Source organism: Dipodomys merriami, unplaced genomic scaffold (genome assembly GCF_024711535.1).
Source record: "Dipodomys merriami isolate MVZ:Mamm:240054 unplaced genomic scaffold, mDipMer1.0.p SCAF_101, whole genome shotgun sequence".
Lineage (NCBI taxonomy): Eukaryota > Metazoa > Chordata > Mammalia > Rodentia > Heteromyidae > Dipodomys > Dipodomys merriami.
In genome coordinates this window covers 2522199-2810556 of record NW_027202283.1, presented here as the reverse complement: position 1 = coordinate 2810556, position 288358 = coordinate 2522199, and the positions used below count along the sequence as shown (strand labels likewise).

The 288358-nt window shown below is 44.2% G+C and overlaps 2 pseudogenes; both read right to left on the bottom strand.

The window, feature by feature from the left end:
* Positions 1–97439: 97439 nt before the first annotated feature.
* On the bottom strand, positions 97440–182482 carry LOC138807376 (chromodomain Y-like protein; annotated as a pseudogene).
* Positions 182483–185253: 2771 nt separating this feature from the next.
* Positions 185254–230616, bottom strand: LOC138807369 (tubulin beta-2 chain-like; annotated as a pseudogene).
* Positions 230617–288358: the final 57742 nt, after the last annotated feature.

Below are 288358 nucleotides of genomic sequence, written 5' to 3'. Positions count from 1 at the left end.
TATTTTTTCAAGCACACAACTTGAACTCACGGCATGGCAACTGCCTCAGCTTTGATCACTCCAGGCTTGGGTGCAGCCACTGGACCCACAGCCAAACCTGGGTACCTGGGGCGCAAATGCTGACAGGAATAATAAATAAATAAAACAACACAGAAACAAAGAAGAAAAACCTGCAACTTGCAGATGGCTGCCGGTTTTACATTTGTTTTCTTTGCAAGGTTACCTTCCTGGGTCTGAATGACATGGCTGAAAAGTGCTGGAAACCTGGCATTGCTGAAGGCTGGAGGGCTACCAGGGAAGCCATAGGCCAACACTGCAACATAGGCTCTGGGTTCAAAGCCTGGTCCTGACCCCTACAAATGGTGGGAGGTCCTAATAGTCTCGTTCCTATTCATAGGAATACTGATAGAAGGTTAAGAATGTCAAGGTTGAATAAGTTGTTCCTGAATGGTACTACAATAAAATTAGAGTGATTTTAGCAGGCCAATGGATTTTAATGAATATTTTTTGACACATCAAAACAATACTATTAATTACATGGACGCAATAGTTTCAGGACAGTGGTTGATTTAATTAACAATTCATTAAGGATGAAAACAATAATATAAATTACATGGAGGCATTAAAAATACCCAAATATTGGTAGGAATGTAGCCTATTTAAATGAATAATGTATAGACATCTCTGGTACTCTATAGAGATCTATATTTATTTGTGTACTACCATCTTCATGTCCATCTGTTCTTATTTTGTCAACCCCTGGGGCTCGATCTCAGGTGCTGGAAATTGCTTGTTAGCTCAATATGCCCCAGGCTGGCATACTGACACTCACCAATTCATGAATTGGGCCTTGTAGGTTGTGAGTTCAGATGCCAGCACTCACAAAAATTGATTAATGTAGTAAGAAGCCCATGGTGACACAGGTTTTCCTTTGCTGTGAATGTCCTGGATGTCAGGTGTGAAGTTTCATACATAGGCAAATCTATCCTATGTAATAAACATAATAAATAGTCCATGTGTAAGAAGTCAATAAAATAAATGGTAAATAAATGAATAAAACAAAAAAAATGAATAGCTACACTAAGCACAATATGGAGTCAATATATGGGGCTCGATCTCAGGGCCTGGGAACAACCTGGCAGCTGAATTGGCTAGAGGCTGCTTTTTAGGCAGCCACCCATACATGAATTGAGCCTTCTAGGTCCTGAGTTTAGATCCCAGCACTGCCAAAAATGTAATCATGGAATGGGAAGCCGAGCGTGACACATGATTTTCTTTTCTTTGAAAGTGCTCAGTGTCAGGTAGGATGTATAATTCTGATGCAAATCAATATGCTATGTAAATAGAATGTCACAAAGGTAAAAAAAGTCATAGGTGGAAGAATTGTCACTACAATAAATGATAAACAGATTGAATTAGTAATGAATCATTCTAGGATAAAATTAGATGCAGTAATTATAGGATGTGGATTAAGTTTAATTAATATGTTATTAAGCATTAACAGAATAAAAGTTGCATGGAGACATAAATACCTAATAATTGGTATTTAATTTAATAATTTAATTGAATAAATTTAATAATATTTAATAATATATAGACATAATTTAATAATATATAGACATCTGTCTCATTCTATAAAGTATATGCATGGATGTATGTACCTATGTGATAAACAATAACAGGATAATGAGTATTCATTAATGCTTTATTAAATATTAGCTGGGACACATCATTAAATGGAGATATAATTTAATACCTAATAATCGGTAATAATATTATCTATAATGTAATAATACAGAAATCTCTCTTTTGACTATATAATTTTTATATAAAACAATCTATCTATTTATACCTCCTTTACTCCTGGGGCTCAGTGATGGAGTTCTCCCCTAGTAAGCACAAAGCCCTGGGTTCGATTCCTCAGTGCCACATAAGCAGAAAACCTGGAAGTTCTGCTGTCTTTCAATCAATTGTGTGCTAGCCTTGAGCACAAATGCTTAGGGACAGTGTCCAAGCCCTTACTCAAGCCCCAGCACTGCCACCAAAAAATGGTAGAATGTTCTAACTGCAATTATAGAAGGACAGGACTTCAAATATCACATCACAGAACAAGCTAGGAGTTGGCAATGACAGTTGCCACCTAACCTGACTCAGGCAGATGTAAACAGCTGCAACCCAGCTCCACAGAACCAGATGCTGCTGGCTTACCCCCACCATGCTGGCTGCTTGGGAGCTTTAAAACCAAACCTTGGTAGGTAGTATGTGACACTCTTGGAGATGTAGCTCTAAGTAGCAGAGCCTTAGCCTTGAGCAAATGTTATTAGAACAGTATCCCCATGCATTGAGTTCAAGCCCTATGGGTAGCCCCACCCCAAAAAAATCCCCTCTAAACCATTAGAAGTGAATTTGTGTGATTTGTGAAATGTTCAATGTTCCTCAAAGAATGGTGATACTGATGAAAGCAACCTAATTCTAATGACAGCTTGTGGAATAGTGCTATGTGCTGAGTCATTTATAGGGTGCTCTGTGCTGAGTCTGGCACAGGGTGCTGTGTGCTGTGTGCTTCACAGGGTGCAGTGTGCTGAGTCCTGCATTGGGTGCTGGGTGCTGAGTCTTCACAGGATGGTTTGTGCTGAGTCCTTCAAAGAGTGCCATCTGCTGTGTCCTTCACAGAGTGCATTCTTTCATATGGTCCTTGTAAGAGCTACACAACTGAGATCATTATACAGACAAGAACACTGAGATACAGATATGTCCCCATGGCAGGGACAAAATTATGTGTTACTGAAGAGTGGGTGAGTTGTCTACTGCAGACAATTGTTTTGTTTTGATTTTTCTTAATCATGAACCTTGTACTCGCGACATAGGCACTGACCCTTCCCTCTTGGGCACATGGCTATTATTCCACCATGTGGAGCCAAGGACCCCCTTGCAGTAGAGTGCCACAGCCTAGTGGTCTATAGCTGAGGTCTGTCAGGCTGCCTTCTCAGGAAGCTGAGATCTGAGGATCTGGCTTCCAAACTATGCCAGACACAAAAGGTCCCATTAGACTATTATCTCCAATTCACCACTAAGAAACCTGAAGTGGAAGCTGGATGCTTGTCACTCATGCTTGTCATCCTAACTCCTCAGGAAGATGAGATCTGAGGAGCTTGCCTGGGCAGGAAAGTCTTTGAGACACATAGCTCCAATAAACCATGAGAAAACCTGAAATGGTGCTTTGGCTCAGGTGGTAGAGCACAAGACTTGAGGGACAGCACCAGGCCCAGACTTCAACTCCTACAAGAAACAGCAACAAAAAAGAAACAAAATAACAAACCTGAAATAGAGGGCTGGGAATATGCCTTAGGGGTAGAGTGCTTTGCATCTATGAAACTCTGGACTTGATTTCTCAGGAACACATCATTAGAAAAAGGCCTGAACTGGCTCTGTGGCTCAAGTGGGAGAGGTCTATTCTTGTAAAAGAGAAATTAGGTACAGTGCTCAGCTCCCGAGTTCAAGCTCCAGGACTGGTGTATATGTGCACGTGCACATGTACGCACACACAAACACACACACACACACACACACACACACACAGAGAGACTAGAAGTAAAGCTGTGACACAAAGTGGTAAAGCACTGGGCTTCTGCGCTGAGCTCATGGTCAGCACCCAGGTCCTGTGTTCATCCCCAAAACCTTGCCACCCAGAGCTCAAGTAGGAGAGGTCAAAGGTTTCAAAACCTAATGTGCTTCAGCAGTCCTAGATGACAGGAAGCATGGTGAGATCAGACATGTGCTTGGATTTCCAAAGCTTCTGGAAACCTAGCAGAGGCATCATAAGCCCATCATCACCCTCAATGAAACAATTCTTGAGGTTAAGTGCCCTAGTTGTCTGCCAGAAGGACTCCTGAATTATATTGAGCACTGTATCTGAACACCAGAATATAGTCTCACAAAGGCAGATTAAGTGCAGGGAACTTGGCCTGCCACAGGAGGTGGCACAAATGAAGGCTTCCTGTCAAAACAGAGCACTGGGGAGAGAGATAGCTTGGGGTACAAAGAGTCCTTTTTATCCTGACCTTCAGAGCCTATCCACACTCATCCTCACTCATTGGCCCAGATGGAGTTGTTTGTTATACAGCTGTACAGGACTGAGGCCTTTTGTCTGCCTGTCCAGACAATGAGAGAGACTTCTTCCAGCAGGCCTGGGAGGCAGAGAAACCCTGAGGCTGCACTGGGAACTGTGAGGGGAGTCCAGGAACATGCACTGTCATGAAAGCAGTTTCTGTGTTATGAAATCATTGTATTGAAAACAAATTTTCTAGCTTGGTGCCTTTCATCATAGCTACTCTGGAGCTTCACCTATGGGAATACATCCAACCATACACAAAGACATGGAAGCAGGTCCTGGGGTTGAACTATGAGCACAGGCATTGTCCCTGTGTTCCTTTTGCTCAAGAGTAGTGCATTAACCTGGAGCCACAGCCCCACTTTTGGGTTTTCTGTATCTCTTAGAAATAACAGTGTCATGGACTTTCCTATGCTGGCTGGATTCAAACTCAGATTCTCTACATCTCAGCCTCCTGAGGAGCAGGGATTACAGTCAGAAGCCACTGGCACGTGCCTTTCTTTTCTTCTTCATTTTATAATCTGGACAATCTGACTACTTAACAGCATCATTCCAATGTCTTGAGTTTATAAGTAAACTACCCAATGTTCTTTATAGGTGCTTTCTCTGAGAAGGATTTTCTCTCCTCATCTTCTCTGTATACAGGTTTGAAGCCAAAAGTGATAAATGAGTGTCACATCGTTTTGACAGCAAATGTCCACAGGACATACCAGTTCAGTCAGTTATCATTGAGCTGCAGTGAATTTACTGTCTCAGAATGAGAGGACCAATAGCTGGAGTGATCCTCATACTGTATGCCTATAAAATTATATAATAATTTTTAGTGTTTTGTGTCTCCAAACTGAAGTATCTAGAACATACTTTTTTTTTTGCTTATGTGGTGCTGAGTAATCGAACCCAGGGCCTCATGCATTGCAAGGCAAGCGCTCTACCACTGAGCCACCTTCCCAGCCCCTCTAGAACACACTTGAAGCATCTCCATGTTTCCTTTTTTCTCTAGTACCTCTTGAGATTTAGACTAAGGGTTTGTGTGGAGCACATCCTCGGCGAATCCCTGAGGAAAGCCACTTGAAGTCTCCTCAGGAGATCTCTGTTCAAAGCCAGGCTGAGCAGGAAAGTCTGCGAGACTTATTTCCAACAAATCACCAGAAAACCAGAAGTGAATCAGTGGCCCAGAGGGTAGAGCTCCAGCTTTGAGAAAGAAAGCCGAGCAGGAGATACAAGCCAGACCAGGCAGGAAAGCCTGGCAGGTGCTTATGTCCAATTAACGCAGATGTCTAGAAGTGGATCTGTGGCAGTAGTAGAGTCTCAGCCTTGAGCAAAAAAGCTGAGGAACACATAAGGCCCTGAGTTTAAGTCCTGAGATGGCCATGAAAATAATTCAAAAAGAGAAGGCCAAGTTTATGTATGAGTGTCCTACCTACTTATGTGTGTATATTACCTCCCTGAGTACAAACAGATTGTAGGCAATGCTTCTCTTTTTATGTACAGATTTATTTTCCATATAGGCTTGTTGCACATTCTGCATCATTCTCTTCTTTTCAGGCCCATGGCTTTTCTCTTCCAGAGTTCCATGCCTGTGTCCTTATATGATGCACACTTAAGATTTCAGCGGCCTTTATTTACAATTTATTATGAGGCCAAGGCAGGAACAGTCACAAATCAGGCAGGGGAACAGAAGATCAGGGTTTTTGAAATAACCGTATTCAGAAAATTAAACTTGGGGGATGTAAAATGGCAGCATACTTAGGTAGAAACTACCATTAAGAAAAAGATGATAGGGCTGAGAATGTGGATTAGTGAGAGAGTGCTTTTCCCTGCCATGGAAGAAGCCCTACAGAGGGTTTGATCCCTCTGTAGCACATGCACAGAAAAGCCAGAATTGGTGCTGTGGCTCAAGTAGTAGAGTGCTAGAGACAGTGCCCAGGCCTTGAGTTCAACTCAAGTACAAGTAACTTCTCATCACCAAGGGAAACCCAGGAAGTTCTTTTTTTTTTATTTATTTTTTATTTTTTAACCAGGGCTGAGAACCGAACCCAGGGCCTTGCGCCCCCCAGGCGGGCGCCTTTCCGCTGGGCTAAACCCCCAGGCCCCCAGGAAGTTCATGAACAACTGCCCTTTCAGAAGTGGAAGTCAGAGTGTCATTGACTTTCTTGCCCTGGCTGGCTTCACCCTGTGATCCTCAGACCTCAGCCTCCTGAGCTATGGTGATGGGCCTTAGCTACTGTTGCTCTGCTAGGTCAGAACTGTAATGACATTGACAATACAAGTCAACTGCTTATCACAAAGGGCTTGGGGAGCATATTAAGCCTTTCAACAATGGACCTTTCAGAACCCTGTAGGACACAAGGTTATAATGCTAGCGTCTGAGCGGCTGGGCATATGGATCTGCTAAACTTGAACCTTGAGTTCTGACTCTAATTCTGGTGTACATCAGCATCAGGGTTAATTTTCCAGAGAATGTTCTCCTAATTAGAAATAGGAAAAGTACTTTCATTAACCCTCAATTTTTCCCTTTGTGTGTCTCAAACTGAAGCTTGGGCACTGTTCCTGAGCCCTTCATCTCAAGGCGAACACTCTACCACTTGAGCCACAGCCCTCCATGGGGTCTTTTGGTGGGTCATTGGTGATAAGAGTCTAACAGGCTTTCCTTGCCCAGACTGTCTTTGAACTCTGGTCTTCGGATTTCAGCCTCCTGAGAAGATAGGGTTCCAGGTATGAGCCACTGGCATCTGGCCTATTGTTTTTGCCAGTGCCGGGGCTTGAACTTAGGGCCTGGGTACTGTCTCCGTGCTTCTTTTTCTCAAGGCTAGTGATCTACAACTTGAGCACTCCACAGCTTCTGGCTTTTTCTGAGTATGTGACACTCAGGATTCAAACCCTAGCATTCATGCATGTTGAGAAAGCTCTCTACCACTAAGCCGCATTCCCAGTCTCACCTTTACAATATTCTCCCTCAACTTGCCTATCCTCAAGGAAAGGCTTCTGAGTATAAATCATCTAAAGAAATTCCTATAGGAAGGTGTTAAAAATACACAAGAAAAATCTCATATTTTCGAGAGACTCTAAAATTGTGAAGACTGTGACAAATGCCTCCATTTAATTATGTATCATGTTTCAACACTTAATAAAGTATTAATGACAAATGAGTCAATGTCCTAAATTATTGTGTACAATTCTATAATACATGTGCAAAATGTAATAAATATTATGTGTATAATAATATTAATACAATAAACAATAAGTAAATGAATAAAATATAGAAATACAAAATCAATAATAAAAAATCATAGTTTGTATTAAACATACACATGTAATATGTAACATATATTACACATGTACAAAAATATTATTTTCCATTATAGGGACTTCATTCAGGCCCTGGGAACTCTACCCTGAATTTCTTTTCCTCAAGGACAATGAACTTCCCCTTCACCTACGATGCAAAAGAGTTACCCGGATGGTGAGATCAAATCCCAGCAGTGGCAGAAATACTAGCCCCAGTTCTAATACAGTGACTTAATTATTTTTAATGGAAGCAGTTATGTTTATTTAGTTCCATACTGAACATTTTAAAAACAGCAGTGTATAATTTTGTATATCTATTCAGACATGCTTCCCTTACCTGCAAAGTGCTTCTCTGAGCTCTAAATTATTTCCTTTTTTGTGCATTTTTTGTTGTAAAAATATTGTATAGAGGGGTTGCATTTACATGAGCAAAGTAATGAGTACATTTACTATTGAGCATTGTTGCCTCCTCCTTTGTTTTCCCCTTGCCATCCCTTCCCTCCCACCTCCACAGCTAACCCCCACCCCCCAGCTGAGGTCAGTGACTTAAGTTTTTGTTTTTGGCTTGGCACAGGAATTGAACTCAAGTAGTAGAAACTCTGTACCTTCCCTCACATTGTTACAGATGTACCAAGATCCTGAGTTCAAATCCCAGGCTAGGAAAAAGACTGGCAGAAATTCCAAACCAGGGGGATTTTTTTTCAATTTAGTTAAATAATTAATTAATTTTTTTTATTTATTCTTTTCTTTTTTTGCCAACAATGGAGCTTGAACTCAGGTTGTGGCAACTCTACCTCAGCTTTGATTGCCTTAGACTGGGGTGCAGCCTCTCACCCATAGTCAATGCTGGGATCCTAGGCCCAGAGGGCTTGCAGGAAGAAAATAAAAGTTGGACAGCACAAACAGTGGCAAGCTGCAAAGATCTAGGGCTTTTGCATTATTTTTTTCTTTACAGGGTGACCATCCTGAGTCTGAATGACATGGCTGCAAAGTGGAGCTGAACTGCTATTCTTGAAGGCTGGTGGGCCATCAGGGAAACCATAGCCCAACCTGTCACCATAGGCCCTGGGTTAAAAATCTAAGTCCTCACACCTACCAATGGCAGGATATCACAAGAGATTTGTTCCTATGCATAGGAATAATGATTGAAAGTGTAGTTTGTGCATCATTTGAGTCTAAAAGTGGATGTAATAATCCTAGGATGCTGATTGATTTTAATTGATAGGTTATTAAGCATGAAAAGAATAATATTACTTCAAAAGCAGTATAATAAATACCTTAGAGTTGTTAGGAATGTAGTAGGCGTCATTCAGTCAGATAGATGGCTCTGGCACTCTATCAATATGTATTAATTGTTTAACACCATCTGCCAATCCATGTATCACTGTTTTGGCCAAACCTGGGGCTCCATCACAGCACCTGGGAACCGCCTCACAGCTTCATTGGCTAGAGGCTGCCATGCTCACCCTTACTCATTCATGAATTGGGCCTGCTAGGCCCTGAGTTTGGATCCCAGCACTGCCAAAAATTTAATCTTGGAGTAAGAAGCCTAGTGTGACACAGGTTTTCCTTTTCTGGGAGAGTCCTGAGTGTCAGGTATGATAGTGAACACATCTACAAATCTAGATGCTATGTAATAGGAAGTAAACAATGTAAGAAACGGTATAGGTGTCCTCAGAGTCAAAAAAATACATGGTAAATAAATGAATAGAACAAGAAATGAAATGAATAACCATACCAAACATGATATTGTCTGACTATATGGAAGTATAAATCCTGTCTTTAAAATGTAAATAAAATGTATATACCGAGAGGTTTTGCAGGACTGAGGCTTGAATTCAGGCCTAGGGAACAGGACTGTCTTTTTTGGCTTCAAGTATGGTGTGATTCCCCTAGCCCGACAGTGCTGCCTATTTACCCAGACCTTGAGTTCAAATCGCAGGCCTGACCAAAAAAATATGGCACAAATTGCAAAACAGGGAGATAAATAATTGTTTGTTAAAATTTTTTAAATTGTTTGATTTTTTAATTGTTTTAATATTTTAATTTATTTTTTTTTTTTTGTTTTTGGCCATGCACGTGGCTTGAACTCAGATCGTGACAGCTCTGTCTCAGCTTCCATCACACTAGCCTGGGGAGCCGATCCTGAAATCCAAAGACCCGATGTCTGACAGGAAAACAAAATGAAAATGACACTAAAACAAGCCACGAGCCACCCATGGTAGGCGGTTTCTTGGCTTTGGTTCCTTGCACGGTGACCATCCTAGGTCTGAATGACGTGGATGCCACACACAGGTGACCTGTCATTGCTGAAGGCTGGTGGACTGTCAGGAAAGCCATAGGCCAACCCCGCAACACAGTCCCTGAGTTCAAATCCTGGTCCTGACAACTACCAATGGCAGGAGATCCCAAGAGACTCCTGCTTGTGCATAGAAATTCCGATGGAATGGTATCCAACTTATGATTGAATAGTTTGTGCAGCGGTCTAGACTCAAATTAAATAATCTTAGGATGCTGATTGAACTTAATTAATGGTTAATTAGGCATGAAAAGAATAATATTCCTTCAATGGAGGCATAATAGCTACCTAAGACTTGGTAGGAATGAAGCAGATGTCATTGAATACTGGATACACAGCTCTGGCACTCTGTACTAATATGTATTTATTGGTGTACTACCACCTGCCTATCCATGTATAGCTATTTTGGCCACCCCTGGGGCTCTATCTCAGAGCCTGCCAAAAATTTCCTCCTGGAGTAAGAAGCCAAGTGTGACACCTGTTTTCCTTTTCTGTGAGAGTGCGGGATGTCAGGCATGATAGAGAACATGTCTACAAATCTAAATGCTATGTGATAGGGTGTAAACAATGTAATACATGGTTAGGTGTCATCCCAGTCAATAAAATAAACAGTAAATAAATGAATACAACAAAATGTACAATGAATAACCACACCAAACATGATATAGACTGAACACCTCTCTGGAAGTTCAATCCTATCTTTAAAATACATGTAAGGACTATGCTTTCCAGGGTTGGGGCCTGAATTCAGGCCTAGGGAAGCGGCCTGACTTTCTGATCTTCAAGCATAAAGAGCTTCCCCTTGACCCAGAATGCAACAGAGTTACCAGAGCCTGAGTTCAAATCCCAGGCCTTGCAGACAAAAAATAGCACATATTCCAAGCCAGGGAGCTTCATTAGCATTTTTCATATTTTTAAAAGTTCACTTAGCCTTTATTTGATACATTTTGATTTTATAACATGAGAGTTTTTCAAAAAGGGGTTTAAACGTTTACATTTCAGCACAGCACATTGGTGTTTCCATTTTGACCATCTGCCATGAAGAGTGAGAATGAAAATGAGTATATCATTCCTCCCTAGAGGGACAGTTGATGTTATTTCTATTTAGAGTTATTTCTATAACTATAAACTCTCTGCAATTGTATCATGTGAGCTTTCCTCAGTGCCTACCACAAAATACACTAGGGGATTCCTCATATCACAAAAGGTTGGGTTTCTGAATAAAAACTCACTTCTGTAAGGACAGGAGGTACTTGTAAGCATTTTGGGAATAAAGTGAATTGTAAAATGAAAAACTAAAACATTGGGCCTGGGATGTAGCTCAGTAGTGGAGTACTTTCCTAAAGAGCATAAGACCCTGGAAGAAAAGGAAGGCAAGTTTCCTAAAGCTCAGAAGGTTAGAATTTTATGATCTGTATGAAGAAACTTCTTTCTTTCTTTCTTTCTTTTTTTGTCGGTGGTGGGGCTTAAACTCTAGGCTTGGCTGCCCATTTTCAGCTCTTCAACTCATGGCAAGTGCTCTACTGCTTGAGCCACAGTGCGGTTTCTGGTTTATTAGAGATAAGCCACAATGCCATTTCCGGTTTATTGGACATAAGAATCTCACTACTTTCCTGCCCAGGCTGGCTTAGAACCACCATCCTCAGAACTCAGCTTCCTGAGTAGCTAGGATTACAGGTGTGAGCCACCGATGCCCAGTGCATGAACAAACTTATTAAAGATTGATTTTGAGGAATGAAACTTGGAATACAATTTTAATATAAATAATTTATAATGCCATGGTTAAGGCACTAATTCAGAAGTACTTATTCATTGGATGCTTTCTTAGTTTATTTAATATATATATAATATGTATATATATTTAAATATATATGTACTTATATTATTAAAACATAGCTTTGAAGTGTACCTAAAAGCATATGTGCTTCTGTAATGTTATACAACTGCACAAGCTTGATTTTTTATTTTCAGTTTGGTGCTACCATAAATTAGGTGGTCTGTGTTTACTGTTGGTTTTTTCTCTGTTTTTGGAGGATTTCTCTCTGCTTTCTTCCCCTACACCCCTTTCTCCACACTTGAATTCAGTTTGCTCTTTCTTGGCTTGATTGTTCATAGCTGATTTTCTACCACTTCAGCCATACCTGTAGCCTGGCTTTTTGTCAGTTAATTGGGGCTGAAAGGAAAACAAAATGAAAACAGCACCGAAAAAAACCGCAATCTGTGCATGGTCAGCGGTTTCTTGCTTTTCCTTCCTTGCATGGTGACCATCCCGGGTCCAAATTACACGGCCGCAACCTGTAGGTCACCTGAAAATGCTGAATGCTTTCAGGCTATCAGTGAAGCCATAGGCCAACCTGGACACCTAGGTCCTGAGTTTGAATCCTGGTCATGCCACTTACAAAGGGCTGGGGAGCCTAAGAAACTATTGCCCGTCCATAGGATCACCAGAGGAATGTGAACAATGTCATGGTTGGATGAGTAGTTCATCAATCAGTCTAGCAGAAAATTAGACCCAATAATCACAGGACACCGACTGATTTTAATTCATAGTTTATTATACACTAAAAGAATACTATTGATTAAATGGATTCCTCACTAAAGACCTGAGAATCCTTAGGAGCATAGTATATGTCATTGAATACTAAATAGACATTTCTGGCAGTATGTAAATATCTAAATTTATATTTATTAGTATACCATCATCTGCATAGAACATTTTTGCTATTTTTGCCTAACCTGGAACTCGATCCCAGGTCTTGGTATCCACTTGGCACCTACATGAGCTAGATTCTGCCGTGCTGACACTCACCCTTTCATGAATTGGGCCTCCTCGTCCCTCAGTCTCATTGCCAAAAGTTTCTTCCTGGTGTAAGATTCCATGTGTGACACCTGTTTTCCTTTTCTGTGCAAGTGCTCGGTGTCAGGTATGATGTACATATTATGTATGAAACGCTACATGCTATGGAATAGATTGGAACAAATGTAATAAATGTTATAGGTGTACTCACAGTCCATAAAATAAATGCTAAATCAATCAATCAATCAATAATAATAAAATATAATGAATCACTCCAACAAACACGATTTAAAATGAATATAGAGATATAACTCAAATATTTAAAATGTCTATAAATGTTATGTTTTTCAGTACTGGTGCTTGAATTCAGGCCTAGGGAAGAGTTGAGAAGTTCATGCATGATTCACATAGGAAATGATAGGCAAGATCTTAATTAAGACTGCATGAAGTGTGACAATAATAATTACATTCAGGAAATCGAGGCATTGGGAAAGATCCAAGAATCGGTAGTCACATGGAAGATAGGATTCCAACACAGCTCACCACATCTCCTACTCTATACAAACAGGCTTTTACTAGCATATTAATTTCAGCTTATGAATGGATGAATATGGTGCTCCACCCCCACCCCGGGGCTAGATCTCAGGTCCTGGGTATGGCCTAGCTCCTTAGTGGCTCACAAGCTGGTGTGCTCATGTGGACCTATTTGGCAGTTGGTTCTGCTAAGCCCTGAGTTCAACTTCCGGCACTGCCAAAAGGTTCATCCATGTGAGATGCCAAACCTTGCAGATGTTTTCCTATATTGTGCAAGTCCTGAGTCACAGCTAGGATCTAGAGAGCATAGGCAACTCTATAGCCATGGGAATAGGTTGTCATCCATGTCAGCACAGATATACCTGTCACCATACTCTATAAAATACACAATACATCCATGAATAAGACTCAAAATTTAAAAAAGATAACCACATTGAATGCAAGATGCATACCACACCTGTATGTAAATAGATATCTTATGTGTAAAAGAGTTGGGCTTGTTATTTTATCCAGTGCTTGGGCTTCAAATCAAGCCCCGGACCAGGCCTGACATTCTAGTCTTCAAGAATGGTGAGCTTCCCCTTCTCCTACAGTGCAATGGTGTTACCAAGACCTGAGTTCAAATCCCAGCTCTAGCAGTATCACAGTGTGAGTTCTTAGCTAGGGTGCTTCATTCATAATTTTTTATTTTTATTTTTTTCCCAGACCCGGGGCTTGAACTCAAGTCATGGCAACTCTGCCTCAGCTCCGATCATCCTAGGCTGCAGCCTCTGGACCTACAGCCCATCCTCAGACCCTAGGATCTCGGGGCTTGCTGGAAAAAAAAAGAAACGCTAGGGTGAATAAAAGCGGTAGGAAGTTCGACCTAGTGCTTTTACATTTATTGTCCTTTGCATGCTGACAATGCTGGGTCCAAACACAGTGGCCTGCATAGTGAAGGTGACCTGGGGTGGCAGATAGCCTGTTAGCTATCAGAAGAGCCAGAGGCTGACCCAGCAACGGAGGCCCTGACGTCGAACCCTGGTCAGCCACCATACATTGAGGGAATGGCAGTGGATCCTGAGATACTCGTTTCTGAACCTAGGAAGAGTCATGGAATTCGATGGATCTCATCTTTGAATGAGTAGTTCCTGCTTGATATGAGTAGGAAATGAAAGGCAAGACTCATGGGGTATTGATTATTTTTAATGAAGAGTTGATGAAACATGACCATAATCATCACAGTCATGAAATGAAGGCATTAGGGAAGATCGAAGAATCGTTAGTAACAAGGTAGATTGGATTCCATCACTGGTCGCCATCCTACTCTATACAAATATGTACTTATTTATATACTACCTTCAGATTATGAATGGATGACTATTATGCTCTCCCATCTCCCCCCTTGCAGGGCTCCATCTCAGGTCCTGGTAACAGCCTAGCTCCTTAGTGGCTCACATTCTGGTGTGCTTACCTGGACCAATTCCCCTATTGGGCCTGCAGTCTCCGAGGTCAGATCCCAGCACTACCAAAAGATGAATCCTGATGTGAGAAGCCAATCATTGCACCTGTTTTTCTGTCCTGTGAAAGTCCTGGGTCTCAGCTAGGATGCAGTATGCTATATAGGCAACTCTATATTCATGGGATCAGTTGCCATCCATGTCAGCACAGTTATAGCTGCCATCATATGCAATGAAGTACAAAATGCATCCATGACTAAGACACACAATAAAAAGAATAACAACACTGAATGCATGATACCTTCCACATCTCTATGTAAAGAGAGATCCTATGTGTAAAATAGGTGAGCATATGATTTTTGCCAGTGCTGGGGCTTCAGTTCAGGCCCTGGGACTAGGCCTGACCTTGTAGTTTCAAGGATGGTGAGCTTCACCTTCCCCCACAGTGCAACAAAGTTACCCAGACCTGAGTTGTAATCTCAGAGGTGGCAGAAAAATGGTGAGAATTCTGAGCCAGGGTGTGTTATTATTATTATTATTATTATTATTATTATTATTATTATTATTATTATTATTATTGCCAAGCATAGGATTTGAACTCAGTTCATGACAACTCTGCCTCAGCTTTGATCACCTCAGTTGGAGGGGTCCCATGGGCCCGTAGCCGATCCTAGAATGCTAGGCTCAAAAGCTTTGCAGGAAAAAAATGACAGAAAAATGACAGGGAAATATGTCGCAGGATGGATTTTTTATATTTTCTTCTTTTTCACGGTGACCATCCTGGGTCTGAATTACACCGCTGCAAAGGGTATTTCACCTTGCATTGGCGAAGGCTAATGGGCTATCAGGGAAGCCATAGGCCCATGCGGCAATATAGGCCCTGAGCTTAAATCGTGGTCCTAACACCTACCAGTTGGTGAGATCCCAAGATACTTGTTCCTATGCATGGGAATAACAATGAAATGTTAGCAAACTCATGATTGAATGAGAAGTTTCTGCGTGTATTGGTCTAGTCCAAAATTAGACGCAGTGATTCTAGAACAATGATTCATCTTAATGAATGGTTTATTAAGCATGAAAAGTATACTATTCCTTCAATGGTGGCATAAAAAAGACCTAAGAGTTAGTAGGAACGTAGTTGATGCCATTGAATCCTAGGTACATTTCTCTGGCACTCTGTACAAATATATATTTATTGTTGTTCTTCCACCTGTCTATCCATGTATGGTTATTTTGTCCATCCCTGTGGCTCAATCTCAGGGTCTGGATATTCCTTGGCAGCTTCATTGGCTAGAGGTTGCCGTGTTGACACACCCATTCAGGGTCTGAATTGGGTCTGCCAGGCCCTGAGTTCAGATCCCAGCACTGCCAACAATTGGATCATGGAGTAAGAAGCTGAGTGTGATACCTGTTTTCCTTTTCTCTGAGAGTCCTGGGTGTCACTCATGATGAAGAACACATCTACAAATCTAGACACTATGTGATGGGTTGTCATCAATATCATAAATGGAATGTGTGTCATCACAGTCAATAAAAAAATCTCATATCTAAAATATACTTGGAACTCAAAATATTAAATCCCCCAACAACAAATCCTCAAAGACACAACCATCCAATAAATAAGTGGGCAAAAGACTTAAAGAGAAACTTCTCTGGAGAAGAAAGAAGGATGGCCAATACACAAATGAAGAAATGCTCAACCTCCCCAGCCATAAAGAAATGCAAATCCAAACAACATTGAGATACCACCTCACCCCAGTTAGAATGCCTATAATCAAAAACTCTAATAACAACATATGCTGGAGGAAATGTGGACAGAATGGAACCTTATTGCATTGTTGGTGGGAGTGTGAACTTGTTCAACCACTTTGGAAAGTAGTCTGGAGAATTCTCAAAAGACTCCACATAGAGCTCTCCTATGACCCAGCAATCCCACTTTTGGGCATTTACCCAAATGTTTACAACAAGACACACTAAAGCTACCAGCATGACTATGTTTATTGCAGCAGTATTTACTATAGCTAAGATATGGAACCAACTCAGATGCCCCTCGTTAGATGAATGGGTGGTATATATACACAATGGAATTCTATGCCTCCATCACAAAGAATGACTTTGCCCCATTTGTTAGGAAATGGAAATACCTTGAAAAAATTATATTAAATGAAGTAAGCCAGGCCCAAAGAAACATAGGTTCCATGGTTTCCCTTATTTGCAATATCTAGTATATGTCTGAGTCAAGCAGAAAAGATCAGATAAGGTGATGTTAAGGAAATGAATCCTAAGATATGTATTGAAATGTTTTTTTTTCCTTTCATGGGATTGTTTCTAACACATTTATAAGATGATTTCTTTGTTGCTTTGAATGTCTCTGCCCCACAGTATAACCCCTGCTTTAACTATATTTGATGTCGGTATAATTTGTGGAGAGGAAGAGGAAAAAACAAATCGTTAAAATACGGATAGAGGTGGACCTATTGCAACAATGAGATGTACAAGTCGTTATGTCGAAAATGAACTTTACAAATTTGGTGTAGAGTGGCAGGTGAGAGCGTGGAGGATTGGGTGGGGGGTGGAGGGAAGGATGGGAAGGGATGGGAAGGGGAAACAAAGGAGGAGGCTACAATGCTTGATAAGAAATATACTCATTATCTTGCCTATGTAATTGTAACCCCTCTGTACTATATTTTCACAATAAAAAATGGAAAATAAATGTATAAAACAAAAATACAATAAACAACCACAACAAACAGGACATGGACTGAACATCTATACGTAAGTACACATCCTACCTTTACAATGTATATAAATAGAATGTTTCCAGGGCTGGGACTTGAATTCAGGCCTAGGGACCAGGCCTTATTTTCTTGTCTTCAAGCATGGTGAGCTTCCCCTTCATCCACAGTGCTTCAGAGTTACCATGGCCTTAAGTTCAAATTCAAAGGTAGGAGGAATGGCGTAAATTGCAAGCCAGGGAACTATTTTTTTTTTTTTTTGCCAAGCACGGTCTTGAACTCAGGTCATGGCAACCGTGCCTCAGCTTTCATCACCATAGGCAGGGGTGCAGCCGCTGAAAACACAGCCCATCCTGGGATCCTAGAACTCCAGGCCTTGTGCAGGGGGTTTGGGGAATGCACAGAAAAAAAGTGGCGGGATGGCATTTTTACATTTTCTTCCTTTACACCATGGCAATCTGGGTCTGAGTGATCTGGCTCCAAATGATACTTCACCTTGCATTGCTGAAAGCTTGCAGGAGAATGGGGAAGACATAATCCCAAACAATGATTAACCAGGCATCAGTGGCTTTCAGCAGTCCTCCTTGATATTTACAAGGCTGAGACAGGAGGATCAAGGTCAAAGTCCCCCTAGAAAGGAAAGTCCTTGAGACTCTTGTGCAACCTCAATGCCAACAAAGCCAGAAGTAGAGCTGTGTGGCTCCACTGGTAGAGGGCTCATTTTGAGCAAGAACAGCTCATAGACTGTGCCCAGGTCCTGATTTCAAGGTCCAGGACTGGCAACAAACAGACATACACAACAATCTGTGCAGCCATCAGGCTAAAGCAGGTCTCCCTATTGTCCCCAACTGGATTGGACAGAGTTTCCTGGTGAAGGGGCTGCTGTCATCTTGACTCTGTCCATTCTGTCTGCATCACAGGATTCCAGGTACACCCCCATTCTTTCATGGTTCTTTTTGCCCAATGGGATACAAGAATAGTGGCCACGCCCACATTCCATGCTTCCCAGTTACACCTGGATTCCCTCTGTTGGTTGACACCACTACCAGCAGTTGAGGAAGGTAGAGGTGGCTGAGTGGTGAGCAAGAGACTCCAGGTGACTTTGAGGTAGAGTAGGAAATGATGTCCTAGTTGGTGAGTGGGAGAAGAGAGGATTTCCTAGAGCCTGGGAACGTGGCCAGCCCAACTTTCCTGTCCAATTGCTCAGATGTCTTAAACCATAAGACTCAATGAGAGAACTGTGGGCAAGAAACTGCCACAAGAACACCAGCAGTATCCTCCCGACAGACCTGAAACATTCAGGAAAACAAAGAACACGAAAAAGGGAGGGATCCCGAAGACAAACACCACTGGGTAGCCGGAATGAATGGAGAGTCTGGCCAAAGGTGATGCCGACCATGGTCCTCCCCTGCCTTTGGAAACAGTCACAGCCACGATGGTCCAGAGTGTCAAGGGTCCCAATCCCACCAAGGATCCACAGAGGTGCTACCTTCATGTGGTGTCCACCCTGGACCACAGAAAAGAAGAAACCAGGCACTCTATGCCACAATCCAATCACTGACGCTGGGAAAGACAGACCTGCAGAATCAATGGGAGTAAGTGAGGGAGAAGATAGCCTAGATACATGCAGCACCAAAAATGGAGGTAGAGATCCACAAGGCACCATAAAGTGGTTGGTTTCAGCAGAAAGCGATTTACAATGTGCACTGGCCCAAGTGCAGCAGGCCACTGGTGACAGAGAAAGGGATCACGAAGCTCTCACCAGCTGCCTGCAAGCTACAGAGTGGCCCATGGCAGAGCTGGAGATAGCGGCTTCTGCAGTCACTGCTCTGCAAAGGAGGAGACCAAAATGTTCTTCAAACAGCTGAATGATGTGACCCTTCAGCTCTAGCAAGAGACCAGAAGCTTCGATGACCTGGAACAAGTGAACACAGAGTTGCAGGGGAAGATGGATTCAGAGGAGCAACATGAAGAAGAGAATATGTAAGTTCCAACAAGCACTGGAAGGACGTGAGGTACTGGAGAGACTACTGGACAACCTGAGCAGGCTGGTGACCACAGCTTATCTGGAGAGAGACACCTTCATGGAGGACCTGAGCATTGAGAGCTCTGCACAGAAGGAGGAGGCATGGCAGCTGAACCCAATGGGTAAACCAACTGACAGAGGAGAAGGAATGAGGGGCAAGGCATGTGTTGGACCTAGGGAATGAGCTGTGGGAACTGAGAAGGAAGCTGGTAAAGCCACGGCCCCCTCAGGACCATCAGGCCAAGCGGCAGCTGCAAGCCCAGGCCTACAGCAACCAGATGGAGTTGAAAAACCTTGAGGAACAACTTCACATCCAGGTCCAGGAAAACCAGTCTCCATCTTCAAAACGTGGAGCAGCAGGAGCAACTGCAGAGACTGGAGGAGAAAGCCTAGGATCGGCAGGAGATCCCTGAGACCCCACGATGTGCATGTGTGTGGGATGGACAACCCGAGGAAAAGCTGGCCCTGCTTTGGAATGCTCTCCACAGGGTGAGCAGCGAGAAGGAGGAGCTCGCCAGCATCCTGGACTCAGAGCAGTAGATGAAGAAACACCTGTGGGAACAGTTGGACTGCTCAGAGGAGAAGATAGAGAAATGGATAGTGGTGGCTGAGAGAGTGAGCCAAGCAGCTCAGGAGCAGCAGGAGCAGTCCCTGGGCCAGTGCAGGAGTTCAGAGCCTCCTGTGAGGCACATTGCCTCCAATGAGTGGCTGTGCTCTGAGAAGGAGGCCCTGCAGCAGCACTTAGAGAGGCAGACCCAGCTTCTGGAGCAGCTGAAGCAAGTGAAGGGCTCAACAAACTGGAGGGACCAGGTGGTTTGCCCAGTGGCAGGACACTCTCAAGTGCCTGGAAGCCAGCAGATCACAGGAGGAGTGCCTGCAGGCCCAGCTGAGCTCCTTGGTTTTCCCTGGGGAAGGGGAAGGCATGAGCCCTGGAGAAACAAAAGGTAAGGAGGTGACTCCCTCCCCCCCATGTGACCATCACAGAGGATGGAGATGTTCCCCATACCAAGAGTGACATGGCTCTGAGAGTGCTCTTGGAGGATGAGATCCACAGGGGGAAACTCCTGCCACAAGAATGGCCTGCCAGCTGCAGGCACCCTCTGGCCGACCCAGCAGCTCAGTGCCAGACTAAGCTGGAGCCAGAGACCCTCAACACCATGAGCTGCCACCACAGTAGGCATGGGGATGAGAAGCGGAAGACATGGGCATCTAAGAAGAAAATCTGCTTTGTCCATGACTTGCCTGATGAGGTGGACTTCCAGAGTCCAGCAGGTGAGCTCCACCATTGATGCAGACAGCTGTCGGCACACATGCAATCCATCGAGGAGTCCCTCATGGTGTGTAAAGAGCAGATGTTGGTCCTGAATCAGCTATGTTGGGAGAAAGCCCAGTGCATGCACTGGCTGTCCCAGGCGAAGATGGAGAAGAGGAGAGTGCTGCGGGAGCTGCTGTCACTCCTCCCAAGGGAAGACACAGACAGCAGTCTACAGATGCCAGCACAGGCTGAACCCCTCCACCGCACCACCAACTCTGCTTCAGTCACCTCAGGACGTGTGGTGGGTGAAATGAGGGAGGAGCAGAAAGGTTTTGAAGAATTGCCACTTGAAGACAGCATGGAACCTGCCAGAGGAGAGTTCAGGGTTCCCAACCCCATAGTGGACTCCCCCAAGGAGAAGGTCCTACCCCAGATGCCCCACATCCAGATGCGCCCACAGCTCCCAGGCTCAGGGGAGGAGTGCTCTCTCACATTCTCCTGTAGACTGATGTGGATGATGAAGAACTCTGTGATATACCGAATCTCAAAAGCCTTGGCAGCCACCAGAAGTAGGTGGCCAAGTGGCTTTCTCTCACGCTTCCATATGCCAGATGACGGGATGGTTAAACTGGGGGTAAGGTAGGGCAGAGGCTGCAGGGAGTTGGCCCAAACTCAAGGGATATCTAATGGCCCATTGGTGGCCAGGAAAGAGGTCCATGTTATGCTTATCACAAAGAATAAAATGTTTTCAATTCAAAATAAAGAAAAGCCTCCAACAAAGATTTGTTCTTCCAGCCCTGAGGCTTGAACTCAGGACCTGGCTACTATTCCTGAGCTCTTTTTGATCAAGGCTGGCCCCACCTCCCCTTCCAGCTTTTTCTGTGTGGAATAGAACCAAGGGCTTCAGGCATGCTAGGCGAACACTCTACCACTAAGCCACATTCTCAGCTAGGATGATTCTTCCCCCTTCCAAACTCATATGGCCATTCCTCAGATCAATAGGAAGTAGGGGCTAGGATGAATATGAAACACAAGTCTGGTTCACACCAAAATATTCCCCCGCCCCCTTTTCCCACTCCCTTAGTTGAAGTTTCTCTTCTACCATTGAGGGATGTGAGAGGGAGAGGGGAGTCCCAAGAGAGTACCAAAAAATGTGGCCCCCTGAGTCCCACATCCTCCCCCACTCAAGTGATCCTCCTTATTCTGATCTTATCTGACTCAATGTAAAGTCTACACTTTCTTCTCACCACTGCAAGGCTCAGGATGAAATAAAAGTCAGCCCTGGCCTCAGCCCACACCCAAGGTGGAAGTTCCTAGTCCCAGACCTACTTCCACTTCTGACTGCCCCTAGTTAGGCCAGACCCACCACTCACCACTATGTTGGTAGTGATGACCTCATGGATGGATTCCAGGAAGAAGGTCTATGGCAAAGAGCAAAAGCAGCAAGGTGACAGGGCATATGGAAGTGGGGGTGATTGCTCTGGGATCTTCCTTCGAGCCCTCCTGTCGAGCCAGACCCGTGGTGACCCAAAGCACGGACAAGGCCAGGGGGTGAGACGAGAGAGAGGAGCACAAGACTAAATGAGGTACTTCTTTCTCTTAGAGGACTTGATTAATTCCAATCATAATTAATTCCAATTACATTTGGCCCATGCCAATCCCAAAGACAACATGCAATGCCTCTCCGTGCTGTTGTTGGCCGTGAGCACTGTCCCTGAGCTCTTTTGCTCAAGGCTGGCAGTCTACCACTTGAGCCACAATGCCATTTTTGTTTTCTGACGTTTCATGGAGGCTAAGAGTCTCACACACTTTCCTGCCCAGACTGGCTTGGCACCGTGATCCTCCAGATCTCAGCTTCCTGAGTAGCTAGGATGACAGGCATGAGCCACCAGTGCCCAGTATGTGATGCCTTTTGAAGGCATCTTGGTGAGTCTGTAAAGGAGCCCAAATGTCCTGGATAGACCATGACCCAATCAAGGAGCTGGGATGGGGGAAGGCTGACCTTCTAGCCATTCTGTCCCCCCAAAATTAAAGATGCCAGGTGCTGTTGTATGCATCAAACACCTAGGCCAGCAGCCAACAGGCTTAGTGGGGGAAAAGTAGAGAATACCCACAGATTGCAGTGTAGAAATCTCTGATTTTGCATGCATGTGGTGTGTGTGTGTGTGTGTGTGTGTGTGTGTGTGTGTGTGTGTGTGTGTGTGAACTCAGGGCCTAGGCTCTATCCCTGAGTTTTTTTGCTCAAGGCTAGTGCTGTGCCACTTGAGCCACAGCCCCACTTGTTTTTCGATTGTTAATTGTAAGAGTCTAAAGGACTTTCCTCTCCAGGGTGGCTTTGAAGCATGAAGGGGACCCTAAGGAAGCAAGAGTAAACACAACTTGCAGGTACAATCCCTATGGTGGGCCACTCTTGCCCCCTCGTGTCCAAAGGCGGAACATGCAACCCTGTGCCATCATCCTCTAGAGTTCAATTTGGGGAAGTGACCAGAGCCAAGCTGACTTTTGCTCACCCTGATTGCTGATGCCAGAGCAGGTCTGTTCCACCCTAGGCCAAGAGAGCTCCAGGAGGTCTGGCTTTTCAGGGTTACAAAAAAGGGAGAGGTCAGCTCTATGCTGAGTTAAGAGCCTTTGCCCACAAATACCCCAACTTAGCCTTACTTATCACCATAAGACCTGTGAAAGAACAAACCCAAAAAAACAAAATTGGAGCTGTGCCTCCAAGTGGTAGGCCTCTAGCATTGAACCAAAAGGCTCAGGGACAGGGCCCCCAATCTTTGAGTTCAAGACCCCCAGTCAACTTCCCCCATAAAACACAGGTTGTCTAAATGTGAACTAGTATGGTTTGTGAAGTGTTTCTGAAGAATGGTGATACTGAAGAAAGCACCCTAATTCTAATGACAGCTGAACTTGTGACACTCAGCTATGTGCTGATTCCTTCACAGGGACCTATTTGCTGGGTCCTTCCCACATGGGGGTTTTGTGCTGAGTCCTCAAAAAGGTTCCCTTTGCTGAGTCATTGCAAAGGATACTATGTGCTGAGTCCCTGACAAAAGTGGACCATCCTGGGTTTTCCCAATGGTGCTGTGTGCTGAGTCCATTACATAATGTACTGTATGCTGAGTCCTTCAAAAGGTGTAGCTAGCTACTGCATCCCAAAGGGTCCTGCTATGTGCTAAGCCCTTGTGAAGAGAGGGATGAGGTGTATTTTGAGTGCTGTGTGCTAAGTCCTTTACAAAGTTTGCTCTGTACTGTCCTTCAAATGGTGCTGGGTGCTGAGTGCTTCCAGTGTGGTATGTGCTGAGTCCTTCAAAATTGTTCTATGTGTTGAGATTTTCAAAGGGTGCTGTGCACTGGGTGTTTTACACAGGGTGCTTCATACTCAGCCCTTCAAAGGGTGCTGTGTGGAGTCTTATAGGGTGCTATGTGATGAATCCCTGGGAAAAAGTGTTATGTGCTGAGTTTTTCAAAGCATGCTATGAACTGAGTCCTTCACATTGCAGGCTATGGACTCCCTCCTTCAAAGGGTGGTGTGTGCTGAGTAATCTACCCAAAGTACTACATGCTGAGTCCTTCAAAGGGAGCTGTGTGCTGAGTCCTTTACACAGAGTGCTTTGTGCTATTTTTGGAAGTGCGCTGTGTGCTGAGTCATCCCAAAGGGTGCTATATTCTGAGTCCTTTAGAGGTAGTTATCCCCAACAATCACACAGACACAAACACAAACACACATACACACACGAGTGTCACCATGCACCTGCTTTGTGTGTGAATGAAGGGGAATGGAGGAGAATCTCCTCCAGCGGTGGGGCTGAGGGGTGATTCGATCCCCAGGGCAGGCTCTGGGGTGGGAGGGAGAATGCTGAGCTGAGGTAAGGCTGCAATTGCCATGGTCTGGAAGCTTTAGGACCTAGTCAGGGCTGCAATTGTGGCTAGTGGTACGGGGCGGGGCCCAGGGGAGTAGAGGTCGGGGCTCATGGGCACACTTTGGTGGCAGCAATGGCCAGGGGCCCAAGGGAGCAGGGGCATGTGTGCATCAGGGCAGCGTGGCCCAGGAGAGGAGTGTGGGGCTGAGAGAGAGCAGAGAGAAGAGTGAGCAGGAGCACAAGTGAAGTAGGCCCTGAGAGGAGACTCGAGCTGGGACAGCTTCTTTACAGGTTTTGTTTTTGTTTTAGGGATTTTAGAAAAAAAAACAAAAACAAAAAACCAAAAAAAACCTTGGCTCCACCCAGCCCAGTTCCTGGAATGAAAAGAATGCCTCTAGGTCCCCCTCCCCTTAACAACTTAACCCACCTTCATTGTTCTGTTAAGGACAGACTGACTAAACAGTTAGCCAGTAATCCGGCTCCTGCTGGCATGCTGGCAACATCCGGAGTTTAGTATAAACTCCACCTTTTTCACATGCCTATGTTAAACTCCACTAAACTCCTTTGTGTATGTTTACCTTAAGCTCTGCTTTACCATTGAATTCTCCAGTCATTTAAACCAAAAGTGATAGGCTGGTTTAAACAGCCATTATGTGACAAAGTGTAACCTCATTGGCCACCTGGGTGTGGTCTGGTATGACTGTGCAATCTTTTTGGTGTGTGAAAATCTCATTGGTTGCCTACGTGACCAGGCTTCACCTTGTGATTTTTGCATTTAAAAACATATGTACTTGGGCCACTGGGGGTCACAGTATCAGCTCCCCGAGTCTGTGCTGTGCCCCTGGCCTGTCAGTGTAGGAATCTTCTCAATAAAGTTGCTTCTTTAATAACAACTTTGTTGCGGTGGGCTCTGTCACTCCGGTCGACTAGGAGGGCTTGCCTGCCTGAGTAGGGGTCTTCCTACTACACAACCACCAGTGGAAACGGCTTCAGTGGCTGGCGGCTGCTCCGATCATAGCGTGGGTCCTGGCCAGAAGTGCAGAGCATGTGGCAACTAGGCACCTATGGCTGCTGAGGTGGAGGCAACAGTGGCGGCAGACGCAGGGGAGGAGGCCGCTGAGTCAACTGCTGCTGAGAAGGAGCAGAGGCTGCGAACATCCCCGCCATGTGCCCGCAGATGCCCCCGCCCCCTCTCAGCAGCGCTGCTTTTCAAACATGGCCCTGCCAGCTCTGAACCACAGAGCCTCTTGCAGTAACCTGGCTGAGATGGCGCGCCCCTGGCATGCTTGTGGCCCTTACTTGGTCCCGGCACCAGGTCCTCAGATGCCAGGTGCACACCTGATCACAGCCTACAGCTTCTTCCAGCAACACACGTGAGTGGCCACCCTGCGGGCCAGCACCCCACAACCCGACCCCCAGCAACCTCCCCACTCTACCCAACCCCCCACCCCTGCAGAGCCAGAACCCCGCCTCTTGCTTCCCCTTACCCATCACGCCTGCACCTCCCACATGTGCCACAGTCTGCCCTAGCTCTGCCACAAATGCACCCAAGGGGGGAGGGTGGAAGTGGGTGTCCACCCGGGGATCCGACCCTCATCTCTAGCAGTTAGTGTCCCAGGAAAAGGGGAACTTGAGGGATGGGTGAGGAGGGGGCACCACAGAGCCCCTAGCCTGGAGCAGTGGGAGCCACACAGCCTTGCATCTGCATCCTTTCTCTCCCTGGTGGGAACCTGGTGGCTTTCAAAAGAGATGGGGAGCAACACCCCAACACCTGCCTTCTAGGTCTTTTCCTTTTTGCTGGGGAGGGAGGTGTTGGATGCAAAAGATAGGCCCCCCTTGCTGTGTGAGCCCTTGTCTTCTGTGCTCAGTCACCCTTTCACCTGAGGACATTCTCAGAAGAGCCCACTAGAGAGGTGAGGGCACTGGGGTCAGATAGAAGGTGGGTATTTGGGAGAAAAGCACACCCCCTCTGACACACATACAACCGGCCTGTACCCCCAACCGCAGCTGTCAACAGTTCTGACTTGGTGATCACATTTCCCAGTTCTGCCAGCTTCTGCTAGTGCTCCCAGTCCATCTGGTCTCCTCATCCTCCCCAAGAATCTGCCAAGTTGTTCAGAAGTATGTAGGAGGGAAGTAGGGAGTGCATCTATGTATATAGCCTTTAGGACCCAATCAAAGTCCCCAACAACACCCCCACCCCAGGTCAGACACCTCTCTGGAGGCACCATGACCCCCTGCTTTGTTTTCGGTCCAGGCTCTGAGAAGCCACGTGTCTCGGGACTCCTTCACCGAGAGTCCTAACCTAGGGTTTGGTGAATGGGGAGTCAAGGCTGGTTGTTCCCAAGGAGAAGGGTCTGGCCCTGGAGAAAGGGGGAGGCAGGGTGGTTCTGCAATATTACAGCATTGTTCCCCTTGGGTGGTTGCCCCTGGTTCTGACAAGGGTACGTTGCCTAGATGAGAAATCAACAAATTCAGGAGAGGCACTGCTTTGAGTCTGTGTGTTTAGGTGTGTATGAGAGAGAGAGAGAGAGAGATCATCTTTCTCATTGTACAGTCAGCATGTCTAAAAAGAGTACAATAATTTTTTGGAGTGGGGGTCTGGTTGTGGGGTCTGAACTCTGGGCCTGTGCGCTGTCCCTCAGCTCTTCAGCTCAAGGCTAGCACTCTACCACTTGAGCCACAGCGCCACTTCCGACTTTTTTCTTTTTGCTTACATGGTGCTGAGTAATCAAACCCAGGGCCTTGTGCATGCAAGGAAAGCACTCTACCACTGAGCCACCTTCCTAGCCCGAGCAAAAGCATTTTATTTGTGTGCATGTGTGTATTTGTTGTTCTTTTTTCATTAATACCCAGTATGAGCCCAGCCACAATTTTTGTTTTCTCTTTCACAGTGTCATGGCTCCTTTAGAGAAGATTTCATTAGATGTTCCTTCCCACCACTTTCGTCCCCTTTCCTGCAGCCCACAGTAACTGCTGGGCCTGCGTGGGTCTCTCCTAGGAGGCCTGTGTGAACCACAGACCAGAGTGGACACCTGCCCTTCTGTCTTTAGCCAGAAGGCTCATGAGGCTACTGTGACCAAAGTTGCATTCTTCCAGCCAGACAGTCTGCTCTCATGCGTATAGTTGGAGCTAATTCAAAGTTGGGAATGTGTCTGCCAAACATAATTAGGGAACTAGATAGGGGGTGTATGGCAGGGGCTGTGAAGCTAGGAGGGTCTGGGAATTAATGAACCGTGTGACATGGCAGATGGTTCACCACGACCGAGGATGAGGGGGGAATCTTACCCAGGGCATTGATGGTGTCCAAGGGCATCTTAGCAGGGGGCTCCAGGTCCCCAATGGAGGCATGGATTTCCTCCCAGGGCAGTGCACTGGTAGGCAGTCCTCCCTGGAGTCCTGCAGACTCCAATCTGTATCACTCCTGAGCTGTTTCCAGCTAGGCAATGGTAGGCAAGTGTGTTCCCCCTGTTGGAGCCTGCTTGGGATCAGGACATGCAGTTAGCTAAGGCTCTCTGAATGCCATTTTCTGTAATCTGCTGTAGGCTGTCTGGAAGGAAAAAGGGACTGTTTATTTTGGAACCCATTAAGTATGCTACCTTTTCCAGGGTTTTTTCTTGAAGCTGGCAATTTCTACTAATGTCTGGGATTCTGGGTCAAATTAGATGGACAATTACAGCCACCAAACATTGAATTTCAAAGCAGCACAGGCAGAGTTCCCAAGCCAGAAGTTTCCTTGCTATGAACGTCGTGCCTTGACTGCCTTTCTCTGGCAGCTGCTGATTCTCCACCGGCTCTCTCTAGGCTGACCACCACAGTTGAGGATGTCTTGGGGAGCAGAGATTGTGACCTCGCCATCCGCAGCCTGTCAGATGTGAGCAGAGACAATTCCCAGAACCTGCACTAGAATCTGGGAGATTCTGAGACCTGGAATGCCTCAAGGATCCTTTCTCTGCAACATGAAACTTGGGGGCCAGAGATAGTGGACCATCCTGTCTGCCCCAGGGAGTGGAGAGGAGGCCCCTTGAGCCTGGCGTTCACCACACAGCAACCTTGTTCACACCTGAGTGGGGAATGGAGTGCCACAGAGCTGGTCAGTGGCTGGACAGAGATCTTTGAGAAGATAGGCATCCCAGAGGCCCTGGAATCCAGTGAGGACAACATGGTTCACGTCCTTGGAACCAAAACAGTTAAGTGCAGTGGTACCAGGAGGGTGGGAAGAGGGAGGAGGGAGAACTGTTGGAGAGCTACATCAGGATTTGTCCCCACCCAGGATGCTTAATGAATTAGATGGGACTTTGCTGTAGTATTGTCATAGACAGATGCTCTTTTATTTATCCAAAAAAACCATTAGTGTGTGCCAAGCCCAGGGGGTAAGGGGCGGGTCATACACGATGAAAGGTTCCAGTGCTGGATCCACAGAACATGAAGAAATCTTGGTTTGAGTTGGATACCATTGCTTCACTCCTGTCATCCTAGCTACTTAGGAGGCTGAGATGGGAGGATTGAGGCTTAAGGCCCATGCAGGAAAGCCTTTAAGACTCTTGTCTCCAACTAACTACCAAAAAGATAATGCCAGAAGTGGATGAGTGGCTCAAGCCATAGGCTCTTGACCTTGAGTAAAAAGGTTCAGGGACAGCACCCAGTATCTGATTTTAAGGCCCAGGAGTGACACAAAGAGAGGACAGAGAAAGAGAGGAGTGAAGAATAGAGGGAGAAAAGAAGGAAAGGAAGGAAGAAGGGATCATGCAGGCCTTGGTTTGGAGTCAAGCGAGCCAATCATTCACAATCTCTGTGGGGACAGTTTCAGAGCCTAAAGCCAGTATGTAGGACGAAGCCACTGTCCCCTCAGCAACTTCATGATATCCAGGATCTGAGTGGTTTGCTTACTGCTGAGGGAAACAGCCTGGTGTAGACCCTAGGGCTCAGGGTGTGTCACCGACTTTATTTTCTGGTCAGATGAGAAGAAAGGGTCCAAACGTTAGGGAGGATAGGGAGTGCGATGTCCAGAGGGGGGGAGGCAGGGGATAAGGAGGAAGATGAAGAGGGAGGATGATCCCAGATCAGGTGTGTCAGGCCATTGAAGCCGTGACCTCACCTTACAACCTAGACCATCAGTGATAGAGCCTTCAACCCAGCCACATGGCTATTAAAAGTCCTGGCACTCTAGGTTCACCCTTGACAACCTCGCTGTCGTCCACTGCAGGATGCCTGTGCAGTACATCCTTGGGGACTGGGACTTTTGCTGGCTCAATCTGAAGATGACACCCCCAGTGTTCATTCCTCAACCACAGAGAGAGGAAACCAGGCCACTGGCACAGGACAGCCAGGGAATGAAGGAAACAGTCAGACGCATGTTGCTCTGAGTCTTCCTCTAGGGGACTCTAGGGCCCCGTGACTGCCATTCTCAGAGGTAGAGGTGGGTCTCCTTGCTGGCTCAGCCTTTAGTCTAGATGGCAGATGTGGGATTTAGAGAGGGCAGACTGAAGGTCGAGGCTGGTGAGAAAACCAGAGGTACTGGGCTCTGAGCTGCATTGTTTCTTTGAGGATACTCACAACCCAGGATCATTCCTGAGGTGGATCAGCCCTTTTCTCCTTCCCCAGATAAAGGGACCTAGAGCCCTCCAGTCTGCATCCCTTGGCTGAGAAATTAATTCATTCCAATATCCTTTGGTTGGATAACTAGATCTCAACTGACTACCCAGTGTCAAGACAGGACAGTGAGAGACCTTGAGTCCTTGATGAGGTCATGGGATCTCAGTTTGTGATTGTACTTAAATGTCCTGACTCGGTGCATGGTCAGTCCCATCTCAGCCTGCCATGATCTAGGGCATAGAATCTAGAGACTCAGAGCACGATGGGGTCTATTCTCTGAGTCTTGTGTGAGCTTTGAGCTCCCGTGTGCTCACCTGCTTCCCTTTGTTGGGTAGGTTTATGCTAGAAAAAGTTTAAAACTAGGGCCTGGTTCCCATCCCTTGTTTTATGCTCAAAGCTAGCACTCCACCATTTGAGCTCCAGCTCCACTTGCAAGGTTTTTGGGTTTTTAATTGGAGATAAGAGTTCTCAATGACTTTCCTTCCAAGGATGGCATTCAACTGCAGTCTTCAGATCTCAGTCTCCTGAGGGGATAGCATGACAGGCATAGAAATGCATCTTTGGCTGTGTGTCAGTGGCTCATGGACGTCATCCTAAGTACTCAGGAGCTGAATCTTAGGATCAAGAGTAAAAGCCAGCTTGGGCAGGAAAGACCCTCAGACACTTCTCTCCAATAAAGCACCAGAAAACCGGAAGTGGTGCTGTGGCTTAAGTAGTAGAGTGCTGGACTTGAGCTGAAGAACTCAGGGATAGAACCCAGGCCCAGAGTTCAAGACCCACAACCAATCAAAAGAAAGAAAGAAAAACATCTTTGCAAAGGAGGATGGAAGTGTGTTGTGTGTATGTTTGTGGGGAGGAGGGGGCTGGTAGATATTTATCGCCCAGGTCATTCCTCGCATTAGATGGATTGTTCCAAACTCATAGTTCACAGCAGCCGATTCTTGACCACAGGTGAAGCTTTAGGTTGGATGTCAACCATCGGACCTCAGTCTCCTCATGGGACAGTTGTGAGGAAATAAGGAACTAATACAGAGGGATCTCTGGAGCAGAGCCAGGAACAGAGGGAGCAGGTGTCAGATACAGTTCTCATCAATTCTGTGAGCATATGACAGGAAGTTGCCGGGAAAGGGCTCAGATGGGTTCTGTTATTAATCATGCAACAGGTGTGGGATTATGAAACAAAACATGGCTGTCTCTCATTACCCTATCCTCATGAGGTAGGGATCCTTCACTCTATTCATTTTTCTAGCTGGGGAAAATGAGTCATGGAGAAGTCAGGTGACCTACTCGTGACCCTCACTTGACAGGAAGCTTGGCCTGATTTCTCTGCCATGCTTCCTAGGACAGTGGGTGTTATTCAGTCCACTTCTTGTGATGGGAAGTCCACTTCTTGTCATTTGTGGGGCTTGAATTCTGGATCTGGATGCTGTCCCTGAGGTCCTCAGATAAAGGCTAGTGCTCTACCACAGGAGTCACAGCATCACTTCCCGTTTTCTGTTAGTTCTTTGAGGATAAGATTCTCACAGGCATTCCTCCCAAGCCAGCTATGAACCAAGATCTTCACATCCCAGACTCCTGTGTAGTTAGGATTATAGGTTTGAGCCATCGGCATCTGGCTTAAGTGTAATTCTGGAACTCTGTCGCTGTCTCTGTCTCTGTCTCTGTCTCTTTCTCTGTCTGTCTGTCTGTCTGTCTGTCTGTCTGTCTGTCTGTCTGTCTGTCTGTCTCTGTCTCTGTCTCTGTCTCTATCTCTATCTCTGTCTCTGTCTCTGTCTCTGTCTCTGTCTCTGTCTCTGTCTCTGTCTCTGTCTCTCTCTCTCTCTCTCTGTCTCTCAGGAATTGGTAGAATGACTGTTGGAGGAGTTGGCCCAGCATCCCCATGAGGCTGGAACGCAAGGTGGCCCTCTCATTCTGGAGGTGGGCTGTGGGTCAGGCGCTGTTTTGCTCAGCCTGTTGAAGCAGCTTCATGAGGTAAACCCCTCTGTGCCCTGGCTAGACCATGATGATTATTCATTGTCCATCCCATGAGTCCTTCCCCACATCACTCTGCTACACCATTGAAGGAAAGTAGATGAGAAGGTGTCACCTTGTCCCCCTGCCCAGCACAATCCCAAGCCTCTGACCTATACCCCCACCTATCTGACAAGACCTTGGCTCTAAGACAATAAAAACACTCTGTGGGTACTACCCTTTGCTGGGGAGTGTCGTTTTGGTTAGGGTGGTGGGTTCAGAGGAGACACCCAACCTGATTCCTCCCGGGGGACATTTGTTCTTGTGACAGAGCCAAATCATTGCTGTGGATAAGGACGAAGCCTCCATCAGACTGAGCCAGAACAATGCTCAAAGATAGGTAGGCTGTTGAAGTATCAAACCCACTCACGTCTGCTTCCTACTCCCAACAAGGAGGTGTAGTATGGGTGGCCTGGCCTTGGGTTTAAGGGATTATAAATGGATGCTGGCGGTCAGGAGCTCATGGCTCCCACCCACCATCCTAGCACTTTGGGAGGCTGAGGTCTGATCGTTGTGACTCAGAGTAACCCAGGCAGGAAAGTACGTGTGAATCTTATCTCCCATAAACCACCTCCCTCCCCAAAAACTAACACAAAAAGCCAGATGTGCTGTGGCTCAAGTGGTAGAGCCTCAGCCTTGAAAAAAAGAAGCTCAGGGATAACACCCAAGCCCTGAATCCAAGCCCTAGGACTAACACCATCATGAAATAAATGAACATTGTACACCTTTTATCTGACTTCCAAGAAAGATGTATTCAGTTTTCTCGCTGGTACATGTAGCCAAAGGTAAGGGGCTCCCTTTCCTGTTTCCCTAACCCTCTCTTTCTCTCCTTCATCTGCCCAGGCTTAGGTTGCAGGACAGAATTCAGATCATCCCCCTGGTTGTGACCTTAGGTACCCTGCCCCATCCACCTCCCTTGGGGTCAGGATCCTGGATGCTCTCCCTGCTGGGAGGATGAGGCACCACAGAGATGAGGGTAGGTATTCCCAACACTCACGCACACACACACACAGAAATACCCCTAATCCAACTGAGACTAGCCTTTTCCAAAGACACTTTATCTCCTTGGATTAACTGACCTAGGAGAGGAATTTGATCCCCTGTAATGATTATTTTAACTTGGGCTTGCTAGTTGACAGGAGATAAACAGGAGCAAAAAAAACCAAAAAGCCTTTGGTGCCCATCACCTGGGGTTCGGGCTCATGCCTATCATCCTGGCTACTCGGGAGGCTGAGATCTGAGGATCACAGTTTGAAGCCAGCCATAAGCTGGAAAGCCCATGAAACTCTACTCTCCATAGAACCACCTAAAAGCTAGAAGTGGTGCTGTGGCTCAAGTGGTAGAGCACCAGCATTAAGCAATAAAACTCAGAAAGACAGCTCCCAGATCCTCAGTTCAAGCCCACACAAAGAAATGGTCCTATCTTTTTGCCCACAGATTGCCCAGGCTTCGAGCCCCCACTCACGGAGTGTGATACAACACCTGCCCCTGGGTGGTGTATCAGGGCCTTCACAAATCCGGTGGTGGAATCCAAGCCTTCCCATTCATGCATTCTCAACCCACACTGGCTGGAAGGCAGAGTCTGACAAGGCTGGCAGCCTGCACAGCGGAGAGCCTCCAGCTTTTCCAAGGTGATCAGAAAGGGCTTCTTGGAGACAGCACTGGAAAAGGGGGTCTTGCTTAACAAGGAGGATCTGAAGGAAGCACAGAGAGCAAAGGTGCTGCAGATGATGGGCAACATAGCAGAGCGTGTTCATTTCCAGCCAGGGCTGCTGGTGAGAGACTTGGTATAGATGTGCGAAACTGTCCCAAGACAGGCCTGAGGCTTCACAGAAGAACAGCTATCTAGGGCTGGGATTTTGTCTCAGAGGTGGAGGGCTCGCTTAGCACACAGGAAAGCATGGGTTCGATTCCTAGGTCCTGCATACACAGAAAAATCTGGAAGTGGCATGTTTGCTCAGGTTTAAGAGCACTCCCCTGGAGACAAAGCAAGTTAGGGACAGTGCCAGGCCATGAGGTCAGGCCCCAGGGCTGTCACCATAAAACAGTTCTCCCAGTGACTTTTGTGACAAGTGGATGGCTATGCCCTGAAGCTCTTAGTAGATCCATCTGTGCTTTGTGTCTCCTCTGACAGAGGGGAGCTGGACAGTCCTTCTGCCCTGGGTACCCCTGGGCCCGCTTGTCAGCAACCCTCCTAATGTCTTCCACCAGGACATGGAGCAGCTGGCCCCAGAAGTCCTCAGGTATCAGTTGGGTGGGGCAGGGGGACATAGGGCAGGCCCAAGAACTCTTTGTGGGTCTGATCTGCCCTGGAAGACCAGGCAATCTGCAGGAGGCAGATGGGAGGATAGAGGGGATTAATGATGTGGAGGGGGCCCTTTAATCCCCATGGCTTCACCCAGATTCTAGCATCCCTTTGCTGTCCCTGAGGGAGGTAGAGGGGTGTCTAGGTGGTAGTGTCTAGAGGAGGACTAGGTGGACATTCTGAAAGACTAGACACCTTAGGCTATGAGCCGGTGGCTCATGCCTGTCATCCCACACCTGTCATGCTGGCCACTCAGGAGGCTGAGATCCAGAGGCTCTCATTTCCCAGCCCAGGCAGGAAAGTCCCACCAGAGCCTCATCTCCAATCTCCAACCGGAAGTGGCACTGTGGCTCAAGTGGTAGAGCACTGGCTTTGAGGAAAATTAGACATCAAGGAGAGTACCCAAGCACTGAGTTCAAGCCCCTCAACCAAAAAGCAAAAGCAAAAACAAAAAAACAAACAAGAAAGAAAGACACCCCTTCTTTGCTTGCAAGAGATAGTGAAGTAGTATGGTTGCTATGGTTGTGAGACTAGGTGCTGGCCTCACTGTACAGACATTTCTAATAACTCTCCAGGTTTACCACAGTGTGAAGCCATAGCAGGGTGGGTGGTGCCTTACCAAGAACTCCAGAGGTCATGGCCTGTGGTAGGCAGGTAGTGGGTGAATGGGAGCAGGTGTAGGATGGTAGTGTCAATTATATGCTCTCCATCCATGGAAGAATGGTTTGCATGCTGGTGACCAAGTCTGAAGTTTAGGGTTACATTTGGTTTGTGTCTTGATGAGTTGGGTTTTCCCTTGGTATAAGAAGGTGGCTACATGAGGAGGCTACAATTCTTGATAAGAAATGTATTCCTTATCTTGCCCATGTAATTGTCATCCCTCTGTACAGGATTTTCACAATAAAAAAAGAAAGAAAGAAAAGAGCTGAAGAAAAAAAAAAGTTGGGTGTAGCCTTGCGCTGCCCGTGGCGCATAACAGTCAGCCTAGCTACTCAGGAGGCTGAGATCTGAGGATCACTGTTCAAAGCCAGCTTGGGAAGGAACGTCTGTGAGACTTTACCTCTAATGAACCACCAGAAAATTGGATGTGGTGCTGTGGCGCCAGTAGTAGAGCGCACACCTTCATCTGAAGAGCTGAGGGCCTGCTGGCAGGCCCAAAGCTCAAACCCCATAACCTACAACCAAATAAAAGGTAGCTGAATTTTCTGCATAACAGTGTGTACAGTAGAAATGCCATGATATGTTGTGAACCATTCTAGACATGTGAGAGGCTCTGAGTTTTGTCTGCAGTTGGTCTGATGATGGTAGAGCCATCTTCTCTGGGGTGGAAAGTTCAGGGTGCTCAGGGAATGCTGAGGCTTTGGGCTACCACTGGGTGTGTCTGTGTGTTCGTGTGTCTTTTGTCTGTGTGTGTGTGTCTGTGACTTTGGATGTAGAAGACCTGGGCCTTGAACTCAGGTTCTACGTGAAGTTCCTATGCTACTGTGCTCAAAGCTAGTGCTCTAACACTTGAGCTGCAGCTCCATTTCTTGCTATTTGGTGGTTCATTGGAGATAAGAGCCTCACAGGCATTTCTGTGCTGGCTGGCTTTGACCTCAGCCTCCTGAGTAGCTAGGATGACAGATGTGAGACACCAGTGCCATATTTGTGTGTGTGTGTGTGTGTGTGTGTGTGTGTTTCCCTCATCTTTCTCTGTCCCCTTCCTGGGTGCCTGTCTGCCTCTTTCTCACCTCGGATGGTGCCCCTCCTCCACACCGACCTTGCCTTTAGCCTCCTATCAGGGTCTACCATGAGTCCTAAATGGCCAGAGACCTGAGTTCAACTTTTCTTTGGGGCCCAAGTCCAGCTGTCCAAATCTTTGGCCTCCTGCAGGGGATTCTGCATCTGCTGGGCTAGCTGCAATACAGCCTTGCCTGTCTCTGGGTGGGGAACTCAGACATGGGATGTCCTGCCCTTTTCCTCAGCTAGACCTCTGGCTGCATGTCCCTCTCAGCAGGCTGGTAGTGGAGTGAGGGAAGGGGGTTGCCGGTGGCTCTGGCCAACTCCAGCTTGATAGGGGACTGAAGGCTGCCCAAGCAAGGAAGATTCCAGGCTGCATTGGAGGTGAGGCCAAGGTGGCTTGGAAATATCTGTTGGTGCTTAGGAAATGTCCACGTACTTTATCGCAGGCAAGTCTATCTTCCAGCCCCATCTGGGCCTCTCCAATCCTTCTAGAGAATTCTGGATGCCCAGATTACAGAGGCACAGACTTTAGATTCCAAGGCCAGAAAATTGGGGGAGGAGAGACTGGTATGGCCAATACCTCAATGTTCTGGGGCATTAGCCTTGACCTAGGTATGCCCCCCTTGTGTACATTCACTTCTTAACCCAGAGCTCGCCAGAAACAGGCCACTTGTGGTGGTGCTGTAGAAATGGCAGGAGTGGAAGTGAGATCTAGGATGACCAAAATCTGGGTTGATGGCCTAAGGGGGGGGGGCAAAATGTGTTTTAAAAAAAAAAACTCTAGAGCTGGAACTCAGGGCCTAGGCACTGAGCTTCCTTTGCTCAAATCTAACACTCTATCACTTGAACCACCGGTCACATTTCATCTTTTTAGTATTTTAGTGGATATAAGAATCTCACGAACTTTCATGCCTGGGCTAGTTTCAAACTGCCATCTTAAGAGCTCAACCTCTTGAGTAGCTACGATTGCTGGTATGAGCCACTGGCACCTGCTAAGGATGTGTGTGTGTGTGTGTGTGTGTGTGTGTGTGTGTGTGTGTGTGTGTTTACCAGGGCTCAAACTCAGAGCCTAGGTGGTATCCTTTAGCTTGTTTGCACAAGGTTGGTGCTCTACCACTTGTACTCCAGTAGCTCTGATTCCCAGCATTTTGGTGATTCATTGCAGATAACAGTCTGCCCAGGCTAGCTTTGAATCTTGCTTGATCCTCAAGTGTCAGCCATGAGTAGCTAGGATTATAGGCATGAGCCACTGGCATCCAGCTGCAAGGATGTCTCTTCATACTGTCTTCTGTTCAAACAGCTATCTACTTACCTTGGCCTAGATCTCTGATCTCCACATCAGCTCCCAGCAGCCCTTAACTGTGTGGAGAACATAAAGCTCAAACCTGTCAAGCATCCAATCTCTATGTCCTCAGGGGAGGGTACGTTTCCTCTGAAGCCTGGAGGAGTAGGGGGAGGGGGAAGAAGGTTAGGTATAAATGGGTGCTAGGCTGGGAGAGAGGTACACTGTCTTAGCCAAGAAGGAAAATGTGGCCAGATGTTAATAGCTCATGCTCTCATATTCCTAGCTCCTCAGGAGGCTGAGATCTAAGGATTGGCATTCAGAGGCAGCCCACATCACTTTATTTGTTTTTTCTTTTTTCTTTTTTTTTGTATCAATAGCATCTTTTATTGTGAAAATACTGTAAAGAGGGGTTACAATTACATGGGCAAGATAATGAGTACATTTCTTATCCCCAGATCACTTTTCTAAAGTGTGTGAGACTCTCCTCTTCAAATAACCAACTGAAAGCTGGAAGAAAAGTTGTGACTCAAGTGGTAGAATTGCTAGCCTTGAATGAAAAAAGAGCCCGGGTTCTGAGTTCAAGCCCAAGTACTAAGATGTGCCGATGCACACACACACGCACACACACACACACACACACACACACACACACACATACACACACACACACACACACACACATATACACACACGAAGGTAGTAATGATGAGCTGAGCTAGAACTGGGGGCAGTCCAGAGGCACAGTCATAGTAAACTCTCGACATGTAATTTATTTCTCCCCTACTCCTTCTTGGGCTGAGGGGTCTGGGCCATGGCAGTAAGTTCTATGGAACCTGCACTTCCATCCATGCATAGGGTACAGGACCAAGGGAAGAACACGATGGATGCTCGTTTATACTCAATGCATGATTGCAGACCTTCATCTGCCGCTGAACATTGGTGAGGAAAGCAGGGCTCTGAGCCCTGGGACTCCTGGGATACCCACTGCTACAATCAGCAGACGGCCAGCTGTGTTTTCCCGAGCCAACAAGTCTTTCATGAGCCCAACTCAACACCCACCCAAGGTGTGCCTGACAAATTTGCCCCCGTGAGTAGGCATTACCTGCTGTGCCATCTTGCAGCTCTTGCCCTTCCTGGCCCAGAAACCTGGTCTGAAATATTGATTTACAGCTCAGATCCACACTGCACCCATGACAGATGCCATTCTGTTGACCTGGCTGATGACCTCAGTGCCCCAAGGCTAGACCGTTCTCTGATACTTTGGCCCGCTCTATAGAAAAAGGCTCCCAAAGAGGCTGCTTTCAAGACTTGTAGGACACGTAGATATTGGGAGACCCTTAGCAGTCCACTGGAAATTACTCTGCCTAGAGCCACAGAGTGAGGTTCACGCAGGCCAGGTGGGGCTTGAACTCTGGGCCTGGGCAGTGTCCCTTCAGCTCTTCAACTGACCAATTGAGCCACAGTACCACTTCCAGTTTTCCTGTGGTTCATTGGAGATCAGTGTCTCCTCTACTTTGCTGCTCAGGATGGCTTTGAACGACGATCCTCAGATCTAAGCCTGATGAGCTAGGAGGATAGGCATGAGCCACCAGCACCCAACTGATTTAGACTTTCACCACAGTGGACTCGGAACTCCTGAAAGCTTTTCTTTATTTTTTATGTGCCAATACTGGGGCTTGAACTTAGGGTCTAGGCTCCTGTCTCTTTAACTTTTGCCTCAAGGTTGGCACTCTAGCACTTGAGCCACAGCTCCATTTCTGGTAGTTCATCGGCAAGAAAAGTCTCACTAACTTTGCTCCCCTGAGCTGGCTTTGACCCACAACTTCTGATCTCAGTCTTTTCAGTAGCTAGGATTTATATGGGTTGAGCCACTAGTGGCATTGGGCTAGAAGCTTTTCTTAAGCAAGTGTTCTTCCGTGCATTTGCCCTGACTCCTCCATGCAAAGGAGGCCTGAGGGTCAGGAGCTGTGAAAAAAAGGCTTCCAGCCACAGGAAATGGCTGGGGTCCATCGTGAAAAGCCAAGCTAATCTTCCCCCTGGGCCCCATTCTGGGACTTCCACCCTCTGCCCTCCCTGTGGCTCAAATACAAGTCTTGACCCAGCCTTGAATGTATTACCGGACTTGTGTGAAGCCTCAGAACCTTCATTCCACCCACACCACCTATTCTACAGCACAACTAAAGAAACTTTGTGCAGGTTGTGCCTTCTGCCTGAGGCTCTCTATCTTGTTCCACATCTTAGAACTTCCACTGGAATTTTGGCACTGGTTATATCACCTCCAGGAGCAAGTTTTTCCTTCCCTTCTCCCTCTTTTTTTTAATATTGAGTTGCTAGAGATGGAACTTGTGCAGGCTGACTGGCAAATGCTCTAGCTTGGTTTGTGTGTGTGTGTGTGTGTGTGTGTGTGTGTGTGTGTGTGTGTGTGTGTGTGTGTGTGTGTGTGTGTGTGTTCGTGCCAGTCCTAGGGTTTGAATTCATGACCTGGATGCTATCCCTGAGGTTTTGTGCTCAAGGCTAGCACTCTATTACTTGATCCACAGCTCTACTTCTGACTTTTGGGGTGTTTAATAGGAGAAAAGTGTCTCATATAGACTTTCCTGCTTGCTATTGTGATCCTCAGATCTCAGCCTCCTGAGTAGCTAAGATTACAGGTGTGAGCCACCAGCAACTGTCCTCTACCCTATCTTTTACCTCTAACCTTGGCCCTCCTATGAGTACCAGAAGAATATGTCTCACCAGGCTCACTTTTTTGCCAGTCTTGGGGCTTGAACTCAGAGTCTGGGCATGTTCCTGAGTTTCTTTTGGTCAAGGCTAGCACTCTTATCACTTAAGCCACAGTGCCACTTTTGGCTTTTTCTGTTTCTGTGATCCTGCGGAATCAAACTCAGGCCTTTCTGTGTGCTAGGTAAGTACTCTACCACTAAGCCACATTCGCAGCTCAAGGCTCACATCTGACAGGAACTATGAGGGTGGGCTTTATTGGCTTATCCCTTTTGGTGCAGAAATCGCTTGCTATTTCATATCTTTGCCAAGATTTGGGACCAACCTGTGACTCGGCAATGAGAATGGTGAGTGAGGAATAGCCACCAGGCCCCAGAGGAGTAGGCTCACATTTAACAGAGGGATAGAGAATATATAGCCAGAACCTTTGACAACTCCTACAGCCTAGGACCTGTGGTCTCCCTGGAGGCAGTGGCTGGCTGCTCGGTGTCCCGATGGGACATCTCAGCCAGAAAATAAGGCACTTGTTGCACAGCCCAGGCAAAGCTGGCGGTGCATCAGTTATTAAACGGCAGAGAAGGATGCTTTGTTCAAGCTGCTGGCTCAGACTTAGGACTCTCTGAGGACTTGCCCAGGTTGGGGGGATGGACATGGGCATGGGCAACCTGCTGAATGCCCATCATCCATACATCATCCATCCATACACAGACACATGGAGTTATTGCCTCCTTTTTTGGGGGTGGGGGTTTATTTAGGCAGGTCCAGGTTTGTACTTTGAGCCTAGGCCCTGTCCCTGAGCTCCTTTTGCTCAAGGATAGCACTCTGCCCTTGAACCACAGCCCCACTCATATTTTTTTTCCCCTGTGATCTGTTAGAAAAAGAAGAGTGTTGTGGACTTTCCTGCCCCGGATGAATTCAAATTGGCATTCTCTACATCTCAGCCTCAGGAGTAGTTAGGTTTATAGGCAGGAGCCACTGACACCTGGCTTTCTTTTCTTCTTGTTTTTCTCTTTTTTAATCATGACAATCTGAAATCTTCATGGTGTCATTCCAATGTTTTGCATTCAAAGTAACCTACCCAGGCCTGGAATTCGAATGCTATGACTATCACCCACAAATGGAGGGAGATCCTGATGAATGCTAATTGAATGTTATAAAAGTAATAATTAAATTTGCAGTTAATTCATGATTCTATTTTAGAATGCCACACAAAAATTATTGGATTTAAATCTTCATTCTAGCACCAAAGTATGATTAAGGATATTGACTAATTTTTAATTCTTTTGTAAGTATTCAACCATGATACCTCATTAAATGGAGTCATAATTTAGTAACTAATAATTGGTTCTAACATATATATAATTTAATAACATCTTCACATTCCCTCTTTGTAAGTGTTTGTAAATATATATATATATATATATATATACATATAGGTGCAGGTATATATAATATCAATCTACACATTTTTGAGCACTACTGTGGCTTGATCACAGTTCCTCAGAATTTCCTGGATGCTCAGTTTCCCGGAGGCTGGTGTGCTAAGAATGTACCCCATTTATGGATTGGGCAATGTAGGATGAGTTGAAATACCAGCATGGCCAAAAATTTATTTGTGGAGTAAGAAGCCAATTTGACACATTTTTTTTCTTCTCTGTGAAAGTCCTGGGTCTCAATAGGATGTATAATCCATATGCAAATATATCCTATGGGATATGATATAATAAAGAAATGTTATATGTGTAACAATACTAAATAAGGGTAATAAATGTCATGTGCAGTAGAACCTATGTATGTAAATAGATGTCATATATATGAATATTATCTTTTCCTGTGCTGGCGCTTCAATTCATGCCCTGGGAACTGGTCTGAATTTCTTTTTTCTTTCCTTTTCTTTTTTTTGCCAGTCATGGTGCCTGAAATCTGGGCGTGGGCACTGTCCCTCAGCTCTTCAGTTCAAGGTGAGCGAGCGCTCTACCACTGGAGCTACAGTGCCACTTCTAGCTTTTCTGCTTATGTGGTGCTGAGTTATTGAACCAGGGGCCTCATGCATGCAAGGCAAGCACTCTACCACTGAGCCACCTTCCCAGCCCCATGAATTTCTTGTCTTTAAGGACGGTGAGTTTTCCTCTTCACACATAGTGTCACAGAGTTACCCAGACCCTGAGTTCAAATCCCAGGCCTGCTAGAAAAATGATGCAATTTCCTAGCCAGGGTCTTATTGTTATTACTTTTTTTATGGCCTAGCACAGGGCTTGAACTCAGGTCTTTGCATCTCTACCACAGCTGATCACTGGATCCTACGACCCTACTTCAAATTTTGGAGCTGACAGAAAAAAAAAAAAAAAAAACAATAAAAAGGACAAGGATGAAACTGAGAAGTTCAAGAAGGTTGTTTTATTTTTTTTTCCTTTGTATTGTGACCATCTGGGTCTAAATGACAAGCCCCAGAATGTGTACGTGACATTGCATTGCTAATGTTTGGTGGGCTATTAGGGAAGCCAAAGCTGAAACAAGCAACTTAGACCTGGAGGTCCAGTCTTGGAACTGCCACTAATGAATGGTGGGAAGTTCTAAGAAATTCATTCTGATATACATCCGTACAAATAGAATGTTATATAGGTAACATTTAAATTAGTAGTTAGTATATGATTATATTCTAAAATTATACACAACAATTACTCTACATTGACTAATTTTCTTTTTTTATGGGTCCGGTCATAGGGCCTGACCTCTGGGCCTGGGTACTGTCCCTCAGCTCTTCAGCTCAAGGCTAGCACTCTACCACTTGAGCCACAACACCACTTCTGGCTTTTTTCTTTTTACTTATGTGGTGCTGAGGAATCGAACCCAGAACCTCAGGCCTGCAAGGCAAGCGTTCTACCACTGAGCCATCTATCTCTATCTACCAATCTACAAATTTATCTGTTTATACAATTGTCACGCCTGGGGTTCAGTGTTAGAGTGCTCACTGAGTATGTACAAAGTCCTAGGTTCCATTCCTCACTACCACTTGCACAGAAAAATCCAGAAGTCATGCTGTTGCTCAAACAGTCGAGTACTAGCTTTGAGCTTAAAAGATTAGGGACTGTGTCTAGACACTTACTCAAGATGCAGGTCTGGCACCAAAACAAAACAATAGAATGTTCTGACTGCAAAGATAAGAATAGGACTGCAAATACATCATTGTAGAGCAAGCTAGGAGTCTGGTGATGTGAGCTGCCATGTAACCTGACTTAGCCAAAGGTAAATTGCTGCAACCCAGCTACACAGAACCAGATGATTTTTTTTTTTAAGATCTTTCTTTTTTTTTAATATTATTTTATTTTATTTGAGAACATACTGTACAGAGGGGCTACAATTACATGGGCAGGATAATGCATACATTTCTTACCAAGCATTGCAGCCTCCTCCTTTGTTTACCCTTCACCTCCCTTCCCAGCCTCCCCCCTCCCCCCACCCAATTATACCCCCCTCTCTCCCCCGACATTGTAAAGACGGTTTTGACATGACATTTTGTACTTCTCATGGTTGCAACAGGTCCACCTGAATCCTTAAACGACTTGTTTGCCCCCATCTCCTCCACATGTTATACTGACATCAAATATAGTGAAAGCGGGGGTTACACTGTGGGGGAGAGACATACAAAGTAACAAAGAAATAATCTTATAAATGCGTTAGAAACATATGCATGAAAGAAACGAAAACATTAAAATACATATTTAAGGGTTCATTTTCCTAACATCACATTATCTGACCTTTTCTGCTTGACTCATACCTATACTAGATATTGCAAATAAGGGAAACCATGGGACCTATGCTTCTTTGGGCCTGGCTTACTTCACTTAATATAATTTTTTCCAAGCCTTTCCATTTCCTAACAAATGGGGAAATGTCATTCTTTCTGATGGAGGCATAGAATTCCATTGGGTATATACCACATTTTCTTGATCCATTCATCTACTGAGGGGCATCTGGGTTGGTTCCATATCTTAGCTATGGTAAATAATGCTGCAATAAACATAGTTGTGCTGGTAGCTTTAGTGTGGTCTTGTTTGTAAACCTTTGGGTAAATGCCCAAAAGTGGGATTGCTGGGTCATAGGGGAGATCTATGTGAAGTCTTTTGAGGAACCTCCATACTGCTTTCCAAAGTGGTTGAACAAGTTTACATTCCCACCAACAATGAAGTAAGGTTCCTTTCTGTCCACATCCCCTCCAGCATCTGTTGTTGTTAGAGTTCTTGATTTTTGCTGTTCTAACTGGAGTGAGGTGATATCTCAATGTTGTTTTGATTTGCATTTCTTTTATGGCTAGGGATGTTGAACATTTCTTCATGTGTCTATTGGCCATCCTTCTTTCTTCTTCAGAGAAGCTTCTCTTTAAGACTTTCGCCCACTTATTTATTGGTCAGTTGTTTCTTTCAGGATTTGTTGTTGGGTGGTTTAATTTTTTGAGTTCCAAGTATATTTTAGATATGAGACCCTTGTCCGTTGTATGGCTAGTAAAGATCTTCTCCCAATCGGTGGACTTTCTATTGATCTTGCTAGCTATGTCATTTGCCCTGCAGAAGCTCTGCAACCGTATGCAATCCCATTTGTCCAACCTTTCTTTGATTTGTTGTGCTTCCGGGTCTCTATTCAGAAAATTTCGGCCTGAGCCAAGGAGACCTAAGGTTTCTCCTATTCCATTCTGTAATGTTTTCAGAGTGTCTGCTTTGAGTTCAAGGTCTTTGATCCATTTGGTGTTGATTCTGGTGCAGGGTGATATATAAGGATCTAGCTTTATTTTTCTACATGTAGTTAACCAATTTTGCCAGCACCATTTACTGAAGAGGCTGTCTTTCTTCCATTCTATTGTTTTAGCTTCCTTATCGAAGATTAGATGGCTATAGGTCTGTAGGTTCATTTCTGGGTTTTCAATTCTATTCCATTGGTCCTGAGGTCTGTTCTTATGCCAATACCAAGCTGTTTTGATTACTATGGCTTTATAGTAGAGTTTGAAATTTGGTATTGATATTCCTCCAGCAGTGTTCTTTCCGTTGAGGCGCGTTTTTGCTATTCGGGGTCTTTTATTAGAACCAGATGCTTCTGACTCCCTCAGCCCTGTCATCCAAGATACTGGAGGGCTGAGATCAGACACTGGTGGTTTTAAAATCCAGTCCTGACAGGAAGTCTGCAAAACTCTGAGCTGTGGCTCAAAGTGGTAGATCTCTAGCCTTGAGCAAATGATCTTAGGACTGTGCCCCCAAACTTTCAGTGTAATCCCCGTGGCTGACTCACCACTCCCCTACAAAAAACCCACCCCTCTAAATCATTTGATGTGAATTTTGTGTAGTTTTGTAACATTGATGAAAGCACCCTAATTCTAATGATAGCGTGTGGGATACAGCTATGTCATAGGTCTTATATGAGGAATGGTGTACTGAGTACATTCTTGCATCTGGTCCTTGTAAGAGCTCCACAGATTATTGTACTGATGAGAACCTTGAGGCTCAGATATGTCCCCATGTCAGGGCCAAAATGATGTATGTACTGAACTCTAGTGAGTTTTCTCCAGCAGAAAATTGATTTGGTTTATTTTTTCTCGCTCATGAACCTTAAACTCAGGGCCTAGCTACTGACCCTTCCCTGTTGGGCTCATGGTTAGCACCCTACCAAGGGGACCCAAGGAAACCCTTACAAAAGTGTTACAGTCTAGGCATCTGTGGCTGATATCTGTCATCCTGCCTACTTTGACACATTTTTTTCCTTCTCTGTAAAAATCCTGGGTCTCAGAATAATCCATATGCAAATATATGCATGTGATAAGGTGTAATGAATGAAATAAATGTTATATATGTAATAATACTAAATAAAATAAATAATGAATAAATAAGAGTAATGAATGTCAAATGGAATAAGCCCATGTATGTAAAAAGATCACATATATGAATATTAATTTTTCCAGTGTTGGCGCTTAAATTCAGGCCTGGAAACTGGTCTGAAATTCTTGTCTTCAACAACAGTGAACTTCCCTTCCCCCACAGTGTCACAGAGTTACCCAGACCCTGAGTTCAAATCCAGGCCTGCCAGAAAAATGGAGCAAATTCTAAGCCATGGCCTTAATTTATTTTTTTCAGGGCCGGGGCTTGAACTCATCTTGTGGCAATTCTGCCTCAGGTTCGATCACCCTAGGCTGGGGTGCAGCCAATGGACCCACAGCCCATTCTGAGATCCTAGGACCCAAGTTCAAATCTCGGGACTGATAAAAAAAAAAAGGAGTGGGGCAGGGAAGTTGGCTCAGTAATAGAGTCCTTGCTTTGCATGCATAAGTCCCTGGGCTTGATTCCTCAGCACCACATATGCAGAAAAAAGCTGGAATTGGTGCTATTGCTCAAGTGGTAGAACACTAATCTTGAGATGAATAGTTGAGGAACAGTGTCCAGACCCAGATTTCTGGCGCCTTTGCATTGTGACCATACTGGGTCTAAATGAAAGGGCCCAGAAAGAGTATGTGACCTTATACTGCTGAAGTTTGGTGGGCTATCAGGCAAGCCATAGCCAAAACCAGCAACCTAGGCCCAGGGTTCAAATTCTGGGACCGCCACCTACGAATGGCGGGAGATCCTAAGAAACGCATTCTGACATACATCCATATGAATGGAATGTTGTAAAAGTAACAATTACATTAGTAATTAGTGTATGATTATATTTTAAACTTAAAAACAATAATCATAGTACATTGACTAATTTTCAATTAATATTTTATTATATTTTCAACAATGAGAAATGAAGGAATTTAATTATGTATAATTGATAGTAATATAGGATATGTAATTTAATAATATACAGGTATTTTTCTTATTTTATACATATATATATACATATATATATATATATATATATATATATATATATATATTTCTACACTTGTCACTCCTGGTTCTCAGTGGTATAGTGCTTGCCTAGTAGGTATGAAACCCTGGGTTTGTCTCCACACTATCACATGCACAGAAAAGCTGGAAGTGGTGCTGTCACTCAAGCACCAAAGAAAAGTTAGAAGGTTCTAACTGCAAGTATACAAGGCAAGGGCATTAAATACTTCATGACAGAGCAAGCCGGGAATCTGAAGATAACAGCTGCCATCTATCCTGACAGCCAGAGGTTAACAGCTGCAAACCAATTCCATCGAACCAGATGCTGTTTACTCACCCTAGCTGCTCAGGTGGTGGGTTAAAAACTCAGTCCTGGCAAGAAGTCTGTGAGACTCTGAGCTGAGGCACAAAGTGGTAGAGCTCTACCCTTGAGGAAAAGATCTTAGGACAGTACCCACAACCCTATGAGTGCAAACCCTGAGTCTGATGACCTTTTCTCTCCCCCCAACCCCGACTAACCACCTGTCTAAACCGTTAGATGTGAACTTGTGTGGTTCGTGACATGTTTCTGAAGGAATGGATATACTGATGAAAACATCCTAATTCTAATGACAGCTTGAGGGATATGAAGAGTCCTTCATATATATGAAGAGTCCTTCCTGGGGTGCTGGTTGCTGAGTCCTTCACGGGGTGTATTCTTTCATCTGATCCTGGTTAGAGCTCCACAAGTAAGATGATTGTGCAGGTGAGAAACTTGAGGCACAGATATTTCCCAAGGCAAAGCCAAATTTATGTATGTACTGAACTCTATTGAGGTGTCTCTGCAGACAATTGTTTTGGTTTATTTTTCTCCATCATGAACCTTGAACTCAGAGCCTAGACACAGATTTTCCTCTTATGCTCATGGCTAACACTCTACCGCGCCGAGCCAAGGAACCCCTTGCAGCAAAGTGTCACAGCTTAGGTGTCTTTAGCTGAGGTCTATCATCCTGCCTGCTCAGGAAGCTGAGGATCTGGGTTCAATACTATCCCACACACAAAAGGTCCCATGACATTATCATCTCCTATTCACCACTTAGAAACTTGAAGTGGAAGCTGGGTGTCCGTGACTCATGGTTATCATCCTAGCTACTTACTCAGCAGGCTGAGAGCACAGGATCATGTTCCAAAGCCAGCCTGAGCAGGAGATTCCTAGAGATGGTTATCTACAGTGAACCAACAGAAAACCTGAATGGGTTCTGTAGCTCAAGTGGTAGAGCTCTCCACTTAAGCTGAAGAGCTGAGTGACAGCACCCCGGCCCAGACTTCAACTCCTCCAACTTACAAGAAAAGAAAGAAAGAAACCTGAAGTGCAGTGCTGGGAATGGGTCTTAGGGGTAGAGTGCTTTGCATGTTTGAAAACCTGGCTTTGAATCCTCAGTGGCACATCACTAGAAAAAAGCCTGTAGTGGCTCTGTGGCTCAAGTGGTAGAGTGCTATCCTTGTACAGGAGAAACTCAGGTACCGTGCGCAGTTCCTGAATTTAAGCTCCAGGACTGTTATATGCACACAAATTACCCCCCCCCCACACACACACAGATACCAGAAGTGAAACTGTGACATCAAAGGGTAAAGTACTGGGAAGTAGGCACTGAGAGGAGACTTGAGCTGGTACAGCTTCTTTCCAGGATTTGCCTTTGTTTTAGGGATTTTAGAAAAAAAAAAAAACTTTAAACAAGGTTAACTAGACCTTGGCTCCAAGCAGCCCTGCTCCTGGAATGGAAAGAATGCCTCTAGAATGGAAAGAATGCCTCGAGTTTCCCCTCCCCTTAACAACCTAACTTACCTTGATTGTTGAGTTAAAGACTGACACATAAAACAGATAGAATGTAATCTGGCTCCAACTACTGGACACCATCTGCTTATAGTGGTAAACCCTACCTTTCACACATGCTTACAGTAAACTCTGCCTATTAGCCACCTGTGTGTGGTCTGGTATGACCATGCAATCCTTTTGTATGGTATGATTTCATTGGTCACTTGTGCATGTCCTGGCTCGATCTCATGGATTTTGCCTTTAAAAACCAAAGAATGGGGGATGCTCAGGGTGGCAGTATCAGCTCCTTAGCCTGTGCTGTGGCCCTGGCCGGTCAGTGTAGAAACCTTCTCAATAAAGTTGCTTCTTTGTTACCAACTTTGCTGAGGTGGGCTCTGTCACTCCAGACGACTAGGTGGGTTTGCCTGCCTGAGTAGGGGTCTTCCTATTACACATTGTGCTTCTGTTCTGAGCTCATGGTCAGTACTCAGGCACTGTGTTCAAACCTAGCCACCCAAGGCCCAACTAGGAGAGGTCAAAGGTTTCAAAACCTGATGAGCTCCATCAGACCTACATAACAGGGAACATTGTGATTTTGCAAATGTGCTTAGATGTAGCAAGCTTCCAAAAACCTAGGGAGGCAATGTTGCCAATAATGAATCATTGCATTAGGTTCAGCTCCCTGGTTGTTGTCTGCCAGAAGGACTCTTGAACTCAGTGTAGCAGTTTGTTTCAACACTAGAACATATTCTAACAAAGACAGGATAAGTGCAGGGAACTTGGCCTGCCCCGGGAGGTGGCACAAATGAAGGCTTCCTGTCAAAACAGAGCACTGGGGAGAGAGATATCTTTGGGTACAAAGAGGCCCTTTTCTCCTAGTCTTCAGGGCCTGCCCACAATCATCATCACTAGTTGGCCCAGATATAGTTGTTTGTTAGAGAGCTTTAGGGAGTGAGGCCTTTTGTCTGCCTGTTCCAACAAAGAGACAGACTTCCTCCAGCAACCTGGGGTGTGGAGAAACCCTCAGGCTATTCTGGGAACAGGGAGGGGAGCCCTGGAACATGCACTGTCTTGAAAGCACCCTCTGGGCTATGAAATCATTCTATTCAAAGCAAATTTCCTAACTGGGTGCCTTTCTTCATAGTGACTCTGGATGTTCACTAATAGAAATACATTCACACATCCACAGACACATGGAATTACTGGCTCTATTTTTTTTTTTTTGGTGCAGGCCCTGAGGCTTGAACTATGAGCTTAGGAATTGTCCCTGAGCTCCTTTTTCAAAAGGAAGCAATTTATTGTGCCTTAAACCATGATACATCATTAAATGAAGGCATAATTTAATACTTAATAATGATTAGTAATATATTACCTGTAATTTAATGATATATAGACTTCTCACATTCTATAAATATATTTATATATTTAAATATACACTGGAATATACATAAACATCTCTCTCACTCTCTATGCATATATATGTATTTGCAGTAATTTATGCATCTATCTATTTATATATTGGCCACTCCTGGAGGTTAAACTTAGGTCCTGGGAACTCCCTGGCAGTGAATTTGTTTGATGCTGCTGTGCTTACATTGATCCCTTGATGAATTGGCTTTCGAGGCCCTGAGTTCAAATCCTAGCAGCTCCAAAGACAATAGATGGAGTAAGAAGCCAATGTTGACTTGTTCTGCTGTCTGTGAAAATATTTTTTTCTAGGTACAATATGTAATACCTACACAAATACATATATGATGCACATTATAAATGTATATAAATATTATTTTGCCAGTCCTGGGGCTAGAATTCATGCCCTGGGAAATGCTCTTGACTTTCTTTTATTCAAGGAGGGTGAGCTTCCACTTCACCCACAGCAAAATAGAGTTACCCAGGCCCTGATTTCAAATCCTAGGTATGGCAGATAAAATGTCCCAAATTCCAAGCCAGGATCTTAACTTTGGGGGGGGGGGGGCAGGCACGGGGCTTGAACTCAGTTCGTCACATCTCTGCCTCAGCCTTGATTACCCTAGGCTGGGGTGCAGCTTTTACACCCACAGATGATCCAAGGATCCTAGGACCCAATTTCAACTCCCAGCACTGGCCAACAAACAAACAAATAAAAATGGAAAAGGAAAAACCAGAAAGTTTTACACAACAGTTTTTACTTTGTTTCTTTTGCACAGTGACCATCCTGGGTCTCACTGACTTGGCTTGAAAATTGTACATGACTTCGCATGGCTGAGGCTGGTGGGCGGTCAGTGTAGCGGGAGGTTAACCCAGACACCTGCGAACTGAGTTCGAGCCTGGGACTCCCACATACACATGGTTGAAGATCCTAGGAAACTGGTTCCTATCTCTAGGAACACTAATAGAATGTTTGAAATGTGCTAATTTAATTACAATTTAACTAGTCTTTCTAATATAAGATTGTATACATTAAATATAGGTCATTGATTAATTTAATTAATGCTTTATTAAGTCTTCTACCGAGATTAATTAATGGAGGAATAATTTTAGACAAAATAATTAGTAGCAATAGAATATATAAAATTAAGATATAGACATCACTCTTCATATAGAGTTATACACTAGAATCTACATAAATGTCTATCTGTCTCTCTCTGTATATGTTTATAGATGCATATACATATGTAAATACACACACACTGCATTTTACACATCTATGTGTTCATATATTGGCCACTCCTAGGACCAAATTTGACCGAAAACTCCATTTGCATCAGACTGGTGTGCTAACATTGACCCACGTCCCATTCATGAAGTGGGCTTTCTATGCCCTGAGTCCAAATCACAGAACTGCCAAAACTTAAGTAATCCTGGTGGAAGAAGCCAAATGTCCCATTTGTCTTCCATATCGGTGAAAGTCCTGGGTCTCAGGAATGAGGTATAGTACATTGGCAAATCTATGTTCTATGTAACAAGATGTAAAAAAGGTTATGTGTGTAATCATACTCACTAAAATACATAAGAAATAAATAAAACACAAAATAAAATGAATAACCACACTAACTGCAATATGCAGTAAACATGTGTATGTAAATATGAATCCTGTATTTAAAATGCATATGAATATTATTTTTGCAAGAGCTAGGACTTGAATTCAGGCCCTGTGAAAAAGCCTGACTTTCTTGTCTACCAGCATAGTGAGCTTCCCCTTCTGCCACAGTGCTTTAGATGTACCTAGCCCCTGAGTTCAAATCCCAGGACTGGCAGAAAAAAATGGCATGAATTCCAAGCCAAGCAGCCTCATAATTTTTAAAATATTTTAATGTGTTTATTTTTTTTATTTTCATTTTCTCAAGCATAGAGCTTGAACTCAGGGCATGGCAACTGTGCCTCAGCTTTGATCACTCCAGGCTGGGGTGCAGCCAAAGGACCCACAGCCAAACCTGAGTTCCCGGGGCCCAAATGCTGACAGGAATAATAAATACATAAAACAACACAGAAACAAAGAAGAAAAACCTGCAACTTGCAGATGGCTGCCGGTTTTTCCATTTGTTTTCTTTGCAAGGTTACCTTCCTGGGTCTGAATGACATGGCTGAAAAGTGTTGGAAACCTGGCATTGCTGAAGGCTGGAGGGCTACCAGGGAAGCCATAGGCCAACACGGCAACATAGGCCCTGGGTTCAAAGCTTGGTCCTGACCTCTACAAACGGCGGGAGATCCTAATAGTCTCATTCCTATTCATAGGAATACCGATGGAAGGTTATGAATGTCAAGGTGTAATTAGTTGTTCCTGAATGATGCTACCATAAAATTAGAGTGATTTTATGAGGCCGATGGATTTTCATGAATATTTTTGAAACATTAAAAGAATACTATTAATTACATGGACTCAATAGATTTGGGACAGTGGTTGATTTAATTAACAATTCATTAAGGATGAAAACAATAATATAAATTACATGGAGGCATTAAAATACCCAAATATTGGTAGGAATGTAGCCTAGTTAGCGGAATAATGTATAGGCATCTCTGGAACTCTTTACGGATCTATATTTTTTTGTGTACTACCATCTGTATGTCAATCTGTTCTTATTTTGTCAACCCATGGGGCTCGATCTCAGGTGTTGGAAACTGCTTGTCAACTCCATATGCCCCAGGCTGGCATACTGACACTCGCCAATTTATGAATTGGGCCTTGTAGGTTGTGAGTTCAGATTCCAGCACTTACAAAAATTGTTTCATAGAGTAAGAAACTCTGGGTGACACAGGTTTTCCTTCGCTGTGAATGTCCTGGATGTCAGGTGTGAAGTGTCATACATAGGCAAATCTATCCTATGTAATAAATGAAATAAATAGTCCATGTGTAAGAACAGTCAATAAAATAAATGGTAAATAAGTGAATTAAAAAATAAATAGCTACACTAAGCACAATATAGAGTCAATATTTGGGGCTCAATCTCAGGGCCTGGGAACAACCTGGCAGCTGAATTGGCTAGAGGCTGCTGTGCTGGCAGCCACACATAAATGAATTGAGCTTTCTAGGCCCTGAGTTTAGATACCAGCACTGACAATAATGTAATCATAGAATGGGAAGCCGAAAGTAATACATGATTTTCTTTTCTTTGAAAATGCTCAGTGTCAGGTAGGATGTATAATTTGGATGCAAATCTATAAGCTATGTAAGTAGAATGTCACAAAGGTAAAAAAAGTCATAGGTGGAAAGATTTGTCACTACAACAAATGATAAACAGATTGAATTAGTAATGAATCATTCTAGGATAAAATTAGATGCAGTAATTATAGGATGTGGATTAAGTTTAATTAATATTTTATTAAGTATTAACAGAATAAAAATTGCATGGAGACATAAATACCTAATAATTGGTAGTAGTACATGATGCATAATTTAATAACATATAGACACCTGTCTCATTCTCTAAAATATTTAATTATATGTATGGATGTATGTACATATATGATAAACAATAACAGGATATTGAGTATTAATTAATGCTTTATTAATTGTTAGCTGGGACACATCAATAAATGGAGATATGATTTAATACCTAATAATTGATAACAATATTTTCTATAATGTAATAATATAGACATCTCTCTTTTGTCTATATAATATTTATATACAACAATCTATCTATTTATACCTCCTTTACTCCTGGGGCTCAGTGATTGAGTGCTCCCCTAGTAAACATGAAGCCCTTGGTTTGATTCCTCAGTGTCACTTAAGCAGAAAACCTGGAAGTTCTGCTGTCTTTCAATCAATTGAGTGCTAGCCTTGAGCACAAATGCTTAGGGAGAGTGTCTAAGCCCTTACTCAAGCCCCACCACTGCCACCAAAAAATGGTAGAATGTTCTAACTGCAATTATAGAAGGACAGGACTTCAAATACCACATCACGGACAAGCCAGGAGTCTGGCACTGACAGTTGGACCTAACCTGACTCAGGCAGATGTAAACAGCTGCAACTGAGCTCCACAGAAGCAGATGCTGCTGGCTTACCCCCATCATCCTGGCTGCTTGGGAGCTTTAAAACAAAGCTCTGGTAGGAAGTATATGAAATTCTTGGAGATGTGGCTCTAAGTAGCAGAGCCTTAGCCTTGAGCAAATGTTATTAGAACAGTATCCCCATGCGTTGAGTTCAAGCCCTATGGGTAGCCTGCCCCCCCAAAAAAAAACACCCCACTAAACCATTAGATGTGAACTTGTGTGATTTGTGAAATGTTCCTCAAAGAATGGTGATACTGATGACAGCATCCTTATTCTAATGACAGCTTGTGGAATAGAGCTAAGTGCTGAATCCTTCATAGGGTGCTCTGTGCTGAGTGTGGCACAGGGCGCTGTGTGCTGAGTTCTTCACAGGCTGCAGTGTGCTGAGTCCTGCATTGCGTGCTGGGTGCTAAGTGTTCACAGGATGTTGTGTGCTGAGTCCTTCAAAGAGTACCATCTGCTGTGTCCTTCACAGAGTGCATTCTTTCATCTGGTCCTTGTAAAAGCTACATAACTGAGATGATTTTGTAGACAAGAATATGGAGATGCAGGTATGTCTCCATGTCAGAGACAAAATTATGTATTACTGAAGAGTGGGTGAGTTGTCTACTGCAGACAATTGTTTTGTTTTGTTTTTTCTCAGTCATGAACCTTGAACTCGTGGCATTGGTACTGACCCTTACCTCTTGGGCACATGGCTATTACTCCACCATGTGCAGCCAAGTACCCCCTTGCAGTACAGTGTCACAGCTTAGGGATGTATAGCTGAGGTTTATCAGCCTGCCTTCTCAGGAAGCTGAGATCTGAGGATCTGGCTTCCAAACTATTCCAGACACAAAAGGTCCCATGAGAATACTATCTCCAATTCACCACTAAGAAACCTGAAGTGGAAGCTGGATGCTTGTCACTCATGCTTGTCATCCTAGCGCCTCAGGAGGATGAGATCTGAGGATCATGGTTCAAAGCTAGCCTGGGCAGGAAAGTCCTCAAGACATTTAGCTCCAATAAACCATGAGAAAACCTGAAATGGTGCTTTGGCTCAAGTGGTAGAGCACAAGACTTGAGGGACAGCACCCAGGCTCAGACTTCAACTCCTACAAGCAACAACAACAGAAAAGAAACAAAATAACAAACCTGAAGTAGAGGGCTGGGAATGTGCCTTAGTGGTACAGTGCTTTTCATCTATGAAACTCTGGACTTGATTTCTCAGGAACACATCACTAGAAAAAAAAGCCTGATGTGGCTCTGTTGCTCAAGTGAGAGAGGGCTATTCTTGTACAAGAGAAATTAGGTACAGTACTCAGTTTCTGACTTCAAGCTCCAGGACTGGTGTATGTGTGCACGCGCGCATGCACACAGACACACACACACACACACACACACACACACACACACACACACACACACAGACTAGAAGTAAAGCTGTGACACAAAATGGTAAAGCACTGGGCGCCTGCACTGAGCTCGTGGTCAGCACCCAGGTCCTGTGTTCATCCCCAAAACCTTGCCACCCAGAGCTCACCTTGGAGAGGTCAAAGGTTTCAAAGCTTAATGTGCTTCAACAGTCCTAGATGACAAGAAGCATGGTGAAATCAGACATGTGCTTGGATTTCCAAAGGTTCCGGAAACCTAGCAGAGGCATCATAGGCCCATCATCATCCTCAATGAAACATTTCTTGAGGTTAAGTGCCCTAGTTGCCTGCCAGAAGGACTCCTGAATTATATTGAGCACTGTATCTGAACAGCAGAATATAGTTTCACAAAGGCAGGATAAGTGCTGGGAACTTGGCCTGCCAAAGGAGGTGGCATCAATGAAGGCTGCCAGTCAACACGGAGCTCTGGGGAGAGAGATAGCTTCGGGTATAAAGAGGCATTTTTATCCTGACCTTCAGAGCCCATCCACACTCAACCCTCACTAATTGGCCCAGATGCAGTTGTTTGTTACACAGCTGTACAGGACTGAGGCCTTTTGTCTGCCTGTCCAGACAATGAGAGAGACTTCTTCCAACAGGCCTGGGAGGCAGAGAAACCCTCAGGCTGCACTGGGAACTGTGAGGGGAGCCCAGGAACATGCACTGTCATGAAAGCAGTTTCTGTGTTATGAAATCATTGTATTGATAACAAAATTTCTAGCTTGATGCCTTTTATCATAGCTACTCTGGAGCTTCACCTATAGAAATATATCCACACATACACAAAGACATGGAAGTAGTTCCTGGGGTTGAACTATGAGCATAGGCGTTGTCCCTGAGTTACTTTTGCTCAAGAGTAGTGCATTAACCTTGAGCCACAGACCCACTTTTGGGTTTTCTGTGATTTCTTAGAAATAACAGTGTCATGGACTTTCCTATGCTGGCTGGATTCAAACTCAGATTCTCTACATCTCAGCCTCCTGAGGAGCGAGGATTCTAGTCAGCAGCCACTGGCACCTGCCTTTCTTTTCTTCTTCATTTCTTAATCTGGACAATCTGACTACTTAACAGCATCATTCCAATGCCTTGAATTTATAAGTAAACTACCCAATGTTCTTTATAGGACCTTTCTCTGAGAAGGATTTTTTTTCCTCCTCTTCTCTGGTCACAGGTTTGAAGCCAAAAGTGAGAAATGAGTGTGACATGATTTTGGCAGCAAATGTCCACAGGACATGCCAATTCAGTCACTTAGCATTGAGCTGCAGTGAATTTACTGTCTCAGCACGAGAGGACCAAAACCTGGAGCCATCCTCATACTGTCTGCCTATAAAATTATCTAATAATTTTCAGTGTTTTGTGTCTCCAACCTGAAGTAACTAGAACATACTAGAAGCATCTTCATGTTTCCTTTTTTCTCTAGTACCTCTCAAGATTTAGACTAAGAGTTTGTGTGGAGCAGATCCTCGGCGAATCACTGAGAAAAGCCACTTGAAGTCTCCTCAGGAGATCTCTGTTGAAAGCCAGCCCGAGCAGGAAAGTCTACAAGACTCTTATTTCCAATAAACCACCAGAAAACCAGAAGTGGATCAGTGGCCCAGAGAGTAGAGCTCCAGCTTTGAGAAAGAAAGCCGAGCAGGAGATACAAGCAAGACCAGGCAGGAAAACCTGGCAGGCACGTATGTCCAATTAACCCAGATGGGTAGAAGTGGAGCTGTGGCAGTGGTAGAGTCTCAGCCTTGAGCAAAACAGCTGAGGAACACATAGGGCCCTGAGTTTAAGCCCTGATATGGCCACCAAAAAAATTCAAAAAGAGAAGGCCAAGTTTATGTATCAGTGTCCTATCTACTTATGTGTGTATATTACCTCCCTGAGTGCAAACAGATTGTATGCAATGCTTCTCCTTTTATGTAAGATTTATTTTTCAGATAGACTTGATGCGCATACTGCATCGTTCTCTTCTTTTCAGGCCCATGGCTTTTCTCTTCCATAGTTCCAGACCTGTGTCCTTATATGATGCACACTTAAGACCTCAGCAGCCTTTATTTACATTTTATTATGAGGCCAAGGCAGGAACAGTCACAAATCAGGCAGGGCAACAGAAGATCAGGTTTTTTTTTTTTAAATAACCAGTATTCAGAAAATTAAACTTGGGGAATGGAAAATGGTAGCATACTTATGTAGAAAATACCATTATGAAAAAGATGAGAGGGCTGGGAATGTGGATTTGTGTGAGAGTGCTTGCCTAATATGCAAGAAGCACGGCATTTGATCACTCTATAGCACATGCAGAGAAAAAGCCAGAATTGGTGCTGTGGCTCAAGTAGTAGAGTGCTAGAGAAAGTGCCCAGACCTTGAGTTCAACTCAAGTACAAGTAACTTCTCATCACCAAGGGAAACCCAGGAAGCTCTTGAACATCTGCCCTTTCAGAAGTGGAAGTCAGAGTGTCATAGAATTTCCTGACCTGGCTGGCTTCACCCTGTGATCCTCAGACCTCAGCCTCCTGAGCTAGGGTGATGGGCCTTACTACTGGTGCTCTGCTAGGTCAGAATTGTAATGGCATTGACAATATAAGTCAACTGCTTATCACAAAGGGCTTGGGGAGCATATTAAGCCTTTCAACAATGGACCTTTCAGAACTCTGTAAGACACAAGGTTATAATGCTAGGGTCTGAGAGGCTGGGCATATGGATTTGCTAAACTTGAACCTTGAGCTCTGACTCCAGTTCTGGTGTACATCAGCGTTCATTTTCCAGAGAATGTTCTCCTAATTAGCAAATAGGAAAAGTACTTTGATTAACCCTCACTTTTTGCCCATTGTGTGTCTCGAACTCAAGCCTGGGCACGGTTCCTGAGCCCTTCATCTCAAGGTGAACACTCTACCACTTGAATGACAGCACCACATGGGGTCTTTTGGTGGTTCATTGGAGATAAAAGTCTAGCAGGCTTTACTTGCCAGGCTGTCTTTGGACTGTGGTCTTCGGATCTCAGCCTCCTGAGAAGATAGGGTTCCAGGTGTGAGCCACTGGCATCTGGCCTATTGTTTTTGCCAGTGTTGGGACTTGAACTTATGGCCTGGTTACTGTCTGTGTGCTTCTTTTTCTCAAGGCTAGTGGTCTACCACTTGAGCACTCCACAGCTTCTGTTTTTTTCTGAGTATGTGGCACTGAGGATTCAATTCCTGGCATTCATGCATGCTGAGAGAGCTCTCTACCCCTAAGCCACATTCCCAGTCCCATCCTTATAATTTTATCCCTCAACTTGCCTATCCTCAAGGAAAGGTTCCTGAATATAAGTCATCTAAAGAAATTCCTATAGGAAGCTGTTAAAGATAAACAAGACAAAGTTCATTTTTGGGAGAGACTCTAAACATGTGAAGACTGTGACAAATGCCTCCATTTAATTATGTATCATGTTTCAACACTTAATAAATTATTAATGAAAAATGAGTCAATGTCCTAAATTATTATGTAAAATTTTATAAGAGATGTGTAAAATGTAATAAATATTATGTGTATAACAATACTAATACAATAAATAATGAGTAAATGAATAAATTATATAAATACAGAAATACAAAATGAATAATAAAAAATCATAGTTTGTAATAAACATACACATGTAATACATCACATATATTACACATGTACATAAATATTATTTTCCATTATAGGGACTTAATTCAGGCTCTGGGAACCCTACCCTGAATTTCTTTTCCTCAAGGACAGTGAGCTTCCCCTTCACCTACGATGCAAAAGAGTTACCCGGATGGTGAGATCAAATCCCAGCAGTGGCAGAAATACTAGCTCCAGTTCCAAGACAGTGACTTTATTAGTTTTAATGCAAGCAGTTATGTTTATTCAGTTCCATACTGAACATTTTAAAAACAGCAGTGTATAATTTTGTATATCTATTCAGACATCCTTCCCTTACCTGCAAGGTGCTTCCCCGAGGTCTAAATTGTTTCATTTTTGTACATTTTTTGTTGTAAAAATGCTGTATAGAGGGGATGCAGTTACATGAGCAAAGTAATGAGTACATTTACTATTGAGCATTGTTGCCTCCTCCTTTGTTTTCCCCTTGCCATCCCTTGCCTCCCACCTCCACAGATATCCCCCCAACCCCCAGCTGAGGTCAGTGACTTAATTTTTTGTTTTTGGCTTGCCACAGGATTTGAACTCAAGTAGAAGAATCTCTGTACCTTCCCTCACATTTCTACAGATTTACCAAGATCCTGAGTTCAAATCGCAGGCTAGGAAAGAAAACTGGAAGAAATTCCAAACCATGGGGACTTTTTTCAATTTACTTAAATAATTAATTAATTTTTTATTCATTCTTTTTTTTTTGCCAACCATGGAGCTTGAACTCAGGTCGTGGCAATTCTACCTCAGCTTTGATTGCCTTAGACTGGGCTGCAGCCTCTCACCCATAGTCAATGCTGGGATCCTAGGCCCAGAGGGCTTGCAGGAAGAAAAAAAATGTGGGACAGCACAAAAAGTAGCGAGCTGCAGAGGACTGGGGGTTTTACATTATTTTTTTCTTTGCAGGGTGACCATCCTGAGTCTGAATGACACAGCTGCAAAGTGGAGTTGAATTGCTATTCCTGAAGGCTTGTGGGCCATCAGGGAAGCCATAGGCCAACCTGTCAACATAGGCCCTGGGTTAAAAATCTAAGTCCTGACACCTACCAATGGCAGGACAGCACAAGAGACTCATTCCTATGCATAGGAATACTGATTGAAAGAGTAGTTCGTGCATCACTCAAGTATAAAAGGGGATGTAATAATCCTAGGATGCTGATTGATTTTAATTGATAGTTTATTAATCTTAAAAAGAATAATATTACTTCAAAGGCAGTATAATAATTACCTAAGAGATGGTAGGAATGTAGTAGGCATCATTCAGTCAGATAGATGGCTCTGGCACTCTTTACCAATATGTATGAATTGTATATCAAATGTATACACCATCTGCCAATCCATGTATCACTGTTTTGGCCAAACCTGGGCTCCATCTCAGCACCTGGGAACCACCTCACAGCTTTATTGGCTAGAGGCTGCCATGCACACCCTTACCCATTCATGAATTGGGCCTGCTAGGCCCCGAGTTCGGATCCCAGCACTGCCAAAAATTTAATCTTGGAGTAAGAAGCTGAGTGTGACACATGTTTTCCTTTTCTGGGAGAGTTCTGGGTTTCAGGCATGATAGCGAACACATCTACAAATCTAGATCCTATGTGATAGGAAGTAAACAATGTAATAAACGGTATAGATGTCATCAGAGTCAATAAAATAATTGGTAAATAAATGAATAAAACAAGAAATGGAATGAATAACCATACCAAACATGATATTGTCTGACTATATGGAAGTATAAATCCTGTCCTTAAAATGTAAATAAAATGTATATGAGGAGTATGTTTTGCAGGACTGAGGTTGAATTCAGGCCTAGGGAACAGGCCTGACTTTCTTGGCTTCATGTATGGTGTGATTCCCCTAGCGTGACAGTGCTGCCTATTTACCCTGACCTTGAGTTCAAATCCCAGGCCTCGCAGAAAAAATGGCACGAATTGCAAAACAGGGAGATAAATAATTGTTTTTTAAATTTTTTAATTGTTTAATTTTTTAATTGTTTTTATTTTTTATTTTAATTTTTTTTGTTTGTTTTTGGCCATACACGTGGCTTGAACTCAGATCATGACAGCTCTGTCTCAGCTTCCATCACACTAGCCTGGGGTGCAGCTTCCAGAAACAAAGCTGATCCTGGAATCCTAAGACCTGATGTCTGACAGGAAAACAAAATGAAAATGACACTAAAACAAGCCACGAGCCACCCATGGTAGGCGGTTTCTTGGCTTTTTTTCCTTGCACAGTGACCATCCTAGGTCTGAATGACATGGATGCCACGCACAGGTGACCTGTCATTGTTGAAGACTGGTGGACTGTCAGGAAAGCTATAGGCCAACACGGCAACACAGTCCCTGAGTTAAATCCTGGTCCTGACACCTACCAATGGCAGGAGATCCAAGAGACTCCTGCCTGTGCATAGAAATTCCAATGGAATGTTATCCAACTCATGATTGAATAGTTTGTGCAGCGGTCTAGACTCAAATTAGACGCAATAATCCTAGGACGCTGATTGTACTTAATGAATGGTTAATTAGGCATGAAAAGAATAATATTCCTTCAATGGAGGCATAATAACTACCTAAGACTTGGTAGGAATGTAGCAGATGTCATTGAATACTAGATACACGGCTCTGGCACTCTGTATAAATACATAGTTACTGGGGTACTACCACCTGCCTATCCATGTATGGCTATTTTGGCCACTCCTGGGGCTCGATCTCAGAGCAAGCCAAAAATTTCCTCCTGGAGTAAGAAGCCAAGTGTGACACCTGTTTTCCTTTTCTGTGAGAGTGTGGGGTGTCAGGCATGATGGAGAACAAGTCTACAAATCTAAATGCTATGTGATAGCGTGTAAACAATGTAATACATGGGTAGTTGTCATCACAGTCAATAAAATAAACGGTAAATAAATGAATAAAACAAAAAGTACAATGAATAACCACACCAAACATGATATAGACTGAACACCTGTCTGGAAGTTCAATCTTATCTTTCTTCCCCTACCCCCTCTCTCCGCACTTGAATTCAGCTTGCTCTTTCTTGGCATAATTGTTCATAGCTGATTTTCTACCACTTCAGCCATACCTGTAGCCTGGCTTTTTCCTTGTTAATTGGAGATGTCGTCAGTCAGGCTTTTCTGCCTGGATTGGCTTTGAAACTTCATCTTCCAGTTTTCACCTCTTGAGTAGCTGGGATTACAGATGTGAGCCACTGGGGTGCCTAGGTATGAATTCAACTTTGGTGGGTGTATTCTTTCTGTTTTTCTAAGCATGGGATCATCTACTATAGAATTTCTGTGAATATCCTGTGTCTGAAGTAAGATATATAATACATATGCTAATCTGTATAGTTCTCATAAGATGTAATCAATTTAATACATGTTATAAGTGTAATAATAGTCAATATAAATAATGAATGAATAGTGCAAAAAAATAAATACACAGTAAAATAATATGTGGTAAAAATAAGTATGTGGATATTAATCATTATTTCAAATGTGGATGAATATTACTTTAACAGGGCTGGGGATTGAATTCAGGCCTAGGGAACAGGCCTGAATTGCTTGTCTTCAAAGATGGTGAGTTTCCTCATCCCCCACAGTGCATTAGAGTTACCCAGACTCTGAGTTCAAATCCCAGGCCTGACAGGAAAAAAAATGCACGAATGCCAAGCTGGGGAGCTTCATTAGTATTTTTACAATTTTTTTTTTTTTCATGGGGCTTGAGCTCTGGCTTTGGGCGCTGTCCCTACGCTCTTCAGCTCAAGGTGAGTGCACTACCGCTTGAGCCACAGCACCACTTCTGGTTTTCTAGTGCTTTATTGGAGATGAGTCTCATGGGTTTTACAACTTGGGTTGGATTGAACCACAATCCTCAGCCTCTTGAGTAGCTAGGATTACAGGTGTGAGCCACGGGTGCCTGGCTATTTTTAATATTTTAAAATTTTATTTATTGATTGATTGATTGATTGCCAATCAAGGGACTTGAACTGAGGTTGTGGCAACACTGACTCAGCTTCCATAACCCTAGGCTGCGATGGTGCAGCCTCTGGACCCACAGCCGATCATGGGATGGTAGGCCTCGTGGACTGACAGGAACACAAAATGAAAACAGTACCTAAAAAATACCGCGATCTTTGGATGGTTGGCGGTTTCTTGGTTTTCTTTCCTTGCATGGTGACCATCCCGGGTCCAAATGACACAGCTGCAGCCTGTAGGTCACCTGGCACTGCTGAAGGCTGGCAAGCTGTCAGTGAAGCCATAGGCCAACCTGGAATCCTTGGTCCTGAGTTTGAATCGCGGTCATGCCACAAAGGGTTGGGGAGCCTAAGAAACTATTGCTACTCCATAGGAGCACCAGAGGAATGTGAACAATGTCATTGTTGGATGAGTAGTTCATCAATTAGTCTAGCAGAATATTACACCCAATAATCACAGGACACGGACTGATTTTAATTCATAGTTTATTATGCACTAAAATAATACTATTGATTAAATGGAGTCCTCACTAAAGACCTGAGAATCTGGAGGAGCATATTATGTGTCATTGAATACTAAATAGACATTTCTGGCACTATAAAATATCTAAATTTATATTTATTAGTATACCATCATCTGCATAGAAGATGTTTGCTATTTTGGCCCAACCTGGAACTCGATCCCAAGTCTTGGGATCCACTTGGCACCTGCATGGGCTAGATGCTGCCGTGCTGACACTCATCCCTTCATGAATTGGGCCTCCTAGTCCCTCAGTTAAGGTCCCATCTTTGCCAAAAGTTTCTTCCTGGTGTAAGATTCCATGTGTGACATGTGTTTTCCTTTTCTGTGCAATGCTCGGTGTCACGTATGATGTATATATTATGTCTGCAAAGCTACATGCTATGGAATAGATTGGAACAAATGTAATAAATGTTATAGTTGTACTCACAGTTGATAAAATTAATGCTAAATCAATCAATCAATCAATTAATAATAATAAAATATAATGAATCACTCCAACAAACATAATTTAAAATGAATATAAAGATATAACTTAAATTTTTAAAATGTCTATAAATGTTATGTTTTTCAGTACTGGTGCTTGAATTCAGGCCGAGAGAAGAGTTGAGAAGTTCATGCATGATTTGCATAGGAAATGATAGGCAAGATCTTAATTAAGACTGCATGAAGTGTGACAATAATAATTACATTCAGGAAATCGAGTCATTGGGAAAGATCCAAGAATCGGTAGTCACATGGAAGATAGGATTCCAATACAGCTCACCACATCTCCTACTCTATACAAATAGGCCTTTATTAGCATACTAATTTCAGCTTATGAATGGATGAATATGGTGCTCCACCCCCACCCCAGGGCTAGATCTCAGATCCTGGGTATGGTCTAGCTCCTTAGTGGCTCACAAGCTGGTGTGCTCATGTGGACATTTGGCAGTTGGTTCTGCTAGGCCCTGAGTTCAACTTCCAGCACTGCCAAAAGGTTCATCCTGATGTGAGATGCCAAACCTTGCAGATGTTTTCCTATCTTAGGCAAGAACTGGGTCACAGCTAGGATCTAGAAAGCATAGGCAACTCTATACCCATGGGAATATGTTGTCATCCATGTGAGCACATTTATATATGTCATCCTATACTCAATAAAATACACAATACATAGATGAATAAGACACAAAATAAAAAGATTTACTACACTGAAAACAAGGTGCATACCACACCTGTATGTAAATAGAGATCCTATTTTTAAAAAGGTTTGGCTTGTCCAGTGCTGGGGCTTCAAATCAGGCCCAGTACCAGGCCTGACATTTTAATCTTCAAGGACTGTGAGCTACACCTTCCCCCACAGTGCAACAGTTACCCAAACTTGAGTTCAAATCCCAGCTCTAGCATTAAAATGGCACAAATTCTGAGCTAGGGTTCTTCATTCACAGTTTTTTCATTTTTTTTTACCAGCCCTGGGGCCTGAACTCAAGTCGTGGCAACTCTGCCTCAGCTCTGATCATCCTAGGCTGCAGCCTCTGGACCCACAGCCCATCCTCAAACCCTCGGACTCTGGGGCTTGCTGGAAAAAAAACCCTTGAGGGGAAAATAAGCAGTGGTAAATTCCACCTGGCTCTTTTATGTTTATTTTCCTTTGCATGGTGACCATTCTGGAACCGAACATGGCTACCTGCAGAGTGAAGGTGACCTGGCATGGCTGAAGGCCTGCTGGTTTTTGGGGGAGCCACAGGCTAACCAGACAATGAAGGCCCTGAGGACGAATCCCAGTCAGCCCTGTTACGATGAGGGAATGGTGGGAGATATTGGGACACTCGTTTCTGGACCGAGGAAGAGTCGTGGAATGCAATCAATCTTATCCTTGAATGAGTAGTTCCTGCTTGATGTGAGTAGGAAATGACAGGCAAGACTCATGGGGTATTGATGATTTTTAATGAAGAGTTGATGAAACATGACCATAATCATCACAGTCATGAAATGGAGGCATTGGGGAAGATCCAAGAATCGTTAGTAACAAGGTAGATTGGATTCCATCATTGGTCGCCATCCTACTCTATACAAATATGTACTTATTTACATACTACCTTCGGATTATGAATAGATGACTATTGTTCTTCCCCTTCTCTCCCTACCCCCCCCACCCACGGGGCTCAATCTCAGGTCCTGGGAACGGCCAGAGCTCCTTAGTGGCTCAAAGGCTAGTTTGCTTACCTGGACTCATTCGCCTATTAGGCCTGCTAGTTCCCGAGGTCAGATCCCAGCACTGCCAAAAGATGAATCCTGATGTGAGAAGCCAATCGTTGCACCTGTTTTTCTGTCCTGTGAAATTCCTGGGTGTCAGCTAGGATGCAGTATGCTATACAGGCAACTCTATATTCATGGGAATCAGTTGCCATCCATGTCAGCACAGTTATAGCTGCCATCATATGCAATAAAATGCAAAATGCATCCATGACTAAGACACAATAAAAAGAATAACTACACTGAATGCATGATACCTTCCACATCTCTATGTAAAGAGAGATTCTATGTGTAAAATAGGTGAGCATATGATTTTTGCCAGTGCTCGGGCTTCAGTTCAGGCCCTGGGACTAGGCCTGACCTTGTAGTCTTCAAGGATGGTGAGCTTCACCTTCCCCCATAGTGCAACAAAGTTACCCAGACCTGAGTTGGAATCTCAGAGGTGGCAGAAAAATGGTGAGAATTCTGAGCCAGGGTGTATTATTATTATTATTAGTAGTAGTAGTAGTAGTAGTATTGCCAAGCATGGGACTTGAACTCAGTTCATGACAACTCTACCTCAGCTTTGATCACCTTAGGCTGGCGGGCTCCCATGTCCCATAGCCAATCCTGGCATCCTAGGCTCTGAAGTTTACAGGAACAAATGACAGAAAAATGATGGAAAAAATGTCGCAGGATGGATTTTTTTATATTTTCTTCTTTTGCATGGTGACCATCCTGGGTCTGAATTACACGGCTACAAATGGTACTTCACCTTGCATTGGAGAAGGCTAACGGACTATCAGGGAAGACATAGGCCCATGCAGCAACATAGGCCCTGAGCTTGAATCCTGGTCCTGACACCTACCAGTGGGGGAGATACCAAGATACTTGTTCCTATGCATGGGAATAACAATGAAATGTTAGCAAACTCATGATTGAATGAGAAGTTTCTGCGTGCATTGGTCTAGTCCAAAATTAGATGCAATGATCCTAGGACGATGATTCATCTTAAAGAATGGTTTATTAAGCATGAAAAGAATACTATTCCTTCAATGGTGGCATAATAAATACCTAAGAGGTAGTAGGAATGTAGTTGATGTCATTGAATCCTACGTAGATGTCTCTGGCACTCTGTACAAATAAATATTTATTGGTGTTCTATCACCTGTCTATCCATGTATGGCTATTTTGTCCACCCCTGTAGCTCAACCTCAGGGTCTTGAAAATTCCCTGGCAGTTTCATTGGCTAGAGGTTGCCGTGTTGACACACCCATTCAGGGTCTGAATTGGGTCTGCCAGGCCCTGAGTTCAGATCCCAGCACTGCCAACAATTGGATCATGGAGTAAGAAGCTGAGTGTGATACCTGTTTTCCTTTTCTCTGAGAGTCCTGGGTGTCAGACATGATGGAGAACATATCTACAAATCTAGATACTATGTGATGGGTTATCATCAATATCATAAATAGAATGTGTGTCATCATAGTCAATAAAAAATCTCATATCTAAAATCTACTTGGAACACAAAAAATTAAATCCCTCAACAACAAATCCTGAAAGAAACAACTGACCAATAAATAATTGGGCTAAAGACTTAAAGAGAAACTTCTCTGAAGAGGAAAGAAGGATAGCCAATAGACACATGAAGAAATGCTCAACCTCCCTAACCATAAAAGAAATGCAAATCAAAACAACATTGAGATACCACCTCACCCCAGTTAGAATGCCTATAATCAAGAACTCTAATAACAACAGATGCTGGAGGGGATGTGGACAGAAGGGAACCTTACCCCATTGTTGGTGGGAGTGTAAGCTTGTTCAACCACTTTGGAAAGTAGTCTGGAGAATTCTCAAAAGACTCCGCATAGAGCTCCCCAATGACTCAGCAATTGCACTTTTGGGCATTTACCCAAATGTTTACAAACAATACCACACTAAAGCAACCAGCATAACGATGTTTATTGCAGCACTATTTACTATAGCTAACATATGGAACCAATCCAGATGTCCCTCAGAAAATGAATGGATCAAGAATTCTATGCCTCCATCAGAAAGAATGACATTGCCCTATTTATTAGGAAATGGAAAGATTTGGAAAAAATTATATTAAGTGAAGTAAACCAGGCCCAAAGAAACATAGGTCCCATGGTTTCCGTTATTTGCAATATCTAGTATATGTCTGAGTCAACAGAAAAGGTCAGATAAGGTGATGTTCTAGAAATGAACACTAAGATATGTACTCAAATGTTTTTTTTCTTTCTTGCAAATGTTTCTAACACATTTATAAGATTGTTTCTTTGTTGCTTTGTATGTCCATCCCCCTCAGGATAACCCCTGCTTTTACTGTATTTGATGTAGTATAATTTGTGGAGAGGAAGGAGAAAAACAAATTGTTTAATAGGGATACATGTGGACTCATTGCAACAATGAGATGTACAAGTCGTTATGTCAAAAACTAACTTTACAACTTTGGTGCCGGGGGTGGGGGGGTGGGGTGGGTGGTGGGTGTCCATGGGGGGGGAGGAGCGGGGAAGATAGGAGGGGGCTGGGAGGAGGATGGGAAGGGGAAACAAAGGAGGAGGCTACAATGCTTGATAAGAAATATACTTTTTATCTTGCCCATGTGATTGTAACCCCTCTGTACAGTATTTTCACAATAAAAAATAGAAAATAAATGAAAAAAATAGAAATACAATAAATAACCACAACAAAAAGGTTATGGACTGATCATCTATACGTAAGTACAAATCCTACCTTTACAATGTATATAAATAGAATGTTTCCAGGGCTGGGACTTGAATTCAGGCCTAGGGACCAGGCCTTACTTTCTTGTCTTCAAGCATGGTGAGCTTCCCCTTCGTCTACAGTGCTTCAGAGTTACCCAGGCCTTAAGTTCAAATTCAAAGGTCGGAGAAACGGCGTGAATTGCAAGCCAGGGAGCTATTGTTTTTTCTCCTTTTTGTTTTTTTTTTTTTTTTTTTTTTTTGCCAAGAATGGTCTTGAACTCAGGTCATGGCAGCTGTGCCTCAGCTTTCATCACCATAGGCTGGGGTGCAGCTGCTGGAAACACAGCCTATCCTGAGATCCTATGAGCTGTGTTGGGAGAAAGCCAAGTGCATACACTGGCTGTCCCAGGAGAAGATAGAAAGGAGGAGTGTGCTGCAAGAGCTGCTGTTGTTCCTCACAGGGGAAGGCACATACAGCAGTCTTCAGATGCCACCCACCACCAGCACTGCTTCAGACACCTCAGGGCCTGTGGTGGGTGAAATGAAGGAGGAGCAGAAAGGTTTTGACGAATTGCAACTTGAAGAGAGCATGGAAACTGCCAGAGGAGAGGTCAGGGCTCCCATCCCCATAGTGGACTCCCCCAAGGAGCAAGTCCTGCTCCAGATGCCCCACATTCAGATCCGTCCACAGCTCCCAGGCTCAGGGGAGGAGTGCTCGCCCACTTTCTCCTGTAAACTGACGTAGATGATGACTCTCTATGTGACATACTGACTCTCATAAGCCTTGGCAGCCACCAGAAGTAGGTGGTCAGGTGGCTTTCTCTCAGGCCTCCATCTGCTGGGTGATGGGAAAGTTAAACTGAGGGTCAGGGAGGACAAAGGCTTCAGGGAGTTGTCCCAAACTCAAGGGGCATATAATGGCCCATTGGTGGCCAGGAAAGAGGCACATGTTATGCTTATCACAAAGAATAAATTGTTTTCAAAGCAAAAAAAACAGCCTCCAACAAAGATTTTTTCTTCCAGTCTTGGGGGCTTGAAATCAGGGCCTGGCCACTGTCCCTGAGCTCTTTTTGATCAAGACTGGCACTCTACCAGTTGAGCCCCACCTTCTTTCCAGCTTTTTCTGTGTGCAATAGAACCAAGGGCTTCAGGCATTCTAGGTGACCACTCTATCACTGAGCCACATTCTCAGCTAGGATGATTCTCCCCCCTCCCAAACCCATATGACCATTCCTCAGATAAATAGGAAGTAGGGGCTAGGATGAATATGAAACACAAGTCTGGTTCACACCAAAATAATCCCCCGCCCCTTCTTCCCATACCCTTAGTTGAAGTTTGTCTTCTACCATTGAGGGATGAGAGGGAGAGGGGAGTCCCAAGAGAGTACCAACAACAGTGGCCCCCTGAGTCCCACATCCTCCCCCACACAAGTTTTCCTCCAGATTCTGATCTTACCTGACTCAATGTGAAGTCTAACTTTCTCCCCACCACTGCAAGGCTCAGGATGAAATAAAGGTCAACTCTGTCCTCAGCCCACACCCAAGGTGGAGGCTCCTAGTCCCAGACCAACTTCCACCTCTGACTGCCCCTAGTTAGGCCAGACCCACCACTCACCACTATGTTGGTGGTGATGACCTCATGGATGGATTCCAGGAAGAAGGTCTATGGCAAAGAGCAGAAGCAGCAGAGCAGAAGGAGTTGGGGTGATTGCTCTGGGATCTTCCTTGGAGCCCTCCTGTCCAGCCAGACACATGCTGACCCAAAGCACGGACAAGGCCAGGGGGTGAGAAGAGATGGAGGAGCACAGGACTAAAGGAGGTACTGCTTTGTCTTGGTGCACTTGATCAATTCCAATTACAATTAATTCCAATTATATTTGGCCCATGCCAATCCCAAAGACAACATGCAATGCCTCCCCTTGTTGTTGTTGGCCATGAGCTCTGTCCCTGAGCTCTTTTTCTCAAGGCTGGCACTCTACCACTTGAGCCACAATGCCACTTTTTTTTCTGATGTTTCATGGAGGCTCAGAGTCTCACTGTCCTGTCCAGACTGGCTTGGCACCATGATCCTCCAGATCTCAGCTTCCTGAGTAGCTAGGATGACAGGCAAGAGCCACCAGTGCAAAGTATGTGATGCCTTTTGAACGCATCTTGGCAAGTCTGTAAGGAGCCCAAAGGGCCTGGATAGACCATGACCCAATCAAGGAGCCGGGATGGGGGAAGGCTGACCTTCTAGCCATTCTGTTCCCCCAAAATCAAAGATGTCATGTGATGTTGCATGCATCAAAAACCTAGGCCAGCAGCCACCAGGCTTAGTGGGGGGAAAGTAGAGAATACCCAAAGATTGCAGTGTAGAAATCTCTGATTTTGCATGCATGTGGTGTATGTGTGTGTGTGTGTGTGTGTGTGTGTGTGTGTGTGTGTGTGTGTGTGTGTGTGTGTGAACTCAGGGCCTAGGTTCTATCCCTGTTTTCTTGCTCAAGGCTAGTGCTGTGCCACTTGAGCCACAGCCCCACTTGTTTTTCGATTGTTAGTTGTAGGTAAGAGTCTCAAGAACTTTCCTCTCCAGTGTGGCTTTGAAGCATGATGGGGGCCCTAGGGAAGCAAGAGTAAACACAACTCTCAGGTACAATCCCTATGCTGGGCCACTCCTGCCCCCTGGGGGCCACACGCGGAACATGCGGCCCCATGCCATCATCCTCTAGAGTTCAATTTGGGGAAGTGACCAGGACCAATCTGACTTTTGCTCATCCTGATTGCTGATGCCAGAGCAGGTCTGTTCAACGCTAGGCCAAGAGAGCTCCAGGGGAGACCCAACATTCCAGAGACACAAGGAAGAGAGTGGTCAGCTCCAGGCTGAGCTAAGAGCCTTTGCCCACAGATACCCCAACTTGTCCTTACTTATCACCATAAGACCTGTGAAAGAACAACCCCAAAAAAACAAAATTGGAACTGTGCCTCCAAGTGTTAGAGCTCTAGCATTGAACCAAAGAGCTCAGGGACAGGGCCCCCAAGCTTTGAGTTCAAGACCCCAGTCACCTTCCCCCATAAAACACAGGTTTTCTAAATGTGAAGTAGTAGGGTTTGTGAAGTGTTTCTGAAGAATTGTGATACTGAAGAAAGCACCTTAATTTTAATGACAGGTGAACTTGTGACATACAGCTATGTGCTGAGTCCTTCACAGGGAGCTATTTGCTGGGTCCTTCCTATATGGAGGTTTTGTGCTAAGTCCTCAAAAAGGTGTTGTTTGCTGAGTCATCACAAAGGATGCTATGTGCTGAGTCCCTGAGAAAAGTAGACCGTCCTGGGTTTTTCAAAGGGTGCTGTGTGCTGAGTCAATTACACAACGTACTGTATTCTGAGTCCTTCAAAAGGTGTGGTGATCTAGTGCATCCCAATGGGTCCTGCTATGTGCTGAGCTCTTGCGAAGAGAGGTATGAGGTGAGTTTTTTGAGTGCTGTGTGCTGAGTCCTTTACACAGGGTGCTCTGTACTGTCCTTCAAATGGTGGTGTGTGCTGAGTGCTTCCACAGTGTGGTATGTGCTGAGTCTTTCAAAATTGTTCTATGTGCTGAGTTTTTCAAAAGTTGTTGTGCACTGGGTGTTTTTTACAGGGTGCTTCATACTCAGCCCTTCAAAGGTGCTGTCTGGAGTCTTATAGGGTGCTATGTAATGAGTCCCTAGGAAAAATTGCTATGTGCTGAGTTTTTCAAAGCATGCCATGCACTGAGTCCTTTATACTGCAGGCTATGGACTCCCTCCTTCAAAGGGTGCTGTGTGTGGAGTATTCTACCCAGTATACTATATGCTGAGTCCTTCAAAGGGAGCTGTGTGCTGAGTCCTTTACACAGAGTGCTTTGTGCTGTTTTTGGAAGTGCACTGTGTGCTGAGTCATCCCAAAGGGTGCTATATTCTGAGTCCTTTAGAGGTAGTTATCCCCAAAAATCACACAGACACAAACACAAACACAGATACACACATGTCACCATGCACCTGCTTGGTGTGTGGAGTGAAGGGGAATGGAGGAGAGTCTCTTCCAGTGGTGGAGCTGAGGGGAGATTCAATCCCCTGGGCAGGTACTGGGGGGGGGTGGAGAATGCTGAGCTGAGGTAAGGCTGCAATTGCCATGGTCTGGAGGCCTTAGGATCTAGTCAGGGCTGCAATTGTGGCCAGCGGTGGGGAGCGGGGCCCAGGGGAGGAGGGGGCAGGGCTCAGGGGCACACTTTGGTGGCAGCAATGGCTAGGGGCCCAAGGAAGCAGGGGCTTGTGCATCAGGGTGGCAAGGCCCAGGAGAGGGGCTGAGAGAGAGCAGAGAGAAGAGCGAGCAGGAGCACAATTGAAGTAGGCCCTGAAAGGAGACTCGAGCTGGGACAGCTTCTTTACAGGTTTTGTTTTTGTTTTAGGGATTTTAGAAAAAAAAAAAAAAAAAAAAAAAAACCTTGGCTCCAACCAGCCCAGTTCTTGGAATGAAAATGCCTCTAGGTCCCCCTCCCCATAACAACTTAACCCACCTCCATTGTTCTGTTAAAGACTCAGGGACTAAACAGGTAGCCAGAAATCAGGCTCATGCTGGCATGCTGGGGACATCCCAAGTTTACTATAAACTCCACCTTTTTCACATGTTTATGTTAAACTCCACTAAACTCCTTTGTGTATGTTTACCTTAAGCTCTGCTTTACCTTGAATTCATGAGTCATTTAAACCAAAAGTGACAGGCTGGTTTAGACAGCCATTATGTGACAAAGTGTAACCTCACTGGCCACCTGCATGTGGTCTGGTATGACTGTGCAATCTTTTGGGTGTGTGAAAATCTCATTGGTTGCCTACGTGACCAGGCTTCACCTTGTGATTTTTGCATTTAAAAACCTAAGCAAGTGGGCTGCTCAGGGTTGCAGTATCATCTCCAAGCCTGTGCTGCGACCCTGGCCTGTCAGTGTAGGAACCTTCTCAATAAAGTTGCTTCTTTAATAATAACTTTGTTGCGGTGGGCTCTGTCACTCCGGATGGCTAGTTGGGCTTGCCTGCCTGAGTAGGGGGTCTTCTTACTACACAAGCACCAGTGTGTAAGGTCCATTCCTGGACTGTGAACAGACCTCACCCAGTACCTGCGTTATCTAGGCAACTGGGACACCTGGAAGAGGTCACATCCACATCGCTGAGGTCACATCTTAACCTGATGTGGCCACACCTTTCTCCCACCTGATCCCACTTCCCTTTACCTGGACACACCCTTCCCCGTATCCCTACCCTATATAAGGCCTAATCTGGGGCCAAACATCCCTCTTTTTCTTTTGCCAGCTGCGTGGAGTGCCAACCTTGCCTGGTCCCAGCAGGTCTACTGAATAAACCTACCCCTATCCTGAATACCACATGTGTGGTGCAGTTCTTACTCGGCTACCTCTTTTTAAAAAACCTAACACAGTGGAAATGGCTTCAGTGGCTGTCGGCTGCTCTGTCCATAGTGTGAGTCCTGGCCAGAAGTGCAGAGCATGTGGCGGTGAGGCGGCTATGGCTGCTGAGGTGGAGGCAGCAGCAGCTGCCTACACAGGGGAGGAGGAGCTGAGAAGCAGAGGCTGCGCACAGCCCCGCAATGCGCCTGCAGACGCCCCTGCCCCCTCTCAGCAGCGCTGCTTTTCAAATATGGCGCTGCCGTCTCTGAACCACAGAGCCTCTTGCAGTCACCTGGCGGAGATGGCACGCCCCTGGCATGCTTGTGGCCTTGACTTGGTCCCAGCCCCGGGTCCTCAGATGCCGGTTGCGCAACTGATCGCAGCCTACAGATTCTTCCAGCAGCACACGTGAGTGGCTGCCCTGCGGGCCAGCAGCCCACGACCCCACCCCCTACCAACTCCCCACTCTAGCCTCCCCCCATCCCAGCCGAACCAGAACACCACCTCTTGCTTCCCCTTACCCATCACGCATACACCTCCCCCATGCGCCACAGTCTGCCCTGGCTCTGCCACAAATGCACCCCAGGGGTGGGAGGTGGAGGTGGGTGTCCACCCGGGGATCCCACCCTCATCGCTAGTGGCCAGTGTTCCAGGAAAAGGGAGCTTCAGGGTTAGGTGAGGAGGGGGCACCACATAGCCCCTAGCCTGGAGCAGTGGGAGCCACACAGCCTTGCATCTGCATCCTTTCTCTCCCTGGTGGGAACCTGGTGGCTTTAGTCAGAGGTGGGGAGCAGCACCCACCACCTGCCTTCTTAGGTCTTTTCCTTTTTGCTGGGGAGGGAGGTGTTGGATAAAGAAGATAGCCCCCCCCCTTGCTGTGTGAGCTCTTTTCTTCTGTGCTCAGTCACCCTTTCACCTGAGGACATTCCCAGAAGAGCCCACTAGAGAGGTGAGGGCAGTGGGGTCAGATAGAAGGTGGGTATTTGAAAGAAAAATACACCCCCTCTGACACATATACAACCAGCCTGTACCCCCAACCCCAGCTGTCAACAGTTCTGACTGGGTGATCACATTTCCTAGTTCTGCCAGCTTCTACTAGTGCTCCCAGTCCATCTGGTCTCCTTGTCCTCCCCAAGAATCTGCCAAGTCGCCCAGAAGTATGTAGGCTGGAAGTAGGGAGTCCATCCATGTATATAGCCTTTAGGACCTCATCAAAGTCCCCAACAACGCCCCCACCCCAGGTCAGACACCTCTCTGGAGGCACCATGACCCCGTGCTTTATTTTCTGTCCAGGCTCTGAGGAGCCACATGTCTTGGGACTCGTTCACCCAGAGTCCTAGCCTAGGTTTTGGTGAATGGGGAGTCAAGGCTGGTTGTTCCCAAGGGTCTGGCCCTGGAGAAAGGGGGAGGCAGGGTAGTTCTACATTATTAGAGCATTGTTCCCCTTGGGTAGTTGCCCCTGGTTCTGACAAGTGAACCCCCGTGCTTGAGCTGGTACATTGCCTAGATGAGAAACCAACAAATTCAGGAGAGGCACTGCACTGAGTCTGTGTGTTTAGGTGTGTATGAGAGAGAGAGAGAGAGAGAGAGAGAGAGAGAGAGAGAGAGAGAGAGAGAGAGAGAGAGAGAGAGAGAGAGAGAGAGAGAGAGAGAGAGAGAGAGAGAGAGAGAGCATCTTTCTCATTGTACAGTCAGCATTTCTAAAAAGAGCACAAGCATTTTTTTTGGGGGGGTCCGGTTGTGGGGTTTGAACTCTGGGCCTGTGCGCTGTCCCTCAGCTCTTCAGCTCAAGGCTAGCACTCTACCACTTGAGCCACAGCACCACTTCCGGCTTTTATCTTTTATCTTATGTGGTGCTGAGGAATGGAACCCAGGGCCTTGTGCATGAAAGGAATGCGCTCTAACACTGAGCCACCTTCCTAGCCTGAGCAAAAGCATTTTATTTTTGTGCATGTGTGTATTTGTTGTTCTTTTTTCATTAATGCCCAGTATGAGCACAGCCACAATTTTTGTTTTCTCTTTCACCATTTCATGACTTCTTTAGAGAATGTTTCATTAGATGTTCCTTCCCACCACTTTCGTCCCCTTTCCTGCAGCCCACAGTAACTGCTGGGCCTGCGTGGGTCTCTCCTAGGAGGCCTGTGTGAACCACAGACCAGAGTGGACACCTGCCCTTCTGTCTTTAGCCAGAAGGCTCATGAGGCTACTGTGACCACAGCTGCATTCTTCCAGCCAGAGAGTCTGCTCTCACGTGTATAGTTGGAGCTAATTCAAAGTTGGGAATATGTCTGCTAAACATAATTAGGGAATGAGATAGGGGGTGTAGGGCAGGGGCTGTGAATCTAGGAGGGTCTGGGAAGTGATGAATCGTGTGAAATGGCAGATGGTTCACCACGACCGAGAATGAGAGGGGAATCTTACCCAGGGCATTGATGGTGTCCAAGGGCATCTAAGCAGGGGGCTCCAGGTCCCCAATGTTGCCAGGGATTTCCTCCCAGGGCAGTGCACTTGTGGGTAGTCCTCCCTGGAGTCCTGCAGACTCCAATCTGTGTCCCTCCTGGGCTGTTTCCAGCTGGGCAATGGTAGGCAAGTGTGTTCCCCCTGCTGGAGCGGGCTTGGGATCAGGACATGGCAGTTAGCTAAGGCTCTCTGAATGCCATTTCTGTATCCTGCTGAAGGCTGTCTGGAAGGAAAAGGGGACTACTGATTTTGGAACCCATTAAGTTTAATAGGGACAAGTGAAATGCCAGCTTTTCCAGGGTTATTTTTTTGAAGCTGGCATTTCTACTAATGCCTGGGATTCTGGGTCAAATTAGATGGACCATTTCAGCCACCAAAAGATGAGTTTTTTTTTTTTTTTTTGTCAGTCATGGGGCTTGAACTCTGGGCCTGGACGCTGTCCCTCAGCTCTTCAGCTCAAGGCGAGCTCTCTACCACTTGAGCTACAGTGCCACTTCTGCTTTTCTGGTGGTTTATTGGAGATAGGAGTCTCACAGTCTCTCCTGCCCGGGCTGGCTTTGAACCGCGATCCTCAGATCTCAGCCTTCTGAGTAGCTAGGATTACAGGCGTGAGCCACCATTGCCTGGCGAAAATAATGACTTTCAAACCGGCACAGGCAGAGTTCCCAAACCAGAAGGTTTCCTGCTACGAATGTCGTGCCTTGACGGCCTTTCTCCAGCAGCTGCTGATTCTCCACCGGCTCTCTCTAGGCTGACCACCACAGTTGAGGATGTCTTGGGGAGCAGAGATTGTGACCTCGCCATCTGCAGCCTGTCAGCTGTGAGCAGAGACAATTCCCAGCACTTGCACTGGAATCTGGGAGATTCAGAGACCTGGGATGCCTCAAGGATCCTTTCTCTGCAACATGAAACTTGGGGGCCGGATATAGTAGACCATCCTGTCTGCCCCAGGGAGTGGAGAGGAGGCCCCTTGAGCCTGGCATTCACCTCACAGCAACCATGTTCACACCTGAGTGGGGAATGGAGTGCCACAGAACTGGTAAGTGGCTGGACAGAGATCTTTGAGAAGATAGACATCCCAGAGGCCCTGGAGTCCAGTGAAGACCTCATGGCTCACGTCCTTGGAACCAAAACAGTTAAATCCAGTGGCACCAGGAGGGTGGGAAGAGGAGGAGGGAGAACTGTTGGAGAGGTACATCAGGCTTTGCCCCCACCCAGGATGCTTACCTGAATTAGATGGAACTTTTCTGTAGTATTGTCATAGACAGATGCTCATTTATTTATCCAACAAACCATTACAGTGTGTGTCAAGCCCAGGGGGACGGGGGCGGGTCATACACGATGAAAGGTTCCAGTGTTGGTTCCACAGCACATGAAGAAATCTTGGTTTGAGTTGGATACCATTGCTTCATACCTGTCATCCTAGCTAAGGATCCTAAGTGTTATACGCAAGAAAGCGTATAACACTCTTATCTCCAACTAACTACCAAAAAGAAAATGCCAGAAGTGGATGAGTGGCTCAAGCCATAGACTGTTGGCCTTGAGTAAAAAAGCTCAGGGACAGCACCCAGTCTCTGATTTTAAGGCCCAGGAGTGACACAAAGAGAGGACAGAGAAAGACAGGAGGGAAGGATGGAGGGAGAAAAGAAGGAAAGGAAGGAAGAAGGAATCATGCAAGCCTTGGTTTGGAGTTCCGGGATCAAGGGAGCCAACCATTCACAATCTCTGTGGGGACAGTTTCAGAGCCTAAAGCCAGTATGTAGGAGCAAGCCACAGTCCCCTTGGCAACTTCACGACATCCAAGATCTGAGTTGTTTGCTTACTGCAGAGGGAAAGAGCCTCGTGTAGACCCTAGGGCTCAGGGTGTGTCACCCAGTTACAATCTCCCCTAGTTCACTGAGTTTTTTTGGTCAGATAAGAAGAAAGTGTCCAAAAGGTAGGGAGGATAGGGAGAGGGAGTGTCCAGAGGGGGGTGGCAAGAGATAACCAGGAAGATGAAGAGGGAGGATGATCCCAGATCAGGTGTGCCAGGCCATTGAAGCCATGACCTCACCTGACAACCTAGACCATCAGTGATAGAGCCTTCAACCCAGCCACATCCCTATTAAAAGTCCTAGCACTCTGGGTTCACCCTTGACGACCTCGCTGTCGCCCACTGCAGGATGCCTGTGCAGTACATCCTTGGGGACTGGGACTTTTGCTGGCTCAATCTGAAGATTACACCCCCAGTGTTCATTCCTCAACCACAGACAGAGGAAACCAGGCCACTGGCACAGTACAGCCAGGGAATGAGGGAAAGAGTCAGACACATGTTGCTCTAAGACTTCCTCTAGGGGACTCTAGGGCCCCGTGAATGCCATTCTCAGAGTTAGAGTTGGGTCTCCTTGCTGGCTCAGCCTTTAGTCTAGATGGAATATGTGGGATTTAGAGAGGGCGGACTGAAGGTCGAGGCTGGTGAAAACACCAGAGGCACTGGGCTCTGAGCTGGGTTGTTTCTTTGAGGATACTCACAACCCAGGATCATTCCTGAGGTGGATCAGCCCTTTTCTCCTCCCGAGATAGAGGCACCTAGAGCCCGCCAGTCTGCATCCCTTGGCTGAGAATTCATTCATTCCAATATCCTTTGGTTTGATAACTGGATCTCACCTGACTGCCCAGTGTCAAGGCAGGACAGTAAGAGATCTTGAGTCCTTGATGAGGTCACGGGTTTCTCAGTATTAGATTGTACTTGAATGTCCTGACTTGGTGCATGGTCAGTCCCATCTAAGACTGTCATGACCTAGGACATAGAATCTAGAGAATCAGAGCAGGATGGAGTCTATTCTGTGAGTCTTGAGTATTATGTGTGAGCTTTGAGCTCCGATGTGCTCACCTGCTTCCCTTTCTTAGGTGGATTTATGCTAGAAAAAGTTTAAAACTAGGGCCTGGGTCCCATTCCTTGTTTTATGCTCAAAGCTAGCACTCTACCATTTGAGCCACAGCTCCACTTGCAACGTTTTTGGGTGTTTAATTGGAGATAAGAGGGTGGCATTCAACTGCAGTCCTCAAATCTCAGTCTCCTGAGGGGATAGGATGACAGGCATAGAAAAGCATCTTTGGCTGGGTGCCAGTGGTTCATGGCTGTCATCCTAAGTACTCAGGAGCTGAATCTTAGGATCACGGGTGAAAGCCAGCTTGGGCAGGAAAGATCCTCAGATTCTTCTCTCCAATAAAGCACCAGAAAACCAGAAGTGGTGCTGTGGCTCAAGTAGTAGAGTGCTGGACTTGAGCTTAACAGCTCAGGGATAGCACCCAGGCTCAGAGTTCAAGCCCCACAACCAACAAAAAGAATGAAAGTTAAACATTTTTGCCTGCAAAGGACAGTGGAGGTGTGTTTGTAGGTATGTGTGTGTGTGTGGGGGGGGTGGTGGTGGTAGACATTTAGCGCCCTGCTCAGTCATCATTTTAGATGGATTTTCCCAAACTCTTAGTTCACGGCAGCTGATTCTTGACCACAGGTGAAGCTCTGGGTTGGATGTCGACCATTGGACCTCAGTCTCCTCATGGGACAGTTGTGAGTAAATAAGGGACTAATACAGAGGGTTCTCTGGATCAGGGCCAGGCACAGAGGGAGCAGGTGTCAGATACAGTTCTCAAAAATTCTGTGAGCATATGACAGGAAGTTGCCGGGAAAGGGCTCAGATGGGGTCTGTTATTAATCCTGCAACAGGTGTGGGATCATGAAACAAAATGTTGCTGTCTTTCATCATTACCCTATCACCATGAAGAAGGGATCCTTCACTCTATTCATTTTTCCAGCCAGTTGACCTATTCATGATCGCCAGCTGACAGGAATCTTGGCCTGATTTCTCTGCCATGCTTCCTATGACAGTGGGTGTTATTCCGTCCACTTCTTGTGGTGGGAAGTCCACTTCTTGTCTTTTGTGGGGCTTGAATTCTGGATCTGGATGCTGTCCCTGAGCTCATCAGATCAGGGCTAGCACTCTACCACATGAGCCACAGAATCACTTACCATTTTCTGTTAGTTCTTTGAGGATAAGAGTCTCACAGACATTCCTCCTGAGCCAGCGATGAACCAAGATCTTCACATCTCAGCCTCCTGTGTAGGTAGGATTATAGGTCTGAGCCATCAGCATCTGCCTTAAGTGTAATTCTGGCCCTCTGTCTCTGTCTCTGTCTCTGTCTCTGTCTCTGTCTCTCTCTGTGTCTCTGTGTCTCTGTGTCTCTCTGTCTCTCTGTCTCTCTGTCTCTGTCTCTGTCTCTGTCTCTGTCTCTGTCTCTGACTCTGTCTCTGTCTCTCTCTCTCTCTCTCTCTCTCTGTCTCTGTCTCTCAGGAATTGGTAGAATGAGTGTTGGAGGAGGTGGCCCAGCATCCCCATGTGGCTGGAACCCAAGGTGGCCCTCTCATTCTGGAGGTGGGCTGTGGGTCAGGAGCTGTTTTGCTCAGCCTGTTGAAGCAGCTTCATGAAGTAAGCCCCTCTGTACCCTGGCTAGACCATGACGGTTATTCATTGTCCATCTCATGAGTCCTTCCCCACATCCCTCAGCTACACCATTGAAGGAAAGTGGATGAGAAGGTGTCACCTTGTCCCCCTGCCCAGCACAATCCCAGGCCTCTGACCTATACCCCCACCTATCTAACAAGACCCTGGCTATAAGACAATAAAAACACTCCAAGTGTACTACCCTTTGCTCGGGAGTGTTGTTTCGGTTAGCGGGCGGAGTACAGAGGAAAGACCCCAGACCTGATTCCTCCCGGGGGGACATTTGTTCTCGTGACAGAGCCAAGTCATTGCGGTGGATTAGGACGAAGCCTCCATCAGACTGACCCAGAACAATGCTCAAAGATAGGTAGGCTATTGAAGTATCAAACCCACTCATGTCTGCTTCCTAATCCCAGCAAGGAGGTATAGTGTGGGTGGCCCGCCCCTGGGCCTAAGGGATTATAAATGGATGGTGGCAGTCAGGAGCTCATGGCTCCCACCCATCATCCTGGCTCTTTGGGAGGCTGAGGTCTGATGGTTGTGGCTCAGAGTAACCCGGGCAGGAAAGTGCGTGAGAATCTTATCTCCCATAAACCACCTAGCTCCCCAAAACCACACACAAAAAAGCCAGATGTAGTGCTGAGACTCAAGTGGTAGAGCCTCAGCCTTGAACAAAAGCAGCTAAGGGATAACACCCAGGCCCTGAATCGAAGCCCTAGGACTAACACAACAATGAAATAAATGAACAGTGTCCACCTTTTATCTGACTTCCAAGAAAGATGTATTCAGTTTTCTTGCTGGTACATGTAGCCAAAGTTAAGGGGCTCCCTTTGATGTTCCCCTAACCGTCTCCTTCTCTCCTTTATCTGTCCAGGCTTTATCTGTTGCAGGACAGAATTCAGATCATCCCCCTGGATGTGACCTTAGGTACCCTCCCCCATCCACCTCCCTTGGGGTCAGGATCCTGGATGCATTCCCTGCTGGGAGGATGAGGCACCACAGAGATGAGGGTAGGTATCCTCAACACTCACCCACATACACACACACACAAACACCCCTAATCCAACTCAGACTAGCCTTTTCCAAAGACACTTTATCTCCTTGGATTAACTGACCTAGGAGAGGAATTTGATCCCCTGTAATGATTATTTTAACTTGGGCTTGCTAGTTGACAGGAGATAAACAGAAGCAAAAAAATCCAAAAAGCCTTTGGTGCCCATCACCTGGGGCTCATGCCTGTCATCCTGGCTACTCAAGAGGCTGAGATCTGAGGATCATAGTTTGAAGCCAGCCATAAGCTGGAAAGCCCATGAAACTCTACTCTCCATAGAACCACCAAAATGCCAGAAGTGGAGCTGTGGCTCAAGTGGTAGAGCACCAGCCCTGAGCAATAAAACTCAGAAAGACGACTCCCAGATCCTCAGTTCAAGCCCACACAAAGAAATGGCCCTCTCATGTTGCCCACAGATTGCATAGGCCTCGAGCCCGATCTCACGGAGTGTGATACAACACCTGCCCCTGGGTGGTGTATCAGGACCTTCACAAATCCGGTGGTGGAATGTAGGGAGCCGAGGCGAGACTCCGCCCACTCCCTTGCAGCTTTGAGGTAACCACCCCAGACGGTGCTTGGCGGGACGCCTGGGCTGTGCGCGTGCGCGAGCCAGGTAGAGTCCCCAGCCAATCCCATGACACCTGGTGACGGTGAAAGGCAGGCGACCAACAATAGAAAGACCCGCGTTCCGATTCTCCTATATAAGCGGCTGTGTTTCGGGTGCACGCTCTCTCGCGCCCAAGCTCTCCTACAACTAAAAGGCTCTCCAATAAAGCGTGATCTGAGAAGACTCCTGGTGTGGTGGTCGTTTTTCCTCGCTGGTCAAGTAGACGGTCGCTACAAGTGGTGCCGAAACCCGGGAACGAACCAGGGACGGGACCCGCGCTAGAGGCCGAACCGGAGCCAGAACTCAACACTCGGAGAGGGGACGTCGGTAAATATCCCCCGGTATGCTGTTCACTGTAGATTTAGATATTTATTGGTTGCTTGCATTGCTTCTTCCTTTGTGGCTTGTCTTTTTGATGGTGCGCACTTGCCTCGAGGAGGGAGGGTTTGATTTAATCCAGGAAGGATGCAAAGTACTAACGCGGCATCAGGATAGTCTATCAGAGTCAGCATACAGTAAGGGGGAGGAAAATAGGCCTAAAAGAAAAAGGGAAAAAAGACAAAAAGATCCTAAAGAATTAAAGCAAGAGGGACTGCAGCCCTCACAAAAGGAGAAGGGTTTTAGGGAGGGGCTCTCAAGGAGACCCCCATGCCCTTCTTTAAAAGCAAACCGGTTCTCAGCCCTACATGTGGAAGGGCGGGAACAAGAACGCAGTGATCTTGTGAGTGACTCAGAGGAAGAAATGTTAGAGGAGGAGGGAGAGCAGCTCGATCCAGCTGATAGTGAAGACTTAGAAGAAGCTGCGGCGGAACACGAGGCAGACAGATATGGGGGGTGGCGCCCCCTAGGGGTGGGAGTACCGCAGCAGCCAGGAAGAGGAAACGGAGCTGGCCCTCACCAGTCGGCCCCCCCCCGCCGTGCCCGCTGGCAGGGAAGAGTCACTTTATAAAAGAAAAAACCTGGTCGCGATTAGCAGCCGCTTTCCCAGTCTTTGAGAATCCCATTACTAATGAAAGAGATTTTGAGCCGGTTTCCTACTCCCAGTTAAAAGATTTAGTTGAGGCAGTCAGGACTTATGGGGTGACGGCCAATTATACCACTGTCTTGCTTCAAAGGCTAACTATTAATGCTATGATTCTGTGGGAGCAAAAACTGTTCAATATTTTCCTGAATTAGTGGCTATACAGGCAATTTTGATCTGAGAAAAAAAAATAAAAATAAAAAAATAAAAATAAAAAAAAATTAAAAAAAGAGGCAATTTTGGGTATAAAGTATTGTTTGATGCACTTTGCAAAAATTCCAGATAAATTAATTATTCCATACACCCGTGAGCAAGTTGAAATTTTAGCAGCCACAATGGATATGTGGGCAATTCTTGTTTGCTCATTTCCAAATGTAATTGATAATCATTATCCTAAGCATCCTCTGCTTGCCATAGTTAACAAAAATTTAGTGTATTTTCCTGTTGTCACTTCAAAGGAGCCCTTGGTTGATGCTCTAACCATCTTTACGGATGGATCAAAATCTGGACAAGGTGCCTTTTTTGTTCAAGGACACAAACAGCCGGTAGTCTTTAATTTTCGGCCGAATGTCCCACAGGCTGTTGAATGTTTAATTGTGCTTGAAGTTTTTAAAAGATTTGATCAACCTTTTAACTTATTTTCTGATTTATTATATGTTGTAAATGCTGTTGCTTCTCTTGAAGTTGCTGCTTCAGTTAAGCAGGCCAGTACAATTTCTAATGTTTTGTTACAGATTCAATCCCTTATCTTAAACAGAAAACATCCTTTTTATATTGGACATGTTCACGCCCACTCTATGTTGCCGGGCCCAATGGCAAGGTGTAATGATTTGGTGGACCAGGCAACTCGGGCTGTGGCTCTGGTCGCTGCTGATCCTGTAGAATTGGCAAAAGACTTTCATAGATTGTATCATGTACCTGCTAATACCCTTAGGAAAAGATATAATTTGTCCAGGCATGTGGCAAGAGATATTGTTAAAGCCGGTAAATCTTGTGTTACCTTTCTTCATCCTCCCCATGTGGGGGTAAACCCCAGGGGGTTGAGACCAAACGCCCTATGGCAAATGGATGTTACTCATCTGACGGAATTTGGTAAGTTGAAATATTTACATGTGTCTGTGGACACCTTTTCTGGTGTCATTCATGCCACACCTCTGGCAGGAGAAAAGGTGTCTCACGTCAGAATACACTGCTTAGAAGCTTGGGCAGCTTGGGGAAAGCCCCTTAGACTCAAGACGGATAATGGCCCTGCTTATACTTCCCATGGTTTTCGCGCCTTTTGCGCACAAATGCAGGTTGCCCACACCACCGGATTGCCCTACAATCCTCAAGGACAAGGTATAGTGGAAAGAGCTAATCGAAGCATAAAAGAAATGCTTCAAAAGCAAAAGGGGGGAATTGCTGAGTCTGCATCCCCCAGGGAAAGACTTTCTCTTGCAGTCTTTACCCTTAATTTTTTAATTCTAAATGACAACGATCAGTCTGCCGCAGATCGGCATATGACAAGAGACTCCATGGATACTAAAGACATGGTTATGTGGAAGGATGTTATTAATAATAAATGGTATGGACCGGATCCGGTAATAACGAGATCCAGGGGAGCTGTTTGTGTTTTTCCACAGAGTCAAGAAGTACCTCACTGGGTGCCAACGAGACTGACCAGGCCGGTGGAGACTGCAACAGAACCCCCTCTTGAAGATGCAGCTGATCTTCCTGCTGTTAGCAACAGTGCTAATAGCAATCCCTGTGATAGCTAAACCAATGATGCTGTGGGCTGTTACAATTTACTGACTGGATTGCCTCTGCGGTGTCCTTTTCCAAAGAGCGGGTGGGAGTCGGAATGTTTTTAGCCTGCTGCTTGGGAGGATGCGTGGTCTGCCTATGGTTGGTCTGTCGCCTTCGAGCCCAAACCAGAAGGGACAAGGTTGTTATCTTGCAAGCATTAGCCGCTTTGGAGAGTGGATCCTCACCCCAGATTTGGCTGTCGGCCCTAAGAGGCAGTTAAGCCTTACCATTCTGCATAGCCTTAGCACCCCGAGGGATCAGGGGATCCCATTGCACCGGGACAGGTATGCAATTTGCAATTTGGGACAGGGTGCAAGGCAAGTGCACTGCACTTGAGGAGATGGTTCTCATCTCCTCAAGAAGAGCATGCTGGGTTGCAAGTGGGTTGATGCCCAAGATCCAACCTCTGCAAAAAAGGAATCGGACGGGCCTGGTCATCACTGGGGAAGGCGCGCCCCTCAGGCGAAGGCCAGTGCAAGGTCCTCTCATTAATGTCTTAGACAGAGGCCCAACCTCTACTCTTACCTGTTGCCATAAAACAAAGAAGGGGGAACTGTAGGGAGCCGAGGCGAGACTCCGCCCACTCCCTTGCAGCTTTGAGGTAACCACCCCAGACGGTGCTTGGCGGGACGCCTGGGCTGTGCGCGTGCGCGAGCCAGGTAGAGTCCCCAGCCAATCCCATGACACCTGGTGACGGTGAAAGGCAGGCGACCAACAATAGAAAGACCCGCGTTCCGATTCTCCTATATAAGCGGCTGTGTTTCGGGTGCACGCTCTCTCACGCCCAAGCTCTCCTACAACTAAAAGGCTCTCCAATAAAGCGTGATCTGAGAAGACTCCTGGTGTGGTGGTCGTTTTTCCTCGCTGGTCGAGTAGACGGTCGCTACAGTGGAATCCATGCCTTCCCCTTCGTGCATTCTCAACCCACACTGGCTGGAAGTCAGAGCCTGACAAGACTGGCAGCCTGCACAGCGGAGAGCCTCTAGCTTTCCCAAGGTGATCAGAAAGGGCTTCTTGGAGACAGCACTTGAAAAGGGGGTCTTGCTTAACAAGGAGGATCTGAAGGAAGCGCAAAGAGCAAAGGTGCTACAGATGATGGGCAACATAGCAGAGCATGTTCATTTCCAGCCAGGGCTGCTGGTGAGAGACTTGGTATAGATGCGCGAGACTGTCCCAAGACAGGCCTGAAGGGTCACAGAAGAACAGCTATCTTGGGCTGGGATTTTGTCTTAGAGGTGGAGGGATCACCTAACACATAGGAAAGCATGGGTTCGATTCCTAGGTCCTGCATACACAGTAAAATCTGGAAGTGGCACGGTGGCTCAGGTGAAAGAGCACTCCGCTGGAGACAAAACAAGTCAGGGACAATGCCGGGCCATGAGGCCAGGCCCCAGGGCTGTCACCATAAAACAGTTCTCCCAGTGCTCACAGTGACCTTTGTGGCAGGTGGATGGCTATGTCGTGAAGCTCTTAGTAGATCCATCCATGCTTTGTGTCTCCTCTGACAGAGGGAAGCTGGACAGTCCTTCTTACCTGGGCACCCCTGGGCCCGCTTGTCAGCAACCCTCCCAATGTCTTCCACCAGGACATGGAGCAGCTGGCCCCAGAAGTCCTCAGGTATCGGTTGGGTGGGGCACAGGGACATAGGGCAGGCCCCAGAACTCCTTGTGGGTCTGATCTGCCCAGGAAGACCAGGAAATCTGGAGGAGGCAGATGTGAGCATAGAGGGGGTTAGTGATGTGGAGGGGGCCCTTTAATCCCCATGGCTCCACCCAGATTCTAGCATCCCTTTGCTGTCCCTGAGGGAGGTAGAGGCGTGTCTAGGTGGTAGTGTCTAGAGAAGGACTAGGTGGAAATTTTGCAGGACTAAATACCTTAAGCCATGAGCCAGTGGCTCACACTTGTAATACCACACCTGTCATCCTGGCCACTCGGGAGGTTGAGATCCACAGGATCTCATTTCCAGCCTAGGCAGGAAATTTCCTCCAGAGCCTCATGTCCAATCTCCAAGCAGAAGTGGCACGGTGGCTCAAGTGTTAGAGCACTGGCCTTGAGGAAAATTAGACATCAGGGACAGTACCCAAGCCCTGCGTTCAAGCCCCTCAACCAAAAAAACAAAACAAAAACAAAAACAAAAAACCTAACAAGAAAGAAACACACTCCTTCCTTGCTTGCAAGAGATGGTGAAGTAGTAGGGTTGCTGTGGTTGTGAGACCAGATGCTGATCTCACAGTACAGACATTTCTAATAAGTCCCCAGATTTACCCCAGTGTGAAGCCATAGGGTGGGTTGTGCCTTACCAAGAACTCCAGAGGTCATGGCCTGTGGTAGGCAGGGAGTGGGTGAATGGGAGCAGGGGTGGAATGGTAGTGTCAATTATATGCTCTCCATCTGTGGAAGAATGGTTTTGGTTGCTGGTGACCAAGTCTGAAGTGCAGGGTTACATGTGTTTTGTGTTTTGATGAGTTGGGTTTTCCCTTGGTATAAGAAGGTGGCTGCAGAGGAGGCGACAATGCTTGATAAGAAATGTACTCCTTATCTTGCCCATGTAATTGTAACCCTTCAGTACAGTATTTTCACAATAAAAAAAAGAAAGAAAGAAAAGAGCTGAAGAAAAAAAAAAAAGATGGGCGTATCCGGGTGCTGCCAGTGGTTCATAACTGTCATCCTAGCTACTCAGGAGGCTGAGATCTGAGGATCACCGTTCAAAGCCAGGTTGGGCAGGAAAGTCTGTGAGACTTTATCTCCAATGAACCACCAGAAAATTGGATGTGGTGCTGTGGCTCCAGTAGTAGTGTGCACACTTTCATCTGAATAGCTGAGGGTCTGCTGGCTGGCCCAAAGTTCAAACCCCATAACCTACAACCAAACAAAAGATAGCTGAATTTTCTGCATAACAGTGTGTACAGTAGAAATGCCATGATGTGTTGTGAACCATTGCAGACATGTGAGAGGCTCTGAGTTTTGTCTACATTGACTCTGATGATGGTAGTGCCATCATATCTGGAGTGGAATATTCAGGGTGCTCAGGGACTGCTGAGGCTTTAGGCTACCACTGTATATGTCTGTTTGTTTGTGTGTCTTTTGTCTGTGTGTATCTGTGTCTCTGTGTTTGGATGTAGAAGACCCGGGCCTTGAACTCAGGGACTAGGTGAAGTTCCTATGCTTCTGTGCTCAAAGCTAGTGCTCTAACACTTGAGCTGCAGCTCCATTACTAGCTATTTGGTGGTTCATTGGAGATAAGAGCCTCACAGACATTTCTGTGCTGGCTGGCTTTGACCTCAGCCTCCTGAGTAGCTAGGATGACAGGTGTGAGACACCAGTGCCATATTTGTGTGTGTGTGTTTTCCTCATCTCTCTGTCCCCTTCCTGGGTGCCTGTCTGCCTCTTTCTGACCTCTGATGGTGCCCCTCCTCCACACCGACCTTGCCTTTAGCCTCCTATCAGGGTCTACAATGAGTCCTAAATTACCAGAGCCCTGAGTTCAAGCTTTTCTTTGGGGCGGGGCCCAAGTCCAGCTGTCCAAATCTTTGGCCGCCTGCAGGGGATTCTGGGTCAGCCAAGCCAGGTGCAATAAAGTCTTGCCTGTCTCTGGGTGGGGAACTCAGACATGGGATGTCCTTCCCGTTTCCTCAGCTAGACCTCTGGCTGCATGTCCCTCTCAGCAGGCTGGCAGTGAGTGGGGGAAGGAGGTTGCCAATGACTCTCACCAACTCCAGCTTGATAATGGACTGAAGGCCGCCCAAGCAAGGAGGATTCCGGGCTAATTTGGAGGTGACGCCAAGGTGGCTTGGAACTGTCTGTTGGTGTCTAGGAAATGTCAACATAGTTTATCTCAGGCAAGTCTATTTTCCAGCCCCAGCTGGCCCTCTAAAATCCTTCGAGAGGATTCTGGATGCCCAGAATACAGAGGCACAGACTTTAGATTCCAGAGCCAGGGAATTGGTGTAGGAGACACTGGTATGGCCAATACTTCAATGTTCTGGGGCATTAGCCTTGACCTGAGTATGCTCCCCTTGTGTACGTTCACGTCTTAACCCAGAGCTGGCCAGAAACAGGCCACTTGTGGTGGTGCTGTGGAAGTGGCAGGAGTAGAAGTGAGATCTAGGATCATCAACATCTGAATTTATGGCGTGAGGAGGGATGGGAGGGCAAAAGGTCTCTTTAAAAACAACTCTTAGAGCTGGAACTCAGGCCCTAGGCACCGAGCTTCCTTTGCTCAAATCTAACACTCTACCACTTGAACCACAGCTCACCTTTCATCTTTTTTAGTAGTTTCATGGAGATAAGAGTCTCACGAACTTTCCTGCCTGGGCTGGCTTCAAGCTTCCATCTTAATAGCTCAGCCTCTTGAGTAGCGAGGATTGCTGGTATGAGCCACTGGCACCTGTTAATGATGTTAGTGTGTGTGTGTGTGTGTGTGTGTGTGTGTGTGTGTGTGTGTGTGTGTGTGTGTGTGTGTGTGTGTGTGTGTGTGTGTATGTGTGTGTGTGTGTGTTTGTGTGTGTGTACCATGGCTTGTACTCACAGCCTAGGTGGTATCCTTTAGCTTGTTTGCACAAGGCTCGTGCTCTACCATTGAACTACAGTAGCTCTGCTTCCCAGCTTTTTGGTGATTCATTGGAGATAAGTGTCTGCCCACCCAGGCTAGCTTTGAATCTTTATTGATCCTCATGTGTCAGCCTTGAGTAGCTAGGATTATAGGCATGAGTCACTGGCATCCAGCTGCAAGGATGTCTCTTCATACTGTCTTCTGTTCTAACAGCTGTCTCCGTGCTCTGGCCTAGATCTCTGATCTCCACATCAGCTCCCAGCAGCCCTTGACTGTGTGGAGAATATAAAGCTCAAACCTGTCAAGCATCCAATTTCTATGTCCTCAGGGGAGGGTAGGATTCCTCTGAAGCCTGGAGGAGTAGGGGGAGGGGAAGAAAGGTTAGCTGTAGCTGGGTGCTAGGCTGGGAGAGAGGTACACTGTCTTAGCCAAGAAGGAAAGTGTGGCCAGGTGTTAATATCTCATGCTCTCATATTCCTAGCTCCTCAGGAGGCTGAGATCTAAGGATTGGCATTCAGAGGCAGCCTAGCTCACCTTTTCTTTTCTTTTTTTTTTCTTTTTTTTTAGTATCAGTGGGATCTTTTTTTCTGTGTGAAAATACTGTACAGAGGGGTTACAATTACATGGGCAAGATAATGAGTAAATTTCTTATCACCAGCTAAATTTTCTAAAGTGTGTGTGACTCTCCTTTCCCAATAACCACCTGAAAGCTGGAAGAAAAGCTGTGGCTCAAGTGGTAGAGTTGCTAGCTTTGAATGAAAAAAGTGAGGGACAGAGCTCAGGTCCTGAGTTCAAGCCCTAGTACCAAGATGTGCCCATGGACACACACACATACACACACACTCACACACACACAGAGGAAGGTAGCAATGATGAGCTGAGCTAGAACTGGGGGCAGTCCAGAGGCATAGTCATAGTAAACTCTTGACACATAAGTTATTTCTCCCCAACTCCTTCTTGGGCTGAGGTGTCTGGGCCATGACTGTAAGTCCCATGGAACCTGCACCTCCATCCATGCATAGGGTACAGGACCAAGGGAAGAACACGATAGATGCTGGTTTATACTCAGTACATGATTGCAGACCTTCATCTGCCACTTAACACTGGTGATCAAAGCAGGGATCTGAGCCCTGGGACTCGGGGTAGCCACTACTACAAGCAGCAGGTAGTCAGCTGTGGATTCCTGAGCCTACAAGTCTTTCATGAGCCCAACTCAACACCCACCCAAGGTGTGCCTGACAAATTTGCCCCCATGAGTAGGCATTACCTGCTGTGCCATCTTGCAGCTCTTGCCCCTCCTGACTCAGAAACTTGGTCTAAAATATTGACTTACTGCTCAGATCCACACTGCACCCATGACAGATGGCATTCTGATGACCCGGCTGATGACTTCCACGCCCCAAGGCTAGAACCTTCTCTGATACTTTGGCCCACTCTGTAGGCAAAGGCTCCCAAAGAGGCTGCTTTCAAGACTTGTAGGACACCTAGATATTGGGAGACCCTTAGTAGTCCACTGGAAATTACTCTACCTAGAGCCACAGAGTGAGGTTCAAGCAGGTCTGGTGAACCTTGAACTCTGGGACTGGGAACTGTCCCTTCAGCTCTTCAGCTTACCACTTGAGCCACAGTACCACTTCCAGTTTTCCTGTGGTTCATTGGATATCAGAGTCTCTTAGACTTTCCTGCCCAGTCTGGCTTTGAACCATGATCCTCAGATCTCAGTCTCCTGAGGAGCTAGGAGGATAAGCATGAGCCAGCAGCACCCAACTAATTTGGACTTTCACCACAGTGGACTAGGAACTCCTGAAAGCTTTTCTTTATTTTTTATGTGCCAGTACTGGGGCTGGAAATTAGGGTCTGGGCTCTGTTCTCTAATTTTTGCCTCAAGGCTGACACTCTACCACTTGAGCCACAGTTCCATTTCTGGCTTTTGGTAGTCCATCGGCAAGAAGAGTCTCACTAACTTTCCTGACCTGAGCTGGCTTTGACCCAAGACTTCTGATCTCAGTCATTTGAGTAGCTAGGATTTGCAGGTGTCGAGCCACCACTGGCATTGGGCTAGAAGCTTTTCTTAAGCAAGTGTTCTTCCCTGCATTTGCCCTGACTCCTCCATGTAAAGGAGGCCTGAAGGTCAGGAGCTGTGAAAAATAGGCTTCCAGCCACAGGAAATGGCTGGGGTCCATGATGAAAAGCCAAGCTCATGTTCCCCTGGGCCCCATTCTGGGACCTCTAGCCTCTGCCTTCCCTGTGACTCAAGTACAAACCTTGACCCAGCCTTGTATGTCCTGCCAGATATGTCTGAAGCCACAGAACGTTCATTCCACCCACACCACCTATTCTACACCACACATCAGGGAACTTTGTGCATTGTTGTACCTTCTGCCTGCGGCTCTCTATCTTGTTCCACATCTTAGAACTCCACTGGAATTTGGCACTGGTTATATCACCTCCAGAAGCAAATCTTTCCTTCCCTTCTCTCTCTTTTTTTTTAATATTGAGTTGCTAGAGATGGAACTTGTGCAGGGGGCTGGCAAGTGCTCTGGCTTGGTGTTTGTGTGTGTGTGTGTGTGTGTTTGTGTGTTTGTGTGTTTGTGCCAGCACATCATCTTAAATATACTTGGAACTCAAGAAGTTAAATCCCCCAACAACAAATCCTGAAAGAAACAATTGCCCAACAAATAAGTGGGCAAAAGACTTAAAGAGAATCTTCTCTGAAGAGTAAAGAAGGATGGCCAATAGACACATGAAGAGATGCTCAACCTCCCTACCCATAAAAGAAATGCAAATCAAAACAACATTGAGATACCACCTCACCCAGTTAGAATGGCTATAATCAAGAACTGTAATAATAACAGATACTGGAGGGGATGTGGACAGAAGGGAACCTTACTGCATTGTTGGTGGGAGTGTAAATTTGTTCATCCACTTTGGAAAGTAGTATGGAGGTTCCTCAAAAGACTCCACATAGAGCCCCCCTATAACTCAGCAATCCCATTTTTGGGCATTTACCCAAATGTTTATAAACAAGACCACACTAAAGCTACCAGCACGACTATGTTTATTGTAGCACTATTTACTATAGTTAAGATATGGAACCAACCCAGATGCCCCTCAGTAGATGAATGGTTCAAGAAAATGTGGTATATATACACAATGGAATTCTATGCCTCCATCAGAATGAATGACATTGCCCCATTTATTCGAAGTGGAAAGTCTTGGAAGAACTTATATTATGTGAAGTAAGCCAGGTCCAAAGAAACATAGGTCCCATGGTTTCCCTTATTTGCAATATCTAGTATATGTCTGAGTCAAGCAGAAAAGGTCAGTTAAGGTGAAGTTAGCGAAATGAATCCGAAGATATGTGCTCAAATGTTTTTTTCTTTCTTGCGATTGTTTCTAACACATTTATAAGACTATTTCTTTGTTGCTTTGAATGACCCTCCCCCACAGTATCACCCATGCTTTCACTGTATTTGATGTCAGTATAATTTGTGGAGGGGAAGGGGAAAAACAATTCATTTAAATAGGGATACATGTGGACCCATTGCAACAATGAGGTGTACAAGTTATTTTGTCAATAACGAACTTTACAACTTTGGTGCAGGGTGGCAGGGGCAAGTGGGGAGGATTGGGTGCGGGCGGAGGGGAGGATGGGAAGGGATGGGAAGGGGAAACAAAGGAGGAGGCTACAATGCTTGATAAGAAATGTACTCATTATCTTGCCCATGTAATTGTAACCCCTCTGTACAATATATTCACAATAAAAAAAGGAAAACAAGCCGTGCGCTGGTGGCTCATGAGTGTAATCCTAGCTACTCAGGAGACTGAGATCTGAGGATCTCGGTTCAAAGCCAACCCGGGCAGGAGAGACCGTGAGACTCCTATCTCCAATAAACCACCAGAAAACCGGAAGTGGCGCTGTAGCTCAAGTGGTAGAGCGCTCTCCTTGAGCTGAAGAGCTGAGGGAGAGAGCCCAGGCCCAGAGTTCAAGCCCCACGACCGACCAAAAAAAAAAAAAGGGAAAATAAATGAATAAAACAAAAATGCAATAAATAACTACAACAAACAGGACATGGACTCAACATTTATACGTAAGTACAAATCATACCTTTACAATGTATATAAATAGAAGGTTTCCAGGGCTGGGACTTGAATTCAGGCCTAGGGACCAGCCTTATTTTCTTGTCTTCAAGCATGGTGAGCTTCCCCTTCATCCACCATGCTTCACAGTTACCCAGGCCTTAAGTTCAAATTCAAAGGTAGGAGAAAAGGCGTGAATTGCAAGCCAGGGACCCTATTTTTTTTTTTTTTTTTTTTTTTTTTTGCCAAGCACGGTCTTGAACTCAGGTCATGGCAACAGTGCCTCAGCTTTCATCACCATAGGCTGGGGTGCAGCCGCTGAAAACACAGCCTATCCTGGGATCCTAGAACTTCAGGCCTTGTGCAGGGGGGGGGGGGAATGCACAGAAAAAAAGTGGTGTGATGGCGTTTTTACATTTTCTTCCTTTGCACTATGGCCATCTGGGTCTGAGTGATCTGGCTCCAAAGGATACTTCACCTTGCATTGATGAAGGCTTGAAGGCTACTGAAGAAGCCATAATCCCGACCAATGATTAGCCAGGCACCAGTGGCTCTCAGCAGTCCTCCTTGATACTTACAAGGCTGTGATAGGAGGATCATGGTCAAAGTCACCCTAGGAAGTAAAATCCTTAAGACCCCTGTCCAACCTCAATGCCAACAATGCAAAAGTAGAGTTGTGTGGCTCCAGTGATAGAGGGCTAATCTTGAGCAAGAACAGCTCATGGACTGTGCTCAGATCCTGAGTTCAAGGTCCAGGTTTGGCAACAAACAGACATAAACAACAATCTGTGCAGCCATCTGGCTAAAGCAGGTCTCACTCTTGTCCCCAACTGGATTGGACAGAGTTTCCTGGTGAAGGGGCTGCTGTCATCTTGACTCTGTCCATTCTGTCTGCATCACAGGATTCCAGGCACACCCCCATTCTTTCATGGTTCTTTTTGCCCAATGGGATACAAGAATAGTGGCCATGCCCACATTCCATGCTTCCCAGTTACACCTGGATTCCCTCTGTTGGTTGACACCACTACCAGCAGTTGAGGAAGGTAGAGGTGGCTGAGTGGTGAGCAAGAGACTCCAGGTGACTTTGAGGTAGAGTAGGAAATGATGTCCTAGTCGGTGAGTGGGAGAATAGAGGATTTCCTAGAGCCTGGGAATGTGGCCAGCCCAACTTTCCCGTCCCATTGCTCAGATGTCTGAAACAATAAGAATCAATGAGAGAACTGTGGGCAAGAAACTGCCACAAGAACACCAGCAGTATCCTCCCGACAGACCTGAAACATTCAAGAAAACAAAGAACACGAAAAAGGGAGGGATCCCCAAGATAAACACCACTGGGGACCCAGATTGAATGGAGAGTCCGGCCAAAGGTGATGTCGACCATGGGCCTACCCTGCCTTTGGACACAGTCACAGCCACCAGGGTCCAGAGTGTCAAGGGTCCCAATCCCACCAAGGATCCACAGAGGTGCTACCTGCATGTGGTGCCCACCCTGTACCAGAGAAAAGAAGAAACCAGGCACTCTTTGCCAAGATCCAACCACTGAAGCTGGGAAAGACAGACCCGCAGGGTCAATGGGAGTAAGAGAGGGAGAAGATAGCCCAGATACATGCAGCAACAAAAATGGAGGTAGAGATCCAAAAGGTACCCATACAGCGGTTGGTTTTGGCAGAAAGCGATTTACAATGTGCACTGGCCCAAGTGCAGCAGAACACTGATGACAGAGAAAGGGAGCATGAAGCTCTCACCAGCTGCCTACAAGCTATAGAGTGGCGTTTGGCAGAGCTGGAGATAGTGGCTTCTCTGGTCACTGCTTCAAAGGAGAAGACCAAAATGTTCCTCAAACAGCTGAATGATGTGATCCTTCAGCTCGAGGAAAATACCAGAAACTCTGATGACCTGGAGCAAGTGAACACACAGTTGCAGGAGAAGGTGGACGTGCTGTAGATACAGAGGAGCAACATGAAGAAGAGAATATGCAAGTTCCAAGCGCTGGAGGGCATTAGGTACTGAAGATGGAGTTGAATAACCTGGAGGAAAACCAGTCTCCGTCTTCAGAACGTGGATCAGCAGGAGCAACTGCAGAGACTGGAGGAGAAAGCCTAGGATCAGCAGGAGACCCCTGAGACCCCACGATGTGCATGTGTGTGGGATAGACAACCGGAGGAAAAGCTGGCCCTGCTGTGGAACGATCTCCACAGGGTGAGCAGTGAGAAGGAGGAGCTCGCCAGCATCCTGGACTCAGAGCAGAGCAGCAGATGAAGAAACATCTGTGGGAGCAGTAGGACTGCTCAGAGAAGAAGATAGAGAAATGGATAGTGGTGGCTGAGCGAGAGAGAGCCAAGCAGCTCAGGAGCAACAGGAGCAGTCCCTGGGCCAGTGCAGGAGTTCAGAACCTCCTGTGAATGGCACATTGTCTCCAATGAGCGACTGTGTTCTGAGAAGGAGGCCCTGCAGCAGCACTTAGAGAGGCAGATCCAGCTGCTGGAGCAGCTGAAGCAAGTGAAGGGCTTAACAAACTGGAAGGACCAGGTGGTATCCCCGAAGTGGCAGGACACTCTCAAGTGCCTGGAAGCCACCAGATCACAGGAGGAATGCCTGCAAGCCCAGCTGAGCTTCCTGGCTTTCCCTGGGGAAGGGGAAGGCATGAGCCCTGGAGAAGCAAAAGGTAAGGAGGTGAATCCCCCCCACCCCATGTGACCATCACACAGGATGGAGATGTTCCCCAGACCAAGAGTGATATGGGTCTGAGAGTGCTCTTGGAGGATGAGATCCACAGGGGGAAACTCCTGACCCAAGAATGGTGGGCTAGCTTCAGGCACCCCTTGGCCAACCCAGCAGCTCAGGGCCAGACTGAGCTGGAGCCACAGACCCTCATCCATGACCTGCCTGATGAGGTGGACTTCCAGAGTCCAGCAGGTGAGCTCCACCATTGATGCAGCCAGCTGTTGGCACACATCCAAACTAGCAAGGAGTCCCTCATGGTGTGTAAAGAGCAGATGTTGGTCCTGAATGAGCTATGTTGTGAAAACGCCCAGTGCCTGCACTGGCTGTCTCAGGAGAAGATCGAGAAGAGGAGAGTGTTGCGGAGCTGCTGTCACTCCTAGAAAGGGAAAGCACAGACAGCAGTTTCCAGATGCCAACACAGGCTGAGCCTCCCATCCCCCTCCCCAACACTGCTTCAGAAGCAACTTGAAGACAGCATGGAAACTGCCAGAGGAGAGGTCAGGGTTCCCGACCCCATAGTCGACTCCCCCAAGGAGCAGGTCCTGCCCCAGATGCCCCACATCCAGATCTGCCCACAGCTCCCAGGCTCAGGGGAGGAGTGCTTTCTCACATTCTCCGGTAGACTGATGCAGATGATGACTCTCTATGTGACATACTGACTCTCAAAAGCGTTGGCAGCCACCAGAAGTAGGTGACTAAATGGCTTTCTCTCAGGCCTCCATCTGCCGGGCAACGGGAAGGTTAAACTGGGGGTAGGGTAGGGCAGAGGCTGAAGGGAGTGGGCCCAAACTGAAGGGACATCTAATGGTCTATTGGTGGCCCATTGGTGACTTCTGGCATGCTAGGCAAACACTCTACCACTGAGCCACATTCTCAGCTAGGATGATTTTTCCCCCTCCCAAACCCATATGGCCATTCCTCAGATAAATAGGAAGTAGGGGCTAGGATGAATATGAAGCACAAGTCTGGTTCACCCCAAAATATTCCCCTGCCCCCTCTTCCCACACCCTGAGTTGAAGCTTTTCTTCTAACATTGAGGGATGAGAGAGGGAGAGGGGAGTCCCAAGAAAATACCAACAACAGTGGCCCCCTGAGTCCCACATCCTTCCCCACACAAGTGGTCCTCCAGATTCTGATCTTACCTGACTCAATGTAAAGTCTAAACTGTCTCCCTACCACTGCAAGGCTCAGGATGAAATAAAAGTCAGCCCAGGCCTCAGCCCACACGCAAAGTGGAAGCTCCTAGTCCCAGACCTACTTCCACCTCTGACTGCCCCTAGTTAGGCCACACCCACCACTCACCACTATGATGGTGGTGAAAACCTCATGGATAGATTCCAGGAAGAAGGTCTATGGCAAAGAGCAGAAGCATCAGGGTGAGCAGGGTAGAAGGAGGTGGAGTGATTGCTCTGGGATCTTCCTTGGAGCCCTCCCATCCAGCCAGACCCATGCTGACCCAAAGCACGGACAAGGCCAGGGGGTGAGACGAGATGGAGGAGCACAGGACTAAAGGAGGTACTGCTTTGTCTTGGAGGACTTGATTAATTCCAATTATAATTAATTCCAATTATATTTGGCCCATGCCAATCCCAAGGACATCATGCAATGCCTCTCCGTGTTGTTATTGGTCGTGAAGGCTGTCCCTGAGCTCTTTTTCTCAAGGCTGGCACTCTACCACTTGAGCCACAATGCCATTTTTGTTTTCTGATGGTTGATCGATAAGAGTCTCATACACTTTCCTGCCCAGACTGGCTTGGCACCATGATCCTCCAGATCTCAGCTTCCTGCGTAGCTAGAATGACAGGCATGAGCCACCAGTGCCCAGTATGTGATGCCTTTTGAAGGCCTCTTGGCGAGTCTGTAAAGGAGCCCCAAAGGGCCTGGATAGACGATGACCCAATCAAGGAGCCGGGATGGGAGAAGGTTGACCTTCTAGCCATTCTGTTCCTCCAAAATTGAAGATGCCAGGTGATGTTGTATGCACCAAACACCTGGGCCAGCAGCCACCAGGCTTAGTGGGGGAAAAAGTAGAGAATACCCAAAGACTGCAGTGTAGAAATCTCTGATTTTGCATTCATGTGGTGTGTGTGTGTGTGTGTGTGTGTGTGTGTGTGTGTGTGTGTGTGTGTGTGTGTGTGTGTGTGTGTGTGTGTGTGTGCAGCCCCACTTCCTTTTCGATGGTTAATTGTAGGTAAGAGTCTCAAGGACTTTTCTGTCCAGGGTGGCTTTGAATCATGATTGGGGGCCCCAGGGAAGCAAGAGTAAACACAAGTCTCAAGTACAATCCCTATTGTGGGCCACTCCTGCCCCCTAGTGGCCACACACGGAACATGCGGTCTCATGCCATTATCCTCTAGAGTTCAATTTGGGCAAGTTACTAGGGCCAAGCTGACTTTTGCTTACCCAGATTGCTGATGCCAGAGCAGGTCTGTTCCACCCTAGGCCAAGAGAGCTCCAGGAGGCCCAGCTTTCCAGGGCAACAGGGAAGGGAGAGGTCAGCTCCAGGCTGAGCTAAGAGCCTTTGCCCACGGATACCCTAACTTGGCCTTACTTATCACCATAAGACCTGTCAAAGAACAACCCCAAAAAACAAAATTGGATCTGTGCCTCCAAGTGTTAGAGCTCTAGCATTGAACCAAAGAGCTCAGGGACAGGCCCCCCAAGCTTTGAGTTCAAGACCCCCAGCTGACTTCCCTCATAAAACACAGCTTGTCTAAATGTGAACTGGTAGGATTTGTGAAGTGTTTCTGAAGAATGGTGATACTGAAGAAAGCACCCTAATTCTAATGACAACTGAACTTGTGACATACAGCTATGTGCTGAGTCCTTCACAGGGCGTTATTTACTGGGTCCTTCCCTCATGAGAGTTATATGCTGAGTCCTTAAAAAGATGCTGTTTGCTGAGTCATACCAAAGGGTGCTATGTGCTGAATCCCTGAGGAGAGTGGGCCATCCTGGTTTTTTTTAAAGGGGGCTTTTTGCTGAGTCCATTACACAAAGTATTGTACTCTGAGTCCTTCAAAAGTTGTGGTGTGCTAATGCATCCTAAAGGGTCCTGCTATGTGTGAGCCTTTGAGAAGAGAGGGATGAAGTTTATTTTGAGTGCTGTGTGCCAAGTCCTTTCCATAGGGTGCTCTGTACTGTCCTTCAAATGGTGCTGTGTGCTGAGAGCTTCCACAGTGTGGTATGTGCTGAGTCCTTAAAAATTGTTCTGTGTGCTGAGTTTATCTAAGGAAGCTGTGCACTGGGTGTTTTACACAGCGTGCTTCAACACAGATTGTGATGAGTCCCTGGTAAAGAGTGCTATGTGCTGAGCGTTTCAAAGCATGCCATTCACTGAGTCCTTTACACTGTGGGCTATAGACTCCCTCCTTCAAAGGGTGCTGGGTAGAGTACTCAGCATACTACATGCTGAGTCCTTCAAGGGGAGCTGTGTGCTGAGTCATTTACACAGGGTGCTTTGTGCTGATTTTGGAAGTGTACTGTGTGCTGAGTCATCCCAAAGGGTGCTATGTTCTGAGTCCTTGAGAGGTGGTTATCCCCAACAATCACACAGACACAAACACAAACACACATACACACAGGAGTGTCACCATGCAACTGCTTGGTGTGTGGAGTGGAGGGGGATGGAGGAGAGTCTCCTCCAGCGGTGGGGCTGAGGGGAGATTCAATCCCCTGGGCTGGTACTGGGGGTGGGGGTGGTGTTGAGCTGAGGTAAGGCTGCAATTGCCATGGTCTAGAAGCCTCAGGGCCCAGTCAGTGCTGCAATTGTGGCCAGGGGTGGGGGGTGGGTCCCAGGGGAGGAGGGGGCGGGGCCCAGGAGCACACTTTGGTGGCAGCAATGGCCAGGAGCTCCAGGGGCAGCGGTGTGTGTGCAGCAGGGGTGGGTGGCCCAGGAAAGGAGTGTGGGGCAGAGAGAGAGCTGGGAGAAGAGCGAGCATGAGCACTAGCACGCGTGGAAACGGCTTCAGTGGCTGGCGGCTGCTCCGATCATAGTGTGGGTCCTGGCCGGGAGCGCAGAGCATGCGGAGCTGCACGGCAGGCACATCGCCACAGGCAGCCCCTCGGAGGCGCCCAGCCATGGTGGCCCAGAGTATGAGGTCCCAGTTTGGGGAGCACGGCAGAGGCAGTGGCTGCTGAGGCGGCGGCAGCCACAGGTTAGGAGGCTGCTGAGGCTGCGGTGGTGGCTGAGGAGGAGCAGAGGCTGCGCACAGCTACACCACGCGCCCGCGCTGGGTTTCAAACATGGCGCTGCTGGCTGGGACCCGTGGAGCCTCTAGCAGTCACCTGGCGGAGATGTTGCGCCCCTGGCCTACTGGTGGCCCTGACGTGGTTCCAGCCCTTGGTTCTCAGACTCCTGGCGCCACGCGGAGTTGCAGCCTACAGCTTCTTCCAGCAGCACACGTGAGTGGCTGACCTTAGCTCCCGCACTCCACAACCCCCCCTGTAAACCCCGTCCCCCACTCTACCCTTCTTCCCCTCCCTCGCAGACCCGGACCCTTGCCTCTTGCCTCCCCATCCTGCCCTGCCTGCGCCTCCCCCGTGCCCCACAGTCTGTCCTGGCTCTGCCACAAATGCACCCCAGAGGTGGGGGGTGGAGGTGGGTGTCCACCTGGAGATCTCACCCTCATCCCTAGTGGACAGTGTTCCAGGAAAAGGGGAGCTGCAGGGATGGGGAGGAGAGGGCACCACAGAACCCCTGGCCTGGAGCAGTGGGAACCACACAGCTGTGCATCTGCACCCTTCCTCTCCCTGGTGGGAACCTGGTGGCTTTAGTCAGAAGTGGGGAGCTGCACCTCCACACCTACCTTCTCGGTTCTTTTCCCTTTTGCTGGGCAGGAGTTGTTGGATGCAGAAGATAGAACCCGTTGTTGTGTGAGCCCTTGTCTTCTGTGCTCAGTCACCCTTTCACCTGAGGTCATTCCCAGAAGAGCCCACTACAGAGGTGAGGGCACTGGGGTCAGATAGAAGGTGGGTATTTGGGAGAAAAACACACCCCCTCTGACACACATATAACCGGCCTATACCCCCAACCCCAGCTGTCAACAGTTCTGACTGGGTGATCACATTTCCCAGTTCTGCCAGCTTCTGCTAGTGCTACCAGTCCATCTAGTCTCCTAGTCCTCACCAAGAATTTGCCACGTTGCCCAGAAGTATGTAGGAGGGAAGTAGGGAGTCCATCCATGTATATAGCCTTTAGGACCCCATCAAAGTCCCCAACAATGCCCCCACCCCAGGTCAGACACCTTTCTGGAGGCACCTGCTTTGTTTTCTGTCCAGGCTCTGAGAAGCCACGTGTCTCGGAACTCCTTCACCCAGCATCCTGGTCTAGGGTTTTGGTGAATGGGGAGTCAAGGCTTGTTGTTACCAATGGGAAGGGTCTGGCCCTTCTGCATTGTTCCCCTTGGGTGAGATCCCTTGGTTCTGACAAGGGAACCCCTGTGCTCCAGCTAGTACATTGCCCAGGTGAGAAACCAACAAACTCAGGAGAGACACTGCTCTGAATCTGTGTATATGTGTGTGTGTGTGTGTGTGTGTGTGCGAGAGAGAGAGAGAGAGAGAGAGAGAGAGAGAGAGAGAGAGAGAGAGAAATCATCTTTCTCATTGTACAGTCACCTTGTCTAAAAAGAGCAAAAGCATTTTATTTGTGTGTATGTGTGTATTTGTTATTCTTTTTCAATTAATGTCCAGTATGAGCCCAGCCATAATTTTTGTTTTCTCTTTCACCGTTTCATGGCTCCTTTAGAGAAGGTCTCAGTAGATGTTCCTTTCCACCTCTTTCTTCCCCTTTTCTGCAGCCCACAGTAGCTGCTGGACCTGCCTGGGTCTCTTCTAGGAGGCCTGTGTGAACCGCAGACCAGAGTGGACACCTGCCCTTCTGTCTTTAGCCAGAAGGCTCATGAGGCTACTGTGATCACAGCCGCACTCTTCCAGCCAGACAGTCTGCTCTGGTGTGTATAGTTGGAGCTAATTCAAGGTTGGGAATGAGTCTGCCAAACATAAATAGGGAATGAGTGCCGCGGACCGGGTTCTGTCGGGAAGACAGAGGATACCTAGGGGAGGAACCTGGAATAGGATGGGGAGATGGCAGACAACTCACACACATTAGGAGTGGATGCTGAGTGCTGAGTGCGATTTAATGCAGAGGTTAACAAACTTTTATAGCAAAAAGTCTCCATAAGAAAGGGCAAAAGGTTACATAATCTTGCTGCAGGGCTTCATTCTTGGGCAGTCACCAGCTGGTCGCCTGAAAGGGCAAAAGGTTACACAACCTTGCTGCAGGGCTTCATCCTTGGGTGGTCACCAACTGGTCGCCTGATAGGCACTTGTTTCTGGCTTTACCTCTATTTTTAAGAAATACAATGGGTTTCAATGATTGTCACCAATTAACCACTACTTTTTTCTATAGAGGCCTTAACTGTCCCATTAAGATCTTTCCTGTTTCTTCTTTAATAGTAAACACCAAGGAGACTTAGATTTGGCAAGTCTCTTAGTAAATGAGGAAGTTCTTTCTCCTAAGTAGTTATCTCAGCAATTGCCATACATTCTTTCTGTTCTAGCTGAGCCTACAGCTTCTTGTAAATTTCTTACAATTCCTTCTGCTGAAGTGACTTTGTGAAACCCCCAATACTTTTATATTTGCTTATGGCTTGTCTACTAGCCTCCATAAGAGGGGTTTCAGGGTAGCACTTAACTCTGGTGAGTTGGTCATATTTTTAAGACACTCATCAGATATTGGAGTCGTCAAACACTCTTAAGAGCTTTGAATAAGGGAACGTTGACAATGAGTAAGTACAATGAGCAGTAGAAACAGTAAAAGATTAATAGGCACTCTTATGAGGAAAAGATAGGCAGAAACACATCTTTTCCAGGGGTTTTGCCAGCCTTTTCCCAGGAGTAGGCCTCTTAGAAGCCCTATTCTCCGAGGTAGACTTCGGTGAAGTCCCAAAACTTGGAGATAGGTTTCTGTAAAGCCCCATTCTCTGAGGTAGACTTCGGTGAAGTCCCAAAACTCAGAGATAGGTCTCGAGGCCCCTATCATGGTCTGATAGATGGTTTCCCACGCTAAGCAGACTCTACTGGGGTCGGCGTGGCAAATGAGATGGGAGGTAGTAGGGCAGGGGCTGTGAACCTAGGAGGGTCTGGGAAGTGACAAAAGGTGTGACATAGCAGATGGTTCACCACGACTGAGGATGAGAGGAGAATCTTACCCAGGGTATTGACCATGTAAGTGGGCATCTGGGGAGGGGGCTCCGGGCCCCCAGTGGTGGCATGGATTCACTCTAGGGGCAGTGCACTGGTGGGTAGTCCAACCTGGAGTCCTGGAGACTCCAATCTTTGTCCCTCCTGGGCTGTTTCCAGCTGGGCAATGGTAGATAAGTGTTTGCCCCTGCTGGAGCCTGCTTGGTGTCAGGACATGGCAGTTAGCTAGGGCTCTCTGAATGCCATTTTCTGTAACCTGCTGTATGCTGTCTGGAAGGAAAAGAGGACCACTGACTTTGGAACCCTTTAAGTTTGATTGGGACAAGTTGAAATGCAAGCTTTTCCAGGGTTTTTTTCCTTGAAGCTGGCAATTTCTACTAATGCTTGGGATAATGGGTCAAATGAGAAGGACCATTTCAGCCACCAAACAATGATATTCAAGCAGTACAAGCAGAGTTGCGGAGCCAAATGGTCTCCTGATATGAACGCCGTGCCTTGACTGCCTTTCTCTGGCAGCTGCCGATTCTCCTCCGGCTCTCTCTAGGGTGATCACTACATTCGAGAATGTTGTGGGGAGCAGAGATTGTGACCTTGCCATCTGCAGCCTGATTGCTGTGAGCAGAGACAATTCCCAGGACCTGTACTGGACTCTGGGAGACTCAGAGACCCAGGATGCCTCAGGGATCCTTTTCTGCACCATGAAAATTGGGGGCCGGATATGGTGGACCATCCAGTCTGGCACTAGGGAGTGCAGAGGAGGCCCCTTGAGCCAAGCTTTCAACTCAGGACAACCTTGTTCACAGCTGAGTGGGGAATAGAGTGCCATACAGCTGGTCAGTGGCTGGACAGAGATCTTTGAGAAGATAGGCATCCTAGAGGCCCCAGAATACAGTGAGTACATGGCTCACGTCCTTGGAACCAAAAGAGTTAAGTGCGGTGGCACCAGGAGGGTGGGAAGAGGGAGGAGGAAGAACTGTGGGAGAGCTACATCAGGCTTTGCACCCACCCATGATGCTTACCTGAGTTGGATGGGACTTTTCTGTAGTATTGTCATAGACAGATGCTCATCTATTTATCTAACAAAACGTTACAGTGTGTGCCATTTCCTGGGGGAGAGAGAGTTGGAGTCATACAAGATGAAAGGTTCCAGTGCTGGTTCAACAGCACATGAAGAAATCTTGGTTTGAGCTGGATGCTGGTGCCTCACACCTGTCATCCTAGCTACTTAGGAGGCTTGAGACTCTTTATCTCCAACTGACTACCAAAAAGAAAATGCCAGAAGTGGATTAGCAGCTCAAGCTGTAGACTGTTGGCCTTGAGTAAAAAGGCTCAGGGACAGCACCCAGGCTCTGAGTTCATGCCCAGGAGTGACACAAAGAAAGGAAAGAGAAAGAGAGGAGGGAAGGATGGAGGGAGAAAAGGAGGAAAGAAAGGAAGAAGGAAGCATGCAAGCCTTGGTATGGAGTCCCTAGATCAAGGGAGCCAACCATTCACAATATCTGTGGGGAAAGTTCCAGAGCCTAAAGCTATTGTGTAGGACCAAGCCACTGACCCATTCATGACATCAGCAACTTCATGACATACAAATCTGAGTGGTCGCCGACTGCAGAGGGAAACAGCCTCGGGTAGACCCTAGGGCTCAGGGTGGGTCACAGAGTTTCAATTTCCCCTGGCTCACGGAGTTTATTTTCTGGTCAGATAAGAAGAAACTGTCCAAGGGCTAGGGAGGTATAGGCTGAGGGAGTGTCCAGAGGGGGGTGGCAAAGGATTAGCAGGAAGATGAAGAGGGAGGACAATCCCAGATCCAGATCAGGCCATTGGAGCCATGACCTCAACTGACAACCTAGACCATTAGTGATAGAATCTTCGACCCAGCCACATGGCTATTAAAAGTCCTGGCACTCTGGGTTCACCATTGAAAACCTGGCTGTCGTCTACTGCAGGATGCCTGTGCAGTACATCCATGGGCACTGGCACTTTTGCTGGCTCAATCTGAAGATGACACCCCTAGTGTTCATTCCTCGACCAGAGACAGAGGTAAGCGTGCCACTGGAACAGGACACCCAGGGAATGAGGGCGAGAGTCAGACCCGTGTTGCCCCCAGATTCCTCTAGGGGATTCTAGGGCCCCCTGACTGCCATTCTCAGAGGTAGAGGTGGGTCTCTTTGCTGGCTCACCCTTTAGTCTAGATGGCAGATGAGGGAGGGGCCGACTGAAGGTTGAGGCTAGTGGGAAATCAGGAGGCACTGGGGTGGGAGCAAGGTTGTTTCTTTGAGGATACTCACAACCCAGGAACATTCCTGAGACGGATGAGCCCCTTTCTCCTCCCTGAGAGAGAGGGACCTAGAGCCCTCCAGTCTGCATCCCTTGGCTGAGAAATTCATTCATTCCCATATCCTTTGTTTGGATAACTAGATCTCACCTGACTGCCCAATGTCAAGGCAGGACAGTGAGAGATCTTGAGTCCTTGATGAGGTCATGGGATCCTCAGTATGAGATTGTACTTGAATGTCCTGACTTGGTGCATGGTCAGTCCCATCTCAGCCTGCCATGATCTAGGACATAGAATCTAGAGAATCAGAGCAGGATGGGGTTTATTCTGTGAGTCTTGAGTATTATGTGTGAGCTTTGAGCTCCCGTGTGCTCACCTGCTTCCTTTTCTTGGGTGGGTCTATGCTAGAAAAAGCTTAAAACTAGGGCCTGGGTCCCATCCCTGGTTTCATGCTCAAAGCTAGCACTCTACCATTTGAGCCACAGCTCCACTTGCAACGTTTTTGGGTGTTTAATTGGAGATAAGAGTTTTCAATGACTTTGCTGCCAAGGGTTGCATCCAAGTGCAGTCCTCAGATCTCAGTCTTCTGAGGGGATAGGATGATAGCCATCGAAAAGCCTCTTTGGCCGGTTGCCAGTGGCTCATGGCTCTCATCCTAAGTACTCAGGAGCTGAATCTTAGGATCATGGGTAAAAGCCAGCTTGGGCAGGAAAGACCCTCAGGCTCTTCTCTCCAATAAAGCACCAGAAAACTGGAATGGGTGCTGTGGCTCAAGTAGTATAGTGCTGGACTTGAGCTGAAGAGCTCAGGGATAGAACCCAGGCCCAGAGTTCAAGCCCCACAAACAACAAAAAGAAAGAAAGTAAAACATCTTTGCCTGCAAAGGATGGTGGAGGTGTGTTTGTGTGTATGTGTGTGTGTGGGGGGAGGTAGTGGTGGCGGTAGACATTTTGTGCCCTGCTCAGTCATCATTTTAGACGGATTGTCCCAAACTCTTACTTCACAGGTGAAGCTCTGGGTTGGATGTCGACCACCGGACCCCAGTCTCCTCATGGGACAGTTGTGAGTAAATCAGGGACTAATGCAGAGGGATCTCTGGAGCAGGGCCAGGCACAGAGGGAGCAGGTGGCAGATATAGTTCTCAACAATTCTGTGAGCATATGACAGGAAGTTGCCGGGAAAGGGCTCAGATGGGGTCTGTTATTAATCAAGCAACAGGTGTGGGATTATGAAACAAAACATGGCTGCCTTTCATCATTACCCTGTCCCCATGCGGAAGGGATTTTTCACTCTATTCATTTTTCCAGCTGGGGAAAATGAATCATGGAGAAGCCAGGTGACCTACTCATGACCCCAGCTGACAGGAATCTTGGCCTGATTTCTCTGCCATGCTTATAGGACCCTGTGTGTTATTCAGTCCCTTCTTGTCGTGGGAAGTCCACTTCTTGTCATTTGTGGGGATTGAATTCTGGGCCTGGATGCTATCCCTGAGCTCCTCAGAACAAGGCTAGTACTCTACCCCCTGAGCCACAGCATCACTTCCGGTTTTCTGTTGGTTCTTTGAGGATAAGAGTCTCACAGACATTCCTCTGGAGCCAGCTATGAACCACCATCTTCACATCTCAGCCTCTTGTGTAGGTAGGATTATAGGTCTGAGCCACCAGCACCTGAATTAAGTGTAGTTCTGGACCTCTGTCTCTCTCTCTCTCCCTCTCTGTCTCTTTTCTCTCCCTCTCTCTTTCTCTCTCACAGGAATTGGTAGAATGCTGGAGGAGGTGGCCCAGCATTCCCATGTGGCTGGAACCCAAGGTGGCCCTCTCATTCTGGAGGTGGGCTGTGGGTCAGGAGCTGTTTTGCCCAGCCTGTTGAACCAGCCCCTTGAGGTAAGCCCCTCTGTGCCCTGGCTAGACCGTGATGGTTATTCATTGTCTATCCCATAAGTCCTTCCCCACATCCCTCTGCTACACCGTTGAAGGTAAGTGGATGAGAAGGTGTCGCCTTGTCCCCCTGCCAGCACAATTCCGGGCTCTGACCTATACCCCCACGTATCTGACAAGACCCTGGGTATAAGACAATAAAAACACTCTGTGTTTACTAAGTTTTGCTGGGGAGTGTCATTTTGGTTAGGGTGGCGGGCGGGGTTCAGAGGAAAGACCACAGACCTGACGCCTCCCGGGGGGACATTTGTTCTTGTGACAGAGCCATGTCATTGCTGTGGATAAGGACGAAGCCTCCATCAGACTGACCCAGAACAATGCTCAAAGATAGGTAGGTTGTTGAAGTATCAAACCCACTCATGTCTGCTTCCTACTCCCAACAAGGAGGTGTAGTATAGGTGGCTTGGCTCTGGGCCTAAGGGATTATAAATGGATGGTGGCAGTCAGGAGCTCATGGCTCCCACCCATCATTCTGGCTCTTTGTGAGGCTGAGATCTGATGGGTGTGACTCAGAGCAGCCCGGGCAGGAAAGTCCAGGAGATTCTTATCTCTTATTAACCACCTCCCTCCCCAAACCCACACACAAAAAAGCCAGATGTGGTGCTGAGGTTCAAGTGGTAGAGCCTCAACCTTGAACAAAAGAAGCTAAGGGATAACACCCAAGCCCTGAATCCAAGCCCTAGGACTAACACAAACATAAAATAAATGAATAGTGTACATCTTTTTTCTGACTACCAAGAAAGATGTATTCAGTTTTCTTGCTGGTACATGTAGCCAAAGGTAGGGGCTCACTTTCATGTTCCAATAACCCTCTCCTTCTCTCCTTTATCTGTCCAGGCTTTATCAGTGCAGGACAGAATTCGGATCATCCCCCTGGATGTGACCTTAGGTACCTTCCCTCATCCACGTCCCTTGGGGTCAGAATCCTGGATGCACTCCCTGCTGGGAGGAGGAGGTACCACATAGATGAGGGTAGGTATCCCCAACACCCATACACATACACACACAAACATCCCTAAGCCAACTCAGACTAGCCTTTTCCAAAGATATTTTATCTCCGTGGATTGACCGACTTGGGGAGGAATTTGATCCCCTGTAACTGAATATTTTAACTTGGTTTTGCTAGTTCACTGGAGATTAACGGAAGCAAACAAAAACCAAAAAGCCTTTGGTGCCAGTCACCTCTGGCTCAGGGTCAAGCCTGACATCCTGGCGACGTGGGATGCAGAGATCTGAGGATCAAGGATCAAAGCCAGCCATAAGCTGGAAAGCCAGAGAGACACTTCTCTCCATGGAACCAACAAAAAGCCAGAAGTGGAGCTGTGGCTCAAGTGGTAGAGCACCAGCCCTGAGCAATAAAACTCAGAGAAACAGCTCCCAGATCCTCAGTTCAAGTCCACAAAAAGAAATGGCCCTGTCATGTTGCCCACAGATTGCCCAGTCCTCGAGGCCCCTCTCACGGAGTGTGATACAACACCTGCCCCTGGGTGGTGTATCAGGGCCTTCACAAATCCGGTGGTGGAATCCAGGCCTTCCCCTTCATGCATTCTCAACACACACTGGCTGGAGGGCAGAGTCTGACAAGGCTGGCAGCCTGCACAGCGGAGAGGCTCCAGCTTTTCCAAGGTGATCAGAAAGGGCTTCTTGGAGCCAGCACTTGAAAAGGGGTCTCGCTTAACAAGGAGGATCTGTAGGAAGCACAGAGAACAAAGGTGCTACAGATGATGGGCAACATAGCAGAGCGTGTTCATTTCCAGCCAGGGCTGCTGGTGAGAGACTTGGTATAGATGTGCGAGACTGTCCCAAGACAGGCCCGAGGGATCACAGAAGAACAGCTATCCAGGGCTGGGATTGCATCCTAGAGGTAGAGCTGCCTAGCACACAGGAAAGCATGGGTTCGATTCCTAGGTCCTGCATACACAGTAAAAGCTGGAAGTGGCACCATGGCTCAGGTGAAACGGCACTCCCCTGTAGACACAGAAAGTCAGGGACAGTTCCGGGCCCTGAGGTCAGGCCCCAGGGCTGTCACCATAAAACACTTCTCCCAGGGACCTTTGTGACAGGTAGATGCACTGAATCTCTTAGTAGATCCATCCGTGCTTTGTGTCTCCTTTGACAGAGGGGAGCTGGACACTCCTTCTGCCCTGCGCACCCCTGGGCCCGGTTATCAGCAACCCTCCCAACGTCTTCCACCGTGACATGGAGCAGCTGGCCCAAGAAGTCCTCAGGTATCGGTTGGGTGGGGCAGGGGGACATAGGGTAGGCCCCAGAACTCCTTGTGGGTCTGATCCACCCTGGAAGACCAGGCAATCCAGAGGAGGCAGATGGGAGCTTCGAGGGGGTTACTGATGTGGAGTGGGCCCTTTAATCCCCATGACCCCACCCAGATTCTAGCCTCCCTTTGCTTTCCCTGAAGGAGGTAGAGGGGTGTCTAGGTGGTAGTGTCTAGAGAAGGACTAGGTGGAAATTCTGAAGCACTAGACACCTTAAGCCATGAGCCAGTGGCTCACACTTGTCATCTCATACCTATCATCTCACACCTGTCATCCTGCCCACTCGGGAGGCTGAGATCCAGAGGATCTCATTTCTCAGCCAGGCAGGAAAGTCCCTACAGAGCCTCATGTCCAATCTCCAACCCGAAGTGGCACTGTGGCTCAAGTGTTAGAGCACTGGCCTTGAGGAAAATTAGACATCAGGGACAGTACCCAAGCCCTGAGTTCAAGCCCCTCAACCAAAAAACAAAAAATTCAGAAACCGACCAAGAAAGAAAGACACCCCTTCCTTGCTTGCAAGAGAGGGTGAAGTAGTAGGGTTTCTCTGGTTGTGAGAACCAGATGTTGACCTCACAGTACAAACATTTCTAATAAGTCCCCAGATTTACCCCAGTGTGAAGCCAAAGCAGGGTGGGTGGTGCCTTACCAAGAACTCCAGAGGTTATGGCTATGGCAGGCAGGGAGTGGGTGAATGGGATCTGGGGTGGAATGGTAGTGTCAATTATATGCTCTCCACCCTTGGAAGAATGGTTTCGGATGCTGGTGACAAAGTCTGAAGTGTAGGGTTACATTTGGTTTGTGTCTTGATGAGTTGGGTTTTTCCCTTGGTATAAGAAGTTGGCTGCAGAGGAGGCTACAATGCTTGATAAGAAATGTACTCCTTTTATGGCTAGGGAGGTTGAGCATTTCTTCATGTGTCTATTGGCCATGCTACTTTCTGCTTCAGAAAAGTTTCTCTTTAAGTCTTTATCCCACTTATTTATTGGACAGTTGTTTCTTTGAGGATTTGTTGTTGGGGGATCTAATTTTTTGAGTTCCAAGTATATTTTAGATATGAGACACTTGTCCATTGTATGGCTAAGTGAAGATCTTCTCCCAATCCGTAGGCTTTCTATTGGTCTTGCTAGCTATGTCCTTTGCCGTGCAAAAGCTCTGCAACTTCATGCAATCCCATTTCTCCAACCTTTCTTTGATTTGTTGTGTTTCTGGGTCTCTATTAAGAACATTTTGGCCTGCGCCAAGGAGACCTAGGGTTTCTCCTATTCCATCCTGTAATATTTTCCGAGAGTCTGCTTTGACTCCGAGGTCTTTGATCCATTTGGAGTTGATTCTGGTGCAGGGTGATATATAAGGATCTAGCTTTAGTTTTCTACAAGTAGTTAACCAATTTTGCCAGCACTATTTACTGAAGAGGTTGTCTTTCTTCCATTCTATTTTTTTTTAGCTCCCTTATCAAAGATTAGATAGCTATACTTCTTTAGGTTCATTTCTGGGTTTTCAATTCTATTCCATTGGTCCTGAGGTCTGTTCTTGTGCCAGTACCATGCTCTTTTGATTATTATTGCTTTATAGTAGAGTTTGAAATTTGGTATTGATATTCTTCCAGCAGGGTTTTTTCCGTTGAGGAGCGTTTTTGCTATTCGGGGTGTTTTATTGTTCCATATGAAATTTTGGATTGCCTCTTCTATTTCCTTGAAGAATGAGGTTGGAATTTTGATAGGTATCACATTGACTTTGTAGATAGCCTTGGGAAATATTGCCATTTTCACAATGTTAATCTTTCCAATCGAAGAGAATGGGAGTTTTTGCCATTTTTGGCTTAAGGTGTCTAGTCCTTCAGACACCTTAAACCATGAGCCGGTGGCTCACACCTGTCATCTCACACATGTCATCCTGGCCACTCAGGAGGCTGAGATCCAGAGGATCTCATTTCCCAGCCAGGCAGGAAAGTCCCGCCAGAAACTCATCTCCAATCTCTAACTGGAAGTGGCATTATGGCTCAAATGGTAGAGCACTGGCCTTGAGGAAAATTAGACATCAGGGACAGTAACCAAGCCCTGAGTTCAAGCCCCTCAACCAAGATAAAAAACAAAAAACAAACATGAAAAAAAGATACCCCTTCCTTGCTTGCAAGAGATAGTAGTAGAGTTGCAAATCAAAACAACATTAAGATACTACCTCAACCGTTAGAATGGCAAAAATCAAGAACTCTAATAACAACAGATGCTGGAGGGGATGTGGACAGAAGGGAACCTTACTTCATTGTTGGTGGGAGTGTAAACTTGTTCAACCACTTTGGAAAGTAGTATGGAGGTTCTTCAAAAGACTCCACATAGATCACCCCTATGACCCACGAATCCCACTTTTGGGCATTTACCCAAATGTTTACAAACAAGACCACACTAAAACTACCAGCACAACTATGTTTATTACAGCATTATTTACCATAGCTAAGATATGGAACCAACCCAGATCCCCATCAGTAGATTAATGGATCAAGAAAATGATGTATATATACACCATGGAATTCTATGCCTCCATCAGAAAGAATGACATTGCCTCATTTGTTAGGAAATGGAAAGACTTGGAAAAAATCATATTAAGTGAAGTAAGCCAAGCCCAAAGAAACTTAGGTCCCATGGTTTCCCTTATTTGCAATATTTAGTATATATATGAGTCAAGCAGAAAAGGTTAGATAAGGTGATGTTAGGAAAATGAACCCTAAGGTTTATATTTAAATGTTTTTTTTCTTTCAAGCATTTGTTTCTAATGCATTTATAAGATTATTTCTTTGTTGCTTTGTATGTCCCTTGCCCACAGTACAACCCCTGCTTTCACTGTATTTAATTGTGGTATAATTTGTGGAGGGGAAGGGGAAAAAACAAGTCATTTAAGTAAGGATACAGGCTGACCCTTGCATCAATGATAAGTACAAGTTGTCATATCAAAAAAGAACTTTACAACTTTCGTGGGGGGGGGGAAGGGTTGGTTAAGGGATAGGGGAAACCTGGGAAGGGATGGAAGGGGAAACAAAGGAGGAGGCTACAATGCTTGATAAGATATGTATTCCTTATCTTGCCCATGTAATTGTAACCCCTCTGTACAGTATTTTCACAATAAAAAAAGAAAGAAAGAAAAGAGCTGAAAAAAAAAAAAAAAAGAAGTTGGTTGTAGCCGGTCACAGCCAGTGGCTCACAACTGTCATCCGAGCTACTCAGGAGGCTGATATCTAAGGATCACGGTTCAAAGCCAGCTTGGGCAGGAAAGTCTGTGAGACCTTATCTCCAATGAACCACCAGAAAATTGGATGTGGTGCTGTGGCTCCTGTGGTAGAACACACAACTTCATCTGAAGAGCTGAGGGCCTGCTGGCAGGCCCAAAGCTCAAACTCCATAATCTACAACCAAACAAAAGGTAGCTGAATTTTCTGCGTAAATGTACAGTAGAAATGCCATGATGTGTTGTGAACCATTCCAGACATGTGAGAAGCTCTGAGTTTTGTCTACAGTTGGTCTATGATGGTAGTGCCATCATCTCTGGGGTGGAATATTCAGGGTGCTCAGGGACTGCTGAGGGTTTGGGCTACCAGTGTGTATGTCTGTGTGTTCGTGTGTGTGTCTGTGTCTGTGTGTTTGGATGTAGAAGACCTGGGTCTTGAACTCAGGGCCTAGGTGATATTCTATGCTTCTCTGCTCAAAGCTACTGATCTAACACTTGAGGTACAGCTCATTTCTGGCTATTTGTTGGTTCATTGGAGATAAGAGCCTCACAGACATTTCTGTGCTGGCTGGCTGGCTTTGACATCAAACTCCTGACTAGCTAGGATGACAGGTGTGAGAAACCAGTGCCATATTTGCTTGTGTGTGTGTGTGTGTGTGTGTGTGTGTGTGTGTGTGTGTGTGTTTTCCTCATCTTTCTCTGTCCCCTTCCTGGGTGCCTGTCTGCCTCTTTCTGACCTCAGATGGTGCTCCTTCTCCATACCGCCCTTGCCTTTAGCCTCCTATCTGGGTCTACAATGAGTCCTAAATTGCCAGAGACCTGAGTTGAAACTTTTCTTTGGGGCCCAAGTCCATCTGTCCAAATCTTTGGCCTCCTGCAGGAGATTCTGGGTCAGCCAAGCCAGCTGCAATAAAGTCTTGCCTGTCTGTGGGTGTGGAACTTAGACATGGGATGTCCTGCCCTTTTCCTCTTCTAGACCTCTGGCTGCATGTCCCTCTCAGGAGGCTGGCAGTGAGTGGGGGAAGGGGGTTGCCAGTGGCTCTGGCCAACTCCAGCTTCATTGCGGACTGAAGGCCGCCCAAGCAAGAAGGATTCCGTGCTACATTGAAGGTGAGGCCAAGATGGCTTGGAAGTGTCTGTTGGTGTCTAGGAAATGTCAACATACATTATCGCAGGCAAGTCAATCTTCCAGCCTTAGCTGGGCCTCTCAAATCCTTCTAGAGAATTCTGGATGCCCAGAACACTGAGGCACAGACTTTAGATTCCAGGGCCAGGGAATTGGTGTAGGAGAGACTGGTATGGCCAATACCTCAACGTTCTGGGCATTAGCCTTGACCTAGGAATGCCCCCATTGTGTACGTTCACGTCTTAACCCAGAGCTGGCCAGAAACAGGCCACTTGTGGTGGTGCTGTAGAAGTGGCAAGAGTGGAAGTGAGATCTAGGATGACCAATATCTGGATTTAGGGCCTGACGGCGGGGGCGGGGGGGAGGTGAAGGTGTCTTTTAAAAAAAAAATCTCTAAGAGCTGGAACTCAGGGCCTAGGCACTGAGTTTCCTTTGCTCAAATCTAACACTCTACCACTTGAACCACAGCTCACATTTCATCTTTTTTAGTAGTTTAGTGGAGATAAGCGTCTCACGAACTTTTTTGCCTGGGCTGGCTTCAAGCTGCCATCTTAAGAGCTCAGCCTCTTGAGTAGCTAGGATTGCTGGTATGAGACACTGGCACCTGCTAAGGATGTTAGTGTGTGTGTGTGTGTGTATGTGTGTGTGTGTGTGTGTGTGTGTGTGTGTGTGTGTGTGTGTGTGTGTGTGTGTGTTTACCAGGGCTTGAGCTCAGAGCCTAGGTGGTATCCTTTAGCTTGTTTGCACAAGGCTCCTGCTCTACCAGTTGTACTGCAGTAGCTCTGCTTCTCAGCTTTTTGGTGATTCATTGGAGATAAGAGTCTGCCCACCCAAGCTAGCTTTGAATCTTGCTTGATCCTCATGTGTCAGCCTTAAGTAGCTAGGATTATAGGCATGAGCCACTGGCATCCAGCTGCAAGGATGTCTCTTCATACTGTCTTCTGTTCTAACAGCTGTCTACTTGCCCTGGCCTAGATCTCTGATCTCCACATCAGCTCCCAGCAGCCCTTGACTGTATGGAGAACATAAAGCTCAAACCTGCCAAGTATCCTATTACTATGTTCTCACCGGAGGGTTTGTTTCCTCTGAAGCCTGGAGGAGTAGGGGGAGGAGGAAGAAGGTTAGCTGTAGCTGTGTGCTAGGCTGGGAGAGAGGTACACTGTCTTAGCCAAGAAGGAAAATGTGGCCAGATGTTAATAGCTCATGCTTTCATATTCCTAGCTCCTCAGGAGGCTGAGATCTAAGGATTGGCATTCAGAGGCAGCCCAGCTCACTTTTCTTTTCTTTTTATTTTTTCTGGTATCAGTAGGATCTTTTTTTAGTGTGTGTGAAAATACTGTACAGAGGGGTTACAATTACATGGGCAAGATAATGAGTACATTTCTTATCACCAGCTCACTTTTCTAAAGTGTGTGAGACTCTCCTTTCCCAATAACCACCTGAAAGCTGGAAGAAAAGCTCTGCCTCAAGTGGTAGAGTTGCTAGCCTTGAATGAAAAAGTGAGGGACAGAGCCCAGGTCCTGAGTTCAAGACCTAGTACCAAGATGTGCCCATGCACACACACACACACACACACACTCACACTCACACACACATACACACACACACACACACACACACAGAGGTAGGTTGTAATGATGAGTTGTGCTAGAACTGGGGGCAGTCGAGAGGCACAGTCATAGTAAATTCTGGACACATAAATTATTTCTCCTCAACTCCTTCTTGGGCTGAGGGGTCTGGGCCATGGCAGTAAATTCCATGGAACCGGCACCTCCATCCATGCATAGGGTACAGGACCAAGGGAAGAACACATTTTTACTCGTTTTTACTCGGTGCATGATTGCAGACCTTCATCTGCCTCTGAACATTCTTGAGGAAAGCAGGGCTCTGAGCCCTGGGACTCTTGGGATAGCCACTGCTACAAGCAGCAGCCAGCCACCTGTGGATTCCTGAGCCTATGAGTCTTTCATGAGCCCAACTCAACACCCACCCAAGGTGTGCTTGACAAATTTGCCCCCATGAGTAGGCATTACCTGCTGTGCCATCTTGCAGATCTTGCCCCTCCTGGCCCAGAAACCTGGTCTGAAATATTGACTTACTGCTCAGATCCACACTGCACCCATGACAGTTGCCATTCTGATGCCATTCTGGCCCATGTCCTCCGTGCCCCAAGGCTAAAACCTTCTCTGATACTTTGGCCCGCTCTGTAGGCAAAGGTTCCCAAAGAGTGGTGCTTTCAAGACTTGTAAGAAATGTAGATATTGGGAGACCCTTAGGGGCCCACTGGAAATTACTCTGCCTAGAGCCACAGAGTGAGGTTCAAGCAGGACAGGTGTTGCTCATGGGGCTAGAACTCTGGGCCTGGGCACTGTCCCTTCAGCTTTTCAGCTTACCACTTGAGCCACAGTACCACTTCCAGTTTTCCTGTGATTCATTGGAGATCAGAGTCTCCCGGACTTTCCTGCCCAGGCTGGCTTTGAACCATTATCCTCAGATCTCAGCCTCCTGAGGAGCTAGAAGGATAAACATGAGCCAGCAGCACCCAACTTATTTGGACTTTCACCACAGTGTTCTAGGAACTCCTGAAAGCTTTTCTTTATTTTTTCTATGCCAGTACTGGGGCTTGAACTTAGGGTCTGGGCTCTGGTCTCTTTAATTTTTGCTTCAAGGCTGGCACTCTATCACTTGAGCCACAGCTCCATTTCTGGCTTTTGGTAGTCCATCGGCAAGAAGAGTCTCACTAACTTTCCTCCCCTGAGCTGGCTTTGACCCATGACTTTGATCTCAGTCTTTTCAGTAGCTAGGATTTACAGGGGTTGAGCCACCAGTAGCATTGGGCTAGAAGCTTTTCTTAAGCAAGTGTTCTTCCCTGCATTTGCCCTGACTCCTCCATGTAAAGGAGGCCTGAGGGTAAGGAGCTGTGAAAAATAGTCTTCCAGCCACAGGAAATTGCTGGGGTCCATGGTGAAAAGCCAAGCTCATCTTCCCCCTTAGCCCCATTCTGGGACCTCCACCCTCTGCCCTCTCTGTGGCTCAAGTACAAAACTTGACCCAGCCTTGAATGCCCTGCAGGACTTGTGTGAAGCCACAGAACCTTCATTCCACCCACACCACCTATTCTACACCACACCTCAGGAAACTTTGTGCATGTTGTACCTTCTGCCTGAGGCTCTCTATCTTGTTCCACATCTTAGAACTCCTGTGGAATTTTGGCACTGGTTATATCACCTCCAGGAGCCAGTCTTTCCTTCCCTTCTCCCTCTTTTTTTAATATTGAGTTGCTAGGGATGGAACTTTTGCAGGCTGACTGGCAAATGCTCTCGCTTGGTGTGTGTGTGTGTCTGTGTGTGTGTGTGTGTGTGTGTGTGTGTGTGTGTGTGTGTGTGTGTGTGAGTTGCTAGAGATGGAACTTGTGCAGGCTGACTGGCAAATTCTCTAGCTTGGTGTGTGTGTGTGTGTGTGTGTGTGTGTGTTTGCCAGTCCTAGGGTTTGAATTCATAGCCTGGATACTATCCCTGAGGTTTTGTGCTCAAGACTAGCACTCTATTACTTGAACCACAGCTCTACTTCTGACTTTTGGGTGATTAATTGGAGATAAGTGTCTCATATAGACTTTCCTGCTTGCTATTGTGATCCTCAGATCTCAGCCTCCTGAGTAGCTAAGATTACAGGTGTGAGCCACCAGTAACTGTCCTCTACCCTACCTCTTACCTCTAACCTTGGCTCTCCTATAAGTACCAGAAGAATATGTCTCACCAGGCTCACTTTTTTGCCAGTCTTGGGGCTTGAAATCAGAGTCTGGGCATGTTCCTGAGTTTCTTTTTGTCAAGGCTAACACTCTTATCACTTAAGCCACAGTGCCACTTTTGGCTTTTTCTATTTCTGTGATACTGAGGAATCAAACCCAGGGCTTCATGCGTGCTAAGTAAGCACTTTACCACTAAGCCACATTCGCAGCCCAAGGCTCACTTCTGACAGGAACTATGAGGGTGGGCTTTATTGGCTTACCCCTTTTGGTGCAGAAATCGCTGGCTATTTCATATCTTTGCCAAGATTTGGGACCAGGATGTGACTCGGCAATGAGGAATGGTGAATGAGGGATAGCCACCAGGCCCTAGAGGAGTAGGCTCACATATTCTACAGAGGGATAGAGAATATGGAGCCAGAACCTTTGACAACTCCTACAGCCTAGGACCTGTGGTCTCCCTGGAGGCAGTGGCTGGCTGCTAGGTGTCCCGATGGGACATCTCAACCAGAACATAAGGCACTTGTTGCACTGCCCTGGCAAAGCCGGCGTGGCTTCAGTTATTAAATGGCAGAGAAAGATGCTTTGTTCAAGGTGCTGGCTCAGACTTAGGACCCTCTGAGGACTTGCCCAGGTTGGGGGGATGGACATGAGAACCTGCTGAATGCCCATCATCCATCCATACACAGAGACATGGAGTTATTGCCTCCTTTATTTGGGGTGGGGGTGAGGAAGTTCCAGGGTTGTCATATGAGCCTAGGCCCTGTCCCTGAAGCTCCATTTACTCAAGGATAGCACTCTGCCCTTGAGCCACAGCCCCACTCATGATCTTTTTTCCCCCCTGTGATCTCTTAGAAAGAAGAGTGTTTTGGACTTTTTTGCCCTGGATGCATTCAAATTGGCATTCTCTACATCTCAGCTTCAGGAGGAGTTAGGATTATAGGCAGGAGCCACTGACACTTGGCTTTCTTTTCTTCTTGTTGTTCTTTATTTTAATTGTGACAATCTGAAATCTTCACAGTGTCATTCCAATGTTTTGCATTCAAAGTAATCTACCCAGGCCTGGAATTCGAATGCTATGACTATCACCCACAAATGGAGGGAGATCCTGATGAACTCATTCTTGTTCATGTGAATGCTAATGGAATGTTATAAAAGTAATAATTAAATTTGCCATTAATTCATGATTGTATTTTAGAATGCCACACAAAAATTATTGGATTTATATCTTCATTCTAGCACCAAGGTATGATTAAGGATATTGACTATTTTTTAATTAATGCTGTTGTAAGTATTCAACTATGATACTTCATTAAATGGAGTCATAATTTAGTAACTAATAATTGGTTATAACATATATATAATTTAATAACATCTTCACATTCCCTCTTTGTAAGTGTATGTAAATATATATATATATATATATATATATATACATATAGATGCAGGTATATATATATATATATATATATATATATATATATATATATATATATATATATAATATCATTCTACACATTTATCAATTGAGCAGTACTGTGGCTTGGTCACAGTTCCTTAGAATTTTCTGGATGCTCAGTTTGCTGGAGGCTGGTGTGCTAAGACTGTATCCCATTTATGGATTGGGCAATGTAGGCTGAGTTGAAATTCCAGCATGGCCAAAAACTTATTTGTGGAGTAAGAAGCCAATTTTACACTTTTTGTTCATTCTCTGTGAAAGTCCTGGGTCTCAATACGATGTATAATCCATATGCAAATATATCCTATGAGATATGATATAAAAAAGAAAATGTTATATGTGTAACAATACTAAATAAGTAAGAGTAATAAATGTCATATGCAGTAGAACGTATGTATGTAAATAGATCTCATATATATGAATATTATTTTTTCCAGTGCTGGGGCATCTATTCAGACTCTGGGAACTGGTCTGAATTTCTTTTTTCTTTTTTTCTTTTCTTTTCTTTTCTTTGCCAGTCGTGGTGCCTGAAATCTGGGCATGAGCACTGTCCCTCAGCTCTTCAGTTCAAGGTGAGTGAACGCTCTACCACTTGACCTACAGTGCCACTTCCAGCTTTTTCGGCTTATGTGGTGCTGAGTTACTGAACCAGGGGCCTCATGCATGAAAGGCAAGCACTCTACCACTGAGCCACCTTCCCAGCCCCATGAATTTCTTGTCTTTAATGATGGTGAGCTTTCCTCTTCACACATAGTGTCACAGAGTTACCCAGACCCTTAGTTCAAATCCCAGGCCTGCTAAAAAATAGTGCAATTTCCTCGCCAGGGTCTTATTGTTATTATTACTTTTTTTTGGCCTAGCACAGGGCTTGAACTCAGGTCTTCGCATCTCTGCCACAGCTGATCATTGGATCCTACCACCCTACTTCAAATTTCGGAGCTGGCAAAAAAATAAATAAATAAAAAGGAGAAGGATAAAACTGAGAAGTTCAAGAAGGCAGTTTTACTTTTTTTATTCCTTTATATTGTGACCATCCTGGGTCTAAATGACAAGCCCCAGAATGTGTACATGACATTGCATTGCTAATGTTTGGTGGGCTATTAGGGAAGCCATAGCTGAAACAAGCAACTTAGACCTGGAGGTCCAATCTTGGAACTGCCACTAATGAATGTGGGAGGTTCTAAGAAACGCATTCTGATATACATCCGTACAAATAGAATGTTATAAAAGTAACATTTAAATTAGTAGTTAGTATATGATTATATTCTAAAATTAAACACAACAATTACTCTACATTGACTAATTTTCAATTAATACTTTATTATGTATTCAATCATGATACTTAAAAAAGGAAGGAATAATTTAATTGCCAATAATTGGTAGTAATATCATATATGCAGTTTCATAATATACAGACATCTCTTGTTTTATATCTATCTATCTATCTCTATCTACCAATCTACACATTTATCTGTTTATACACTTGTCACTCCTGGGGCTCAGTGTTAGAGTGCTCACTGAGTATGTACAAAGTCCTGGGTTCCATTCCTCACTACCACTTGCACAGAAAAATCCAGAAGTCATGCTGTTGCTCAAGCAGTTGAGTACTAGCTTTGAGCATAAAAGTTTAGGGACTGTGTCTAGACACTTACTCAAGATGCAGGACTGGCACCAAAACAAAACAATTGAATGTTCTGACTGCAAAGATATAAGAATAGGACTGCAAATACATCATTGTAGAGCAAGCTAGGAGTCTGGTGCTGAGAGCTGCCATCTAACCTGACTTAGCCAGAGGTAAACTGCTGCAACCCAGCTACACGGAACCAGATGCTTCTGGCTCAATCAGCCCTGTCATCCAAGATACTGGGGGGCTGAGATCAGACACTGGTGGTTTTAAAATCCAGCCCTGACAGGAAGTCTGCAAAACTCTGAGCTGTGGCTCAAAGTGGTAGAGCTCTAGCCTTGAGCAAAAGATCTTAGGACAGTACCCCCAAACTTTCAGTGGAATCCCCGTGGCTGACTCACTGCCCGCCCTACAAAAAACCCACCCCTCTAAATCATTAGAACTTTGTGTAGTTTGGTGACACTGATGAAAGCATCCTAATTCTAATGACAGTGTGTGGGATACAGCTATGTCATGAGTCTTATATGAGGAATGGTGTACTGAGTGCATTCTTGCATCTGGTCCTTGTAAGAGCTCCACAGATTATTGTGCAGATGAGAACCTTGAGGCTCAGATATGTCCCCATGTCAGGGCCAAAATGATGTATGTACTGAACTCTAGTGAGTTTTCTCCTGCAGAAAATTGTTTTGGTTTATTTTTTCTCGGTCATGAACCTTAAACTCAGGGCCTAGCTACTGACTCTTCACTGTTGGGCTCATGGCTAGCACCCTACCAAGGGGACCCAAGGACACCCATACAAAAGTGTTACAGTCTAGGCATCTGTGGCTGATATCTGTCATCCTGCCTACTTTGACACATTTTTTTTCCTTCTCTGTAAAAATCCTGAGTCTCAGTATGAAGTATAATCCATATGCAAATATATCCATGTGATAAGATGTAATAAATGAAATAAATGTTATATATGCAATAATACTAAATAAATAAATAATGAATAAATAAGTGTAATAAATGTCATGGAGTAAGCCCATGTATGTAAAAAGACCACATATATGAATATTAATTTTCCCAGTGTTGGTGCTTAAATTCAGCCTGGAAACTGGTCTGAAATTCTTGTCTTCAACAACAGTGAACTTCCCTTCCTCCACAGTGTCACAGAGTTACCCAGACCCTGAGTTCAAATACCAGGCCTGTCAGAAAAATGGAGCAAATTCCCAGTCACAGCCTTAATTTATTTTGTCCAGGCCCAGGGCTTGAACTCAGATTGTGGCATTTCTGCCTCAGATTCGATCACCCTAGCCTGGGGTGTATCCAATGGACCCACAGCCCATTCTGAGATCCTAGGACCCAAGTTCAAATCTCAGGACTGATAAAAAAAAAAGGAGAAGGGCAGGGAAGATGGCCCAGTAGTAGAGTGCTTTCCTTGCATGCATAAGGCCCTGGGCTCGATTCCTCAGCACCACATAAACAAAAAGCTGGAAGTGGTGCTATGACTCAAGTGGTAGAACACTAGTCTTGAGCTGAATAGTTGAGGAACAGTGTCCAGACCCAGATTTCTGGCCCCACAACCAACAAAAAAGAAAAAAAGAGAAAGGGGAGGAAGAATAAGGATAAACCTGGGAAGTTCCAGAAGGTGGTTTTACTTTGTTTTTTCCTTTGCATTGTGACCATCCTGGGTCTAAATGAAAGGGCCCGGAAAGAGTATGTGACCTTACACTGCTGAAGTTTGGTGGGTTATCAGGCAAGCCATAGCCAAAACCAGCAACCTAGGCCCAGGGTTCAAATTCTGGAACCGCCACCTACGAATGGCAGGAGATCCTAAGAAATGCATTCTGACATACATCCATATGAATGGAATGTTTAAAATAACAATTACATTAGTAGTTAGTATATGATTATATTTTAAACTTAAAAACAATAATCATAGTACATTGACTAATTTTCAGTAAATATATTATTGTATTTTCAACAATGAGAAATGAAGGAATAATTTAATTATGGATAATTGATAGTAATATAGTATGTGTAATTTAATAATATACAGATATCTTTCTTATTTTATACATATATATCTGTACATATATATTTCTACACTTGTCACTCCTGGGGCTCAGTGGTAGAGTTCTTGCCTAGTATGTATAAAGCCCTGGATTAGTTTCCACACTATCACATGCACAGAAAAAGCCGGAAGTGGTGCTGTCACTCAAGCACCAAAGAAAAGTTAGAATGTTCTAACTGCAACTATACAAGAACAGGACTTTAAATACGTCATGACAGAGCAAGCTGGGAATCTGAAGATGACGGCTGCCATCTATCCTGACAGCCAGAGGTTAACAGCTGCAAACCAACTCCATCGAACCAGATGCTGCTTGCTCACCCTAGCTGCTCAGGGGATGAGATCTGACATTGGTGGGTTGAAAACTCAGCCTTGGCAGGAAGTCTGTGAGACTCTGAGCTTTGGCTCAAAGTGGTAGAGCTCTAGCCTTGAGGAAAAGATCTTAGGACAGTACCCACAACCCTATGAGTGCCACCCCTGAGTCTGATGACCCTCCTCCCCCACCCCGACTAACCACCCTTCTAAACTGTTAGATGTGAACTTGCCTGGTTCGTGACATTTTTCTGAAGGAATGGTGATACTGATGAAAACATCCTAATTCTAATGACAGCTTGTGGAATACAGCTATATGAAGAGTCCTTCCTGGGGTGCTGGGTGCTGAGTCCTTCATGGGGTGTATTGTTTCATCTGATCCTTGTTAGAGCTCCACTAGCAAGATGATTGTGCAGGTGAGAAACTTGAGGCACAGATATTTCCCAAGGCAGGGCCAACTTAATGCATGTACTGAACTCTATTGAGTTGTCTCCTGCAGACAATGGTTTTTGTTTAGTTTTCTCCATTACGAACCTTGAACTCAGAGCCTAGACACTGATTTACCTCTTATGCGCATGGCTAACACTCTACTGTGCCGAGCCAAGGACCGCCTTGCAGCAAAGTGTTACGGGTTAGGTATCTTTAACTGAGGTCTATCATCCTGCCTGCTCAGGAAGCTGAGGATCTGGGTTCAAAACTATCCCACACACAAAAGGTCCCATGGCACTATCATCTCCTATTCACCACTTAGAAACTTGAAGTGGAAGCTGGGTGCTGGTGACTCATGCCTGTTATCCTAGCTACTTACTCAGCAGGCTGAGAGCTCAGGATCACGTTCCAAAGCTAGCCTGAGCAGCAGATTCCTTGAGATGGTTATCTCCAATGAACCACCAGAAAGCCTGAATGGGTTCTGTAGCTCAAGTGGTAGAGCTCTCCACTTAAGCTGAAGAGCTGAGTGACAGCACCCAGGCCCAGACTTCAACTCCTGCAACTTACAAGAAAAGAAAGAAAGAAACCTGAAGTGCAGGGCTGGGAATGGGTCTTAGGGGTAGAGTGCTTTGCATGTTTGAAACCCTGGCTTTGAATCCTCAGTGGCACATCACTAGAAAAAGCCTGTAGTGGCTCTGTGGCTCAATTGGTAGAGTGCTATGCTTGTACAGGAGAAACTCAGGTACAGTTCTGAGGTCCTGAGTTCAAGCTCCAGGACTGGTATATGCACACAAATTACCCCCCCCCCCCACACACACACAGATACCAGAAGTGAAACTGTGACATCAAAGGGTAAAGCACTGGGAAGTAGGGCCTGAGAGAAGACTTGAACTGGTACAGCTTCTTCCCAGGCTTTGCCTTTGTTTTAAGGATTTTCAGAAAAAAAAAAAAAAAAACTTTAAACAAGGTTAACTAGACCTTGGCTCCAACCAGCCCTGCTCCTGGAATGGAAAGAATGTATCTAGAATGGAAAGAATGCCTCTAGTTCCCCCTCTCCTTAACAACCTAACTTACTTTGATAGTTGAGTTAAAGACTGACCCATAAAACAGATAGATTGTAATCTGGCTCCAACTACCTGCCTTTCAGACATGCTTACAGTAAACTCTGCCTATTGGCCACCTGTGTGTGGTCTGGTATGACCATGCAATCCTTTTGTATGGTATGATTTCATTGATCACCTGTGCTTGACCAGGCTCGACCTCATGGATTTTTACCTTTAAAAACCAAAGAATGGGAGCTGCTCAGGGTGGCAGTATCAGCTCCTTAGCCTGTGCTGTGGCCCTGGCCGGTCAGTGTAGGAACCTTCTCAATAAAGTTGCTTCTTTGTTACTAACTTTGCTCTGTCACTCCAGACAAATAGGTGGGTTTGCCTGCCTGAGTAGGAATCTTCCTACTACACAGTCAACTTCTGTTTTGAGCTCATGGTCAGTACTCAGGCCCTGTGTTCAACCTAGATACCTAGCCACCCAAGGCCCAACTAGGAGAGGTCAAAGGTTTCCAAACCTGATGAGCTCCACCAGCCCTACATAACAGGGAACATTGTGATTTTGGAAATGTGCTTAGATGTAGCAAGCTTCGGAAAACCTGGGGAGGCACCATTGCCAATAATGAATCATTGCATTAGGTTCAGCTCCCTAGTTGTTGTCTGCCAGAAGAAATCTTGAATTAATTGTAGCAGTTTGTTTCAACACTGGAACATATTCTAACAAAGACAGGATAAGTGCAGGGAACATGGCCTGTCCCTGGAGGTGGCACAAATGAAGGCTTCCTGTCAAAACAGAGCACTGGGGAGAGAGATATCTTGGGGTACAAAGAGGCCTTTTTCTCCTGGTCTTCAGAGCCTGCCCATACTCATCATAACTAGTTGGCCCGGATAGAGTTGTTTGTTAGAGAGCTGTAAGGGAGTGAGGCCTTTTGACTGCCTGTTCTAACAAAGAGGCAGACTTCCTCCAGCAGCATGGGGTGTGAAGAAACCTTCAGGCTACACTGGGAACAGGGAGGGGAGCCCTGGAACATGCACTGTCTTGAAACCACCCTCTGGGCTATGAAATCATTCTATTCAAAGCAAATTTCCTAGCTGGGTGCCTTTCTTCATAGCGACTCTGGATGTTCACCAATAGAAATACATTCACACATACACAGACACATGGAGTTACTGGCTCTATTTTTTTTTTTTTTGGTGCAGGTCCTGAGGCTTGAACTGTGAGCTTAGACATTGTCCCTGAGCTCCTTTTGCACAAGGAAGCACTTTATTATGCCTTAAACTATGATACATCATTAAATGAAGGCATAATTTAATACCTAATAATTATTAGTAATATATTACATTTAATTTAATGATATATAGACATCTCACATTCTATAAATATATTTATATATTTAAATATACACTGTGATATACATATACATCTCTCTCTCACACTCTCCCTGCATATATATGTATTTGCAGCAATTTATACATCTATCTATTTATATATTGGCCACTCCTGGAGGTTAAACTTAGGTCCTGGGAACTCCCTGGCAGTGAATTTGTTTGAGGCTGCTGTGCTTACATTGATCCCTTGATGAGTTGGGCATTCAAGGCCCTGAGTTCAAATCCCAGCAGTGCCAAAGACAATAGGTGGGGTAAGAAACCAATGTTGACCTGCTCTGCTGTCTGTGAAAATATTGTTTCCTGTGCAAATACATATATATGATGTATATTATAAATGTATATAAATATTATTTTGCCAGTCCTGGGGCTAGAATTCATGCCCTGGGAAATGCTCTTGACTTTCTTTTATTCAAGGAGGGTGAGCTTCCACTTTACCCACAGCAACATAGAGTTACCCAGGCCCTGATTTCAAATCCCAGGTATGGCAGATAAAATGTCCCAAATTCCAAGCCAGGACCTTAACTTTTGGGGGGAGGAGCAGGCACGGGGCTTGAACTCAGGTCTTCACAACTCTGTCTCAGCCTTGATTACCCTAGGTTGGGTTGCAGGTTTTACACCCACAGATGATCCAAGGATCCTAAGACCCAATTTCAACTCCCAGCACTGGCCAACAAACAAACAAACAAATCAAAATGGAAGAGGAAAAACCAGAAAGTTTTACACAACAGTTTTACCTTTGTTTCTTTTGCACAGTCAACATCCTGGGTCTCACTGACTTGGCTTAAAAATTGTACATGACTTTGCATGGCTGAGGCTGGTGGGCTGTCAGTGAAGCCTGAGGTTAACCCTGACACCTGCGCCCTGAGTTCGATCCTGGGACTCCCACATTACACATGGCTGAAGATCCTAGGAAACTGGTTCCTATCTCTAGGAACACTAATAGAATGTTTGAAATGTGCTAATTGAATTACAAGTTAACTAGTCTTTCTAATATAAAATTTTATGCATTAAATATAGGTCATTGGTTAGTTTAATTAATATTTTATTAAATCTTCTACCGAGATTAATTAATGGAGGAATAATTTTAGACCAAATAATTAGTAGCAACAGAATATATAAAAGATATAGACATCACTCTTTATATAGAGTTATACACTAGAATCTACATAAATGTCTATCTGTCTCCCTCTGTATATGTTTATAGATGCATATACATATGTAATTAAACACACACTGCATTTTACACATCTATGCGTTTAAATCTTATCCAGTCCTAGGGCCAAATTTGACTGAAAACTCCATTTGCATCAGACTGGTGTGCTAACATTGACCCATGCCCCATTCATGAAGTGGGTTTTCTAGGCCTTGAGTTTAAATCACATAACTGCCAAAACTTAAGTAATCCTGGTGGAAGAAGACAAATGTCCCATTTGTCTTCCTTATTGGTGAAAGTCCTGGGTCTCAGGAATGATGTATAGTACATTGGCAAATCTATGTTGTATGTAATAAGATGTAAAAATGGCTATGTGTGTAATCATACTCACTAAAATACATAGGAAATAAATAAAACACAAAATAAAATGAATAACCACACTAACTGCAGTATGCAGTAAACATGTGTATGTAAATATGAATCCTGTATTTAAAATGAATACAAATATTATTTTTGCAAGAGCTAGGACTTGAATTTAGTCCCAGGGAACAGGCCTGACTTTCTTGTCTACCAGCACGGTGAGCTTCCCCTTCTCCCACAGTGCTGTAGATGTACCTAGGCCCTGAGTTCAAATCCCAGGACTGGCAGAAAAAAATGGCATGAATTCCAAGCCACGCAGTCTCATAATTTTTAAAATATTTTAATGTGTTTATTTATTTGTTTATTTATTTATTTATTTATTTATTTATTTATTTATTTATTTATTTATTTATTTATTGTCAAGCATAGAGCTTGAACTCAGGGCATGGCAACTCTGCCTCAGCTTCAATCACTCCAGGCTAGCGTGCAGCCACTGGAACCACAGCCAAACCTGAGTTACCAGGGCACAAATGCTGACAGGAAAAATAAATACATAAAACAACACAGAAACAAAGAATAAAAACCTGCAACTTTCAGATGGCTGCCGGTTTTACATTTGTTTTCGTTGCAAGGTGATCTTCCTGTGTCTGAATGACATGGCTGAAAAGTGTTGGAAACCTGGAATTGCTGAAGGCTGGAGGGCTACCAGGAAAGCCATAGGCCAACACGACAATATAGGCCCTGTGTTCAAAGCCTGGTCCTGACCCCTACAAATGGCAGGAGATCCTAATAGTCTCCTTCCTATTCATAGGAATACTGATGGAAGGTTATGAATGTCAAGGTTGAATTAGTTGTTCCTGAATGATGCTACTATAAAATTAGAGTGATTTTAGGAGGCCGATGGATTTTCATGAATATTTTTGACACATTAAAAGAATACTATTAATTACATGGACACAATGGTTTCAGGACAGTGGTTGATTTAATTAACAATTCATTAAGGATGAAAACAATAATATAAATTACATGGAGGCATTAAAAATACCCAAATATTGGTAGGAATGTAGCCTATTTAAATGAATAATGTATAGACATCTCTGGCAGTCTATAAAGATCTATATTTATTTGTGTACTACCATCTGCATGTCAATCTGTTCTTATTTTCTCAACCCCTGGGGCTCGAACTCAGGTGATGGAAACTACCTGTCAGCTCAATAATCCCCAGGCTGGCATACTGACACTCACCCATTCATGAATTGGGGCTTGTAGGTTGTGAATTCAGATGCCAGCACTCACAAAAATTGATTCATAGAGTAAGAAACCCTTGGTGACACAGGTTTTCCTTTGCTGTGAAAGTCCTGGATGTCAGGTGTGAAGTTCATACATAGGCAAATCTATCCTATATAATAAATGTAATAAATAGTCCATGTGTAAGAACAGTCAATAAAATAAATGGTAAATAAATGAATAAAACAAAAAAAAATGAGTAGCTACACTAAGCACAATATGGAGTCAATATGTGTGGCTCGATCTCAGGGCCTGGGAACAACCTGGAAGCTGAATTGGCTAGAGGCTGCTGTGCTGGCAGCCACACATAAGTGAATTGAGCCTTCTAGGCCCTGAGTTTAGATTCCAGCACTGCCAAAAATGTAATCATGGAGTGGGAAACCGAGCATGACACATGATTTTCTTTTCTTTGAAAGTGTTCAGTGTCAGGTAGGATGTATAATTTGGATGCAAATCAATATGCTATGTAAGTAGAATGTCACAAAGTTAAAAAAAGTCATAGGTGGAAGAATTGTCACTACAATAAATGATAAACAGATTGAATTAATAATGAATCATTCTAGGATAAAATTAGATGTGGTAATTATAGGATGTGGATTAAGTTTAATTAATATTTTATTAAGTATTAACAGAATAAAAATTGCATAGAGACATAAATACCTAATTATTGGTAGTATCACATGATGCATAATTTAAGAATATATAGACACCTGTCTCATTCTCTAAAATATTTAATTATATGTATGGATGTATGTACTTATATGATAAACAATAACAGGATATTGAGTATTAATTAATGCTTTATTAATTGTTAGCTGGGACACATCATTAAATGGAGATATAACTTAATATCTAATAATTGATAACAACATTATCTATAATGTAATAATATAGACATCTCTCTTTTGTCTATATAATATTTATATACAACAATCTAACTATTTATACCTCCTTTACTCCTGGGGCTCAGTGATTGAGTGCTCCCCTAGTAAGCATGAGCCCTGGGTTCGACTCCTCAGTGCCACTAAGCAGAAAACTTGGAAGTTCTTCTGTCTTTCAATCAAGTGAGTGCTAGCCTTGAGCACAAATGCTTAGGGAGAGTGTCTAAGCCCTTACTCAAGCCCCACCACTGCCACCAAAAAAAGGCAGAATGTTCTAACTGCAATTATAGAAGGACAGGACTTCAAATACCACATCACAGAACAAGCTAGGAGTCTGGCACTGACAGTTGCCACCTAACCTGACTTAGGCATATGTAAACAGCTGCAACCCAGCTCCACAGAAGCAGATGCTGCTGGCTTAACCCCATCATCCTGGCTGCTTGGGAGCTTTAAAACCAAGCCCTGGTAGGAAGTATGTGAGACTCTTGGAGATGTGGCTCTAAGTAGTAGAGCCTTAGCCTTGAGCAACTGTTATTAGAACCGTATCCCCATGCATTGAGTTCAAGCCCTATGGGTAGACTGCCCCCCAAAAAAACACCCCACTAAACCATTAGATGTGAACTTGTGTGATTTGTGAAATGTTCCTCAAACAATGGTGATACTGATGAAAGCAACCTAATTCTAATGACAGCTTGTGGAATAGAGCTATGTGCTGAGTCCTTCATAGGATGCTCTGTGCTGAGTCTGGCACAGGGTGCAGTGTGCTGAGTCCTGCATTGGGTGCTGGGTGCTAATTCTTCACAGGATGTTGTGTGCTGAGTCCTTCAAAGAGTGCCATCTGCTGTGTCCTTCACAGAGCGTATTCTTTCATATGGTCCTTGTAAGAGCTACACAACTGAGATGATTATGCAGACAAGAATATTGAGATGCAGATATGTCCCCATGGCAGGGACAAAATTATGTATTACTGAAGAGTGGGTGAGTTGTCTACTGCAGATAATTGTTTTGTTTTGTTTTTTCTCAGTCATGAACCTTGAACTCGCTGCATAGCCACTGACACTTACCTCTTGGGCACATGGCTAGCATTCCACCATGTAGAGCCAAGGACCCCCTTGCAGTAGAGTGCCACAGTCTAGGGGTTTATAGATGAGGTCTGTCAGCCTGCCTTCTCAGGAAGCTGAGATCTGAGGATCTGGTTTCCAAACTATGGCAGACACAAAAGGTCCCATGAGACTATTATCTCCAATTCACCACTAAGAAACCTGAAGTAGAAGCTGGATGCTTGTCACTCATGCTTGTCATCCTAGCTCCTCAGGAGGATGAGATCTGAGAATCATGGTTCAAAGCTAGCCTAGGCAAGAAAGTCCTCGAGACATTTAGCTCCAATGAACCATGAGACAACCTGAAATAGTGCTTTGCTTCAAGTGGTAGAGCACCAGACTTGAGGGACAGCACCCAGGCCCAGACTTCAACTCCTACAAGCAACAACAAAAAAGAAACCAAATAACAAACCTGAAGTAGAGGGCTGGGTATGTGCCTTAGGGGTAGTGTGCTTTGCATCTATGAAACTCTGGACTTGATTTCTTTGGAACACATCACTAGAAAAAATCCTCAAGTGGCTCTGTGGCTCAAGTGGGAGAGGACTATTCTTGTACAAGAGAAATAAGGTACAGTGTTCAGGTCCTGAGTTCAAGCTCCAGGACTGGTGTATTTGTGCAAGCTCGCACACACACAAACCCACACACAGACCAGAAGTAAAAGCTGTGACACAAAATGGTAAAGCATTGGGCTCCTGCACTGACCTCATGGTCAGCACCCAGGCACTGTGTTCAACTCCAAAACTTTGCCACCCAGGGCTCAACTAGGAGAGGTCAAAGGTTTCAAAACCTAATGTGCTTCAGCAGTCCTAGATGACAGGAAGCATGGTGAGATCAGACATGTGATTGGATTTCTAAAGCTTCCGGAAACCTAGCAGAGGCATCATAGTCCTATCATCTCCCTCAATGAAACATTTCTTGAGGTTAAGTGCCCTAGTTGTGTGCCAGAAGGACTCCTGAATTATATTGAGCACTGTATCTGATCACCAGAATACAGTCTTACAAAGGCAGGATTAGTGCTGAGAACTTGGCCTGCCAAAGGAGGTGACACAAATGAAGGCTTCCTGTCAAAACAGAGCACTGGGGAGAGAGATATCTTGGGGTACAAAGAGGCCTTTTTGTCCTGACATTCAGAGCCCATCCACACTCCTCCTTACTAATTGTCCCATATGGAGTTGTTTGTTACACAGCTGTACAGGACTGAGGCCTTTTGTCTGCCTGTCCAGACAATGAGAGAGACTTCTTCCAACAGGCCTGGGAGGCAGAGAAACCCTCAGGCTGCACTGGAAACTGTGAGGGGAGCCCAGGAACAGGCACTGTCATGAAAGCAGTCTCTGTGTTATGAAATCATTGTATTGAAAACCAATTTTCTAGCTTGGTGCATTTCATCATAGCTACTCTGGAGCTTCAGCTATAGGAATACATCCACACCTACACAAAGACATGGAAGCAGATCCTGGGGTTGAACTATGAGCATAGACCTCCCTGAGTTACTTTTGCTCAAAAGTAGTGCATTAACCTGGAGCCACAGCCCCACTTTTGGGTTTTCTGTGATTTCTTAGAAATAACAGTGTCATGGACTTTCCTATGCTGGCTGGATTCAAACTCAGATTCTCCACATCTCATCCTCTGAGGAGCTGGGATTTCAGTCAGCAGCCACTGGCACCTGCCTTTCTTTTCTTCTTCATTTTTTAATCTGGACAATCTGACTACTTAACAGCATCATTCCAGTGCTTTGAATTTATAAGTAAACTACCCAATGTTCTTTATAGGTGCTTTCTCTGAGAAGGAATTTCTCTCCTCATCTTATCCTCTGGTCACAGGTTTGAAGCCAAAAGTGAGAAATGAGTGTCACATGATTTTGGCAGCAAATGTCCACAGGACATGCCAGTTCAGTCACTTAGCATTGAGCTGCAGTGAATTTACTGTCTCAGGATGAGAGGACCAAAAGCTGGAGCGATCCTCATACTGTCTGCATTGTTCCTTAGGCTTATAAAATTATCTATAATTATGAGTGTTTTGTGTCTCCAACTTAAGTATCTAGAACACACTAGAAGCATCTTCATGTTTCAATTTTGCTCTAGTATCTCTCAAGATTTAGACTAAGGGTTTGTGTGGAGCAGATCCTCGGCGAATCCCTGTGGAAAGCCACTTGAAGTCTCCTCAGGAGATCTCTGTTCAAAGCCAGCCCGAGCAGGAAAGTCTGCGAGACTCTTATTTCAATAAACCACCAGAATACCAGAAGTGAATCAGAGGCCCAGAGGGTAGAGCTCCAGCTTTGAGAAAGAAAGCTGAACAGGAGATACAAGCCAGACCAGGCAGGAAAGTCTGGCAGGTGCTTCTGTCCAATTAACAACCAGATGGTTGGAAGTGGAGCTGTGGCAGTGGTAGAGTCTCAACCTTGAGCAAAACGGCTGAGGAACATATAGGGCCCTGAGTTTAAGCACGGGATGGCCACCAAAAAAATTCAAAAAGAGAAGGCCAAGTTTATGTATGATTGTCCTACCTACTTATGTGTGTATATTACCTCCCTGAGTGCAAACAGATTGTATGCAATGCTTCTCCTTTTATGTACAGATTTATTTTTCAGATAGGCTTGTTGCACATACTGCATCATTCTCTTTTTTTCAGGCCCGTGGCTTTTCTCTTCCAGAGTTCCAGGCCTGTTTCCTTATATGGTGCTCACTTAAGATCTCAGCAGCCATTTTTACATTTTATTATGAGGCCAAGGCAGGAGCAGTCACAAATCAGGCAGGAGAAGGGAAGATCAGGGTTTTTGAAATAACTGGTATTCAGAAAATTAAACTTGGGGGATGTAAAATGGTAGCATACTTAGGTAGAAACTACCATTAAGAAAAAGATGATAGGGCTGGGAATGTGGATTAGTGAGAGAGTGCTTGCCTAGCATGCAAGAAGCCCTGAGTTTGATCCCTCAGTAGCACATGCACAGAAAAAGCCAGAATTGGTGCTGTGGCTCAAGTAGTAGAGTGCTAGAGACAGTGCCCAGGCGTTGAGTTCAACTCAAGTACAAGTAACTTCTCATCACCAAAGGAAACCCAGGAAGCTCTTGAACATCTGCCCTTTCAGAAGTGGAAGTCAGAGTGTCATAGACATTCCTGCCCTGGCTGGCTTCACCATGTAATCCTCAGACCTCAGGCTCCTGAGCTAGGGGATGGGCCTTAGCTACTGGTGCTCTGCTAGGTCAGAAGTGTAATGACATTGACAATACAAGTCAGCTGCTTATCACAAAGGGCTTGGGGAACATATTAAGCCTTTCAACAATGGACCTTTCAGAACCCTGTAGGACACAAGGTTATAATTCTAGAGTCTGAGAGGCTGGGCATATGGATCTGCTAAACTTGAACCTTGAGCTGTAACTCCAATTCTGGTGTATATCAGCTTTCATTTTTCCAGTGAATGTTCTCCTAATTAGCAAATAGGAAAAGTACTTTGATTAACCTTCACTTTTTCCCATTGTGTGTCTCGAACTCAAGCTTGGGCACTCACTGTCCCTGAGCTCTTCCTCTGAAGGCGAACAAGCTACCACTTGAGCCACAGTGCCACATGGGGTCTTTTGGTGGCTCATTGGTGATAAGAATCTAACAGGCTTTCCTTGCCTAGGCTGTCTTTGAACTGTGGTCTTCGGATCTCAGCCTCCTGAGAAGAACGGTCCCAGGTGTGAGCCATTGGAATCGGGCCTATTGTTTTTGCCAGTGCTGGGGCTTGAACTTAGGGCCTGGGTACTGTCTCCGTGCTTCTTTTTCTCAAGGCTAGTGCTCTACCACTTGAGCACTCCACAGCTTCTGTTCTGGCTTTTTCTGAGTATGTGGCACTGAGGATTCAAACCCTGGCATTCATGCATGCTGAGTGAGCTCTCTACCACTAAGCCACATTCCCAGTCCCACCTTTACAATATTATCCCTCAACTTGCCTATCCTCAAGGAAAGTCTTCTGAGTATAAATCATCTAAAAAATCCGTGTAGGAAGTTGTTAAAGATAAACAAGACACAGCTCATATTTGGGAGTGACTCCAAACATGTTAAGGCTGTGACAAATGCCTCCATTTAATCATGTATCACGTTTCAACCCTTAATAAAGTATTAATGAAAAATGAGTCAATGTCCTAAATTGATGTGTATAATTTTATAATAGATGTGCAAAATGTAATAAATATTATGTGTATAATGATACTAATACAATAATAAAAAAATCATAATTTGTAATAAACATACACATATAATACATCACATATATTACACATGTACATAAATATTATTTTCCATTATAGGGACTTCATTCAGGCCCTGGGAACTCTACCCTGAATTTCTTTTCCTCAAGGACAGTGAGGTTCCCCTTCACCTACGATGCAAAAGAGTTACCCGGATGGTGAGATCAAATCCCAGCAGTGGCAGAAATACTAGCCCCAGTTCCAAGACAGTCACTTAATTATTTTTAATGGAAGGAGTTATTTTTATTCAATTCCATACTGAACATTTTAAAAACTGCAGTGTATAATTTTGTATATCTATTCAGACATCCTTCCCTTACCTGCAAAGTGCTTCACTGAGCTCTAAATTGTTTCCTTTTTTGTACATTTTTTGTTGTAAAAATGTGGTATAGAGGGGTTACAGTTACATGAGCAAAGTAATGAGTACATTTACTATTGAGCATTGTTGCCTCCTCCTTTGTTTTCCCCTTGCCTTCCCTTCCCTCCCACCTCCACAGCTATCCCCCTCCCCCCAGCTGAGGTCAGTGACTTAATTTTTTGTTTTTGTCTTGGCACAGGATTTGAACTCAAGTAGTAGAAACTCTGCACCTTCAGTCACATTGCTACAGATATACCAAATCCCAGGCTAGGAAAGAAAACTGGCAGAAATTCCAAACCAGGGGGATTTTTTTCAATTTAGTTCAACAATTAATTAATTTTTTTATTTATTCTTTTTCTTTTTGCCAACCATGGAGCTTGAAATCAGGCCATGGCAAGTCTACCTCAGCTTCGATTGCCTTAGACTAGGCTGCAGCCTCTCACCCATAGTCAATCTTGGGATCCAAGCCCCTGAGAGCTTGCAGGAAGAAAAAAAAAAGTGAGACAGCACAAAAAGTGTCCAGCTGCAGAGGACTGGCTGTTTTACATTATTTTTTTCTTTGCAGGGTGATCATACTGAGTCTGAATGACACGGCTGCAAAGTGGAGCTGAACTGATATTCCTGAAGGCTGGTGGGCCATCAGGGAAGCCATAGGCGAAACCTGCCAACATAGGCACTGGGTTAAAAATCTAAGTCCTGACACCTACCAATGACAGGACATCACAAGAGACTCATTCCTATGCATAGAAATACTGATTGAAAGAGTAGTTCGTGCATCAGTCGAATCTAAAAGTGGATGTAATAATTCTAGGATGCTGATTGATTTTAATTGATAGTTTATTAAGCAGGAAAAGAATAATATTACTTCAAAGGCAGTATAATAAATACCTAAGAGTTGGTAGGAATGTAGAAGGCATCAGTCAGATAGATGGCTCTGGCACTCTACCAATATGTATTAATTATATACCACTCAGATCATGACAGCTCTGTCTCAGCTTCCATCACACTAGCCTGGGGTGCAGCCTCCAGAACCAAAGCCGATCCTGGAATCCTAAGACCTGATGTCTGACAGGAAAACAAAATGAAAATGACATTAAAACAAGCCTCAAGCCGAACATGGTAGGCGGTTTCTTGGCTTTGGTTCCTTGCATGGTGACCATCCTAGGTCTGAATGACATGGATACCACGCACAGGTGACCTGTCATTGCTGAAGGCTGGCGGACTGTCAGGAAAGCTATAGGCCAACCCCACAACATAGTCCCTGAGTTCAAATCCTGGTCCTGTCACCTACCAATGGCAGGAGATCATAAGAGACTCCTGCCTGTGCATAGAAATTCCAATGGAATGGTATCCAACTCATGATTGAATAGTTCATGCAGCGGTCTGGACTCAAATTAGATGAAATAATCCTAGCACGCTGATTGAACTCAATTAATGGTTAATTAGGCATGAAAAGAATAATATTCCTTCAATGGAGGCATAATAACTACCTAAGACTTGGTAGGAACGTAGCAGATGTCATTGAATACTAGATACACAGCTCCAGCACTCTGTACTAATATGTATTTATTGGTGTACTAACACCTGACTATCCATGTATAGCTATTTTGGCCACCCCTGAAGTTCAATCTCAGAGCCTGCCAAAAATGTCATACTGGAGTAAGAAGCCAAGTGTGACACCTGTTTTCCTTTTCTGTGAGAGTGCGGGATGTCAGGCATGATGGAGAACAAGTCTACAAATCTAAATGCTATGTGATAGGGTGTAAACAATGTAATACAAAGTTAGGTGTCATCATAGTCAATAAAATAAATGGTAAATAATTGAATAAACCAAAAAGTAAAATGAATGACCACACCAAACATAATATAGACTGAACACCTGTCTCGAAGTTCAATCCTATCTTTAAAATACATGTAAGGACTACGTTTTCCAGGGTTGGGGCCTGAATTCAGGCCTAGGGAAGAGGCCTGACTTTCTGATCTTCAAGCATAGAGACCTTCCCCTTCCCCCAGAGTGCACCAGAGTTACCCAGACCCTGAGTTCAAATCGCAGGCCTTGCAGACAAAAAATAGCATACATTCCAAGCCAGGGAGCTTCATTAGCATTACTCATATTTTTTAAAGTTCACTTGGCCTTTATTTGATATATTTTGATTTTATAACAAGAGAGTTTTTCAAAAAGGGGTTTAAACTTTTACATTTCAGCATAGCACATTGGTGTTTCCATTTTGTCCATCTGCCATGAAAAGTGAGAATTAAAATCAGTACATCCTTCCTCCCTAGAGGGACAGTTCATGTTAATTCTATTTAGAGTTATTTCTGTAACTATAAACTCTCTGCAATTGTATCCTGTGAGTTTTCCTCAGTGCCTACCACAAAATACACTAGAGGAGTCCTCATACCACAAAAGGTTGGGTTTCTGAATAAAAACTCACTTCTGTGAGGACAGGAGGTACTTGTAAGCATTATGGGAATAAAGTGAATTTTAAAATGAGAAACTGAAACATTGGGACTGGGGTGTAGCTCAGTAGTGGAGTACTTGCTTAAAGAGCATAAGACCCTGGAAGAAAAGGAAGACAAGTTTCCTAAAGCTCAGAAGGTTAGAATTTTATGATCTGTATGAACAAATTTCTTTCTTTCTTTCTTTCTTTCTTTTTTGATGGTGGGGCTTGAACGCTGGGCTTGGCTGCCCACCTTCAGCTCTTCAACTCATGGCAAGTGCTCTACAGCTTGAGCTACAGTGCCATTTCCAGTTTGTTGGAGATAAGCCACAGTGCCGTTTCCGGTTTATTGGAGGTAAGAGTCTCATGGACTTTCCTTTCCAGGCTGGCTTTGAACCGCCATCCTCATATCTCAGCCTCCTGAGTAGCTAGGATTGTAGGAATGAGCAACCAACGCCCAGCGCATGAACAAATTTATCAAAGATTGATTCTGAGGAATGAAACTTGAACAAATTTATCAAAGATTGATTCTGAGGAATGAAACTTGGAATACACTTTTAATATAAATAATTTATAATGCCATCCTTAAGGCACTAATTCAGAAGTATTTATTCATTGGCTAGTTTCTTAGTTTATTTAAAGATATATATATATATATTTAATATATCTACATGTATATTATTAAAACATAGCTTTGAAGTGTACCTAAAAGCATGTGTGCTCATGTAAAGTTATAAAACTGCTTGATTTTTTTATTTTCAGTTTGTTGGTGCCATAAATTAGGTGGGATGTGTGTACTGTTGTTTTGTTCTCTGTTTTTGGAGGATTTCTCTCTGCTTTCTTCCCCTACTCCCCTCTCTCCGCACTTGAATGCAGCTTGCTCTTTCTTGGCTTGATTGTTCATAGCTGATTTTCTACCACTTCAGCCATACCTGTAGCCTGGCTTTTTGCCAGTTAATTGGAGATGTCGTCTCTCAGGCTTTTCTGCCTGGATTGGCTTTGAAACTTCATCTTCCAGTTCTCACCTCTTGAGTAGCTGGGATTACAGATGTGAGCCAGTGGGGTGCTTAGGGATGAATTCGACTTTGGTTGGTGTATTCTTTCTGTTTTTCTAAGCATGGGATCATCTACTATAGAATTTCTGTGAATGTCCTGGGTCTGAAGTAAGATATATAATACATATGCTAATCTGTATAGTTATCCTAAGATGTAATCCATTTAATACAAGTTATAAGTGTAATAATAGTCAATATAAATAATGAATGAATGAATAGTGCAAAAAATAAAATAAATACACAGTAAAATAATATGCAGTAAACATAAGTATGTAGATATTACTCATTATTTCAAATGTGGATGAATATTACTTTAACAGGGCTGGGGATTGAATTCAGGCCTAGGGAACAGGCCTGAATTGCTTGTCTTCAAAGACGGTGAGTTTCCCCATCCTCCATAGTGCATTAGTTACCCAGACTCTGAGTTCAAATCCCAGGACTGACAGGAAAAAAAAAGGGCACGAATGTCAGGCTGGTGAGCTTCATTAGTATTTTTACAATTTTTTTTCCGTGGGGCTTGAGCTCTGGCCTTGGGCTCTTCAGCTGAAGGCGAGTGCACTACCGCTTGAGCCACAGCACCACTTCTGGTTTTTTAATGCTTTATTGGAGATAAGAGTCTCATGGGCTTTACAGCCTTGGTTGGATTGAACCACAATCCTCAGCCTCTTGAGTAGCTAGGATTACAGTTGTGAGCCACCAGCGCCAGGCTATTTTTAATATTTTAATATTTTTTTGATTGATTGATTGCCAATCACTGTACTTGAACTGAGGTTGTGGCAACACTGCCTGAGATTCCATCACCCTAGGCTGGGATGGTGCAGCCTCTGGACCCACAGCCAATCAGGGGATGGTACGCCTCAGGGACTGACAAGAAAACAAATTGAAAACAGCACTGAAAAAAACGCCATCTGTGGATGGTCGGCGGTTTCTTGGTTTTCCTTCCTTGCATGGTGACCAATCCGGGTCCAAATGACACGGCTGCAACCTGTAGGTCACTTGGCACTGCTGAATGCTTTCAGGTTGTCAGTGAAGCCATAGGCCAACCTGAACACCTAGGTCCTTAGTTTGAATCCCGGTCATGCCACTTACAAAGGGCTGGGGAGCCTAAGAAACTATTGCCTGTCCATAGGAGCACCAGAAGAATGTGAACAGTGTCATGGTTGGATGAGTAGTTCATCAATCAGTCTAGCAGAAAATTAGACCCAATAATCACAGGACACAGACTGATTTTATTCATGGTTTATTATGCACTAAAAGAATAGTATTGATTAAATGGAGTCCTCACTAAAGACCTGAGAATCTGTAGGAGCGTAGTATGCATCATTGAACACTAAATAGACATTTCTGGCAGTATGTAAATGTCTAAATTTATATTTATTAGTATACCATCATCTGCATAGAACATTTTTGCTAATTTGGCCAAATCTGAAACTTGTTCCCAGGTCTTGGGATCCACTTGGCACCTGCATGGGCTAGATGCTGCCGTGCTGACACTCATGCCTTCATGAATTGGGTCTACTAGTCCCTCAGTCAAGGTACAATCATTTCCAAATATTCTTCCTGGAGTAAGATTCCATGTGTGACAACTGTTTTCCTTTTCTGTGCAAGTGTTGAGTGTCAGGTATGATGTACATATTATCTCTGCAAAGCTATATGCTATGGAATAGCTTGGAACAAATGTAATAAATGTTATAGGTGTACTCACAGTCCATAAAATAAATGCTCAATCAATCAATGAATCAATAATAATAAAATATAATGAATCACTCCAACAAACACTATTGGAAATGAATATAGAGATATAACTCAAATATTTAAAATGTCTATGAATGTTATGTTTTTCAGTACTGGTGCTTGAATTCAGGCCTAGGGAAGAGTTGAGAAGTTCAAGCATGATTTGCATAGGAAATGATCTTAATTAAGACTGCATGAAGTGTGACAATAATAATTACATTTAGGAAATCGAGGCATTGGGAAAGATCCAAGAATCGGTAGTCACATGGAAGATAGGATTCCAACACAGCTCGCCACATCTCCAACTCTATACAAACAGGCCTTTATTAGCATATTAATTTCAGCTTATGAATGGGTGAATATGGTTCTCCACCCCCACCACAGGGCTAGATCTCAGGTCCTGGGTATGGTCTAGCTCCTTAGTGGCTCACAAGCTGGTGTGCTCATGTGGACCCATTTGGCAGTTGGTTCTGCTAGGCCCTGAGTTCAAGTTCCAGCACTGCCAAAAGGTTCATCCTGATGTGAGATGCCAAACCTTGTAGATGTTTTCATATCCTGTGCAAGTCCTGGGTCATAGCTAGGATCTAGAAAGCATAGGCAGCTCTATACCCATGGGAAAAGGTTGTCATCCATGTGAGTACAGTTATATATGTCATCCTATACTCAGTAAAATACACAATACATAGATGAATTAGACACAAAATAAAAAGATTAACTACACTGAAAACAAGGTGCATACCACACCCGTATGTAGAGATCCTAGGTTTAAAAGAGGTAGGCTTGTCCAGTTCTGGGGCTTCAAATCAGGCCCAGTACCAGGACTAACCTTTTAGTCTTCAAGGACGGTGAGCTTCACCTTCCCCCTCAGTGCAACAGAGTTACCCAAACCTGAGTTCAAATCCCAGCTCTCACTGTAAAATGGCACAAATTCTGAGCTAGGTTTCTTCCTTCATAGTTTTTTCTGTTTTCTTTTACCAGATCTGGGGCTTGAACTCAAGTCGTGGCAACTCTGCCTTAGCTCTGATCATCCTAGGCTGCAGCTTCTGGACCCACATCAAGTCCTCGAACCCTCGGACTCTGAGGTTTGCTGGGAAAAAAAAAAAAACCCTTCGAGGGGAAAAAAAGCAGAGGAAATTCTACCTGGCTCTTTTATGTTTATTTTCCTTTGCATGGTGACCATTCTGGGTCCAAACATGGCTGCCTGCAGAGTGAAGTTGACCTGGCATGGCTGAAGACCTGCTGATTTTTGGGGGAGCCACAGGCTAACCAGACAGTGAAGGCCCTGAGGACGAATCCCAGTCAGCCCTGTGACGATGAGGGAATGGCTGGAGATCCTAGGACACTTGTTTCCAGACCTTGGAAGAGTCGTGGAATGCAATCAATCTCATCCTTCAATGAGTAGTTCTTGCTTGATGTGAGTAGGAAATCATAGGCAAGACTCATGGGGTATCGATTATTTTTAATGAAGAGTTGATGAAACATGACCATAATCATCACAATCATGAAATGGAGGCATGGGGGAAGATCCAAGAATCGTTAGTCCCAAGGTAGATTGGATTCCATCACTGGTCGCCATCACTGCGGGGCTCAATCTCAGGTCCTGGGAATGGCCTAGCTTCTTAGTGGCTCACATGCTGGTGTGCTTACCTGTTGGGTCTTCGTCCATCCCACAAAAGACGGACGGAGTCCGAGGAAAGGTAAGTGTGGCGCTCGCCCGTTCCCTAGCCTCCCTCAGCCCAGGAGACAATCAGACACAGCAGGGAGCCAAATCCAGCAGGTAGAAAAACTCGTTTATTAACAGAGAGCAGCCCCTTTTAAAGACAAAAAGGGTGGGTAGAATGGTAAGGGAGGAAGAGGAACCAATCACTGTCAAGGTCATACCCTATCATTCACCTGGCTGGTTAGGCACTGATCGGCAGGTCAATTGGGGTCTACCCACTCTACTCTCTCCCAGAGCCATCTTGGCTGGCCATGTGCTCTACAGTAAATTAGGCTCTGCCCACTCAACCCCTCCCAGCACCATCTTTGCTGCCCATGTGCTCCACAGATTCCCCCTTTTTTTTTAAATGGCTGACCCACCTAGCACAGTAATAAACATCAGTCCCACCACAGTTAGAATGTCCGAAGCAGTTCAATTAATTCCTGGGCACCTGGTGTCGTTTAAGTAAGCCAGTTCCTTGTACGTGTCTTTTAGCTAGCACAGGAGTCAAGATCACCTTTGAGCTTTACTGTCAGCTCCCAATTGCTCCCAACATCATCTCCCCCTGTCTTTGCTTAAAGAAGTGAACCCGCCTGTCTTAGGTTGGGTGGATCGCCTTGTCTGCCTTGCCCATCATTGGCAACTTCTTCAGAGCGAAGCTGAAGGCCCTGTCTTAGGTTGGTCAGATTGACACCCCCTCTTACCCGTCTCTGGCTGCAATTCCTCTGGGGGGGGGGAAATTCATTCATTTGGAGCTTGTTAACTGGCTGGCTAAGCTCATAAGAGTTTTGCAGTGCACGTATAATGCAAGGAAGGCATAGAAAAACCATCAGCAAAAGCATTCCCAGGCCAAGAAATGTCACTACTAGTCCTTTAACCTTAGTGAAGGATGGGATAGCAGTCTTTGCCACTTCAGAGTCCAGAGGTGGGGATTGTTCTAATCCAGCTATTTGCCTGTGGGGTTGGACAAAATCTAAGCTGGAAGCATAACAAAAGGTGGTTGTTTAACAATTAAGTATGGATTCAATGCTGCTATACAAGCAATTAGTAAAAGAACAATTAAAGCAGGTATCATTAAAATAATTAACTCCTACAAAAATATTAAGCAGTCCATAGGGTGGTGATCAAAATGAAGGTCAGGCCACCAGGTCGAAGGGACAGCTTCTCTTGTGGTGCTCCTGATGATTTCTGCATTGCCAGCGTTGACCACTGCCCAGGTCACTTGTCGAGGTTGATGCAGATTCCATAGGGCCGTTCACAGGATCGGGAGAGTCAGGACAGCCAACAGCTGGAGTATCGCCATCTGCTGGTTGACCTTGGGGATGGTTAATAATTGTCTTTTTGGCTTTTGTCTTTAAAACACAAGCCTCGGCCATGGCCGTTTTTGTTTTTTTTTTCCTTGTTGGTTAGCTTATTCTTGGGCATCCTCCTGTATAGAGGAAATGGGTAAAAACTTGGGTTCCTGGCAGGGATCCAAATGGGAGCGGACTCCCCTATGGGAAAAACACATCCAAATCCCCTGATCATAGTAACTAGGGGGTCAGGTCCTCTCCATTGTTGTGTCAGGGGGTCCTTCCACCTGACTTTCACTTGGGGCTTAGGGTTTAGTTGTCCCCAGTGCTTTTGAAATCTGGATTCAGTTGCCCCTTTTGACAAATTTAAAAACAAAGCTATCTGTAACTGTATATGGGGGCTCACTCCCCCTTTTTTGTTTTAATAATTGCTCTTTAAGACATTGATGATTTCTTTTTATAATTGCTTGGCCTTGGGGATTATAGGTAATTCCTGTAGTATGATTAATATGCCATTTGTCAAAAAACTCTGACATTGCTTTGCTAACAAAAGAGGGTCCATTATCGGTTTTAACTTGTGCTGGTAGACCCAAGGTGGCAAAGCATTGAAGAAAATGTGCTTGTGAATGTTTAGTTCTTTCTCCTGTATGTACTGTGGCCCAGCATGCTCCTGAGTAGGTATCTATAGAGACAAAGATATATTTAAACTTACCAAAGGCCAGGAAATGAGTGACATCCATTTGCCAGAGGACGTTAGGTTTAAGGCCTCTGGGATTTACTCCGGGGGTTGTAACGGGGTACTTTTAAGAAAGGCTGGCATGTTTTACAGGTATGTACTATCCTTTTAAGGTCCTTTACAGGAATCTGAGGAAATCTATGCTGAAGACCTCTCCAATTAATATGGGTTAAATCATGCAAACAGGTAGCCTCTTGTAATGTTAATGCTTGTGGGCCAGTAGCTAACTGGTCTGCCCACTTATTGCCTAGGGGAAAAAACCCAGTAAGTTTTGAATGCCCTCTCAAATGTTGAATATGAATAGGGGCTCCCTGCCCCTTAAGGGTAACCATAAGGGGGGAAATAGGGTTTTCATCCAGCTTAATATGTGCCTGGGGAATATGAGGGAGCAAGTTAATCATATATAGGCTATCAGAATACAAATTAAAGGGTTTTTGAATGTCCTGAAGAGCCATAATTACGGCCAGCATTTCTTTATATTGTGCTGACCCTTGACAAGGTTGAAATCTTTGTTGGCTCGGGGTCTTTTGTTGTTCCTCAAAGGCTGCATATGCAGAGCCTGCTTTACCTCCGTCAGTAAAAACATGAAGGGTGCCAGGAATAGGAGTAGGAGAAAATAGAGATGGTATTTTGAGGGGAAGTCGCCATAACATGACAGTCCATTTGGATGGCTCATAATGGCAGTCAATTTGGCCTAGAAACCTGTCCAAGGAGACGAGCATTGGCTCGAGTGAGCCACTCAACGTCTGCCATCCGAAAAGGAAAAACAATGGAGTGAGGGTCGAGGCCATAATGCCTTTGGGCTTGCGTCCTTCCCTTCACAATAGCATCTGCAAGTTGGTCTGCTTGAGAATACACCCGAGGCGTGCCCCCAGGGGAGTGTGAACCCACTCTAATGGCTCCCCACTTTGAGTTAAAACTGCAGATATTAATGTGACCCCTGCAAACAACCAAAGGGAAATGGGCTCACTAATAGAACACCTCTTTAGAGAAACTTTATCCAGGGCTTTTTGGAACTGCAAAAATATTGCCCTATGTCTGTCTGTAATTGTAATAACTTCTTATGGCGTCCTGTCTTTTAGCAGGGCAAATAAGGGCACAAGACCATCTTTAGGGACAGAAACCCATGGCAACAGCCAATTTATTTCCCCTAAAAGACTCTGAAGTTGGGTTAAGGTTAGAGTGGCCGGAATATCCAGCAAAGGCTTAAGGGGGCTGGCCTGAGTCAAGGTAAGGTGGGTCCCGAGCACCATAAAAGGAGCTACCTTTTGAATTTTATTAAGGGCTATGGTAAACCCCCCCTTTTTTTAATATGTCCAGAACCTGGGCCAGAAGGCCTTCCAGGCAGCTTGGGTCTTGGTGTCCCAGAATTATATCATCCATGTAGGCATAGACAAAGGAGTTATCTGAACCCAGCACAGGCTCTAAAAGTGTGGCCAAGTATTGTTGGCAGAAGGCCGGGCTATTGGCCACACCCTGTGGCAGCACTGTCCATTCAAACCTCCGATCAGGCTGGGAAAAATTAAGAGAAGGCATAGAGAAAGCAAACTTCTCGCAGTCATCTGGATGCAGAGGGATAGAGAAAAAACAATCTTTAATATCAATCACAACCAAGGTATATTCTGAAGGTATAGCAGGAGTCCAGGTCATGCCTCTTAGGGGCTTTCCTACTAGCTCCATCCTTTCATTTACCTTTCGTAGATCTAGGAGCATCCTCCAAGCCCCAGAGGCTTTTTGAATAACAAATACGGGTGTGTTCCAAGGACTTATAGAAGGGCGGATATGCCCGAGGCTTATCTGTTCCTCCACCAGAAGGTGGAGGGCTTCAAGTTTAGGTTTGGTCAATGGCCACTGCGCCACCCAGATTGGGCTTCCTGGCTTCCACCTAATGGGAGGTACTTGGGGGGCAGTGGTCTTTAGGATTGGGGGTGCACCCAAGAGGGTCCCCTATGTTCTTCCTGTTTAAGCCTTTGTGCTTTTTCTCCATCCAGGATATCATCATATGATGCTCGATGGTCTGTAGTGACCACGGCATCCATTTGTCTTAGTATGTCTTGCCCTAGTAAATTGACAGTGAGGTTCTTTGCCACTAAAGGGCGTATCTTTCCCTGTTCTCCATCTGGGCTAGTCCATGTCATAAGGGCAACCGTTTCTTTGGTCTCGGAGTTGCCCCCTACCCCCAATATCGGAGCCCCAGGTGCAAGCTTCCAGTCCAAGGGCACTACCTCCTCCCTGAGTATGGTTCGGTCTGCCCCAGTGTCAATTAAGCAGTGAAACCTCTTTCCGCCTATGAGAATACTCATTTTAGGGCGGAGTCCGTCCTCCAGGGGGATAGTCCAATGGGCCTGGGTCACCCCGCCATGAGGCTGCCTGGGCCTCACAGCAGAGGGGGTTCCTCCTTGAGTTAAAGGGGCTAGAAGATGCCCCTCCCCAAGTTTAAAGACTTCCCCTCTAAATCAAACTTGTATCCCTCCATGCCCCTGGGGCAGGGTGTAGGGGGCGGTTTTTTCTCAGGCCGGTTGGCGGGGGATTGTTGTAAACAGTCCCTCTTAAAGTGCCCCTCCTGCCTGCATTTAAAACAAGTCCCTCTTCCCGATAGTCTTGGGGTTCCTTGGCCCTGGGCTGCCAGCGCCTGAGTAATAGCCTCAGTCATTGCAAATGCCTGAGCCTGTAAAGCTAAAGCTAGTGATTGGGACTGGTGCTGTTGCGTTCCCACATCCTGCGAGGCCACCACCCATCTGCTCAGGGAACTCTCTCTCAATCCAGAGCAGGCTATGAGGTGGTCTGCATTCATCCCTTCCCAGACCAGCAGCTTTACAAACTGATCTCGGAGTTTCCCTGCTGGCAGCTTGCGGTGAACACTCTGTTGGACTCGGTCTATGAAATCATATTCCCACACCTGTTGCACAATTAAAGAAACAAAACATGTCTGTCTTTCATCATTACCCTATTCCCATGAGGAACGGGATCCTTCACTGTATTCAGTCTTGCAGCTGGGGAAAATGAGTCATAGTGAAGCCAGGTGAACTACTCATGACCCCCAGCTGACAGGAAGCTTGACCTGATTTACCTGCCATGCTTCCTAGGACACTGGGTGTTATTCAGTCCACTTCTTGTCGTGCAAAGTCCACTTCTTGTCATTTGTGGGGTTTGAATTCTGGATCTGGATGCTTTCCCTGAGCTCCTCAGATCAAGGCTAGCGCTCTACCACATGAGCCACCGCATCACTTCCGGTTTTCTGTTGGTTCTTTGAGGATAAGTGTCTCACAGATCTTCCTGCCAGGGCCAGCTATGAGCCATGATCTTCATATCTCAGCCTCCTGTGTAGGTAGGATTATAGGCCTGAGCCACTGGCACCTGGGTTAAGTGTAAATCTGGTCCTCTCTCTCCCTCTCTCTCTCTCTCTCTCTCTCTCTCTCTCTCTCTCTCTCTCTCTCTCTCTCTCTCTCTCTCTCTCTCTCTCCCTCTCCCTCTCGCTCTCTCTTCCCCTCCCCCCTCTCTCTCCCTCTCCTTCTCTTTCTCTCTCTCCCTCTCTCTTTCTCTCTCTCAGGAACTGGTTGAATGGGTGCTGGAGGAGGTAGCCTAGCATCCCCATGTGGCTGGAACCCACAGTGACCCTCTCATTCTGGGGGTGGGCTGTGATTCAGGAGTTGTTTTGCTCAGCCTGTTGAACCAGCTTCATGAGGTAAGCCCCTCCATGCCCCGGCTAGACCATGACAGTTATTCATTGTCCATCTCATGAGTCATTCCCCACATCCCTCTGGTACACCATTGAAGTAAAGTGCATGAGAAGGTGTCAACTTGTCCCCCTGCCCAGCACAATCCCGGGCCTCTGACCTATACCCCCACTTATCTGACAAGACCCTGGCTATAAGACAATAAAAACACTCTGTGTGTACTACCCTTTGCTGGAGAGTGTCATTTTGATTAGGGGGGAGGGGTTCAGAGGAAATACCCCAGACCTGACACCTTCCAGGGGACATTTGTTCTTGTGACAGAGCCAAGTCATTGCTGTGGATAAGGATAAAGCCTCCATCAGACTGACCCAGAACAATGCTCAAAGATAGGTAGGCTGTTGAAGTATCAAACCCACTCATGTCTGCTTCCTACTCCCACAAAGGAGGTGTAGTGTGGGTGGCCCAGCCCTGGGCCTAAGGGATTATAAATGGATGGTGGCAGTCAGGAGTTCATGGCTCCCACCCATCATCCTGGCTCTTTGGGAGGCTGAGGTCTGATGGTTGTGACTCAGAGCAGCCCGGGCAAGAAAGTCCATGAGATTCTTATCTCCCATAAACCACCTCCCTCTCCAAACCCACACATAATCCAGATGTGCTGTGTCTCAAGTGGTAGAGCCTCAGCCTTGAACAAAAGAAGCTCAGGGATAACACGCAGGCCTTGAATCCAAGTTCTAGGACTAACACAATCATAAAATAAATGAACAGTGTACACCTTTTATCTGACTACGAAGAAAGATGGATACAGTCTTCTGCTGGTACTTGTAGCCAAAGGTAAGGGGCTCCCCTTGTTGTTCCCCTAAACCTCTCCTTCTCTCCTTTATCTGTCTAGGCTTAGGCTGCAGGACAGAATTCCGATCATCCCCCTGGATGTGACCTTAGGTGCCCTGCCCCCCCTTCCTTGGGGTCAGGATCTTGGATGCACTCCCTACTAGGAGGATGAGGCACCGCAGAGATGAGGGTAGGTATCCTGGACACTTTTACACACACACACACACACACACACACACACACACACAAACACATATGAACACACAAACACCCCTAAGCCAACTCAGACTAGCCTTTTTCAAAGACACTTTATCTCCTTGGATTAACTGACCTAGGAGAGAGTTTTGATCCCCTGTAACTGATTATTTTAAATTGGGCTTGCTAGTTGACAGGAGATAAACAGGAGCAAAACAAAAAGCCTTTGGTGCCCATCACCTGAGGCTCAGGCTCATGCCTGTCATCCTGGCTACTCGGGAGGCTGAGATCTGAGGATCACAGCTTGAAGCCAGCCATAAGCTGGAAAGCCCGTGGGACTCTACTTTCCATGGAACCACCAAAAAGCTAGAAGTGGAGCTGTGGCTCAAGTGGTAGAGCACCAGCCTTGAACAATAAAACTCAGAGAGAGAGCTCCCAGATCCTCAGCTCAAGCCCACATGGAGAAATGGCCCCATCTTATGACCCACAGATTGCCCTGGCCACGAGCCCCCACTCATGGAGTGTGATACAACACCTGTCCCTGGGTCGTGTATCAGGGCCTTCAGAAATCCGGTGATGGAATCCACGCCTTTCCCTTCGTGCACTATCAACCCACACTGGCTGGAAGGCAGAGCCTGACAATGCTGGCAGCTCTGCCAAGGTGATCAGAATGGTCTTCTTGGAGGCAGCACTTGAAAAGGGGGTCTCGCTTAACAAGGAGGATCTGCCCGGAAGCACAGAGAGCAAAAGTGCTGAATATGATGGACAACACAGCAGAGCATGCTCATTTCCAGCCAGGGCTGCTGGTGAGAGACTCGGTATAGATGTGTGACTTGGGATAGATGTCTGAGACTGTCCCGAGATAGGTCTGAGGGGTCATAGAAGAACAGTTATCCAGGGCTGGGATTGTATCTTAAAAGTAGAGGGCTCACCTAGCACGCAGGAAAGCACAGGTTGGATTCCAAGGTCCTGCATACACAGAAAAAGCTGGAAGTGGCACCACAGCTCAGGTGAAAGAGCACTCCCCTTGAGACAAAGAAAGTCGGGGACATCGCTGGGCCCCAATGTCAGGCCCCAGGGCTGTCACCATAAAACAGTTCTCTAAGGGACCTTGGTGACAGGTGGATGGCTATGCCCTGAAGCTCTCAGTAGATCCATCTGTGCTTTGTGTCTCCTTTGACAGAGGGGAGATGGATACTACTTTTTGCCCTGGGCACCCCTGTGCCCGGTTATCAGCAAACCTCCCAAGGTCTTCCACTGGCACATGGAGCAGCTGGCCCTAGAAATCCTCAGGTATCGGTTGGGTGGGGCAGGAGGATATAGGGCAGGCCCCAGAACTCCTTGTGGGTCTGATCTGCCCTGGAAGACCAGGCAATCAGGAGGAGGCAGATGGGAGCTTAGAGAGGGCTAGTGATGCGAGGGGGCCCTTTAATCCCCATGGCCCCACCCAGATTCTGAGCCTTCCTTTGCTGTCCCTGAGGGAGGTAGAGGGGTGTCTAGGTGGTAGCTTCTAGGAGGAGTAGGTGGAAATTCTGAAGGACTAGACACCTTAAGCCAGTCGCTCACCCCTCTCCTCCCACACCTGTCATCCTGGACACTCGGGAGGCTGAGATCCAGAGGATCTCATTTCCCAACCCAGGCAAGAAAGTACCATGAGAGGCTCATCTCCAATCCAACTGGAAGTGGCACTGTGGCTCAAGTGGTAGAGTACTGGCCTTAAAGAAAAATCGACCTCAGGGATAGTATCCAAGCCCTGAGTTCAAGCCCCTCAAACAAGAAAGAAGAAAAATAAAACAGAAAAAAAAAAAAAAACAGGAAAGAAAGAAAGGCATCCCTTCCTTGCTTGCAAGAGATGTTGAAGCAGTGGGGTTGCTATGGTTGGGAGACCAGATGCTGGCCTCCCTGGGTTTGCTCCAGTATGAAGCTGTAACAGGGTGGGTGGTGCCTTACCAAGAACTCCAGAGGTTGTGGCCTGTGGCAGGCATGGAGTGGGTGAATGGGAGCAGGCGTGGGATGGCAGTGTCAATTATATGCTCTCCATTCATGGTTTTGGATGCTGGTGACAAAGTCTGAAGTGTAGGGTTACATGTGGTTTATGTCTTGATGAGTTGGATTTTCCCTTGGTATTAGAAGGTGGCTGAAGCCGGTCGTTGCCCGTGGCTCACAACTGTCATCCTAGCTACTCAGGAGGCTGAGATCTGAGGATCATGGTTCAAAGCCAGCTTGGGCAGGAAAAATATGTGAGACTTTATCTCCAGTGAACCACTAGAAAGCCAGAAGTGGTACTGTGGCTTCAGTGGTAGAGCGCCCAACTTCAGCTCAAGAGCTAAGGGACTGCGTGCAGTCCCAGAGTTCAAACCCCATGACTGACAACCAAAAATGAAGTAGCTGAGTTTTCTGCATAGTGGTATGTACATTTAGGAAATACCAAGATGTGTTATGAGACATTCCAGATGTGTGAGATGTCCTGAGTTTTGTCTACACTTGGTCTGAGGATGGTAGTGCCATCTTCTTGGGTGTGGGATGTTCAGGGTGCTCAGGGACTGCTGAGGCCTTGGGCTGTGTGTGTGTGTGTGTGTGTGTGTGTGTGTGTGTGTGTGTGTGTGTATTTTTCCTTCATCTCTCTCTGTCTCCTTCCTGGGTGCCTGTCTGCCTCTTTCTGACCTTGGATGGTGCCCCTCCTCCACACTGACCTTGCCCTTTAGCCCCCTATCAGGGTCTACAATGAGTCCTAAATTGCCAGAGGCCTGCATTCCAGTTTTTCTTTGGGGCCCAAGTCCGGCCTGTCCAAATCTTTGGGCACCTCCAGGGGATTCTGGATTCTGGATCAGCATGGCCAGCTAGCATAGGGTCTCTCCTGCCTCTGGGAGGCCTCAGTCATGCGATGTCTTGCCTTTTCCTCAGCTGGGTCTCTGGCTGCATGTCCCTCCCTGCACGCTGGCAGTAGTGTGGGGGATGGAAGTTTTCCGGTGGCTCTGGCCAACTCGAGCTTGATAGCTGATTGAAGGCCATCCAAGCAAGGAGGATCCGGGGCTACATGTGAGGTGAGGCCAAGGTGGCTTGGAAGTATCCGTCAGTGTCTAGGAAATGTCAACATACTTTGTCACAGGAAAGTCTATTCCCCACCCCCTCCCCACAGCTTGGCTGCTCAGGTCCTTCTAGAGAATTCTGGATGCCCAGAATACAGATGCACACATTTAGATTCTAGGTCCAGGGAACTGGGGCATGAGAGACTAGTATGGCCAATACCTCAATGTTCTGGGTCATTAGCCTTGACCTGGCTATGCCCCCCTTGTTGTCCGTTCACTTCTTTTTTTTTAATTTTTTTTATTGTAAAGATACTATACAGAGGGTTACAGTTACATGAGTGAGGTAATGAGTACACTTCCTCTTGAACATTGTTACCCCCCCATTATTTTCCCCCTACCATCCCCTCCCTCCCTCCCTTCCCCGAGGTTCTTTTTTTTTTTTGATTGTGATTAAGTGATTACATAATTTCCGGAAATTCACAGTATTGTGGAATAATGATGCTCATTTAAAGTCACAAGTTCATTCTAACTTTCCTGGAACAAATTGTCTATCACAGTCTGTAATATATAACGGTGCTCACATGTTATATACCATATATGTGATCAGCAGCATGGGGATATTTGGTAGTGGTTCAACCAGATGAGTGGGAGTTCTTTGTTTCTTAAGTCCTGTAAGTTTTGTCATATCACCTAACATTTTGGATTTAGCATCCACTTATCAGGGAGACCATGTACTGTTTGTCTCTTCGTTCTTGGCTTACCTCGCTCAACATGATTCCTTCTAGCTCCATCCATTTCCCTGCAAATGCCATTATTTTGTCATTTCTAATGGCTGCATAATATTCCATTGTGTATAGATACCACAATTTTTGGATCCATTCATCTGTGGTGGGGCATCTAGGTTGTTTCCATATCCTAGCTATTGCGAACAGTGCTGCAATAAACATGGAGGTGCACGTGTCCTTGTATATTGGTTCCTGTTGTTCAGGGTAGATGCCTAGAAGTGGTATGACTGGGTCGTAAGGGAGGTCAATCTTTAGCTTTCTAAGGACACTCCAGACTGCTTTCCAAAGTGGTTGTATAAGTGTACATTCCCACCAGCAGTGTAATAGAGTTCCTCGTTCTCCACATCCCCTCCAGCATTTGTCATTGGCTGATTTGTGGATGTGGGACATTCTGACTGGGGTAAGGTGGTATCTCAGGGTTGTCTTTATTTGCATTTCCTTCACCACCAGGGATGATGAACATTTCCTCATGTGTTTCTTTGCCATTTTTATTTCTTCATTTGAGAAGTCCCTCTTTAGTTCCCTTGCCCATTTAGAAATTGGTTTGTTAGGTTTGGGAGGGATTAGTTTCTTGAGTTCCCTGTATATACAGGATGTTAACCCCTTGTCTGATATATTGCTGGTAAATATTTTTTCCCAATTAGTTGGTTGTCTTTCTAGCTTGGTTGGAAAAGCTTTATCTGTGCAGAAGCTTTTTATTTTAAGGTAGTCCCATTTGTCGAGTCTCTCTCCAACTTGTTGTGACCCTGGGACTCTGTTCAGGAAGTTCCTTCCTGTGCCTATTAGTTCAAGTGTCTCTCCTACTCTGTCCTGCAGTAGTTTCAGAGATTCAGGTTTAATGTTAAGGTCTATAATCCATTTTGAGTTGATGTTGGTGCATGGTGATAGGCTGGGGTCCACTTTTAGTTTTCTGCATGTGGCTGCCCAGTTTTCCCAGCACCAGCGGTTGAAGAGGCTGTGTTTCTTCCATTGTATGTCTTTGGCTCCTTTGTCGAATATCAGCTGGCTGTAGGCCTGTGGATTTATTTCTGGATCTTCTATTCTGTTCCATTGGTCTTCGGGTCTGTTTTTGTGCCAGTACCATGCTATCTTTGTTATTTTAGCTCTGTAGTAGAGTTTGAAGTTCGGCATGGATAGCCCTCCCATATTGTCTTTATGCCCTAGAATTGTTTTGGCTATTCTAGGTCTTTTGTTGTTCCATATGAATTTTTGGACTGTTTTCTGTATTTCAGTGATGTACGTCATTGGGATTTTAATAGGAATTGCGTTGAATTTGTATATTAGTTTTGGAAGTACTACCATCTTTACTATATTAAGTCGGCCTATCCAGGAGCATGGGAGGTCTTTCCATTTCCTAGTGTCTTCTGCAATTTCTTTCTTTAACTTTTTATAGTTCTCATTAAATAGTTCTTTTACATCTTTGGTCAGGTTAATTCCTAAATATTTTATTTTTTGGGAGGTTATTGTGAATGGGGTTGCTCCCTTTATTTCCCTCTCTTCCTGTACATTATCAGTGTATAGGAAGGCAACTGATTTTTGTGGGTTTATTTTGTATCCTGCTATTTTGCCGAAGTGATTTATGATTTCTAAGAGTTTGGGGATGGAGTTTTTGGGATCGTGGAGGTATAGTATCATGTGGTCTGCAAAAAGGGATAGTTTGACTTCTTCTTTCCCTATGCGGATCCCTTTAATGTCTTTTTCTTGCCTTATTGCCCTGGCTAAGGGTTCTAGGACTATATTGAAGAGGAGTGGAGAAAGTGGGCATCCTTGCCTTGTTCCTGATTATAGGAGAATTGGTTGTAGCTTTTCCCCATTAAGTATAATATTGGCTATTGGTCTGTCATAAATGGCTTTTATTGTTTTTAGAAATGTTCCTTCTATTCCTATTTTCTCCAGAGCTTTTAGCATGAATGAATGTTGAATTTTGTCAAAGACCTTTTCTGCATCTGTGGCGATAATCATGTGATTCTTGACCTTGGCTCTGTTGATATGTTGAATTACATTTATTGACTTACGTATGTTAAACCATCCCTGTGTCTCTGGGATGAAGCCTACCTGGTCATAGTGAATTATTTTTTTTATGTGTTTCTGGATTCTGTTAGCTAGAATCTTTTAAGGATCTTTGCATCTGTGTTCATCAAGGAGATTGGCCTGTAATTCTCCTTTTTGGTTGGGTCTTTGCCTGGTTTGGGGATGAGTGTGATATTGGCTTTGTAGAATGAGTTTGGGATAGCTCCCTCCTTCTCTATTTCTCTGAAGAGCTTGAGGAGTATGGGTATTAGTTCTTGTTTAAAGGTCTTATAGAATTCTGCTGTGAATCCATCTGGTCCTGGGCTTTTTTTTGTTGGAAGACTTTTGATAGCTTCCTGTATCTCATTATAGGATATTGGCTTATTTAATTGGTTAACTTCTTCTTTGCTCAGTTTGGGCAACTTGTATTTCTCTAAAAATGCATCCATTTCTGCCCAATTTTCTTCCTTTAGAGAGTATAGCTTTTGAAAGTAGTCTGTTAGAATTGTTTGGATATCTTGGGTACGTGTTGTGATGTTTCCCGTGGCATCCCTAATCCTATTAATATGCATTTCCTCTCTTCTTTTTTTAATTAATCTAGCCAATGGGCCATCAATTTTGTTTATTTTTTCAAAGAACCAGCTTTTTGTTTGGTTTATTTTGGTTATGGTTTTCTGATTTTCTAATTGGTTAATCTCTGCTTTTAATTTGGTTATCTGGCTTCATCTAGTAGCTTTAGGTCCCATTTTTTCTTGTTTTTCTAGCTGTTTTAATTGCAACATGAGATTATTTACTTGGTTGGTCTCCATTCTCTTGATGTGGGCACTGAGGGCAATAAATTTACCCCTCAGGACTGCTTTTGCTGTGTCCCACAAGTTTCTTTGTGAGGTGTTTTCATTTTCATTGAGTTGTAGGAAATGCTTTATTTCTTCTCTGATCTCTTCTGTTATCCAGGCATTGTAAAGGAGTGTGCTGTTCAATTTCCATGTATTAGAGAAATTTCTGCGGTATGCTTTGTTATTGAGAGCTAGCTTGATTCCACTGTGGTCAGATAGGATACAGGGGATTATGTCGATCCCTTTGTATTTGCTTAAGTTCCTTGCATGAACTATGATATGGTCTATTTTGGAGAAAGTTCCGTGAGCTGCTGAGAAGAATGTGTACTGTGTTGTTTTAGGGTGAAATACTCGGTAGATGTCAGTTATTTCCGCTTGGAGTATGGCCTCTCTTAATTCGGTGGCTTCTTTGCCAATACTCTGGTTGGTAGACCTGTCCTTTGGTGAGAGTGGTGTGTTAAAGTCTCCTAGTATTATCGTATTGGGATCTATTTTATTCTGTAAGTTTGAGAGCATTTGTTTGACATATCTGGGTGCACCAATATTTGGGGCATATAAGTTGATGATGGTTATATCCTCCTCTTGGATTGTTCCCTTTATTGATATGTAGTGTCCGTCCTTGTCTTTCTGCACTGATTTTAATGAAAAGCTTATTTTGTCAGATATCAGGATAGCTACACCTGCTTTCTTACTGGGGGCGTTTGATTGGTAGATCCTTTTCCACCCCTTCACTCTGAGTTTGTTTGTATGTTTGGCTGAGAGGTGGGTCTCCTGAAGGCAACAGATGGATGGGTCTTGTTTTCTGATCCAGTCCTCAGTTCATTTTCTTTTAATTGGCGAATTCAGCCACTTATATTAAGAGAAAGTATAGAGAGATGCATTGTTGTCCCTGCCATTCCGTTTTCCTAAGTTTTTCTTCTTTCCTTTCCTCCTGTGCTTGCTCAGTTAGACTTTGAGTAACGCCTGTTTGGGGCAGGCCCCAGTTCCTGGTTGCTTTCTTCAGGTTGTGTCCCCCCTCTTAGAATTCTTTGTAATGCTACGTTCACTTCTTAATCCAGTGCTGTCCCCACACCGACCACTTGTGGCAGTGCTGTGAAAGTGGCAGGAGTGGAAGTGAGATCCAGGGTGCCCAAAATCTGGATTTATGGCCTGATTGGGGGTGGAGTGGGGGCAAAGGGTGTCTTAAAAAAATCTTATAGCTGGAACTCAGGGCCTAGGCACTGTCCTTGAGCTTCCCTTGCTCAAAGCTAACACTCTACCACTTGAACCACAGCTCACCTTTCATCTTTTTTAGTAGTTTAGTGGAGAGAAGAGTCTCACAGACTTTCCTGCCTGGGCTGGCTTCAAGCTGCCATCCTAAGAGCTCAGCTTCTTACGTAGCTAGGATTGCTGGTATAAGACATTGGGACCTACTAAGGATGTTTTTGTGTGTGCTTTGTGTGTGTGTGTGTGTGTGTGTGTGTGTGTGTGTGTGTGTGTGTGTGTGTGTGTGTGTGTGTGTGTGTGTGTTTGTGAATTTACCGGGGCTTGAACTCAGAGCCTAGGTGGTATCCTTTAGCTTGTTTACATAAGATTGGTGCTCTACCACTTGAACTACAGTACACTTCAGCTCCCAGAAGCCCCTGACTATGTGGAGAGCATAAAGCTCAAACCTGATCATATTTCTTCGACCTCAGGGAAGGATATGACTCCTCTGCAGCCTGGAGGAGTAGGGGTGGAGTAGGAGTGGTAACTGTAGATGGGTGCTAGGCTGGTAGAGAGGTACTCTGTCTTTTGCCAAGAAGGATAGTGATAGCTCAAGCTCTCATTTTCCTAGCTATTCAGGAGGCTGAGATCTGGGCCAGGAGGGGCAAAAGCTGCAAGATGGCACGGCAGGTAATGCCCGCTCATGCAGGGATCACAAGAGTGCAAATCTGTCAGGCACACCTCGGGGGAGGAGATATTGAGTTGGGCTCATGAAAGATTTGTGTGCTTACAAATCCACAGCCAGCTAGCTGCTACTTCTAGCAGCAACCTGGAGTCCCAGGACTCAGAGCCCTTCTTTCCTCACCAGTGTTTGGGGGCAAATGAAGGTCTGCAATCATGGGCCAACTACAAAGGAGCATTTGTAGTGTTCTTTTCCTTGGTCCTGTGGCCCCATGCATGGATGGAGGGGCGGGTTCCCTGGAACTTACTGCCTTGGCCCAGACCCCTCAGCCCAAGAAGGACTTAGGGAGAAACCACATGATCTGGCTTGAGAGTTTACTATGACTATGCCTCAGGACTTCCCCCAGTTCTGACTCAGCTCATCATTACCACCTTCCTGTGTGTGTGGGTGCATCTTGGTACTAGGGCTTGAACTCAGGTCCTGGGCTCTGTCCCTCAGTTTTTTTCATTCAAGGCTAGCACTCTACCACTTGAGTCCCATAAGAATATGTCTCACCAGGCTCACTTTTTTTTTTTTTTTTTTGCCGGTCATCAGGCTTGAACTCAGGGTCTGGGCATGCTCCTGAGCTTCTTTTGCTCAAGGCTAGCCACAGTGCCACTTTTGGCTTTCTCTGTTTCTGTGGTACTGAGAAATCGAACCCAGAGCTTTGTGCGTGCTAGGTAAGCACTCTACCGCTAAGCCACATTCGCAGCCCAAGGCTGAATTGTAACAGGAGTTATGAGGGTGGGATTTATTGGCTTACCCCATTTGGCATAGAAATCGCTGACTATTTCATATCTTTGCCGAGATTTGGGACCAGTCTGTGACTCGGCAATGAGGAATGATGAATGAATGAGAGCCACCAGGCCCCACAGTTCTAGGCTCACATACTACAGAGGGATAGATAATATAGATCCAGAACCTTCGACCATTCCTACAGCCTAGGAACTCTGAGGGCTTGTCCCAGCTTGCCCAAGTTGGGTGGGCTGAGCATGGACAACCTACTGAATGCCCATCATCCATCCATACACAGAGACATGGAGTTACTGCTGCCTTTTTTTGGACAGGGGGCAGGTCTGGGGTTGAACTATGAACCTAGGCCCTGTCCCTGAGTTCCTTTTGCTCAAGGGCAGTACTCTGCAACTTGAGTCATGATCCCACTCATGTTTTTTTTTTCCCTGTGATCTCTTAGAAATAAGTGTCGCCTACTTTCCTGCCCTGGCTGAATTCAAGTTGGCATTCTCTATATCTCAGCCTCCTGAGGAGCTAGGATTACAGGCAGAAGCCGCTGACACCTAGCTTTCTTTTCTTGTTCTTTTTTAACCATGACAATCTGAAATCTTCACCGTGTCATTCCAATGGTTTGCATACGATGTAAACTACCCTGGAGTTCGATTGCTAGGATTGCCACCCACAAATGGAGGGAGATCCTGACAAACTCATTCCTATTCGTGTGAATGCTAATGAAATATTATAAAAGTAATAATTAAATTTGCAGTTAATTCGTGATTCTATTTTAGAATGCCACACAAATATTATTGGATTTATATCTTCCATTCTAGCACCATGGTATGATTCCCCTAATTGAAGGATTTTGACTAATTTTTAAGTAATGTGTATATAAGTATTCAACCATGATACTTCATTAAATGGTGGCATAATGTAATAACTAATAATCGATAATTATATATATATATAATTTAATATCATCACATTCCCTCTCTCTCAGTATATATCTATATCTATATACATATATATACACACACACACACATATATACATATACATATCTATTAATGTATATATTGGGCACTACTGTGGCTTGATCAAAGGTCTTCAGAACTTCCTGGCAGCTCTGTTTTCTGGAGGCTGGTGTGCTAAGACTGTGACCCCATTTATGGATTGGGCAGTGTAGGCCATGAGTTGAAATCCCAGCATGGCCAAATATTTATTCGTGGAGTAAGAAGCCAACTTTGACACATTTTTTTTTCCTTTTGTGTGAAAGTCCTGGGTCTCAGTATAATGTATAATCCATATGCAAATATAATCTAGGTGATATGATGTAATAAATGAAGTGTTATATGTGTAACAATACTAAATAAATAAGGGTAGTAAACGTCATACGCAGTAAACCCATGTATGTAAATAGATCTCACATATGAATATTATTTTTTCCAGTGCTGAGGCTTGAATTCAGGCCCTGGGACCTGATTTGAATTTCTTATCTTCAAGGACAATGCCACAGAGTTACCCAGGCCCTGAGTTAAAATCCCAGGCCTGCCAGAAAAATGGTGTAAATTCCAAGCCAGGGCCTTATTATTTATTTATTTTATTTTATTTTATTTTATTTTATTTTATTTTATTTTATTTTATTTTTTTGGCCAAGCACTTAGGTCTTGGCACCTCTGCCACAGCTGACCCTGGGATCCTAGGACCCGAGTTCAAATCTGGGGCTGGCAAAAAAAAAAAAAATAAGGAGAAGGATAAAACTGAGAAGTTCAAGGAGGTGGTCTTACTAATTTTTTTCCTTTGTGTTGTGACCATCCTGGGTCTAAATGACAAGGCCCAGAAAGTGCAAATGACCTTGCATTGCTGATGTTTGGCGGGCTATTAGGGAAGCCATAGCCAAAACTGGCAACCTAGGCCTGGAGGTCAAATCCCAGGACTGCCACTAATGAATGGTGGGAGGTTCAAAGAAATACATTCCGATGATACATCCGTACAAATGGAATGTTATGAAAGCAACAATTAAATTAGAAGTTAGTGTATGATTTTCATATTATAAGATTATACACAATTATACTACATTAACTAATTTTCAATTACTACTTTATTATGTATTCAATCATGATACTTAAAAAAGGAAGGAATAATTTAGTTGCCAATAGTTAGTAGTAATATCATATATGCAATTTCATAATATACAGGCATCACTTTTGTTTTATACATATACATCTATCTATCTATCTATCTATCTATCTATCTATCTATCTATCTATCTATCTACCAATCTACACATTTATTTGTTTATACACTTGTCACTCCTGGGGCTCAGTGGTAGAGTGCTCCCTAGTACATACAAAGCCCTGGTTTCTATTCCTCACTACCACATGCACAGAAAAATTCAGAAGTCGTGCTGTCGCTCAAGCAGTTGAGCACTAGCTTTGAGCATAAAAGCTTAGGGACTGTGTCTAGACACTTACTCAAGACCCAAGACTGGCACCAAAGAAAAGAATGTTCTGAGCACAATGATATAAGGATAGGACTGCAAATACCTCACCACAGAGCAAGCTGGCAGTCTGGTGTTGAGAGCTTCCATCTAACCTGACTTAGCCAGAGATAAACCACTGCAACCCAGCTCCATGGAACCAGATGCTACTGGCTCATTCACTCCTGTCATCTAAGATACCCGGGGTCTGAGATCTGACTTTGGTGGGTTTAAAACCCAGCCCTGGCAGGAAGTCTGAGAAACTCTGAGCTGTGGCTCAAAGTGTTAGAGCTCTAGCCTTGAGCTAAAGATCTTAGGACAGTAGCCCCAACTTTGAGTGCAATCCCCATGGCTAACTCCCCCCCCCACACACAAAAATCCCCACCACTTTAAACCATTAGATGTGAACTTTGTGCAGTTTGTGACATGTTTCTGAAAGAATGGTGATACTGATGAAAACACCCTAATTCTAATGACAGCTTGTGGGATACAGCTATGTGATGAGAACTTCATGATGTATTTTGTGCTGAGTCCTTCACGGGGTGCATTCTTTCATCTGGTCCTTGTAAGAGCTCCACAAGTAAGATGATTGTGCACATGAGAAAGTTGAGGCTCAAATATGTCCCCATGTCAGGGCCAAAATTATGTATGTATTGAACTCTAATGAGTTTTCTCCTGGATTATTTTTCTCGGTTGTGAATGTTGAACTCAGGGTCTAGGCACTGACCCTTCCCTATTGGGCTCATGGCTAGTGCCCTATCATGTAGAGCCAAGGACCCTAGGTATCTGTAGCTGAGGTCTGTCATCCTGCCTACTCAGGAAGCTGAGATCTGAGGATCTGGGTTCAAAACTATCCCGGACACAAAAGGTCCCATGAGACTATTATCTCCTACTCACAACTTAGCAACTTGAAGTGGAAGCCAGCACTGCTGACTCGTGCCTGTCATCCTAGCTACTCAGGAGGCAGAGAGCTGAGGATCACATTCCAAACTAGCCTGGGCAGGAAATTCCTTGAGATGGTTATCTCCAGTGAACCACCAGAAAGCCTGAAGGAGTGCTGTAGCTCAAGTGGTAGAGCTTGAGCTGAAGAGCTCAGAGACATCACCCAGGCCTGCCATGGGAGGTGGCACAAATGAAAGCTTCCTGTCAAAACACAGCACTGGGGAGAGAAAGATCTTGGGGTACAAAGAGACCTTTTTCTCCTGGACTTCAGAGCCCACCCATATTCATCCTCACCAATTGCCCCCAGATGAATTGTTACAAAGCTGTACAGGAGTGAGGCTTTTTGTCTGCCTGTTCCAGCAATGAGGCAGACTTCCTCCAGCAGCCTGGGGTGCACAGAAACATTCAGGCTACACTGGGAACAGTGAGGGGAGCCCCGGCACATGCACTGTTTTGAAAGCCCTCTCTGTGCTATGAAATCATTCTATTCAAAGCAAATTTCCTAGCTGGGTGCTTTTCTTCATAGAGAATCTGGATGTTCACCTATAGAAATACGTGCATTCATACACAGAAACATGGAGTTACTGGCTCTTTTTTTGTGTTGCAGGTCCTGAGGCTTGAACTGTGAACCTAGACATTTTCCCTGAGCTCTTTTTGCTCAAGGAAGCATTTTATTGTGCCTTAAACCATGATTACTCTAGGCTGGGGTGCAGCTTTTACACCCACAGATGATCCAGGGATCCTAGGACCCAAGTTCAACTCCCAGCACTGGTAAAAAAAAATCAAACCAACACAAATTTAGGAGGAAAAAACCAGGAGGTTTTACATAACTGTTTTACCTTGTTTCCTTTGCACTGTGACCATCCTGGGTCTCAATGACTTGGCTTGAAAATTGAACGTGACCAGGCATGACTGAAGGCTGGTGGGCTGTTAGTGAAGCTCAACTCACACACCTAGGCCCTGAGTTGGATTCTGGGACTGGCACCTACACACTGCTGAAGATCCTAGGAAAATTGTTCCATGTATAGGAACACTAATAGGATGTTTGAAATGTACTAATTGAATTACTGATTAGCTAGTCATTCTATAAGTTTGTATGTAATAAATACAGGTCATTGATTAATTTAATATTTATTAAGTTTTGTACTGTGATTAATTAATGGAGGCATAATTTTAGACCAAATAATTGGTAGTAGTAGAATATATAAAAGTAAGATATAGACATCACTTTATATAGAGTTATACACTAGAATCTACATAAATGTCTATCTGTCTCTGCATACATTTATGGATGCATATACATACGTAAATACACACATACACTGAAATCTACACATCTATGTGTTTATATAGTGGCCACTCCTAGGGCTTGATCTCAGGTCCTCAAAGTTGCCCGATAACTTCACTTGCATCAGACTGGTGTGCTAATATTGACCCATTCATAAAGTGGGACTTCTAGGCCCAGAGTTCAAATCACAGAACTGCCAAAAACTTAATCCTGATGGAAGAAGCCAATTGTCCCACTTGTTTTCCTAATTGGTGAAAATCCGGGGTCTCAGGAATGATGTCTAATACACAGGCAAATCTATGTCCTATGTAATAGGATGTAAAAAATATTATATGTGTAATCATACTCACTAAAATATATAATAAATAAAACAAAATAAAATGAATAACTACACTAACTGCAATATGCAGTAAACATGTGTATGTAAATATAAATCATGTATTTAAAATGTATACGAGTGCTAGGACTTGAATTCAGGCTCTGGAGACAGGCCTGACTTTCTTGTCTTCCAGCATGATGATCTCCCCCTTCCCCCACAATGCTGCAGATTTACCCAGACCCTGAGTTCAAATCCCAGGCCTGGCAGAAAAAAAGGGCATGAATTCCAAGCCAAGGAGCCTCAAAAAATATTTTAGATATTTTAATGTATGTATGTATGCATATATGTATGTATGTATGTATGTATGTATGTATATATGTATGCATTTTTATTTTGTCAAGCACAGGGCTTGGACTCAGGTCGCAGCAACTCTGCCTCAGCTTCAATCACTCTAGGCTAGGGTGCAGCCACTGGACCCACAGCCAAACCTGGGTTCCTGGGCCCCAAAGGCTGACAGGAAAAAAAAAAAAAACACTAGAAAAAAAAAACTCGGCAACTTGCATATGGCTGCAAGTTTTACATTTGTTTTCTTTGCAAGGTGACCTTCCTGGGTCTGAATGACACAGTTGAAAAGTGTTAGTAACCTAGCATTGCTGAAGGCTGGCGGGCTATCAGGGAAGCCATAGGCAAACATGGCAACATAGGCCCTGGGTGGGAAGCCCGGTCCTGACCCTTACCAATGGTGGGAGATCCTAAAAGTCTCGTTCCTATTCATAGGAATACTGATGGAAGGTTATGAATGTCAAGGTTAGAGTGATTTTAGGAGGCCAATGGAGTTTAATGAATATTTTTGGCACACTAAAAGAATACTATTAATTACATGGATGCAATTATTTTGGGACAGTGGTTGATTTAATTAATAATTCATTAAGGATGAAAACAATATTAATTACATGGAGGCATAATAAGTACCCAAGAATTGGTAGGAATGTAGCATATATAACTGAATATTGTATAGACATCTCTGGCACTCTATAAAGATCTATATTTATTTGTGCACTACCATCTGCATGTTAATCTGTTCTTATTTTTCAAACCCTGGGGCTCGATCTCAGGTGATGGAAACTACTTGTGGGCTCAATATGCACCAGGCTGGCATGCTGACACTCACCCATTCATGAATTGGGCCTTGTAGGCTGTGAGTTCAGATGCCAGCACTCACAAAAATTGAATTGTGGAGTAAGAAGCCCATGGTGACACATGTTTTCCTTTTCTGTGAAAGTCCTGGATGTCAGATGTGAAGTTTCATACACAGGCAAATCTATATCCTCTGTAATAAATGTAATAAATATTCCATGTGTAATAACAGTCAATAAAATAAATGGCAAATAGATGAATGAAACAAAAAATTTAATGAATAGCTACACTAAGCACAATATTAAGTCAACAGATGGGGCTCTATTTCAGGGCCTGGCAACTGGCTAGGAGCTGAATTGGCTGCTGTGCTTACTATCACCCATTCATGAACTTCTAGGCCCTGAATTTAGATCCCAGCACTGCCAAAAGTATAATCTTGGAGTGAGAAGCTAAGCATGACATGTTTTCTTTTTCTTTGAAAGTGCTGAGTGTCAGGTAGGATGTATAATTTGGATGCAAATCTATATGCTATGTAATAGGATGTCATAAATGTAATAAATGTCATAGGTGGAATAATTGTCAATACAATAAATGATAAAGGGTTGAATTAGTGAATCATTCTATATTAAATTAGATGCAACAATTATAGGAAGTGTATTAAGTTTTATTAATATTTTATTAAGCATTACCAGAATAAAAAATTACATGGAGACATAATTAAATATCGAATAATAGGTAGTGACACATGATGCATAATTTAATTATATAAGACATCTGTCTCATTCTATAAAATATGTAAATATATATGTGTATATGTACATATATGATAAACAATAATGGGATATTGAGTAATTATTAATTAATGCTTTATTAATTGTTCAACTGGGACACATCATTAAATGGAGACATAATTTAATATCTAATAATTGGCAGTAATCCCTGTAACTACTGCTGCCTCCTTCTTGCCCTCATCGCTGGCCTGTCAGTGCCAAAAAAGGCCTCCAGGAGAACCCCTCCACCCCTGCACCAATGTGTCCTGTACTTCCAGTGACTCCTGGTGGTCTGTATGATCTACATGACCACAGAAGAGCATGAGGATATATGTTACACACAGACATGAAGAACTAGTATGATGGCTTGACCTTCATGGCCTCTGAAAATGGAGGTTTGACCTGCATAAGTTTTGCTTCACTATGAATTTTCTATTTTCACACTGAACACCATATACTTTCCTTGTGATTCCTTTATTGGTTTTTGTCTTATTCTCTCATAGGCTGATACTATGTCTCTGGTGATGGCACCAGCAGATCCAAGTGGAAAAGGAAGTGGGACATAGAGTACCCATCCTTTTCAAAAGAGTCCACCACAGGTCAGAAGAACAAGTCTTAGGAAAGTGGGCACAGCTGATGCTTCCCTCTCTGAAGCATGGCTCAAGTTTGTAGAGGAATTTCAAGACATCTGAAATATTGAATTATTGAAATATTGAATTATCTCCAAGACCAAAGAAACAACCACATCTAGTAATTGAGCTCACAAGTATACCATGGAGATCCAGTGAAAATGATCAATCAGATGAAGATAGGACACTGTTTAAAATACAGAGAAACAATGGGATTGGAACTATTGGCAGGAACAATTTGTGTACAGAAAGAAGATAGGGCCAAGGGAGATGAACTGCAGTTGATTGACTAGAAAATGGACAGTGACAGAGAAGAAACCAGTAAAAGCAGTGAATGTGAAGATGAAGAGGGTGCCATGGAAATTTCAGATGGTGCTTCTAGTGCAAGTAGTTATTCTTTGGCAAGTGATAGTAGGAAACCTGAGCTTCCTAAGGCAGGACCTGACTTTATTGCCTAGCTGGACTAAAAATGAAGATCCTCCTGCCTCACATTCCAGAGTTCTAGGATTACAGTCATGCATTACCACATTCCTGTTTGAAACATTTAACTTCCATGTTAGATTATTTCTTTTTCACCTGTGGCCTTTATAAGCCTGACTTCGACATTTTTGGACCTTGGCGTGAACATTTGTCTGGATTATGAGGAAACAATAATTATTCCAACAGTTTTCCATATTGAAACACCCACTCCTTGGGTACTTGTCAACTCACTGTGTTCATCTGGCCTGTGTGGAGATTGTCCATTCTGCTCTGGTCCTTAAGAGGTCTGCAAGATTCTCAGCTGTGTACTAGAAGAACACAGAGATGGAGAGTTTTAGATAGCAATGAGAAAAAAGAAATTTACTTCACTGAAACTCTATTATTTGCCTTATTTTTGCCTGTCATATTTACCTTGCTCACAGTTTACATTCTTTTATGGTATAATGAAGTAATAACATTTATTTTCCTCAGCATTTAAGTTTAATTCTTTGTTTTCATTGAGACAAACTTCTAAGAAAGAACAACTAATCTCATGTTCATTTCCACAAATGGATGTTTTTATTTCATATTCCCTTGTAAAACAATAATTCTTGGTGTGGCAAGTCAGGAAATAGAAATAGATTAAAATTTTAAACATGATACATTTATTTGTGATGTCAGTAAGCTTTGGAATTTTAGTCAAAAAATGTGTGTGACTACTACGTTTACTCTTGCCCACTCTGGTGAGAGCATCCTTAATTACTAAGTTATTAACAAGTGAATGGATTGCCAGACAAACTTTGAGAGTTTTTGTTTTCTTGGCAGACCATTAAACATTTCTTTAGAGGAAAAAATACCACACTATTTCTGCTCTTCATTGAGTCTACTATACTTCAGTTAATTCATCTGTAACTATTAGCATACAACTGAATGTATTTGCTTTTGAGTTTATTGGAACATTCTAGCAGCCACAAATAAGGGAAACCATGCAGCTTGTGTTCTCTGGGTCTGGATTACTTCCCATAATATAATTCTTTCCCAGTCTTTCCACATTATTACAAATGGTAGTCTATCATGCTCTCTGATGGATGAGTGGGATTTCTCTCTGTTTGTGTGTGTGTGTGTGTGTGTGTGTGTGTGTGTTCATACATACATTTATATATATATGTATATATGTACATATACACACATATATATGTATATATATATTTATATCTATATATACATATATGTATATAAAATGTGGTATACATGTATGTAACCTCATACATACATACATATATATGTATGTAACCTCATACATACATACATACATACATATATATATATATGTGTAACCTCATACATGTATACCACATTTTATTGATCCATTCACCATTTTAGGGTTTTCTGGGTACTGGAAAGTGAGAGACAGGAGCCTTATCCCTCTGTTTGTGGGAAGACATGAACTCTTGTAGCAACAGTCCTGAGCCTTGTTACCCTTTTTTATGGCCTGAAGTGGTAAAAGCTGATCGACAATTTGTTCACTTTTGCAATTCCTGGGGCCTGAACTCAGTGCCTGTGCACTGTCCCTAAGCATTTTTTGCTTAAAGCTAGCATACTAACACTTGAGCCACTGCAACACTTCCAGCTTTTTCTGGATATGTGGTTACTGAAGAATCAAACTCAGGGCTTCATGCATGCTAGGCAAGCACTCTACCACTAGGCCACCTTCCCAACCCAAGGTTTTATTTTTTTAAAAACTAACATGTAAAAGAAACAACTACATGAACAACTGTATTACAGGAAGCAAGCTCCATGACTAGAACCATGACTTCCCTGGCCAGAAACCTGGGAGACCAGGCCTTTGCCACAAGTCTCCTGTGAGGTCAGCTTCCAACCACTGAGCATCATTTCATTGGCCTGAAAGGAAGGAGAGTGTTGAGATGTGAAACATGATGCAAGCAGACAGAGGGAGCCTCATCCCCCAATGTCAACAATGAGGATGGTTACTCACAAACCCCAGATCCTGTGGCACATGTGCTAGTAGACACTAATTATGAATTGTGTAGAGTCATGATCCAATGGGCAGATGGGTTGAGCTATTATGAGAAAGACATAACCTCATTCAGAATCATATGGACTCCAAAAATGTGAACTAGAAAAGGTCTACTTTGTGTTTGAGGTTATTGTTTTAACTTCCTTTATCTGCACTCTATCCTCTAAAGCCAGCTCCCATGTGTGAACTCTTCATATGCAAGAAAATGAGCCATAAATAAGGCCAAGTAATTGTTAATCTTATGGAAGTGAGCCAGGCATAGAATGGCTGTCTGGGGTTTCTTTTCCTCTCTGAGTTACAAAAAGTGACTTGTTCCTGAGACAGAGCCCATGTTCTAATGGCTGAGCTATTACTTCTGGATATCACATTTCACCATGTGGATATAACTATAAGAGACAAAGCAGCCAGGACTTTGATGTTCCCAAAATTATTGCCATGCTGAGTGAGTCTGACACATGACTTCGAATGACTGCATGAAGGAAGTGAACATTCTTTTGTTTTTACAACATGTAATAGTGTATAAATCGATACATGCTTATTCACTTTACACTGACTTTAATTTTGTCCCAGGTTTTCATTTTGGTTTCAGAGGAAAGTGTCTGGATTTACCATTCCAACAACAGGCTCCCAGATGCTCATGCAGGGTGAGGAGGGGAGAATGGGTCGAAATGATGACTTCCTTCTGTGTTTCCCTGGCAGTGCTGAAAACCAGACCCAGAGCTTCTGGGCTTCAGGTAAACAAGCAGTGGGTAGAGTCTCCCTTTTCAAGAGATGAAATCTTCATGAAAATTGCCCACAGGACACTACAGTTTCCACTGCTTTTTTACTTCCACGCAGTGCACATAGCACAAGAGCTAATGCTGGAGGGCACGGGTATGGCTGACTCACCACCCTTCAAGAGAGGCAAGAAGGATGAACACAGTGGCAGGGGACCTGTTCCTCAGCAGAAAGCCTTGCAAGGTTCTGAACATCACCCTAAGTGAGGCTGGCATTTGAGCACAGTCTTGGACAGGTCATAAGCATCTGAAGAGTGTGGAATGTTCTGCTAATCCACAGGTTGACTAAGCAGCCTCTCCTTGGGGGAAAAGGATCTACTATAAGTAAACATTTATCAGAAATCTCACTAAACCTTGTTCTTTATATTAAGTCAGTTTTTTAAGGCAGACAAGTGAGAGTGGATAAAGGAGAAGGGCCCTAGGACCACTGAATTTTCCCAGATAACTCAGTGATAGTGGTTCCACTCTGTTCTCTCAGTAACTTCTCTTTTTTGAGATAGGGTCTAATCTAAGTAGGACTTTGGGCTAAGCTACCTTTGTATGCAGATCATAGGCATGTACCACCATGCCTAGTCTCATTATTTCTTTTTGTTTTCTGCCCTTTGAAAGTCAGCCAATAGCTCTAACATCGTTCTCTTCCATTACATTCTATTCATGCCCTTATCTGGTTCTCTCCATCTGGTCTAACTGGAGCCATCTGTCTCTAGCCAGCACACTGTCATGGTGGTCCATCTTCCCAGCTAGCTCCATACACATCTGTTTGTTACTAGGGAGTCTTTCCTGACTTGTGCTTTTCACTTTTCCAAATGACTGGATGTGCAAGACAATAAAAGGAGTTCCTGAATTTTGCCAAGAGTGTGAATGACATGACTGATTCAAGGCTGTTAACCATTTTCTTTTCTTTTCTTTTCTTTCTCTCTTTTTTTTTTTGGTCCGGTTGTAGGGCCTGAACTCTGGGCCTGGGCGCTGTCCCTCAGCTCTTCAGCTCAAGGCTAGTGCTCTACCATTTGAGCCACAGCGCCACTTCTGGCTTTTTTTCTTTTTGCTTATGTGGTGCTGGGGAATCGAACCCAGGGCCTCATGCATGCAAGGCAAGCACTCTACCACTGAACCACCTTCCCAGCCCCCTGTTAACCATTTTCCACTTAAACACACAAGCAGTGGGCCAGGATTGGTGGCTCATAGCTGTGATCTTAGCTAATAGGTAGGCTTAAATCTGGAGGATGGTGGCTCTGAGACCAGCCTAAGCAGAAAAGTCTTGAGATCCCACCTTCAAAATAATCGCAAAAGAAGGGCTGGAAGTATGGCTTACGGTGAGCATACAATATGAGCAAGAGCTGTCATAGTATAGGTCACCTTGTGCTGCTTGTAGCACAGGTCCTTTAGTCCTAGGTCTGTACTAATAACATCTCTTCAATTCCAACTTTGTGTATGTGTGTGTATGTGTACAACTTCACGTACTCGTGCACTTGTTGTGTACACTGATAATATTAAGTTGCACATGCTTATGTTGCAGAGACTTCAAACCAATTTTTATCTTTCCAAACACAATGAACCATCAAGAATTCTACCACTGTCAACATTCATTACAAAGATTCCACTTCCAAAATGTCATTTGGTTTGATGGTGTTTACCTATCCATATTTACTTAGTCTTTCCTCTAGTTGACCCTCATCCTCCCATACCATTGCACCTCCACACATTCCCCCAGATTATTGTTTACAATGATCTTAACATTTTCCTGGAAATAAGGATTCTTTAGTGGTAGAATTAGCATTTAATTGCTAGCAAGTCACCTTCTTCAATAATAACTCACAATGAGCTTAAAGATCTACCCTTAATCAGGTAGGGATAGGTGGACACAGCATAGTAAAATGGACAAAAAAGCATTTCAATGCCAGGTGGACCACTATGGGACCTGATGCGATACCATCATGTGCTAAACATGGACATCCCAGGTGAGGGCAGAATACTCTCTTGTACGTGTGGGACTCCTGGATATCAGGAAAGTAGGAGGCTGAGACCTGAGTCCAACCCTTACTCTTCTCAAATTGCTGGCAAAGTTTCAGAAAAACTCAGTAATCTGCCCAAGGAAGGTATGCTAGGCTACAGGTGAAGAAAGACAGGAGCCTAAAACATGGCATGCAATTTCTGAGAAGACACCTTCATACTTACTAAGAACTTATGAGCTTATAGAAATTGATTTGTTGTGGTCAGACAGTGTGGGTATGCAAGCCAAGGAGGGGACTGGCCACTTTCTTACAGTATCATCCTATAGTGACAAGAAGAGGAAAATAACCCCAAATGGGACTGCACTGGTCATCTACTTGATGTCAAAGTATTGGGGCTGAACAGTACTGAGTGTTAACCTGGACTGCTGGTCAGAGAGCTGGAAAAGTAGGGAGTAGGATGTGAATTGAATGATAAATAGAGGGATGGGTTGATGGAAAGAATTGTCAACTGCAACATCACATTCAGATCTACCAGAGATCTCTCATAAAGGGCCAGTACAGTCAACCATATGAACCCATTAGCACTGGTCATTCTTGTTTGCTAGCAATCACTTTCTGACTTATCAGACATACACACACACCCCAAATGGCCATGGTTTGGTGGACACAGAGGGCTAGAATATAAATGTCAGTAAATGCCTGACATGTTAGCAGAGAGTATCAAAGTTTAGCCACCCTGCATTGTTCATTCCCAAGATTCTCAGCCTGTTAGGTCCTTGTGGCAAACTCAGTGCTCCAATGGGAAGAGATGCTGCCTCCAGGCCTCCCTTTCTTATCCTCCAGGTCTCAGAAGTCCCCAAAAGGCTGGTCTAGAGGTGTGGGGGAATAATGCAGGCAAAGCCCAAGTGTTGGAGACTCCAATTCATAGCAATGATAGGGTGCTGCAGAGCTCTGGATTGTGTTGTGCCTCCAAGGGAAGGAGGCACTGTTGGCACATGAGTGCATCAGGGTTTCCTGATCCTCCCTGCCCAACAGCAGCTGTTCTGGATTGAGCAGCACACTGGGATGGGGTATGAGGCACCCTGGGGACAAGTACCCACCAGTAGAGGGATGGATAGGGCAGGTAAATCTACAGAGAACAGTGCCAGTACTGGGCAGCTGTGCTCTTTTATCAACTTCTCTACATTTCAGTTTTCAAAAACAACTTAGACTTTAGAGTAAGTTTCAACCTATGGAAAATTTACACAAGTGTGTTTCCCTCACTGCCCTAGCTCTCCCTTGATTCACATGTCATAAAACATGTTAATCAAAGTCAGAACATTTCCACTGAATCCATATTAGTCATTAAACACAAACCCCGTACCAACCTCAACATTGCCTCCTTCTGCCCTTCTCTCACTCAGGAGTCCATCTGGTCCTGCAGATCGTTGCTCTCCTCCCCTTTGAGGGGCCAAAGTTCCAACTAAACCTCCATCCTTGGCCATCGTGAGGGGTTCTGCTCAGCATTTGCTCTCTTGGTAGGCATAGATTGAGGGATGTCGATGGACTGTTCCTCTTTGGCAGGAGCCTACAGAGCAACAGATGCTGCAGCAATCTCAGTGAATCACACTGGGGCACCGAGGTCACCATGCTTAACCTTGTTCATGGTACTCGTGTTAGAACTCAGAGTATTGTACTTGCTAGGTAGGTGAGCTATATGCCTATTTTGTGCTGCTCATTTTTTAGTTATGGTCTTGCTTCCTATCCAGGTACATGCCTGGGCCTGGACTCACCTATTTTAAGCTTCCTGTTGTAGTGAAGTTGATATTAATTGATAGCTTAAGAGGAGATGTCACCCAGTTTTTGGCTTGGGCTGGCCCTGAATAATGATCATCCAAATCTCAGCATCTTAAATAGTTAGGATTACACATGTGACTCCCAGCTCCAATGTGCCTTCCTTCTCAACCCTACCAACTCAGCAGTGACTGACAGCTTCCTCTCCTCAGTTGCTCTTACCCTCTGGAATTTCAGAGAGGAGACACACATTTTCTTCTTCATTGTACTCTAATTGCTCCCAAGATTGCCTGAAATTGTACTATCTCCCCTCATTGTAGGCTCCCCAAGCAAGTGATACCCTTGGATACTGGATATTTCTACATGAGGAAGTAAACTTAGCTGTGAACCCCAAACGGAGATCCTGTTACTTCAGCTGTGGGCTGTCAGTTCCTTCCGCAACTCCCTCAGCTACAGTCATTTTCCATGACACAATGGTCTTCCTGAACTCCCCACACTGATGGGTACAAAGACAGCATCATGCCAATGGCCAGGTCAAACTATGGGACACTCAGTGGTGGAGCTGGAGGAGTTGCACTTGTCCCCTATCCAATCTGACATCCAGTCCCTCTCTTCAACAGAATTCAATCTTTGTGGATTCTCCTCTCTGCCAACACTCTCAGTCTGTCTCTAGAACTAAGGAACAAGGTATATGTAATTGAGAAAACACAAACACAATCTCTCATCATGAATGGACCAATTTAAATAGTGAAAAAAATGAGCCACAAAATTATACTGAACCCCTCTCCCTGCTTCTTTTATTTGTGCAAGTTTGCTCCCTAATTGCTTTGTGTGTTTGTTGGGGAAGGTGTGTGGGTACGGGTGCAGGGGATATTGTGTATAATAGGACTTGAACTCAGGGCCTTTGGCTCTTTACCTAGCTCTTTTTTGTTCAAAGCTGGCACTCTACCATTCCAGCCACTGATCCCTAGTGGCTTTTTCCAGGCTAATTGCAATAAGAATCTCTTGGGTTTCTCTGCCTACAATGGCTTCAAACTGCAATTCTGGTATCAGCCTCCCAAAAGGCTAGTGTGTGAGCCACTAGTGCATGGCCTCCCACTGCCACTTTAAAAGGGCAGATTTTAAAGTGAAGTAAAAGAAAATTCTTGATTGAAAACTGGGTATCAGTGTGATTTAGGTAAATCTGGAGGCTCCTCATGGGAGGAAAGGCCTTCTCCTGGGAAGTATTACAGCACTACATGAACCAAGTGGGTTTGATGAAATGTCCCCAGAGAACACACAAGATACCCTGAGTGAAACAACACCCAAAGCACAGGTTCTTAGGACATTGTCTAAAATAAGTTTTTAACCAAGGTGCTCACAGATGTGCCTCCCATATCCTTGGGAAAGATATCAGTAGAGCAGCCATCTGGATTCTGTCCTATGGGGGTACAAGGTGTTTGGAACCAAGACTTTTCCTTGGTCCAAACCACATCACAAAGAGGCCATGTGGCTGCTCCTAGTCCAATGGCTGGGCCTTTTACTGCTACAAAATTAGGCTTCTTAAACTGGATGAAAGTATTTACTAAGTTTCTAAAGTTAAAAAAAGTACACAGGGAAAAGTAAAAACATTGCATATGTGAGCAGATGACAAAAATCTATTCTAGATTGGAAGTTGCCAAGCAGAAACTATGCAAATCATAAAAATTAAGATTTCTTAAAAAGCCTCCTCCCAGAAAAGGTAGACTGTGGATCTACCTGCTGCAGGTTGTAAAGGCTTACCTACAGCCTGGATATTACACAGGTGTCGCTGCTACCACCAGTTGTAGGTGACATAGCCAGAAGGGCTTTCATATTTACAGTGGCTCTTGGCCACTCTGACTATTGCATATAGCATTTCCAACTTTCTCTCTTTGAAGACCCAAGGATCATACTGACTTTAGGGAGTTCTTGTATCCAAGAAAAGGGAAAATTCAGAGTGAACTTGGCACTAAGATTGTCTGGTACTGACTGAAGGGTTATTGACTAAGGGATATAACCTGCCCCTGCAAGAAGACTTTACACATTGAATTGGAAACACGTATTTTCTTAGGTCTTATAAACTGGACTAAATTAACTTATGGACATGGAGATAAGCTAATTTAAGACATAAGGTTGGAAATAAAGATCAGCAAGCATCTCAATGCCTGTATCCCATTATGTGTTGTTGGATGCTACTGCCACAGGAAATTGGAGAGCAAAGCAGACATGGGAGAGGGAGGCCTTTGCAGGGGACAAGAACTTGCCATAAAACACAACCAATGCTGTGCTGGAGTTTGTTTTATAGGCTTTGTAGTTCCAGGGAGGTTGATGCTATACTATATAGGGAATCTGCTTCTTCCTCCCCACCATACAGCTGATTCTGTTTTCAGAGGTAGTCTCTTGTTCTGATTTCACAGAGTAGATCAAAGCATAAACTTATACCTGCATACATATAAAGTGATTTTTTTATAGGTAGTTTGAGCCTGACCATTGAAGAATAACTAAAACTTTTCATATACAGAGTTCTAAGCCAGAGCTTGACTGACAACAGCTATTGAGGCACTTCCTACTAGTTCCTCATCCTCTGAATACGATCAAGATTGAATATAGTGCTGCATCTCCCCTCCCCCTCCCTTCCCCCCCCCACCCCTGTGCAAGTCCTGCAGTTGAATTCAGGGTCTTCTGCTTAGTTGGCTGGCACTTGAATACTTGAATCACACTTTCAGTCCTGTTTGTACTAATCATTGGAGGCTCAATTTTAACAGACTTTTCTAATTGATCTGGTCTTAACACAAATCCTCTGGATGTATCTCAGACTTTTGAGTAGCTAGAATTACAGATGTGAGTCACTGCTTCCAGCTAGATTATATTGTAAGGAGGGAGGTTGGGAGGTTTGTAAGGAACACAGGAGAACAGGGCTTGCAGATGCAGATTCCAGCAATTGGTGTGAGGTGTAGTCCATTAGGTGAGGCCAACCTCATCTCAGCCTTGCCAATTGCCCCCAAGGTAAGTAATGTTTTGCATTATGCAAGAATTGATCCTTTAAAAGAATAAGCCACACTAATATCTAAGGTTTCTAAATGAGATGGCCCAAGGCATTATTTGAAAGCTCACAATGGAGTTTAACGATAAAGCTGTGGTACATGAAAACATAAGAATAAAAAAACTGTCCATGATTCCATGCTTCTCCCATGATATATTTGTACATACATAAAAAATTCTCATCTCAAGCCCAAAGAAACACAGGTCCCATGGTTTCCCTTATTTGCAATGACTAGTATATGTCTGAGACAAGCAGAAATGTTCAGAGGAGTTGATGTTAGGTGAAATGAATCCCAAGATAAGGACTCATATTTTTTCTTTCTTGCTATTGTTTTAAACATATTTATAAGATGATTGTTTTGTGTTTTTTATGTCCCTCCTCCTCAGTATAATCCCTGTTTTCACTGTATTTGATGTTGCTATAATTTGTGGAGGGGAAGGGAAAAAAACAAATTGTTTAAACAGGGATACAGGTGAACCCATTGCAACAATGAGATGTACAAGATGTTATGTCGAAAAATGAATTTTACAACTCTGGCGTGGTATGGGGAGGGAGATGGGAAGGGATGGTAAGGGAAACAAAGGAGGAGGGAACAATGCTTGATAAGAAATGTACTCATTTGGGCTGGGAAGGTGGCTCAGTGGTACAGAGCTTGCCTTGCATGCATGAGGCCCTGGGTTTGATTCCTCAGCACCACAGAAGCAGAAATAAAAAGCTGGAAGTGGTGCTGTGGCTCAAGTGGTTGAGCGCTAGCCTTGAGGTGAAATGCTGAGGGACAGCGACCAGGCCCAGAGTTCAGGCCCACGACCGGACTCCCCACCCCCCAAAAAAGAAATGTACTCATTACCTTGCTCGTGTAATTGTAACCCCTCTGTACTACATTTTCAAGATTAAAAAAAATTCTGGTTTCAAAGTCTTTGAGGATAATCAATACCAGGATTTCAATAGGATTGATACATTGTTTTATAACTGGAATTTCAATTTTTGCCTGGAATGATAATAATGTCAAATGAAATTATGTCTCTATTTCAGAGGTCCATGCTAAATTCATCAGCAGCCCTGCTCAGAGGAAGGGTGCAATGATGATGTGTAAACTCATTTGTAAACATGAGTTGAACAGAAACTCAGTTTGTTAAAACACAGCCACCCACCAAATCTTTCTAGAAATAACCTGTCAGGAGAGACCTCTCCAGTCCACAAAGCTGTACGATCATGAACTACAAAAATCCAGCGGCAGTGTGGCTAGTGGTAGGAGATCATGATGGACCTAAAGAGGAAATGTGTACAGTTTTGTTAAGTATACATGCGGTTGTGTTTGCTAGCCATGGGGCTTGAACATAGGGCCTGTGCACTGTCTCTGAGCCTCTTTGTGCTCAAGGCTAGTGTTCTACCAACTAAATCCCAACACCACTTCCAGCTTTTTCTTAGTAGTTTATTGGAGATAAGAGTCTCATGGACTTTCTTGTCTCAGCTGGCTTCAAACTACAATCCTCAGATTTCAGCACCCTGAGTAGCTAGGATTACAGGCATGAACCAGCAGGCTCCTGGTTTTTATACTTATCTTTTAAAACTTAATATTAAAGCCCATAAACATTAATAGGTGTACAATGCAGCATACTCAATTTGTATTTGTTCCCACTGGATTATCTGTGAACTGAGTTAAAGGCTGTCTTAGATATGGAAGGGAAGGAAAGATTTTCCACAAAGTTAGTTTTTGAAGACATTATTATTCAATAGAATTCCTTCTGAGAAGACACTTGACAAGATCAGATGTTAGGTCAAACCCTCATGGAAGGGTGTAGGAATTGTCTGGAGAAACCAGGCAACAAAATTTGAATTAGGAGGTAGTGTGCTTCCTTCCTCAGCTTACTCAACTTTATTATCTGAAGAAGAAAGGAATGAGTAGGAAGAGGTCAAGTTCTAGGGCCAGTTTACGGGTTTGTTTTGTTCTCTCTCCAAATCCTGTAATATAGGAGTGCTGAGTAATAGCCTCTTCCTTTGGAAAGTCTGCACATTATCTCACTCTATCATGAGAGGAGACCTCACTTCTGTGGAGATAAGCTTGCTCTTGGGTCCTTCAGACACATAGTATGCAGACATCAAAAGTCCAATGCTATAAAGGGAACCCAAGATACTCAGTTTTATCAATGATGTAAGGGCCATTTCATGACAATGAATCTACAAACTGGGTATCATCAATTCCAATAGTGGAAATAGCAGCCCTGGACAGTGGATGATGGGATGATGTAAGATGTTAATTGATCTCCATTCTGACTTCCCTTTCCTTCCATTCTGAATATTTGCCACAATGAAGATCTTTGCCTCAAAAAGTTTAAGGAATTTGAGTCATGATACCACAGAAACAAGCAAAAATACAATACATAGAAAGATTGTTTTGTGTAATGTCCCTCATAGGCATATAAAGTTAATTTAAATAAACTGAGTAAGAGAAAGGTTAAGTGAAACTGCTTTAAATAAGTAGTTTTTTCTGATTCTCCCATATTCCATTAAGCAAAATTATTGCTGATAAAAATACATTTACTCAAAGCAGCAGCAATGCAGGTTTCACAGAAGCACAATGTTTCAGTTTCCTATAATATCAGCTGAGCCTTCTGTGGAATCCAGGAGAAGGACATGGCATTGGGAGGCTGGGAGAAGTAATAGGAGTGAGGATCTGATGAAAACAAGCATCTAAAATCACCCAAAAGTGCAAGAGATGAGGTTTCTACTTAAATATCTGTATCTATCTTTTCTCAGCCACTGTCAAGGGCAGAGACTGGACACCTGAGGAGGGAGAAGACTGGAGAGCAGCAAGATTGGTAAGAAAAGCTCTAAGATGCATAAGAGAGAACTCAGGTGGTCTCACAGAAGATGTACAAAGTCACCACTGAAGACAATGGTATGTGTGTGTGTTTGTGTGTATGTGTGTGCATGTGTGTGTGTGTGTGTGTGTGTGTGTGTGTGTAAAAAGTGAGGCTTAAAGACATGCAACATATCCTGAACTATGATTTAACAATGAGCAGTGTCTACACTTTGATATGAGGTTCTGATAGTCTAGAGCAGAATTATGTCCACTGATGAAGGTTTATAATTTCAAGTCAAGTAAGAAGGCAATGCCTTCTAGCACCACATCTGAGAACTCAGAATAATAATGGGATTATAATATTTCAAACCATAGGTATGTTATTTTGGGGAATAATAGAGATGGGGGAGACTGAGATCCAAGGCTAGTCTAGGCAAAGTTTTAGCAAGCAGACCTTATCTCAACAAATTATTCTGGCTAGGTGGTTCATTCCTGAAATCCCAGCTCTGTGGGAGGTGTATGTGAGGGAAGAGCAAAGCCCAAAAATTACTTAAAATACTTAAAGCAAAAAGGGGGCAGGAGGTGTGGTAGAATGCATGCCTAGCATGTATGAGGCTTTGAGTCCAATCAAATCATAGTACTATTAAAACAACCCAACAGATGTAAGATGTGTTCATTAGCTGATTCAGCTTTTTTCCTCTCTACTAGAAATATTTAGAATTTGGGGAAGCATAGGAGAAGTGTACAGCACAAGTACCATGCAGCTGTACATTATCTATACAGCACTCTTAGCCAACATGCCGAGCACTTGCTGGGTTTCAGTTGTTGGCCTCTGATAAGCAGTCATTAATGTCAGACTCATAGAAAGAGCAGATGAGTTAATTGAGTCAACTGACTTAAATGACTGACATTGAAGCCTATGCAGGGCTGTGATCTTCAGTTCTAGTACTTGGAAAACTAACCCCAACCCCGATGCAAACACATTGGCTCTGCAAACCTGATTGCATCTGCCATCTTGGTGCCTTTTCTCTTTCTATCATCTGTGAGATGGTCTATGAAGTAAATTAAGTCCAGGCCACAATAGAAGATGCTGCCGGGTGCACTGAGATAGACCTGCTGTCATCGGCAGTGGCTGTTTTCAGGGCACTCAGGACTTCTTTTATCACCGTGAAGTCACCATAAGTTCCAATGATAAGGACCACTTTGGGTACAGACTACTATAAGCATTTTAAAGACCCCTCTGTATGGTATTTTCACAATAATAATCATAATAATAAAAAGAAAGCCTTTGTTTCTCTGAAGGTTACAAGAAATGGGTATTTCTGCAGTTTGAACAGCAGGTGGCACTTTTAACTACTTTACAAGTGAGTCCAGTCTGTTGTTTTTGTTATTGTTGTTGCTGATTTAGCTTAGGATAGAAACCTAAGTGATATGGTGAGAGGGCAAAAAATCATTTAAAATGATCTTGGAAACATTAAAAAACCTCACCAGTGAAGAGATTGCAGTCTAAAAATGTACCAAAAATCAAGCCCTGAACTGCTTGTTCTGTATGAGTGTAGCTAGCACACAGACCTTCTGTAGGTAGCTTTCCTTGTCTGGAACAACCTACTCAAGCTGTGTACAAAGGAAAAGAAACAACACTAGAACTTAAAATTTGGAAATGCCCAGTGCAAGTTGAGATGTATGCATTTCCAGAGCCTTCCTAGCACTAGGGGCTTTTGAACAACAATCTCTTCAACAACAATCTCCTTGGCCTTTGCAAGCTGCCTTTTCAGGTATTAGTCAATATGCATGCATAGAAAGCCCCCTTGCTGTGTGCTCTGCCACAACACTAAGACCATCAGTGTTGTAGGATGATAGGGAAACTTCTCCCAGGACAGAATGCAGCCATTGTTATGTTTAGCAAATAATTAACCTGTCAAACTGGGCACCAGTGGCCCTTGACTATAAACCTAGCTACTCAGGAGGCAGAGATCTGAGTATGCCAGTAAAAAACCAGCTTGGGCAGGAAAGGCCTTGAGACACTTATCTCCAAGAAACCACCAGAAAACTGGAAGTGGCACTGTGGCTCAAGTGATAGAAAGCTAGACTTGAGCTGAAGAACAGAGAGACAGCCCCTAGGCCTAGAGTTCAAGTCCCATGACCAACAAAATAAAGAAAAAGAAAGAAAGAAAGAAAGAAAGAAAGAAAGAAAGAAAGAAAGAAAGAAAGAAAGAAAGAAAGAAAGAAAGAAAGAAAGAAAGAAAGAAAGAAAGGAAGGAAGGAAGGAAGGAAGGAAGGAAGGAAGGAAGGAAGAAAGACAGAAAGAAAGAAAGAAAGAAAGAAAGAAAGAAAGAAAGAAAGAAAGAAAGAAAGAAAGAAAGAAAGAAAGAAAGAACCTGTCATGATGAGAGATATGGCAAAGCTCAAGCCTTTGCATATAAAGACATCCTGACCTGGGAGATGGCTCAAAAACAGAGGTACTGTTAACTTCTCCTGGTAAGAACCAAAGCTCCCACTGGAGCCCATACCATTAGAATAGAGCAGATCCCCAGCACATGCCTACAGCCCCAAGTCAGTGTGGCCAGAGTGATTAGCAGCCAAGCTTCCAAGTCCCCTTTGATTCCTGCCTCCTGGGCACATTGTGGGCCAGCTCAGAAGGAGGTTTCAGAAGAGCATAAAGAGCCATGAAGCAAAGCAGTCGTGTAGAAATGCAAAGCACATAACTCCCACCTCTGGGATTCCAGAGTTATTCTCAGATTATTTTGTGGATAAGAAGATGTGAGTGAATTATCTTGCTTCCTGAAAAATATCTCTGTATAGGTAGGTACTCTTTGCCTCACACTGAAAGGCAACCACTTGTCCAAAGGCTGGTCTCATCTGTGGCCAATAAATTTCCTTTTCCCGGCCATCACCCCTTTAACAGACATCTGTATGTTGGCTGATAGCACATCCATGAATGGAGATGTACCTGCAAAGGGTTTGAAACCATAGTGGTCCATGATGTCCTATCACCATTTCTCTCCCACTGTCATCTCAGAATTAGACCAGAAGCTGGTTGCAATCACCGCACATATCAACACAAGACTGTCAATACCAGAACCTTGTCAAAGTCTACTTCAAAGATACCTTTCAGTTTCAATCTATGTCTGACAGAGTATCTACCCCATACTTTTTTGGTCTAGGATATGTGAAGCTATAAACTGGGAGACTTTTAGAGAATAAGATTAGAGAGAACGGGTCTCCTGGACAGGATCTGCAATAGGTACGACAAATTGGAAGGAAAAGGGAAACAGCATAAGGAAATATCATTAACATGGCCAAAGTGGTCAAAAGACATCTCTCCAATGCAAGAATGTCTTTCTGACAAACCTGTTCTTGTTGGGCCATGGCCTGGTATGGTAGTGCCACTTTACACTCTGGTCCCATTAAAGTAACATACATGTCATGGCTTCTTCCTTCTATGGCCTAGGCTGACTACCAGAGGTTCATTCCCTGTTTCTACCTCTGCTTTCTAAAAGGGTACACATATCAAGGGGCTCTCTTCTTTCCCCCTACAAATATTCTACCAATGTCCCCTCATTTCACAATTCCTCATTGCCAATCTGGGTGCTGCTTTTCTATGAGTTCTAATGTATCCTCTCCTGAGCCTAACATTTGTTGCCTTTCCTCCTTTTGGTGCTGGGGACTGAACTGAGAGTCATGTGCATGCCAGGGATGTACTCTACCACTGAGCTGCATCTTCACCTCTGAACTTTGTTTATCATACTTGTCAAGAACTCTATTAAGTATTTGATACAATTACTAAGGTACATGAGAATAAGGGAGATGCTGCACTTAGCAATTGGACAAAAAAATCACCTATCTATAGGAATCACCTCCACATTAGCTTGTGTGGCAATGAATGCAGAGCTCTGGCTAGGAGAAAACAAAAGTCATGCCTGAGAAATACATGGTGGTCTACTGGTAAAATTATCAACAGGAGTTTTCTAAGGAGTGAGGCATGAGTCATTAATTATGAACCAAGAACTACTTCTTCAAAAGTGTAAAGAAATAAGCCAAAGCCACCAGAAAAGACTCATGAAAAGACTCATAAATGAGTACTTAAGAGAAAACAAAAATGTTCTTAGTCAAACACTGGTAGATAGGATGGGTGGTGCCTCCATCACAGCTTGGCCTCAATCCTTAACCCACTGAGGAATGAGAGTGCCTTGGCCAGGCCTGCCTTCAGTTCTGACCCAGCAGCCTTAGAAGATTTGAGGTCATCCAACCTGGTCAGTTCTAGGACTAGAGACCCAGGGGTGTCAACACTTCCTCCCTAGGACTCCCACAATGGAAGCTATTTGCACTTTGATCTCCCTGGGGCAAGGACACAAAACAACCTGCTTCTAGTCACAGATCACTCTCTGGGACAGTTTACTTTCTAATGAGTGAGATCAGCTTGGCTTAAAGATCTCTATCCCACCCCTCCCCACCCTACCCCAACCTCAGGCCTGGTAGAGGAAACCATCTCCCAACTTTACTAGCAACAAGGGACTTGCACCTCACCCAGAAGTACCTTTTCCTTAGAGCTTTCTATAAGTTGCAGTATTCCCATAGCCCTGTTTCTGAAGAAAAAGGTACTCTTACAGGTTATTGGTGGCCATGGAGGAATGCTTGGCACAGACAACCTGCCTGGAGCCTCACTTAAAGAAGAGTGAAAGATTCTGGCAAAAATAACCAGTGACTGATTTGGCCTCCAGTGAAAACAGAAGTGTTTACCCTCTTCCTGGCTATTGTAGGTTCTAAGCAATTGAGATTTCTGTTTCACTCATGTAAAGTAAACATACCCAACAGGCTAGATCCATCCATCCCTTATATCCTTACAACACCCTGTGGGCCTCAGACAGCTTTGACTGCTGGAAAAATGAACATGAGAATGGGTAATTGGGACAGGCCATGTTTCCCCTCCTCTCCTTGACTTGGAAGTACTGTGTCAAGCAGTTCTTTATACACTATGGGACTGGTCAGCTTCTCAGCCTCTCACTTCCTCAAACAGCTAGAGTCACTTCTGTACTTAAAGCTGCCAGACACCTTGAGAAACTTCCCTGGCAACCAGGAACTTGCACTCATCCTGTGAGCACTGCTTCATTGCCAATTGAACTCTAAACACAGGGATCAGTGTTCCTGATACTGTTTCTGGGGAATGTGACTGAAATCCCTCTGATGGGATATGAGACAAGAACCTGTGGTTGTCTGAAGGAGAAGTAGCATCTGGATCTAGTTTTCTTTTTCTTCAAACTGCTTTTTTGCTACTTGCATGCTTTCGAGATATTGAAAACTATAAAACTGGGCCAGGGGGAAAAACAACAACATTGGCACTTGTCATCCTCTTCTTCAAAATAGCAGAAAAACCATGAATTTAATACTCCTCTTCAGTACCAGTCCTATATTGCTAAGATTAAATCCTTCTGGCCAAATTTATATTTCAAATACACTGAAAGAATAAAAAGGATTCTAAAGAAGAAAAAGGGCTCAGGGTATAAAATGTATACTTCTTTATTTATACAAATAGGGTTTTAAAACAATCATTTAAAAGAAATCTGCATTTTTACATTCACCGTCAGTGAGTTCCTGACAGAGAAGGCTGAGCATGATGATACATAGCAAGGTCCCACTGCAGGACAACAGTAGCTCAGGAAAGCACCATTTATTTGAGAAGCAGTAGGCATGCTCTAGCATTCCTGTTGCACTGCTAGCAATGGGAAGTCTTAAACCTCTTCTTCCACAAGACTTCTTCAAATTCCCCCTGTTCATCAGCAGTGGCATCTTTGCATTGCTGGTACTTGGACACCGGGTCGTTGATGTTGCTCTCAGCCTCAGTGAACTCCATCTCATCCATGTCCTTGCCTGTATACCAGTGCAAGAATGCCTTGTGCATTGAACTGTTCTGAAGTGTGCTTGAAGGGTTCCTGGATGGCCGTGTTGTTGCCAATGAATGTGGCCAACATCGTGAGGCTATGTGGGGGGATGTCACACACAAGTGTCTTCACGTTGTTGGGGATCCATTCTGCAAAGTAGCTGCTCTATTTGTTCTGCAAATTGAGCATCTGCTCATCCACCTCCTTCATGGACATGCGGCCTCGGAAGATGGCAGCCACTATCAGGTAGCAGCCATGGTGGGGATCACAGGTGATCATCGTGTTCTTGGTGTCAAACGTCTGCTGGGTGAGCTTGGGCAGTGAAAGAGCATTGTACTGCTGGCTGGCACGGCTAGTCAGGGGTGCAAGGCCAGGCATGAAGAAGTGGAGGCAGGGGAAGGACACCGTGTTCACGGCCAGCTTGCGCAGGTCTGCATTCAGCTGTGCAGGGAAGTGCAGGCAGGTGGTGACCTTGCTCATGGTAGCCAACACCAGGTGGTTCAGGTCTCCATAGGTGGGCATGAGCAGCTTCAGGGTGCAAAAGCAGATGTCATACAGGGCCTCGTTGTCAATGCAGAATGTTTCATCTGCATTTTCCACCAACTGGTGGACAGACAAGATGGTGTTGTAGGGTTAGGTGAGGATGATAGGGTTAGGTGGATAAAGGCTCAGCCCAGCACTGGGAACTAGTGTCTGGATGTTAGGGAGGAGGGGTGCCTGTTAGCCATCTCCTATGGACTATGATGACATATCAAATATGAAGTTGTCTGGTCTGAAACTCTGGCCAAATGGTTCCGATCTCACTGAGTCTAAGGTGCCAGTGTCCAACATCTTGGGCAAGGGCATGACACTGAAGGTGTTCATGATGCTGTCTGGGAACTCCTCTCGGATCTTATTGAGAATCAGGGTGCCCATGCCTGACATGGTGCCACCTCCCAGGGAGTAGGGCAGCTAGAAACCCTGGAGAGAGCCACACCTTTCTGCTCACCACTTCCAACACTGACTCCACCAGCTCGGCTCCCTCTGTGTAGTGGCCCTTGGCCCAGTTATTGCCTGCCCTGTTCTTGCCTATCAGACACAAAGACACATACTCCAGGAATAATGACTGTGCTATATACATTGTGCAGACTATAGGCTCCTCTGAGCAACTTTGGCTATTATTTTAGATACACTTTGATGAAATAAAGGAAATGTTTTCTTTTTTTGGGTCCAGTCATGGGCCTGAACTCTGGGCCTGGGCGCTGTCCCTCAGCTCTTCAGCTCAAGGCTAGTGCTCTACCACTTAAGCCACGGCACCACTTCTGGCTTTTTTTTTCCTGCTTATATGGTGCTGAGGAATCGAACCCAGGGCCTCATGCATGCAAGGCAAGCACTGTACTGCTGAGCCACCTTCCTAGCCCTCAGGAAATGTTTTCAATGTGTCTGAGACCCTACAAATCACCCAGGTTCTAAAGAAAGTAAAGACAATGTGGAGGAAGATACATTTTAACCCAAACCACGTGCGTACTTCTAAAAATGAGCAGAGCCTGGGGATGGGAAGGGGTCTCAGTGGTACAGTGCTTGCCTCACATGCACAATGCCGTGGGATCGATTCCTCAACACCACATAAACAGAAAAAGCCAGAAGAGATGCTGTGGTTCAAGCGGTAGAGTGCTGGCTTTGAGCTGAAGAGCTGAGTTACAGTGCTCAGGCCCAGAGTTCAAGCCCCACGACCGACCAAAAAAAAAATGAACAGAGCCTGCCTCAATACTGGAAAAGTACTTACTTTCACAGGAGGAACAGGAGAACAGAATGGTAAGAGGGAAGCTAAGCTGCAGGCACTTGTCTGCACCTTGCTCATACATAGCTGTGCTTTGATTTCTGGTGTCCTGAAGTGGTTCCCTGTTATTGCCAGGTATTTGAAATGGCCAGCAGCGCTGAAACCTTGTTGGAGGCATTCCCTGCTCGCTGTTCATTCCCTTCAGAGGCTGTTTGCAGACTGGCATTTATCTGTGCTGATTGAGTGGCCAGGGACATGACTCCCATGGACTGAAATAGGTAGGTTAGGTGAGGATGATATCTAGATGGATAAAGGCTCAGCTCAGCTCTGGGAACTGGAGTGCCTGGATGTTAGGAAGGAGGAGTGCCTGTTAGCCATCTTCCATGGACCATGCTGACCTACTAAATATGAAGTGTCTGGTCTGAAACTCTATGGTTCCAATCTTACTGAGTCTAAGGTGCCAGGCTCTACGTCCACCATGATGGCCCGAGGAACATATTTGTTGCCTGTGGGAACAAGAGTTGACTTAGGCCTATACTTGACAAGGAACTTAGGGGCAGAGCTTATGATTCTAAGTGGCTCTCAGCATTCATTACAGAAATTACAGCATTTCAGACATGGAAACAGAAAAGATATCTTGAGAATGAATCACCATGCAAGAGGCTTCAGCAACTTTAAGGACGTTTGCAGTTGTCTATTTCCATGCATTTCATTCCTTTGCTTTGGGCATGGTGGCTGAAATCTCAGCTACTCAGGAGGCAAAGATGAGCATCAGGCTTTGAGTCTAATGGGGCAAAAGAAAGATGACAACACCTTTTCTTGTTGTTGTTGTTCATGGTGGGGCTTGAACTCTGAGCCTGGGCACTGTCCCTCAGCTCTTCAGCTCAAGGCTAGCACTCTATCACTTGAGCCACAGTCCCACTTTCAGTTTTCTGAGTTGTTTATTGTAGATAAGGGTCTCAGGGGCTTTCCTGCCCAGGCTGAATTTGAACCATGATTCTCATTTCTCAGCCTCCTGAGTAGCTAGGATTACTGGTGTGAGTCATCATTGCCTAACAGCAAGAACCTTTCTCATTTTTTGTTAATTTTATTTTTATTGTAAAGGTGCTGTATAGAGGTGTTATAGTTACATGAGTAAGGAAATGAGAACATTTATTGTTGAACATTGTTACCCACTCCTTTGTTGTTCTCCCTTTCCTTCCCCAATTAAAAGTAGCTAGGTGCACAGCACCATTGGTTCATGCCTATAATCATAGCAACTGTGGATTTGGAGATCAGAGGATCGCTGTTCAAAGCCAGCCTCGGCAGGAAAGTCTGTGAGACTCTTATCTCCAATAAACTAATAGAAAACCAGAAATGGCACTGTGGCTTAAGTGGTATGGCTGCTTGTCTTGAACAGAAGAGTTGGGGCACAGTGCATAGGCCCAGAGTTTAAGCGCCACTGCCGAAAAAAAAACAAACAAAACAAAAGAGCCAGGTGTGGCTCTTCAGCAAGTAAATGTAGAGGAATTCAAGTATAATGCTTTCCTAGGGAAAATACATAAAATACATATTTCTTGTGTTATAATGTTTCAATAATTGTTATCAAATAGCACATTTCCCTGTATTCAAATACTCAGAGCAACCTTGGGCGATTACTTGCAATTTGCCATTTAACCTGATTTTTCAAAAGGGATATCAGGTAAAATGATATAAACATGAGTTTGAGATTGCCCCCTTCCTAAACAATCACATGAAGAAAACTGGCCATCCAGCCTGATATGCAGGGGTTCCGGGAAGATGGCGGAGAAGCTGGAATCTGAACAAGCTATCGAATAGAAAGCAGTTTTAGAGTTCCAGTGAACAGTCCTAAGCCAGAGAATCACACCAAGTGTGCCATCACAGGACAGAGAGTTAGACAAGAGAGGGGAAACCAAGGAGACACATCTCAGCCAGCCAGCAGCTGCCGCTTCGGCGGCAGGGTCGCGACGGCGACCACCGCCGTGGGGCCATACCTGAGACACAGAGAGTCCGGGACGAAGGAGCCAGACGCAGCCGATGAGCGGATTCTACTCAACACCAACAAGAACCGACAAGGAGCGGACATCTTCATCCTGCTGTTTGCAGACCAGAGACCACCCAGGATCCAAGACTCGGCGTGAGTACAAGCCCGACGTCCTCACCCCTTCTCAGGGAGCAGAGGAGGGAAGGCCACCCCTCCCCCCCAGCACCGGTGATCTCCATCTTGGATACCGACAAAGCTCGGAGGAGCTGCTAGCTCCAGCTCAGGCCTTGGAATAAAACGAGTCATTTAGCAGGTCACAAGAACTTAACGGCGAAGTGACCTGCCAGACTCAGCTCCATCCAGGGAAAAGTCACCCAGCTCAGGCGCCAGCCATTGGAGTGGCTCGCCACACTGGGTAACCAGAGCCAGAGGCTGCCCCTCCCTCTAGCAGCCACCACAATCAATTGAAAAACAGAAACCCTGAGAATGGCTCCAGGCTGGGCGCTGTGAGCTTTATCACAAAATAGCCCCAGGGAAAAGCTACTGTTTGTTGAAAGGCCTCAACTCTACTCAGAACCTAGCCTCATCAACACATCCCCCTCTTTTGTGATTCTCAAAGCAGATCACCCTCCCACAAAACTAACCTGGGAGGGGGATCTCAAAATCTTGGGTAAAGCAGAGCATTTTTCTGCCTCTTCCAACAAACCAGCCTGAAATGCAGGATCTAATAAAGACACAACATAAAATACTGTTCATAGGAGTGACACAATCCCACACAACAACTCTCAACCAAGGAACCACAAGATTAAAGTCTTATATCTTACTTAAGCAATATCAACAAAAAATACCAAGGTGAGGACATCCCCAAATGTAGATCCATAAAACTCAAATACATTAAATAGCTCTGTCCTTTTGTTTGCACTTTTTCATTGGTTTATTACACAGGAAAACCAATTATCTACGATTCTGTTTGTATACAATAATGTAGAACGGAAACTCTTTATATAAAATTAAATGAATTTCACATTGACAGTTACAAAAACTGAAAATCTACTCTGTAGACTTCAGTAAGGTTGTTTGTATTAGGAAAGACAATATGAATCATTTAAAAGCAGTGTTTACACATTATTATTGGGTTTTTCTACATCACAACAATGTTTTTTACTTTAAAAACCTTAAAAAGAATTTATTGTTGGCTAAGTATTCATATTCAAAATGCTGAAGTCCAGAAGTGTTATAGATTTCAGGGTGAGACACTTTATGCTTTGTGATTTGGACTATTCACATATATATTAGTGACTGAACATCCCTCTTTAAAATTTTAAAATTTTCAATTTCAAAAAAATTTTTTTTAGAAATTTAATCTGTATTTTAAAGAGGGCAATGTAACTGGGCTCTGGTTGCTGAAGGGTGAAATTCTAGCTACTCAAAAGTCTGAGATCTTAGGATCGCAGATTGAAGCCAGCTGGGACAGGAAATTCTGGGAGACTCTTATCTCCAAGAAACTACCTGAAATAGTTGGTGCCATGCCACCTCCTATGGAGTCTGCATGAGATCGTGTTAGACAAAGAGCTTTAAGGAAGCATGCCTGCAGGAAGAGGGTGTTGGTTCAAGGCATCCCATACACTTGGCTGCACCTTTATAGCCTCTACTACCTTTATTCTTACTATATTCTTCTTGCCTGTACATTCGTTGCTTTTATTCTCGTTTTGGCTATTTTTCTATTGATCCGTGAACAGAGCATGTTGTTTCTTTCCAGTCCAATGGAGATGACTTCTCTAAATAATAAAGACTAGGACCAAAGATTAAATGTGGGCGATGCCCCAATCAATCTATCATCTGATGTGACGCTGCCTCCAAAAACTCCTACAACTTCACAAGCGGTTTTGCAGCTCACGCATAGTAAACATAAAAACTTAAAATTTCCAAATATGTTACAACAAGCAGAATTAATGAATTAAACTAAGCTAGAAGGAGTTATCCCAGAAGCCCAGAGAGTTCTAAAAAAAGGAACCCCTGATAATAAAAGGAAAAGAAAGATTGAAGAGATGAAGGACAATGCCTATGCCCAGAGTTGAAACCCCATGACAAGAAAAAAAAATCCAGGTGTGGCTAGTCAGCAAGTACAGGTAGGGGGAACTCAGTAAAAGGCTTTCCTGAGGAATTCACAAGTGTATACTCAAAAATTAAAACAAAATATATGGTGGAGTGGCTCAGATGGATACAGCACTTGACTTACAAGATGGAGGCCCCAAATTCGAACTACAATACCACCCTAAGAAAGGCAGGAACTCCTTCCTTGTCATTAGTATTCCTAGGGACCTATTCTGCCACGGTATTGGAAGCCAGTTGGGAGACACTCACTAGCTGCCTCATTGTAATACACCTCGATTCTCTGCAGCTGTAAGCTGCTGTCTACATAGTAGTTTCCAGTGCAGTCAATGTTGTGCTCATTGCTTAGCATTTCCCAAAACTGAGATGGAAATAGAAGTGTATTATGGCCTAGAATGTTAACTGTCCAAACAATGGATTTTAAAATAACTATAAGAAACCCAAGTCCTGTTGACACAACTATTTTTGTAAAAAAATTAGATTTTTTAAATTAAAAAAGCACAAAAATTGATAGCATTTTAGTTTTGTTAATCTCTTTGCTATCTTGCTGAATAGAAGACATCTGGGTTCTCCTATGAGTATTCTATCTTATGGGATACCATATTCTGTTTGGATTCTATGACCAGAACCTGGTCTTATATGGACATTAAGTTGCCAAAGCAGTAACTTGAAGACTCAGCTAGAAGGGTCTCCAGAACCCCAAGGGTCCTCAGAGCATACACTGATTTAGACAACCACTGATTTAGAAAACACCCAACTTAAGGGAACTGAGTTAGGGCATGAAAACTCAGAGAAATTTGCATTAAGGTGGACGAACTGTTCTCAATTATCTGATACTCATCAGTTGACAAAAAGGGAATCCTCTGTATCTGTCAGCTCAAAGACACTGCACTCCTTTCATTCAAATCAGACCAAAAATGCATTAGTCTATTCCCAGGAAACTAAGTACAATGACTTGAGTCTCAGGTAAGACAAAGACATGCAAGCCTTGCTTAAAAAACCACACCCACCTGGGCCACACAAATTAGGGAAATTGGGGAAACTATCTGGGGGACTTGATTTCCAGGAGGTTAGGGACTACTATGGAGCCCCACCTACCTCAGCCTAGACATGACCACCACCACCTGCACCCTCCAACCCCATCCTCTTCCTCCTCATCCCCCTAAATTTGAGACTAGGATCCTAGGCCAGTGTCATGCTCCCCTTTGCGCCAATCTGGTTGCCACAGTGGCTTGCCTGTATGTACATGATCTCCCTCACAGTGTAGGGCTGCAGAGCAGTTGGATGCGTGTCCTCAGCAGTGGTGTACACAGAGGCAAACAGGTAGGGCTGGGGAGCAGGAATCTGACACAGCCAACTCAGATCCCCATTTAAACCTCTTGTTACAGGGGCAGAAGAGATGGGGTGGACTTGATAGGCAGAGCCAGTAGGTGCTCCAGCTCATTCTCCCTACTGCTGGGTAATCAGAGATAGCTACCTGTTATCACTTAGCCCTGGCATCCAGCTGTCAGCCTCAAGTCAATTAGCACAGCTGCCACTCTATTTGGAACCTCTTGTCACACTGCCATCCACGTCCCACCCTGACTCACAAGAGAGGCTGAACCCTGGGATCCAGGAAGCAAGAGGAGGGGCTTCCTTTACACAAGGTACTTGTGCCAGAAGCCAAGAACAAGCCTACCTTCTATTTTTGATAGGAGGGCCTAGAACTGAAGGGGCACGTTCAGCTGTGATCCCAAGAACAAGCACAAACTGTTGGATTCCATGACTGATTTCCATTCTGGGAAGAGTCAGGGGCTTAGGGCCTTGCCTTCATACTCAGGTTTTCTTTTCTTTTCTCTTAAAAGCAGCTTGCTTTATTACTTAAGCCATAGGTCTACTACAGTCTACTTTTTGTTTCATTTGGCTTCTGCTCCGAGCATGAGAACTCAGCTCCTGCTCTGTGTGTGTGTGTGTGTGTGTGTGTGTGTGTGTGTGTGTGTGTGTGTGTGTGTGTGTATGTGTTTGTGTGTGTGTGTGTGTGTGTGTGTGTGTGTGTGTGTGTGTGTTTGGCCGGAGTTAGGCACGTTGGTGTTAGGGCTTAAAATTAAGGCCTGGTGACTCTTTTTGAGATTTTTACTATTATTGAGATTAGGTGATTACCTAAATTTTTCTTATTTCAGAATATTGTGGAATAGTGATATTTAGTTGAAGTCACAAACATATTTTAACCTTCACAATGCAAATTGTCATTATTATGGTCGATAAAGTTTGTGAATTCTATAAGCTTTGACAATACAATTCTATAAGCTTTGACAATACAATTATTTCTTCCAGGTGATATATACATTTCTTTCCTTTTGCTTATTGTAAGACGTTCTGTCTTTCACTCTCATTCTTCTCCTCTCTTTCTGAGGTTTTATTGATTTACTTAGTTAACTGAAGGGTAGGTGGCTCTACTACTTGAGCCACAGCTAAACTTCTGCCTTCTTTAAGTGATTAATATGAGGCAAGAATTCCATGGGTAGTCCAGGGCAGTACAGAAAGGCTTGAAATCTGATGATCAGAGTTCAAAGTCAGCCTGGGCAGAAAAGTCAATGAGACTCTTATCTCCAGTCAACCTAATAGGTGGAAGATAGTAGAGCTGTAGCCTTGAGCAAAACACTTCAATTTTAAGTCCCTCAACTGAACACACTGAAGCAAGTTTCATGGACTTTCCTGTCCAGTATGGCTTTGAACCATGACCTACAGATTTCCGTTTCCTTAGCATTCAGAATTATAAGTGTGAGTCAACATTTACAAATCTTTAATTACCTCTTCTTTCACCTTTTCAGTTATTTATTCTTTCTTTCTTTCCTTTTGAAATTTGTTATTAGGCACTAGCTCTTATGCTGTTTTTTTGTTTCCCTTGAAACTACCATGCCCTACAACTTTGACCACAGGTAAACTACAGGCTGTTTTTCTTTTTTGCAGCTCTTTTTCTAGGGCTTAAACTCAGGTCACAGTGACTGAGGTTGTATTTTTTTTAATTGAGTGGTGGTTCTTAGGTCTTGAAATTAAGTCAAGATGACTTTCCTTGAGGTTTATTTATTTTTACCTTAATAGTAGCTGGTTTCACTACTTGAGCCACAGCTCAACTTTTGCATTTTTTGTGATTAATAGGAGATTAGAATATCAATAGAAAGTCAAGAGCATTACAGAAAGGACTGAAATCTGAGAATCATGGTTCAATGCCAGTCTTGGGCAAGAAAGTCAATGAGACAATTATCTCTAATAACCACCAAGAGGTTGGAAGAAGTAGACCTGTAGCCATGAGCAAAACATAGCAAGTTCAAGCCCCCATACTGAACACAGTAAAATATGTCTCCTGTATTTTCCTGCCTGGGCTGGCTTTGAACCAAAGTCCTCAGTTTTCAGTAATCTGAGCAGGTAGACTTACAGTTTTGATTTAGAAAGCCTTAATAGCTCCTTTTCCACCTTTTCACTTATTTGATTGTCCCTTCCCCCTTTTTCAAAGTTCATGTCCTTTATTATTAGGGCCTACTCATTTATGCTCAGTATTTAATTAATTAATTTATTGATATTGTCAGTTGGGGGCTTGAACTCAATGCCTAGGAACTGTCTGTCAGGGACACAGCAGGTACACTACTATTTTCAGACACAGTGCCACTTCTATTTAGTTGGAAAAAAAAAACAGTCACCAGGGGACATTTTAGCCGAGGCTGGCTTCCAAATGTGATTCTCAGATCTAAGCTTCCTGAGTAGCAAGGATTACAGGCATGAGCCAGAGGCACCTGGCTTGTTTTTTTTAGATCAAAACTAGCAGGCTCTACATTTAGGCCACACTACTTCACTGTCCATGAGATTTTTGGCCTTTTGTTTTTTGCTCAAAGCTAGCAGGAACAAAAACTCAACTCCTGAGGGTTTTTTTGGGGGGGGAGGGGAGGCTTGAATTCATGGCCTAGTGACTCTCTATGAGGGTTGTTTTGTTTTATTTTGGGTATTTTGTTTTTCATTTCAAAGCTAGCAGGCTCTACTACTTGAGCCTCAGCTCAACTTCCGCCTCTATTTTTCTTTTAGTGGTTAATAGTAGATAAGAGTCCCATGGGAACCAAGGCACTACACAGTATCCTAAAATCTAAGGATTACAGTTTAAAGCCAGCCTGGGCTAGAAAGTCCATCAGACTCATCTCCAATTAACCACATGAGACAGGAAGTAGTATTTTAAAACTTGAGTAAAAACCCTCAAGTTCAAGCCCATGTCTAGCACACTCAAAAAGAAGTTAGTTGGACTTTCCTGCCCAGGCTGGATTCGAACTGTAATCTTTACATTTCAGCTTGGATTAAAGATATGAGTCTATATTATAAAAAACTAATTGGCTCTTTTCTTCTTCACATACATTTATTTATTTGTTGGTTCTCTGTCTTGTTTTTAGGGCCTCACCAATCTTGCTGAAGGATAGAATGCTCTAAAAGTTTAGTAACAGTTGCAATTTGGTTCATTTTTTGGTTTTGGTGGTTAGTAGGAGGTAAGTATAGACACTCCCACAAGGTCCTGAATTATACTGATTGCGGTTCATTGTCAGAGGACAGGGAAAGTTCATGAGATTCTTATCTCAAATTAACCTCCAAAAGATTGGAAATGGTCAAGCAAAAACTTCTAGATCATATCCCAGAAAGGAACACACACACTCATACACACACACACACACACACACACACACACACAGACACAGACACACACACACACAATGGGCTTTTTACACACACACACACACACACACACACACACACACACATACACACACACAAACACAAACACACACACACACAATGGGCTTTCCTGTCCTGGCTGGCTTGGAATAGTAATGCTCAATTTCAGTGTTTTGAGTAGCTAGAATTTCAAGTGTGAGCCACCAGTTTCTTGTTAATTTTTATCATTTTTAAGACTCTTTGTGCTCTCTTGTACTTTTTTAAAAATTTATTTTGTGGTTGTCTTAGTGCTAGAACTGTTTTTCACTTACCTTTTTTAAAACTTTTTTTTCTTAGCTTTATCTTAGCTTTTTTTATGCTCAAGGTTGCTGCTCTGCCACTTCAGCCACAGTTCCACTACTTTTTGCTGATTAGTTGGGAATAGGAGGCTCATTGACTTTCCTGCCCAGGCTGGCTGTGAACCACAGTCCTCAGATTTGAGGATACTGTGTAGTGCCCTTGAATTCCTGTGGGACACTTCTGTCCTATTTACCACCAAAAGATAAAGAGAGTGGGGCAGAAGTTGATCTGTGGTTCAAATAAGAGAGCCTGCTAGCTTTGAATTTAAAAACAATACTTGGAAGTCTAATTCTGGTACTAATTGTACACTATTCAAACAAAACAAAACAAAACAAAAAACAAAAACAACTTATGCGCAGTGACCAGGTAATAAGGATTCCTAACTGATAACCTGAACTCATTTCCCAAAGCCTTTTTAAGATATATATGGTCATTTGTGTCAGCTGAGGAGAGATTAAAGAACAAGGCTTTACAGGCCAGTTACTCAGGACTTGGAAATCAGGATCCATTGGCAAAGCTTTTCAGAAAATGACTAAAAACTCACTCTTCACAATTCCAAATGGTTCTTCCCTCTGTGCAAGGGAAAGAGGGATGAGAAGGAAGAAATATGGGAACTAAGAAACCTCAAACAAGGTAAGTTATGTTAACTTTATTAGATAAAGTAAAACATAGGTGTACGGTGTGCAATCCAGAAAAGGAAATGTCACCTCTGTGTGGATCCCAGTTAATTTAGTTAATCGATGGTAAGAAGTAAAACCCACTATTGTATTTATAGAAAGGAGGTACATGGCAGGCAAGTCAGTTCACTAACTTCAAGGATTTTGAACATAAAGGAGTGAAAGTGTTTGACTCTGTTTGGGCAACAGAGCTGAGGAGGACTGAGATGTGCAGACATTCCCCAAGAAAGATCTCACTGACATCAAGTCTTCAGATGCCTGCTGGTTGCCAGTGGCTTATGCCTGTAATCCTACTCAGAAGGCTTAGATCTGAGGATTGTGGTTTGAAGCCATCTGGGATAAGAAAGTTTGTAAGTCTTTTATGTTTTACAACTCAAGAATATTCATATTTGTTGCTAATTGCAACCCAAGGCAGTGCAATAGGATACCAAGCTGAAGAAAATTAGAAAATACCAGACAGGTATAGAGAAAAAGAAAAAAAAATCAATGAGGACCTTGGGTCCCAAGGCTTACTGGCACCTGGGCCCCAGGTCACACAAGCAATCATATTTATTTGAATTCACACTGGGAAGGTTACCATGGATACATGCAAAAATGAAGCTTCTATATTGCAATCAGAGCCACCACAGTGACTGAGAAACACTGGTTCCCTTTTTGTTTTGAGAAAGGAGAATGCAACCCAGAGAAAATCCAGACATTTGCTCTATTTTATCTAGCTTCCTAGGTTAAGTTGTCAATTCTTTTACCTCCCAGGCTTCAAGGCCTTTAAAGCACTATGGAAGGGGGCAATAGCTTAACCCTCTCCAGAGCTGTGCTTTTTTGTAAAATTGTGAAAATACCATACAGAGGAGTTACAATTACATTGGCAAGATAGTAAGTACATTTCTTATCAAGCATTATTACCTCCTCCTTTGTTTCCCCTTACCATCCTTTCCCCTCTCAACCCCCCTTCTCTCCCTCCACCCCCCACTGAAGTTGTAAAGTTTGTTTTTCAACATAACATCTTATACATTTCATTGTTGTAATGGGGTTACCTGTAACCCTATTTATATATTTATTTATTGATTGGTTTTTATTGTGAAAATACCATACAGAGGAGTTACAATTGCATGGGCAAGATAATGAGTACATTTCTTATCAAGCATTGTTGCCTCCTCCTTTGTTTTCCCTTCCTATCCCTTTCCATCTCCCATCCCTCCCCCCATTCCTCCCCCCACCCCTCCCTCCCGCTCTTCCTACCCCCCCCAAAGTTGTAAAGTTTGCTTTTCGACATAATGTGTTGTATATCTCATTGTTGCAATGGGTCCACCAGTATCCCTATTTAAACAATTTGTTTTTCTTCCCTTCCTTTCCACAAATTATACCAACATCAAATACAGTAAAAGCAGGGCTAATACCATGGGGGAGGTACATATAAAGCAACAAAGAAATCATTTTATAAATATGTTGGAAACAATCTCAAGAAAGAAAAAAAATTTGAATCCTTATCTTGGGGTTCATTTCACCTAACATCAACTTGTCTGACAGTTTCTGTTTGTCTCAGACATATACTAGTTATTTCAAATAACTTTGGGCCTGGCTTACTTCACAGAGCTGTGTTTTAACCTTTGCATGGTCAGCTCTCAGCTTTCTGAGTACTATTGAGGTGGTGTTCCAACCTCTCAAACCTTTTCCAGGTTCAACAGCTCAGCTCGAGTCTCCTACACCTATTAATATTAATAGTATAGATTACAAACAGTAAAAAGAGAAAAATAACATTATACATTTAAACAGAAATAACTGACTGCATTCATTTATCCAGGACAAAAAATTTAGCACTGCTGTTTAAGTCACTAATAACACTTTTTAAAGATATACTTTCATGGATTTCATAAAACTTCCTATATACTCCTTAGAGTGTCTTTTTACCTCCCATTTTTATTTATTGCATTTGCATAGTAGTATATCATCCTTAAAATCATATCACCTCATAATTAAAGTTTACCTTGTAAGTAAATACTTATGAGACTCCAATAAAATATCAAAAAAGCTGAAAGTGGAGCTGTGGCTTAAGAGCTATAGTACAAGCCTTGAGCAAAAGAGGCTCAGGGGCACTGTCCAGGCCCAGAGTTGAATCCCTAGTGTCCACACATACACCCTCCCCACCCCAGACCCCACACACAATCAGATGATAATGTCTATGAAGTTCTTCCTTAGGATGATCTTGGTGATGTCAGCAACTGTATCAAGTTTCTATCTCTCTTCCATGCATTTGTGGTAGTAGACAGCAGAGTCGCTGTAGTATAACACGTGTCTAAGATGGCATTAGCAAAGGCTATCATGTAACATATCCAACATAATGTCCAGCTCTCTTGATGGTAGATCTGCACATCTTGGGACTTGATGTGACCCATGTACTCCTCAACTCGCTTTCCCATCCTCTGTGCCACCTGCTGCAATGATTCACTATCCACACCAAATAGGCTTTCATAACCGTTCCCTAATTATCTGAATACTGGATGCCAGAGATGTCATGGAGACACTCTGTGGCTATTCCCCTCCCCTGACAGTCCATTTTACCTCCTATGCTCTCCTCACAGATGTGGGCAATGGTCTCTGAGAGACTTCGTGCATCATCTTGGAGAGATTTAGTTTCATTGTATCCATAATCTTTGGGAAATCATGCAGTGAAGGGTCCAGGTTAGGAACATAGCTCCTCCTTCTGCAGGTTTTCCTGTATGTTTTCTTGGCCATTGAACAGAAGGGGGGTCTCTGAAAGGGAATTTATATGGTGTTCTCTGTCTGTCTTGGTCCATATAACATAGAACCACTTTCCCATCCCTTTAATGATTTAGACATGCTCCATGTGATTTGTGCTGCACTGCTCTCAATGTAGTAACAATGTAGAGGACACAACTGGATGTTGTGTGGATAGCTGTCCATACTTGGGCATGAGTCCCCTGACCGGCAGGACCCATAACTCCATGCTGGGAAAGTGAGAGGAAGATTAGCTGGCTTATATCTATGTAGTCTGAATGACCCCAGGAGGCATTGAGGCCTCCTCTTCATGTCCATGGCCCCTCAGCATATTGATAAAGAATGACACACCATGCCCAATCATCACCAAAATGTTCACCTGGTCCTGGGCATTATCACCACCGTCTCACCCACTTCTAGAAAATTCCCTTTTTCAAGGCATTGCCAATCCTCCTCCTTGCATTCTCAGTTAAAATACTGCTGTCCATGAGTAAAGAGCAGAAGACAAGGAAGCAGGTACCCTAGGGAAAGTAAATACTGGACCTATTCCATGGTGAGAAGATAATGCAACCTGCAACTATAGAATAGCGAAGGACTTAAGATGGTTGTGCACACAGTTTGTGCAGAAAAAATGCCAGACCTAGTATGCCCTGTTCAGAGTTTCAGTCCATAATTGTCTCTAACAAAGACATCTCAGGTACAGATAAACCAAGTTCATAGTGTCTTTCTTTCTTTTATTCTGTGCCTTTCTGGGGCTTGCAATCAGGAAATGGATACTATACCTGTAGTTTGTTTTTCCCCTCAAGTCTACTGCTTTACCACTGGAGCCACAACTCTACTTCTAGATTTTTTTTGTACATAATTTGAGATAAAATTCGTATAGGCTTTCCTACCCAAGTTGGCTTCAATCACTGATCCTCAGCCTCATGAATAGCTAGGATTACAGGCTTGGCCACTGAGCCTGGCAGCAATACTCTTCCTTTTTTATTGCCTTTTCTTTATTTTTTGTCAGTTATGGGCATGAATTCTGGGCTTGGGCACTGTCCCTCATCTCTTCAGATCAAGGCTAGTGCTCTACCACTTGAGCCACAGCGTCCCTTCCAGCTTTCTTTCTGCTTATATGGTACTGAGGAATTGAATTCAGGGCCTCATGAATGCAAGGCAAGCACTCTACCATTGAGCCACCTTCCCAGCCTCATCTTTCATTTTCTTAAAAAATATTATTAGGAATATGATGTTCAGAGGGGTAACAGTTAAGTCAGTTAAATTAAACAGTTGTCAGGTAATGAATACATTTTTGGGGGATAATTACACCCCTTCCCTTGCTCTCAGTTTATCCCTCCCACTGTGGCTTTTTTGTGGTTAACTGGAGATAAGGGTCTTCCAGACTTTGCTGCCCAGGGTGACTTTGAACCACAATCCTCAGACATCAGTCTGCTGATGAGCTAGGCTTGAGCTTTAAAGTCAGGATGACTGTTCTGAAGGTTGTTCTATATTTCCTATGGGCTGTGGGCCTGAATGGACTTAGGCAGTGAATGCCAGGCAGGTCTGTCATCCGGAAGCATGTGTCCTACTTAAGCCTGACTGGCTCTCAGAACAGATAGGTGATGCTTTCAGAGCAAGAACCAGTGTGTACTAGCTCAACAGAAGTCCTCACTATATTTATCTCATTCAACAACTACTGGGTTGCTTATCTTATCAACACTTTTTCTTTCTTAAGAATATATGTATTGTAAGATTGCAGTAACTACAGATTGTAATGGCCTAGGAATATATGTGTGTTATCATATTTAATATTCAAACTACATAACTGCTCCAAATCATGTTTTATTTATCTTAAAGTAGTTCTTGAATAATACTCTTTATTAGTAATGATATTATTAATATAAGTATTAAAGTTCTTCAAACATGTTTCTCTTATTAGATTAATCCTTACAGTGACATTGAAAACACCTTCTGGAGCAGCAATGGAAAAGATACTTGGTGAATACTAAGAATGAGGGATGAGAAGTGTGAAAAACTAAGAGACTTACAAGTGTGACTGGGAAACATCTTCCACAGAGCAGAATCCCAGACTTTTGAAGGTATGTCAGTGTGAGAATAGGTCTTCAACCAGTTCACATGACCACATGGATGAGTCTCAATGTTGCCACATAGATTCCTATATGAAAGACTCATGTCTGATGGGATTTCACAACGCCAGATTTATGAAAGTTTGCTGTTTTCTTTCCTTCATACTTTAGTATTGAGTGCATTTTTTCTTTTAAAACATGAAAACAACACCATCTTTTGGACTGAGGTGTTTCCTGTCTCCCTAAGAATAGCTCTGGTATTTAAGAGGATTCCTGACAGGTTCCAGTGCCTCACTTCTTTAATACCAGCTACTCATGAGGCTGGGATTTGAATATCACAGTCGAAGCCTGCCTTGGTAGGAGAGTCCATCAGAATCTCATCTCCAATCAACTACCAAAAAAGCCAGAAGTGGAGCTGTGGATGAAGTGGTAGAGAAGCCTGAGCCCCTGACCAGCCTTCAGGCACACACACACACACACACACACACACACACACACACACACACACACACACACACACACACGTGTCTTCCTGCCAGGCTTGTCCATGGGGTCCCATGAAATTGTTGGAAACCTCTCTTCAAATGGACTCACCCTTGTATTCATGCCTTTAATGTGGAAATTGACTCTCAGTCACCTATAGATCTATTGGTTCAGATTGTGTATTTTGCATCCCACTTCCTCTGCTTGTTTTCTGAGGTGAGTCTTGTAGCTCAATACAGCTGTCCATACACTTCAAGATGCTGCTTATGATCTCAGGGCCTGCATTCACACTCCAAATGGAAAAATAAAATATAACCTGAGGGTCTTGTTTAAATAGGGATGCAGGTGGACCCATTGCAACAATGAGATGTACAAGTCATTATGTCAAAAAACGAACTTTGCAACATTGCTGGGGGGGGGGAGGTTCTGTTAAGGGGTAAGGGAAGGTATGGGAAGAGATGGGAAGGAAAACATAGGAGGAGGCAACAATGTTGGATAAGAAATGTACTCATTATCTTGCCCATGTAATTGTAACCCTTTGTACAGTATTTTTACAAAAGAAAAACCAAAACAAGAACAAAAAACAAAAAACAAATCAGCAACTTGCAGATGGCTGCCGGTTTTACATTTGTTTTCTTTGCAAGGTGACCATACTGGGTCTGAATGACATGGCTGAAAAGTGTTTCTAACCTGGCATTGCTGAAGTCTGGCAGGCTACCAAGGAAGCCATAGGCCAACACGGCCACATAGGCCCTGTGTTCGAAGCCTGGTCCTGACCCCTACCAATGCAGGGAGATCCTAAGAGTCTGGTTCCTATACATAGGAATACCGATAGAAGGTTATGAATGTCAAGGTTGAATTAGTTGTTCCTTAATGATAATACTATAAAATTAAACAGAGTGATTTTAAGAGGCCAATGGATTTTAATGGATATTTTTTGACACATTAAAAGAATACTATTAATTACATGGACACAATAGATTCAGGACAGTAGTTGATTTAATCAATATTTCATTAAGGATGGAAATGAAAATATTAATTACATGGAGGCATAATAAATACCCAAGAATTGCTAGGAATGTAGTTTATATAACTGAAGAATGTATAGACATCTCTGGCACTCTTTAAAGATCTATATTTATTTGTGTAGTACCATCTGCATGTCAATCTCTTCTTATTTTGTCAACCCCTGGGGCTTGATCTCAGGTGCTGGGAACTTCTTGTAAGCTCTATATGCCCCAGGCTGGTGTGCTGACACTCACCCATTCATGAATTGGGCCATGTAGGCTATGAGTGCAGATGCCAGCCCTCAGAAAAATTGAATGGTGGAGTAAGAAGCCTATGGTGACACATGTTTTCCTTTTCTGTGAAAGTCCTGGGTGTCAGGTGTGAAGTTTCATACATAGGAAAATCTATATCTTATGTAATAAATGTAGTAAATGTTTCATGTGTAATAACAGTCAATAAAAATAAATGGTAAATAAATAAAATAAAACAAAAAATGAAATGAATAACTACACTAAGTGCAATATGGAGTCAATATACAGGGCTCGATCTCAGGGCCTGGAAACTGCCTGGCAGCTGAATTGGCTAGAGGCTGCTGTGCTGGCAGTCACCCATTCATGAACTGAACCTTCTAGGCCCTGAGTTTAGATACCAGCTCTGCCAAAAATGTAATCTTGTAGTGAGAAGCCGAGTGTGACACGTTTTCCTCTTCTTTGAAAGTGCTCGGTGACAGGTAGGATGTATAAATTGTATGCAAATCTATATGCTATGCAATAGGATGTCATAAAGGTAAGAAATGACATAGGTGGAAGAAAAACAGATTGAATTAGTAGTGAATCATTCTGGGATAAAATTCAACGCAATAATTATAGGACTTGGATTAAGTTTAATTAATATTTTATTGAGCATTAAGAGAATAAAAATTACATGCAGACATAATTAAATACCTAATAATGGGTAGTAACACACGATGCATAATTTAATTTGTCTCATTTATAAAATATGTGATTATATGTATGGATGTATGTACATATATGATAAATAATAACAGGATATTGAGTAATTATTAATGCTTTATTAATTGTTCAACTGGGACACATCATTAAATGGAGACATAATTTAAAACCTAATAATTGGTAGTAATATTATCTATAATTCAATAATATACAGACATCTATCTTTTTGTGTATATAATACTTATATACAGGAAGCTCTACCCATTTATACCTCGTTCACTCCTGGGGCTCGGTGGTTGAGTGCTCGCCTAGTAAGCAAGAAGCCCTGGGTTGGATTTCTCAGTGCCACATAAACAGAAAATCCAGAAGTTCTGCTGTTTTTCAATCAATTAAATGCTAGCCTGGAGCACCAACACTTAGGGACATTTTCTAAGCCCTTACTCAAGCCCCAGGACTGCCGCCAAAAAAAGGTAGAATGTTCTACCTGCAATGATATAAGGACAGGACTTCAAATACATCAGCACAGAGCAAGCTAGGAGTCTGGTGCTGACAGCTGCCACCTAACCTGACTTAGCTATATGTAAACCGCTGCAACCCAGCTGCACGGAACCAGATGCTGAAGGCTGGCTTAACCCCATCATCCTAACTGTTTGGGAGCTTTAAAACCCAGCCCTGGTAGGAAGTCTGTTAGACTCTTTAAAATGTGGCTCCTAGTGGCAGAGCTCTAGCCCTGAGCAAATGTTATTAGAACAGTATCCACATGCTTTGAGTTCAAGCCCCATGGTTAACCCCCCACAAAAAAAACACCCCTCTAAACCATTAGATGTGATCTTGTGTGGTTTGTGAAATGTTCCTCAAAGAGGGGTAATACTGATGAAACCACCCTAATTCTAATGACAATTTGTGGAATAGAGCTATGTGCTCAGCCCTTCATAGGGTGCTCTGTGCTGAGTCTTGCACAGGGTGCTATGTGCTGAGTCCTTTACAGGTTGCAGTGTGCTGAGTCCTGCATTGGGTGCTGTGTGTTGAGTCATGCAAAGATTGTCACGTGCTGTGTCCTTCATAGGGCACATTCATTCATCCGGTCCTTGTAAGATCTCCACAACTGAGATGATTTTGCAGACAAAAAATGTGATATATATATATATATATATATATATATATATATATATATATATCACATTCTATGCCTCCATAAGAAAAAATGACATTGCCACATTTGTTAGGAAATGGAAAGACTTGGAAAAAATTATATTAAGTGAAGTAAGACAGGCCCAAAGAAACATATGTCCCATGGTTTTCCTTATTTGCAATAACTAGTATATGCCTGAGAAAAGCAGAAAATGTCAGATATGTTGCTCTTAGGCGAAATGAACCACACCATAAGGATTCAAATGTTTTTTCTTTCATGTGGTTGTTTCTAACATATTAATAAGATGATTTATTTGTTGCTTTGTAGGTCTCTCCCCAACAGTATAACCCCCGTTTTCACTGTATTTGATGTTGGTATAATTAATGGAGGGGAAGGGAAAAAGCAAATTGTTTAAATAGGGATACAGGTGGACCCATTGCCACAATGAGATGTACAATTCATTATGTCTAAAAACGAACTTTACAACTTGGGGGGTGGGGAGTGAGGGGGAAGGGATAGGAAGGGGAAACAAAGGAGGAGGCAACAATGCTTACTAAAAATTGTGTTCAATACTTTGCCAATGTAATTGTGACCCCTCTGTACGGTATTTTCACAATAAAGAAAAACAGGAGTTTGATTAAAAAAAGAATATTGTGGCTCAGATGTGTCCCCATGTTATGGACAAAATTATGTATTACTGATGGCTAGTGAGTTGTCTCATGTAGACAATTGTTTTGTTCTATTTTTACTCAGTCATGAACCTTGAACTTGGGACCTAGGCACTGACCCTTACCTCTGGGCTCAGGATAGCCCTCTACCACATGGAGCCAAGGAACCGCTTGCAGCAGAGTGCCACTGCCTAGGGGTCTATAGCTGAGGTCTGTCATCCTGCCATCTCAGGTAGCTGAGATCTGAGGATCTGGGTTCCAAACTATCTCAGACACAAAAGGTCCCAGGAGACTATTATCTCCATTGACCATTACGAAACCTGAAGTGAAGTTTGGTGTTTGTGGCTCATGCCTGTCATCCTAGCTACTCAGGAGGATGAGATCTGAGGATCATGGTTCAAAGCTAAGCTGGGCAGGAAAGTCCTTGAGACACTTAACTCCAACGAACCACAAGGAAACCTGAAGTGGTGCTGTGGCTCAAGTGGTAGAGCACAAGACTTGAGCTGAAGAACTCAGGGACAGCACCCAGGTCCAGACTTTAACTGCTACAACAGACAACAACAACAACAAGAAAAACACAGAAACAAACTAACAAACCTGAAGCAGAGGGCTGGGAATGGGCCTTAGGGGTAGAGTGCTTTGCATATATGAAACCCTGGGCATGATTTCTCAGGACCACATCACTAGAAAAAAGCCTGAAGTGTCTCTGTGGCTCAAGTGGGAGAGAGATATCCTTGTACAAGAGAAACTAGGTACACTAGGTCCTAAGTTCAATCTCCAGGACTGGTGTATGCACGAATGCACATGGACACACACACACACACACACACACACACACACACACACACACACACACACACACACACAGACCAGAAGTGAAGCTGTGACACCAAATGGTAGAGCACTGGGCTTCTGCACTGAGCTCATGTTCAGCACTCAGTCCCTGTGTTCAACCCCAAAACCTAGCCACCCAGAGCCCAACTAGGACAGGTCAAATATTTCAAAACCTGATGAGTTTCACCAGCCCTAGATGATAAGAAGCGTTGTGATATCCGACATGTGCTTGATTTCCCAAGGTTCCAGAAACTTTGGAGAGGCATCATAGGCCCATCATTGCCTGCAATTAAACATTTCAATAGGTTCAGTGCCCTAGTTGTCCGCCAGAAGGACTCCTGAATTATATTGAACAATGTATCTGAACACCGGAATTTAGTCTCACAAAGGCAAGATAAGTGCAGGAAATTTGGCCTGCCAAGGGTGGTGGCATAAATGAAGGCTTCCTGTCAAAACAGAGCACTGGTGAGCGAGATAGCTTGTGGTACAAAGAGGCCTTTTTTTCCCTGACTTTCAGAGCCTACCCACACTCATCCTCACTAATTGGCCCAGATGGAGTTGTTTGTTACACAGCTGTACAGGAGTGAGGCTTTTTGTCTGCCTGTCCAGACAATGAGAGACTTCTTCCAACAGGCCTGGGATGCAGAGAAACCCTCAGGCTACACTGGGAACAGTGAGGGGAGCCTCAGAATATGCAATGTCTTGAAAGCCCTGTCTGTGCTATGAAATCATTGTACTGAAAACAAATTTCCTAGTTCAGTGCCATTCATCATAGCTACTCTGGAGATTCACCTATAGGGATACATCCATCCATATACAAATACATAGAGCTACACCGTCTTTTTCTTTTTTGGTGGGGGGCAGGTCCTGGGGTTGGACATTAACCCTAGCCATTGTCCCTGAACTCCTTTTGCTCAGAGGTAGTGCATTAAAATTCACAGCCCCATTTCTGGGTTTTTCTCTGATCTCATAGATATAATAGTGTCAAATTTCCTACACTGGCTGGATTCAAACTAAGGTTCTCTACATCTTAGCCTCCTGAGGAGTTGGAATTACAGTCAGCAGCCACTGGCACCTGCCTTTCTTTTCTTCTTCATTTTTTACTCTGGACATCTGACTTCTTAACAGGGTCATTCCAATGGTTTGAATTTATAAGTAAACTACCCAATGTTCTTTATAGCTGCCTTCTCTGAGAAGGATTTTCTCTCCTTATCTTCCCCTCTGGCTACAGGTTTGAAGCCAAAAATGAGAAATGAGTGTCCCAGGATTTTGGAGCAAATGTCCACAGGCCATGCCAGTTCAGTCACTTAGCATTGAGCTGCAGTGAACTTACTGTCTCAGGACGAGAGGACTGAAAACTTGAGCGATTTTCATACTGTCTGCATTGCTCCTTTTGTCTATAAAATTATGAATTTTTTTTGTCTACACCCTTAAGTATCTAGAACACACTAGAAGCATCTTCCTGTTTCTGTTTTTCTCTAGAACCTCTTGAGATTTAGACTAAAGGTTTGTGTGGAGCGGCTTCTCAGTGAATCCCTAAGGAAAGCCGCTTAATCCTCCTCAGGAGATCACCATTCAAAGCCAGCCTGAGCAGGAAAGTCTGTGAGCCTCTTATCTCCAATAAACCACCAGAAAAACAGAAGTGGAGCAGTGGCCCAGAGGGTAGAGCTCCAGCTTTGAGAGATAAAGCCAAGCAGGAGATACTGTCCAGAGCAGGCAGTAAAGCCTGGGATGCGCTTATGTTCAATTATCAACCTGATGGCTGGAAGTGGAGCTGTGGCGGTGGTAGAGCCTCAGCCTTGAGCAAAACAGCTCAGGAATGCATTGGGCCCTGTGTTTAAGCCCTGGGATGCCCACAAGAGAAGGCCAAGTTATGTATCAGTGTCCTCCTACCAACTTATGTGTGTATATTACTTCCCTGAGTGCAAACAGACCCTATGCAATGCTTCTGCTTTTACTTACTGATTTATTTTTCAGATATGCTCATTGCGCATACTGCAGCATTCTCTTCATTTCAGGCCCACATCACTTTTCTCTTCCGGGGCTCCCCGCCTGCATCCTTATATGATGCACACTTAAGCTCTCAGCAGCCTTTATTTACATTTTATTATGAGGCCAACACAGGAACAGTCACAAATCAGGCAGGGGAAGAGAAGATCAGGGTTCATAGTTATTACAGCCATTCAGAAAAATTAACTTGGGGACGAAAAATGGTAGCATACTTATGTAAAAACTACCATTAAGAAAAAGATGAGGGGGCTGGGAATGTGGATTAGTGAGAGAGTGTTTGCCCAGCATGCAAGAAGCCCTGGATTTGATTCCTCAGTAGCATATACACAGAAAAAGCCAGAATTGGTGCTGTGACTCAAGTAGCAGAGTGCTAGAGACAGTGCCCAGGCCTTGAGTTCGGCCCAAGAACTGCCAAAGAGATACCAGGTAGGTAGGTAGGTAGACAGACAGACAGACACATAGACAGACAGACAGACAGACAGACAGACAGACAGACAGACAGACAGACAGACAGACAGACAGACAGACAGACAGACAGATAGATAGATAGATAGATAGATAGATAGATAGATAGATAGATAGATAGATAGATAGATAGATAGATAGATAGATAGATAGATAGATAGATGATAGATAGACAGAGTCAGAGACAGAGAGAGAGAGAGAGAGAGAGAGAGAGAGAGAGAGAGAGAGAAAGAGAGACAGATAGATAGATAGACAGATGATAGGTGAATCTGGTCTTGGATGTCAGTAGGAAAGAAGGGAACACTTCCCCACCATGAGGCCTTCTGCAGTATGCCAGGAAACCAGCATCGCCTTCACATAACCACAGAGCAGGAAGACTGTCTCTCTCCCACTTCTCAGGCAGTGGAGGGCCCGAGAGTCAAGAGGGCAGAGCCAAGTTTTAGCTCACATGCTTGGAGGCAGAAGAGAAAGGGCCCTGCCTCTCTTTGGACTGGGGATGTACATTAATGATGTGGAGAATGAAGGAAGGAGAATGGACTGGCAGAGGTAGAAGGGCCTTTAAATCTGACAGATAGAGAGTCAAGAACCTTACTCCCTAAGACCAAAAAGCAGTATTTTTCTTCTCTGTTCCTCCCCTCTCCCCTACTAAACTGGCTCTCTATTGGTAACCTAAAGATAGCCTGAGGCTCCCTTCACCTGAAGGAGGAAGGATAATTAGTCATTGTTTGAAGAGGCTGAGAAAAGCCTGACCCTGGTGTGACTCTAACAAATATTTCAGGTTTCCCCCCATTGCTGGCTGTGCCTGGAATGAATGAAGTGGTTTTGCAGCTCACTTCCCTGTTGAGTGTATACATTCTGCCTTCTAATCCTGCAGGCCTAGGTCTCTGCACCTAGCCTGTTTTTTTGAAACTGTTTCCTGTCCTTCAAATAAAGTGTTACATTGGAGTTCTTCCTGCTAGCAGGATGGGTCAATGATGTTTCTTTCCTGCTTTTATAGCTTGAGAACTCTAAGAACATTTAGAATGCAAGTAACTTCTCATCACCAAGGGAAACCCAGGAATTCTTGAACATGTGATCTTTCGGAAGCCCACTGGAGGACACAAGATGATTACAATCTTCACGTGAGTGGCTGGGCAGATGGATCTGCTACACTTGAACCTTGAACTCGGCCTGCTCTCCTAGTCCATGTCCTTCTTTGGTCCTTGTCCTGCTAGCTCCTCAGGAGCTTCCAAGACAGAAATAGATTGATCAAACCCAAAGGGAGTTACTGGCTTTTTCCTTCTTTTTCTGTCCTTTGCTTTAAATGTCTTGCAGGTCTTTGGGCTTGAATTGTGGATCTAGGCTCTGTCCCTGGGCTCCTTTGGCTTAAGGCTAGCGCTCTGCCACATGAGTCCCTTTCTGCTTTGTCTGTGGTGAAGTGGAAGTCAGAGCCTCATAGACATTCCTGCCCTGGCTGTCTTCACCCTGTGATCCTCAGACCTCAGACTGCTAAGCGAGGTTGACAAGCATGAGCTTCTGTTGCTCTGCTAAGTTCAGAAGTGTAATGACATTGAAAATACAAGTCAACTGCTCATCATAAAGGGCTTGGGGAGCATATTAACCTTTTCAACATTGGATCTTTCAGAACCCTGTAGAAAGCAAGGTTATAATGCTAAAGACAGAGAGCCTGAGCATATGAATCTGCTATACTTGAACATTGAGCTCTGACTCCAATTCTGATGATGTACACCAGCATTCATTTTCCAGAAAATGTTCTCATAATTAACAAATAGGAAAAGTATTTTGATTAACCCTCACTTTTTTTCCCAGATATGTGTCTCGAACTCAAGCCTGGGCACTATCCCTAAGCCCTTCAGCTCAAGGTGAACACTCTACCACTTGAGTCACAGCTCCATGTGGGGTCTTTTGGTGGTTCATTGGAGGTAAGTGTCTAACAGGCTTTCCTTGGCTAGGCTGTCTTTCAACTGTGGTCTTGAGGTCTCAGCCTCCTGATTAGCTAAGGTTGTAGGTGTGAGCCACCGGCATCTGGCCTATTGTTTTTGCCAGTGCTGAGGCTTGAACATAGGTCCCGGGGTACTGTCTCTGAGCTTCTTTTTCTCAAGGATAACACTCTACCACTTGAGCCATTCCACAGACTCTGGCTTTTTCTGAGTATGTGGCACTGAGGATTTAAACCTTGGTATTCATGCATGCTGAGCAAGCTCTCTACCTATAAGCCACATTCCCAGCTTCACTCTTACTATTTTATCCCTCAACTTGCCTATCCTCAAGAAAAAGCCTCTGAGTATAAATCATCTAAAGAAATCCCTATAGGAAGTTGTCCAAAAATGAATAAGACAAAGCTCATACTGGGGACACATTGTAAACATGTGATGACTGTGACAAATGACTCCATTTCATTATGTATCATATTTCAACACTTAAAAAAGTATTAATGAAAAATGACTCAATGTCCTAAATTATTGTGTATAATTTTATAATAGATGTACAAAATGTAATAAATATTATGTATGTATGTAATAATACTAAATACATTAAACAACGAATAAATGAATAAAATAAAAATAAAAAACAATGACAATAATAATAATATGTAATAAACATACATATGTAAGTATATATCATAAATATTTTTCCATTGCAGGGCCTTACTGCAGGCCTTGGGAACTATAGCCTGAATTTGTTTTCCTCAAGGACTGTAAGCTTTGCCTTTACCCATGGTACAAAAGAGTTACCTGGAATGTAAGATCAAATCCCAGCAATGGCAGAAATACTGGCCCCATTTCCAAGACAGTGACAATTTTTTTTGATGAAAGCACTTATGTTTATTCAGTTCCATACTGAACATTTCAAAAAAAAGCAGTGTAGAATTTTGTACAGCTATTCAGACATCTTTCCCTTACCCCCAAAGTCCTTCTCTGAGCACTAAATTGTTTATTTTTTGTATGATGTTTATTGTAAAAATGATGTACAGGGGGTTACAGTTATATGAGCAAAGTAATGAGTACATTTCCTATTGAGCATTGTTGCCTCTTCCTTTGTTTTCCCCCTACTATCCCTTCCCTCCCATTTCCACAACTACCTCCCCCTGCCAAGATCAGTGACTTAATTTTAAATTTTGGCTTGGCACAGGGTTTGAACTAAAGTAGTGGTGACTGCACCTTGCCTCACATTGGTATGGATTTACCAAGACCCTGAGTTCAAATCCCAGGATAGAAAATAAAACTAGCAGAAATTCCAAATCAGGAAGCTTTATTTTTTAAATTTAGTTAAATAAATAAATAAATAATTTATTTGTTTGTTTGTTCTTTTTTTGCCAACCACGGGTTTTGAACTCAGATCATGGCAACACTGCCTGAGCTTTGATATCCCTAGGCTGGGCTGCAGCGTCTTGACCCAAAGCCAATCCTGGGATCCCAAGCCAAGAGGGCTTGCAGGAAGAAAAAAAAAGTGGAACAGCACCAAAAGTAGTGAGCTGCAGAGGGTTGTGGGGGGGTTATAATTTTTTTCTTTGCAGGGTGACCCTACTGGTTCTGAATGACACAGCTGCAAAGTGAACCTGACTTGCCATTGCTGAAGGCTGGCGGGCTATCAGGTAAGCCATAGGCCCACCTGTCAACATAGGCCCCAGGTTCAAATCCCTGTCCTGACACCTACCTACCAGTGGCGGAGATCCCAAGAGACTCGTTCCTATGCATAGGAATACTGATTGAAAAAGTAGTTCATGCATTGGTTTAGTCTAAAATTGGATGCAAGAATCCTAGGATTCTGATTGATCTTAATTAATAGTTTAATAAGCATGAAAAGAATAATATTCCTTCAATGGACATACAATAAATACCTAAGAGTTCGTAGGAAAGTAGTAGATGTCATTCAATAATACATAGTCGGCTCTGGCACTTTTTACCAATATATATTTATTTGTATATCACCATCTGCCTATCCATGTATCACTGTTTTGGCCAAACCTGGGGCTCATTATGAACACCTGGGAACCACCTGACAGCTTCATTGGCTAGAGGCTGCCAGGCTCACACTCACCCATTCATGAATTGAGCCTGCTAGGCACTGAGTTCATATCCTAGCACTGTGAAAATTTAATCTTGAATTAAGAAGCTGAGTGTGACACATGTTTTCCTTTTCTGGGAGAGCCCTGCGTTTCAGGCATGATGGAGAACACATATAAAAATCTAGATACTCTGTGATAGAATATAAACAATATAATAAATGGTATAAGTGTCATCAGAGTCAATAAAATAAATGGTAAATAAATGAATAAAACAAAAAATAAAATGAATAATCACACAAAACACAGTATGGACTGAACATCTATATGGAAGTATAAATCCTACCACACCAAACACGATATGGACTGAACATCTGTATGGAAGTATAAGTGCTATCTTTAAAATGCATATAAGGAGTATGTTTTCCAGGCCTGAGGCTTGAATTCAGCCACCATATTAAAATGGTATGGAGGGAGATCCCTAGATATTAGTTTATGGACCTAGGAAGAGTCATGGAATGCGATTGATGTCATCTTTGAACCAGTAGTTCATGCGTGATGGGAGTAGGAAATGACAGGCAAGAATCATGGGGTATTGCTTATTTGCAATGAAGATTTGATGAAGCATGACAATAATCATCAGTTGTGAAATGGAGGCGTCAGGAAAGATCCAAGAATCGGTAGTCACACAGCAGATTCGATTCCATCATAGGTGGCCATCTCTCCTACTCTATACAAATATGTACTTATTTGCATACTATCTTCAGCTTATAAATGGATGACTGCTGTGCACCCTCCCCCTACCCTCCACCTCGGGGCTCAATCTCAGGTCCTGAGAACGGCCTAGCTCCTTAGTGGCTCACAGTCTGGTGTGCTCACGTGGACCATTCACCTCTTGGGCCTGCTAGGCCCTGAGTTCAGACCCCAGCACTGCCAAAAGACTCATCCTGATGTCAGAAGCCAATCGTTGCACCTGTTTTCCTTTCCTGTGCAAGTTCTGGGTCTCAGCTAGGATGGAGAATGCATGAGTCACCCTGTGGCCATGGAAATTGGTTGTCATCCATGTCAGCACAGTTATACCTGTCATCATATACACAAGAAAATACACACTACATCCATGAATAGCATACAAAATAGAGAGAATAACTACACTAAATGAACGATGCAGTCCACACACAGATGTGAATGTACATCCCATGTTTCAATGATGCATTGATGTCTATTGTGGCATCCCTGGGGCTCGATTTCAGTTCCTGGGAACTGCCTAGTTCCTTCATGGATCACAGGCTGGAGTGCACATGTGGACCCATTGGACAGTTGGGCCTCCTAGGCCCCAAGTTCAAATCCCAGCACTGCCAAAAATTCACCCTGATGTGAGAAGCCAGTCTTTGCACCTTTTTTTTCTGTGCTGTGCATGTTCTAGGTCTCAGCTAGGATGGAGAATGCATAGGCAACTCTCTACTTATGTGAATAGGTTGTCATCCAGGTCAACACAGTTATATTTGTCATTCTATACTCAAGAAAATACACACCACATCAATGAATAAGGTAAAATAATGAGAATGACTATACAGAATGCAAGGTACTGCCCACCCATGTATGGAAATAGAGGTCCTCTGTTTAAATTGGGAATTTATGACTATATTGGCCCCTACCCTGGGGGGCTTGATCTCAGGTCCTGGGAACGGCAAAGCTCCTTAGTAGCTCACAGGCTGGTGTGCTCACCATGTCCCATTCACCAATTGGGCCTGCTAAGCCTTGAGTTCAAATCCCAGTACTGCCAAAAGCTTCACCCTGATGTGAGAAGCCAATTGATCCATCTGTTTTCCTGTCCTGTGAAAGTCATGGGTCTCAGCACAGATGGAGAATACTATATAGTCAGCTCTATAGACATGGGGATAGGTTGTCATCCATGTCATCACAGTTATATCTGTCATCATACTCAATAATCATGAATAAGACACAAAATAAAAAGAATAACTACACCGAATGCAAATTGCATAACACACCTGTAGGTAAAGAGAGATCTTATGTTTAAAAAAGGTGGGCTTATTATTTTGTCCATTGCTGGGGCTTCAAATCAGGCCTGGGACCTGGCCTGACATTCTAGTCTTGAAGGATGGTGAGCTTCCCTTTCCACCACAATTCAACAGAGCTACCCAGACCTGAATTCACATCCCAGTACTGACAAAAGTTTCATCCTGATGTCAGAATCCAGTCATTGCAAATATTTTCCTCTCCTGTGAAAGTCCTGGGTCTCAACTAGGATGGAGAATGAATTCATAGGCAACCCTATAACCATGGGAACAGCTTGTCATCCATGTCATGTCAGCACAGTTATACCTATAAGCAATAAAATACACAGTACCTCCATGAATTAGGAACAAAATAAGGAGAAGTGCACTGAATGCAAGATGCTGCCTACACATGTATGTAAATATAGATCCTATGTTTAAATTATGAATTTATGACTATCTGGCCCTCTCTGGCACTCGATGTCAGGTCCTGGGAATGGCCTATCTCCTTCATTGCTCACAGACCTGTGTCCTCACATTGACCCTTTCCTCAATTGGGCCTGCTAGGCTCTGAGTTCAAACCCCAACACAGCCAAAATATGAATCCTGATGTGAGAAGCCAATCAATTCACATATTTTCCTGTCTTGCGAATGTCCTGGGTCTCAACTAGGATGGAGAATGCATAAGAAACCCTATAGACATGGCAATATGTTGTCATCCATGTAAACACTGTTATATCTGTAACCATACGCAGTAAAATACACAATACCTCCATGGATAAGGAGTAGACCGAACACGAGATGCTGTCCACACATATATGTAAATATAGATCCTATGTTTAAACAATGAATTTATAACTATTGTGGCCCACCCTGGGGATCAATGTCATATCCTGGGAATGGCTTTCCTCCTTAGTTGCTCACAGGATGGTGTGTTCACATTGACCTATTTGCCAATTAGTCGTGCTAGGGCCTGAGTTCAGATTCCAGCACTACCAACAATTGGATCATGGAGTAAGAAGCTGAGTGTAAAACTTGTTTTCCTTTTCTCTGAGAGTCCTGGGTGTCAGGTATGATGGAGAACACGTCTACAAATCTAGATGCTATGTGATAGAATTAATGTAATAAACGGAATGGGTGTCATCATAGACAGTAAAATCAATGGTAAATAAATGAATACAACAATAAATACAAGGAAAAACCACACCAAACTTGTATGGACTGAACATCTATAGGTAAGTACAAAGCCTATCTTTATATAAATAGTATGTTTTCAAAGGCTGGGGCTTGAATTCAGGCCTAGTCAACAAGCCTGAAGTTCTTATCTTCAAATCCACTGCAGATTTACCCAGACCCTGAGTTCAAATCCAAAACCTGGCAGAATAAATGGTGGGAATTGCAAGCCAGGGAGCTAAATTTATTTTATTTTATTTTTTCCAGAGTGGGGCTTGAACTCGGGTCGTGGCAACTCTGCTTCAGCTTCGATCACCCTAGGCTGAAGTGCAGCCACTGGACCCACAGCTGATCCTGGGATCCTAGATCCCTAGGCCTTGAAGGAGAAAAAAAAATCACAGGAAAAATGTGGCAAGATGGCCTTTTTATGTTTTCTTCCTTTGTGAGGTGACCCTCCTGGGTCCGAATGACACTGTTGCACAGGGTATTTTACCTTCCATTGCTGAAGGCTGGTGGACTATCGGGGAAGCCATAGGACTACGTGGCAACATAGGCCCTGATTTCAAATCCCCGTCCTGACACCTACCAATGGCAGGAGATACTAAGAGTCTCGTTCCCATCCATAGGAATGTTATCAATGTCACGGTTGAATGAGTTGATCGTGAATGATTCTTCTATAAAATTAGACAAGATGATTTCAGGAAGCTGATTGATTTTATTTAATATTTATGAAACATTAAAAGAATACTATTATTTACAGGAATGCAATTATTTCAGGACACTGATTTAATTAATAGTTTATTAAGGATGAAAACAATAACATTAATTACATGGAGGCATAATAAATACCCCCGAATTTGTAGGAATGAGTCTATATAACTGAATAATGTATAGACATCTCTGGCACTCTATAAACATATATATTTATTAGTGTACTGTCATCCGCATGTCAATCTGTTCATATTTTGTCAACCCCTGGGGCTCGATCTCAGGTCCTGGAAACTGCCTGTCAGCTCAATTTTCTCCAGGATGGCTTGTTGACACTCACTCATTCATGAATTTGGTCTTGTAGGCCATGAGTTCAGATGTCAGCACTCCCAAACAATTAATTGTGGAGTAAGAAGCTGATGGTGACACATTTTTTTTTCCTTTTCTGTGAAAGTCCTGGGTGTCAGGTATAAAGTGAAATACATATGCAGACCTATAATCCTATGTAATCAATGTTCTATGTGTCATAATAGTCAATAAAATAAATGGTCAATACAAGAAAAACAAAAATGAATAACTATACTGAGTGTAATATGGAGTGAACATTTGTATATGAATATAAATCATATATTTAAAATGTACATTAATAGGATGTTTTTTAGTGCTGGGGATCAATTTCAGGCCTAAGGAACAGACTTGAATTTCCTGACTTCAAGGAGGCAAGCTTCCCCTTCCACACAGTGCAACAGAGTTATCCAGACAATGAGTTCAAATCCCAATCCTGGCAGAAAAAAATACACCTATGTGAGGTCCAATTCTTAGGTATTTCGTTCTGCCTCCATTTAATGAATGTGATTATTTAAATGTTTAATGAAGTATTAACTAAAATTGATCGGTGTCCTAGGTTATAATTGTGTATAATTTGATCCTAGAATCATTCAAGAACTACTCATTCAGTCTTGACATTGATCACATTCCATTGGTAATCTTATGGATAAGAATGAGTTTCTTACAGATGCTGGAGGGGATGTGGACAGAAAGGAACCTTACTTCATTGTTGGTGGGAATGTAAACTTGTTCAACCACTTTGGAAAGCAGTATGGAGGTTCCTCAAAAGACTTCACATAGATCTCCCTTATGATCCAGCAATCCCACTTTTGGGCATTTACCCAAATGTTTACAAACAAGACCACACTAAAGCTACCAGCACAACTATGTTTATTGCAGCATTATTTACCATAGCTAAGATATGGAACCAACCCAGATGCCCCTCAGTAGATGAATGGATCAAGAAAATGTGGTATATATACACAATGGAATTCTATGCCTCCATCAGAAAGAATGACATTTCCCCATTTGTTAGGAAATGGAAAGGTTTGGAAAAAATTATATTAAGTGAAGTAAGCCAGGCCCAAAGAAGCATAGGTCCCATGGTTTCCCTTATTTGCAATATCTAGTATAGGTATGAGTCAAACGGAAAAGGTCAGATAATGTGATGTTAGGAAAATGAACCCTTAAATATGTATTTTAATGTTTTCGTTTCTTTCATGCATGTGTTTCTAATGCATTTATAAGATTATTTCTTTGTTGCTTTGTATGTCCCTCCCCCACAGTGTAACCCCCGCTTTCACTATATTTGATGTCAGTATAACATGTGGAGGAGATGGGGGCAAACAAGTCATTTAAGGATTCAGGTGGACCTGTTGCAACAATGAGAAGTACAAAATGTCATGTCAAAACCAACTTTACAATGTTGGTGTGGGGTGGGGAGGGGGGTATAATTGGGAGGGGGAGGGGGGAGGCTGGGAAGGGAGGTGAAGGGTAAACAAAGGAGGAGGCTGCAATGCTTGGTAAGAAATGTATGCATTATCCTGCCCATGTAATTTTAGTCCCTCTGTACAGTATGTTCTCAAATAAAATAAAATAAAATAAATAAATAAAAAAAGAAAAAAAAAAGAATGAGTTTCTTAGGTTCCCCTGCCATTTGGAGGTGGCAGGACCAGGATTCCAACTGTGAGCTCCAGCTCCCACCACTTCAACCCCAGGAGAGGGAACTCACAGGTCTGTGCCAGAACATCAGCAAGACCAATGATTAGGCAGGCACCAGTGGCTCTCAGCAGTCCTCCTTGATACTTACAAGGCTGTGATAGGAGGACAATGGTCAAAGTCACCGTAGGCAGGAAAGTCCTTGAGACCCCTGTCCAATTTCAATGCCAACAAAGTCAGAAGTAGAGCTGTGTGTCTCCAGAGGTTGAGGGCTAGTCTCGAGCAAAAGCAGCTTACAGACTATGCCCAGATCCTGAGTTTAAGGTCCAGGACTGGCAACAAACAGACATACACAACGATCTAAAGCCGGTCACCCTCTTGTCCCCAACTGAATTAGACACAGTTCCCTGGGAAAGGGGCTGGGGAGCCACTGTCATCTTCACTCTGCCCATTCTGCCTACATCACTGGATTCCGGCCATACTCCCATTCTTTCATGGTTCTTTCTGACCAATGGGATATAAGAATGGTGGTCACACCCCATTCCATGCTGCCTGATAGCACTGGGATTACTCTGTTGGTTGACACCACTACCAACAGTTGAGGAAGGTAGAGGTGGCTGAGTGGTCATCAAGACTCAAGCTGTAAGAGGAGAGGCCTTGCTCAGCCCTGCCACACACCTGCCCATGCCCCGGTCCCCTTCAGCATTCCGCGGCACTGCATTTCAAACCTAGCACTGCTTGCTTGGACCCATGGTACCTCTTGGAGTCCTCAGGTGATGACACACCACAGGCAGGCTTGTGGCCCTGACCTGGTCAAGGCCCCCCTGTCTCTGCTCCAGGCCTGAGTATTTGCCATGCTACTGCCTTCGCTGCTTGAACCCACCAGGAGCTGCCTCCAACAGCTTCTCCCAGCAGCACATGTGAGTGGCCTCCTCCTGGGCCCATACCCTATGACCCCCACACCATACGATTTCCCCCCCCCCTTCCCGACTGGACCTCCGGCTCCCTTATGCCCTACAGTCTGACCAGGGCGCTGCAACAAATGTGCCCCAGGGGTGGGGGTGGGAGTGGGTGTTGACCAGGGGATCCCATGCCCATCCCTAGCTGCCAGTGTCCCAGGAAACAGGGAAATGCAGGGATGGGTGAGGAGGGGGCACCACAGAGACCCTGGCTTGGAGCAGTGGGAACCACACAGCCACGTATCTACACCCTTCCTCTTCCTGGTGGGAACCTCGTGGCTTTAGTCAGAGGTGGGGAGCAGCACCTCCACACCTGCCTTCTTGGGTCTTTTCCTTTTTTCTGAGGGCTGGGGGTGTTGGATGCAGAAAATAGGTCTCTCTTGCTGTGTGAGCCCTTGTCCTCTGTGCTCAGTCACCCTTTCACCTGAAGAGAGGGTCCCAGAAGAGCCCAGTAGGGAAGTGACAGTGCTGGGGGTCAGAGCAGAATGTGAATATCTGGGAGGAACACCCCCCCAAACTCACATACACATACACCCAGCCTGTCCCTTCCCCCCAACTGTCAACAGTTCTCACAGAGTGATCACATTTCCCAGCTCTGCCAGCTTCTGCTGGTGCTCCCAGTCTATCTGGTCTCCTTGTCCTTCCCAAGAATCTGCCATGTGGCCCAGAAGCATGTAGGCTGGAAGTAGGGAGTAAGTCCATGTATGTAGCCTTTAGGACCCCATCCATTTCCCCAACACCACCCCCACCTGGGGTCAGACACCCCTCTGGGGTCACCATGACCCCCTGCTTGTTTCCTCTCCTGGCTCTGAGGAGCCGCTTGTCTCGGGACTCCTTCACCCAGCGTCCTGGACTAGGGTTTTGGTGAATGGGGAGTCAAGGGTCTGGCCCTGGAGAAAGGGATAGGTAGGGTGGTGCTGCATCATTAGAGTGGTGCTCCCCTTGGGTTGGAGCTCCTGATTCCTCCAAGGGAAGCTCCGTGCACTAGCTTGTACATTGTCCCAGATGAGGAACCAACAAACTCTGGAGAGGCAATACTCTGAGTCTGTTTGTGCGTGTGTATGTGTGTGTGTGTGTGTGTGTGTGTGTGTGTGTGTGTGTGTGTGTGTGTGTGTGTGTCTGTGTGTGTGCATGAGAGAGAGAGGGAGAGAGAGATATCATCTTCCTCCTTGTATAACCTGACTGTGCTCAGGTGAGTGATCATTTGGAAAATTGCAGGTGCTGCATGGACGAGTCTTCTGTCACTGGTCTGGATTTGTGTGTGTGTGTGTAGAAGTGGGTTGTAATAAGGTGGCTGGGTCCTTTGGTAACTTGTGCCTGATACATTTTGGGGATGCATGGGCTTTGTGGCTGAGGTCTGGGGGCCTGGAAGTGTGAGACGCTTGAAGGGGACTCAGCAACATTAAATTATAAGACCAAGGGAACTGTGTGCCTTCGTGCTCTCTACTCCTTTGGGCCTGGTTGGTGGCAGCTGGAGCTTGGGAGGACCTGGGTATGGGGCCCACAGGGGTTGGCTTCCAAGGGGGACAGAGAGCATGGCCAGCACTTAGTAAGGAGGTGAGCCCTGCTGGTATGGAGTGCACCAGCATATATCAGATTCCGGGTTTTCTCATCTTGACTTCTGATGGGTGAGGCCAAACCTATTTTAAATCTTTTGCTGTGATCTTCATATCTCAGCCTCCTGAGTAGCTAGGATTATATGCATGATCCTCTGGCACCGGGACTCTCGTTCTTTTTGGTGTATTAGGGTTGAACTCAAGGCCTTAGGCTTGCCAGTCAGGTCTTCTACCACGGTAGCCAAGCCTTTCTGTCTTGGGCATTTCCGAGATAGAGACTCACTCAATATGTGCTCAGGCTGGGCTGGATCGTGGTCCTCCAATCTGTGACAGGCATGAGCCACGAGGCCTAGTCCTCCTTAGTTGGGATGGTAGACATATAGCGCCATGCTCAGTCATCCATTTAGATGATTGTCCTAAACTTAGTTTACAGCAGCCGTAAAGCTCTGGGTTGGGCCTCCACCATTGTACCTCAGTCTCCTCCTGGGACAGTTGTGAGGAAACAAGGGATCAATATAGGGGGATCTCTGGAGCAGGGCCTGGCACAGAGGGAGCGGCTGTCAGATATGGTTCTTGGCAATTCTGGGAGCATATGACAGGAAGATAACTGGGAAAGGGCTCAGATGGGGCCTGTTATTAGTCGTGTGACATGTACGGGATTATGAAACAAAACATGGTTCTCTTTCATCCTTATCCTATTCCCATGAGGAAGGAGATCCTTCACTGTGTTCAGTTTTGTAGCTGGGGAAAATGAGGCACGGAGAAGATAGGTGACCAACTCATGACCTCCAGTTGACAGAAAGCTCAGCCTGACTTCTCTGCCATGGTCCCTAGGAGAATGAGTGGTATTCAGTACACTTCTTGTGGTGGGAAGTCCACTTCTTGTCAGTCGTGGGGCTTGAACTCTGGGCCTGGGTGCTGTCTTTGAGCTCCTCAGCTCAAGACTAGCACTCTACCACTTGAGCCACAGTGCCACTTCCAGTTTTCTGGTGGTTCTTTGGATATAAGAGTCTTATGGACGTTCCCGCCTGGGCTGGCTATGAACCATGTTCATCATATCTCAGCCTCTTAGTTAGGATTATAGTCCTGAACCACCGGCACCCGGCTTAATTGTAATTCTGGCTTTCTTTCTCTCTCTCTCTTTCTCTCACAGGAACTGGTTGAATGGGTGCTGAAGAGGTGGCCCAGTGTCCCCATGTGGCTGGAACCTAAGGTGGCCCTCTCATTCTGGAAGTGGGCTGTGGGTCAGGAACCGTCTCACTCAGCCTGTTGAACCAGCCCCATGAGGTAAACCCCTCTGTGCCCTGGCTAGACCATCCAGCCTTATTGTCCATCCAGCCTTATTGGACTTAGTATTGTTTTCTATGTCCTTTTCTAGCAACTGGCCAAAATTATGATACATAGTTATGGAATGAAAATATAATACCATCTCAAGAAAGTCATTTAGAACTCTGGGAATGTGGCTTCATGGTACGGTGATTGCCTACCATGCATGAAAACCTGAGTTCAATTCCTCAGTACCACATAAACAGAAAAAGAAACACTGGAAGTGGTGCTGTGCCTCAAGTGGTAGAGTGCTAGCCATGAGAGAAAGAAAAAGCCCAGGAATAATTCCCTAGCCCTGAGTTTAATCCCCAGGACTATAGGACTGGCAAAAAAAAAACCCAAAAAACATAAAAAAACATTTAGTTAGTAAATGCAAAATAAATAATCCATACTTGGAATATATGTTGCTCCTTCCATACTAATACCTGACAATACTCCCTAATTCATGTACTTTACCTATATTAGGATACTGTGTTAAAAAAAAAGTTTTGTTCATTAGGTCACAACAATTAATGCTAGGAATGTGCTTAGATGTCAGGTGAAGATTATTTCTGGAAATTCAAAGATTCCAGGCTTTTGAGTGGTCACTGCTAATCACAATGAGGATAGTCTAAGTGAGATTTGGAAATCTTTTTGGTCAGTCATGGCACCAAAAAGGCAGAGGCAAATTATCAGTTGGGACAAGAGAAGGAATAACTCTAGATGGAAGGAACAAATGATAGTAACTAATTCATACCAGAAATCATTTTAGGGAACCATTTTTGGTTATTGAAGAACTAGTTATCAACCAGGCTTATTGTTCATTGCCTTTAGCATTCTAAATCTCTTAGGCTAGTTCTTAATCTCTGTGTGATAAATGTATCTCCTCTTATGCTGTTTTTCCATACTTGATCTCTTTTGCTTTCTAAAAATCACAGTCTTTCCTGATACTAAATACACCTACACAGATGGCAAGGGGTTGCTAATGTAAGGGTCCCATAGCTCATGAGTCATTAATGTAACAAAATGGAATAGGAGGACTTATTTATTGCTACCTCAATTTTTCTGAAAGCTGCCATGGATTTCAAAAGGCCTCTTTTTTACAACCTGATGGGGCACCAGATAGTATTTTTGATTTTTCCATTGCTAACCCCGATTATGATTATGCCGCCTACTTAAAACATAATTCATGAAAGTTTAATGGCTATGCTCCTGATACGCCTGGGGAACCCCTGAAAAGATGGCTCATCCAGGGTGGGTGGCTTCCATTTTGGTGAGTCACTCTCCCTTTCACAATAAAACTAGCATTCAGCTGGATTTGTTCAGACTTTTTGCAGCAACAAACATGATTTTACTGAAAAAGCCCAAAGAAACTAAGAGTACTGCAATTGGGGTAAGAGCATGTGTGAGTTATCCTATGGAAATTTTAGCTGGAAAATTAGATAATTTAATCATTATTAATCAAGGAAAATCTTATTATATTAGCTGTAAGGGTTGTATTTTTACTAATTGTCTTACTTCTTCTCTGGATAAAACATATTCTGTAATTTTTATTTTAAAAAGACCTTCATATGTAATGTTACATGTAGATCTTTAAAATGACCCTTGGTTTAAAAATTCTGCTTTACGAATGCTGAAAACTGTGGATATTATGTTGCAGCCAAAACGCTTTGTTACGGCCTTGATTTTAGGAATAAGTTCTTTAATAACAATAATTAGCTCTTTAGCGATTTCTACAGCAGCCTTAGTAAATGAAGTAAACAATGCTCATTTTGTTACTGATTTAAGCAAAAATGTTTCATTAGACCTAGCAGAACAACAAATTATAGATAAAAAGTTAGAAATGAAAATAAATGCTCTGGAGGAAGTGGTTCTGGCTATAGGTCAGGAAGTTCAAAATTTAAAAACACAACTCTGTTAAATGTCATGCTAATTTTAAATATATCGGTGTTACTGCTCTAAAATATAACTTTTCTTTTAATTGGAATGCTACCAAAAATCATTTGTTAGGAGTTTGGAGAGATAAAGATATCTCTCATGTTATGGAGGCTTTACAAGACAAAATTACATCAATTAGTAAAGCTCATTTAGATGTAAAAAATTTACAATCTTTGGCAAAGTTATTTAAGCATAACTTGGAGGCCCTCAATCCTCTGGATTGGATTCATGTAATAATTATAATTGCCATTGTCAGATCAATTCTCTCAATTCTTATTCTTATATTTTGAGTCATTTTCAGGATGATCTTTGGATTTGTCTCTTCTGTGCACCAAGACATTCATGAGCTTCAATTAAAAAAAAATAGGAAGAAATGCCATGAGACCTCCTGCTGAATCTGCGTGAGAGATCATGCCAGACAAAGCATAAGCCTCATGGAAGCATGCCTGCAGGAAGCGGGTGTTGGTTCAAGGCTTCCTATACACTTGGCTGCACCTTTATTGCCTCTACCTTTATTCTAACTATATTCTTCTTGGCTGTACATTTGTTGCCTTTATTCTTGTTTTGGCTATTTTTCTATTGATCCACGAACAGAGCATGTGAAGCCACTTCCCCTTGTGCCTGAACTCGCTCCTCTCTGCTCTCTCTACCTCCACTCCTCTCGCAGGCCGCCTCACACCCTCTGCGCATGCACACCTGCCCCTGCGAGACCCTGGCCACTGCTGCCTCCACAGTGAGGCCCCTGGGCCCTGCCTCCTCCTCCCCTCAACCCAGTCCCCTTTTCCCCTTGGTTCCGACCCCTACCCTTGCCCACAAGAGCAGCCCTAACTGAGCCCTAAGGCTTCCAGGCCATGGGAATTACAGCCTCACCTCAGCTCAGCACTCCCCGCCAATCCTAGCACTTGCTCAGGGGATCGAATCTCCCCTCAGCCCCACCACTAGAGGAGACTCTCCTCCAAGCCTCTCCACTCTACATATCAAGGATGTGCACAGTGACCCAGTGAGAGAGAGAGAGAGAGAGAGAGAGAGAGAGAGAGAGAGAGAGAGAGAGAGAGAGAGAGAGAGAGAGAGAGACTGAGAGAGAGAGAGAGACTGAGAGACTGAGAGACTGAGAGACAGAGATTTAGAAAGATTGTTGGGGAAAACTACCTCTCAAGGACTCAGAATATAGCACCCTTTGGGCTGACTCAGCACACAGCATACTTCAAAAACCAGCACAAAGCACCCTGAGTAAAAGACTCAGCACAATGTGCCCTTTGAAGGACTTAGCATATAGTAGCCTTTGGGATGACTCAGCACACAGCACCCTTTGAAGGAGTGAGTCCATAGTACGCAGTGAATAGGACTCAGTGCATGGCACACTTTGAAAAACTCAGCACGTAGCACACTTTCCCAGGACTCAGCACATAGCACCCTCTGATAAGACTCCATACACACTATCCTTTGAAGGGCTGAGTATATGCCACCCTTGGTAAAACACTCAGTGCACAGCACCCTTTGAAAATCTCAGCACATAGCACAGTTTTGAAGGACTCAGCACATACCACCTTGTGGAAGAACTCAGCACAGCACCATTTGAAAGACAGTACAGAGCACACTGTCTACAGGAATCGGCACACAGCACTCACCTCATCCCTCTCTTCTCAAGGATGCAGCACATTGCACCCATTGGGATAACTCAGTACATAGCCATCTTTGAAGCACTCAGGAAAAGTACCTGTGTAAAGGACTGGGCCCACAGCACCCATTGAAAAACTCATCTGTCCCTCCCTTCTCAAGGGGTCATCACATAGCACCATTTGGGATGAATTAGCACACCGCACTTTTGAAGGACTCAGCATAAAGTACATTGTGTAATGGACTCAGCACACAGCACCCTTTGAAAAACCCAGCACAGCCCACTCTTCTCAAGGACTCAGAACATAGCACCCTTTGGGATGACTCAGCACAACAGCATGGTTTATGAAGACTCAGAAAAAACACCCTATGTGGGAAGAAACCAGAAAACAGCATCCTGTGAAACACTCAGCACATACCTGTATGTCACAAGTTCAGCTGTCATTAGAGTTAGAGTGCTTTCTTCAGTATCATCATTCTTCAGAAACACTTCACAAATCCTACTAGTTCACATTTAGCTAATGTGTGTTTTATGGGGGAAGGTGAGCTGGGGGTCTTGAATTCAAAGCTTGGGCCCCTGTCTCTGAGCTCTTTGGTTCAATGCTAGAGCTCTACCACTTTGATTCACAGCTCCAATTTTGGTTTGTTTTTTTGGGTTGTTCTTTGACAGGCCTTATGGTGATCAGGAAGGCCAAGTTGGTGTGTCCATGGGCAAAGGCTCTTAGCTGGGCCTGGAGCTGACTTCTCACTTCTTGTGCCCGTGGAAGCAAGGCCTCCTGGAGCTCTCTTGGCCTAGGGTGGAACAGATCGGCTCTGGAATCAGCACTCAGGGTGAGCAAAAGTCAGGTTGGCCCCTGTCTCTTCCCCAAATTGAACTCTAGAGGACAATAGTCCCCCACGATGGCACAGGGACATATGTTCCACGTCTGGCCACCAGGAGGCAGGAGTTGTCCACCATAGGGATTTTATCGAGTTGTGTTTTCTCTTGTTTCCCTGGGGACCGCATCATGCTTTGAAGCCACCCTGGACAGGAAAGTCCTTGAGACTTACCTACAATTAACCATCGAAAAGCAAGTGGGGCTGTGGCTCAAGTGGCAGAGCACTAGCTTTGAGCAAGAAAACTCAGGGATAGAGCCTAGGCCCTGAGTTCACACACACACACACACACACACACACACACACACACACACACACACACACACACACACACACTCCACATGCATGCAAAATCAAAGATTTCTACACTGCAATCTTTGGGTATTCTCTACTTTTTCCCCACTGAGTCTGGTGGCTATTGGCCTAGGTGTTTGATGCATCCAACACCACCTGGCATCTTTAATTTTGGGGAACAGAATGGCTAGAAGGTCAGCCTTCCCCCATCTCAGCTCCTTGATTGGGTCAAGGTCTATCCAGGCCCTTTGGATCTCCTTTTACAGACTCGCCAAGATGCCTTCAAAAGGTATCAAATGCTGGGCACTGGTGGCTCATGCCTGTCATCCTAGCTACTCTGGAAGCTGAGATCTGGAGGATCACGGTTCAAAGCCAGCCTGGGCAGGAAAGTGTGTTAGACTCTTATCATCGATGAACCATCAGAAAACAAGAAGGGGCCCTGTGGCTCAAGTAGTAGAGTGCTAGCCGTGAGAGAAAGAGCTCCGGGACAGTGACCAGGAAAAGAGTTGAAGCCCCAGAACTGGAAGAACAAATCTTTATTGGAGGCTTGTTTTCCCTTTGAAAACGATTTTTTCTTTGTGATAAGCATAACATGGGCCTCTTCCCTGGCCACCAATAGGCCATTAGATGTCCCTTGAATATGGACCACCTCCCAGCAGACTTTGCCCTACCCAACCCACAGTTAACCCTTCCCAAGACCCAGAAGATGGAGGCCTGAGAGAAAGGCCACTGGCCACCTACTTATGGTTGCTGCTGAGGCTTTGGAGAGTCATTAGGTCACATAGTCATCATCTGCATCAGTCTAAAGAAGAAAGGGAGGGAGCACTCCTCACCTGAGCCCATGAGCTGTGGGTGGATCTGGATGTGGGGTAGCTGCAGCAGGATGTGCTTTGTAGGGGAGTCCTCTATGGGGTTGTGAACCTCGATCTCTCCTCTGGCAGTTTCCACACTGTGTTGAAGTGGCAATTCTTCAAAACCTTTCTGCTCCTCCCTCATTTCACCTGCCCTGGAGCCTGGAGGCATTCAAAGAGGTGGCAGTGACAGAAGGCGCAGCCTGTGCTGGCATCTGGAGCCCGTTGTCCATGTCTTCCCCTGTGAAGAGTGACAGTGGCTCCCGCAGCTCTCTCCTCTTCTCCATCTTTTCCTAGGACAGCTGGTACACACGCTCACGTTTCTTCTGTCACAGCTCAGCCAGAATGAACATCTGCTCTTTACATGCCATGAGGGACTCCTCAACAGTGTGATGTGTGCCAACAGCTGGCTGCATCTATGTTGAAGATCACCCGCTGGACTATGGAAGTCCATCTTATCAGGCAGGTCATAGACAAAGTAGATTTTCTTCTCGGACACCCACGTGTCCCGCTTCCCATCCTCACACAGGCTGTGGTGCCAGCTCATGGGATGGAGGGCCTGTGGCTCGAGCTTTCTCTGGCACTGAGCTGCCAGATGCACCAGTTACCCACAGTGGGCCTGCCACTCCTGCTGCAGGAGTTTCCCCCTGTGGATTTCAGCCACTAAGAGTGCTCACAAATCCACATCCCTCTCAGTTTGGGGAATGTCTCCATCCTCTGCAATGGTCATGTGGGGTGGGGGGGAGTTGACTCCTCACCTTGTGCTTCTCCAGGGTTTTCAACTTCACCTTCCCCAGGGAAAGCCAGGAAACTCAGCTGGACCTGCAGCCGCTCCTCCTGTGGTCTGATTGCTTTCAGGCACTTGAGAGTGTCCTGCCACTTTGGGGACACCACCTGGTCTCCCCAGTTGGTCAGGCCATGCACTTGCTTCAGCTGCTCCAAGAGTTGGGTCTGCCTCTCTAGGTGCTGCTGCAGGGCCTCCTTCTTGGTGCTCAGCCGCTAATTGGAGGTGATGTGACACTCACAGGTGGCTCTGAGCTCCTGCAGCTGGGCCAGGGACTGCACCTGCTGGTCCTGAGATTCTTGGCTTTCTTTCTTTCTCAGCCACTTCTTTCCATTCCTCTATCTTCTCCTCTGTGTGGACCAGATGTTCCCGCTAGTGTTTCTTCACCTGCTGCTCTGTGTCCAGGATGCTGGTGAGCTCCTCCTTCTCACCGCTCACCCTCTGGAGAGCGTCCCTCAGCAGGACCAGCTGTTCCTCCAGCTGTCCATCACACACATATGCACATCATGGTGTCTCAGGGATCTCCTGCCAATCCTTGGCCTTCTCCTCCAGTCTCCACAATTGCTCCTGCTGCTCCACATTCTGGAGATGGAGACTCTGGTTTTCCTGGTCCGGGATGTGAAGTTATTCCTCCAGGTTTTTCAACTCCATCTGCGTGCAGTAGGCCTGGGCCTGCAACTGCCACTCGGCCTGAGCTGGGCCATGGTTCCTCTAGCCTGTTCTCTAGGCCAAACACCTGCCTCGCCCCTCGCTCCCTCTCCTCAGTCAGTTGGTTCACCCGCTGGGTCAGCTGCTGGGCCTCCTCCTTCCACGTAGACCTCTCAATGCTCAGGTCTTCTGTGAAGGTGTCTTTCTCGAGATTGGCTGTGCTCACCAGTCAGCTCACGTTGTCCAGTAGTCTCTTCAGTAACTCATGCCCTACCAGTGCTTGTTGGATCTTGCAGATTGCTTTCTTCCTGTTGTCCAGAGCACTTCCAGCTTCTCCTGTAACTTTGAGTTCACTTGCTCCAGGTCATCGAAGCTTCTGGCATTTTACTTGAGCAGAAGGGTCACATCATGCAGCTGTTCAAAGAACATTTCAGTCTCATTCTGTGATCAGTGACCACAGAAGCCGACATCTCCAGCTCTGCCATGCACTGATCTGTGGCCTGCAGGCAGCTGGTGAGAGCTTCATGCTCCCTTTCTGTGTCATCAGCCGCCTGCTGCATGCAAGCGAGTGCACATTGTAAATTGCTCTCTGCCGAAACCTGTAGAGAGCTGCGAGAGGCCGCACCTGGAAGATGGTGCCGGCTTCCGCCGTCCGCCTTCCCGATGGCGAGTGCTCTCTGTGGTAAACAAATCCTTATATGGCTAAGGCAAAGAATCTGGCTTGCTTCCGCGCACCTGAACCTATTGGCGGTTCCCACGTGGCGTATCAGGGTTGGCTACCCAGCAGGTACCTAAGTCTGTGGGGAATTCTCCCCGGGGTTGGGGTCAGAAGATTACAAAAGGGTCCTGAATAAACTGCAGAGAGAAGAGTCCGGTGTCGCGTCTTCCTTGCTGGTCGAGGCGACACGTGGCGTGGTGGCCCGTACGGGGACTCAGCCATAACCCCAATGAGGACTCAGAACTCTCTGCGGTCAGGGTGGTGCACCGGTAAGTCCCCAGGTAAAAGGGGAATCCGCGACAAAAGCGGGGGTAAGTCCCCAGGTAAAAGGGGAATCCGCCACAAGAGCGGGGAGTAAGTTCCCAGGTAAAAGGGGAATCCGCCACAAGAGCAGGGAGTAAGTTCCCAGGTAAAAGGGGAATCCGCCACAAGAGCGGGGGGGATTTTTGCTCTTCTCGGTAGATAAAGAGAGAGTGAGAACCCAGGGCTAGTCAATAGAGTAGCCAAAAGTGAAAGTAAAAAGTTTGTTTACCAGCTTTAAATGTTTAAAACATGGGCGCTTCTTCTTCGCACCCAATTTTTTTGGCTCTCAATGAGCTACTGCACTCAAAAAAGTTAAAAATAAAAAAGAGTACTTTAGAGAGATTTTTGAATGAATGTGACATCGTTGCCCCATGGTTCGCTGTCTCCGGAAGCCTCACAGTGGGCTCTTGGGAGAAACTAGGGAGGGACCTAGATTTTGCCTCTGAACAAGGAACGCTTAAGAGCGGAGTGAGACCAATATGGAAACTGATAAGTGGCTGTCTCGAGGACCAGCGTTGCAGTGAGGTGGTAGAGAATGGTCAGGCCGCCTTAGAAATGCTGCAGGAAGAAAGATCGGAAAGGGCAGACAGCGAAAAGGAGGAGAGCAGGGGGGGGGTTATACCCTGATTTTGCCGAACTAGAGACCTCTGTGTCTACAGACTCAGAGGAACTACAATCACTCATAGAACAAATAGAAAAAACAAAGATAAGAAAGCGGAGGAAAGGAAAGGAGAGAGAGGACCCAGATAAAGACGAATGCATGCCTTCCATGTGCCGCGCCACACCCTTGGCCCCTCTGCTTTATGCGGAGGACCCCGGAAGTGGCAGCCCCGGCTGTTCTTTCAGCCCAGGCGTGGGGAAAGCGGTCAGAACCGAGTTACATCTAGCCTGTCCAATATTTCAGGATCCACAGGGACAGCGGTATCATGAACCCTTAGATTTTAAGGCTATAAAACCTTTAGCTGAGTCTGTGCGGACATACGGAATCACAGCCTCCTTTACTGTAGCCCAGGTGGAGGCCCTAAACAGACACTGCATGACACCCGGTGATTGGAGTGGGCTCGCACGAGCTTGTTTGAGCCCAGGTCAGTATTTAGATTGGAAGGCCTTTTTGATTGAATTTGCTAGTGAAGAGGCTGCAGCCAATCAGGCTGCGGGGAACCCAGCTTGGGACAGAGATATGCTGCTTGGACAGGGGAGATTCGCCAATCAGCAGATAGGCTACCCGGTTCAAGTTTATGAACAAATCAATAAAACTGGCATAAAGGCATGGAAGGCCTTACCAAATAAAGGCGAGGTGAGTGGCAATCTCACCAAAATCCTGCAGGGCTCTATGGAGCCGTTTTCGGACTTTGTTGCTCATATGGTCGAGGCTGCTGGCAGAATTTTTGGTGACCCAGACACAGCCATGCCATTAATTAAACAGCTTGTTTACGAGCAGTGCACTAAGGAATGCAGAGCCGCCATAACCCCATATAAGAATAGGGGACTAGAAGCATGGATGAAAGTTTGCAGAGAGCTGGGCGGACCACTAACTAATGCTGGAGTAGCTGCTGCTGTGGTGCAAATAACCCAGAAGAAAGGGGCTGGGAAGGTGGCTCAGTGGTAGAGCATTTGCCTTGCATGCATGAGGCCCTGGGTTCAATTCCTCAGCACCATATAAGCAAAATGAAAAAAGCCGGAAGTGACGCTGTGACTCAAGTAGTAGAGTGCTGGCCTTGAGCTGAAGAGCTGAGGGACAGTGCCCAGGCCCAGAGTTCAGGCCCAGGAAAAAAACCTATTCAAAAAATGCTGCAAATTTGTCTAAACAGTTGTCTAGTTATCTTTTAGGTAATTGAACTGGGGAGTTCGACAGCCTGATGGAACAGCTCACGGTTGCCATCGTCATGGTGAACTCGACCTGAGTGGATGCCGGATTGGCGGAGGGGTTATCTTCATGGATCTCCGCTGCTATGAATCATCTTACGGAGGGGGCGGGATTGGGAGCCCTGACAGGCCTCCTGGTGTTAGCCTCCTTGGTATGTCTGTGGTGCATTTGCCTGCCAAATTAGAGGTTCTCAGCGTCGTAGTGCAGCCATGATTATCCAAGCCTTTACAGTCATTGGAGCAGGTCAGTCCCCCCAAGCGTGGCTTGCCACCCTAAAACAATGAACACAGATTGCAAAGCCAAAGTACTGCAGTCGAGAGGCATGAGTTTTGCCCTCGAGGAGAGCATGTTTGATTGCACACGGGTTCGATTCGCCTTTTCCCGTCCTTGTGAAAAACGAATCAATGGACAGGCTGAGTCATCCCTAGAGAAGGTACCCTCTGGGAGAAGGCTTGTATGCAGTCCTTGCGTTGCACAACAGGGATCAGACCTCTGTTCTCATCTGTGTTCTTTAAACAAAAAAGGGGGAACTGTAGAGAGCTGCAAGAGGCCGCACCTGGAAGATGGTGCCGGCTTCCGCCCTCCGCCTTCCCGATGGCGAGTGCTCTCTGTGGTAAACAATTCCTTATATGGCTAAGGCAAAGAATCTGGCTTGCTTCTGCGCACCTGAACCTATTGGCGGTTCCCTCGTGGCGTATCAGGGTTGGCTACCCAGCGGGTACTTAAGGCTGTGGGGAATTCTCCCCGGGGTTGGGGTCAGAAGATTACAAAAGGGTCCTGAATAAACTGCAGAGAGAAGAGTCCAGTGTCGCGTCTTCCTTGCTGGTCGAGGCGGTAGCGACAGAAACCAACCTCTGTATGGGTGCCTTGTGGGTCTCTAGCTCCATTTTAGGTGCTACCTGCACCTAGGCTATCTTCTCCCTCTCTTTCTCCCGTTGATCCTGCAGGTCAGTCTTTTCCTGCTTCAGTGGTTGGATCTTGGCATACAGTGCCTGGTTTCTTCTTTTGCTGGGGTCCAGGGTGGGCACCACGTGTCGGTAGCACCTCTACAGATCCTTGGTGGTATCAGGACCATTGACACTCTGGAACCTCGTGGTTGTGACTGTGTCCAAAGGCACGGGAGGCCCGTGGTGGGCATCACCTTTGGCCAGACCCTCCATTGAATCACTCTCCCTAGTGGTGTTTGTCTTGTTGATCCTTCCCTTTTTCATGTTCTTTGTTTTCTTGAATGTGGCAGGTCTGTCAGGAGGATTCTTCTACCGGTGTTCTGGCGGCAGTTTCATGCCCACAGCTTTCTCATGGAGTTTTACTGCTTCAGACATCTGAGCGCTGGGATGGGAAAGATGGGCTGGACATGTTCCCAGGCTCTGGGAAATCCTCTATTCTCCCACTCACTGATTAGGATGTCAATTTCGTACTCTACTCCAAGGTCGCCTGGAGTCTCTTGCTCACCACTTAGCCACCTCTACCTTCTTCAACTGCTGGTAATGGTGTGAACCAACAGAGGGAATCCTGGTGCTTCCAGGCAGCATGGAATGTGGGTGTGGCCGCCACTCTTGTATCCCATTGGTCAGAAAGAACCATGAAAGAATGGGGGTGTCAAATGTTAACAAACAAGACCACACTAAAGCTACCAACACAACTATGTTTATTGCAGCATTATTTACCATAGCTAAGATATGGAACCAGCCCAGATGCCCCTCAGTAGATGAATGGATCAAGAAAATGTGGTATATATACACAATGGAATTCTATGTCTCCATCAGAAAGAATGACATTGCCCCATTTGTTCGGAAATGGAAAGACTTGGAAAAAATTATATTAAGTGAAGTAAGCCAGGCCCAAAGAAACGTAGGTCCCATGGTTTCCCTTATATTTGCAATATCTAGTATATGTATGAGTCAAGCGGAAAAGGTCAGATAAAGTGAAGTTAGGAAAATGAACCCTTAGATATGTATTTTAATTTTTTTCTTTCATGCATTTGTTTCTAACTCATTTATAAGATTATCTCTTTGTTGCTTTGTATGTCCCTCCCCCACAGTATAACCCCTGCTTTCACTATATTTGATGTCAGTATAACTTGTAGAGGAGATGGGGAAAAGCAAGTCGTTTAAGGATACAGGCGGACCTGTCGCAACAATGAGAAGTACAAGTTGTCATGTCGAAAACGAGCTTTACAATGTTGGTGCGGGGGGTGGGGTGGGGTGGGGGGGAAGGCGGGGTGATTGGGTGGAGGGGTTGTGGGGGAGGCTGGGAAGGGATGTGAAGGGTAAACAAAGGAGGAGGCTGCAATGCTTGATAAGAAATGTATGCATTATCCTGCCCATGTAATTGTAACCCCTCTGTACAGTGTGTTCACAAAAAAATAAAATAAAATAAGATAAAAAATAAAAAAAAGAATGGGGGTGTGACCAGAATACTGTGATGCAGGCAAAATGGGCGGAGTCAAGATGAGAGCAGCCGCTTTCCCAGGAAAGTCTGTCTAATCCAATTGGGGACAAGAAGGTGACCTGCTTTAGCTGGATGGCTGCACAGATTGTTCTGTATGTCTGCTTGTTGCCAGTCCTGGACCTTAAACTCAGGATCTGGGCACAGTCTGTGAGCTTCTTTTGCTCAAGCCTAGCCCTCAACCTCTGGAGCCACATGGCTCTACTTCTGGCTTTGTTGGCACTGAGGTTGGACAGGGGTCTCAAGGACTTTCCTGCCTAGGGTGACTTTGACCATCATCCTCCTATCACAGACTTGTAAGTATTAAGGAGGACTGCTGAGAGCCATTGGTGCCTGCCTAATCATTGGTCTTGCTGATGTTCTTGGACAGACCTGTGAGTTCCCTATCCTGCAGATTGAATGGTGGGAGCTGGAGCCCACAGTTTGAATCCTGTTCCTGCCACCTCCAAATGGCAGGAGATCCTAAGAAACTCATTCCTATCCATATGAATACCAATGGAATGTGATATATGTCATGAATGAATGGGCAGTTCTTGAACGATTCTAGGATAAAATTATACACAATTATATCCTAGGACTCTGATCGATTTTAAGTAACACTTCATGAAGCATTTAAACAATCATATACATTAAATGGAGGCATAATGAAATATCTAAGAATTGGGTGTCACATAGAATGAAGGTGCCATTTTTTCTGCCAGGACTGGGATTGGAACTCATGGTCTGGGTAACTCTGTTGCACTGTGTGGGAAGGAGAAGCTCACCTCTGAGAAGTCAAGAAATTCAAGTCTGTTCCTTAGGCCTGAAATCGATCCCCAGCACTAGAAAACATATTTTTCATGTATATTTTATATACATTATTTATATTTACATACATATGTTGACTCTTTATTGCGTTCAGTGTAGTTATTCATTTTATTTTTTGTTTTATTCATGTATTGGCCATTTATTTTATTGAGTATTATGGCACATAGAGCATTGATTACATTGATTACATAGGATATAGGTCTGCATATGTATTCCACTTCATACCTGACACCCAGGACTTTCACAGAAAAAGAAAACATGTCACCATCAGCTTCTTACTCCATGATTCATTGTTTGGGAGTGCTGGTGTCTGAACTCAAAGCCTACAAGGCCAAATTTATGAATGGGTGAGTGTCAGCACGCCATCCGGGACAAATTGAGCTTACAGGCAATTCCCAGCATCTGAGATCGAGCCCCTAGGGTTGACAAAATAAGAACAGATTGACATGTAGATGGTATTATGCTAATAAATATATATCTTTACAGAGTGCCAGAGATGTTGATACATTATTCAGTTATATAGACTACATTTCTACCAATTCTTGGGTATTTATTATGCCTCCATGTAATTAATGTTATTGTTTTAATCCTTAATAAACTATTAAGTAAATCAAGGTCCTGAAATTATTGTATCCCTGTAAGAAATAGTATTCTTTTAATGTTTCATATTAAATAAAATCAGTCTACTGAAATTATGATGTCTAATTTTATACGAGTAGCATTCACGATTAGCTCATTCAACTGTACATTCATAACATTCCATCGTTATTCCGATGGATGGGAAAGAGTCTCTTAGGATCTTCCACTATCTGAAAGTGGCATGACTGGGATTCGAACTCTAGACCTATGTTCCTTTGTGGGACTATGGCTTCCCCAATAGCACGCCAGCCTTCAGCAATGCAAGATGAAGTACCCTTTGGATCTCTGTCATTCAGACCCAGATGTTCATGGTGCAAAGGAAGAAAATGTAAAAATGCATTCATGCAACATTTTTTTTTTTTTGGTCGGTCATAGGGTTTGAATTCTGGGCATGGGTATTGTCCCTGTGCTCTTCAGCTCAAGGCGAGCACTCTACCGCTTGAGTCACAGCGCTACTTCCGGGTTTCTAGTGGTTTACTGGAGATAAGAGTCTCATGGACTTTCCCGCCAGGGCTGGCTTTGAACTGCGATCCTCAGATCTCAGCCTCTTGTGTAGCTTGGATTACAGTTGTGAGCCACCGGCGCCCGCCTATGTCACTTTTACTCTGTGCATATTTTTCCCACTTGCAAGGTTTGGAGATCTAGGATCCTAGTATCTGCTCTGGCTCCAGTTGCTGCACGCCAGCGTAGGATGATGGAAGCTGAGGCAGAGTTGCCATGACCTGAGTTTAAGACCTTGTTTCTCAAAATAAATAAATAAAAAAAATAGCTCCCTGGCTTGCAATTCACGCTGTTTTTTTCTACCAGGATTTGGATTTGAACTCAGGGTCTGAGTAACTCTGTAGCACTGTGGAAGTTCACCATGCTTGAAGACAAGAAAGTCGGGCCTGGTCCCTAGGCCTGAATTCAAGCCCCAGCCCTGGAAAACATACTATTTATATTCATTATAAAGATAGAATTTGTGACCTCAGGACCAATGGAATAGAATTGAAAACCCAGAAATGAACCTACAGACCTATAGCCATCTAATCTTCGATAAGGAAGCTAAAACAATAGAATGGAAGAAAGACAGCCTCTTCAGTAAATGGTGCTGGCAAAATTGATTAACTACATGTAGAAAACTAAAGCTAGATCCTTATATATCACCCTGCACCAGAATCAACTCCAAATGGATCAAAGACCTTGAACTCAAAGCAGACACTCTGAAAACATTACAGGATGGAATAGGATAAACCTTAGGTCTCAGGCCGAAATTTTCTGAATAGAGACCCGGAAGCACAACAAATCAAAGAAAGGTTGGACAAATGGGATTGCATAAGGTTGCAGAGCTTCTGCAGGGCAAATGACATAGCAAGATCAATAGAAAGCCCACCGATTGGGAGAAGATCTTTACTAGCCATACAACGAACAATGGTCTCATATCTAAAATATACTTGGAACTCAAAAAATTAAACCACCCAACAACAAATCCTCAAAGAAACAACTGCCCAATAAATAAGTGGGCGAAAGACTTAAAGAGAAGCTTCTCTGAAGAAGAAAGAAGGATGGCCAATAGACACATGAAGAAATGTTCAACATCCCTAGCCATAAAAGAAATGCAAATCAAAACAACATTGAGATATCACCTCACTCCAGTTAGAACAGCAAAAATCAAGAACTCTAACAACAACAGATGCTGGAGGGGATGTGGACAGAAAGGAACCTTACTTCATTGTTGGTGGGAATGTAAACTTGTTCAACCACTTTGGAAAGCAGTATGGAGATTCCTCAAAAGACTTCACATAGATCTCCCCTATGATCCAGCAATCCCACTTTTGGGCATTTACCCAAATGTTTACAAACAAGACCACACTAAAGCTACCAGCACAACTATGTTTATTGCAGCATTATTTACCATAGCTAAGATATGGAACCAACCCAGATGCCCCTCAGTAGATGAATGGATCAAGAAAATGTGGTATATATACACAATGGAATTCTATGCCTCCATCAGACAGAATGACATTTCCCCATTTGTTAGGAAATGGAAAGGCTTGGAAAAAATTATATTAAGTGAAGTAAGCCAGGCCCAAAGAAGCATAGGTCCCATGGTTTCCCTTATTTGCAATATCTAGTATAGGTATGAGTCAAGCAGAAAAGGTCAGATAATGTGATGTTAGGAAAATGAACCCTTAAATATGTATTTTAATGTTTTCGTTTCTTTCATGCATATGTTTCTAACGCATTTATAAGATTATTTTTTTGTTGCTTTGTATGTCCCTCCCCCACAGTGTAACCCCCGCTTTCACTATATTTGATGTCAGTATAACATGTGGAGGAGATGGGGGCAAACAAGTCGTTTAAGGATTCAGGTGGACCTGTTGCAACAATGAGAAGTACAAAATGTCATGTCAAATCCAGCTTTACAATGTCGGTGGGGGGGGGTATAATTGGGTGGGGGGAGGGGGGAGGCTGGGAAGGGAGGTGAAGGGTAAACAAAGGAGGAGGCTGCAATGCTTGGTAAGAAATGTATGCATTATCCTGCCCATGTAATTGTAGCCCCTCTGTACAGTATGTTCTCAAATAAAATAAAATAATATTAAAAAAAATAAAGATAGAATTTGTATTTACCTATAGATGTTCAGTCCATATACTGTTTGTTGTGGTTATTGATTGTATTTTTGTTTTATTCAACTATTTACCGTTTATTGATTGTGAAGATATGCATTCCATTTATTATACTGATGACATCCCATCACATAGTATGTCAATTTGTAGATGTGTTCTCCATCATGTCTGACACCCAGGACTTTCAGAGAAAAGGAAAACAGGTGTCACACTTGGCTTATTATTCCACAATCCAGTTGTTTGCAGTGCTGGGATCTGAACTCAAGACCTAGCAGACCCAATTCAACACAGCATCCTCTAGCCAAGGAAGCTTCCAGGCATTTCCCAGACCCTGAGATTGAACCACAGGGGTGGACAAAATAGCCATACATGGATAGGCAGGTGGCAGTATACCAATAAATATATATTTGTATAGAATTCCAGAGACATCTACTTAAGATTCAATGACATCAACTACATTCCTACCAACTCTTAGGTATTTATTATGCTGCCATTGAAGGAATAGTATTGTTTTCAAGCTTAATAACCCATTCATTAAGATCAATCAGCATCCTAGGATCATTGAATCCCATTTTAGATTAGATGATGCCCGCAGAAACTTATTCAATCATGAGTTTCCAAATATTCCATCGTTATTCCTGTGCATAGGAACAAGTCTCTTGGGAAGTCTCCCCACTGGTAGGTGTCAGGACCAGGATTCAATATCAGGGCCTTCGCTAACATATGGGCCTGTGGCTTCCGCAATAGCCCGCTAGCCTTGGCCAATGCAAAGTGAAGTAAACTTGTAGCCTTGTCATTCAGGCCCAGATTGGTCACCATGCAAAGGAATAAAATGTAAAAAATCCATTCTGCGGCTATTTTTCAGTGAGTGTTTTTATTTTCTCCTGCAAGGCTTCAGGGCCTAGGATCACAGGGTTGGCTATGTGCCCATGGCAGCCCACCAGCCTAAAGTGATCGAAGCTGAGGCAGAGTTGCCATGAACTGAGTTCAAATCGCTTGGGTGGCAAAAAAATAAAATAAAAAAAATAATAAACCATCCGAGCTCAGAATTCACATCATTTTCTCTGCCACAGCTGGGATTCCAACTCAGACCTGGATAACACTATAGCACGATGGGTGAAGGGGAAGCTCACCCTCCTTGAAGACTACAAGGTCAGGTCTGCTTCCAGGGCCTGAATTGAAACTCCCACACTGGCAAAAATCATATGCCCACCTAATTCAAACATAGGATCTCTATTTACATACATGTATGGAATGCATCATGCATTCAATGTAGTTATTCTTTTTATTTATGTCTTAGTAAGGGATGCATTTTGTATTTTATTGATTATTATGACAGTTATAACTGTGCTGGCAGGGATGAGAACTAATTCCCATGTCTATAGCATTGCTTAAGCCTTCTCCATCCTAGCTGAGACCCAGAATTTTCACAGGGCAGGAAAACAAGTGGACATATTGGATTCTCACATCTGCATTCCTCTTTTGGCAGTGTTGGGGTTGGAACTTAGAGCTTAGCAAACCCAATAGGAGAAAGGGTCAAGGTGAGGACACCATGCTGAGAGCTAATAAGGAACTAAGCTCTTCCCAGGACCTGAGATCGAGCCCCAGGAGTGGGAGAGGGAAAGCACAATACTCATCCATTCATAAGCTGAAGGTAGTCAGCATATTTGTATACAGTAGGAGAGATGGTGACCTGTGATGGAATCCAATATACTCCATGACTACCGATTCTTGGATCTTTCCAGATGCCTCCATTTCATGACTGTGATGATTATGGTCAAGCTTTATCAACTCTTCATTGAAAATAATCGATACACAATGAATCTTGCCTATCATTTCCTGCCACGCCTACTCTGGTGGAGTCTGCTTAGCATGGGAAACCTGCTTTTAGATCTGAGAATGGGGCTTTAAAGAGGCCTACCTCCTGGAAAGGCTGGCAAGCCCCTGGGAAAGATGTGTTCCTGTTTTCCTTTTCCTCGCTGTATAGGAGCGCCTATTAATCTTTTACTGTTCCTGCTGCTTGTTCTACTTACTCATGTTCTACGTTCCCTTATTCAAGGCTCTTTTGTTGACGACTCCAACATCCGATGAGTGTCTTGAGAATATGACTAACTCACCAGAGTTAAGTGCTACCCTGAAAGCCCCTCTTATGGAGGCTAGTAGACAAGTCATAAGTAAATATAAAAGTATTGGGGTTTTCATGATGTCACTTCAGCAGAAGGAATTGTAAGAAATTTACAAGAAGCTGTAGGCACGGCTAGAGCAGAAAGAGTGTATGGCTGTTGGAGACTTCCCTTTAATCCTGAAGCATATACAATAGACTCATATAGATATCCTGTGGATAAGAAAAATGTAGAGGGATATGTAGACCAAAAGCTAAATAAGATTCCTAAAAAGTCGGTAGATGGAAGGTAGCAATGGCTTATCAAAGGAAAATGATGGGATCCTCCATTATCTAGAGGACCCCAGAGACTTCCCCCAGATCCATAGCCTTTTACAGGTGTGTATGATAAGGATGGCAATCATTGGGAGAACGACTTAGGAGAAAGAACTTCCTATTACTCTCTTCCATTTACTGAGAGACTTGCTAGATCTAGGCCTCTTTGGTGCTTACTATCAAAGAAGGAATAAGAAAGATCTTATGAGCCAGTTAAGGCCTCTATGGAGAAGAGTAAATGATTATGTGAACGGGTTACAGAAAAGACACTGTGAGCTTAAATTTGATATCTGGCCAGATTTAACTAAGTATTCTAAATATCATGATTTGGGCCACAAATTGGGGACCCTCTAAAGAATGGCAAAGAAGCAAAATTGCTTAAAAAAGATTTGAAACATATAAAGTACAAAACTAAACAAAACTAACTATGAAGTACTAGAGTTCATGCCTTTCTCTTCAGCCCTTGCCCATATGCTCTGGTTAATGGTTAATAGGTGATAAACATTGAAACCAATTGTATTTCTTAAAAATAGAGGTAAAGCCAAAAACAAGTGCCTATCGTCATAGTTCGTCATCCAAAAAACAAGATCAGGTGACCAGCTGGTGACCAATCACCCAAGAATGAAGCCTTACAACAAGATTGTGTAACCTTTTGCCCTTTCTCATGGAGACTTTTGCTATAAAAGCTTGTTATCCTCTGCAATAAATCCCACTCAGCACTCACTCCTCTTGTGTGTGAGTTGTCTGTTTGCCATCTCCCCACCTATTCCAGTTATCTCCACTTGGTGTCCTCAGTTGTCCCGACAGAGCTGGTCCGTGGCAATTTCCTAAGTGCATCCTGCAGAAAGTACTCATTCAAAGATGAGAATTCAACGACCCTTCCAAGTGCCGGAAACGAGTATATCAGGATCTTCTGCCATTCCCTCAATGGAGGGGGACTGACCTGGATTCGACCTTGAGGTCTCCGATACCCCGTTGCCCTTAGGCTTCCCCGAGAGCCAGCAGACCTTCAGTCACTCCAGGTCAACTTCACTCTGCAGGCCGCTGAGTTCGGACCCAGCATGGTCACCATGCAAAGGAAAATGAACATAAAAGGGCCAGGTGGAACTTCCTGCCACTTTTTTTTCCCCCTAACGGCTTTTTCTTTTTCCTGCAAGCCCTGGGGTCCTAGAATCTGATGATGGGTTGTAGATCCAGAGGCTGCAGCCTAGGATGATTGGAACTGAAGTAGAGTTGCCACGACTTGAGTTCAAGATCTGAGTCTGTTAAAAAATATTATGAAGGAAGCACCCTAGCTCTGAATTCGCCACATTTTACTGCCAGAGCTCGGATTTGAACTCAAGTCTGGGTAACTCTGTTGCACTGTGGGGGAAGGGGAAGATCACCATCCTTGAAGACTACAAGTTCAGGCCTGCTCCCAGTGCCTGAATTGAAGCCCCAACACTGGCAAAAATCATATGCCCACCTATTTTACACATAGGGTCTCTATTTACATACATGTGTGGAATGAGTCATGCTTTCAGTGTAGTTATTTATTTTATTGTGTGTCTTAGTCAGAGATGCATTTTGTATTTTATTGAGTATGATGACAGATATAAAGGTGCTGACATGCATGACAACCTATTCCCATGTCTATAGAGTTGCCTGTGCCTTGTCCCTCCTAGATGAGACCCAGGACTTTCACAGGACAGGAAAGCAAGTGAACTGTTATACTGCTCACATCAGGATTCATGTTTTGGCAGTGTTGTAATTTGAACTCAGAACCTAGCAGGCCCAATTGGCGAAAGGGTCAAGGTGAGGACACTGGCCTGTGAGCAACTGAGGAGCTTAGACTATTCCCAGAACCTGACATTGAGCACCAGGGAGAGCCAGTATAGGCATAAATTCATAATTTAAACATAGGACCTCTATTGATATACATGTGGGGAATGCATCATGCATTCAGTGTAGTTATTCTTTTTATTTTGTGTCTTAATCAGGGATGCATTTTGTATTTTATTGCATATGATGACAGATATAACTGTGCTGACATGGATAGCAATGTATTCCAATGAGTATAACATTGCCTATATAGCATACTGTGTCCTACCTGAGACCCAGGACTTCACAGCACAGGAAAACAGGTGCAACAATGGGCTTCTGAAAGAAGCATTCATGTTTTGGCAGAGTTGGGATTTGAACTCAAAGCCTAGCAGGCCCAATTGGTGAAAATGTTAAGGGAAGGACACTGGCCTGTGAGCAACTGAGGAGCTAGGCCGTTCCCAGGACCTGACATCGAGCCCTAGGGAGGGCCAAGATAGGCATAAATTCATAATTGAAACAGGATCTGTATTGATATATTTGTATAGACAGCATCTTGCGTTCGGTGCACTTCTCCTTAACTTGTGTCAAATTCATGGAGGTATTGTGTATTTTACTGAGTATGGTGACAGATATAATGTGCTGACATGGATGGCAACCTTTTCTCATGGTTATAGAGTTGCCTATACATTCATTCTCCATCCTAGCTGAGACCCAGGACTTCCACACGAGAGGAAAACAGATGCAACGACTGGCTTCTGACAACAGGATGAAACTTTTGTCAGTGCTGGGATTTGAACTCAAATCTGGGTAACCCCATTGCAATGTGGGGCAAGGGGAAGCTCACCATGCTTGAAGACTAGAACGTCAGACCTGGTCCAAGACCTGATTTGAAGCCCCAGAACTGGACAAAATAACAAGCCCAACTCTTTCAAACATATCTCTACTTCCATACTGGGGTGGTATGCATCTTGCATTCATTGTAGATTTTTTTTTTATTTTGAGTCTTATTCATGGATGTATTGTGTATTTTATTGAGTTTGGTAACAGGGATATCTGTGCTGCCCTGGATGCCAACCGATTCCCATGAGTAGAGAGTTGCCTATATAGCATTCTCCATCCTAGCTGAGACCCAGGACATTCACAGCACAGGAAAACAGGAAACAATAGGCTTCTCACATCAGGATGAATCTTTTGGTAGGGTTGGGATTTGTACTCAAGGCCTAGCAGGCCCAAGTGGTGGATGGGTCAAGATGAGCACACCAGCCTGTGAGCCACTAAGTTGATATGCCCTTCCTGGGACCTGAGATTGAGCCCCAGTGGGGGCCTTAATAGTCATCAAATCATAATTAAAACAAAGGATCTCTATTTCCATACATGGGTGGGCAGCATCTTGGGTTCGGTGTAGTCATTGTCTTTACATGGTGTCTTATTCATGACGTATTCTGTATTTTACTGAGTATAGGATGACAGATACAACTGTGGTGACCTGAATGACAACCTATTCCCATGAGTCTAGAGTTGCCTATGCATTCTCCATCCTAGCTGAGACCCAGAACTTGCACAGCACAGAAGAACAGGTGCAATGACTGGTTTCTCACAACAGGGTGAATTTTTGGCAGTGCTGGGATTCGAACTTGGGGTCTAGGAGGCCCAAGTGCCCAATGGGTCCATGTGAGCACACCAGCCTGTGAACAACTAAGGAGCTGGGCCTTTCCCAGGAACTGAGATCTAGCCCTAGGGAGGCCACAATAATCGTCAATGCATCATTGAAACATGGGATGTCTATTCATATCCATGTGTGGACTGCCTCATGCAATGAGTGTAGTTATTCTCTCTATTTTGTGTGCTATGCATGGATGTATTTAGTATGTTCTTGAGTATATGATGACAGGTATAACTGGGCTGACATCGATGACAACCTATTCCTATGGCTACAGGGTGGCCCATGCATTCTCCATCCTAGCTGAGACCAAGGACTCCCACAAGAAAAGAAAATAGGTGTAAACACTGGCTTGTCACATTAGGATGAATCTTTTGGCACTGCTAGGATCAGAAATTAGGGCCTAGTAGGCCCAATAGGTGTTTGGGTCCACGTAAGCACACCAGCCTGTGAGCCACTAAGGAGCTAGGCCAGCCCCAGGGCGGAGGTCCTGGGGAGCACAATAGTCATCCATTTATAAGCTCAAGATATTATGCAAATAAGTACATATTTGTACAGAGTAGGAAAGATGGCGAACTGTGATGAAATCCAATCTACCCTGTGACTACCAATGGTTGGATCTTCCACTATGCCTCTATTTCATGACTGTGATGATTATGTTCATGCTTCATCAACTCTTCATGAACAATAATCGATACCCCATGAGTCTTGCCTACCATTTCCTACTCGCATCCTGCAGGAACTACTCATTCAACCACATTCCATGACTCTTTCTAGGTCCGGAAACAAGTATTTCAGGATCTCCCGCCATTCCCTCAATGTAGGGGGGCTGTCCAGGATTTGAAATTGGGGTGTCTGTTGCCTGGTCAGCCTGGGGCTCCTCTGATATCCAGCAGGCCTTCAGCCATGCCAAGTCACCTTCAATCTGCAGGCCACCAGGTTCAGACCCAGCAAGGTCACCATGCAAAGGAAAATAAACAAAAAAGCATCAGGTGGAACTTCCTGCCACTTTTTTCTTCTCATGTCCATTTTGTTTGTTTGTTTGTTTGTTTCCTGCAAGCCCTGGGGTCCTAGGATCCAAAGATGGGCTGTGGGTCCAGAGGCTGCATCCTAGGATGATCAGAGCTGAGACAGAATTGCCAAAACTTGAGTTCAAGCCCTGGGTATGGAAAAAAATTAAAAATTAAAAAATTATGAATGAAGCACCCTCGCTCAGAATTTGCACCATTTTACTGCCAGAGCTGGGTTTTGAATTCAGGTCTGAGTAACTCTGTTGCGCTGTGAAGGAGGGGGCAGCTCACCATCCTTGAAGACTACAAGGTCAGGCCTGCTCCCAGTGCCAGAATTTGAAGCCCCAACACTGGCAAAAATCATATGCCCACTTACTTTACACATAGGATCTCTATTTACATACATGTGTGGAATGAATGATGATTTCTGTGTAGTTATTCATTTTATTCTGTCTTAGTCAAGAAAGCATTTGTATTTTATTGAGTATGATAACAGATTTAACTTTGCTAACATGGATGACAACCTATTCCCATGTCTATAGAGTTTCCTATGCCTTGTCCATCCTAGATGAGACCCAGGATTTTCACAGGACAGGAAAACAGGTGGACTGATGTACTGCTCACATCAGGATTGATGTTTTGACAGTGTTGTGATTTGAACTCAGATCCTAACAGGGCAAATTGGTGTAAGGGTCAAGGTGAAGACACTGGCCTGTGAGCAACTGAGGAGCTAGACCATTCCCAGAACCTGACATTAAGCACCAGGGAGGGCCAGGATAGTCATAAATTCATAATTTATACATGGGATCTCTATTGATATACATGTGTGGACAGCATCTTGCATTCGGTGTACTTCTCCTTAACTTGTGTCTAATTCATGGAAGTATTGTGTATTTTACTGAGTATGCTGACAGCTACAACTGTGCTGACATGGATGTCAACCTGTTCCCATGGTGGTTGAATTGCCTATATAGCATGCTCCATCCTAGCTGAGTCCCAGGACTTTCATAGAACAGAAAAAGTGGAGGATTGATTGGATTCGGACATCAGTATTCATCTTTTGGCAGTGCTGGGATTTTAACTCAATATCGAACAGGCCCAAATGGTGAATGGGTCATGGTGAGTACACCCGCCCGTGAGCCACTAGGGGGTTAGGTTGTTCCTGGGATCTGAGATTGAGCCCTGCTGGGGGTCATTATTGATATAAATTCAAAATTTACACAGATGATCTCTATTTACATACATGTGTGGCATGCATCATGGGCTTAGTGTAGTTATTTTCTTGTGTGGCATAGTCAGCGATGCATTATGTATTTTATTGGGTATGATTACAGATATAACTATGCTGACATGGCTGGCAACCATGAGTATAGAGTTCCCTATATAGCATACTCCATCCTAGCTGAGACCCAGGACTTTCACAGCACAAGAAAACAGGTGCAACGATGGGCTTCTCACATCAGGATGAATCTTTTGGTAGGGTTGGGATTTGAACTCAAGGCCTAACAGGCCCAAGTGGTGGATGGGTCAAGATGAGCACACCAGCCTGTGAGCCACTAAGTTGATATGCCCTTCCTGGGACCTGAGATTGAGCCCCAGTGGGGGCCTTAATAGTCATCAAATCATAATTAAAACAAAGGATCTCTATTTCCATACATGGGTGGGCAGCATCTTGGGTTCGGTGTAGTCATTGTCTTTACATGGTGTCTTATTCATGACGTATTCTGTATTTTACTGAGTATAGGATGACAGATACAACTGTGGTGACCTGAATGACAACCTATTCCCATGAGTCTAGAGTTGCCTATGCATTCTCCATCCTAGCTGAGACCCAGAACTTGCACAGCACAGAAGAACAGGTGCAATGACTGGTTTCTCACATCAGGGTGAATTTTTGGCAGTGCTGGGATTCGAACTTGGGGTCTAGGAGGCCCAAGTGCCCAATGGGTCCATGTGAGCACACCAGCCTGTGAACAACTAAGGAGCTGGGCCTTTCCCAGGAACTGAGATCTAGCCCTAGGGAGGCCACAATAATCGTCAATGCATCATTGAAACATGGAATGTCTATTCACATCCGTGTTTGGACTTCCTCCTGCATTGAGGTTAGTTATCCTCTCTATTTTGTGTGCTATGCATGGATGTATTTAGTATGTTCTTGAGTATATGATGACAGGTATAACTGGGCTGGCATGGATGAAAACCTATTCCTATGGCCACAGGGTTGCCCATGCATTCTCCATCTTAGAGGAGACCCAGGACTCACACAGGAAAGGAAAACAGGGCAATGATTGGCTTCAGACATCAGGATGAATCTTTTGGCACTGCTGGTATCTGAACTTGGTGCCTTGCAGGCCCAATAGGCGAATGGTTCCACCTGAGCACACCAGCCTGTGAGCCACTATGGAGCTAGGCCATTCCCAGGACCTGAGATCGAGGCCTGGAGTGAGGGGGGGCACAATCGTCGTCCACTTATAAGCTGAAGGTAGTATGCAAATAAGTACATATTTGTATAGAGTAGGAGAGATGGCGACCTGTGATGGAATCCAATTTACCCTGTGACTACCAATTCTCAGATCTTCCCCAATGCCTCCATTTCATGACTGTGATGATTATGGTCACGCTTCATCTACTGTTCATAAAAAAAAAATGGATACCCCATGAGTCTTGCCTATCATTTCCTACTCGCATCTTGCAGGAACTACTCATTCAAGGATGAGATGATCACATTTCACACTTCCTAGGTCGGGAAACGAGTATTTCAGGATATTCCACCATTCCCACAATGTAGGGGGTTTGACCGGGATTACAACCCGTGGCCTCCGTTGCATGGTTGGCTGTGACTTCCCCGATAGCCAGCAGGCCTTCAGCCATGCCAGGTCACCTTCACTCTGTAGGCCAACGGGTTCAAACCAACATGGTCACTATGCAAAGGAAAATACATTTAAAAGCATGAGGTGGAAATTCTGGCTACTTTTTTCCCCTTCTGGTCATTTTTTCTTTCCTGCAAGCCCTGGGGTCCTAGGATCCGAGGATGGGCTGTGGGTCCAGAGGCTGCAGCCTAGGATGATTGCAGCAAAGGCAATGTTGCCTCGACTTGAGTTCAAGGCCCAGGTTTGGCAAAAAAAAATTAATAATAATAAAAATAAATAAATAAATAATTATGAATGAAGCACTGTCGCTCAGAATTCATGCCATTTTACTGCCAGAGCTGGGATTTGAATTCAGGTCTGGGTAACTCTGTTGCACTGTGGGGGAAGGGGAAGATCACCATCCTTGAATACTACAAGGTCAGACCTGCTCCCAGGGCCTGAACTGAAGCCCCAACACTAGCAAAAATCATATGCCCACCTATTTCACACATGGGATCTCTATTTACATACATGTGTGGAATGCCTCATGCTTTCAGTGTGTGTCTTGGTCAAGGATGCATTTTGTATTTTATTGAGTATGATGACAGATATAACTATACTGACATGGATGGCAACCAATTCCCATGTCCATGGAGTTGCTTATGCTTTCTCCATCCTAGCTGAGACCTAGGACTTTCACAGGACAGGAAAGCAGGTGGATCGATGGGCTTCTCATATCATGATTCATGTTTCCGTACTGTTGTGATTTGAACTCAGAACCCAGCAGACCAATTGGCAAAAGGGTCAAAGAGAGAACATGGGCCTGTGAGCATGGCCTACCTGAGGAGGTAGGCCATTCCCAGGACCTGGCATCGAGCCCCAGAGAGGGCCAGGATAGGCATAGATTCATCCTTGAAACACAGGATCTGTATTGACATATATGTGTGGACAGCATCTTGCATTCAGTGCACTCCTTCTTATTTTGTGTCTAATTCTTGGAGGTATTGTGTATTTTACTGAGTATGGTGACATATATAACTGTGCTGACATGGATGATGACCTGTTCCCATGGTTAAAGGGTTGTCTATGCATACATTCTCCATCCTAGCTGAGACCCAGGACTTCCACATGAGAGGAAAACAGGTGCAAAGACTGGCTTCTGACATCAGGATGAAAGTTTTGTCAGTGCTGTCATTTGAACTCAGGTCTGGTTAACTCCATTGCACTGTGGGGGAAGGGGAAGCTCACCATCCTTGAAGACTAGAATGTCAGGCCTTGTCCAGGGCCTGATTTGAAGCCCCAGCACTGGACAAAATAACAAGCTCATCTCTTTTAAACATAAGATCTTTATTTACATACAGTTCTGGTATGCATCTTCCATTCAGTGTAGTTTTTTTTTGAGTCTTATTCATGGATATATTGTGTATTTTATTGAGTATTGTGACAGGTATATCTGTGCTGCCATGGATGACAACCTATTCCCATGGCTATATAGCATTCTCCATCCTCACTTAGGTGCAGGACTTTCACAGGACAGGAAAACTTCTCACATCAGGATGAATCTTTTGGCAGTTCTGGGATTTGAACTCAGGGCCTAGCAGGCAAAATTGATGAATGGGTCAAGGGGAGCATATCAGCCTGTGAGCCACTAAGGTGCTAGGCCGTTTCCAGAACTTGAGCTTGAGCCCCGGAGTGGGGCTGGTGAATGATATTCATCCATTCATATGCTGAAACTTCTGTGCTAATAAATACCTATTTGTACAGAGTAGGAGATGTGGCGAACTGTGTTGGAATCTTATCTACCATGTGAGTACCAATTCTTGGATCTTTCCCAATGCCTCAATTTCCTGAATGTAAGTATTATTGTCACACTTCATGAAGTCTTAATTAAAAATAATCATTGTGCCAAAGATCTTGCATATCATTTCCTATGAGAATCATGCATTAACTTCTCATCTCCTCCCTAGACCTAAATTCAAGCACCAGCCCGAAAAACGTAACATTTATAGACATTTTAAATATATGATTTATACTTACATCTATATATTCAGTCTATATCATGTTTGTTGGAGTGATTCATTATATTTCATTATTGATAGATCGATTTAGCATTTATTTTATGGACTGTGAGTGCACCTATAACATTTATTATATTTATTCCAATCTATTCCATAGCATGTGGCTTTGCAGATATATAATGTACATCATACCTGACACCCAGTACTTGCACAGAAAAGGAAAACAGGTGTCACACATGGAATATTACACCAGGAAGAAACTTTTGGCAATGATGGGACCTAGACTAAGGGTGAGTGTCATCATGGCAGCCGCTAGCCCGTTCAACTGCCAAGTGGATCCCAGTATCTGGGATTAAGCCCCAGGTTTGGCCAAAATAGCAATAACTCTCTATGCAGATGATGGTATATAAATAAATATAAATTTAGATATTTAGATACTGTCAGAAATGTCTATCTGATATTCAATGATATATACTACATTCCTACGGATTCTCAGGTCTTTAGTGAGGACCCTATTTAATAGATAGTAGTCTTTTAATGCAAAATAAACTATGAATTTTAATCAATCTGTGTCCTGTGATTATTGGGTCTAATTTCATGCTAGACTGATTCATGAACTACTCATCCAACCATGACATTGATCACATTCCTCTGGTGTTCCTAGGGACAGGCAATAATTTTGTAGGCTCTCCAGCCCTTTGTAAGTGGCATAACCGGGATTCAAACTCAGGGCCTAGGTGTCCAGGTTAGCCTATGGCTTCGCTGACAGCCTGACAGCCTTCAGCAATGCCAGGTGAACTACAGGTTGCAGCTGTGTCACTTGGACACGGGAATGGTCACAATGAAAGGAAGGGAAACCTGAGAAACTACTGACCATCTGCAGTTCACAGTTTTTTTTGCAATGCCATTTTCATTTTGATTTCCTGTCAGGCCCCGAGGCCTAGGATCCCAGGATGGGCTGTGGGTCCAGAGGTTGCACCATCCCAGCCTAGGGTGATGTTAGCTGAGGCAGAGTTTCCACGACCTGAGTTCAAGCCCTGTGATTGGCAAATAAATAAATAAATAAATAAATAAATAAATAAATAAATAAATAAATAAACCTAAAAATAGTAAAAGGACAAATGAAGCTCCCTGGCTTGGAATTTGTGCCCCCCTTTTTTTTCTGCTAGGCCTGAGATTTGAACTCAGAGTCTGAGTTAATCTGGAGCACTGTGGGGAAAGGGGAAGTTTACCCTCCTAGAAGATAAGAAATTCAGGACAGTTCTCTAGGCCTGAATTCTAGCCCCAATCCTGGAGAACATAACATTTATAGTAATTTTTAGTATACGATTTATACTAACATCCATATGTTCAGTCCATATCATGTTTGTTGAAGTGTTTAATTATATTTTAGTATTTATTTATGTATTTACCAATTATTTTATTGATCCTGAGTACACCTATAATATTTATTACATTTATTCCAATCTATTCTGTAGCACATAGCTTTGCAGACATACTATATACATCATACCTGACACCCAGCATTTGCACAGAAAAGGAAAACAGGTGTCACACTTGGAATCTTACTGCAAAATGAAATTTTTGGCAATGCTGGGACCTGAACTGAGGGCCAACGAGGCTCAATTCATGAATGGGTGAGGGTCAGCACAGCAGCCTCCAGACCATTCAGCTGCCAAGTGGATCCCAGGACCTGGGATGGAGACATAGGTTTGGCCAAAACAGCAATACCTTTCTATGCAGACAGTGGTATACAGATAAATATATATTTAGGTATTTAGATACTGCCAGTGATGTCTATCTGGTATTAAATGACATATACTGTGTTCTTACGGATTCTCAGTCTTTAGTGAGGACTCCATTTAATGAATAGTATTCTTTTAATGCATAATAACTATGAATTAAAATCAATTTGTGTCCTGTGATTATTAGGTCTAATTTTATGCTAGACTTATAGATGAACTACTCATCCAGCCATAACATTGATCACATACCTCTGGTGTTCCTAGGGACAGACAATAGTTTCTTAGGCTCTCCAGACCTTTATACTGGCATGACTGGGATTCAAACTCAGGGCCTAGGTGTCCAGGTTGGCCTAAGATTTCGCTACCAGCCTGCCAGCCTTCAGCAATGCTAGGTGACCTACAGGTGGCAGCCTTGTCATTTGGGCCCAGAATGGTCACAATGCAAGTAAGGAAAATCAAGAAACCACCATCCATCCACAGTTTGTAATTTTTTTTCAGTGCCATTTTCATTTTGTTTTCCTGTCAGCCCCCGAAGCCTGGGATCCCAGGATGGGCTATGGGTCCAGAGACTCCACCTTCCCAGCCTAGGGTGATATTAGCTGAGGCAGAGTTGCCATGACCTGAGTTCAATCCCCGTGCTTGTCAATAAATAAATAAATAAATAAATAAATAAATAAATAAATAAATAAATAAATAAATAAAATAATTTAAAAATATTAAAAATAGTTGGGCACCAAAGGCTCATGCCTGTAACCTTAGCTACTCAGGAGGCTGACATCTGAAAATCGCGGTTCAAAGCCAGTCAGAGCAGGAAAGTCCTTGAGACTCTTATCTCCACTAAACCACTAGAAAACCGGAAGTAGTGAAGTAGCGCTGTGGTTCAAGTGGTAGAGTGCTCTCCTTGAGCTGAAGAGCCCAAGGACAGCTCCCAAGGCCAGAGTTCAAGTCCCATGAACAATATATATGTATATACATACATACATACATATATGTATACATATGTATATGTATACATATGTATACATACATACATACATACATATATATATATATATATATATATATATATATATATATATATATATATATATATATAAAACTAATGAAGCTCTCTGGCTTGGAATTCATGCCTTTTTTTTTTCTGTCATGCCTGGGAATTAAACTCGGAGCCTGGGTAACTCTAATGCACTGTTGGGGACAGAGAAACTTAACTGCTTTGAAGACAAGGCCTGTTCCCTAGGCCTGAATTCAATCCCCAGCCGTGTTAAAGTAATATTCATCCACATTTCAAATAATGATTAATATCTACATGTGTTTATTGCATATTGCTTTGAGTGTATTTATTTTACTTTTTGTATTATTCATTCATTCATTATTTTATTGACTATTATTATACTTATGTATTAACTTGATTACATCTTCTGAGAACTATACAGATTTACATATGCATTATATATCTTACTTCAGACTCAGGACATTCACAGAAATTCTACAGTAGATCATCCCATGCATAGAAAAACAGAATGAATACACCAACCAAAGTCTAATTTATCCCTAGGTACCCCAGTGGCTCACATCTGTAATCCCAGCTACTCAGAGGTGAGAAGTGGAAGATTAAGTTTTAAAGCCAATCCAAGCAGAAAAGCCTGAGAGATATCGTCTCCAAATAAATTGCCAAAAACCAGGCTACAGGGATGGCTGAATTGGTAGAAAATCAGCTATGAAAAACCAAGCCAAGAAAGAGCAAGCTGAGTTCAAATGCAGGGAAAGGGGGTTTGGGGCATAAAGGGGAGAAAACTCCTCCAAAAACAGAGAACAATCAACAGTACACAAATCCCACCTAATTTAGGGTACCAACCAAAGTGAAAAAAAATCAACTTGTGCAGTTGAATAACTTTACATGAGCACATATGTTCTTAGGTACACTTCAAAGCTATGTTTTTAGTAATATATATGTATTTGTTAATAATGTACATATTATGTGTATATATATATATATATAAATAATGTGTATATATATGTGAATAAACTAAGAAACCAACCAATGAATAAATACTTCTGAATTAGTGTCTTAATCATGGCATTATAAATTATTTGTACTAAAATTATATTCCAAGTTTCCTTCTTCAGAATCAATCTTTAAGACGTTTGTTCATGTGCTAGGCATTGGAGGCCCATCCCTATGATCCTAGTTACTCAGGAGGCAGAGATCTGAGGATGGTGGTTCAAGGCCTGATCTGGCAGGAAAGGCTGTGAAACCCTTATCTCCATTAAACCACTAGAAAACTGGAAGTGGCGCTATGGCTCAAGCAGTAGAGTGCACTCCTTGATCTGAAGAGCACAGGAATAATGCCCAAGCCGAAGAAAGAAGTTTGTTCATACAAACTTCTAACATTCTAAGGTTAAGAAACTTTTCTTCCAGGGTCTTATGCTCTTTAGCCAACTACTCCACTGCTTGGCTACATCACAGTCCCAATGTTTTTGTTTTTCATTTTACAATCCAGTTTATTCCCAAAATGCTTACAAGTACCTACTCTCTTCACAGAAATGAGATTTTATTCACAAACCCAACCTTTTGTGGTATGACACCCCTAGTGTATTTCATGGTAGGCACTGAGGAAAACTCACACAACACAATTGCAGACAGTTTATAATTACAGAAATAACTCTAAATAGAAACAACATCAATTGCCAGGTGCTGATGACTCAGGCCTGTAATCCTAGCTACTCAGGAGGCTAAGATCTGAGGGTTACGGTTAAAAGCCAGCCCAGGCAAGAAAGTCCATGAGGCTCTTATCTCCAATAAACCACTAGAAAACTGGAAGTGGTGCTGTGGCTCAAAAGGTAGAGTACTCGCCTTGAACAGAAGAGCGTAGGGACAGTGCCCAAGCTCAGAGTTCAAGCCCCAGGACCAACTCCCCCCCTCAAAAAAAAGAAATAACATCAACTCTCCCAACCTTCTAGGGAGAAATGATGTCCTTATTTTCATTCTCACTCTTCATGGCAGATGGCCAAAATAGAAACACCAATGTGCTATGCTAAAATGTAAAAGTTTAAACCCCTTTTTTGAAAAAACTCTCATGTTTTAAAATCAAAATGTATCAAATAAAGGCAAAGTGAACTTTAAAAAAATATTAAAAATGCTAATGAAGCCCCGTGGCTTGGAATGTATGACATTTTTTTTGTCTGCAAGACCTGTGATTTGAACTTGGGGTCTGGGTAACTCTGTTGCACTGTGGGGAAACGGGAAGCTCAGTGTGCTTGAAGACCAGAAAGTCAGGCCTGTTCCCTAGGCCTGAATTCAGGCCCCAGCCATGGAAAACGTACTCCTTATATACATTTTAAAGATAGGATTGAACTTCCATACAGATGTTCATTCTATGTTATGTTTGGTGTGGTTATTCATTGTATTTTTTTGTTTTATTCATTTATTTTCCATATATTTTATTGACTCTGATGACACCTATACCATTTATTACATTGTTTACATCCTATCACATAGCATCTACATTTGCAGATGTGGTCTCCATCACGCCTGACACCCAGGACTCTCCCAGAAAAGGAAAACATTTGTCACACTCAGCTTCTTACTCCAAGATTAAATTTTTGGCAGTGCTGGGATCTGAAGTCAGGGCCTAGCAGACCCAATTCATGAATGGGTGAATGTGAGCACGGCAGCCTCTAGACAATGAAGCTTTCAGGTGGTTCCCACATACTGAGCTCGAGTCCCATGTTTGGCCAAAACAGCGATACATGGATCGCCAGATGGTGGTATACAAATAAATATATATTGGTAAAGAGTGCCAGAGCTGTCTATCTATTACTGAATGACCCTTACTACATTCCGACCAAATCTTAGGTATTTATTATACTGCCATTGAAGGAATATTATTCTTTCCATGCTTAATAAACTATTAATTAAGATCAATTGGGGGCTGGGAAAGTGGCTCAGTGGTAGACCGTTTGCCTTGCATGCATGAGGCCTGAGTTTGATTCCTCAGCACCACATAAGCAGATAAAATAAAAAAGCTGGAAGTGGCACTGTGGCACAAGTGGTAGAGCACTAGCCTTGAGCTGAAGAGCTGAAGGACAGTGCCCAGACCCAGATTTCAGGCCCCATGACCCCCTACCCCCCCAAAAAAGATCCATCAGCATCCTAGGATTATTGCACCCAATTTTAGACTTGACTGATGCACAAACTACTCTTTCAATCAAGTCTCTTGTGATCTCCTGCCATTGGTAGGTGTCGGGACTGGGATTTGAAAATGAGGCCTATGTTGACAGGTCGGCCTATAGCTTTCGTGATAGTCCACCAGCCTTCAGCAATGGCAGGTCAGGTCCACTTTGCAACCGAGTCATTGCAGACCCAGGATTATCACCATGCAAAGAAAAAAACGTAAAACCCCCAGCTTTCTGCAGCTTGTGACTTTTTGTGCTGTCCCACTTTTTTTTCATCCTGTAAGCCCTCTGGTCCTAGGATCCCAGGATCGACTATGGGTCTAGAAACTACACCTCAGCCTAGGGTGATCACAGCTGCGACAGGGTTTCCACGACCAGAGTTCAAGCCCCATGGTTGACAAAAATAAAAACAATAAATACAAAATTAATTAATTATTTAACTAAATAAAAAAATAAATCTCCCTGGTTTGAAATATCTGCTAGTTTTCTTTCCTAGCCTTGGATTTGAACTCAGGGTCTTGGTATATCTGTAGCAATGTGAGGGAAGGTTCAGAGTTGCCAATACTTGAGTTCAAACCCCATGCCAAGCCAAAAATAAAAAATTAAGTCACTGACCATGGCAGGGGGAGCAGTTGTGGGATATTAGAGGTCAGGGATGGTAGGGGGAAAACAAAGGAGAAGGCAACAATGCTCAATAGGAAATGTACTCATTACCTTGTACATGTAACTGTAACTCTCAGTACAACATTTTTACAATTAAAAACGTGCAAAAAAAAGAAACAATGTAATGATCAGAGAAGCATTTGGGGGGTAAGGGAAGGATGTCTAAATAGCTGTACAAAATTCTACACTGGTTTGCTTTTAATGCTCAGTATGAAACTGAATAAACATAACTGCTTCCATTAAAAAAATCAAGTCACTGTCTTGGAACTGGGCCAGTATTTCTGCCATTGCTAGGATTTGATTGCATCGCCCAATAACTCTTTTGCAACAAGGGTGAAGGTGAAGCTCACTGAACTTGAGGAAAAGAAATTCAGGCTAGAGTTCCCAGGAACTAAATGAAGACCCTGCAATGGAAAAAATACTTCCATATATGTGTAATATATGATATATACTTACATATGTATGTTTATTACATATTATTATTTTTATTATTGATTTTGTATTTATTATTTGATTCATTTATTGTTTATTGTATTTAGTGTTATTATACACATATTTTTACATGTTGTACATGTATTATAAAAATATACAAAATAAATTAGGACATTGACTCATTTTTCATTAATACTACATTAAGTGTTGAAACATAATACATAATTAAATGAAGGTATTTGTCACAGTCTTAACATGTTTAGAATCTGTTCCCAGTATGAGCCTTGTCTTATTTATCTATGGCCATCTTCCTATACGGATTTCTTTACATGACTTATACTCAGAAGCCTTTTCTTGAGGATAGGCAAATTGAGGGATAAAATTGCAAGGGTGGGGTTAAAATATGGCTTAGTGGTAAAGAGCTCACTCAGCATGCATGAATGCCAAGGTTTGAATTCTCAGAGCCACATACTCAGAAAAAGCCAGAAACTGTGGAGTGGCTCAAGTGGTATAGCGCTAGGCTTGAGAAAAAGAATGTCAGAGACAGTACCCAGGCCCTAAGTTCAAGCCCCAGGACTGTCAAAAACAGGCCAGATGCCAATGGCTCACTCCTGGAAACCTAGATACTCAGGAGGCTGAGATTTGAACACCACAGTTCAAAGACAGCCTATGCAAAGAAAGCCTGTTAGACTCTTATCTCCAATGAACCACCAAAATACCTCACATGGCATTGTGGCTCAAGTGGTAGAGTGTTCACCTTGAACTGAAGTGCTCAGGGACAGTGCCCAGGCTTGATACAAGACACACAACTGGAAAAAAAGTGAGGATTAATTAAAGTACTTTTCCTACTTTCTAATTATGAGAACATTCTGTGGAAAATGAACACAGATGTACACTAGAATTGGAGTCAGAGCTCAAGGTTCAAGTGTCCACATCCATATACCCAGCCTCTCTGACTCTAGCATTATAACTTTGCATACTACAGGGTTCTGAAAGGTCCAATATTGAAGGGATTAATATGATCCCCAAGCCCTTTGTGATAAGCAGTTGACTTGTATTGTCAATTTCATTACAGTTCTGAAGCTAGCAGAGCACCAGTAGCTCACGCCCATCACCCTAGCATAGGAGGCTGAGGTCTCAGTATCACAGGCTGAAGCTAGCCAGAGCAGGAAAGTCTATGACACTCTGACTTCCTCTTCTGAAAGGTTAGATGTTCAAGAGCTTCCTCTGTTTCGCTTGGTGATGAGAAGTTACTCACACTCTAAATATTCTTAGAATTCTTGAGCTACAGAAGCAAGAAAGAAACATCATTGACCCATCCTGGGATCAAATGAAGTTCTCAGGATCCAAGCCTTAGCCCTGTTGGCAGGAAGAACTCCAATGAAATGCTATATTTGAAGGACAGAAAACAGTTTTAAAAGCTGGACTAGGTGAAGAGTCCTAGGACTGCAGGATTAGGAGGCAGAATGTACACACTCAACAGGGAAGTGAGCTGCAAAACGACTTCATTCATTCCAGGCACAGCCAGAAATGGGGGGAAACCTGAAATATTTGTAGACTTACACCAGGGTCAGGCTTTTCTTCTCATCCTCTTCAAACAACAACTAATTAACCTTCCTCTCTCAGGTGAACCGAGCTTCAAGCTATCATTAAGTTCATAATAGTGAGCCAGTTTAGTGGGGGAGAGGGCAGGAACAGAGTAAAAAAAACATGCTCTCTGGTCTTAGGGAGTGAGTTTTTGACTCTCCATCTGTCAGATTTGAAGGCCCTTCTTCTACATCTTCCAGTCCATTCTCCTTCCTTCATTCTCCACATCATTAATTCAAATCCCTAGTCCAAGGAGAGGCAGGGCCCTTTCTCTACTGTCTCCAAGCACCTGAGTTAGAACCTGGCAGTGCCCGCTTGGCTCTGGGGCCTTCAGCTGCCTGAGAAGTGGGACAGAGACAGTCTTCTTGCTCTGTGGTTGTTTGAAGGTGATGCTGATGTCCTGGCACACTGTAGAAGGCCTCACGACAGAATTGTTGCCTTCTTTCCTTCTAACGACCAAGACCAGCTTCATTTATCATCTATCTATCTATCTATCTATCTATCTATCTATCTATCTATCTATCTATCTATCTATCTATCTATCTATCTATCTATCTATCTATCTATCTATCTATCTATCTATCAATCTATCATCAATCTCCATATCTACCTACCTACCTACCTAGCCAGCTAGGTATCTTTTTGCCAGTTCTTGGGTTGAACTCAAGGCCTGGGTACTGTCTATACCACTCTACTACTTGAGCCACAGCATCAATTCTGGCTTTTTCTGTGTATGTGCTGTTGAGAAATCAAACCCAGGGCTTCTTGCATGCTAGGCACTCTCTCACTAATCCACATTCCCAGTCCCCTCATCTTTTCTTAATGGTAGTTTTTACCTAAGCATGCTTCCATTTCACGTTTAATTTTACATTTAATTTTTTGAATGCCAGTTACTACTATGAAACCTGGTCTTCTATTTCCCTGCCTCATTTGTGGCCATTCATGCATTGGCCTCATAATAAAATGTAAATAAAGGCTGCTAAAAGCTTAAGTATGCATCATATAAAGACACAGGCCAGGAACCCTAGAAGAGAAAAGCGATAGGCCTGAAGTGAAGAGAATGATGTAGGATGCAAAATGAACATATCTGAAAAATAAATCAGTAAATAAAAGCAGAAGCATTACATGTGCTCTGTTTGCATTCAGGGAGGTAATTTACACACATAAGTAGGTAGGGCACTGATTCATAAACTTGGCCTCCTCTTTTTGAATTTTCTTTTTGGCCATCCCAGGGCTTAAACTCAGGGCCTGATGCGTTCCTGAGCTGTTTTGCTCAAGGCTGTGGCTCTACCTCCACCACAGCTCCAGGCATCTGGTTGTTAATTTGACATAAGCACCTCCCAATCTTTCCTGCCTGGTCTGGACTGTATCTCCCACTCAGCTTGTTCTCTTAAAGCTCGAGCTCTACCCTCTGGGCCACTGCTCCACTTCTGGTTTTCTGGTGGTTTATTGGAGATAAGAGTCTCACAGACTTTCCTGGTCGGGCTGCCTTTGGATGGCGATCTCCTGAGCGGGTTTCCAGTGGCTTTTCTCAGGGATTCACCGAGGAGCCTCTCCATACAAACCCTTAATCTAAATCTCAGGAGGTACTAGAGAAAACAGAAACATGCAGTTGTTTCTAGTATGCTCCAGATACTTAAGGTTGGAGACACAAAACACTCATAATTATTAGATCATTTTATAGGCAAAAGGAGCAATGCAGACAGTATGAAGATCATTCCAGCTTTGGTCCTCTCATCAATTCAGCTCAATGCTAATTGATGGAAATGGCATGTCCTGTGGACATATGCTCCCAAATCTTGTGACACTCATTTCTCACTTTTGGCTTCAAATCTGTGACCAGAGAAGATGAGGAGAGAAAATCCTTCTCAGAGAAAGCAGCTATAAAGAATATTGGGGTAGTTTACTCATAAATTCAAACTATTGGAATGATACTGTTAAGAACTCAGATTGTCCAGATTAAAAAAAATGAAGAAGAAAAGTAAGGCAGTGTCTGTGTAATCCCAGCTTCTTAGGAGGCTGAGATGTAGAGAATATTAGTTTGAATCCAGCCAGCATAGGAAAGGAAATGACACTTTTATTTCTAAGAGATCCCAGAAAAATCCAGAAGTGAGCTGTGACTCAAGATTAATGCACTACCCTTGAGCAAAAGGAGCTCAGGGACAATGTCTAGGCTCAATGTTCAACCCCTGGACCTACCTGCCCCCAATAGAGCCTATACCTCCATGTCTTTGTGTATGTCTGGATGTATTCCTATAGGCAAAGCTCCAGAGTAGATATGATGAATGGCACCAAGTTAGGAAATTTGTTTTCAATACAATGATTTCATAACACAGAGACTACTTTTATGACAATATATGTTCCAGGGCTCCCTTCACTGTTCCCAGTGTAGCCTGAGGGTTTCTCTGCATCCCAGGCCTGCTGGAAGAAGTCTCTCTCATTGTCTGGACAGGCAGACAAAAGGCCTCAGTCCCGTACAGCTTTGTAACAACTCCACATCTGGGCCAATTAGTGAGGATGAGTGTGTGTGTGCTCTGAAGGCCAGGAGAAAAAGGCCTCTTTGTACTCCAAGCTATCTCTCTTCCCAGTGCTCTGTTTTGACAAGAAGCCTTCATTTGTGCCACCTCCCATGGCAGGCCAAGTTCCCTGCACTTATCCTGCCTTTGTGAGACTATATTCCAGTGCTCAGATACAGTGCTCAATATAATTCAGAAGTCCTTCTTGCAGACAACTAGGGCACTGAACTTAATAAAATGTTTCATTGCCAGCGATAATGGGCCTATGATACCTCTCCTTGGTTTTCTGGAAGCTTGAGAAATCCAAGAACATGTTGGATATCACAAAGCTTCCTGTCATCTAGGGCTGGTGAAGATCATCTGGTTCTGAAACCTTTGACCTCTATTAATTGGGCCTTGGATGGCTAGGTTTGGAGGTTGAACACAGGGCCTTGGTGCTGACCATAAGTTCAGTGGAGAAGTCCAGTGATTTACCATTTTGTGTCACAACTTCACTTCTGGTCTATGTGTGTGTGTGTGTATGTGTGTGTGTGTGTGTGCATCTGTGTGTCTGTGTGTGTATGTCCATGTGTGTGCGCGCATACAGTCGTGGAGCTTGAACTCAGCACTGTACCTAATTTCTGTTGTACAAGGATAGCGTTCTCTCACTTGAGCCACAGAACCACTTCATGTTTTTTCTAGTGATGTTGTCCTGAGTAATCAAGCCCAGGGTTCCATATATGCAAAGCATTCTACCCCTAAGGCACATTCCCAGCTCTGTACTTCAGGTTTGTTAGATTGTTTCTGGTTTTGGGTTTTTTTTTTTTTTATGTTGTTGGTTGTAGGAGTTGAAGTCTGGGACTGGGTGCTGTCCCTGAGCTTTTCAGCTCAAGTCTTGTGCTCTATCTCTTGAGCCACAGCACCACTTCAGGTTTTCTGGTGGTCCATTGGAGCTAAGTGTCTCAAAGACATTCCTGCCCAGGCTAGCTTTGAACCATGATCCTTAGTTCTCATCCTCCTGATTACCTAGGATGATAGTCATGAGCTGCAAACATCAAGCTTCCACTTAATGTTTCTTAGTGGTGAATTGGAGATAATAGTCTCATGGGACTTTTTGTGTCTGGGATAATTTAGAACTCAGATCCTCAGATCTCAGCTTGCTGAGAAGGCAGGATGACAAACCTCATCTATCGACCCCTAGGCCATGGTAGTCTGCTGCAAGGGGATCCTTGGCTCCACCTGGTGGAGTGCTAGCCTTGAGCCCAAGAGGTAAGGGTCAAAATCTAGGTCCTGAGATCAAGGTTCATGACTGAAAAAACAAACAAACAAAACAATGGTCTGCAGGAGACAACTCACTAGTCTTCAGTTATACTTAATTTTGTTCCTTCCATGGAGATATATCTGAGCCTCAATATTCTTATCTGCTTAAGCATCTCAGTTGTGGAGCTCTTACAAGGACCAGATGAAAGAATGCACCCTGTGAAGGACATAGCACATGACACTGTTTGAAGGACTCAATACACAGCATCATGTGAAAGACACAGCACCCAGAACCCAATTCAGGACTCAGCACACTGCAACCTGTGAAAGACTCAGCACATAGCACCCTGTGCAGTACTCAGCATAGAGCACCTTATGAAGGACTCAGCACATAGCTGTATTCCACAAGCTGTCATTAGAATCAATGTGTTTTCTTCAGTATCACCATTCTTTGAGGAACATTTCACAAACCACACAAGTTCACATCTAATGGTTTAGTGGAGTGTTTTTTTTCGGGGGAGGTTACCTATGGGGCTTGAACTGAAATGTAGGGATACTGTTCTAATAACATTTGTTCAAGGCTACAGCTCTACCACTTGGAAGAGTCTCACAGACTTCCTGCTAGGGCTGGGTTTTAAAGCCGGTGAGCAGCTAGAATGACTGAGGTAAGCCATCAGCGTCTGGTTTGGTGGAGCTGGGTTGCAGTGATTTACATCTGGATAAGTCAGGTTAGGTGGCAGCTGTCAGCACCAGACTCCTAGCTTGCTCTGTGATGAAGTATTTGAAGTCTTGACCTTCTATAGTTGCAGTTAGAACAGTCTACCTTTTTTGGCAGCAGTTCTGGGCCTTTAGTAAGGGCTTAGCCACTCTCCCCAAGCGTTTGTGCTCCAGGCTAGCACACAATTGATTGAAAGAAAGCAGAAATTCTGGTTTTTCTTTTTATATGGTACTGAGGAATGGAAGCCAGGGCTTCCTGCTTACTAGTCGAGCACTCAACCACCGAGTCCCAGGAGTGCATGAGGTATAAATAGAGATTGCTGTATATAAATATTATATATACAAAAAGAAAGATGTGGGCTGGGAAGGTGGCTCAGTGATAGAGTACTTCCCTTGCAAGCATGAGGACCTGAGTTCAATTCCTCAGCACCACATAAGCAGGAAAAAAAAGCCAGAAGTGGTGCTGTGGCTCAAGTGGTAGAATGCTAGCCTTGAGCTGAAGAGCTGAGGGACAGAGCCCAGGCCCAGACTTCAGGCCCACGACTGGACCCAAAAAAAAAATATAGAGAGAGATTTATGCATATTATTAAATTATAGCTAATAGTACTACCAATGTTAGGTATTAAATGATGTCTCCATTTAATTATATATCCCAGTTGAACAATTAATAAAACATTAATTATTACTCAATTTACTGTTATTGTTTATCATATATGTACACACATCCATACATATAATTACATATTTTATAGAATGAGACCTCTATTTATAATTAATTTATGCATCATGTGTTACTACCAATTATTAGGTATTTAACTATGTCTCCATTTACTTTTCATTCTGTTAATGCTTAATAATATATTAATTAAACTTAATCCACGTCCTATAATTATTTTGTCTAATATTATCCCAGAATGATTCGCTACTAATTCAATCCATTTTTCATTTATTGTAGTGACCATTTTTCCACCTATGACATTTTTACCTTTATGACATTCTATTACATAGTATATAGATTTGCATACGAATTATACATCCTACCTGACACAGAGCAATTTCATAGAAAAGGAAAATATGTGTCACTCTTGAGTTCTTACTCCAAGATTGCATTTTTGGCAGGACTTGGATCTAAACTCAGGGCCTAGAAGGCTCAGCTCATGAATGAGTGACTGTCAGCACAGCAGCCTCTAGCCAATTCAGCTGCTAGGCAGTTCCCAGCCGATGAGAATGAGCCCCGTATGTTGACCCCATATTGTGCTTAGTGAAGTTATGCATTTTATTTGTTGTTTTGTTCATTTATTTACCATTTATTTTATTGACTGGTATTACACATGGAATATTTATTACATTTATTACATGGGATATAGATTTGCCTATGTATGAAACTTCATACCTGACACCCAGTCGCTCACAGAAAAGGAAAACATGTGTCACCAGTGCTTCTTACTCCATGATTCAATTTTTGTGAGTGCTGGCATCTGAACTCAAAGCCTACAAAGCCCAATTCATGAATGGGCGAGTGTCAGCATGGCCAACCTGGGCCATATGGAGCTGACAAGCAGTTACCAGCACCTGAGATCCAGCCCCAGGGGTTGACAAAATAAGACAGATTGACATGCGGATGGTAGTACACAAATAAATATAGATCTTTATAGAGTACCAGAGATGTTTATATATTCTTCAGTTATATGGACTACATTTTTAACAATTCTTGGGTATTTATTATGCTCCCATGTCATTAGTATTATTGTGTTCATTCTTAATGAATTATTAATTTAATCAACCACTGTCACAGAACTATTGCATCCATGTAATTAATAGTATTCTTTTAATGTGTCAAAATATTCATTAAAATCCATCAGCCTCCTAAAATCACTACTTTTATAGTAGTATCATTCAGGAACAACTAATTTAATCTTGACATTCATAATCTTCTATTAGTATTCCTATGAATAGGAATGAGACTCTTAGGATCTCCCACCATTGGTAGGGGTCAGGAACGGGCCTCGACCACAGGGCCTATGTTGCCATGTTGACCTATAGCTTGCCTGGTAGCCCACCAGCCTTCAGCAATGTCAGGTTACAAAACTTTTCATCAATGTCATTCAGACCTACGATGGTCACCTTGCAAAAAAAAAAAAAAAAAACAAATGTAAAACAGATAGCCATTTGCAAGTTGCCAGATTTTTATCTGTGTCATTTTATTTATCTTTTTCCTGTAAATCTTTGGGGCCCAGGAACCCAGGTTCAGCTGTGGGTCCAGTGGTTGCACCCCAGCCTAGAGCGATCAAAGCTGAGGCAGAGTTGCCCCAACCTGAGTTCAAGCTCTGTGCTTGACAAAATAAAAATAAATAAATAAATAAATTCATTAAAAATATTTATAAAATAATGAGGCTTCTTAGCTTGGAATTCACACCATTTTTTCTGCCAGGCCTGGGATTTGAATTCAGACTTTGGGAAAATCTGCAGCATTGTCGGGGAAGGGGAAGCTCACCATGCTGGAAGACAAGAAAGTCAGGCCTGTTCCCAGGGCCTGAATTCAAGTCTTAGCACTCAAAAAATAATATTCATATACATTTTAAATACATGATTTATATTTGCATACACATGTTTATTTATATTGCAGTTAGTGTAGTTATTCATTTTATTTTATTTTTATGTATTTCTTATGTATTTTAGTGAGTATGATTACACATATAACATTTTTTACATCCTATTACATAGGACATAAATTTGCCTATGTATTATACATCATTCCTGAGACCCAGGAATTTTGACACCCATAAGGAAAACAAGTGGGACAATTGGCTTCTTCCACTAGGATTAAGTTTTTGGCAGTTCTGTGATTTGAACTCAAAACCTAGCAGGCCAACTTCATGAATGGGTCAATGTTAGCACACCAGTCTGATGCAAATGAAGTTTTCAGGCAAATTTCAGGACCTGAGATGAAGCCCTAGGAGTGGCCAATATATAAAAAGATAGATATGTAGATTGCAGTGTGTGTGTATTTACATATGAATATGCATCTATAAATAAATGTATACAGAGAGAGACAGACATTTATGTAGAATCTAGTGTATAACTCTATATAAAGTGATGTCTACATCTTATTTTTATATATTCTATTACTACCAATTATATATTCTATTACTACCAATTATTTGGTCTAATATTATGCCTCCATTAATTAATCACTGTAGAAGTTATTAATTGAATTAATCAATGATATATATTTATGCATACAATATTATACTAGAAAGACTAGATAAATAGTAATTCAATTTGTACATGTCAAATATTCTATTAATGTTCCTATAGATAGGAACGAGTGTCCTAGGATCTTCAGCTGTGTGTAGGTGGAAGTCTGAGAATAGAACTCACGGCATAGGTATCTGGGTGGGGCTTAGGCTTTACCAACAATCTGTGAGCCTTTGGCCATGCAAGATCACATACAATTTTCAAGCTGAGTCATTGAGACCCATGGTGGTCACAGTGCAAAGGAAACAAAGGTAAAACAGTTGTGTAATACTTGCTGGTTTTTTCCTCATCTATATTTGTTGGTTTGATGTATTTTTGCCAGTGCTGGGAGTTTAACTGGGGTCCTAGGATGACTAGATCATCTGTGGGTGTAAATGCTGCAAACCAGCGTAGGGTAATCATGGGTTAAGACACAATATGGTGCTTCCTTGAGAAAAAGGAACTCAGGGACAGTGCCTGGGGTCACAGTTCAAGCCTCAGGACCTGCCACAAAAATAGAGCCAGTAACTCTATGTGTCTGTGTATGTATGCATGTATTTCTATCAGTGACCATCTAGAGTTGCTGTGAAGAAAGGTTTGAATGGAATGATTTCACAGCACAGGGAGTTCTTTCAAGACAGTGCATGTTCTGGGGCTCCCTTCACTGTTCCCAGAGTAGCCTGAGGGCTTCTGTGCACCCCAGGCTGCTGGAGGAAGTCTGCCTCATTGTTGGAACAGGTAGACAAAAGGCCTCACTCTTGAACAGCTGTGTAACAAACAATTCATCCGGAACAATTACTGAGGATGAGCAATGAATGAGGATGAGGGCAGACTCTGAAGGCCAGGAGGAAAAGGCCTATTTGTACCCCAAGCTATCTCTCTCCCTAGTGCTTTGTTTTGACAGGAATCCTTCATTTGTGCTGCCTCTCGGGGCAGTCCAAGTTCCCTGCACTCATCCAGTCTTTGTTAGACTATGTTCCAGTGTTGAAACAAACTGCTACAATTTATTTAAGGGTCCTTCTGGCAGAAAACAAGCGAACTGAACCTAATGAAAAGATTCCTAATTGGCAAAGGTGCCTCCCTAGTTTTCCAGATGCTAACTCTAAGCATTTGTGCAAAATCACAATGCTTCCTGTCATCTAGTGCTGGTGAAACTAATCAGGTTTTGAAATCTTTGCCCTCTCTTAGTTGGGCTCTGGGTGTTTATAGTTTGGGGTTAAACACAGGGCCAGAGTGCTTACCATGAGCTCAGAGCAGAAGCTCTTTTCTTTACCATTTAGTGTCACAGCTTCACTTACGGTATCTTTGTGTGTGTGTGTGTGTGTGTGTGTGTGTGTGTGTGTGTGTGTGTGTGTGTGTGTGTGTGTGTGTGTGTGTGTGTAAACACCAGTCCTGGAGCTTGAACTCAGTACCTCAGCTCTGTACCTGAGTTTCTCCTGTATAAGGATAGTGCATTACCACTTGAGCCACAGAACCACTTCAGGCTTTTTTTTTCTAGGGATGTAGTACTGAGGATTCAAACCCAGGGTTTCATACATGCAAAGCACTCTACCCCTAAGAAACATTCCCAGCACTCCACTTCAGGTTTCTTTCTTTCTCTCCTTGTAGTTGGAGGAGTTGAAGTCTGGGACTGGGTGCTCACGTCTAGCACTCTAACACTTGAGCTACAGTGCCCTTTCAGGCTTTCTGGTGGTTCACTGGAGATAAGCATCTCAAGGAATCTCCTGCCCAGGCTGGCTTTGGACTGTGATTCTCAGCTCTCAGGATCCTGAGTAGCTAGGATGACAGGCATGAGTCACCAATGCCCAGCTTCCACTTCATTTTTCTAAGTGGTGAATAGGAGATAATATTCTCATGGGACCTTTTGTGTCTGGGATTGTTTGGAACCCAGAACCTCAGCTTCCTGAGAAGGCAGGATGACAGACTTCAGCTAAAGACACACTTTGCTGCAAAGGTGTCCTTAGCTCACAGATAGAGCACTAGCCATGAGCCCAAGAGGAAAGTCAGTACCTAGGCTCTAAGTTGAATGTTCATGATGGAGTAAACTAAACCAAACAATTGTCTGCAGGAGACAAGTCAGTAGAGTTCAGTATATACATAAATTTGGCCCTGCCTTGGGGACATATCTGAGCTTCAACTTTCTCATCAGCACAATCATCTTACTTGTGGAGCTCTAACAAGGACCAGATGAAAGAATACACCCCATGAAGGGCTCATAGCATAGCACCCTGTGAAGGACTCGGCATACAGCAACCCGTGAAGGACTCAGCACCCAGCATCCCAGGAAGGGCTCATCACATAGCTGTATCCCACAAGCTGTCATTAGAATTCGGGTGCTTTCATCAGTATCACCATTCTTTCAGAAACACGTCACAAACCACACAAGTTCACATCTAACAATACAGATGGGTGGTTAATGGGGGGTAGGGTCGTCCGCTTCGGGGATGTCACTCATAGGTTGGGGGTACTGTCCTAAGACCTTTTCCTCAAGGCTAGAGCTCTATCACTTTGAGCCACAGCCCAGAGTCTCACAGACTTCCTGCCAGGGCTGAGTTTTCAAGCCACCAGTGTCAGATCTCATCCCCCAAGCAGCTAGGGGTGAGCCAGCAAAATCTGGCTAAATAGAGTTGGTTTGCAGCAGTTGACCTTTGGCTGTCAGGTTAGATGGCAGCCATGAGCTTCAGACCCTCGGCTTGCTCTGTTATGAGGTATTTGAAGTCCTAGCCTTCTATAGTTTCAGTCAGCACGTTCTAACTTGATTTTTTGGTGCTGGAGTGACAGCACCACTTCTGGCTTTTCTGTGCATGTGATAGTGTGGAAACAAACCCAGGGCTTCATACATACTAGGCGAGCACTCTACCACTGAACCCCAGGAGTGACAAGTGGAGACTTAGATATGTAGATTGTTTTATATATACATATATATGCATAAAACAAGAGGGAGATGTCTGTATATTATTAAATTATATATACTATATTACTATTAATTATCGATAAATTATTTCTTCCTTTATTTAAGTATCATGGTTAAATACATAATGAAATATTTATTGAAAATTAGTCAATGTACTATGATTATTGTGTATAATTTTAATATAATCATACACTAAATACTAATGTAATTGTTACTTTTACAACATTCCATTCATATGGATGACTATTGGAATGTGTTTCTTAGGATCTCCTGCCATTTGTAGGTAGCAGTCCTGGGATCCGAACCCCGGACCTAGGTTGCTGGTTTAGGCTGTGGCTTTCCTGATAGCCCACCAAACTTCAACAGTGCAAGGTCATGTACACTTTTCGGGTCCTGTCATTTAGACCCAGGATGGTCACAATGCAAAGGAAAAAAAAACAATGTAAAACCGCCTTCCGGAACTTCCCAGTTTTATACTTCTCCTTTTTTCCCCGTCTTTTTTTTTTTTTTGGTCTGTTGTGGGGCCAGAAGTCTGGGTCTGGGTGCTGTCCCTCAAATCTTCAGCTCAAGGCTATCATTCTACCACTTGAGCCATAGCACCACTTCCGGCTTTTTTCTGCTTATATGGTGCTGAGGAATCCAACCCAAGGCCTTATGCATGCAAGGCAAGCACTCTACTATTGAGCCACCTTCCCAGCCCTTCACTTTTTTTTTTTTGCCAGTCCCGAGATTTAAACTTGGGTCCTGGGATCTCAAGATGGGCTGTGGGTCCAGAGGTTGAACCCCAGCCTAGGATGATCAAAACTGAGGCAGAGTTGCTACTAGCTGAGTTCAAGCCCCAGACCTGGCCAAAAAAAATAAGGCACTGGTTTGGAATTTACACCATTTTTTTGCAGGCCTGGGATTTGAACTCAGCGTCTGGGTATCTCTGTGGCACTCTGGGGGACAGGAAGCTCACCGTCATTGAAAACAAGAAATTCAGACCAATTTCCAGGACAAAATTCAAGCCACAGCACTGGAAAAAATAATATTCATGTATGAAATCATTTTACATACATGGGTTTACCCCATATGACATTTATTATCCTTATCTATTTATTCTTTATTTTACTATTATTACATATATAATATTTATTTCATTAATTACATCTTTATCACATGGATATATTTGCACATGGATTTTACATCATACTGAGACCCAGGACTTTTACAGAGAAGGAAAAAAACTATGTCAAAATTCGCTTATTACTCCACCTATAAATTTTTGGCCATGCTGGGATATGAACTCACAACCCACAATGCCCAATTCATGAAAGTGTCAGTTGTAGACAAAGCCTTTGGCAAATTGAGCTGCCAGTCAGTTCTGAGGACGTGTGATCAAGCCATCATAGTGGCCTAGATTTAGATATAGATATAGATAGATAGATAGATAGATAGATAGATAGATAGATAGATAGATAGATAGATGATAGATAGATAGATAGATAGATAGATAGATAGATAGATAGATAGATAGATAGATAGATAGATGTGTAGTTTGCTCTCTCTCTCTCTATATATATATAAATATATATGAGAGAAAGACAATATGAGGATATTGAATAATATATATTGTGAATTATTAGTTATTAAATTAAGCCTCCATTTAATGAAGTATCATGGTTTAATACTTATTAAAGCATTAATGTAAAAGTAGTCAGTATTCTTTAATTAAGAGAATCATACCATGGTGCTAGAATGAAAGACATAATCCAATACTTTTTGTGTGGCATTCTTTAGGAGAATCATGAACAACTGTGAAATTTAATTGTTACTTTTATGACAGTCCATTAAGCATTCCCATGAATAGGAATGATTTTTTCAAGATCTCCCTCCATTTGTAGGTATCAGTCCTGGCATTTGAACTCCAGGCCTCGGTAGTTTACTTTGAAATGCAAACCATTAGTATGACACTGTGAAGATTTCAGATTGTCATGATAAAACAAAGAACATCAAGAATAAAAGAAAGCCAGGTCTCAGAGGCTCATGCTTGTAATCCTAGCTCTTCAGGAGGCTGAGAGGTAGAGAATGGCAGCTTGAATTCAGTCGGGACAGGAAAGTTCAGGACACTCTTATTTCTAAGGGATCACAGGAATATAAACACCCATGAGTGGGACTGAAACTCAAGGGCAGAGCACCACCCTTGAACAAAAGGAGCTCTGGGAGAGTGACTAGGCTCATAGTACAAGCCCCGGACCTGCTAAAAAAGAAAAAGTAGTAAATCCATGTCTCCCCATGTATGTATGCATGTATTTCTATTGGTAAAGATCCAGAGTAGCTATGTTGAAATGCACTCAGCTAGGAAATTTGCTTTGAATAGAATGATTTCATAGCACAGAGAGTGCTTTCAAAACAGTGCATGTTCCGGGGCTCCCGTCACTGTTCCCAGTGTAGCCTGAGGGTTTCTGTGCACTCCAGGTCTGGACAGACAGACAAAAAGGCCCCCCTCCTGTACAGCTGTGTAACAAACAACTCCATCTGAGCCAATTAGTGAGGATGAGTGTAGGCAAAATTTGAAGGCCAGGAGAAAAAGGCTTCTTTGTACTCTAAGCTATCTCTCTCCCCAGGAAGCTTTCATTTGTGCCACCTCCTTTGGCAGGCCAAGTTCCCTGCACTTATCCTGTCTTTGTTAGATTATGTTCCAGTATTGAAATAACCTGCTCCAATTAATTCATGGGTCCTTCTGGCAGACAATAAGGGAGCTGAACCTAATGAAAAAATTCCTAATTGGCAATGGTGCCTCCCTAGGATTCCAGAAGCTTGCTAAATCTAAGCACTTGTGCAAAATCCCAAAGTTTCCTATCATCTAAGGCTGGTGAAGTGCATCAGATTTTGAAACCTTTGAACTAACCTAGTTGAGCCCTGGATGGCTAGCTTTTGGGGTTGAACACAGGACCTGGGTGCTGACCATGAGCTCAGAACAGAAGCTCAGTGCTTTACCACCATTTGGTGTCACAGCTTCACTTCTGGTATCTCTGTGTGTGTGTGTGTGTGTGTGTGTGTGTGTGTGTGTGTGTGTGTGTGTGTGTGTGTGTGTGTGTGTGTGTGTGTGTGTGTGCATACACTTGTCCTGGAACTTGACCTCAGGACCTGAGCATGGTTCCTGAGTTTCTCCTGTACAAGGGTAGCACTCTACCACTTGAGCCACAGGGCCACTTCAGGCTTTTTTCTAGTGATGTGGTACTGAGGATTCAATTCCAGGGATTCATACATGCAAAGCACTCTAACCACTCCTCTATTGGTTTGTTTGTTTCTTTTTTTTTTTTAATTTTATTTTATTTTATTTGAGAACATACTGTACAGAGGGGCTACAATTACATGGGCAGGATAATGCATACATTTCTTACCAAGCATTGCAGCCTCCTCCTTTGTTTACCCTTCACCTCCCTTCCCCGCCTCCCCCCTCCCCCCACCCAATGTAAGTTGGAAGAGTTGAAGTCTAGGCCTGGGTGCTGTCTATCCTAGAGCTTTTCAGCTAAAACCAAGCACTCTACCACTTGAGCTACAACACCCCTTCAGGTTTTTGGTGGGTCACTGGAGAGAATTGTCCATCTCAAGGAATTTCCTGCCCAGGCTGGCTTTGGACCATGATCCTCAGCTCTCAGGCTCCTGAGTAGTTAGGATGACAGGCGTTAGTCACTGGTGCCCAGCTTCCATTTCAAGTTTCTAAGTGGTGAATAGGAGATAATAGTCTCATGGGAACTTTTGTGTCTGGGATAGTTTAGAACCCAGATCCTCACATCTCAGTTTCTTGAGTAGGCAGGGTGACAGACCTCAGCTACAGACACCTAGATCATAACTCTCTGTTGCAAAGAGCCATGGGGAATGCACTGAAAATTTGGGGGTACTGTTCTAAGGTCTTTTGCTCAAGGCTAGAGCTCTACTACTGTGAACCACAGCTCAGAGTTTCACAGATCAGCTCCCGAGTATCTTGGATGACAGTGGTGAGTGAACCAGCAACTTCTGGTTCTGTGGAGCTGGGTTGCAGTGATTTATCTCTGGTAAGTCAGGTAAGATGGCAGCTGCAAGCACCAGACTCCATGCTTGTTCTGTGATGAGGTATTTGCAGTACTATCCTTATATTGTTGCAGTCAGAACATTTTATTTTTTATTTTTTGGTGCCAGTCCTGGGTCTTGAGAAAGGGTCTAGACACAGTCCCAAAGCTTTTATGCTCAAAGCGAGTGCTCCACTGCTTAAGCGACAGCACGACTTCTAGATTTTTCTGTGCACAAGGGAGTGAAGAATCGAACTCAGGGCTTTGTACATAGTAGGCGAGCAATCTACAAATGAGCCCGATGACTGACAAGTGTATGAACACATAAATATGTAGATTGATAGATAGATAAATAGATGCATATATATATATATATATATATATATATATATATATATATATATAGCAAGAGAGATATATACTAGGAAATTGCATATAAAATATTATTACAAATTATTGGCATTTAAATTATTCCTTCTTTTTCTAAGTAACATGATTGAATAAATAATAAAGTATTAATTGAAAATTAGTCAATGTAGTTTTATATAATCATACACTAACTACTATTTTAATTGGTACTTTTTTTTCTTTTATTTTACATTGTGAAAATATTGTACAGAGGGGTTACAATTACATGGGCAAGATAATGAGTAAATTTCTTATCAAGCTTCGTAACCTCTTCCTTTTTGTTTCCCCTTCCTATCTTTTCCCATTCTCTCCCCGCCCCTCACCCCCCACACACAATCATCGTTCCAAGCACCCCCCCCTGCCACAGTTGTAAAGATCATATTTTGACATAATGACTTGTACATTTCATTGTTGCAATGGGTCCACCTGTATCCCTATTTAAACAATTTGTTTTTTCCCTTCCCCTCCACAAATTATACCGACATCAAATACAGTGAAAGCAGGGGTTATAAAGTGGGGAGGGACATAGAAAGCAACAAAGAAATAATCTTATAAATGTGTTAGAAACAATCACATGAAAGAAAAAACACATTTGAATACATATCTTAGGGTTCATTTCCGGGAAATCAATTTATTTGACCTTTTCTGCTTGACTCAGACATACACTAGATATTGCAAATGAGGGAAACCATGGGACCTATGTTTCTTTGGACATGGATTACTTCACTTAATATAATTTTTCCAAGTCTTTCCATTTCCTAACAAATGGGGCAATGCCATTCTGTCTGATGGAGGCATAGAATTCCATTGTGTATATATACCACATTTTCTTGATCCATTCATCTACTGAGTGGCATCTGAGCTGGTACCATATCTTAGCTATGGTAAAAAATTCTGCAATAAACATAGTCGTGCTGGTAGCTTTAGTGTGGTCTTGTTTGTGAACATTTGGGTAAATGCCCAAAAGTGAAATTGCTGGGTCATAGGGGAGCTCTATGTGGAATCTTTCGAGGAACCTGCATACTCCTTTCCAAAGTCATTGAAGAAGTTTACACTCCCACCAACAATGCAGTAAGGTTCCCTTCTGTCCACATCCGCTCCAGCACCCGCTGTTATTATAGTTCTTGATTATAGCCTTTCTAACTGGGGTGAGGTGGTATCTCATGTTCTTTTGATTTGCATTTCTTTAATGGCTAGGAGGTTGAACATTTCTTCAGGTGTCTATTGGCAATCCTTCTTTCCTCTTCAGAGAAGTTTCTCTTAAAGTCTTTAGCCCACTTATTTATTGGGCAGTTGTTTCTTTAAAGATTTGTTTTTGGAGGATTTAATTTTTTGAGTTCTAGGTATACTTTAGATATGAGACGCTTGTCCATTGTATGACTAGTGAAGATTTTCTCCCAATCCGTGGGCTTTGATTGATCTTACTAGCTATGTCCTTTGCCATGCAGAAGCTCTGCAATTTCATGGAATCCCATTTCTCCAACCATTCTTTGATTTGTTGCTTTTCCGGCTCTTTATTAAGAAAATTTCAGCCTGTGCCAAGGAGACCTAGGGTTTCTCCTATTACACCCTATAATGTTTTCAGAGTGTCTGCTTTGACTCTGAGGTTTTTGATCTTTTTGGAATTGATTCTGGTGCACGGTGGTATATAGGGATCTAGCTTATTTTTCTAAAAGTAGTTAACCAATTTTGCCACCACCATTTACTGCAGAGGCTGTCTTTTTTTCATTCTATTTTTTTAGCTCCCTCATTGAAGATTAGATGGCTATAGGTCTGTAAGTTCATTTCTGCGTTTTCAATTCTATTGCATTGGTCCTGAGATCTGTTCTTGTGCCAGTATCAAGCTGTTTAGATTACTATGGCTTTGTAGTAGAGTTTGAAATTTGGTATTTATATTCCTCCAGCACTGTTCTTTCTGTTGAGGATCATTTTTGCTATTTGGGATCGTTTGTTGTTCCATATAAATTTTTGGAGTGCGTCTTCTATTTCCTTGAAGACTGAGGTTGGAATATTGATAGGTATCTCATTGATAGACAGCCTTGGGAAGTATTGCCATTTTCATGAGGTTAATATTTCCAATCCATGAGCATGGGAGTTTTTGCCACTTTCTAAATTCTGTTTTGATTTCCTTTTTCAACTTTTTAAAGTTTTCATCATAGAGCTCCTTCACTTTTTTGGTTAATTCCTAGATATTTTATTTTTTTGTGGGGCTATTAGGAATGGAGTTGATTTCCTAATTTCAGCCACACTTTTCTCATTGTTGGCATACAGAAAAGTCAATGATTTTTGAGGGTTAATTTTATATCTTGTTACTTTGCCAAAGTTTTGAATCAGCTTGAGTAATTTGGGAGTGGAGTCTGTGGGATTCTTTAAATACAAGATCATGTCATGTGCAAAGCGGGAGAGTTTTACTTCTTCTTTCCCTATTTGGATCCCATTTATGTTTACATCTTGTCTTATTCCTGTAGCTAGGTATTCTAATACTAGATTCAAAAGAAGTGGAGAGAGTGGACCTCTTTGTCTTGTTCCTGAGTTAAGAGGAAATGGCATTAATTTTTCACCATTAAGAATAATGCTGGCTGTAGGTTTGTCATATATTGCCTTTATTGTATTGAGGAATGTTCCATGGTTTCCTAATTTTTCCAACACCTTCATCATAAAGCGGTGTTAGATCTTGGCAATTGCTTTTTGTGCATCTATTGAGATAACCATGTGGTTCTTATCCTTGCTCCTGTTGATGTGATGAATTATATTAATTGATTTGCATATATTGAACCAGCTGTGCATCTCTGAAATGAATCTTGTTTGATCGTGGTATATGATTTTTTGGATGAATTGTTGAAGTTGATTGATCAAAATTTTGCAGAAATATGACATTTATTACCTTTATTTATTTAGCATTATTACATATATAACATTTCTTTTATTACATCATATCACATAGGATATATGTAGATATGGATTATACATCATACTGAGACCATGGACTTTCACAGAAAAGGAAAACAATGTGCTAATATTTCTTCTTATTCCATGAATAAATTTTTGGCCATGCTGGGATTTCAGCTCACAGCCTAGAATGCCCAGTCCATAAATGAGGTCACAGTCTTAGCAGACCAGCCTCTGGCAAACTGAGCTGCCAGGAAGTTCTGAGGACCTGTGATCAAGCCACAGGAGTGCTTGATATTTAGATAGATAGACAGATAAATAGATAGATAGATAGATAGATAGATAGATAGATAGATAGATAGATAGATAGATAGATAGATAGATAGATATAGAGACATGTGTAGATTGATATACATATATATATATATATATATATATACAAAGAGAGGGATTGTGAGGTAATTAAATTATATATGTTATTACCAATTATTACTTATTAAATTATGCCTCCATTTAATGAAATATTACTGTTGAATACTTATAAAAGTATTAATTAAAAATCATTCAATACCCTTAATCATACCATGGTGCTAGAATGGAAGACATAAATCCAATATTTTTTGAGTGGCATTCTAAAATAGAATCATGAATCAACGGCACATTTATCATTTTTATAACATTCCGTTAGCATCCACATGAACAGAAATGAGTTTTTCAGGATCTCCCTCCATTTGTGGGTGGTATTCCTAGCATTTGAACTCCAGACCTCGGTAGTTTACTTCGAATGCAAACCATTGGAATGACACAGTGAAAATTTCAGACTGTTAAAATTGAAAAAAATAACAAGAAGGAAATAAAGTAAGGTGTCATTGGTTCCTGCCTATAACCCTAACTCCTCAGGAGGCTGTGATGTAGAAAATGCCAATTTAAATTCATATGGGATGGGAAAGTCTAGGACACTCTTCTTTCCAAGAGATCACCAGAAAAATAAACATGAATGGGGCTGTGACTCAATGGCAGAGCGCTACCCTTGAGCAAAAGGAGCTCAAGAGCAGGGCCTAGGATCATAGTGCAATAGAGTACCTGCCCTCCCCCAAAAAAGAGGCAATAACTACATGGATCTCTGTATGGATGATGGGCATTCAGCAGGTTGCCCGGTCCCCAGCCACCCCAACCTGGTCAAACTGGGACAAGCCCTCATAGAGTACTAAGTGTGAGCCAGCAGCTTGAACAAAGCACCCTCTGCCATTTAATAACTGAAGACCTGAATACTTTGCCTGGCCTAGTGTGTGCAAAGGGTGCATAATGTTCTGTCTGAGGCATCTCATTGGGACACTTTGCAGCCAGCCACTGCTTCCAGAGAGTCCACAGTCCCTAGGTTGGAGGAGTTGTCCAAGGTTCTCTCTGCATAGTCTCTATCCCTGTGTAGGATGTGAGCCTAGACCTCTGGGGCCTGGTGGCTATCACTCATCTATCATTCCTCATTGCCAAGTCAAAAGCTAGTCCCAAATCTTGGCATAGACATGAAATAATCAGCTATTTCTACACCAAAAGGGGTAATTCAATAAATCCCACTCTCATAATTCCCATTAGAAGTGGTCTGCAAATGTGGCTTAGTGATAGAGTGCTTACATAGCACAAACGAAGCCCTGAGTTTCATTCTTTAGTACCACAGAAACAGAAAAAGCCAAAAGTGGCACTGTGGCTTAAGTGAGAGAGTGCTAGCCTTGAGCAAAAGAAGCTCAGGAACATACCCAGACCCTGAATTCAAGCCCCAAGACTGGCAAAAAGAAAAAAAAAGTGAGTCTGGTGAGACATATTCTTCTGGGACACAGAGGAGGGCCAAGGTTATAGGTAAGAGGTAGAGTAGAAGGCAGGTGCTGCTGGCTCACCCCTGTAATCTTAGTTACTCAGGAGGCTGAGATCTGAGGATCCCAATTACTAACAAAAAGTCTATATGAGACATTTTTCTTCAATTAAACACCCAAAAAGTGAGAAGTAGAGCAGTGATTCTAGTAGTAGAGTGCTAGCCTTGAGCACAAAAGCTCAGGGTTAGGACAACGTCCAGACCATAAATTCAAACATTAGGACTGGCACACACACACACACACACACACACACACACACACACACACACACACACACACACACGCGCGCGCGTGCATGCTCACGCGGGTGCACACATGCACATGCACATGCACACACAACACACCAAGATAGAGCATTTGCCAGTCACCCTGCACAAAGTTTTGTCTATAGCAACTCAATAATAAAAAAAGAGAGAAGGGAAGGAAAAATTTGCTCCAGGAGGTGATAAAACCAGTGCCAAAATTCCACAGGAGTTCTAATGCATGGAACCGGACAGAGAGCCTCAGGCAGAAGGTCCATCATGGGCAAAGGTCCTTATGTGTCGTATGGACCAAGTGATGTAGGTGGAATGAAGGTTCTGTGGCTTCAGACATTCTGGCAGAACATTCAAGGCTGGATCAAGATTTGTTGAGACACAGGTAGGGCAAATGGTGGGTTCCCAGAATGGGGCCCAGGGGGAAGATTAGCTTGGCTTTTCACCATGGACTCCAGCCATTTCCTGTGGCTGGAAGCCTATTTTTCACACCTCCTGACCCTCAGGCCTCCTTTGCATGGAGGATTCAAGGCAAACACAGGGAAGAATGCTTGCTTAAGAAAAGCTTCTAGCACAATGCCAGAAGTGGCTCAACCCCTGTAAATCCTAGCTACTCAGAAGACTGAGATCAGAGATCATGAGTCAAGCCAGCTCAGGTGAGAAAAGTTAGTGAGACTGTTCTTGCAGATTAACTACAAAAGCCAGAAATGGAGCTGTGGCTCAAGTGGTAGAGTGCCAGACTTGAGGGAAAAAGTTAAGAGACCAGAGGCTAGACCCTGAGTTCAAGCCCCAGCATTGGCACCTAAAAAAATAAAGAAAAGCTTTCAGGAGCTACTGAAAGGTCAGATCAGCCAGGTGCCAGTGACTCACACCTCTCCTCCTAGCTCCTCAGGAAGCTGAGATATGAGGATTACGGTTCAAAACCAACCCCAGGCAGGAATTCCAGGAGACTCTGATCTAAAAGGAACCTCCTGAATACTGGAATTGGCCCTGTGACACAAGTGGCAAGCTGAAGAGCTAGGGGACAGCATCCAAGCCCAGAGTTCAAGCCCCATGAACAACACCTGGCCTTCTTGGGCCTCACTCTGTGACTCTAGGCAGAGTATTTTCCAGTGGGCCCCTGAGGATCTCCCAATGTCTTGGTCTTCTACAAGTCTTGAGTGCAGCCTCTTTTGAGGCCTTTTCCTATAGAGCAGGCCACGGTATCAGAGAAGAATCCAGCCCTGGGGTATGGAGGTCATTGGTCGGGTCATCAGAATGACATCTGTCATGGGTGCAGTGTGCATCTGACCAGGCAATCGACGTCTCAGATCATAGTTCTGGGCCAGGAGGGGCAATGGCTGCAAAATGGCACAGCAGGTAACACCCACTCATACAAGTATCACAACAGTGTTAATCATCAGGCACACCTTGAGCAGGTGTTGAGTTGGGCTCATGATAGACTTGTAGGCTCAGGAATCTAAAGCCGGCTGGCTGCTGCTTGTAGCAGTTGCTATCTCTGGAGTCCCAGGGCTCAGAGCCCTGTTTTCCTCACCAGTGCGTGGGGGTATATGAAGGTCTGCAATTGTGGGCCGACTACAAAGGAGCATCCATAGTGTCCTTCCCTGGGTCCTGTGGCCCCATACACGGATGAAGGGGCAGGTTCCATGGTACTAACTGCCATGGCCCAGAACCCTCAGCCCATGAAGGACTTAGGGAGAAACTACTTGATCCGCCTTGAGAGTTTACTATGTCTATGCCTCAGGACTGCCCCCAGTTCTAGCTCAGCTCATCATTACTACCTTCCTCTGTGTGTGTGTGTGTGTGTGTGTGTGTAAAGAACACTGCTGGTGGAATATCAATACTAAATTTCAAACTCTACTATAAAGCCATAGTAATCAAAACAGCTTGGTATTGGCATAAGAACAGACCTCAGGACCAATGGAATAGAATTGAAAACCCAGAAATGAACCTACAGACCTATAGCCAACTAATCTTCGATAAGGGAGCAAAAATAATAGAATGGAAGAAAGACAGCCTCTTCAGTATATGGTGCTGGCAAAATTGGTTAACTACTTGTAGAAAACTAAAACTAGATCCTTATATATCACCCTGTACCAGAATCAACTCCAAATGGATCAAAGATCTCGGAGTCAAAGCAGACACTCTGAAAACATTACAGGATGGAATAGGAGAAACCCTAGGCCTCCTCGGCTCAGGCCGAAATTTTCTTAATAGAGACCCAGAAACACAACAAATCAAAGAAAGTTTGGAGAAATGGGATTGCATGAAGTTGCAGAGCTTCTGCATGGCAAAGGACATAGCTAGCAAGATCAATAGAAAGCCCACAGATTGGGAGAAAATCTTCACTAGCCATACAACGGACTAGGGTCTCATATCCAAAATATAGTTGGCATCCACATTCTTTGGCAAGACCAGCCCCAGGGCTCAGCCCCATAGCTCACCTGCCAGTGGGGTGCTTGGGGCGGTTTCTGCCATGGGGCTCTCTAGCAGGAGCGCCTTGGGAGGCACCCGAATTAGGGCCCCATCCCATTGGTTTGCACATCAGTACCTGCACCTTGAGCAGGATTCGCCCTTTAGGTCTCCCTCCATCCCCTGGATTCAGGGAAGAACAGATGCAGGGGCCTGACTGGGCCCACCCACTTCCTTCTGCTCCCACCTGCATCACAGGGACAGACTCGCGACAAGGCCCTGCCATTCCAGGCTTGCTGGCATCTGTTTCCTGAGCCTGGTCCCGCCCCATTTTTCCTGCTGCTGCTTGGATCCCAGTGTCTTGTTCCCAGTAGGCCTTTTGCAGCCCCGGTACCCCAGGCAAGACCCTCAGGCTGAGGCCCCAGCAACTCTTCCTCTGCCCCGCATCAGCCCATGGGATCAGGACAGCTCCAGAAGTCATTTCCTGGAAAGCAGAGAGAGAATGGCCCTGGCCTGGAAGGGATGAGGTTGGAGCAAGCTCCAAAACTGGGAACTGACTCTTAATGGCCCATGGAGCCTTTGCCATTCTGAGAGGGCCAGGCTGCCAAGGAGGGGTGGGATAAGTGGAAGGGGCATGAAACTTAGGACAGGGGCAGGCCAGGAATGGAGGAGGTAGGGCTGATGGGGGAAATGGAGGAGCAAGGATGGAGCAGATGCAGATGGGGTCTCGGTGTTGTGCCTGCTGGGCCCCTAGGCCCCTATGGTTAGGAGAAGCAGGAGAGGGACTGGCGGGGCAGGAGAGGCAGGAGCAGTCAGTGGGAAAGGGCCAGCCAAGCGGGGAAGAGGAAGCCAGGATTTCTGGGCTTCCTCAATGAGAACCAACCCGGACTGCCAGGGAGGGGCAGCAAATGGGGAGCAGGCCAACCCAGCAGTGTGGGTGGACTTAGTAGGCGGAGCCCTCAGAGACCAGTAGGGGAGAAGGTGTGGGCCTCCACCTGGGAAATCTTGAAGTTGGCCTTCAGGGAAGGGAGAAAGTAGGAAGGGAGAATTCGGGGCTGCTGCCATATGCCTGCAGTGGGGAGGGGGGCTAGGCCTCCCTTGGGCTTTGCTACAACACATCCGACCATACCAGTGGGGCCACTGGGCACCAGCACCTCCTCCCAGACTAATATCCTGGGATGAGGGAATGTAGGAGATAGGAAAGGCTGCCCTCAACCTGTGGGTCCCCTCTGGTTCCTGAGGCCTCTCTAATTCAGACCCACTGTGGCTGACATGGCCCAGGTGCCAACAGAGAGCCTTGGCTCTGTGTGTGGCTGTGGCATTGAGAGGTCATTTCCCAGGGAAATGGGTGAGCATGGGGGAGGGAACTCAAGACACATCCGGGAGCAGTGGAGGAGAGAGCCTCCCACAGGAATGCAGGCCAGCTTCTGGATTTCCCACACAGATCAGACTTGGTTGCGTAGGGCTGGACAGCCAAGAGGGATCCAAGAAGGAGCTGGGGATGGGAGTGGGGTGAGGGGGTGGGGAATCAGCTGGTGACCTCTCCAGGTGGGGTGAGAAAAGGCATCTCCAGAGGAAAGGGGTTGGGGGAGGCCGTGTGCACCTGCAGAGCCCACAGCAGAAACAGTCCAGGAAGGAAGAGGGGGAAACATGAGCCAGGTGCTTGGGCCTACTCCTGTCCCACCAGGGAGCCCATCTCTCCCAGTGAGTTGTCTCCCTGGAGTGGGGGGAGGGGTGGTATTGCGCCTTTGGCTCCCTAGGTGGGACAGGGGGCAGGGGCATGTCCCATAAACCTTATCCAGACATGGAGAGGTCCTTCCTGCAAGGGGAAGGTGGAGAGGGAAAGCACAGTGCAGAATCAAGTCCAGGAAGGAGCAATGGAGGATGCACGGTGTACAGGGAGCACCCTCTGGCTCAGCAGTGGGTGGAGCAGTGAAGGGCTGGCAGGGGGGAGGGTGAGAGTGGGTGGTCGGTTCAGATGCGGCATCTGGTACTCTGTGTATGTGGGGGGGGTTCTCCTAAAATCTATTCCCAACAGATGGAGAGACCCGCACTCAGGAAGTGAAGAAGCCTGAGAGATCTTGGTGGTCATGAGTGGCCAGGGATAGAACAAGGTAGGAGGGATGAGGAGGGAAGATGGCCCCCTTTGGGGTGGTGCAGGACCTACTCAGCAACTTGGGCTTCTGGGGGCATTCTGGTGCAGATCTGATCTGTTTGTGTGTGGGGGGGAACTTTGGCACGTGTGGTGGGCAGGGCTTCTAAAAGCTATTTCTGCTGGGAGGGTGGGTAGGAGGGATTTCTAAGAGCAGGAAGATTTAAGAAGCAAAAATAAAGACATTAGACCATGAAAATTATGTAAAATTGGAAAGGGTGTGGAGGATTTGACAGGAGAGTGCTGGGGTGAAGAGGGGCTGCATGTGGTCGAAATTAAGGAGATGTGGCTCCACCTGCTCAGCTAATCGGCAGCTCTGGCCCCAGGGATGGGGGTCTCATCCAGAGGGACACTTCCAGTACACAGATCGGGGGAGAAAGAGGGGGGAAGGAGGTTGAGTCAGATACCTTCTAAGAAGTCACCCAGACTTCCATTTTCCATTGGTCTCTGTAGGTTCCAAGGTAGAAGGTGGCTCCGAGGCTTTGTGTAGAATCAGGGTCAGTATGTGAAGATCCACGTTCAGACCCCCTTGCAGAGACCAGGGACTCGGGAAGGAGCTGGACTCGGAGCCGCAGGTCTCGAGCAGAAGAGTGCCTGCCAAGTGGGAGAAAGACACGCCGGATTATACAGGCCTGTGGAACCAGAGTCTGGGCTCTGGTGTACACACACACACACACACACACACACACACACACAAACACACACACACACACACACACACACACACACACACACACACACACACACACACTGGCCTTGCCTAGAATACCTATCTATAGGTAATGGTGAGAGAAAGATATCCTGCACAGGGAATATACATATAAGGTGTCTTCAACCTAAGCCAACACGGCTTAGGGCCAGTGCAGACAGCATATCCAATTAGATGTAGGTGGGAGTTCATCAGTAGCATTTTTTTAAATTGCAAAAAATTTGGACAGGGAACAAATATACACATTTTTCAACCATCATATTCCACATCCTTCTTCTTCCTTCCTAGGAAACACACTCAATCAACAAAAAGGCTTAGATATGGCTCTTGACCATGAAAGTGGAAGCAGAATATTTTGGATGTCTGAGCTGTTAATAGTGTTTTCAATAATAATGTCACATGCAACAGCCCTATGAGTCCTGCAGGTCAACACTGTACTTCCTTAGTGATGTGATAGGAATGTAAACCTTACTGGACTTAGTATTGTTTTCCACTTCCTTTTCTACCCCTTGGCCCAAATTATAATACAAAGTAATGGAAAGAAAAAGTAATGCCATCTTAAGAAAGTCATTTAGGGTTCTGAGAATTTGGCTTCATGGTACAGTGATTGCTTAGCATGCATGAAACCCTAGGCTCAATTCCTCAGTACCACATGAACAGAAAAAGAAACACTGGAAGTGGTGCTGTGCCTCAAGTGGTAGAGTGCTAGTCTTGAGCAAAAAAAAAAAAAAAAAAAACCACCGAAAAGCTCAGGAACATTTCCTTGGCCCTGAGTTCAAGCCCCAGGACTGGCAAAAATGTCACTTAGCTAGTAAATGCCGAATAGAGAATCCATACTTGGAATATATAATTGCTCCTTCCAACTATTACCTAACAGTAGTCCTTAATTCATGTTTTTTTTAAACCTATATTAGGATACTGTGTTTAAAAAAAAAACCCTTTTGTTAACAGGTCACAGCAATTAGTGCCAGGAATGTGCTTAGATATCAGGTGAAGATTAATCCTGGAAATTCAAAGATTCCATGCTTTTGAGTTGTCACTTCTAATCACAATGAGAAGGGTAGTCTAATTGAGATTTGGAAATCTTTTTTGGTCAGTTATGGCACCAAAAAGGCAGAGGCTAATTAATAGTTTTAACAGAAGTGAAGGAATAACCCCAGCTCGAAGAAATAAATGATAATAATAACTAAATTATACCAGAAACTGTTCTAGGGAACTATTTTGGGTTATTGAAGAACTAGTTATCAACTAGGCTCATTCCACATTGCCTTTAGCATTCTAAATCACTTTGGCTAGTTCTTAATCTCTGTGTGATAGGTTGTATCTCCTTTTATGTTGTTCTTTCATTCTTGATATCCTTTGCTTTCTAAAAATCTGTCTTTCTCTATTTCTCTATGAACAATTCCTAATATTAAATAACACCTACACAGATGGCAGAGGATGCTAATGTAAGAGTCCCATAGTTCATGAGTCATTAGTATAACAACATGGAAAAATGAGGACATAGTTATTCCTACCTCAATTTTTCTGAAAAGCTGCAAGGTCATCATTTGATTCAAATTTCCATTCTTTGCATACATAGTGTCATTAAATGCAGTAAATTCAAACATGAGCCAGGTGCTGGTGGCTCACGCCAGTAATCCTAGCTACTCTGGAGGTTGAGACCAGAGGATTGTAGTTCAAAGCCAGACTGGTCAGGAAAGTCCATGAAACTTTTCTCTTCATTTAACCACCAGAAACCCGGAAGTGGTTCTGTAGCTACAGTGGTAGAGTGCTCAACTTGAGCTGAAGAGCTGAGGGACAGTGCCCAGGAGCAGAATTCAAGCCCCATGACAAACAAAACAAGTGCAAATATGACTTTCAGTTTCCCCAAAAGGAACTACGAAGTCAATATTAATCTTCCTATGCATAAAAAATAATTCCAAAATGATTCAGTGCACCTACTTTAGTTGAGTTGTTTAAGTTATGGCTTCTTTGATGGATATATTCTCTTATTTTAAAAATTACCAAATATTAGCTTTATAAATAAACTTCTTCTAATACTTCTTGTTTCAAAAGAGAAGTCCATACAGATGATGTCACTTGGTTTTCTCAGTTCAAAGCCAACCCAGGCAGGGGAGTCTGTCACATTGTTATCTCTAATTAAACACCAAAAAAGCCAGATGTGGGGTTTTAGCTCAAGTAGTAGTGTACTAGATTTGAGGGCAGCTAGACAAGAAAGACAACTGTTCAGGGACAGGGTCTAGCCTCTGAGTTCCAGCCCCACATCCAGAAAAAACTAAACAAATGAAGAAGCAAACAAAAAACTCACATATTTCTTTGGGACCATCCTTACAGTACTGGTTTGAGAAGAGGCTCCTTTTGCTTATCATATTCACTGGAACCTGCTTTTTGGAATCCTCATTGCTATGGTGAACTCAGGACCAGATTAAAGGAATGGATAACTGACTTTTGCAACAAGAGAATCATCTCAGGAGTTAAATACCCATGCATAAGACATTTTAAAACCTCATGTCTTTGTTTCTTTGAAGTAGAATACTTTAAAACAAAGTTATTTTCTTTTTCTATGCTGGCCTTCAAATGGCAGATTGTTTCCTTTTGTAATACTCTCAATTTTAGAAGTTTACAGAAAAGTTTTATATGAGTAAAGAACACACTGGAGCAAGTCAGGGACAGATTTTCCTTCAAGCCTTGGATTATTTTCTTGTACAGTAAAAAGGACAGCACAAATTAACTTGAACTTGGTCATTTCCCTATGTTCAATTCCTCTCTTAGAATCAGTATCCACTTCCCATAACAGTTCCTTCCACTTACTTCCAGGAACAATCTATGGTGCTACTCCCGATAAAATGAATGTTTTCTGGCTTCATTGAAATAGCACAAGTACATCTTTGGACATAAGGTAACACGTGTTTCAGAGACAACTTAGTAACGAGAAAATATGGAATTGTCATGGTTTATAAAACATTATCCATGTACATATGGCCATATAAGATGATGTTAAATAAAATGAACCTCAAGATAGGAACACAACTTGGTTTTTTTTTGTTATTGTTTTTAATGTACTAAATGTACTATGTGATTTTTTTGTTTCTCTTCTATTTTCTTCCTCCATGGTGTAACCCCTGTTTTCACTGTATTTGATGTCGTTAACCTGCACATTACATATACATTTTTCTAA